At 38.9% G+C, this 286,754-nt stretch overlaps 14 protein-coding genes and 3 long non-coding RNA genes across 35 annotated transcripts in view; 12 read left to right on the top strand and 5 right to left on the bottom strand.

The window, feature by feature from the left end:
- Window positions 1-2,588: 2,588 nt before the first annotated feature.
- Window positions 2,589-3,153, top strand: LOC122823379. The gene is made up of 2 exons (XR_006369325.1): window positions 2,589-2,757; window positions 2,851-3,153. It is a non-coding gene; the product is annotated as an uncharacterized LOC122823379 (long non-coding RNA).
- An 11,393-nt stretch (window positions 3,154-14,546) lies between these two features.
- Window positions 14,547-18,579, top strand: LOC122823389. The gene has a single exon (XM_044102965.1). The coding sequence runs from the start codon at window positions 14,899-14,901 to the stop codon at window positions 17,917-17,919; it is 3,021 nt and encodes a 1,006-aa protein (XP_043958900.1). The 5' UTR covers window positions 14,547-14,898; the 3' UTR covers window positions 17,920-18,579.
- A 7,061-nt stretch (window positions 18,580-25,640) lies between these two features.
- Window positions 25,641-54,216, bottom strand: LOC122823271 (kinesin-like protein KIF20A). Of its 9 annotated transcripts, none has more exons than XM_044102709.1 (32): window positions 54,198-54,216; window positions 53,695-53,824; window positions 53,521-53,592; window positions 53,186-53,305; window positions 52,980-53,118; window positions 52,331-52,515; window positions 52,208-52,250; window positions 51,862-52,007; window positions 48,678-48,750; window positions 48,082-48,193; window positions 47,938-48,009; window positions 47,723-47,869; window positions 47,482-47,644; window positions 46,833-47,111; window positions 46,600-46,694; window positions 46,409-46,529; window positions 42,518-42,629; window positions 42,122-42,183; window positions 36,519-36,626; window positions 36,288-36,417; window positions 35,502-35,639; window positions 34,449-34,573; window positions 34,166-34,339; window positions 33,939-34,096; window positions 33,717-33,853; window positions 33,489-33,563; window positions 31,515-31,642; window positions 30,943-31,035; window positions 30,799-30,861; window positions 30,654-30,720; window positions 28,138-28,250; window positions 25,642-26,602 (listed from the first exon to the last, which is right to left on the bottom strand). In XM_044102709.1, the coding sequence occupies exons 2-32, from the start codon at window positions 53,797-53,799 to the stop codon at window positions 26,522-26,524; spliced, it is 3,636 nt and encodes a 1,211-aa protein (XP_043958644.1). In that variant the 5' UTR covers window positions 53,800-53,824; window positions 54,198-54,216; the 3' UTR covers window positions 25,642-26,521. The 9 variants fall into 9 exon arrangements, with proteins under 9 accessions (XP_043958647.1, XP_043958644.1, XP_043958643.1 ...); XM_044102708.1 differs by lacking the exon at window positions 54,198-54,216 and adding an exon at window positions 53,901-54,187; XM_044102712.1 differs by lacking the exon at window positions 54,198-54,216 and having other exon boundaries at window positions 25,641-26,595; window positions 53,695-54,187.
- A 14,029-nt stretch (window positions 54,217-68,245) lies between these two features.
- Window positions 68,246-87,807, top strand: bbs1 (Bardet-Biedl syndrome 1). 3 transcript variants are annotated; one of them, XM_044102066.1, is made up of 7 exons: window positions 68,246-68,515; window positions 79,162-79,588; window positions 82,314-82,496; window positions 82,958-83,089; window positions 85,934-86,040; window positions 86,159-86,279; window positions 86,437-87,807. In XM_044102066.1, exons 2-7 carry the CDS (start codon window positions 79,211-79,213, stop codon window positions 87,265-87,267), a joined length of 1,752 nt encoding a protein of 583 aa, XP_043958001.1. In that variant the 5' UTR covers window positions 68,246-68,515; window positions 79,162-79,210; the 3' UTR covers window positions 87,268-87,807. The 3 variants fall into 3 exon arrangements, with proteins under 3 accessions (XP_043958001.1, XP_043958003.1, XP_043958002.1); XM_044102068.1 differs by having other exon boundaries at window positions 68,266-68,515; window positions 79,162-79,623; XM_044102067.1 differs by lacking the exon at window positions 68,246-68,515 and adding an exon at window positions 70,225-70,544.
- LOC122822943 lies at window positions 70,552-76,035 on the bottom strand. The gene is made up of 3 exons (XR_006369247.1): window positions 75,977-76,035; window positions 71,774-73,125; window positions 70,552-71,111 (listed from the first exon to the last, which is right to left on the bottom strand). It is a non-coding gene; the product is annotated as an uncharacterized LOC122822943 (long non-coding RNA).
- Window positions 87,808-90,976: 3,169 nt separating the features above from the next.
- galk1 (galactokinase 1) lies at window positions 90,977-101,504 on the top strand. Its single transcript, XM_044101971.1, has 8 exons — window positions 90,977-91,271; window positions 91,484-91,673; window positions 94,642-94,761; window positions 97,376-97,511; window positions 97,635-97,816; window positions 99,925-100,075; window positions 100,140-100,302; window positions 101,225-101,504. Exons 1-8 carry the CDS (start codon window positions 91,107-91,109, stop codon window positions 101,297-101,299), a joined length of 1,182 nt encoding a protein of 393 aa, XP_043957906.1. The 5' UTR covers window positions 90,977-91,106; the 3' UTR covers window positions 101,300-101,504.
- A 2,174-nt stretch (window positions 101,505-103,678) lies between these two features.
- On the top strand, window positions 103,679-141,728 carry llgl2 (LLGL scribble cell polarity complex component 2). 2 transcript variants are annotated; one of them, XM_044101973.1, is made up of 27 exons: window positions 103,679-104,958; window positions 111,968-112,087; window positions 112,789-112,886; window positions 114,305-114,386; window positions 114,461-114,576; window positions 114,744-114,902; window positions 120,326-120,488; window positions 120,558-120,690; window positions 120,794-120,848; window positions 120,989-121,143; window positions 123,088-123,299; window positions 123,506-123,573; window positions 123,663-123,816; window positions 124,278-124,382; window positions 124,877-124,972; window positions 129,108-129,304; window positions 130,900-131,047; window positions 131,133-131,280; window positions 131,525-131,641; window positions 131,713-131,879; window positions 133,075-133,339; window positions 135,549-135,699; window positions 135,789-135,814; window positions 136,013-136,060; window positions 136,326-136,368; window positions 140,329-140,390; window positions 140,468-141,728. In XM_044101973.1, exons 2-26 carry the CDS (start codon window positions 112,013-112,015, stop codon window positions 140,366-140,368), a joined length of 3,021 nt encoding a protein of 1,006 aa, XP_043957908.1. In that variant the 5' UTR covers window positions 103,679-104,958; window positions 111,968-112,012; the 3' UTR covers window positions 140,369-140,390; window positions 140,468-141,728. The 2 variants fall into 2 exon arrangements, with proteins under 2 accessions (XP_043957908.1, XP_043957907.1); XM_044101972.1 differs by having other exon boundaries at window positions 111,989-112,087.
- Window positions 141,729-143,449: 1,721 nt separating this feature from the next.
- Window positions 143,450-164,819, top strand: LOC122823448. The gene is made up of 3 exons (XM_044103092.1): window positions 143,450-143,831; window positions 144,347-145,663; window positions 164,539-164,819. The coding sequence occupies exons 2-3, from the start codon at window positions 144,547-144,549 to the stop codon at window positions 164,817-164,819; spliced, it is 1,398 nt and encodes a 465-aa protein (XP_043959027.1). The 5' UTR covers window positions 143,450-143,831; window positions 144,347-144,546.
- An 11,336-nt stretch (window positions 164,820-176,155) lies between these two features.
- Window positions 176,156-214,158, top strand: myo15b (myosin XVB). The gene is made up of 43 exons (XM_044101974.1): window positions 176,156-176,199; window positions 180,168-180,227; window positions 180,325-180,382; window positions 181,482-181,606; window positions 182,567-182,662; window positions 182,754-182,989; window positions 184,079-184,248; window positions 184,323-184,395; window positions 184,506-184,688; window positions 185,227-185,336; window positions 186,196-186,263; window positions 186,496-186,577; window positions 187,057-187,089; window positions 188,494-188,556; window positions 189,266-189,357; window positions 189,447-189,689; window positions 190,080-190,158; window positions 190,235-190,363; window positions 191,208-191,373; window positions 192,901-192,991; window positions 193,098-193,323; window positions 193,656-193,762; window positions 194,609-194,668; window positions 194,779-194,854; window positions 198,676-198,794; window positions 200,672-200,787; window positions 201,091-201,232; window positions 201,386-201,497; window positions 201,652-201,994; window positions 202,088-202,151; window positions 203,186-203,258; window positions 203,343-203,419; window positions 203,507-203,583; window positions 204,617-204,747; window positions 204,832-204,926; window positions 205,047-205,124; window positions 205,267-205,363; window positions 208,192-208,340; window positions 208,419-208,543; window positions 209,595-209,728; window positions 209,847-209,980; window positions 212,380-212,520; window positions 213,117-214,158. Exons 2-43 carry the CDS (start codon window positions 180,225-180,227, stop codon window positions 213,165-213,167), a joined length of 4,827 nt encoding a protein of 1,608 aa, XP_043957909.1. The 5' UTR covers window positions 176,156-176,199; window positions 180,168-180,224; the 3' UTR covers window positions 213,168-214,158.
- Window positions 214,159-216,618: 2,460 nt separating this feature from the next.
- noc3l (NOC3-like DNA replication regulator) lies at window positions 216,619-226,600 on the top strand. The gene is made up of 21 exons (XM_044101975.1): window positions 216,619-216,811; window positions 218,203-218,407; window positions 218,496-218,622; window positions 218,693-218,847; window positions 218,942-219,010; window positions 219,952-220,082; window positions 221,562-221,723; window positions 221,802-221,895; window positions 221,965-222,140; window positions 222,258-222,386; window positions 222,493-222,624; window positions 223,251-223,331; window positions 223,416-223,516; window positions 223,590-223,662; window positions 223,731-223,794; window positions 224,273-224,344; window positions 224,437-224,618; window positions 224,729-224,857; window positions 225,215-225,312; window positions 225,411-225,495; window positions 225,605-226,600. The coding sequence occupies exons 1-21, from the start codon at window positions 216,803-216,805 to the stop codon at window positions 225,707-225,709; spliced, it is 2,379 nt and encodes a 792-aa protein (XP_043957910.1). The 5' UTR covers window positions 216,619-216,802; the 3' UTR covers window positions 225,710-226,600.
- Window positions 226,601-229,516: 2,916 nt separating this feature from the next.
- Window positions 229,517-236,600, bottom strand: si:ch211-207i20.2 (uncharacterized protein LOC568537 homolog). Of its 2 annotated transcripts, none has more exons than XM_044101978.1 (5): window positions 236,181-236,600; window positions 233,152-233,305; window positions 233,001-233,059; window positions 232,828-232,924; window positions 229,517-230,805 (listed from the first exon to the last, which is right to left on the bottom strand). In XM_044101978.1, the coding sequence occupies exons 1-5, from the start codon at window positions 236,355-236,357 to the stop codon at window positions 229,793-229,795; spliced, it is 1,500 nt and encodes a 499-aa protein (XP_043957913.1). In that variant the 5' UTR covers window positions 236,358-236,600; the 3' UTR covers window positions 229,517-229,792. The 2 variants fall into 2 exon arrangements, with proteins under 2 accessions (XP_043957913.1, XP_043957911.1); XM_044101976.1 differs by having other exon boundaries at window positions 233,001-233,062; window positions 236,181-236,595.
- Window positions 236,601-238,093: 1,493 nt separating this feature from the next.
- On the top strand, window positions 238,094-244,915 carry nudt13 (nudix (nucleoside diphosphate linked moiety X)-type motif 13). Of its 5 annotated transcripts, none has more exons than XM_044101982.1 (10): window positions 238,094-238,267; window positions 239,608-239,631; window positions 240,226-240,363; window positions 240,441-240,583; window positions 241,070-241,177; window positions 241,281-241,387; window positions 241,501-241,626; window positions 243,869-243,980; window positions 244,272-244,426; window positions 244,660-244,915. In XM_044101982.1, exons 3-10 carry the CDS (start codon window positions 240,260-240,262, stop codon window positions 244,849-244,851), a joined length of 1,047 nt encoding a protein of 348 aa, XP_043957917.1. In that variant the 5' UTR covers window positions 238,094-238,267; window positions 239,608-239,631; window positions 240,226-240,259; the 3' UTR covers window positions 244,852-244,915. The 5 variants fall into 5 exon arrangements, with proteins under 5 accessions (XP_043957917.1, XP_043957914.1, XP_043957915.1 ...); XM_044101979.1 differs by having other exon boundaries at window positions 238,095-238,267; window positions 239,567-239,631; XM_044101981.1 differs by lacking the exon at window positions 238,094-238,267 and adding an exon at window positions 238,280-238,579 and having other exon boundaries at window positions 239,567-239,631.
- Window positions 244,916-246,722: 1,807 nt separating this feature from the next.
- rpp30 (ribonuclease P/MRP 30 subunit) lies at window positions 246,723-253,237 on the top strand. Of its 2 annotated transcripts, none has more exons than XM_044101986.1 (11): window positions 246,723-247,027; window positions 247,843-247,901; window positions 247,987-248,085; window positions 248,212-248,283; window positions 249,438-249,527; window positions 249,601-249,717; window positions 249,802-249,831; window positions 250,079-250,116; window positions 250,355-250,434; window positions 250,564-250,638; window positions 253,060-253,237. In XM_044101986.1, the coding sequence occupies exons 1-11, from the start codon at window positions 246,946-246,948 to the stop codon at window positions 253,095-253,097; spliced, it is 780 nt and encodes a 259-aa protein (XP_043957921.1). In that variant the 5' UTR covers window positions 246,723-246,945; the 3' UTR covers window positions 253,098-253,237. The 2 variants fall into 2 exon arrangements, with proteins under 2 accessions (XP_043957921.1, XP_043957920.1); XM_044101985.1 differs by having other exon boundaries at window positions 246,729-247,027; window positions 247,987-248,109.
- On the bottom strand, window positions 246,957-258,755 carry LOC122822907. Its single transcript, XR_006369242.1, has 3 exons — window positions 258,630-258,755; window positions 255,942-256,088; window positions 246,957-247,086 (listed from the first exon to the last, which is right to left on the bottom strand). It is a non-coding gene; the product is annotated as an uncharacterized LOC122822907 (long non-coding RNA).
- Window positions 256,087-262,203, top strand: minpp1b (multiple inositol-polyphosphate phosphatase 1b). The gene is made up of 7 exons (XM_044101984.1): window positions 256,087-256,530; window positions 256,764-256,955; window positions 258,264-258,464; window positions 258,658-258,755; window positions 259,360-259,490; window positions 259,572-259,705; window positions 260,755-262,203. The coding sequence occupies exons 1-7, from the start codon at window positions 256,128-256,130 to the stop codon at window positions 261,006-261,008; spliced, it is 1,413 nt and encodes a 470-aa protein (XP_043957919.1). The 5' UTR covers window positions 256,087-256,127; the 3' UTR covers window positions 261,009-262,203.
- Window positions 262,204-264,658: 2,455 nt separating this feature from the next.
- On the bottom strand, window positions 264,659-269,934 carry atad1b (ATPase family AAA domain containing 1b). 2 transcript variants are annotated; one of them, XM_044101988.1, is made up of 10 exons: window positions 269,778-269,934; window positions 268,298-268,480; window positions 268,128-268,226; window positions 267,940-268,060; window positions 266,225-266,425; window positions 265,992-266,098; window positions 265,835-265,924; window positions 265,710-265,760; window positions 264,900-265,030; window positions 264,659-264,814 (listed from the first exon to the last, which is right to left on the bottom strand). In XM_044101988.1, the coding sequence occupies exons 1-10, from the start codon at window positions 269,892-269,894 to the stop codon at window positions 264,691-264,693; spliced, it is 1,224 nt and encodes a 407-aa protein (XP_043957923.1). In that variant the 5' UTR covers window positions 269,895-269,934; the 3' UTR covers window positions 264,659-264,690. The 2 variants fall into 2 exon arrangements, with proteins under 2 accessions (XP_043957923.1, XP_043957924.1); XM_044101989.1 differs by lacking the exon at window positions 269,778-269,934 and adding an exon at window positions 268,721-268,744.
- Window positions 269,935-273,499: 3,565 nt separating this feature from the next.
- The window catches only part of ptenb (phosphatase and tensin homolog B), a 17,336-nt gene continuing 4,081 nt past the window's right edge, over window positions 273,500-286,754 (top strand). The window contains exons 1-9 of the mRNA XM_044101996.1: window positions 273,500-274,638; window positions 279,300-279,384; window positions 280,398-280,442; window positions 282,117-282,160; window positions 282,242-282,480; window positions 283,558-283,699; window positions 284,017-284,183; window positions 285,699-285,944; window positions 286,181-286,754. The exon at window positions 286,181-286,754 is cut by the window's right edge and continues 4,081 nt beyond it. Coding sequence (XP_043957931.1) covers window positions 274,557-274,638; window positions 279,300-279,384; window positions 280,398-280,442; window positions 282,117-282,160; window positions 282,242-282,480; window positions 283,558-283,699; window positions 284,017-284,183; window positions 285,699-285,944; window positions 286,181-286,369 — 1,239 coding nt within the window. The 5' untranslated portion in view covers window positions 273,500-274,556 and the 3' untranslated portion in view covers window positions 286,370-286,754. The remainder of the gene's footprint in view (window positions 274,639-279,299; window positions 279,385-280,397; window positions 280,443-282,116; window positions 282,161-282,241; window positions 282,481-283,557; window positions 283,700-284,016; window positions 284,184-285,698; window positions 285,945-286,180) is intronic.

The raw sequence follows: 286,754 nt of genomic DNA on the forward strand, positions 1-286,754 counted from the left end.
ACCACAATCAAATTTCAGCATAATTTGCTTAATATAACTTGGAAATGCTGAGAAACAGTAAATCTGGTTGTTTGAAGCTTCCAGCTGGAAGCAGTTCAAAATTTTGAGTTTTAAGCTTTTTTTTAATTTCAGAAATTTCAGCACCACAATCAAATTTCAGCATAATTTGCTTAATATAACTTGGAAATGCTGAGAAACAGTAAATCTGGTTGTTTGAAGCTGGAAGCAGTTCAAAATTTTGAGTTATAAGCTTTTTTACTGCTAGTGACCAAAAACGCTTTATCTCAGCGAGAAGCAAAAATGGACAGTTTGTGAAATTTCAGCACCACAATCAAATTTCAGCATAATTTGCTTAATATAACTTGGAAATGCTGAGAAACAGTAAATCTGGTTGTTTGAAGCTGGAACCAGTTCAAAATTTTGAGTTTTAAGCTTTTTTTTAATTTCAGAAATTTCAGCACCACAATCAATGGACAGTTTGTGAAATTTCAGCACCACAATCAAATTTCAGCATAATTTGCTTAATATAACTTGGAAATGCTGAGAAACAGTAAATCTGGTTGTTTGAAGCTGGAAGCAGTTCAAAATTTTGAGTTTTAAGCTTTTTACTGCTAGTGACCAAAACGCTTTATCTCAGCCAGATAAGCCAAAACTGGACAGTTTGTGAAATTTCAGCACCACAATCAAATTTCAGCATAATTTGCTTAATATAACTTGGAAATGCTGAGAAACAGTAAATCTGGTTGTATGAAGCTGGAACCAGTTCAAAATTTTGAGTTTTAAGCTTTTTACTGTTAGTGACCAAAACGCTTTATCTCAGCAGAGAAGCCAAAAATGGACAGTTTGTGAAATTTCAGCACCACAATCAAATTTCAGCATAATTTGCTTAATATAACTTGGAAATGCTGAGAAACAGTAAATCTGGTTGTTTGAAGCTGGAACCAGTTCAAAATTTTGAGTTTTAAGCTTTTTTACTGTTAGTGACCAAAATCGCTTTATCTCAGCGAGAGAAGCCAAAAATGGACAGTTTGGGAAATTTCAGCACCACAATCAAATTTCAGCATAATTTGCTTAATATAACTTGGAAATGCTGAGAAACAGTAAATCTGGTTGTTTGAAGCTGGAACCAGTTCAAAATTTTGAGTTTTAAGCTTTTTTTTAATTTCAGAAATTTCAGCACCACAATCAATGGACAGTTTGTGAAATTTCAGCACCACAATCAAATTTCAGCATAATTTGCTTAATATAACTTGGAAATGCTGAGAAACAGTAAATCTGGTTGTTTGAAGCTGGAAGCAGTTCAAAATTTTGAGTTTTAAGCTTTTTTCTGCTAGTGACCAAAAACGCTTTATCTCAGCGAGAGAAGCCAAAAATGGACAGTTTGTGAAATTTCAGCACCACAATCAAATTTCAGCATAATTTGCTTAATATAACTTGGAAATGCTGAGAAACAGTAAATCTGGTTGTTTGAAGCTGGAAGCAGTTCAAAATTTTGAGTTATAAGCTTTTTTACTGCTAGTGACCAAAAACGCTTTATCTCAGCGAGAGAAGCCAAAAATGGACAGTTTGTGAAATTTCAGCACCACAATCAAATTTCAGCATAATTTGCTTAATATAACTTGGAAATGCTGAGAAACAGTAAATCTGGTTGTTTGAAGCTGGAAGCAGTTCAAAATTTTGAGTTTTAAGCTTTTTTTTAATTTCAGAAATTTCAGCACCACAATCAATGGACAGTTTGTGAAATTTCAGCACCACAATCAAATTTCAGCATAATTTGCTTAATATAACTTGGAAATGCTGAGAAACAGTAAATCTGGTTGTTTGAAGCTTCCAGCTGGAAGCAGTTCAAAATTTTGAGTTTTAAGCTTTTTTACTGCTAGTGACCAAAAACGCTTTATCTCAGCGAGAGAAGCCAAAAATGGACAGTTTGTGAAATTTCAGCACCACAATCAAATTTCAGCATAATTTGCTTAATATAACTTGGAAATGCTGAGAAACAGTAAATCTGGTTGTTTGAAGCTGGAAGCAGTTCAAAATTTTGAGTTTTAAGCTTTTTTACTGCTAGTGACCAAAAACGCTTTATCTCAGCGAGAGAAGCCAAAAATGGACAGTTTGTGAAATTTCAGCACCACAATCAAATTTCAGCATAATTTGCTTAATATAACTTGGAAATGCTGAGAAACAGTAAATCTGGTTGTTTGAAGCTGGAACCAGTTCAAAATTTTGAGTTTTAAGCTTTTTTTAATTTCAGAAATTTCAGCACCACAATCAAATTTCAGCATAATTTGCTTAATATAACTTGGAAATGCTGAGAAACAGTAAATCTGGTTGTTTGAAGCTGGAAGCAGTTCAAAATTTTGAGTTTTAAGCTTTTTTACTGCTAGTGACCAAAAACGCTTTATCTCAGCGAGAGAAGCAAAAAATGGACAGTTTGTGAAATTTCAGCACCACAATCAAATTTCAGCATAATTTGCTTAATATAACTTGGAAATGCTGAGAAACAGTAAATCTGGTTGTTTGAAGCTGGAAGCAGTTCAAAATTTTGAGTTTTAAGCTTTTTTTTTATTTCAGAAATTTCAGCTGTTGGATGCTGGAGTTTTTTGCACTCGTAGGGAGCTGTTTTTTCCACCAGGGGGAGCCACGAGACGGCATCTACAGGAGGGCGTTTCCACGCACCTGTGCGTTATCAGCCCCATCTGCAACAGCTTAAGAGGAGCGGCTGACCGTTTCTCCGCGCCGGAGTGTTTTACCTGTTTGGTACCCTGAGCCCCTCTGAGTTTTTTGATCTCTGAGAGTTTATCCAAAATATCTCCTAACTTGATTCGTTTTTCTCCTCTGATCATCCCATAGAAATCCCCTCGTGGAGCTTGATCGACGACGGCCCGACTGTCTGCCCGCCCTCCGACGCGCCTCCCTTGGCACCGGCCGAGGCTTTTAGCCATCAGGACCCAGACTCCAGCGTCCAACCTTTTCCCTCCCTGTCTGGCTGACCTCATCTCATTCAGTAAGCCCGTTCCGTTACTCCTCCTCCAATAATCAGATAACCCGCTTACCTGTCATCTCCCCAGTCCTCAGATCGCTGGCGTTCCGGATCCAGTAGGATAAGAGACAACTCATTTTCGATCTGTTCAACAATAAAACTTATTAATCTGATTCCTCACCTCCTGTTTGTGTTCTGCATGTGGGTTAGACGATTAACGTCCAACATGACAGAACACTCCGGCCAGAATACTGACCCAGCAGAAGCACTCAGGAGAACATTAGTGGAACAAAATTCACTCATTCAATCACATGATGCAGCTTTAAGGGTTCTTGGCAGCCAGCAGAATGAAACCAACCAGCGTTTGGACCACCTGGCTAGCCTTTTACAAAGGGCTCTTCAGCAGGGCTGCAGATTCCGCCCCAGCTCCAGATCCAGTTCCTGCTCCTAACCCGGCTCCAGATCCAGCACCTCATGTCCATCCCGGGTTTTCTGAGTTTCGCCCACCGAACCCAGAGAAATACTCAGGTGAGATCAATCGTTGTGGGGGATTCCTTCTACAGTGCTCCCTAACTTTTAATAACTCTCCACGGAGTTTTGCACATGATGGAGTAAAAATTTCCTACATCATATCTCATCTGTCAGGGAGAGCACTGGATTGGGCAGAGGCTAGATTTAAGGATCCAACCAACTTTGGCTGCTCGTTTGACGAGTTCCTGGTGGAGTTTAAACAGACTTTTTGTCAGGAACCTGATAACACATCCAGTTCTAGAAATCTATGGTCAGTTAAACAAGGGCCAAGATCTGTGGCAGACTTTGCTGTAGATTTCAGGATCAGGGCAGCCGCATCTGGATGGAATGAACCGGCTTTGAAAAGCATGTTTTTTCATGCCCTTAATGAACCACTAAAAGACGAGCTAGCAACCACAGATGAACCTAAGACTCTGAATGATTTAATTTCCCTCGCTATCCGTTTAGACAACCGCATGAGGGATCGTAATAAGGAAAGGACCAGGAAGAATCCACCTGTAAGGGTTGCTCTCTCCCCAGTGTCACAATTATCTCAACCTCCGTTTCCCTCACAGACTCAGTCTGAGCCTGAACCCATGCAGCTTGGGCGAGCTAGACTAACTCCTGAGGAACGGCAGAAGAGGATAAGTTCCCATCTGTGTCTGTACTGTGGGTCGCCAGGCCATTACATTGCTGCCTGTCCTAGTCGGGCAAAAGCCCAGGCCCGCCAGTAGATGAGAGGAGGCTGGCGGGCCAGTTAAAACAAGAAAAGAAAATTTCTCCTCGACTACTTCTCCCTGCCACTCTGTTTGGCGAAAATGATTCTATGATTTTTTCCGTACTCATAGATTCTGTGTGCGAACAAAACCTCATAGATTCCACCTTAGTTAAACAGATGGCAATCGAAACCACCCCGCTTCCGGTTCCTCTCCGCGTCACCGCCCTGGATGGTAAGGCTCTGCCCCAGATAACCCACAAAACTAAGCCTCTGCAATTGGTCATTTCGGGTAACCACAGTGAACTAATTTCCTTCTTCGTCTTCCCGTCAGCAACCGCTACTATTGTCCTGGGGTTCGAGTGGCTTCAGAAACATAACCCTTATATAAACTGGGCAGATTCGCATATCGAATCCTGGTCTCTCCGTTGTCACTCGGATTGTCTCCGCTCTGCAGTGCCTCCAAGTTCACCACCGGCAGTTACACAGGAGGTTGACCTCCGATTTGTCCCTAATCCCTGCGGAATATCAAGATTTAGCACCCGTTTTCAGTAAGGCTAAAGCGCTTTCACTTCCCCCCCATCGACCATACGTCAGCGCTATAGAGCTCCTCCCCGGAGCTCCATTACCCTCCAGCCTCCTCTATAATATCTCCCGTCTCGAACGAGAAGCCATGGAGACTTACATTAAGGACTCCTTGGCTGCAGGCATCATTCGCCCCTCATCCTCTCCTTTGGGAGCTGGATTTTTTTTCGTGGGAAAGAAGGATGGATCATTAAGGCCCTGCATTGATTACCGGGGGTTGAACCAGATTACAGTAAAAAACAAATATCCATTACCTCTTCTGTCATCCGCTCTAGAACCTGTTCACGGCGCCACGGTTTTTTCTAAACTCGACCTACGGAATGCTTATCACCTGCTGCGCATCCGCCAGGGGGACGAATGGAAAACCGCTTTCAAGACCCCTTTAGGGCACTTCGAGTATTTAGTTATGCCTTTTGGTTTATCCAACGCCCCAGCGTTTTTTCAGGCTCTAGTTAATGATGTTCTCCGAGATTTTCTTAACATTTTCGTCTTTGTTTATCTCGATGATATTCTCATTTTTTCCAAGAACATTGCAGAACACAAGAAGCATGTCCGTATGGTTCTTCAACGCCTTTTAGAAAATAAACTTTTTGTTAAGGCCGAAAAGTGCGAGTTCAACCAAACATCAGTGACGTTTCTTGGATTCATACTCGAGGGCGGGCAGATAAGGCCAACAACGGAAAAGATCAAAGCGGTGTTGGAATGGCCAGAGCCGCAGACCCGCAAACAGTTACAGAGGTTCTTGGGCTTTGCTAATTTCTATAGACGTTTTATCCGAAACTACAGCCAAACAGCCTTGCCCCTCACAGCTCTCACTTCCACCAAAACGCCGTTCGAATGGACACCCGAGGCTGAAAAGGCTTTTCTCCACCTCAAATCACTTTTCGCTCAGGCTCCGGTTCTCATTCAACCCGATTCTGCTAAACAGTTTATTGTGGAGGTGGACGCCTCTGAAACGGGAGTTGGAGCCGCATTTCTCAATTCTCCAATGTTGACAACAAGACTCACCCGTGCGCATTTTTTTCTCGCAGACTTTCTCCTGCTGAACGAAACTACGATGTGGGTGATCGTGAGTTGCTAGCCATCAAGTTGGCGCTAGAGGAGTGGCGGCATTGGCTGGAGGGAGCAGAACACCCAGTACTAGTCTGGACTGATCATAAAAACTTGGCTTACCTCCAGTCCGCTAAACGACTCAATCCCCGTCAGTCTCGCTGGTCGTTGTTCTTTTCTAGGTTTAACCTGTCAATTTCTTTTCGCCCCGGTTCCAGAAATATTAAACCAGATGCGCTGTCCAGGTTGTACTCTCCTGACGACTCTGGTAAGACTCCCTCCACCATTCTTCCACCCAGCTGCACTGTTGCCTCTGTTACCTGGGAGATGGAAGATATAATTCGTCACGCCCAGCAAACCGAACCTGATCCCGGCACTGGTCCCGCTAATCGCACCTTCGTTCCCACTTCTATCCGTGCCCGCCTCATCCATTGGTTACATACTGCAAAGTTTGCCGCTCACCCCGGGATCAGTCGTACCACAGCTCTCTTAAATCGTCGCTTCTGGTGGCCTTCTTTACACAAGGATGTTAGGGAATACGTCCTCGCCTGTCCCATCTGTGCCAGAAATAAGCCCACTCATCAACCGCCAGCCGGTCTTCTCCAACCTTTACCCACCCCAGGACGCCCTTGGTCGCACATCGCCGTAGATTTTGTCACCGGACTTCCAGTCTCCAGAGGTATGACCACCATTCTCACTGTGATAGATCGTTTTTCTAAATCCTGCCATCTCATCCCTCTCAGAAAACTCCCCACGGCTTTCCAGACGGCACAACTTCTTGTTAAACATGTATTCCGACTCCACGGCATTCCTCGGGAGATCCTATCAGATCGTGGCCCCCAGTTCACGTCACAGGTTTGGAGACACTTCTGCTCAGCACTTAATGCTAAACCCACCTTAACTTCTGGATATCATCCCCAATCTAATGGGCAGACTGAGAGGATGAACCAAGAGCTCGAATCAACCCTGAGGTGCCTAACATCCACCAATCCATCTGACTGGAGCCAGTTCCTGCCCTGGGTTGAATACGCCCACAACACGCACGTATCTACAGCCACGGGCTTCTCGCCCTTTGAGGCCGCTTTAGGTTACCAACCTCCTCTCTTCCAGGCTGATGAGGGGGAGATAGCTGTCACCTCTGTTCAACATCACATCCCGCTGTAAAAGATCTGGCAGATGACCATTTCCGCTTTGAATCGCACCGCAGAACAAAATCGCCGCTTCGCCGACCGGAGGAGAGTTCCCGCCCCTCATTACAGCCCGGGACAAAAGGTTTGGCTCTCCACTCGTGACATTCCTTTGAAGGCAATGTCTAAGAAACTCTCCCCCAGGTACATCGGCCCATATGAGATTGACTCTGTAATCAGTCCCACAGCTGTCCGTCTGCCTTCCTCCATGCGTGTTCACCCCACATTCCACGCTTTCCCAAGTTAAACCAGTTCGACCAGTGCCTTTTGCCCTCCCGACTCCCCCCTCCCGAGATGTGGATGGGCACCCTGCCTACACTGTCCGGCGGTCGTGGACTCCCGGGCGAGGTCGTGGGTGGCAGTACCTCGTCGACTGGGAGGGCTATGGCCCGGAGGACCGTTCTTGGGTGCCGGGTTCGTTCATCCTGGATCCGGCTCTGATCACCGAGTACCGGTCTTCCTTGCCTTCTGGTCGGTTTGGGCCGCCGGGTGGCGGCCGTTAGGGGGGGGGTACTGTTGGATGCTGGAGTTTTTTGCACTCGTAGGGAGCTGTTTTTTCCACCAGGGGGAGCCACGAGACGGCATCTACAGGAGGGCGTTTCCACGCACCTGTGCGTTATCAGCCCCATCTGCAACAGCTTAAGAGGAGCGGCTGACCGTTTCTCCGCGCCGGAGTGTTTTACCTGTTTGGTACCCTGAGCCCCTCTGAGTTTTTTGATCTCTGAGAGTTTATCCAAAATATCTCCTAACTTGATTCGTTTTTCTCCTCTGATCATCCCATAGAAATCCCCTCGTGGAGCTTGATCGACGACGGCCCGACTGTCTGCCCGCCCTCCGACGCGCCTCCCTTGGCACCGGCCGAGGCTTTTAGCCATCAGGACCCAGACTCCAGCGTCCAACCTTTTCCCTCCCTGTCTGGCTGACCTCATCTCATTCAGTAAGCCCGTTCCGTTACTCCTCCTCCAATAATCAGATAACCCGCTTACCTGTCATCTCCCCAGTCCTCAGATCGCTGGCGTTCCGGATCCAGTAGGATAAGAGACAACTCATTTTCGATCTGTTCAACAATAAAACTTATTAATCTGATTCCTCACCTCCTGTTTGTGTTCTGCATGTGGGTTAGACGATTAACGTCCAACATGACAAGCACCACAATCAATGGACAGTTTGTGAAATTTCAGCACCACAATCAAATTTCAGCATAATTTGCTTAATATAACTTGGAAATGCTGAGAAACAGTAAATCTGGTTGTTTGAAGCTGGAAGCAGTTCAAAATTTTGAGTTTTAAGCTTTTTTACTGCTAGTGACCAAAAACGCTTTATCTCAGCGAGAGAAGCAAAAATGGACAGTTTGTGAAATTTCAGCACCACAATCAAATTTCAGCATAATTTGCTTAATATAACTTGGAAATGCTGAGAAACAGTAAATCTGGTTGTTTGAAGCTGGAACCAGTTCAAAATTTTGAGTTTTAAGCTTTTTTTTAATTTCAGAAATTTCAGCACCACAATCAATGGACAGTTTGTGAAATTTCAGCACCACAATCAAATTTCAGCATAATTTGCTTAATATAACTTGGAAATGCTGAGAAACAGTAAATCTGGTTGTTTGAAGCTGGAAGCAGTTCAAAATTTTGAGTTTTAAGCATTTTTACTGCTAGTGACCAAAAACGCTTTATCTCAGCGAGAGAAGCCAAAAATGGACAGTTTGTGAAATTTCAGCACCACAATCAAATTTCAGCATAATTTGCTTAATATAACTTGGAAATGCTGAGAAACAGTAAATCTGGTTGTTTGAAGCTGGAAGCAGTTCAAAATTTTGAGTTATAAGCTTTTTTACTGCTAGTGACCAAAAACGCTTTATCTCAGATATAGAAGCCAAAAATGGACAGTTTGTGAAATTTCAGCACCACAATCAAATTTCAGCATAATTTGCTTAATATAACTTGGAAATGCTGAGAAACAGTAAATCTGTTTGTTTGAAGCTGGAAGCAGTTCAAAATTTTGAGTTATAAGCTTTTTTACTGCTAGTGACCAAAAACGCTTTATCTCAGCGAGAGAAGCCAAAAATGGACAGTTTGTGAAATTTCAGCACCACAATCAAATTTCAGCATAATTTGCTTAATATAACTTGGAAATGCTGAGAAACAGTAAATCTGGTTGTTTGAAGCTGGAAGCAGTTAAAAATTTTGAGTTTTAAGCTTTTTTACTGTTAGTAACCAAAAACGCTTTATCTCAGCGAGAGAAGCCAAAAATGGACAGTTTGTGAAATTTCAGCACCACAATCAAATTTCAGCATAATTTGCTTAATATAACTTGGAAATGCTGAGAAACAGTAAATCTGGTTGTTTGAAGCTGGAAGCAGTTCAAAATTTTGAGTTTTAAGCTTTTTTAATTTCAGAAATTTCAGCACCACAATCAATGGACAGTTTGTGAAATTTCAGCACCACAATCAAATTTCAGCATAATTTGCTTAATATAACTTGGAAATGCTGAGAAACAGTAAATCTGGTTGTTTGAAGCTGGAAGCAGTTCAAAATTTTGAGTTATAAGCTAATTTACTTTTAGGGTCCTATAACGCTTTATCTCAGCGAGAGAAGCCAAAAATGGACAGTTTGTGAAATTTCAGCACCACAATCAAATTTCAGCATAATTTGCTTAATATAACTTGGAAATGCTGAGAAACAGTAAATCTGGTTGTTTGAAGCTGGAAGCAGTTAAAAATTTTGAGTTTTAAGCTTTTTTACTGTTAGTAACCAAAAACGCTTTATCTCAGCGAGAGAAGCCAAAAATGGACAGTTTGTGAAATTTCAGCACCACAATCAAATTTCAGCATAATTTGCTTAATATAACTTGGAAATGCTGAGAAACAGTAAATCTGGTTGTTTGAAGCTGGAAGCAGTTCAAAATTTTGAGTTTTAAGCTTTCTTACCGTTAGGCTCATAACAACGCTTTATCTCAGCGAGAGAAGCCAAAAATGGACAGTTTGTGAAATTTCAGCACCACAATCAAATTTCAGCATAATTTGCTTAATATAACTTGGAAATGCTGAGAAACAGTAAATCTGGTTGTTTGAAGCTGGAACCAGTTCAAAATTTTGAGTTTTAAGCTTTTTTTAATTTCAGAAATTTCAGCACCACAATCAATGGACAGTTTGTGAAATTTCAGCACCACAATCAAATTTCAGCATAATTTGCTTAATATAACTTGGAAATGCTGAGAAACAGTAAATCTGGTTGTTTGAAGCTGGAAGCAGTTAAAAATTTTGAGTTTTAAGCTTTTTTACTGTTAGTAACCAAAAACGCTTTATCTCAGCGAGAGAAGCCACAAATGGACAGTTTGTGAAATTTCAGCACCACAATCAAATTTCAGCATAATTTGCTTAATATAACTTGGAAATGCTGAGAAACAGTAAATCTGGTTGTTTGAAGCTGGAAGCAGTTCAAAATTTTGAGTTTTAAGCTTTTTTACTGTTAGTGACCAAAAACGCTTTATCTCAGCGAGAGAAGCCAAAAATGGACAGTTTGTGAAATTTCAGCACCACAATCAAATTTCAGCATAATTTGCTTAATATAACTTGGAAATGCTGAGAAACAGTAAATCTGGTTGTTTGAAGCTGGAACCAGTTCAAAATTTTGAGTTTTAAGCTTTTTTAATTTCAGAAATTTCAGCACCACAATCAATGGACAGTTTGTGAAATTTCAGCACCACAATCAAATTTCAGCATAATTTGCTTAATATAACTTGGAAATGCTGAGAAACAGTAAATCTGGTTGTTTGAAGCTGGAAGCAGTTCAAAATTTTGAGTTATAAGCTTTTTTACTGCTAGTGACCAAAAACGCTTTATCTCAGCGAGAGAAGCCAAAAATGGACAGTTTGTGAAATTTCAGCACCACAATCAAATTTCAGCATAATTTGCTTAATATAACTTGGAAATGCTGAGAAACAGTAAATCTGTTTGTTTGAAGCTGGAAGCAGTTCAAAATTTTGAGTTATAAGCTTTTTTACTGCTAGTGACCAAAAACGCTTTATCTCAGAGAGAGAGAAGCCAAAAATGGACAGTTTGTGAAATTTCAGCACCACAATCAAATTTCAGCATAATTTGCTTAATATAACTTGGAAATGCTGAGAAACAGTAAATCTGGTTGTTTGAAGCTGGAAGCAGTTAAAATTTTGAGTTTTAAGCTTTTTTACTCTTAGTAACCAAAACGCTTTATCTCAGCGAGAGAAGCCAATAATGGACAGTTTGTGAAATTTCAGCACCACAATCAAATTTCAGCATAATTTGCTTAATATAACTTGGAAATGCTGAGAAACAGTAAATCTGGTTGTTTGAAGCTGGAACCAGTTCAAAATTTTGAGTTTTAAGCTTTTTTACTGTTAGTGACCAAAAACGCTTTATCTCAGCTAGAGAAGCCAAAAATGGACAGTTTGTGAAATTTCAGCACCACAATCAAATTTCAGCATAATTTGCTTAATATAACTTGGAAATGCTGAGAAACAGTAAATCTGGTTGTTTGAAGCTGGAAGCAGTTCAAAATTTTGAGTTTTAAGCTTTTTTACTGTTAGTGACCAAAAACGCTTTATCTCAGCGAGAGAAGCCAAAAATGGACAGTTTGTGAAATTTCAGCACTACAATCAAATTTCAGCATAATTTGCTTAATATAACTTGGAAATGCTGAGAAACAGTAAATCTGGTTGTTTGAAGCTGGAAGCAGTTCAAAATTTTGAGTTTTAAGCTTTTTTACTGTTAGTGGCCAAAAACGCTTTATCTCAGCGAGAGAAGCCAAAAATGGACAGTTTGTGAAATTTCAGCACCACAATCAATGGACAGTTTTTGAAATTTCAGCACCACAATCAAATTTCAGCATAATTTGCTTAATATAACTTGGAAATGCTGAGAAACAGTAAATCTGGTTGTTTGAAGCTGGAAGCAGTTCAAAATTTTTGGTTTTAAGCTTTTTTACTGTTAGTGACCAAAAACGCTTTATCTCAGCGAGAGAAGCCAAAAATGGACAGTTTGTGAAATTTCAGCACCACAATCAAATTTCAGCATAATTTGCTTAATGTGACTTGGAAATGCTGAGAAACAGTAAATCTGGTTGTTTGAAGCTGGAACCAGTTCAAAATTTTGAGTTTTAAGCTTTTTTACTGTTAGTGGCCAAAAACGCTTTATCTCAGCGAGAGAAGCCAAAAATGGACAGTTTGTGAAATTTCAGCACCACAATCAAATTTCAGCATAATTTGCTTAATATAACTTGGAAATGCTGAGAAACAGTAAATCTGGTTGTTTGAAGCTGGAAGCAGTTCAAAATTTTTGGTTTTAAGCTTTTTTACTGTTAGTGACCAAAAACGCTTTATCTCAGCGAGAGAAGCCAAAAATGGACAGTTTGTGAAATTTCAGCACCACAATCAAATTTCAGCATAATTTGCTTTAGTATAACTTGGAAATGCTGAGAAGGAGTAAATCTGGTTGTTTGAAGCTGGAACCAGTTCAAAATTTTGAGTTTTAAGCTTTTTTACTGCTAGTGACCAAAAACGCTTTATCTCAGCGAGAGAAGCCAAAAATGGACAGTTTGTGAAATTTCAGCACCACAATCAATGGACAGTTTGTGAAATTTCAGCACCACAATCAAATTTCAGCATAATTTGCTTAATATAACTTGGAAATGCTGAGAAACAGTAAATCTGGTTGTTTGAAGCTGGAAGCAGTTCAAAATTTTTGGTTTTAAGCTTTTTTTACTGTTAGTGACCAAAAACGCTTTATCTCAGCGAGAGAAGCCAAAAATGGACAGTTTGTGAAATTTCAGCACCACAATCAAATTTCAGCATAATTTGCTTTAGTATAACTTGGAAATGCTGAGAAGCAGTAAATCTGGTTGTTTGAAGCTGGAACCAGTTCAAAATTTTGAGTTTTAAGCTTTTTTACTGTTGGTGACTGTGATGGCCAAATCCATGGCCACCCTCTTTCGGTAACTCTTTTTATGCACAGTTTATTTTTTTTCATACAAACACAACAACACTTTAGTTTCAATAAAAACATTTATTAGTTGATTTGGATACATTTGTTCTATTTGTTAGCGCGCACATTTAGTTAACATATGTATTTATGTCAACTTAAAGGTAATTTTGTTTACTTAAGATTAACTCCGTTTGTTTTCCCATTGGTACTTGCCTGCCTTGGAGTGCCAGACAAAGGATGGGGGCCAGGGCTCAGCAGGCTGAAATGCTGATTGGACTGAACCACTAGTTCCTGCTGGCAGAGGGAATTTGTAGTTTCTTTTGTTTAGATAAGTTTGTATTTAAGTAAATATTAGTATTTAAAGTTTATTAATTTTGATTTTCATTTAGGTCTTTAGTTTAGTCAAACTTAGCTGTACTGTTATTTGTTTTATGTTGTTTGTAATTGTATTTTGTTTAGTTACCCCTATTGTGTCTTAATTGGTCTGATCAGCCAGTATTTAAACCCCTGTGTGTCATTTCTTTGTTAGGTCAGTTATGTTTGTTTGTGCAGCTGGTTTGTTTACATTTTTGCCTGAGTTCAGTTTTGTTTTTTTGACCTCTTTTATGAGCTCAGTGTATCTTGGTGTTTGTAATTTTTTGGGTTAAAATAAAAGAAAACCCTATTTTCTAGTGATGGGCAAATGAAGCCTCATGAAGCAATGAAGCTTCCGGCCCATTGCTTTGCCCAAAAGTTCATTACTCGATGCTTCATTCATTTCTCACTAGTGACATCTGCTGGTGAAGCTGTGGCCTTGTTACTCAGACAGACATATTTAAAAACAATTAGTAAATGCAATATTGTCACAAAGTTTTTGTCAAACTCACGTTTAGTAACAGGAGAGTCAATTAAATCCTATTTAACTAATCTTTTGTTAGTTATTAAAATTATTTGTTCCCAATCCTAATGACTGTTTTCTTCTGTCATTGACTGATTTAACAGTAGACATTTGTTTTGGTGTACTCAGTGTAGTGCTTGTTGGGGCAGACAGTTTTCTTTGAGTTTTGATTTGCCTCCTGAAAAACTTGGTCTCTGATCTGATCCCTTATATTTTTACTCATAAGCTAGAATTTTACTCGTCCAACAGCTTTAAGTCTGTTTCTGCTGTGCAAGACTGATATATTTTTCCAGAACAAAGAAATGGTGAAAATTTCCAGAAGGTGAACATTTTAGAGGTGAAGGGTTTAATTATTGTTATTTAAGAATCTTGTGAATCATAATCTCAGGTTTTCCCTAATGTCAGATTTTTTTCTTCTTGCTGGCTCCATTTCAATCAAGTTTATTTGTGTAGCACATTTCAGAAACAATCCAGTGTCAAAATGTTTTACTTAATAAAAACACATAAATATAAAGTCATAAAATATGCCACAATCAACCATTGAGAAAACTGGTAACAAACATTACATTTTGATGAGTGTCATCATCAAAATCATTAATACACATGAACTATAAAAGGTTCCTTTTATTTCGGCCACTTTTGAAGATAAATGCTCCACTCATGCGATCAAGCAGCGGCTCTTCACGCTTCTATTTTGAAAACCGACACGCAAAATGAAGCAGTCACGTGACCCATGCAATGCGAGGCCTCGTTTGTTGCCAGTCACGTGGTTTTCAGCAAGACGACACAAGCCTCGAATCGGGGCTTCATCGGACACGCCCCCTTATTACTCGGTACAAGCCTCGAAGCCTGGATTCAGATAGACCATCACTACTATTTTCTAATATGTCCTGTGACTCCTCCTATTTTTAACTCAGTCCATCACATGTGGTGTCAGAAGTGAGGATTTTGAATTGAGGAGACAGGATTTTTTTTTTTCTCTTTTTGTTTTTGTGAGTAATATTTTTCTACCCCCTCCAACAAGTTTTTTGAGCCATGCAGAATGGTGTGCGTCCAAGAAAAGGAAACAAAGTTGAGACCAAAGAGGCTTCCCAACAGTCAGAGAGGGAGGAAATTGAAGGAGGAGCTTCAGCAGCAGCTGGAGACACTGAGCATGATGAGACCAGAGAGCCAACTCTACGTGATATTGCTGGAATTCTTCAGACGTTCATGGGACAACAGGAAGTTCGGGAGAAAAAGCAGAGAGAGGTTTCTGCACAACAAGAACAGCGCTTCAAGTATTTGCAACACCAGTTTCGGCTTTTGCAGATGGAAGTGCATGCCAGGACAGCCCCAGCCCCTGAGCCCACATTAACTGATCCACAGCCTGTTGAAAATCAAGCTGATTATCAGATTCAAGCAACATCTCAACCTGAGGATTCAGATTCAGCTTCCAGTTCAATAGGTCAGTCTGTGCACATTCATCATCCTAAATTGGAAAAATTAACTGTTGAAGATGATATTGAACACTTTCTGACCACTTTTGAGAGAATTGCAGCTGCTTATCGTTGGCCAAAGTCAGACTGGATTTTTCAACTCATTCCTCTTCTGACGGGTAAGGCTCGCAGTGCCTATGTTAACATGGATGTGGATGATTCCCTGGAATATGAAAAGGTAAAAGCTGCCATTTTACAAAAATATGATATAAATCCAGAAACTTACCGACAAAGATTTCGCTGCCTTGATAGTCTTGATGAGAGTCCAAAAGAATTGTATTCAAGACTCAAAGAACTTTATGAGAAGTGGATTCAGCCTAAAGACAAAACTGTGAAGCAAGTTGGTGAACTGATTATGCTGGAACAATTTTTGAGAATGTTGTGTCCTGAGCTTCAGGTCTGGATCAAGGAGCACGATCCTAAGTCTGCTACTCTGGCGGATGTGTTTGTAGCTGCCAGAAGTAGGAGTCAGCCATGGAGCAACAGTGCATGGAGAGCTGCCAAAGACTCACGTCGGTTACAACCCTCTCAGCCCCATCAAAAGTTAGCAGTGAGTGTGGGTAAGCCTTTTTTAAAGGAAAATCAGTCTTCTAAGACAGGAAAAAGACCACCAGTGTGTTACCTCTGTGGACAAGAAGGTCACACCAAGCCCATGTGCCCCAAGAATCAAAGTAAGCTAACTCAAATGTGTTTTGTGCCTCATCAGAATATGGATACTAAAACTGAAATAAAGCAGTCAAATAAAACCATTCTAGTGAAGATTGATGGACATGAAATGAATGCTTTAATAGATACTGGCAGCACACAGACTCTAGTGCACAAGAACCATGTACCAACTAATTGTATATGCCCTTCTGAAACAATATCAGTTTGCTGTGTACATGGTGATGAGAAATCATACCCCACTGCTGATATGTTTATTGAGGTGCAGGGGGCTCCCTATTTGTTGAAGGTTGGGGTAGCTGATAACCTACCCTATCCTGTAGTTCTCGGGGAGGATCTGCCTATTATTTATGATTTGTTGAGGGATGTGCAGAGCTGTAATGTGGCTGTAACCAGGGCCCAAGCTAAAAATCAAGATGAGCATTTTGCTACACTCAGTGCTTTACCTTTTTTCAATGCTGAATTGCAGACAGAACCTGGGAAATCTCGGAAGCCACGCAGTCAAAAAAGGCGTGAGAAATTTCAACATGCACTGGGTGAGACTTCAGTTGAAGTGGCTCCAGATATGCCACTGGGTTTTTCAATACCCACAAACATCAGAGAAATGCAGCAGAATGATCCAACTTTGTCTGTCCTGTTGCTGAAGGCTAGGAGGGTGGCCTCTGTAGGATCTGACACAAACAAAGAGCCGTATATACTGCAAGATGGCATTTTATACCATCAACATGGCCAGTTTAAGCAGTTAGTTGTCCCTAAGAAGGCTCGTGAGACAGTGCTGACTTTAGGACACTCTATTCCCTGGGCTGGCCACCTTGGGAAGTATAAGACCACTGCTCGTATTAAGCGGTACTTTTTCTGGCCTGGTTTAAGATCAGATGTTGCTTTATTTTGCAGAAGCTGCCCCGAGTGTCAGAAAACCTCAATTAGAGTCCCCACCAAAGCACCACGTCAACCCCTCCCCATCATTGGCACACCTTTTCTACGTCTTGGGATGGACATAGTTGGCCCGGTGGAAAAAAGTAAATCTGGAAATCGCTTTATGCTGGTCATTACGGACTATGCGACCAGATATCCTGAAGTTTTTCCATTAAAGACTGTTAAAGCAAAACATGTGGCTTCTTCACTGATTCAACTTTTCTCAAGGGTTGGATTTCCACAGGAGATTTTAACTGATCAAGGCACTAATTTTATGTCCACACTGTTGAAACAGGTCTATAAGCTGTTGGGCATCAGGAGCATGAGGACAACACCATACCACCCACAGACGGATGGCCTGACGGAGCGTTTTAACCAAACCCTCAAACAAATGCTTCGTAAGTTTGTTAACGATACAGGCTCTGATTGGGATCAGTGGCTGCCATACCTCCTTTTTGCTTATAGGGAGGTTCCTCAGGCTTCCACAGGTTTCTCCCCATTTGAGCTCCTTTATGGCCATGATGTGAGGGGCCCTCTGACCCTGCTGAGAGATGTATGGGATGGAGATCAAAGTATAGATCCTGTTAATATTATCTCATTTGTTCTCCATATGAGGGATAAACTGCAGCAGATGAGTGAGTTGGCTCAGAGTCACATGGAAACTGCACAGAAACACCAAAAGGTTTGGTTTGATAAAAAAGCTCGCCACAGAAGTTTTGTTCCTGGTCAGAAGGTTTTAGTTATGTTGCCAACTTCTGACAGTAAGTTGCTTGCAAAGTGGCAGGGACCCTTTGAAGTACTGAGGAAAATTGGACCTACTACCTACCAAGTCTCCACACCAGGTTTCCACAGAGGGAGTCGAGTGCTCCATGTTAATCTTCTCAAAGAGTGGGTTCCACGGAAGGAGAATGAAACAGAAGTGTTGCTTATTCACAGAGTGGATGAGGAGGAAGAAGTCAATGATTATTTGCCTTCAGTAACATCCTCTGTTGCTCACTGGTGAGATGGCTTAGGTCCAACACAGTCTGAGGTAACACCTCTTATTACTTCTGACATATTTCAAGAGTGCCCAGGCCGCACCACTCTGGTGGAGCACAGCATTGTTCTAAAATCGGATGCTGTTATAAAGCGTATGAGTTACAGGATACCAGAACGCTTTCGGGTGGAGCTGAAGGAGGAGATGGACCTCATGCTGTCATTAGGAATCATTCAAGCTTCAACAAGTGAGTGGTGCAACCCAGTGGTTTTGGTTCCGAAAAAGGATGGCAAAATAAGATTTTGCATCGACTTCAGGTACCTCAATTCCATATCAAAATTTGACTCTTACCCGATGCCACGTATTGATGACCTCATTGAACACCTGGGGAAAGCAAGATATTTAACAACTATTGATCTGTCTAAAGGCTACTGGCAGGTGCCTCTCACCAAACAATCCCAGGAGCTGACAGCATTCCGCACCCCTTGGGGATTGTTCGAGTTCACAGTCCTGCCATTTGGTCTGCATGGGGCCCCAGCAACATTTCAAAGACTAATGGATCAGGTACTCTGTGGGCTCTCAGCATTTACCTGTGCATACCTTGATGATGTTGTGGTTTTCAGTGGAACTTGGGAAGAGCATGTTGACCATCTAAAGAAGGTCCTGGATCGGCTGCGTTCGGCAGGCCTTACCATCAATCCAGCAAAGTGTGCTCTTGCTAGGACAGAAATACAGTACCTTGGGTTCACCATTGGAGGTGGTACTTTTAAACCTCAGGTTGACAAAGTTAATGCAATAGCATCTTGTCCGCTTCCACAAACTAGGAAACAGCTACGATCTTTTCTAGGCATGGCTGCATTCTACCACAGATTCATACCTAATTTCTCAGCTAGAGCAGCGCCCCTAACAGACAAGACAGGTTCCAGAAGTCCCACCAAAATTCAGTGGGCAGCAGATGCCATTGCAGCTTTTAAGGACATTAGCCAATCCCTGAGTAAAAATCCAGTTTTGCACGCACCAGATTTTACAAAAGACTTTTTGTTGCAGACTGATGCTTCTGAAAGGGGTCTTGGGGCAGTGCTTTTACAGGGACCACCAGAGGACCAACATCCAGTTGCCTACATCAGCCGCAAGTTACTGCCAAGAGAGAGACGATATGCAACTGTGGAGAAGGAAGCCTTGGCTATTAAATGGGCCCTTGACTCATTTAAATATTATTTGCTTGGAAGAGAATTCACTCTTCAGACTGATCATAGAGCCCTCCAGTGGCTAGAAAGAATGAAGGACACTAATGGGAGAATCACCAGATGGTATCTTGCTATGCAGCCATTTCGGTTTAAAGTTCACTACATCCCCGGCAAAGACAACACCACTGCTGATTACCTTTCTCGGTGCCAGAGTGAAGACAAGGAAGTGGGGGAGTGTGTGATGGCCAAATCCATGGCCACCCTCTTTCGGTAACTCTTTTTATGCACAGTTTATTTTTTTTCATACAAACACAACACTTTAGTTTCAATAAAAACATTTATTAGTTGATTTGGATACATTTGTTCTATTTGTTAGCGCGCACATTTAGTTAACATATGTATTTATGTCAACTTAAAGGTAATTTTGTTTACTTAAGATTAACTCCGTTTGTTTTCCCATTGGTACTTGCCTGCCTTGGAGTGCCAGACAAAGGATGGGGGCCAGGGCTCAGCAGGCTGAAATGCTGATTGGACTGAACCACTAGTTCCTGCTGGCAGAGGGAATTTGTAGTTTCTTTTGTTTAGATAAGTTTGTATTTAAGTAAATATTAGTATTTAAAGTTTATTAATTTTGATTTTCATTTAGGTCTTTAGTTTAGTCAAATTTAGCTGTACTGTTATTTGTTTTATGTTGTTTGTAATTGTATTTTGTTTAGTTACCCCTATTGTGTCTTAATTGGTCTGATCAGCCAGTATTTAAACCCCTGTGTGTCATTTCTTTGTTAGGTCAGTTATGTTTGTTTGTGCAGCTGGTTTGTTTACATTTTTGCCTGAGTTCAGTTTTGTTTTTTTGACCTCTTTTATGAGCTCAGTGTATCTTGGTGTTTGTAATTTTTTGGGTTAAAATAAAAGAAAACTCTATTTTCTAATATGTCCTGTGACTCCTCCTATTTTTAACTCGGTCCATCACAGTGACCAAAAACGCTTTATCTCAACGAGAGAGGCCAAAAACGGACAGTTTGTGAAATTTCAGCACCACAATCAAATTTCAGCATAATTTGCTTAATATAACTTGGAAATGCTGAGAAGCAGTAAATCTGGTTGTTTGAAGCTGGAACCAGTTCAAAATTTTGAGTTTTAAGCTTTTTTACTGTTAGTGACCAAAAACGCTTTATCTCAGCGAGAGAAGCCAAAAAGGGACAGTTTGTGAAATTTCAGCACCACAATCAAATTTCAGCATAATTTGCTTTAGTATTACTTGGAAATGCTGAGAAGCAGTAAATCTGGTTGTTTGAAGCTGGAACCAGTTCAAAATTTTGAGTTTTAAGCTTTTTTACTGTTAGTGACCAAAAACGCTTTATCTCAGCGAGAGAAGCCAAAAAGGACAGTTGTGAAATTTCAGCACCACAATCAAATTTCAGCATAATTTGCTTTAGTATAACTTGGAAATGCTGAGAAGCAGTAAATCTGGTTGTTTGAAGCTGGAACCAGTTCAAAATTTTGAGTTTTAAGCTTTTTTACTGCTAGTGACCAAAAACGCTTTATCTCAGCGAGAGAAGCCAAAAATGGACATTTTGTGAAATTTCAGCACCACAATCAAATTTCAGCATAATTTGCTTTGGTATAACTTGGAAATGCTGAGAAGCAGTAAATCTGGTTTTTTGAAAATAGAACCAGTTCAAAATTTTGAGTTTTAAGCTTTGTTACTGTTAGTGACCAAAAACGCTTTATCTCAGCGAGAGAAGCCAAAAACGGACAGTTTGTGAAATTTCAGCACCACAGTCGAATTTCAGCATAATTTGCTTTAGTATAACTTGGAAATGCTGAGAAGCAGTAAATCTGGTTGTTTGAAGCTGGAACCAGTTCAAAATTTTGAGTTTTAAGCTTTTTTACTGTTAGTGACCAAAAACGCTTTATCTCCACCCGCCATCATGCTGCAATGTCCCTGGAAATTAACGTAAATAAGATTGATCAAGGGGTGAAACGATGGAGGATGCAGACACTTCTGCTAAAAGATTCAAAATTTGTCACATTTATAGAAACTTGCATCGACAAATATTTTGAAATGTATTAGATGGGAAGCTTTTAAAGCTTATATTAGAGGAGAAATCATCAGCTATAGCAGTAATAAAAATAAACAATTTAACCAAGAATTAAAATCATTAGAGAGACAAATTAAATCTAGCGAAGCAGAACTTTATCAGAGCAATGATCATACAAAATTACATAAACTGACTGTTTTAAGAACCAGATATGATAAACTAACGACAGAGAAGGTGGCAAAAAACTTAATGTGGACTAAACAAGCATTTTATGATCAAGGAGAAAAGGCCGGTAAATTATTGGCTTGGAGGATAAAACGGATGCAAGCGGAAATTATTTTTAATTTTTAAAATTAAAATCGAACATTTTAACCACAGACCCTTCAGAAAAAATGAAAATTTTAGAGAATTCTATAAAACCTTGTATAAATCTGAATATTCTGGAAACGAAGAAGCACAAACTGCATTTCTTAATCAATTAAAATTCTAAACCCTTTTAGAGGAGGAGAAAACAACTCTTGATAGTCCTTTAACAATGAAAGATCTATCTGAAGCAATAGACAGCATGAATAGCGGTAAAACACCAGGTCCTGATGGACTTCCAATAGAATTTTATAAAGCATTTAAAAATAAATTAATCCCACCACTTCTCAACATGTATGAGGAATCATATAAAGCTGGAATACTCCCAGATTCACTGAGGTTAGCTACAATAACTCTTTTGCTAAAACCAAATAAACCCCTGACTGAATGCTCCTCTTATAGAGGAATCAGTCTTATGGGATGTGATACAAAGATTTTGTGTAAAGCATTCTCTGGGAGATTAAAAATAAATATCTTCCCAATTTAATAATAGATGATCAACAAGGATTTATTAAAACAAGACAAGGCTACCATAATATAAGACGGGTTCTTAATGTATTGCATGAAAACATAATTGTCAGGACACAGCGATGTTATCATTGGACGCACGTCAAGCTTTTGATAGAATAGAGTGGAACTATCTGTTTAAAGTCCTCCCCAAATATGGATTTGGTGAAACATTTCTGAAATGGATAAGACTACTATATACTGATCCCACAGCACAAGTTTTAACCAATAATAACATGTCAAGACCTTTTAATTTACAGCGGTCAACCAGACAGGGTTGCCCCCTGTCACCACTGCTTTTTGTATTGGCAATAGAACCTCTGGCGATCGCTGTTAGAGTAAATAGAGGAATATCAGGAATTAGAATTGGAGGAAGAGACCATCTCATTTCCTTGTTTGCAGATGACATCATATTTTTCATAAGTAATTTGAAGATCAGTATTCCCAATTTATTAAATCTAATACAAGAATTTGGTGAATTTTCAGGATATAAAATTAATAATTCTAAATCAGAGTTAATGTTTCTTAATGAAGATGAAAGGAGAAGTCCTATTGTGGTTACTCCATTCAAAACAACTACAAAAGGTTTTACATACTTAGGCATTAAGGTCACCCCATTTCTCAATGAAATAAATGCAGCAAATTATGATCCCCTTGTGGAAAAAGTCACAGAAATGTTAAATTGATGGTCAAATTTGCCTATGTCCATGATAGGTCGAATAAATTTATTAAAAATGACAATTTTGCCCAAATTTTTGTACTATTTTCAAACACTTCCATTGCCACTGTCAGATTCATTTTAAGACAGTTTGGACAAACTATTTAATCAATTTATTTGGAGTAATAGAAAAGCAAGACTCAGTGTAAAGCTACTCTATTTGCCCTATGAAAGAGGTGGACTTCAAGTCCCTAATCTCAGATGGTGTTATATGGCCGCCCAATTAACATCAGCTACTCATTACTTTTGTCCGATGGCGCCGCCAGCTTGGGTAGACATTGAACAGAAATCTGTTCCAGACTTCTGTATAAAGACACTGAAAAAAACCACAAAGAACCCTTTCTTAAAAAATACAATTATAACTTGGCATGCAGCACATAAACATGTAGGTGACCGACCAGAGTTATCACAATTTACCCCGATTTGGGGTAACGAAAGGTTCACCCCAGGAAAAAATGATGGAGGATTTAATGGAAAACCAAAGGCATTCAGAAAATTAAAGACCTATATGCCAATGGCATGTTGCTTACATTTGATCAGTTATGCAAGAAGTATTTAATACCCCCAAAAAATTTTTTTTAAATATTAAATAACTGAACTGAAAAATTATATGTCATCAAAACTGAAACGAATAGTTGACATTCCACCCTTAACAAAAATAGAAGAGGCGTGTGTTGGGGACTCCAAAGGGAAAGGTTTTCTTTCGGTGTTCTATAATTTGTTGATGCTTTCCTCCAAGGATTCAGCAATTGATAGGTTAGAGGCTTGGAGAAGAGATACTCTTGAAGATATCGATGAGGAAGACTGGAATCAGGCCTGTTTAAAAGCGCAAAAACAAACGATAAACACAATTTAAACTTCTGCAATACTAATGGCTTATGAGAACCTATATAACCCCAGTTAGGCTTCATCACATGTCCAGTGATATTCCAGACACTTGCACTAAATGCTTATTTGAAAAAGGAACTCTTCTCCATTGTTTGTGGGAATGTCTTAAAATCCAGAAGTTTTGGAGGGAGGTTATTAGATGTTTATCTGAATTGTTTAAGGTTAAAGTCCCATTAGAGGTTAGAATCTGTGTTCTAGGAATATACCCAGTGGAATTTAAACAATCACAGACTAAAACTAAATTGATAGATTACGGACTTCTTCAAGCCAGAAGATCTATTGCATTATGCTGGAGGAGCATGGATGCCCCATGCCTGGGATTGTGGAAGAAAGAAATTGCAAATTCCCTCGGACAGGAAAGACTAACATACATCGCCAAGGGCAAACAGCGAGACTTTGAGAACCTCTGGGAGCCATATATGAGGATCATTGGGACTGAAGGCAGAGCTCATTAATGGGTGTCTTAAATAGATGTCTTGACTACAGTTTTTATTTTCATATTGTCTTGTTTTTTTTTATTTTATTTTCTGTCATAATCTAAAGTGTTTTATATATATTATAACAAATGCAGGTTTGAAGGGTGAATGCGTGAGTGAATGCAAGTGTGTATAAGTACATGTTTACAATGTTAAGTTTGTTTGTAAAAGTCCTAAAAGAAAATTCACTAAAATATATTGGAAAAAAAAAAAAAAAAAAGGGAATGATTTTGGTTTTCACATGGCATTCTGACCTCTGGCCCTCCATTGTCTTATTTCTCTGCGCAAATGGCTGAAGTTATTTCTCTCATCGAAGCTTGCAAACTTGCAAAAAACAGTCATGACAATCTATAGTTTCATGTTATGCATTTGGAGTTGTGCATTTTTGCTTTTTGGAATCACTGGGAAATAGAATAGCAGATTCTGCTGCAAAAAATGCAGCCACACCCTCCTGACCCCCTGCTAATTTGTGTCCCTTAGTCTCTTGTTTCCACAGCTGAGAAGTATCTGTGGCAGATTGCAGGCACAGCCCTCTCAGATGGTGTGAAGAGGCCTTGATGTTGAACCAATCTTTACTCAATCTTTTCTTTCCATATTTTACCAAATTGATGTACATTGGCATGAAGAAAATACTGCAAATCATGTATAGTTTGCACCACACACAATGTGATAAGAAACCTTTCAAGAGAACAGGCCATTGTGATGATGCAATGTTATTCTACTTTACTGCTCTTTAAGTCATATAGGCTATGAAAGCTTAACACTGAATTCCTGCAAATCCCGTTGCATTGACTGAACCCCGCTGACTGGACAATGGTGAAGAGGAACTGTAGTGAACACTAGTGAATTGGCAAGGAATTTTGCAAGGGCTGTTCATGACCCAGGCTGCTGAACAAACCAGCTGGATCCACACAAGCCAGTGCAGATAAGTTCCAGATCCAGTAGATGACCTTCAACCAGATGTACAAACTTCTTTCCACTGGTGTGTTTAAGTGCTAGAATCCTCACACAAAAGAAAGCAGAAATCCAGAGAAGATCACTTTCGACCCTTGCAAGATCCCTAAAGGACTTGTCAGCAGGTGCTCATGTGTAAGGCCTGCAAAAGCTTTCATCAGCATCATCTTCCTTCAATGAGAGTTTGTGGTTGCTGCTGCCATTGCTCTTGCCAGAGACATGCTCCACTTTTTATAAAACAAAGAGGCTGTTAGTGGCTTTGTTCCATGGTTTTAAGACGACCTCAAGAAAAATAACCAATTTCTTTCACCCTATGCTGACCCATTATTATGACTGATCTTCAACCTGATTCTGATTCTTCTTTGTGAAGTACACATAAGTGTGTATTGACATTTTCATGTATTATCAAAATTATTTTTTGTGTGATTAATATAAACAATGTTTATTATAATCAAAAGAAGGGAATTAAATGGAAAATTTTATAATGTGCTCCTCACTGCTTTAGGTTTTTAAAGTTATTTTTTCCACGACACCCTCCGGTTTAGCTGAATGTTAAAGACTGGCTTTTAAAATATCTCAAATCAAGAATCTGACCTAATATTTCACACACCAGCCATCATTTCAGGTATTAAAAATTTTATTACAAAAAATATTAACTAAAACATGGCCAACCTGCTGTGTCACCCTTCCTTTACATCAACAAAATAAAACCTAGGATGTCTTCAAGGATTTTACTTTAACAAAAAAAAAAATCCATTCTGCACCCACAAAAGTTCCCACATGTAAAGTCAGAATCAACCTGAAACGGGTGAAACAACCTAAAATCAGTCAGAGTATTTAGCTGACATAAGTGTGTATTAACACACTTAACTCCAAGAGATTTTAAATGGTGTCAGAACCTTAAGCCAAATTTATTTTGACTCATGAAAACTAAAGGAAAACATCGACACTTTTTGGTCTTATTGTTCTTTCTACAGCCCAGCAGGTGTTTGGTTTCTGTCTGCTAAAGTCAACAGAGGTCAGACTCCGAATCAGAGGAAAAATTAAATCTGGTGAGAGGAGCGGAAACCAGAGATGGGTATCAACACTGATAGGCCATCAGTGTTGACAATTGAATCAGATTTCTGTAAAGAACCTCAGTTTGTGGGTCTCATCAACCTCTTTTAGAAACATGATGCAGAGGAAGTATTGGGTCCTCATGGATATTAAGATGTTCTGGTGACTAAACTATCACATCACTGACCTGATTAATGTTTTCACCCTTCTGACTCACCTTGAGTCTGGATTGTCTCCTGGCATTTGATCCAGCTGTTTTCAAAAACTCCCATTGCAGTGTTTTTGATTTAATCACCAATGCCAGAATGAAGAAGCCTTAATGACATCTGTCCTCTCAGATCTTCTTACTATTCCTGGTTCTGAGTATAGTTGCATCACTTATAGCTATCAATATTCATATCAAACAGAAGTCCAAGAATCACAACCCGGCAGGACAGGTCATTTTTTACGGTTGGAGCGCAGATGTCTTCTGATGATCAGGTGATCGCTCTCCTTGTCTTCCTCATTTCCACCTGGAATCTGACAAAATACAAACCGATATTAGATCAGGACTCTCATTTGTAAAGCTGGCATGCACACAAAACAGGGCCTGGAACTTGTTCATGTCACCTTCAACGTAAAGGTTGTGATCTCTAAAACGTGTCAACTTGACAGAGGAAAAGATGCGAGATGGAAAACTGAAGCCACGCTTCTTCATGATTCCTCTCAGACATTTGATTTCACTCAATCTAAAACTACATATTAAATTTATTACAAGCTTTCTAAACATACAAGTGTGCACATTCATCACACTCGATATCAGTGACATTGCTGGAAGACCTGGCAAATGGGAAAATCACAAAGGAAATTCAAACATTTCAGACCTAGTGTGATAATGCACTCTTCCCCTGTAATCTTCAGGGGGCAGTAGCTTTTTTTCCTTTTTATTTCTTTGTGGTTTCTGGTTTAATGTGGGTTTGTGGTGGGCAGAACTTGAGGCAGAACCTTATGCAGCTGTGATTCATAAAGAGAAATTGCTTGTTGGTGTGCATGTGCATAGTCTTATAAATCTGAGTTTATATTGGTCATACATCATACACTTTTATCATTAAATCCCACACAATACTTTATAAATGAGACCCCTAAACACTAAAAGAGAAAACCTCCATAGTAAGTGTTGTGAAAAGAATGCCATTCAACTATAAACTAAGATTAGGACAAACTTCAACCTCTACAGCAGGGGTGGGCAACAGTCTCCTGCAACTTTTAGATGCATCTCTACTTCAACACACCTGAGTCAAATACTGAGGTCATTTGCAGGACTCTGGAGAACCTGACTGCACTTAGGAGGTGATTCAGCTATTGGATTCAAGTGGGCTGGACCAGGGAGACATCTAAGAGTTGCAGGACACTGGCCCTTGAGGACCAGGATTGCCCATCCCTGCTCTACAGAAAAGAGTCACAACAGTGACTGAAGTGTTCACAAGTTCATCTGTCTGTCTGTAGATCCCTGTTGCTGTATACCACTCCTCCAGTGTTAAACTTTATCATAGTCTGCTCCATTTTTAAAGGTAATGAAGGTCCCCAGCCCAAGCTGCACCTGGTTTATGTTCCTGTTGCAGAACCTGTTGTGCACAGGGAGTGGGAGTTTTCAAATAGAACATACATATGCACCAAAGTTGCAGCATTATGAACTTAGCCACTTCCAAGTCTCGCAGTAGTAGAGTTCAGTACAGCTGAAATAGGAAATAGCACCAATTTTGTTCAGCCACAGCAAAATTGTCTTTTCTTTATTTTCTTGACAAAGGAGTACAATATTAAACAAATGGAAATAACCTTGTAAACAACAGACTGCCAATGACAGGCTTATACACTAACTTACCTATACCATCAAGATCTTTTTATTAAAAACTTTTTAATGAAAATATTTGTAAATTAATGTAAACTAGTTCATATTAAGACTGATATCAGCTCAGAATGCTTAGATGCTGAACTATAAACAGGAAATAGTTCAGCTTTAATGGTTTGACCTGAATTACTTCTTGATGTGAGTCAACACTGCCAAAAGGACTCACGCTGTGAGGAGAGTCCAGCAGCGGAGATGAGACATCCAGCTTGAACAGCTTCTTTCGTCCTCGCCGGGGTCTGGTTGGCATAGTGACGGCCTCCAGGAAAGAGGCAGGATCAGCTGCAGGGACAGAAAACTGGTGTTCAAGTCCCAGAATCACTACTTCACCTGAAATCACTTCTGAGCAAATTTTACTCATTAAAGAATGATGCTTTCAGCATCGTACCTATCAATCCCAACAAACATAATCTGGAAACGGTTATTGCAAATGTTCAAAAATACTTTAGACAACTGAGACCATTGATCTGGACCTGAGTAGCAGACTCAGGTCAGGCCAGCATGTGGATCCAGAGTCTGAAGCACCCAAATACAAACATTCAGAACACATGTTTCCACCAAAGAAAAGGTCAACCAAAGCATCAGATGAAACACTCAGACGATGGTAAAGCTGACCTTTAACCAAGAGCCTTTTGCTGTACAAACCAAATACATAAATAAATAAATAAATAAATAAGATCTTCTGAGAGCATCCAGGTTAAAATTAACATAAGGCTACCTGCCACCTGCCAGTGGATTGTCAGTAACTGACCAATCAGCAGTTTGGTCAGCAATTTGTCCCATAGTATATGCCCCTTACCTGGGGGAACTGAATCTCTGACAAAGTTGTCATTATAAATATGCTACAGTCATAGAGGTGAGGTTAAAATAATCAGAAAAAATTATTAAAAGTTGTCAGTGAGGAACATCTACTTAAGAGACGCTTTATCAGAGCATTTAGAGCACAGAATAAAGTTTATTCTATTAACAAAACTCTAACAGTCTGGGAAAATGTCAAAGATAGATAAATGTCTGCAGCCGACCTCATGATCATCTGAATACAACAGTGATCAACGGTACAACGACAATATGTTCGTCTGCATGAAGGTTTTTGTCATCATTACATTGTATGCTTAGTGGTTAAATTAAAGTTTAATGTGTCAAGCAGAGAGCAAAAAAATAAATATGAGCTGTGGTTACAAATCTGTTTTCATTCAAGTTTGTAAACCAGCAACTTTTCAGGTATGTAGTAAAAATATTTATACACAGGCTGACAAAACGTGATCATGTTGTGTTCAGATACATACCATTGAGCAATTGCTCACCTGCTGTTTGTGAGTGCAAAATCGGCAGAAACAATAGGCCGAGAAGAACAATGACAAAAAACATGGCTGGTCAAATACTTGGAAGATGAAAAAAAAATTCTAATAAGAAATAGCCAATGGGATATTGAAGATAAAACATAAAAAACCTTCCACTCTCACCTCAAAGCTCTTTTATTGGTTGGTATGAAACACAATTTTTATTTTTGCAGAACAATTTAGCTCTCTTCAGACCCTCAGGCTTCAATGTCAGTTTCTCTGTGGATTCCCAAAAATAACTTCAGACACCTGATGTATAATTTAAGTCATGACTGTATTATATTTCCTTATTTCTTTGCCCTAATGTTTGCTAATCAGGCAAAAATGTCTCAACAAATATCTGAGGTAACGCAGCGAGTTTCACTAACTTCACTTTATCACCATATTTGTTTGTCATGTGAATTCATCTAGAGCAGTGGTCCCCAACCTTTTTACTACTGCGGACTGGTCAAGACTTGACAATTTTGCTGCGGCCTGGGAACCATCAGATAATGCTTCTGCATGTCGGTGTTCCCGCTAAAGTTTTTTTTTTCTTTTTTGCTCTGATTTTCCCTTTACAACAATCTTACAAAGTCCTGCAGTGTGTGGCGTGTTACATAGTGGATGTGTTGAATATGCCCAATTAAAAATCGGTCATATTCAACATTGCCTTGGCCCGATTATCGCAGCCTGTGGGGTTTTCCCTGAATGTTGAATGTGATAGGTAGCCAATCAGAAAGCGCTGTGACGTAAAAACGGAGGGAATCCTAAACAGTTGACATCCCAATAAGGTCATTATTATATATGTTTATTATAGGTGGTTAGATTTATTCAGTTAAAAATGTTACCTACAAAAAAAAAACTCACCTCCAAATGATAGTGCAGCAAATATAGCAGCTGCTTCCACCGTCTTTAATCAAACGCCTTTTCTTTTTGTTACGTCTTTTATCGCTTAAAATGAGTCCACAAACTATCACTACTGCTTCTACATTGTCATCTGTGTGTGATTATTCTAAATTCAAGAGGGGTAAATCTAATCTCCTGTCACTTCTCTGGGCCTTTTCCCTTTGCAAAGAAACTTTACAAAGACATCTGATTTGTTTCTTACTCATTTTGCTGCTTGTGGGCTCAATGTTGCCGCGCAAGACGTAACCGAGAGAATCCGGTTAAAGGGTTTTGAAAATAAAATATCCTCCAGACTCAATTAATACATAAAACAGAAATATTTAATTATTTCTTGCACGGACCGGTACCGGTCTGTGGCCCGGGGGCTGGGGACCACTGATCTAGAGAACCAGATCTGAAGTGAACAAGGTCAGATAATCCTGAAACTTTAAGATACGGAAACCTTTCTATGGGAACAAACCTTTGCTGTGGAGGACAGATGGAGAGTTCTGGATCAGTTCATCAATCTTCTGCAGCATGCCACCCTCCTGCAGCACAGAAAAAACAGATGAAAAACTGGAGCAGACAAGTGCTCTAAGATCTACCTGTTAGCAGAGGTCCCCTACTAGATTGTTGTTGCAAGTTTTCTCTTTAATTCTGTTCCTCTTGTTCTCACTGAACACCAAACCCTGAAAAACAGACATGGAAGACATGACTACAGCCTCCAACTTCAGTTCTGTTACCACATACTCAAATAGACCACAGCTTACCTCTACCTCACTGCTCTTCCTTTTCCTCTTCACTTTCTTGGAAAGTTTCTTCTGGTCAGCGATGGTAGACCACAAAGGGGAAGCACAAATGTCCTGAAGAAAAAAAGAGATTTCCAAAGTGTCTGGAGCTGCGTCACCAACAGACTGACACAGACATGATCACAGCAGCAGGATTTCTGCAGATTTTGTGTGAAAGATGTAGCAAACATGTCAAAGTGTGGCAGAAGACAAACATTAAGCTTAATGAAATGAGCTCACCACATGAAGGCTTAACTCATTATTTAAACCTTTTAAAAAGCAGCAGAAGCTGAATGCTAAAAAAAGTGTTAAGCTTGTTTTTGATCAAGAGCAGAATAATATCGTCTCTGAGCAGAACTCTGCAGTGAAGGCAGAACAAACTGTTTTGCAGTAAAAATAAATATCCTAAAAGTCAAGGCTTTATGTTCAATCCATTCTCCTGCTGGTTTCAAAAGCACCTATGACTTCTGGAACATGGTTGCTCTATGTTGGTTAGGTTTGATGGTGGTGATCAGCAGACCTGGTTCTTCTCTAGTTAAGGTAGGCTACCTTACCTGAGCATCTCTGTGCAGATTCTCCCTCTGGTCCGTTCTCCTCCTCCCATGTAGCCTCCTCCCATTCCGATTCTCCTTCTCCTCCTCTTCAACCCTCCTATGCAGCTTCTCCTTCAGACACTGCAGCTCTTAGAGTGAAGACAGAAACAGAAACTAGTTCCTGACACTGAATAAAACATGGAGATTAAGATTTCTGTGGGTAGAAAGTTTTTTGTCATTCAATTGTACATTAAAAAAATTACATATTGAAAAATAATTTGTTGCAGGGCTCTAATAATAATAAAAATAAATAAGTAATAATAAAAGTATCAATATAAAAATATACAATAAATGGTTAAATTAATTGCAGTTTAGTAGTCTTATGCCATGAAGCTGTTGTGGAATCTGGTTGTTCTGCATTTGAAGCTGCTGAACCTTTTCCCAGAGGGTAGCAGAGAGAACAAACCACGCTGAGGGTGGACAGTGTCTTAACATTGTCCCCATTGCCTGTCCAAGCCCTGGACAAGCAGCTTCCTTCAAGGATGGAATGAAGCTCAGTTCTGATGATTCTAGTCTTAGCTCTCCTTACCACTTTGTCTACAGCATGCTCCAAACCATACAGAGATGTTGTTGTGGTCAGTATACTCTCTATTGTACTTCTATAAAAAGTGGTGAGGATGGCAGGAAGGAGGTTTGCTCTTCTCAGATGTAAAAAGGGCAGACGGTGTTGAGCTTTCTTCTCCAGACCAGAGGTTTGGAGAGACCAGGTCAAAGTGTCAGTGATCTGTATACAAAGGAATCTAATGTTCCTGATCTGCTGCAGATCAGGAACATTCAGAGGGTAGAGCTCTCTACCTGCCACCTCATCCTCCAGTCTGTCCTCACTCTTTCTGTCTGAGTATCCAGGTATCAGGTATGATTCAGACTGTAACCATCAACACATCCATGTCTTTCCACCTCCCCCTACCTGCCACCTCATCCTCCAGTCTGTGCTGCAGAGTTCTACCCTCTGACTCATGATTGGCATGATTGGTGAGGAGGGGTGTGTGCCTTGGCAGATTTTTCCTGAAATCAACAATTTCTTTTTTTTTTGTTGACATTCAGGATTAGATTGTTTGCATCACACCAGTCCACCAGATGTTTTTTGGTGAAGCTGACACATAAATCTGCATTATTAATGGTTAAGAACTTAATAAAACCATTTGATCTGGAAAGTTAAAACTGTATCCAACAAAAAATAAGCCACCTTTTGATCACCTGCAGAGTAAGGTTTGAATTTTGAATATTAAACTGAAAGTAATGTGGTCAGAAAGCTGAAGCGTTACAGCCACTTATTCACAATTTTACTCAATATACTGTAAATCACCAACTTTGGTGAGTGAGAAGATGGTTGTCATGGGAAACTAGAGTTTGGGTTTATGAGCAGCAAAAGCATCAGCTACCCTGAAAGCAAAACACAAGATTTTTATTTTATTGTTGATTTTTTTTTACTTTGGAAAAACACAATGTCAGTTTTTACTCTTGCTTTACCAAGCATTTTTATAACCAATCAAACCTCTTTAAATTAGTGCCAAGTTCATTCAATCACAAATATTAATGCACTAATAAGCACATCAGTAGGCAACTTGAGGTTTGTGCTTTAGCCAAGGGCACATTGGCATGTATCAAAAGGAAAAAGGAATCCAACCCACAACCTTCTGACTGAACAAAGATTGAGTTTACTGCACCAATGAAAAAGTATCTGATTGGGCTAAATTTATTCACATGTAGAGCAGCACTGACATAGTAGGAAACGCAATTTTACAATCTGAAAGTTGTAGGTTCGACTGCCCCTGAGCAAGGCACTATATGGATCTGGTATTGAATCAGGCATTTCAACATCTTCACATCTGGAGGAAATCTGTTAGCCAGTGACAGAAACAATTGAAGTTGAAGTGTGGATCCTGGAGGCAGAGCTTGATGAGGCTCATGTGACGGTGAAGCTGTGTGCGTTACCTCGTGTCAGAGTCTCTTCCTGCTTTCGGCTGTCCTCCAGTAGTTGCTCCTTCTCCAGCATTACTCGCTGCAACCCTAAAGCAGAAGACAGGTATCGGCCAATCAGAGCGCTCTGATCACTCGGCTCGGTTCTAATTTGTCCTCACTCTTTCTGTCTGAGTATCCAGGTATCAGGTATGATTCAGACTGTAACCATCAACACATCCATGTCTTTCCACCTCCCCCTACCTGCTACCTCATCCTCCAGTCTGTGCTGCAGAGCTCTACCCTCTGACTCCAGCTCTGCCCTTAGATTCTGCAGTTGCTGGCTCAATTCTGTTCTCTGATTTTCCAGCTCCTGCCTGAGCTCCACACAGCTGCTGTTGCTGAAAGAGCAGAGGTCACAGAAGGTCAAACAGAGGTCAGAAGGTTGCCATGCAGCTGGCTGGATGGCACAGCCGTGCTGATCACCTGAGAGCCAGCTGCTCCTCCAGCTGCCTCTTCTCTTGCTGCAGCTCTTCCATCTGTTGGGAGATGTGAGCAGACCTCTGCTCTGCCGATTCACTCTTCTTCTTCAGCTCTCCCTTGGCAACCACATTGATGCTGCTGCTGTTCTGTTCCTCCTCCTGCTGAATCAGTCAGTGGGTCATCAGAAGGTTTTCAACAACATGATCCACTCATAAAATAAGAGGAATAACCTTGACTTCCTGTCTCAGACACGTCACTTCTTCTGTGAGACTCTTAGTTGAGCAAGAACTCTCCTCTAATTGGTTCTCAAGGTACTGAAGGCGCGACTTAGTCAAGTCTAGCTGCTTTGACTGGCTGTTGCATGTGTCAGTCTGCTGTTTGAGCTGCATCTGCAGGGCAGTTACCTGGGGAACCAGCATGATCATCAACAGCTACAACAAAAACCAACCAGAGGAAGAGGAAGACAAAGAGGAAGAGAAAGAGGAGGACAAAGAGGAAAATAAGGAGCAGCACCTCAGTCTGCAGCTGGAAGATGCCGTTCACAAGAGCTTTGTTCTCTTTTTGTAGCCTGGCTGTCTCCTTCTGCTCCATCTCCAGAGACGAAAGCACAGAGCCACAGTTCAGACACTCGTCCAGATCTTTAGGAAGAGGATAGACAGAGACAAGACCATGGAGTAGATAAATTAAGTTTGGTTCAGGCACGGTCACCCTTACCATTTCCCTGCTCCTCTGGGTCCCTATTCTACAAACAGAAATGCTACATCTTATAATTTAAGTCTTTAATATGACTAATTTGGAATGGCACTTCTCACTTCATAGTGGAGGATGAAGAGAGCATCTTTCACTATGCTCTCTGTGAAGGGCATAGTGGCCACATGTGCCAATAAGCTGATAATCCTATTGGATTACTGAAGCTTCATAGCGTCAAACTGACACATTACAAACGTCACAAACAAACATCAGCGATTTGGTAAAATTTCAAACTTCAACAGAGTCCACACCACCAGGAAGCAATGTTTTGTCAATGACTGAGAGTCCAGACCCTCTGGTGCTAAAATCCTTTACCATCCAGCTGTTTTATTTATTTATTTTTTTAAATCAAAGCAAAAGACCACAAACTTCGTCCCAGCCACAACATCTGAAGTTCCCCTCCTCTGGGTTGATACGTCCAGAGGTGAAGATAGTCTTTTACCTTCCAGAGCCTGGGGGCACTGTACTTTCAGTTATTAAAAAAACTCCGTTGCTGCAGGAACATCACTCATCAGTCTCAGGCGCGCCACCAGCTCAGCTAAAAACACTTTGGCTGGCTATGCCCCACCCCCATACCAGTGAACCGTCAAAGGTGCCAAAATAAAAACAAACAATCAGGAGACGGAAGCAAATGTGAGCATGTAGCTTGCAGCACACCTGATTGAAATGCATTACCTCTGCAAAATTCCATACGTGACCTTCAGGCTGTTAACTTGTAGACTGTTTTAGGAAGAGGAACACCTAAGACATGCAGGTCATTGTGTCCAGAGGAGTCAGGTTAAGAAACACTGGCCTAGAAGAACATTTAGCTCTCACCTGTCAGCTCCTGAACCTTCTTTTCCAACTCCAAGTTGTCGTTCTTCAGCTCCTCCAGCCCCCTCCTCAGCTCACTGATTGTCTCATCTTTCTTGTTGTTTTCCTCCTGCAGCCCCCAGATTTCCTCTTCCAGGACTACTGGGAGGAGAAACCACATAAACCACTTCATATGTCTGTCTGTGCACAGAGGAAAGCTATCATCTGATCTTTGGTTTTTATTATTTATTTCATATTTATTTACAAAAAAAGGTAACCAAGAAGCTCAGGGTTTTTTAAGATAAAGCAACTTAAGATAAAGCAGATTCTGTTCATCATTTTTGATGAACAGAATCTGCAGAGATAACTGAACATCAGAGTGGAGAATACTAGTTCATACAGACGATGATGTTAAACGAAGGCTTTCTAAGACAGTGGTTCCCAAAGTGTGGGGTGTGCCCCATTGGGTGGGGGTGGGGGGATAAAAACAAAACAAAAGAACAGTTACACAAAAGTGTTTCACTGTAAAGATGGTTTGTAGTGTGTTTTGTTGCAACATGAAATGTAAAATAAACTTCAGTGGAGTTTAAAAACAAAATATGTGTATAGGTTTATGTCTGGTTGAACAACGTATGTGTGCAGTTGATTTTTTTTTTCTTTTTTGGGGGGGATTTTATTGTAATCCATAAGGGGGCCCAGAAAATCTTTGGGAGGCACTATTCTTAGGTAACATCTGCAGTGACTGACATGGATGAACCTCTAAGGGTTTTTCAGAGGAAACATCATGAGATCAGAGAACAACATTCAAACCTCTCTTCTTGACTGCTCCTCCTCCCTGCCCCTCTGCATCATCACATTGGCACTTACAGCTCTCCTTTCTCTCCTCCCCTGTTCTCTGGTCCTCTCTGGTCCTCCTCCCACAGGTACAGGTGGCCGGTCTCTGAAAGACAGAAGCATTCTCTCAGACGTTAGGAAACAGGAGCATCAGAGGCATGAAGCCTGACAGAAAATAATCAGAGGAGGAAGCAGCAGAGTATTCACGTCTTGTGTGGCATTCCTCAGGTCTTCCTGGAGTTTACTGATGATGTCCTCTTTCTGCGCACAGATTTCTGACAGTTCTGAGAACCTTTGCTGCTGCTGCTCCAGACTCTGATGAAAGCCAACACAGTTCTACCAGTTAAATAAGAACAGAGACCACAGTTATCTTGTTAAAACTAACAGAGGGAGTAGAATCTCCTGCATGGGGTCAAACTGTAAGCAGAGCAACAATGTGCAGTTTAACTCTTCTCTTCACCTGATGTACTCACCTGAAGCTCCTTCTATGTGTGCGAGTGTGTGTCTGAGGGGCAGGGGGATAAAATCAAAGCAGAAAGAGGAAGCTGACAGAATGGTGCCACATAGGCCTGTCACGATAACAAATTTTGCTGAGCGATTAATTGTCTCAAAAACTATTGCAATAAACGATAATATTGTTTGAAGACCTTTTTACACTGATTTAATGGAAATTAATAATGCATGCAATTTTCTGCCAAAGATAGATGTGCTTCATTTTCAAAAGAACACTTAACACTGGAACTGATAAAATAAACAAAACAACCAAAAACAAAAATAAAATGGATTCTCAGTCTCCATTAACAAAAATGTACTTGAATAAAAACACCAAAGTGTAAATAAATACTGCATTCAACAAAGAGTGCAGATTATGAAGTCTGTATACCATATTGCCCTTCAGTAATCATTAGATTTAAATAGAGAAGATGGGCACATCCGACTACCTGATGCAATATTTCACATGTACATTTTCCCCTTACGACAATCTTAGAACATTGATCATTCTTAGATTGTCACTTGTGATTTCATAACCGATCATCCTGTAGAGTGTGGTGTGTTACAGTAGATGTGGCCTCTGATCTAAATCAGAGGTTTTTCCCGACTCGGAGCATTAACGCAGCCTGTTGAATGTGACAGGTAGCCGATCAGATTGTCCTCCGTGCTTTCTGAGGGGAAATTACAGAGGGGAATCCAAACAGCTGACACCACGCAACCTGAAGTCCAGCGGACATTGGAGATGATATGTGGAAACAACATGAATGTTTATTCAACATTTCGTGCAAAGAATATAGAAATGACGAGGGGAGGAGTTGGAGCAAAATTGCTTTTCAGCTGTTCTTTGTTAACGTAACATAAATAGGTTATAATGATTTTCATTCAGTCAGGACTGAAAGTAGAGCGACATGCATTGCAGGTAGATTGTAGTAAAGCATTGATTAATGCCTGGTTTCAAAATTAGTTAACTGGACTTTAGCCATTATTTTGTGCCCATTGTTGGACACCACACGGCACGATCGAACCGTTCTACCTAGGATTTCTGTCGGCTAATGTGTGGTCTCTCAGGTTTTGAAAATGGGCCGACAATTGGTCAACAGCTCTAAGATGGTGTAGTGTGCGCTGGACATTACACTAATAAAATGAGGAAGGGAGGGTCAGTGGAGAGCCGCGGAGTTGAGCCTTTTTACATTCAGTGTCATCGACAGAAAAAGAAAAATATGGAAGAGGATTAGGGCCACCGCAAAATATTAAATAAAATTCTGACTTTAAACTCAGAATTCTGAGATTAAAGTCAGAATTCTTGTTTTATATTTTTTGGTGGCCCTAATCCTATTCCGTAGAAAAAGGCTGGAAGAGACGATAAAGCCGATAATTAAAATGACCTAAATAGTTTTAATTTTTTGTATGATTGATTGATTGATTTATCGACACAGGCCTAGTGTCACACGTGCATAGGTGAATCCTGGATGAATGGAGGGATAGTGAGTCCTGATCAACAGCACAACTGATATGAAAAAATGGAGGTGAAAAATGGGCACTTGTATTCCTAGAGCTGTTTTAACCCTCTGATGCATAAGTGGGTCCTTTTTGACCCAGTAAGGTCATCTTTTTGAAATATCTTTGCAATGAAACCTTTTCTTCACTTCATATTTCAGGTATTTCTCAAAAAATATTTTACTGATATCATGCAATTAAAATTTTTAATTTACCTTTTATACATTTTAAGAAATAGCATGTTTAATATTACTACCCCTTTCTTCCGTGAGTGGGTCAAACAATGACCCACATTCATTTCCTATGGAATTAAATGGGAATCTTTGTTTTGTTTCTTACCAACTGTGACTATCAGGAAAACATTTTTTTGTGAACCATACACACAGAGTCCTAAGTGTCACCCCTGAGTAAAAATATTTTACACAAGAACTCTTACATATAAGTATTATCTTTATTTTTTACCTCACAAATGTGTGTGTGCATGTTAATCATGAGTACTGTGACAGCATTATTGTCACGAATCATCATATTAACTACTAGCTAACATTACCGCCTATACTTTATTGTGCATGTGTATTATGTGTGTGTGTGTGTGTCCGACACCCTAGATAAGAAAAGGGAGAGAATGTGTTGAATGACATGTAAAACCTGTAGATAAATGTGTTAAAGGTCCTTTCTTTTAACATCTCAATAAATAAAATAAAAATTCATAGCTATCTAAATAAATGCAAATGAACCGGAAAAGAATAGAGTGCCTTCTCCAGGGCTGGGAGGATGTTCTGCCACCAGTGGAGGAGTTCTAAGATTCTCAGGATCTTGTTCACAAACGAGGAAAAAATGGAACGGGAAATCAACAGACGGATCGGTCCGGCGTCTGCAGTGAAGCAGATGCTGTAATGGTCTGTCGTGGTGAAGAGAAAGCTGAATCAAAAAGAAAAAGCTCTTGATTTACCGGTCGATCTACGTTCCTATCCTCATCTATGGTCATGACCGAAAGAACGAGGTCACGGATACAAGTGGCTGAAATGGGTTTTCTCCGTAAGGTGTCTGGACTCTCCCTTAAAGATAGGGTGAGAAGCTCAGATATCAGGAGGGACTCAGCAGAGCGGCTTCTCCTTCACATTGAGAGAAGCCAGTTGAGGTCACTCGGGCTTCTCTCAATGTGAAGGAGAGAAGATTCCCCCGGAGGACCAGGAACAAGTGGCTGGGGAAACCGAAGTCTGGGTCTCCTTACTTAGGCATGTTGCAATAAACGATAGGTCAATTAATCACACGACAAATTAAAACTATCGACGTCATTTTAATTATTGGCATTATCGTCTCTCCCCTTTTTCTCTTTCTGCTGATGACACTGAATAAAAAAAGGCTCAACTCTGCGGCTCTCCACTGACCCTCCTTTCCTTAGTGTAATGTCCAGCACACACTATGCGATCTTAGAGCTGTCGGACGATTGTCAGCCCATTTTCAAAACCTGAGAGATCACACATTAGCCGACAGAAATCTTAGGTATAACGGTTCGATCGGGTTCCATCGTGCCATGTGGTGTCCAGCAATGCGCGCAAAGTAATGGCTAGTCCAGTTAACTCATTTTAAAACCAGGCATTAATCAATGCTTTACTACATACTACAATCTACCTGCATTGAATGTGGCTCTAGTGTCAGTCCTGACTGAATGAAAATCATTAGAACCTTTTTATGTCACGTTAACGAAAAACAGCTGAAAAGTTACCGGGTTCATAAACTGCGTATCAATTTCGCTCCAACTCCTCCCTTCCTCATTTCTATATTCTGTGCACCAAATATTTTATAACTATTAATGTTGTTTCCACATATCATCTCCAATGTCCGCTGGACTTTGGGTTGCGCCTTGTCAGCTGTTTGGGATTCTCCTCTGTAACTTCCCCTCAGAAAGCACGGAGGAGAATCCGACCTTTCTGATTGCCTACTTGTCACATTCATCAGGCTGCGTTAACGCTCCCAGTCGAGAAAAACCCATGATTTAGATCGGAGCGGCCACGACAATCTACCATAACACACCACACACTACAGGATGAATGGTTATGAAATCGACAATCTTAGTCGTTCTAAGATTGTCTAAGGCAGTGTTTCTCAAATAGTGGGGCGCGCCCCCCCAGGGGGGCGCAAGGCTCCATCAAGGGGGGCGCGTTTGACCTCGGGAAACATGCTTTTTTATTTTTTTATTTTGATTTTTTTGACTGTCCTAGAATAAAGTGCAATTGCACCTCCACTACATTAGGGGGCAGTGGCACTCTCATTGGCAGAGTGTGCGCAGGGAGCATTTGCTCGGTGGTGTAGGGGTTTGCGCCTTTGCACATAGTATGAGTATGAAGTGTAGACACGAAGTGTAGCAGACCCTCAAGAGACACCATGGAAAAATATTTAACAGGAATTAGAAGACAGGCGAAGAGAGACGGAGATAAAGAGACAAACGAAAGTCTTCCTAAAGCTAAGACGAGGAAATATGACGAAGCGTATGTAGCGTTTGGCTTCACTGTGACTACGGTGGGAGACGAAGAAAGACCGGTGTGCTTACTGTTGGCAGCGGACAGCATGAAGCCGAATAAATTATAAGTCATTAAATACATTACACCCCAATCACGCTGATTGGGGTGTAATGTATTTAATGTGTAATGTAATGTAGCCATTAATCCAGACATCATCTTTGATAAAAAAAAATCAGCACAGATTATTTTATATATTTTTGTTTTGCAGGTTAAAGTTTTTTTTAAATATTGTGCTCCTGAGTTAATGTTGGTGATCAGTTTAAATGCATTGTTATTTATCGATTTTATGTAATTTTATTTTTCAGTATCATATGGTTTGACATGGTCAGTCAAAAAATGTTAATAGTTTAATCAAGGATTTCATTTTATTTTTGAATTTCAGATGCACTTTAAATCTTTTCTGTTACAGTTAAAACTATTATTTGTGGTAAGTCGATCCATATTTCTTTCTTTTTATATTCTCTTATATGTTAATAAGTATGCAGTGTTATGCAGAGGTGTACTTATAACAGTTTTATTGACAGTGATACTATTAATAGTCACAGGGGCTTGGGGGAGGCGCGAGATGTTTTCTTCTTCCTAGGGGGGGCATGACAGAAAATAATTGAGAAGCACTGGTCTAAGGGGACAATGTACGAGTGAACTAACGTGTAGTGTGAACTATTGCATCAGGTAGTCGGATGTGCCCATCTTCTCTAATGATTACTGAAGGGCAATATAGTATACAGACTTCATAATCTGCACTCTTTTGGTTAAATCCAGTACTTATTTACACTTTGGTGTTTTTATTCAAGTACATTTTTGTTAATGGAGACTGAGAATCCATTTTATTTTTGTTTTTGGTTGTTTTGTTTATCAGTTCCAGTGTTGAGTGTTCTTTTGAAAATAAAGTGTATCCATCTTTGGCAGGTAATCGCATGCATTATGTTATTTCCATTAAATCAGTGTACAAAGGTCTTCAAACAATACTGTCGTCTCTCGAAATAGTTATTTGAGACAATTAATCTCTCAGCAAAATTTGCTATCGTGACAGGCCTACTTAGGCTGCTGACCCTGATGATTTTAGACTTCGTTACTGACAGCTCCAGAATGTCCTGACCTAGCGTATTGACAGTTGCAGGAAGTAGAAAAAGTAATGAGCACTTTAGGAGTTATTTTGCAATCAACTGCGGAAGTTCTACAGAGGACACTTATATCTTTTAAAACTCAGAGATGACACTGCTGTCGATGCTCATTTCATTTCCACATAATCTCTACTCCAGAGTTTACAAAGTCAGTCTCTGTCTCAACACTTACCTCCATGGCTTCCTGCAACTGCTCATGACACTGTAGCTTCTCTAACCGCAGCGCCTCCAACTCTGCAGGCATAAAGCAGCACAAAAAATAAAATCATGAGGAATTTATCCAAGAAAGTCTGTCATATAAATATAAGACAGTCCAGTTCTAAATTAATGGTTCAGTTCTCATTTCTTCCTTGGTTCCTTAGAAGAACCAAGAATCTAGATCTTCTTGAATCTATCGCAGTATAGATCAACAGTTTTCCAGTCTAACAGGTATTAACCCTTTCTCAGAAAAATGCAATAAGATTCCCCACAGAGGAGCTGGAATTTCTTTTAGATGTGTTTAAATCTGATGGACACATTTGCATAGATCTGTATTGTGTATCGGATTGTCTGCGGAGTATGTGTGTACCTGCAGTGTGTGTCTGTTCAGACAGACAATGTTGGACGCTCTGAGCATCGGCTCTGATCTTCTGTAGGTCTTCAGTCATGGAGCTGATGATTCCCCCCAAATTCGCTGCCTCCTGACAGCCAATCAGAAGAGAAACTGGTGAACACTGAGGCTCCTGTTCCACTTCAGACTAAACTCTGTTACCCCCTGACACAAACTGCAATGATACATAAGTTTAGGAATTAAAATCCCTAAGGAAGATTAAAGCTGCACTATGTAACGTTATAAGAATGTTTTTTACATATTTGTTAAGACCGTCACCATGTAGATTGTGAGAGAATGTTATGAGACAGATAATCCGTCAAAAAATAATAATAAAAACCTAGCTTCTCCACCTTCTTTTAGCACTCCCATTAATAACTGTAGAAATACACAGTCAATCAGAAACAACCAATCAGATTAGGGCTGTCAATCATGCTTGAGTATGCACTGGGCACAGCCTCCACATCGCTCTCTGCTACCCTACAAAGTCAGCCTTCTATCACCTGAAGAACATTTCCAGAATTAAAAGAATAACATCCCAGCAAAATGTAGAAAAACTCATCCATGTGTTTATCTTTAGTCTGTTGCATTTATTACTGCAACAGTGATCAGAAGTCTGCCTAAAAAATAATAATAATTCAATTGGAAAGCTGCAGCTGATCCAGAACAGTGCTGCTGGCTTCCTCACTAAAACCAGGAAGACTGGACCAGTTCTAAAGTCCTTACACTGAGAGAATAGATTTACTGTTAATTTATAAATCAATGAATGGCTTAAAACCACAATACATTACAGATCTGCTGTTGTTGTATGAACCTTCTAGACCTCTCAAACAGACCAAAAGTTTGGTCTGTTTGACACTGTATACAAATAATTAACCAATTTCTTTCTATTGTATTTACTGAATTTCACTTAATATTTTTATTAAATAAAAATAACAATAGCTTTTGACCTTAAATTAGAGAATCATTCACTAAAATATATGGTTCCCCTCCTTTAACTTTGGCAAATAATGATGAAATATCACCAAATCCACAGGATTTGTTGAGATGAGATGATGAGAGGAATAAACAGAGTTAAACACTTGCAAGTACATTATTTTTTTTGCCATGTTATGGAGGGGGAACAGATTATTTCAGGTGGCTAAAATATATAGTTTCCCTCATAAATTTGGCAAATAAAGAGGAAATGTTTTCAAACTTGCAGAATTTGTTGTTGCTAAAGAGAGGAATAAGGACAGTTGAAGACTTGCTGGCAAGTTAATTTCTTCCCATGTTATAGATGGGGAACGGATTACTTCATCCAGCTAAAATATGTGGTTCCCATCTCATAACTTTGGCAAATACAGAGCACATGTTTTCAAACTTACATGATATATTATTGATGATGAAAGGAATAAACACAGTTAAAAACTTGCAGGTAAATTAATTTGATCCCATTTTATGGAGGGGGAACAGATTATTTCAGGCAGCTGAAATATCCATTCGCTCCTCTCCTCCCCCCCATAACTTTGGGAAATAAACAACTGTTTCCAAATTCTCAAAAATTATGTGTGATATCATGTAGTATACTAGAAATTTCCTTAATCCAGTAAGCTGTCATATTTTACATTAGAACGGCATTTACCAGAAAATCTACACTCTAATTTTTTCAGGAAGTCTTAATTTTTGGCGGCTTGCTATCAGCCAGCTTCCATCCTTTCATATCAGGAATGAAAAATTATAAATACACACTACGTGTTGGAAACCTGTTTGGTGACTGACCTATTTGTCAGGCTTAAGTGACTAAAGTCGGAAAAAGACAGATTCTCTTGGCGTTTAAAATAACAACACAAAACGGTGTACGAAGACCTCGTTTATTTATTTATTTTACAATTTTGTTAGCTGTTGATTAAACTGAAAGTTCCAAGTTGAGTTGGGTTTTTTGGGGGTTTTTTAACCGAGAAATTGATCAGAAGCGCCGTGAAAATGATCAGATCCGCCACAGCCGTCTCTGTGGCTGCAATGCGCGCTCCCGTCACAGGGAGAACAAATTTTTCAACGGGAACAGAATTTCGCACAAGACCTCTTTTAAGCCAGATTTACGTGATTGTTTTCAATACAATCCTTTTACATGTAGGCTAACTATAGCGTGGTACTTTGACCTCACGTCACAGCAAATAAACGGTCGTTTACATGCAGTATCTCGCGGACCAGAAGGGGAATTTCAGCAGCTGTTGACAAACTACGCCACTTGTGAAAATTACATTGAGGTTTGCCAATACTTACTTAATTGCAAGTTATTTCATATTGGTAACAACAACAATGTATCTTCACTTATGAGGCTGAACTGAAGGGGAGATTATTTAATGGATACAACAGTCAATACAATAGAATTGCGCTACATAAATCCTCTGTAATCCAATGGCGATAGCTAATTCAGCAGCGCTTCGCTTCACAGACGGTGGGACTATGTCTAACTTTTTTGTCACTTAGAACAGAAGCTCAAAGAAAGATAAGCTCTGGGGATTTGATGTTAGCAAAGCTAGCTGTACAGAGACACATATGTTGCATTTGTGATGACAAAAGTTGTCACTCACTACTTATTGTGCAGAGGTGATGACTGACGTGTAGCATGTATGGGACACCGCTGTGACCAAAGTCTGCAATATAGTAATGCACTATATTGCAGACTTTGGTCCTATGACTGGAGCATCACTGAGAGCCGTTCTTTGTTCCTGTAATGCTCTGATACACTGCAGTAGCTATTATTACTTAATTTAATTATATACATTGATATTTATTTAATTAGCGAATAAATAAAACACAAGAATGGAAAAGCAAGCAGAGAATGCTCATTGCTCTTATATTACGTTTGTCACCTGTCATGTGGCAAACTTTACAGCACTGTATGCTGCCTGGCTTCACTCAGCGGAAGAGAGGGTGAGCACAGTCACAATGCGTGCTTTGTGCTTGGTTAATTTTTGCTTGTTGCTCCTTGGTCAGTGATCATAGTTGGGCATTGTTTAAAGGGCATCAATTTAAGAAGCAATTCTGATCATATTTCACATTTTATTGAGTCATGTAGCCCAGTCTTTGTCTTGACTCTGTCTCAACTTCCCTCAGTCTTGGTCTCCGACCCTAAAGGTCTTGGTCTTGTCTCTGTCTCGATACACTCTGGTCTTTGTCTCAGGTTAAGTGGTCTTGACTACAATACTACATTTACAATATTTTACATTTCCTGTCAACTTAACATCTTTTAATACAAAACCCAGGCACCCCGCCTCGGTACGCCTGGGAAACCCAGAACTTTAGTTTTGTTTTCTGTTCAGCTGGAGAAAGTTATGATATATTCATACTTAGTAAGATTTCTGGAAGAAACCCTGTCAGATACAAATTAAAAGCTATGATCCATCAGTAGGATGATCACAGAGTTTCTTTATTTCCTTTGAGATTTTTAATTGGAGCTTATCGTTTAACTTGCAACAGGTTTTTCCTTTCATGGTCAGAGTTTCTTACTGAATATAAACAAAGCTTCTACAAAGGACTCTGGTTGTCCTCTAGTCCTCAAGGAGAAAAAACTGAATCTGTAGGCGAGTCCTCAAAGTAAACTGCCAGCCTATCAGTAAAAGCCTGATCAGAGGATCTTGGCTATTAATTCTAAGAGGAATTCATCAGATCACAACATATAAATACCCATGACATATACACGTTAGTGTGATTAACCTCCAGCTGATTGAACCTGCAGAGGCCGAGGGTGTTTCTAATCATAACTTCAAATATGCTCTTCTTCTGCAGTCCTTTGTTCTCTGATAAAATCTTCACCTGCTGAATGTAAACTTCAACCCAATGAAACCCTGCAGAATGCAATGCAGTGCGTGCCAGTTTTCTCACCATGCAGCCATCATTGCTGGATGTGGTCAGGTCGACTGTTTTACTGACAAGGTTTTTTAGGATCTCCACCCTCTTCTCAGCACGCTCCTCCAAGATCTCCCTCTCCTTCTCCAGACGTTCGCTGCCAAAGAGAAGAACTGCATTATAATAGGACGTCATCAACAGCAGCAAGCGATCAGAGGTAGCCTCACATGTAGTCTTTCTCCATCTTGTTGAACAGCTCCATGAACTCAGAGCTGACTTCTTCTCTGATTTGAGCCTCCAGAACCAAACGGAGTGCCGCCTCCTGATCAGACAGAGACACACAAACACAAGTTTGTATTTCTAGCAATATTTAGTCCATTCTTTTGTGCTAAACAATAAAATTCACCCCAAACCTCAATCATTACCCAAAACTGAACAAGCAGCAGCTGAAGAAACTCACCTTCACCACTTCCTCCTCCATAGTCTGGTCCCCATCCTCCTCCCCTCCAGCCTCCAGCACTGTTCCCTCTGTCACACTTTCTTCCTCCCACTCCTCACTGTCTTCAGCCTCCAGGACATCTTCCAGACTTGTCTCCCAGGCAACAAGCGAGCTCCTCCTGCCCTGGTTCAGCATGTTTCTGCGCCGGTCGGCTTCATCGATGATGAGAGACAGCTCCATTGCTGACTTGTGGCAGGCACTGTTGTCCAGGGCAAGGGGCTGGGAGGTAACCATCACCACCTGAACAAGTGAGGGGAAGTCCTGCTCAGACAATGCATGTGTCTTAAACGTGTAGAGATTGTGGGAGTACCACTTAAAAAAAAATCCAGTTATGTCAAAAACACAACAAGATATAGTAAATCTAAAATACAACTACAAAACTAAACCACATGGAAAGATATAAAAATATATAAAGCTAATTATTCTGATGAGGAGTCATTCCTTGAAACATAGTGACACAACATGGTAATTTTATACTATGTCTTGCATTTTTATTATTACTAGCAGTAGTATTATTATAAATAATCCTATTAAGGTCATATGACAAGTTGCAGATGACAGCAACCTGTTGGTATTGTATGAAGGGGGTATGCAGTAGTGGGAGTGGCACCTTCTGAGCCAGGGCGGAGAACTTGAGGACATTGAGTGTCTCGTCAAAACAGGAGGAGTTCTGGTTTATGTTGACCACCATGGACACGCGGCCAGAAACACAGAAGAAGAACTGCAGGAAGTGGGTGAGCTTAGACTCCCTGAAGGGAATGTGATGCTGGAACCTGCATGGAGACATCAGACTGACGCTGTTGTGCTGCAGTGCAGTGACATCAGAAAAGCATCAAATACTGGGATCGTACTTGGCATTCTGGTTGAGCTTCATGGCGTTGATGCACTTCCCCAGCGTCAGCAGGGAGCTATTGATGTTTCCTGCCTCTTTTAGCCGCGCTCCGGTGTTGTGGGTGCGAGAACAGCGTTCCGAGCCAGCCAGGTCGCAAAGAGCCAGCCTGAACACAGAACACAAGTCAAACTGGGAATAATACCTCTGGAACGGAGCGAAAGGAGGACGACTCACTCGCTGATGCCGAGGACTCTGGGAACTCCAACATCATCAATCCGGAGGATCCTGATGGAGAAGATGCTGTGGCTGCAGAAAGAAACGCTCCAGGTTAGCGTTCACATCTATGCATGCTGCAGTAAACACTGGAGTCACGCTGACCTTCTGCTAGACAGATGGTTCAGTCTGGTAGAAGATAGACTCTGGTTCCTCTTCCCGATCTTCATTACTTTGTACGCCTCCTCTGAGCTGTTCACCTGGATCCAACGCAGGTCTGCACAGAAAGCAGCGGTCAGCACTAGGAACACTGACCAAACCACAGCCTCAAAAACAAAAGGATGCTGTGCAGGGTGTGGGAGGTTATCAATAAAAGCTTGTGTGTAATCATTATTCCTGACTGAAAGCAGGAATAAAGAGAAAAACTGGAAGATTTAACCAGAGTTGTGAGGTTTGAAGCTCCCTAGAAAGTCAGCATGTTTGCCTGCAACCAACTTCCAGCTCAGAACTCCTGCAGTCAAACTATTCAGCATGCTGAGGGGATTATAAGGATTCTCCTCCTCTTTCAGAATTTTTATTAAACATTTAAACAGATCATAGCTAAGGTCACAAAGCATGTATTCAATAGTTAAATACGGTAGTCTGTCTTCAGGTAGACGATACAGAGCAATCAGATTAATCTATCTGTGTTGATAAATTATAAATTAAAAACATCAGCAGCTGAATCATCATATTCCAGATTTATCTGGAATCATTAATACCTTTTATGAAGGAGTTCCCTTTAACGTCCTGGGACAGACGTAGCACCGTTCTCTTGTGTTGTCCACTGGGAACCTGAAAGTCACACACAATGACATCATCAATTACGTTCCAATCACAAAAAAAAACGAGTAGAGGAGACAAGTGACCCAAACTGGTTGAGCAGACAGGAATTACATTAGAGTACAATAACAAACATAATTAACAGTAAATGTACATGTTTGTTTAATTTGTAACCATTATTTTTTATCTCTACTAACACTTGGAATATAAAATGCTTTGTTCCCCCCAATTGTATCCAGATCCTAAGCCAAACTTTGGGAAGACATCACAATCTGGAAGTTCAAACTGCCTCAGTCTGGTCTCCACACACATTAAAACAGCATGAAAAAAAGTGAAACATTTAAACCAACTCATGAACCTCAGACAGAAACTTATTTCTTTAAAGACCTAGGATCACACAAAGTCTAGAAGATATATAATTCAAATTATACTGTTGAAAATTGCAATGATGGTATCAATCAGAACACATTTTCCACATGTGGACATTAATAGCCGCTTGAGTCAGTCAATCTGGCCAAATAGTTTGGGGGAAATATATAAATATAAATATATATAAATATATATATAAATATAATCCAAGGGCACTAATTTCAGTCTGAAAACAGTATTTCATATCTTTTGTTCTCAAAACTTGTAATATTTTTCCTTACATTTTCATTTTTGAAAGCAAAATGAAGTAAAAAACTTTATTTTACACGTTGTCTTCTCAAAACTTGTAACGTTTGTACTCAAAACTTCTCCTCGCCCTCACGCTTAGTCTCTATTAAGGCTCTCTGCTTGCTTACGAACAGGGAGCCTTTTTGGCCTAGAAACCTCTCCGCCCATAGAATGGAAGTGTTGTGCTGGTTGCGTTCATTTCCTTCTAGCGGGTGAACCTGTGCAGCTACTATTGATTGGAGCAGAAGCCTTAGCACTGCCGAATATTTTTGTTCATATCGACGGACTATTGACATGAGATCTCAGAGATAACGTTTCACAAGTAAGATGGACATATTACCGTTTATATTTTGTGAATAGAATATTACTATGCTGCAGAGTTAGGGTTGGCAAACATACATCCACTGCCCTCAGCCTTAGTACTGGCTCTCCACAGGGCTGTGTGCTGAGGCCCCTGCTCTACTGACTGTACACATACGACTGCACCTCTCCCACCACAGCAACACCATCATCAAGTTTGCTGATGACACCACAGTGGTGGGGCTCATCTCAGGAGGCAATGAGTCCGCCTACGGGGGTGAGGTGGAGCGGCTGTCAGTGTGATGCAGGGAGAACAATCTGCTCTTCAACAACTCAAAGACAAAAGAACTCATAATAGACTACAGGAGAAAAAAAATGGACATTACACAACTAACCATTGGGGGAAAATGTGTGGAGAGGGTAGCTGATTTCCATTTCCTGGGGGTCCACATTGAGCAGGGCCTCACATGGAACATGAACACCTTTGAGCTGACAAAAAAGGCCCAGCAAAGACTGTACTTCCTGAGGGTTCTCAGGAAGAACAACATCAAGGAGAAACTGCTGGTGTCCTTCTACAAGTGCTCCATAGAGAGCATACTGACTTATTGTATCTACCTATGGTATAACAGCAGCACTGCGGCTCAAAGGAAAGCTCTCCAAAGGGTTGTGAATACAGCCCAAAAAATCATTGGCTGCCCTCTCCCCTCACTGGAGGACTTGCACAGTGACCGCTGTCTAAAGAAAACACAACACATCACAATGAACACTTCTCACCCCAGACATTCTCTGTTCACACTGCTGCCTTCAGGCAGACGATACAGAGCAATTAGAATAAGAATCAACCGTCTCTGAGACAGTTTTTACCCTACAGCAATAACAAAACTAAATGCAATCAAAAACAACCATTAATCACCATGAATGATGTGTGTGAGAATGTGGCTATTCTTATTTATTAGTTTTTTATCAATTTGTTATGTATTTCTTACATTGTGTGTAAATTGTGAGTTATGTTTAAGCATATGCACTGACTGATGGCACTTTTTAAATTTCGTTGTTCTTGTGACAATGACAATAAAGATTTATCTATCTATCTATCTATCTATCTATCTATCATTTATGTCCACTGGCAAAATGCCAGCTAATATTAGCTATAGTAGGTGTAATACTATAGCCTATGAAGCCTAACTGAGATTTTATCATTCTTTCACTCTATGTAAAGTAAGATAGCTCCTGTTTTCGTTTTGAAGGTTTCATAAAGACAATGATGTGAGAAAGAAGTGGGAAATGTCTTAAAGGAGAAACGAACTCATTGCATCGCATGGATGACTCTCAGCTGCTGAATCTCCCTTAAGCTACAACTCCTCAGCTGGAACATACAAATAAAACATTATGTATATGCATGTGCATATAAATGTGTGTAATTTAATACATATTATTCAGTATTATTCATTGTTTAATCATCTTTGTTTCTGTATGATTGTATTATTTTGTGTTTTTATATTTATATAAATATGTATTGCTATTACTAAGTAATATATTTTAAAAATATGACTGGTTGTGTGCTTTGTAAAATGCTCATCATACAGCAATATCAAAACATTCTATTCTGAATCTATTCTGTTTTCTCCACTAAGAATAGTTAAATATGCTGAACCATGTATTAATACAATTCAAAAATACTTAAAAAAATTTATTTTGTTGTAAATGCAGCTGTAATAGCTGTTTGAATAAGGCTTAGAGCAAAGAAATCTTGAAAACCTATTTAGCATCGATTAAATGGGTTGATATGTCATTGTATCTGTCAAATAAAAAACAAAAAAATCCTGCTTTCAGTCAAACGCGTGTGCTCTTGGATTATGGCAGAAAAATGCCCCCATAAAATAGAATACTATAATATGCAAGACACAAATATATCACATTTGAAACATAACACCTACTTAAATATTGTATCCAAGCCATTCCTTGAGATTACATTTCACACAGAGATAATGCAACAGATGCAAAAGCAAAAGTTAGGAAGGAAACTGGAATCTAATCACATTGAAAGCCTGAACATGACTTTAATGAGATGCTGAATTTGTTGTTTTCATTTGGAAGAGTTTAGTCATTTTCTCAACTTCTTTGTGTACTTTACAGTGACCTATGAGCTTAATACCAGTTTGCTACCTGTTCCAGTAGATCGTGGATGTTCTCATTGTAGATTTCACAGAATGAGACCCAAACAGAGAAGCGAACAGTTGATGGAATGTCCAGACAGAAGGAGTCTGCCTCAGCAACGCTGCTCATGCTGCCATCGCTGCTGACGGAGGAGCCTAGACACAAAAACACAAACAGGTTACACTCTGCTGGCTCTGAAATAGATGTGACTTTACTTCCACAAGATGAGGTAATAAATACATTTAAAAAACTGCAGAGTCTCTCTGGTTACTGTAGCTGTTTCATGGCACCGGAAGAAACCTTGAAGTCATTTTGGATCTTGTAGAATAATCCAAAATATGTTTCAAACACTGACCTTCAAGTGAAGCTGATTTCCCAGTCGTCAGACTCTTGTCGCTCTGTAGACAAAAAGACATGAGCACATCTTGAGCAAACATACTGCTTTGTCTGAGTCATGATGACAGAACTCATGTCTAACCTCTTTCAGCAGCCTCAGCAGGTTTTTCTTGGTGCTGATCTCTGCTGCCTGCTGTTCAGGGGTAAGTCTGCTGAAGTCTCTGCACCGCTGAGGCTTCAGATCACTGCGGCTGTACAGATTACCCTTTATGCTGTTAAAGATGACTGATAGAGACCTGGGAAGCAGCCCAGAGTTGTGGTCTGGCCCTAAGAAACAGACACATAGTCAGAAGGTGAGACTAGTGCACTGATTGCAGTTTTCTGGCTGATTGCATGTTACCAATCTTTTAAAAAGATTAATCTGCTGATTCCGATTTTGGCCGATACCAAGTTTTTTTTTGTCTGAAATGTTGCTTAAGATACCAAGAAAGTTGTTGAGTTGGCAGTAGTGGGGTCACTATTGTTAATTGTAAACGTACAGACATAACTTAGAGGGCTGGTCTGTAAGTCAAACCTTTCTCACCGGATAGCAAAAGAGGGCAGAGGTTGATTCTAGATTCTAGATAAGATCAGTGGATAAGATCAGCTTCATATGTAAAAATCAGCTGATCACTGATCAGCTGATCAGCTAAGGAAATCGGCACCAATAAATCGTTTGGCCCATAAATTGGTGCACCCCTATGTGAGACACACACAGATGGAAAGTCTGGCCAGCTTAATCTATTGCTCACCGAGGAAGGTGAAGGTTTTTCCAGCATTGGTGACTCCATAAGTGAACACCAGACAGTTTCCTCCCTGCAGAGCATCCTGGACCAAACCACGAACTGAACCTTCAAACACAGTCCTCTGACTGGCTTTGGGGCCAAACACCTAAACAAGACAACATTAAGAACACAAAACACCTCCTAACCCCACTGCACAGGGACATCACAGGTACCTGTGTGAAGGTGAACCTCTGAGCCGTCGGAGGGAGAGACTTGTCGCCCTGCCGATTTGGCTGACAGAACCTAGGAGCTCTGATAACCACAGAGTTGGAACCCTCAATAGCCACACAGTCCTAGAGCAGAAAACACAGCTGCTGAAGTCAAGCTTGGGCACAGAACTCAGGTCATCACTAGGCAAAGACACCGACTGTTTCATATCAGAGTCGGATGGGACAGTAAAATGCTGCTTCCAGCTCATCAGCAAATGATTTCATTTATTATAAAATTTGTTATGTTGAGAAAATAGTTCAAAATCAATTCATCACTTTTAAATAAGCCTGGTGGTTACCTGGGACTCTCCGCTGTTGCTTTCAGCTGCAGTAAAAGGCCGAACTCTAAGGTACACATGCAGGTTCTCCGTCTATAAATGAACGTTTCCAACCAGGAGAAATGTTATTTTCATCAATCTTCATTATCATCATTAGCGTCCTCTTCATCACCACAGAAAGCCTGGTGGACATACCTGTGGTTCCACAGCCTCCAATTCACCCAGCAGGTTTCTTTTGATGTCCTCCACCTCCACTGGTCCGACTCTCTTCGGTATTCCAGTGAAACATGACTCCATCATCTTTGCGAACAATCACTCCTCGCTCCTAAGAGGAGGGAATTCCGTTCAATAAACACTCAGAAAATAAAATCTGGAAACGAAGCATGCGGTAGGGTGACAACCAATAGTTGAAGATTTAAACTATCTGATGCAGATCCAGAGCTGTATCAGCTGGGAGGTCAATTGTAGACATTTAAAATTGGAAGAAATTACAGCCGAGTTCTGTTCAGGTTTTAAATTATCCATAAACAGAAGGCCAGAGACTACCAGATGCTTCAACCAGCTCATAAAATTAATAATAAGAAATACCAAAAGAAAAATAAAACTGAAAAATCGTTACGATCCTCTTTTTGTTGTTAGCAATAGCCAACCAGTTATTAACAGCTGCGCGGTCAACGTTTAAACTGGAACAAACGGACCAATCCCCGAAAGAGGCTTCACCCAACTCCTGAGCGCCGTAGTTTGACATCTCGCGAGATTTCACGTCAAGGTTTCTTCTTCTTCTTCTTCTTCTTCTTCTTCTTCTTCTTCTTTAGATTTTAACAGCAGCTTAAATCCATTATTGTTGTATTACTGCCATCTATTGGATCCTAGTCTCTATACCTCAAATTCTCATAATGATCCCAGTATTTTTTTAAAAACGAAAGATCTTCTTTTTCCCCTCAGTACCATTTAACTGATCAACCACATTTTCAAATTTCAATTCCCTATTAAAACCTAATTCAGTTTCGGCATATTTTCTACAACTAATAAAAACATGTTCCATTGTTTCTACAGCATCACACCAACTACATAAACCAGTTAGATGTTTCCCCATCTTGAAAAGAGTTCCATTTAAAAAACTGTGACCGGTTCTTATTCTATTTTAATTATCTCCTCCCTCCTATTTATTCCTCTAATCCTTACTACATCAACTGTATTTTGTATTCTATACAAATACCGTCCATTTATTTCATTATCCCACCTAATTTTCATATCTTCTTACTTTCTCTCCAAACTATACTTTTGCCTTTAGATTTAGATAACTTTATTGGCATATCAATATCTTCTTTTTTAATAGCCTGCTTAGCCAACCTATCTGCTCTTTCATTACCCAAAATACCCAAATGAGCAGGAGTCCAAAATATTACATTTTTATTTTGTTCACATAATCTTTGATGAAAAATCATAATCTCATATAATATATTTTTATGATTATTTGTACTTCCCTTTTCAATACTCAACAATGCAGATAATGAATCACGGCAAACTATTATTTTATTTATATTAGTATCCTCCACCCATTCTAAAGCTAATAATATAGCATATAATTCTACTGCATATACACTGAGATAGTTAGAGGTTCTTTTTGAAATATTAATCTTTAATTCAGGAATCACTACTGCTATACTGGTTGTTTCATTTTATTTGGGTCTTTCGAACCATCAGTATAAATTTTCAAATAGTCATTATATTTATTCTGTATTTTATTATAAAATTCTTGACAGATATCAGTTATATTTCTTTTCTTAATATTTGATAATTATCTATCTATATTAACATATTTTCATGTCCATATAGGTCTCAAAGGCCACAAAACTGTTGGACTAAATTCCTTATTATATACATTAAATGTTTTTGCTATATCATCCCCAATCCACCCAAAACTATTCATTTGTTCCTTTCTTCTTTCCCAACAATTTCCTAACATTTTCTTAACTCTGATACATAATGGCATTTCTCCTGATTTTATTTGTAAAGCACATACTGGAGTTGATTTAACTGCCCCTAAACAAATTCTCAATGCTCTAGCTTGAGTAACATCTATTTTTTTAATGTAGTTTTAGCCGCTGAACCATATACCACACTCCCATAATCTATTCTTGATCAAATTAGTGACACATAAACATTTTTAAGTGATTCAAAATTTGCACCCCATGTCAATCCTGCTAAACATCTCATAATGTTAAGAACCTTTTTACTTTTCTCCATAATATGTTCTATATGACTTCCCCAAGTTAATTTCTTATCAAACACTACTCCCAAAAAAAGAAAACAATCAACCCTTTCCAACTCTTTCCCATATAAATACAACTTTTTATCAAGCCCAATTTTTTTATTAGTAAAGAACATTATTTTTGTCTTCTCGATTGAAAATTTTAAACCCCACTCTATCCCCCACTTTATCTATGCCTTCTTAAATTTTTCAAATGAGATGTTCTACATTTCTTCCCCTTTTCCATAGTGCTCCATCAACAGCAAACAGTGACTTGCCAAAGCTAATTGATACTTCTCATAATTGAGAATAATGTTGGGCTTACCACACGTCCTTGAGGAGTTCCATTTTCTATTTTACATGATTGTGAAACATGAGATCCTATTTTGACTTGAATAGTAACCAATTAAACATATTACCTCCTGTACCTATCTGATGTAATTAAATCATTAACCTTTCTCTCCGTAGCATATTGTATGCTTTTTCCACATCAAAAAACACAGCAACAACAATTTCCTTATTAATCTGAGCTTTTCTAATATCATCTTCTAAACATAAAACAGGATCTATAGCTCCTCTCCCTTTACGGAAGCCACTTTGATAAGGAGAAATTATATTTCTTGACTCCAAATATTGTATTAATCTCTCATTCACCATCCTTTCCATCAATTTACAAATATTAGAAGTTAAAGCAATCGGTCTGTAGTTTCCAGGATTACTATGATCTTTCCCAGGTTTCTTTATCAGAATTAACAATTGCTTCTTTCCATTTACAAGGCAGTCTACCCTCTTTCCAAATCTTATCATACAAAATTAGTAATTTATTTAAAACATCATCACTCACATGTCTTAGCATAATATAACACTTCATCTTTACCTGGAGCACTATTCCTAGTACTACCCAAAGCTCTTTTCAGTTCTCCAATAGAGAAAGGATAATTCATTAGATCATCAGAATTACACTCCTTCCTTTTTAAAATTTCATTATTTTTCCTTTTAGTTTCCTCTCTTCCCTGTATCTCATTAAATGATAACTTTTTCCCACTATGTATCTCCACAAACGCACTTACTAATAACTCAACCTTTTCTCTGTCAGTTACTGCTACTATATTGTTTTTATTAAGTATAGGATAACTCCATTCTCTTCTATCCCCCCACCCATTTTTTGATCATTCCCCAAACTTTGTATTACTGCCAATTTTGTCACAGAAATTTCTCCAATATAATCTTTTCGCACTTCTTATTATTCTTCTTGCTTTTGCCTGTGATTTTTTATATTCAATTAAATGTTGGAAATTATGAGACCTTTTAACCAATTTTAATGCTTTATTTCTTTCTCTGACTGCTGTTCTACATTCATCATTCCACCATGGAACTAACGTTCTTCTATTTTTCCCTGATGTCTTTGGAATGGACTCCTCAGTGCAACCGGGTTCTGCTTCACTCCACTGTACCAGGCCGGCCCAAGTAACCCCTCGACTCTGCGTTGTGTAGATTTTTAATGAAGACGAGGAGTTTCTGGGTGAACAGTCAGTTTATTTCCTGAACAAGAACATATCAGGGGTTCGAATCAGTGCAACGGCTCAGCTTCACTCAGCACACTCTCGTGTAGCTTTCACAGACTGGCCGTAATTACAGTAAAACATTTGTATTTTCAATATACAATGGAGAATACAATAATAAATGATGTACCTGAACAAGAACATATCAGGGGTTCGAATCAGTGCAACGGCTCAGCTTCACTCAGCACACTACAATAGAGCATTATGTTAGCTTTTATCTTAGCACAAGAAGTCTTTTACAATTTTAACAAAACTAAAAGTACAAAAATTAGTGCCAGACACACATATAGTAAATAGTTATTATACACTATTAGTCTAAGTTAATAAAAATTATGTTTTATTATGTTGCTAACACTTTTTCTACTGTGTGCTGAAATATCCAACTCACCTCTCGTGTAGCTTTCACAGACTGGCACTGATTACAGTGACCAGCAAAATATAACCAGCCACACCGAGAGAGAGGGCGCTATTTCCCCATTGCACTAATAAATATAAAACAAGTGGAATTATACAACTTAAACCTAAACACTGTTACATTCCCCCCTGCTGAATTCCACTTGCACCCCAAAAGAAATATATATATATATATATATATATATATTACAAACAAAAGCAACAGCCCCATTAAAAAAACAGACTAGATACACCACAACACCCAAAAGAGAACAAAAACAAAATAAATATTCAAGACAATTTTCCAATAGCATATCCTCAGCCATTGAGATGTGAGAAATCTGCTCAGCAAATTCCAGGCAGTACAGTTACAAAGAAAATCCCAGTCAGATGACTATTCTCAAAAGAATCAGTACAAGAAGAAGTTGGCCAGACCCCTTCATCGCACATGTGGGAAGCATAAAAAAAAACAACCCAAAAATATGCCGATTACATATTTTATCATATTATAACCATACGCCATCCTGACACAGATAAATGAAAACAAAAACACCCTGTTCATTCTAAAACACCATTGTCTATTGCAAGTATAATCAAACAAATTCTCCTTACTCTAAAAAAAAAACCAAACTCAAACTGTTTCTGTTTTCTGGTGCATCATCTCAATCAATCTAGAAACAGGCTTAAGTAACCTTCCCACCCTTGATCTTGTGCGAGTCCCCACCACCCTGTCAACAACAGTATGGTCTCCAATGGGCACAACATTTTCAGGTGAGACAGGAACCGTAACTAAAGGCAAACAGGTTGGATCACACTCAGCAGTGACTGCTGCCTCCAAAGCAGAAGAGCATGTAGCTGGATCCAAGGACATTACCAAGTCAGATCGTTGTTCATCACCGGTCAAATTTTCTCGTACCTCAGCATCAAGAGAGGGGACAAAGCCGGAGCCCAGTTGATGCTCCACAACAGTGTCTTCTGGTTCAATATCCTCGGTCACCAGCAACTCACTGGACACCTCAGATGGCAAGTCAGAAACCCAAGCTCTTGTCCTGTACTCAGCAGATGCCACAGACACATCACACACAGCCTCTCCATCGCCATCCGCCATCAGTGAACTAGATTCAGAAGACACATCCACTTCATCCTGCAGCAAAGCATCTTCGACAGGCAGAAAGTTCACTGGCATTAACAGGTTACGATGTACAACCTTCACCTGCCCGGTGGAAGCATTCTGTAGTTTAAAGGTGTGACTTGTGTCATTCTTGTCCACAACTGTATAGACAACATTCTCCCAGCGATCAGCAAGTTTTCTCTTGCCACGTCCCTTTTTGTTGGCCAAAAGAACACGGTCTCCAATCTCCACTGGGGATCCCCGGACTTTTCGGTTGTAAAGATCTGTGTGGCGCTGCAATTGTTTGCTTGCCGTCCTTTGTGCAATGTCCATTGCCTCCTTGAGGTCTTTCCTTAGTGTCTGGACGTATCGGTCATAATCTGTGATGTCATGACAGTCAATGACAGAGCCGAAGATTATATCAATTGGGAGTCTTGGCACCCTGCCAAACATCAACAGAAATGGAGCAAAGCCAGTTGTCTCGTGGACAGTGCAGTTGTATGCAAAGGTGAGGGCTTTCAGCGCATCAGGCCATCTTTGCTTAGCTTTTGGAGGTAAGGCACGAATCATATTGCCCAAGGTGCGGTTCATCCTTTCACAAGAACCATTACCCATTGGGTGATATGGAGTCGTGTGGGACTTCTGAACACCAGCAACACTCAACAGTTCAGAGATGAGTGTGCTCTCAAAATTTGCTCCCTGATCAGAGTGTAAGCGTTTCGGAAAGCCGTAGATACAAAAATAGTTATGCCACAGTTGGTGCGCCACTGCCTTGGCAGACTGGTTGGGGCATAAAAAGGCATGTGCCATTTTTGTAAAATGGTCTGTAACCACAAGCACATCCACTGATTTGTTCGCAGAGTCCTCAGCCGACCAAAAGTCTATGCAGACTAGTTCAAGGGGCTCTGATGTCTTGATGTTCTCTAAAGGTGCTCTAGCCTCTGGTTCTGGTGACTTGCTAACAATGCACCTCTTGCAGCACCTCACATACTCTGCTACATGTTTAGCCATGCCAGACCAATGAAATCTTTGCCTGGCCAGATAAAGGGTTCGTTGTTGGCCTTGGTGGCCTGCTTCATCATGGACTCCCTTCAGAACAGTAGGACGCAGGGCAGATGGGACAACATACAGGTAGGTTTTCGTCTTTGTTACAGGGTTCTTGAAGATTCGATACAATACACCATCTTTCACAGTCAACTTGCTCCATGCCTTCAGAAGTCTAATTGTATCAGGCGCTTCTTTGGCACGTTCTCTCCTTGAAGGTCTTCGCCCCCTTTCCACATAGAAGATTGCCCTACACAGTGTATCATCACACCGCTGCCTCACTAGCTCGTCATGCGAAAAGATGTCAGAATCAATTTGGTTTGGTGTGAGCAAAGTCTGAGAGAACTGAGGGAGAAGGAGAGCATGTGGCCACACCTCGGACTCATGTGCTGTATGAACTTGAAAAACAGCTCCCACCTCAGAAGATGTCAGACCCCCGGCCTGTACAACAGCTGTGCACTGAGAAACAATAGGCTGATCATTGCCTGGGGACTCCTCAGGTGAGTGAACCGTCCATCTGAAAGCCTCCTGCACCCCACCTGTGGCAACCACCTCTGCCTCAGCCAGCAGATCATTGTAAGGCACTCTTATTAGACGATGGGAGGCAGTTGGATGCACAAAGGGTTCCCTGCTCAGTGCATCAGCAACCACATTTTTAGGACCAGGAATGTATTTTATGTCAAACTGAAAAGGTGCCAGCTTTGCAATCCACCTCTGCTCACATGCATCTAATCTTGGCTTAGACAGTATGTAAGTCAGAGGGTTATTATCGGTCCATACTGTGAACTGATGACCCCTAAGCCAGTGATGAAACTTATCGCACACTGCCCATTTCAGGGCAAAGAACTCCAGCCTATGTGCTGGATACTTGGATTGTGCATGACTGAGTGTCTTACTGGCAAAGGCGATTGGCCTTGATGTTGAAGTTCCAGCTGTAACTTGTGACAACACAGCACCAAGGCCACTGCTGGAGGCATCAACCGATAGAAGGAAGGGCTCCTCGAAGTTCGGATGGGCCAGAAGCACTCGATCCAACAAAGCCTGCTTCAACTTGAAGAACGCTATCCTGCAGTCATCAGTCCAATCCTCCTCACACAGCTTTGCACGGGCCTTCTGGCGCCTTCTCCCTGGACCACGTGGACCTTTGTCCCCAGATGTCAGCCGGAACAGAGGTTTTGCAATGGATGAACAGTTCTCAATAAATTGTTGGTAATACATGACCATTCCCAGGAACGAGCGGATCCTCCGCTGTGATGGAACCTTAGAACCATCTTCCATGAGGTCTGTTTCCGTAAGGGATGTAATGGATGCTATTTTGTCAGGATCTGACCTTATTCCATCAGCATTAACAATGTGCCCTAGGAATTTCACAGATTGCCTCAAGAAGTGGCACTTCTTTGGGGCCAATTTAAGATTGTGAGCTTGTAGTCTCTGGAACACCACGCGCAAGCGCTGCAGTGCGGCTTCTTCTGTGGGGGCAAAAACCAGGACATCGTCAAGATAACACAGCACACTGAGGAAGTTCTGATCTCCAAAAATGCCCAACATCATCCTCATAAAGGTCGCGGACTGTTACACAGTCCCTGTGGCATACGATTGTATTCATATAACCCAAATGGTGATGTGAATGCTGTGTACTTGCGGTCCTGTTCATGCACCTCCACATTATAGTAGCCTGAAGTCAAGTCCATTGTAGAGAAAAATCCATTTCCTCCTAAAGCAGCCAGGGCATCTGCTGGATGCGGAAGAGGAAGAGGATGGGCATCTTTGACAGTTCTAGCGTTAAGCCAGCGAAAGTCATTACATATTCTTAAATCACCAGACTTCTTCCAAACTAAGACCAAAGGTGATGCAAATTCACTGCAAGACTTACGAATTATTTCCCGTTCCTCCATTTCATTCAGAGCTTGTCTTAATTTGTCATATTGAGTTGGTGGCACACGTCGGCAAGGCAATCGGAATGGCTTGTCATCTACCACTCGAATCCTATGAAGATAGCCTGTAGCTTTGCCGCAATCTAGTTTGTCTCTCGAGAAAATTGACTCAAACTCAGCTATGAGGTCAATTAGTTTCTCTTTGCTAGCTTGTGAAACTTCACATGAGTTGATATCAATGTCAGACAGCCCCAGATTTTGCAGTACTGCATGCAAAGAGCTGTTGTCACCCATTGCTTTCTCTGAAGATGGATGATCAGGCAAGGTAGAGACATCAGTGACTAGACTCTGTTCATCATTGCACTGTACTGAGTCAGTAGTTGGCAGTTGTATATTCTGTTGTAAGCAGGAGCCAGTGAGAGTGAAGCTCTCCACTGCTGCACAGGTAAACACATCAGCCAACTTCATGTTTCGTTTTAAAAGGATTGGCTTGTCAAAGGGGTTTAACACCTTTACTGGGAGCCACCCATCACCATTAAGATGTGCCACAGTTCTTCCAACCATAACTGACCTTGGCTTTGACCTTGCTGCTGTGGGTTCGATCACTACAGTACTGCCAACGTCCTCATTATCTCCTAGCTGTAGCCGGCCCCAGACCAGGTGCTCTGTCAAAGGTTCCAAGGTTATGGCTTTCTTTAGCTTAACAGTTCCAATCTTATCACCGGCACTCTCTGGAACCACCACTTCTGACATTAAACTTAGCACATTGTGATCAGACACATCTTCTGCACTTAAGGTCTTGCTGCATTTCTCCCCCAAATTTTCTTTTGTCTTCAGGTGATTGACCAAATGCCGCATAAGGTTGCTGCCTATGATAAGGTCCTCACTTTGTCCTGCAACCACCAACATAGGAACAACAACTTTGCAGTCATACATTTCCACTGTAATGTCACACACACCTGATGGGATTGTCTTTGAACCACCACAACCAATCAGTACAACATCAGTGGGTTGCAAGGTGGGGGACTGCAACACTGCATGATCTAAGAGGTGGGGCATCAGATTGGTACTGAGGGTGCAGGCCATGGAGCCACTATCAAGCATTGCTTTAACAGATACTTTGCCACCAAGGGTCACATTTTCATAGAACAGTTTGTCGTGTTGTTTCAGTCTTTGGGTGTTCTGAAGTACTGGTCGATGACCAAGCTGTCGTTCTTCACAGACAGTTTGGTATACAGACTCCAAATCATCCAAATCAGTCTCTTGGGGCACAATTTCAGGCCTAACACTTGCCCCTTCCACATGTAGGCCAACTAGTTTCCCAGCTGATGTGCAGCTGATTCAGGCCCTCTTGTTTTGTTAGGCACGGCCCTGGGGCACCGAGCCCGTGTGTGATCAGCGGCATAGCAGATGAAGCACAGCTGATTGGCTCTACAGTGATAATAGGTAGAGTGTGCTGTGTCACCACAAATTACACAGGGCATGACTTTTGTGTGTTTGGTTTCGATGAGCTCTGACATCTTCTTTAGCAGGTGGCTTTGCTTGTCGAGGCTGACCCTCCAGGACTTTCTCCAACAGAGCTATCACATGATCAAGGCGATCAGCAGGCGCCGGTGCATTAAGTCCAGTAGATGATACTGAGGTAGAGGTCGGCGATGGTGTGGCACTGCTGCTGCATGTCACCTGTTGCATGAGGACTCACCTCCTGTCGCTGAAAACTTAAAGCACTGGGTGCACTCAGCTGAGGCCACATTTCTGATCTTTACTATGCTCCAGCAACTTCTCATGTACATCAGCAGGTGTCCACTGCTGCAACGGCTTGCATTTGAAAATAAGCGACAGTTCTGAGTCTGGGCAGTGACGAATGAACATTGCAGTCAGTTCTTTTGTCAGATATGCAAAGGACTTATTCTGTCTTTTGAGACAGTCCTCTGTGAGTTCCATGGCTCTGTTCAGCCGGAGCCAGTAATCAAAAGGTGTCTCACCTAAGGTAGGTAATGTTGCATAAAAATCAGCCAAAGGCATGCTCGAACAGGCAGTGTCACTAAAGTGCTGTTTTAAGATCTCGAAAATAGGTTTTGGGCCTTCCTTAAGAGATAAGGATGGCTTACTACGTATGCCCACCCTGACTATCTCTCTTGCCCTCCCTGCCAGTTTACTAAGCACTTCATCAGCTTGTTCAGCTGTCTGTACCCCTTTTTTCTTCAAATAGGTCATTAACATTTCCTCCCATTCCTGAACACTGCATGTGTCACAACCATCCCCTCTAAAACACACAGGTTCTTTAACATCAGATTTCACAATCACATTTAAAAGTGAAGGTTCTGAGAGCACATTACTGGCAGACCCAAGACTGTTTCCCAGTCCACAGCCCAAGCGAGACTCAATGCAAGAGGCAATGCTTTCTCCAATAGAAACCCCAATTTGCGTTGCTATCTCTGCATAAAGGCTCTCCTTTGTAGATTTGGTGTCCGATTTAGAATGATGGGACTCATCACAGTCACCATCAACAGGTTTGTCATTTAACTCAGCATGATTCAGATCTGCTTCGTTCTTTTTTTCTTCTAAACAGATGTACAGAATCCCACCTCAGTGTTCCAATAGAAAACAGCAAATGGCGGAATGAGGGAAATCACGGGTTTCCCACAGTCCACGTGGTGACTCCAACCACTGTCCAGGAAATAGACAGCACCAATGCAGATACAGGATCGCAGAAGCTCGGGTCACGGCACCAATGCAACCGGGTTCTGCTTCACTCCACTGTACCAGGCCGGCCCAAGTAACCCCTCGACTCTGCGTTGTGTAGATTTTTAATGAAGACGAGGAGTTTCTGGGTGAACAGTCAGTTTATTTCCTGAACAAGAACATATCAGGGGTTCGAATCAGTGCAACGGCTCAGCTTCACTCAGCACACTCTCGTGTAGCTTTCACAGACTGGCCGTAATTACAGTAAAACATTTGTATTTTCAATATACAATGGAGAATACAATAATAAATGATGTACCTGAACAAGAACATATCAGGGGTTCGAATCAGTGCAACGGCTCAGCTTCACTCAGCACACTACAATAGAGCATTATGTTAGCTTTTATCTTAGCACAAGAAGTCTTTTACAATTTTAACAAAACTAAAAGTACAAAAATTAGTGCCAGACACACATATAGTAAATAGTTATTATACACTATTAGTCTAAGTTAATAAAAATTATGTTTTATTATGTTGCTAACACTTTTTCTACTGTGTGCTGAAATATCCAACTCACCTCTCGTGTAGCTTTCACAGACTGGCACTGATTACAGTGACCAGCAAAATATAACCAGCCACACCGAGAGAGAGGGCGCTATTTCCCCATTGCACTAATAAATATAAAACAAGTGGAATTATACAACTTAAACCTAAACACTGTTACATCAGCAGCTGCTAAAATACTCTGACTGATCTCTTGATTCATACTTTCAGTACTCAAATCATTTTGAACATTTAAAATCTTACATTCACATAAGTTATTAAATTTACTCCAAATTGCTTTCCCAAATATTCACTTTCCTCCTACCACTTCAGGACTCTGTGTCTGACCCATCTTTATATTGCTGGTTATAATGTAATGATCACTGCCAAGAGACTTATTTTTAACTTGCCAATCACACAATGGGACCAAACAACTGGAAACAAATGTTAAATCCAATACAGATTCCTTACCTGAATTAATATCAATTCTTGTCTTCTTACCATCATTCAAACATACAAGATTATTACTATCTAAAAATCTTCTAAAACTTTACCATTATAATTAACTTTTTCACTTCCCCATAATGAGTGATGTGCATTAAAATCTCCACACCAAATAATATTTCCTTTTAAATCCATCTCCTCAAGTTTACTTATTACAAGCTTATTACAGGGATTATAAAAATTTATAATCAATATTATCTTTTCTTCTACCCATATTTCAATTGCTACATACTCCAAATCCCCTTTCCTTTCAATTATTTTATATGGAATACCTTCCTAAATCAAAGAAATACACCCACCCCCATTTCCTTCTTTTCTATTCCATATCTCACTGAAATATATCCAGATACTCTGAAGTCCAAAAAAGACTTCAGACTTCTGTTTCTCTTTTCCAACCATTTTACATGCTTCTACATATGTAACTTTCTGCATAACTTTTGTTTTCTGTATCATTGTTTGCTGTTTCATCACTTCACATCCCCAAAAAGTGACACTATGCTCTCCTCCACAACTACAGCACTGTGGTTTAACTCCAACTCCACATTTTCCATATTCATGGTCTCCAGAGCATCAGGCACATCTCCTTTTTCCTTTACACATTTTTGCAACATTGCCAAATTCCTGACAGTTGAAACATCTCACTGGTTTAGGCACAAATTCCCTGACACTAAATCTTATCAAACCAAAGAAAACCTCCTTTGGCACTTCTTTTGATTCAAACTCCACCAACACAGTTTCTGTCTCAACTTTCTCTGGACCCTTTGTCATCCTTCTTGCGTCTTTTACTTCCCTATTCTTTTAAATTCCCTACTAAATCTTTCATATTTACACTTAGAGACACTCCTGTGATAATTCCTTTACTTTCATTATTTCTTTTTTCACCCACTCTAACAACTGTTCTAACTTTGACTTTACACACCCATCCAAGTTTCTTTACCTTTTCCACCTGATCTTCTGAATTACATCCAATCAGGAGATTTCCATCACTCAGTATTTTAGCATGTTTAATTTCTCCCACCTGCGCTTTAAGTGCTTTGGTTAACTTAAGTGGATCAATCTTCTTAACTCCTTCATCTTCATCAAATCTTACTATAATATTCATAGTTGGATTTTTTAATTCTTCTGTTTTTTCCTCAATGCCTTCACTATAAGTACCTTCTGTACTTTCTTCATTTCGCTTTTTTCTCTTTTTTTCAGCGGCTCGCTGTTTCTTACCACCCTTCCCTACCTTTTCCCACTCTTGCCCTTCATTTTGATCACCCATCTCTTCCTCTTCACTACAATCCATACTTTTCCAGTCACTCCTTTCTAAATCCACCATTGCTATGTTCTTATTTAAATCCAAGCTAACAGCTGCTTTTGCCTGGTTGCCTTGACTCTGCTGCTGTTCTCCTCTGCTCCAGCCAGTCCGCCATCGCTCTCCCACCGTGCTAACTCAACCAGAGCTCTGTCCGTCAAGATTTCTCTTGAAAAACGGATCTTTCGTCGGACAGATTTTTTTTGACATTATATTTCAGAACAGAACATAATAAAATTTATGTGGTCTTCTCAGGGATAGATAAATAAATAAATAAAATAACAAGGTATATAAATATCTGTACATTCAAATGCAATTCAATTAAAAATGCCCTATTTTATTAATCTCAAAGAAAAATTAAATATTATTGTATCTCATTAATTCAATTTCAGAGCGTTATTAAAGGTGGTATATTGGTTGTTGGTAGCAAAGAGCAAAGTTGGTAGCGGCCTGCATTACAGCAAATCTGAAGAAGCCTCTGACTGAAGATACTCACCAACTGCACAGTCATCTAAAGCGAGGGAGTGTCACGGCTCACTTAGTCTGCACTCTCCTTGCATTTAGACAACCAAATTATAAAATCTATTGACCAAATGTTATTCAATTTCTTATGGAAAAATCATATACATTACTTAGGAAAAATCAATGGTAATGAACTCTTATGAAAAGGAGGTATGAATTTTCTTGGTTTCACAGCTTTAAATAATACATTCAAAATAAATTGGTTAAAGTCGTATCTTAAAAAATCCATCCTCCATCTAGCATACTTTCCCAAATTACATTTTCTCCAGGGTAGGGGGTCTATATTTCCTCCTCCTCTGTAATTATAATGTAGAGAAAATACCGGTAAAACTTTCTGCATTTTACAAACAAGCACTTCTTTCATGGGCACTTATATACAAACATATTTTTTCTCCCCGTAAATTCTTCATCTGGAATAATTAATACATCCTTCACAAAAATAAATCTTTATTTTATCCTAAATGGTTCGACAATAAAATCCTTCTGGTGGATCAGCTATTCAACAAAAATGGGTGTTTACTCAGTTACAGTGAGTTCAAACTCATGTATAACCTCACAGTAACTTTTAAAGAGTATGATATTATGTTTGATACTGTAACTAATGGAATATGTGAATTCTTTAGAAATAATGTTATTGATGAATATGAGGCCTTGTTAAATATAACCGACACCACAGTTGGTAAAGCGTATTTTCCTTCTACGTGTAAGAATAACAGAACTATTCATGCCCTGAAAAGTGAAAGAATTCTATCTTTGTGGGACATCCAGTTAGTTTTTATCACTGACTTGCTTCACTGCTCTCCCTATGCATTGCTGGCCCCAATAATAATAAAAGTCTGACCGAAATCCGTCCCCGCTCCTTCCTGTTTGCTGCAGCGAGGTGTACTTGGACGGATATGTTTTATTGATTTCAAGAAAATGTGTGTGGTTTTTGAACCTGCTTTCACAAAACACAATACGTTTTCTGGAAACGAAACACCGGCGGAGAAGACTGACGTCATCACCTAAGGACAACAGCTGAAGGAGGAGATAGCGGGTTTTGGTGGATTAAAGCAACGACCAGCTCAGTGTTAATCCCCAGACTGGATCAACGCAACCATCGAAACCGTCTGTAACGTTGATAATCGAAGCAGGGTCAAGAAATTTCAAGGAAACGAGAAGTACGGGCTGAAAACAGTAGCCGGGCCGAGAGAAGCTGAGAGCTGTCTCCCTGGTGACCGTGAGGGGGTATGTTAATCATCAACAAGAAATCTTGGTTGACTGAAACCGACATATTGACTTCGATTCTGAACGGACCCTGTTTAAAAGCAGCTGACTTGTGGATAATTGGTGGCTAATTAATCAGAACCACAATGATGAGTGCATTATTTTAAAAACACGTACATGTCAAGTGTAGCGTAAAATGAATTAACGAGTGAAGGATTTGTGGCTTTACTGGTGAACAGTGAGGAATGAAGGGGTTGCTAATGACAAGGTAGATTTAACACTGTTGCAACTTGTTCCGTTGCTTTCTGTGGCTGCCGTTCTATAATATATACAGTGAGTGGAAGTTGTTTTGTCAAAATAGAAGCATCAAATCAAATAGAGGTCTTGTGCGAGATTCTGTTCCCCTGTGAAAATTTGTTTCCCCGTGTCGGGAGCGCAGAGCCGACCATTTTCACAGCGCTTCTCGTCGATTTCTCGGTAAAACATCTCATTTAAGGTTGTAATGTTCAGTTTAATCTGCAGCTAACAAAACTGAAAAATAAATAAATAAACGAGGTCTTATGTGGAGGTCTTCTTACACCGTTTTGTGTTGTTTTTCGCCAAGAGAATTGGTGTTTTTCCACCTTTTGTCACTTTAACCTGACAAATAAGTCAGTCACAAAACACGAGTTTCCAATACGTTGGGTATTTATGATTTGTCATTGCTGATATAATAAGGATAAGGATAGAAGCTAGGTGATAGCTACAGGGCACAAAAATTAAGATTTACTGAAAAGATGTCTAGAAACCTGGGTTGTAATGTAAAATATGACAGTTTACTGTATTTAGAAAATTTCTAGTATACTCCATGCTATCATACCTAACAATCTTTGAGAATCTGGAAACTGTTGCTCTTTATTTCCCAAACTTTTGGGGGTGAGGCGGGTGGTGGAAGTGGATGAATATTTCAGTTTCCTGAAATAATCTATACCCCATCCATAACATGGGAACAAATTACTTTACCAGCAAGTCTGTGTTTATTCCTTTCATCATCAACAAAAAAATCCTGTATATTTGGTAAAATTTGCTCTTTATTTGCCAAAGTTATGATGGGGGAACATATATTTTACCTGCCTGAAATAATCAGTTCGTGCTCCATAACAATGGAAATAATTAATTTACCTGCAAGTTTTTAACTGTGCTTAATCTTCTCTTCACAAGCAACAAATCCTTTAAATATGGTAACATTTGCTCATTATTTGAAAAAGTTATGAGACGGGTAACCAAATATTTTAGCCAGCTGAAATAAACTATTCCCCCTCTATAACATGGGAGCTAATTATTTTTTTTTACAAACTCTTAACTGTGTTTATTCCTCATTATGAACAATAAATCCTGTATATATGATAACATTTGCTTGTTATTTGCTAGAGTTAAATGGGGGAACCAATTAATCCATCTGCCTGAAATAATCTGTTCCCCCTCCAAGGAGCTTTGAACAGGGGAAATGTTTATTTCAGACAGTTAATATATAACTTTAGCAAATATTGAGCAAATGTTTTCAAATTTACAGAAGTTATTGTTGATAATGAGATGAATAAACGCAGTTAAAATAGAATAGAATAGAATTCAACTTTTTTGTCATTGCACTGTCACATGTACAAGGAACGAAATGTAGTTTGCATCTTTCCAGAAGTGCTATACAGGATATAAATATTTATTTACAGGTGTACAAGACTAAATATAAATATAAATATGGGAGCTATATGCACAGATTATATAGAATATACAAGAAGGTTAAGAAATGGATTCTATATGTATTAGTAGGTTTATAATACAAGATAAATAATGGCAGATAAGATTTTTGCATATGTGTGTGAGGATAGTCCATGTGTTATTGTTGTATGAGAGGATAGGGGAGTACAGTCCTTATAGTTTATGTTTTATGTCAGGAGGCGTTCAAAGGCGTGACAGCTGTGGGAAAGAAGCTGTTCCGGTGCCCGGTGGTTCTGGTCCGTAGGCTTCTGTAATGCCTCCCAAAGGGCAGGAGGGAAAAGAGTGTTTGTGCTGGGTGAGTGAAGTCCTTTGTGATTTTCCCGGCCCTTTTCAAACACCGCTTCCTGTAGATATCCTTGATGGCAGGGAGCGGTGCCCCAGCGATATACTGGGCAGTTTTCACCACCCTCTGCAGCGCCTTCCGGTTGGAGACAGAGCAATTCTGTTATACAGTTGGTGAGGATGCTCTCAATGGTGCAGCGATAGAAGTTCGTGAGGATCTCTGAGGACAGGTGGTTCTTCCTCAGGGTCCTCATGAAGAAGAGGCGCTGATGCGCCTTCTTGATGAGTTTGGAGCAGCTGGTCGTCCAAGTCAGGTCCTCGGAGATGTGGACTCCCAGGAACTTAAAGGTGTCCACACGCTCCACCACTGTCCCCTTAATGTGGATGTAGCTCAGCGTTCCTCCTGAAGTCCACAATAAGCTCCTTGGTCTTCTTGGGGTTCAGCTGCAGGTTGTTTTAGTCGCACCACTCAGCCAGACGGTCTACCTCCTCCCTGTAAGCGGCCTCATCATCTCTGATGAGGCCGATCACCGTGGTGTCGTCTGCAAACTTGATGATGTCGTTGGAGCCATGGACAGGTCTGCAGTCGTAGGTGAAGAGGGAGTAGAGGAAGGGACTCATCACACAGTTAAAGACTTGCTGGCAAATTAATTTGTTACCATATGTAGGGGGAACTACGGCAAAGAATTGGGGCCACTGGAATAAAAAAAAAAAATTGTGACTTTTTTCTCAAAAAACCTAAGAATTCTTGTTTTCAGTGGCACAGAAAAAAATGCTAGAATTCAGAGGAAAAAATCTGAATTCTGGCTGATGGGCGCCAGCAAGCAACCAGCTTCAGAATCACTAATGCGAGTTGTGGCGGACAGCTATCATTCTGGAGAAAGATGACTGATTTAAGTGACTGATTTAAGTCCCCGACGCTTACACTAATGGAAAGACAAAAGGTGAGTTAATCAATGAGATAATTTCAATGTCTAAAGCCGAACAGTTACAGCTAGTTGTTAGCATGTTTAATAGCTTAAGCAGTCATAGGGATAAGCGTGATTCACAATGTTAAATCACACAGATGATTAGAAGATGTAATAACTGTTGATTACTGAAATTGTGGATTTGGTGTGTTTATTTTATTGTTCTTCTGTTTGAATGTTTCACAAAGAAATTAAGGTTAGCTGTATATGTCAGCCACCTTCTAAATAAAATGTCTGCAGTGTTAAACTGTTGAGAAAGCAAGATATTTGCTACCTGTTGCTTGTTGTTATCTCGTTTCCCCAGGTCCGTTAATGTAGTGTGTAAAAGTGAAAGCACAAAGACAACAGTCACTGTTCAACTTCACAATCAAGCAGAATTTTATTCAAACTAGTGCATAAAAGTGCATAAAATCACATCAACATCATAATCATCAGAAACCAAAGCCACAAAGAAGAAATTAATTACCTTAGAAAAATACAAAAATACGAACACGCGCCTTCGGAGACCACTGTGTGTGGCAGTTAAGGCAGTTCCACCCCAGTGATCTGACCAGCTGTTTTAGCTCAATTACTTTTATATCAAGGTGTGTTTCTATTGTCTGATGTGTTCTAACGTACAGTTTAGAGGTGGTCTCAAACAGCCCGTAATGACGTGTGTCTGTTTTTTACACCAGACACCATGCAGGTGTTGTCAAGGCCAAGAGATGAATTCATCGCTGTCTAAGCTATCCTCCATGCGCACTTTCACAGGCTACAAACAATAGATGTGTTAATTTCATACAGAAACATTTTACTCAAGAAAGCAGGACCAAAGTTTAAAAGCTATCTGTGTTTTTCATCCCTTCAAACTGCCTCAAACTGGTTCCTGAACCACAAAGAGCTTTCCTGACCTCTCCTCTGACCCAGGGCATCAAATAGCAGATTTTGATTATAAAAATTACCACACGTTTCATATAATATCTTTAAACTCTTATAAAACAGACATGAGCAATTTCAATACCAAAACATCTTTTGCACTCAATATTCTCTGATTAGTTTTCAACTTCCTTAGTTATATGAACTAAAACAATTTCCAGATTAATATTTGAGTTCTACACTCTTAATGTGATCTAATATAAAAACTACTGATTAGACTAATTTTAATTAAATCGTGATGATTATATCTAAGAAAAATGTTCTTCTGATTAAGTTATGTATTGATTAAACCATGAGTCTAAAACTAACCTAAACTGAGGCCTGCTCAAAACAATCATGATCCGTCTTTCAACATGCGCTAAAGTTAATCATTAAAACTACCATAATTAAACTACCGTTTTCCACTCTTCCCCTCTCGCATTCTGATTAAGTGGTAAACATTACAGAGGTCTAGTTTGGTGGATATAGTGGCTCCCTGAACGAGTTCAAGAGCTGAGGCAAGTAATGGCAGTGGATATTTATTCTTTACAGTGATCCAGTTTAAGGCCCTGTAGTCAATGCATGGTCTGAGTGTTCCATCCTTCTTACCAACGAAGAAAAACCCAGCTCCCACAGATGAAGTTGATGAACGAATTATGCCAGCTGCCAGGGACTCACTGATGTATCTCTCCATGCTCTCCCTCTCCAGAGAGCTGGTAGATAGTGGTGGTCCTGGAAAAAGGTCAATAGCACAATCATATGGACGGTGAGGAGGAAGAGAGAGAGCTCTTACAAGGTAGAGTTAGACGGGAAATTTTCTTTGAGTTGGCCATCCCTCCTCCTGTCGCTAATGATGGGCTTTGTCTTTTGGCAGGTTTTGACAGTTAGCAATGTAGTGTCCTGTTTGACCACAGTAAAGGCAGGCTCCAAATCTCATATAACGCTGTCGTTCATCGGGAGTGAGTCTGGTTCTTCCTATATGCATAGGCTCCTCTGGGCTCTGATCTGCAGGGATAGTATTGGATTCGACTTTGTTTGGGCAAAAACTCAGTTCTTTCTTAGATCAGGTTCTATCTCTGTTCCTATTGCCGATCCTAATAACTAAACTAATGAGATCTTCCAATGACCCTGGTTCATCTCGGTAAGTCAGTTCATCTTTTATGTTCTCATTCAGAGCTTGTAGAAAAGCTCCTTTCTACTGAAAGGAGCTTTGTGTTCTAACCAGAGGAGGCGGCCGGGGTTCTAAAGTCAATGGGAAAATCTGCTACTGCTTGACGACCTTGCCTTAAATTCCACAGCTTGCGGGTAATATCTGACCATGATTCAGTATACCCAAAGATCTGATTATGAACACACACACACACACATACCTTTACAGTGATGAATTCATGAACATATTAACACAATTCCATAATTCAATGTGCATTTGCTATTTCAAGAAATGAATTAAAAAACGTAACGTAAAGTCAGTTGGTCCACTTTGTACAGTAAAACCGTTGAAACTAGTCCACGCAGCACGTTTTCTCCACTGTCACTGTCAAGATGGCGGTGACGTAATAGGACTCTGCAAATATGTATTCATGCCTATTGTCCAATCATTTCTTAGGTCTCCCACTGGGACATACCTATTCCGTTTTGTTAATGTCTTAGTGCTTTTGTTAATATTGTAGTGCTTTTGTAATTTGTAATTGTACTTCGTTAATATTGTAGTGGTTTGCACCTCAGGTCAACCACAAACAACCCTCCACTAAGTAAATACTTAAAGCAAAAGACATGTAATACCTTTTATTTATTTTCTCTGCTCAATAGGAAGAAACACATTCACAATAAAAATCAGACTGCAGTTTGTTATTTTATTACTTTGGCTGCATCATGTTAAAGACAGAATTCTGACTTTTTCCCCTGAATTCTGAGATTTTTTTTTTCATTACTTTGGCTGAATACTAAAATAAAAAAATCCCTGAATTAGATATTTTTTTCTGTACCACTGAAAAAAATAATTCTGATGTTTTCTGAGAAGAAAAGTCAGATGTTTTCTTTCCAGTGATCCTAATCCTCTTCCGTAGGGAGCATATTGTTTCAAACAGCTAAAATATTTGGTTACCCCCTCATAACTATGGCAAATATTGAGCAAATGTTTTAAATTTACAGGATTTACTGTTGATAAAGAGAGGAATAAGCATGATTAAAGACCTGCTGGTAATTTAATTAACTCCTATGTTGTAGGGGCACAGGGAAGAACAGATTATTTCAGGCAGCTAAAATATTTGGTTCCCCCTCATAACTTTGCCAAATAAAGAGCAAATATTACCAAATATACAGGATTTATTGTTCATGATGAGAGTAATAAACACAGTTAAAGACTTGCTGGTAAATTAATTTGTTACCATGTTATGGAGGGGTGTTACGGCCGGTGGCCTTGTATGTTTCTTTTGTCTCTTTCTTTTCTGTATATCTGCAGCTTTCTAATGAAATTAACTCCACTGGGAACTGGCTATAGCCCTAATCCTCCTGTGCCACTCCCTGAGGTCTACAGCAGAGCTGATTGGCTCACCAATTATCAGCTCCACCAATCCCTGATGAGACCTCCCTTTTTAAACCCAAGACTCCTGGCTGATTCTTTTCTGAGACAGCTTGCCACTTTGCTGGGTGTTTGTTGACTTCTGTATACCGCATTGTCTTTTTATGAGCTTTTGTAAATCTTTGTTACCTGTGAGTACCTGTGGGGGGCTTTGAATGTAAGCTTATAGTAGCCTACTAGAGTTTTGTTGTTTGTTGTTAACCTTAGGTTTTGGTCCTGTTTTGTTTGGTTAAGATCTTTGGTTTCCAACTCTGGTTGTTTTGAGGACATTGTTTTGTTTTTGATTATAACACCTGTTATTGCGCCACATCCCCCCCCCCCCCTTCTCTCTCTACTCACTCACTCTCTACTTCCTCTTCTGAGAGGGGAGATGTGGTACCAGCTCTCCATCTAACGGGTTAATTGAGTTTCCTAAATCTGCTGAGATTTACCCTGTCCAGAACTGAAGTAAACTCTGTTTAAGCTGGCATCGAGAAACGATTGGCCTGGTTTCTGACGACCTCCATCCAGGTGTCCCAACCTTCTTCCCCCTGTGAATTAGCCAGACTGAGCAGCCTGCAGCCAACTAGTTTCACAGAGCACACCTGTTAAGGGTCGCTCGTTCTCTTTTATTACAATTTGCTCTTGTTACTGAACCAGGTAGGTTTTAGTGACTCGGGCGAGTCCCAAGGATGATGTTTTAAATTTGGGCTATCAGGAACCAATAAACATTTTCCACCTCTTCCTCTCCAGAATCAAACATCAGAGCTATTTTACAACCATCAAAGAACTTTAAGGAGACTCATTAATTGAATGTCCACAACATCTTTTAGATTTTCTTTATGCTAAATATTTTACTAGTAAGGCAATTTTGCAAGGGTCAGTACAGCTTAATTCAGTAGCAGAAATAATCAAATAAGAAAAATCAATCATCTAGTCTATCTTTCCCTAATGCTGACACTGAGAACTAAAAAGGGAACCTTTGAGAGAGACGGACAGAGTTTGGCTTTTCGAACCCCAGACCTGGCCTGATGATGAAGGAGGTGTTGCAGCAGTAGGAGGATGTTGGTCGACGAAGGCAGGGATCTCTGTAGGCCTGATGAGCTTTCTTCTCCTCATGGATGGTGAGGTCACACAGGACTTGGGTGCTGGCAGGAAGGAAGGCATCAGTTCTTCTTCTTTGTCTTTGTTCTTTGCCTTTGTCTTTGCCTTTGCCTTTACCTTGGTCTTCATCTTCGTCTTTGGGGTCTGAACCCAGCTGATGAGAGAAGTGCAATTTGAAGCCACATGTTGCGGGGCAGACGGGTTGGTCCCCATGAACAGGACAGTCTTCGGCTCTGTGGCCCCGGCTCTTCTTCAGCTGCAGAGTTCTTTGTCCATCTCCATCTTGACTCGAAGCTGCCTGGAGGATCCAACCAAAGTTTCCTCTTTTGCACCCACCTTTTATAGGGTTCATCCACCCTTTTGGTTCATTTGCATTGGCTAGCACTGTTGCTGTGCTTATTTCATTGGCTGACTGCTTGGACAGATGATCTCATATCCATCACTGTCTTAGAGACATTGTGTCCTGATGTCTGTGCTAATGTCTCAGGTTGCTTAACAACCTGTTTCCAAATAAGGCGTTGACCATCTCTGCTCTCCTGTTAGTTCCCCTTTTTCTCTTAACCTTTCACCTACCATCCACCTCCAACACATCAGTGATGTTTAATTGCAGTTACACCTTCCACACCATTTCAAGTTCAGAGTAAAAATCACATTTATAACTTCTTTTACTTCTCTGATTTATCATTCATTTATAATGTTATGATAACCATAATTTATCAGTTACTCTTATTATAATCTTAATGTGAGTTATTACAAATGTTTTCTGTAAAGAAACCAAGAATAATCCATGATTCTTATTATTTGATATCAAAGTTACAGTTACTTGTTTTACTTGTAAGACTATCCATCAATGCAAGTGTAAGTGTAAGTATTATTACAAGCAAACCAATATTAATATAAGTATTTTACTTTGAATCTTATCCAATTACTCACAATGTTTAGATTTCTTTCTTTAAAACTTTCATGCTTTGAGATAAGTAATAGTCTGAACTGGAAACTTACTTCCTCTTTTTCCAGGAAACCTGCTTTTCCTGTTTCATGACTCTCTCTGTCTTGACTATGATTTCTTATGATTAAATAGAAAAAAGTTAAATTAAAGCAAAGTTTGCAGGAGACAAAACAACACACACAATCAAATTGATTTTATTGACATTTAAGTCTAATGTTGGGTCTAGATTTCACTTGAGTGATTCATTTTAAAGAAAACTTTATTTATTTTTACTGTTAAACTAAAATCTCCAGCATGGGGAAGTGGGATGATCTCGGATTTTCTTGACACACCCTAACTTTTGATTGTAAGTTGTTTGTTTTTTTTACTTTTTTATTTTGTTAAACCCAAAAAATAAATCCCAAACTGACAAGCATTAACATCTAGGTTTCTTTATTGTTACTTCTCCTTCCCCCTGGCTGAGCTGGATCGTAACAAGTGGAAACAGATTATTTCAGTTGGCTAAATATTTGGTTGCCTACTCATAAGTTGGCAAATAGAGAGCAAATATTTTCAAAATCTCAATGATTGTTATGTATGATAGTAAGATTGAGCCACCAAATGTTAAGTCGACATTTACTTTATGCATTAATCTGTCATATTTTATATTAGAACAGTATTTTCCAGAAAGCCTACCTACACTCTATTTTTTTAAGGAAGTCCTAATTTTTTGTGCCCTGCTATCAGCTAGCTTCCATCCTCTTATATCAGCAATAAAAAATTATAAATGCACACAATGTGTTGGAAACCCGTATTTGGTGACTGACTTTTATTTGTCAGGCTTACGTGACAAAAGTTGGAAAAAGACCAATTCTCTTGGAGATTAAAAAACAACTCAAAACGGTGTAAGACGTCCACACAAGACCTAGTTTATCTATTTATCTTACAATTTTTTTTTCAGCTGCTGATTAAACTGAAAGTTTCAACCTTCACATGATTATATGAGTTATTTTACAGAGAAATTGATCAGAAGTCCTGTGAAAATAGTCTGCTCAATCTCTCTGGCTGCAGTGTGCACTCACTGACACAGGATAAACAGATTTTCACAGGGGAACAGAATTTCCCACAAGACCTGAATCAACCACATAATACAAATCAAACAAAGTAAAGGCAATAAGCACCCAAAAGGTGATGCAACAAATAAAGAGTTTAATTTGGGGTTATTTACATCAAGCATCCAGTTACTTCTGCCTTTATGCCACTGATTTTTGACATGAACCACCTCGTGGTCATTGGTTACTTCTGAGATTGCTTTTCAAAAAACGTTTTCTTGAATAGCTGTGTGTGAGTCTTGAATGTTGAAGGGTTATAAACTACTTAATCTGGATATAGTTACACACTGGCTTCCTATTATCTGCTCACAAGAAAAAAATTATAAACTACCCCCGTGTGCCTCGTATCCCACAAACAGTAAGATCAATTCAACTATTAATAGTTGCCCTGTTGAGAGATTTTTCCACCCGAGCTGTGGGTGGGAAAATCCACCCCAGCTCCATCAGGGTTTCTTGGCTTCTTCTCTTGTTAAGGCACAAACCTGTGATTCCTTCAGAAAAGAGCTGGATTTATTATAAAATTGAATGACTTTCTGGTGAATTCTGTTTGATGTTGACATCACTTGTAAAGACAACTGGCTGCACAAGGTTTTATTTAGAGTGTCAGAATTAAGGGGCATATATTTTAATGGATTTTCAGATTTTTGTTTGGAAAAAGCTTTGAACACTAATTATTCATTTTCCTTTCATTTCACTGTTATGTATTTAATTTCTTTGGTCTGCCATGTCAAATCCTAGCAAAATACATCAAGGTTTATGATTAGAGCAGGACAAAATGGGGAAACGTGAAGGAAGGTAGATACTTCTACAAGGCTTGGCATGTCTTGACTTGAACAACAGACATTTAACCAACCAACAGTCTGATCCTGATCCTGGTTTCATCTCTCACCCTGATAAGCTCTCCTCTGATCATTATGGGACACTTTCTGATCCTGATGGATGAAATCCATTTCCATCATGTTGGGATCCTGTGTCCTCTCTGAATTTGACTGGATCTGCTTTGATCCTGATCTGCTGCTTTCTCATTCAGATGTGACTCTGATCTACTTTCTGTATTCCTGCAGGTCTCACCTGCTCAGCTCTGCAAATCCTCCCATCTCCTGTCCTGTGGTTATGTCTTCTGTGGATTCCAGTGGCGATGGGGGGAAGTGGCTGGATGCCCACTACGACCCAGTGGCTGGTCTCTACACCTTCTCATCCTGCATAGACCTGGCAGATCTTAGCGGGGACAGGGAGAGCCGACTCGTGGTCGGGGACCTGGGCACCGGCTCATCAGGCATGAAGCTTAAGGTCTACCGTGGCACGGCACTCATAAGTGAGAATAGCCTGCTGGACCTACCTGCTGGCCTGGTCGCCTTTTTCATGGACCTGCATGAGCCCCGAATCCCCGCCGTGGCCGTGGCCTCTGGACCATGCATCTATGTCTACAAGAACCTGCGGCCATACTTCAAGTTCACACTTCCGAGCCTGGACATCAACCCACTGGAGCAGGTGGTTGTGGCCTCTGTTACATCCACAGGGAGAGAGTCAGTATCACAGAGAAGCTGGGTCACAGCATACTTGGGAACATAAGAATGCAATAGTTTATTTTTCATTTCTATATAATAATACATTTTAATTACCATTTCTGCTGAGTTTGTCTTTCGAGATGGGTATTCAGTGCTTTTGACAGGGGTGCCATATAGGGGGGAAAGGTTAGGACAATTCCAAGGGCCTCTGACCGACAAGGGGCCCTCCACAAATTTTTTTATATTATTCATAGAAATAAAAAAAATTGGGACCCTGTCAATTATAAAATCAATCATATTGTGTTTTCTAAAATTGTTAAAAGACCACTACCAGACCGAAAAACACATATCCATATTTGCACTGAACTCCCTGGCCCATGGATCTGCTTAGCGCACTTGACGATGACGATGTTCAGCAGCAGTCAGTAGAAGACAAGAACGACTGTGGCAGTTACTATGCTGCTAAGGAAAATTATAAAGTTATACAGGTTTTCAGAAAAATAGAGAGAAAAAGACAACAGTGCCAATTTGTAACCCAGTTTTCCTCCAAGAGAGGTGATTAGAACTGTGTGAGATTATCAACCATTTAGCATAGTTAGCTTAGCTACAGACTATTGTTTACCTTTATTTCACTAGCATTCAATGAACGACGGAAATAAATTGCCAACATATTCATATATTTAACTTGCCCCTGTACCCTATACCACCCTTAACGACAGATGAGTCAGATAGCAGCAGCTCTAACCCACCTCCCTCCTGGCCTGTCCTCTCCTAAGTGAAATTAAAGCTGCAGTATGTAACTTTTAAAAAAATAATAATTTTTTACATACTTGTAAAACTGTCAAGTTGTGACAGTATGGCATGAGAGAGAATTTGGAAAAAAAATAATAATTTGCCTTCTCCCAGTGCTTTCTAGAAACAACCAATCAGAGGCAGGAGGTGGGTTTAACAATCTCATGTGGCTGCTCAGCCTCCCTCCCCTTGCCCTGTGCTATAGCTAGTGATAAGTTTCACAACGATAAGTTGTTTCTCCACCATTAGCACATTTAGTAGTGAGTGAATGAGGTTGATTGATAGCACTGTGACCCATCTCCGGGTTTTGATTGGTTGTTTTGGGCCGGAACATTGCATTACTTTAGCCAGTAATAGTAGTTCAGGGAGGAGGTGGAGAAAATTGATTTTTTTTTTTTCACACATTATCTGCCTCATAACAAACTGTCATGACATGGTGCTAGCTTTAACAAATATGGAGAAAACATATTTTTTATGAAAGTTATATACTGCAGCTTGAATAAAATGCAACTATATAGTATTTTATGAGAAGTCTAGATTGCTTCAGGTGTATTTTGCACATTGCCTAAGACTGTTGCACATGGGAAGAAACATTTCAGTAATCTACAATTGCTAGAAAAAATTTAAGCAATATACTTGCCTACTGTATACAGACTGTTTCATGTAAAATTCACTAGCAGTGAATATCGTGCTAGTATCAGTATTGAACCAAAGAAAACAAGGCAGTTGCAAGCCTTTAAAAATTGTGATGCTTTGGATGGGTCAGACAGACTCAAGAAAGTGTAAAGCAGCTGCACGGGGGGGGGGGGGACCCAATAAAATTTTTTGCCATGGGGCCCAAGATTCCTGGTGGCTCAACTGGATAGAGAGAGAAAATACAAGAGTGTCAATTTGTAGCCCAGTTTTTCTCCAAGAGAGGTGGGTAGACTGTGTGAGATTATCAACTGTTTAGCATAGTTAGTTTAGCTGCAAACTACTGTTTGCCTTCGTTTCATCTAATGAATGAAGGAACAAATCTACCAACATATTCACATATTTAACTTGCCCCTTTTATCACACTTAACAATAGATGAGTCAGTCAGCAGCAGCAGCTCTAACCCCTGATACTGTAAATTGCCTCCCTTCCATCACAGTGAAAAAGGTGAGCAATACTGTGTCCAATGACAAGCAAGTTAGAATCATTCCAGGGAATCTATGTGGATTTTTCCTGTCTCTCTGGTCTTTTTACAGTTACACAACAAAAACAATGTATTTATTACTCACAGAAATTCAAACAATCTTTATAAAATCTTCCATTAGCACACATAGCAGTGAGTGAATGAGGTGCTTAGACCCATCGTCAGAACGATGCATTTCTTTAGACGGCAGTAGCAGCTCAGGGATGAGGTTGAGGAGATTGATCTTTTCATCTGTTTCATAGCAAACTGTCATGACGTTTGCTATGTGGAAAAAACTTATTTTTATTAAAGTTATATCCTGCTCCTTGAATAAAATACAACAACATAGGATTTTTGAGAAGTCTGAATTCCTTCATGTATATTTTGCATGTTGCCTGTGACTGTTGCTGGTTGGGAGAGACATTTTAATGAGCTAAAACTAATAATAAAAAACAATTATGTAACCTATTTGCATACAGTATGCAGACTTTTGTATTTAAAGTTCACTAGCAGCAAATATTGTGCTAGTATTAGTATTGGACCAAAGAAAGCAAGGCTGTTGCAAGCTTTTAAAATTGTGACTTTGGATCAGTTAGATTAACTCAAGAAATTGTAACAGCAACTGCGAAGGGAGGGCCCAAGTTTACTAGCGGCGCCCCTGGCTTTTGATGAAGCAATACGTTTAAAATTTTCACAATCATCACCCTGTAAATTGACCTTATTGAGTATGTGACCAGCTGCTGTGCTCTGATTGGTCAGGATGTGTGGCAGCAGGTGAGGGAGGGTCAAATCGATCCTGTGATGCTGAAGGAGATGCTGGAAAGTATCAGGAAGAAGGCAGACATCCCGCTGTCCATCCGATCGCTTAGGTTCCTGTCTCTGGAGTCTGATGAGGTGGACGAATTTGTTCAGCTGTACAAACAGCAGCCAATCAGGCGGCAGGTAATACTACTTTTATCATCATATAGGCCAAATTTGTAAACATTGCTGCTCCCCTCAACCAGTTTGACCAGTATCTGCTTCCTCAAAACTGGATGTGGACTACATCACCAGTAGAACAAGTGCATGAGAACCAGTGTCTGGCACTTATTCTGTAACTCAATTCTTATATTAAATTATTCTTGCTGTATCATCTGTAATTCTCCCACTCAATGTTTCTTAGCCAGTGATGTTTTTATGTTTCAATGAAAAGCAGGAGATTCACACATATCTGTATTTCTGTAATTCACACATGTATTCAGTATGGGATTCCATACAGTCCTGAAAGAACTCCAATTCTAATGCAGTTTAAACCACCTATACAGTTCACGTGTGAGTTTAACTCATATTGGTTCTGTTTAATGTGAACCCAGAACTGTTTGACCTCTGAGGAACCAGCATGTTCATTGATTGTGTTCTTTCAGACAGTCATCACCTGCATCGGAACTCTGAAGAAGAGCACAGCCGACGAGGACGGGATTAGCTGTTTGGTGATTGGTACAGAGAACAGCGACATCTTCGTCCTTGACCCCGAAGCTTTCACCATTCTCTGCAAGGTACACTGTAGTTAGCTGGTTTAAACTGGTCTCTACTGGTTCTAAACTGCCTTGACATAACTCGAAATTAGTCTGACCTAGTTTTTAATTGGTCTGAAAAAATTAAGATGCTCCTGAATTTGGTTGAGCTAATTCTAATTAGAAACGTGCACAAAAAAAAAAATGTTTGGACCTTTGTATGTTTCTCTGCTGGCCCGGGACTGCCTTGGGATTCCCCCGAAGGATCTGGCCCTATGGCTGGGGAGAGGGAAATCTGAGTCTCCCTTCCTAGGCTGCTACCCAGGTGACCGGACCCCGCATAAGCTTTTACCAGTATAAGTATTTATAATAATTATGTAATTTATTTAAAAGGTGTTTTCAGGGCACATATGGTCACCTCACTAAAATTAAAAACAATAAATTTTAAAGAAAAAATTCCAAATAGAAAAAATGAAAATAGAGATCCAAGTGAAAATGCTTGTTTAAACAACGGAACATTCAGCCGGGATTTAAAGAAAGACAGTGTGTCAGTGTCATAAAACGGTGTGAGGTGGTGAAGGCAGCATGCGGGAGACCCAGGATGTGAAGAAATAAATGTTTTCAATGAAGAATGTTTAACAATATTCAGTTCACCAAATCCAAAAGCCGGGCAGCCCGGCCGAGCGGAAGCCTGGGCTCGACGCCGGTAGCAACCGGTACACAAAGGATGGGAAAAGAAACTGGGCACACGGACGACAGGGAACAGGACGCCAAGTGAGACGAGGACCCGACAAAGACAGACACACAGGTGACACTAAATACACAGGAGGTAATCAGGGAACGAGACACCTCAGAACTAATCAAGGGGAGACAGGACAACATGGAGACTCAGACACACAAGAAACTCAGAATAAACACACAGAAAAACACGGAACATGACAGTCAGAGAGTCCTTTGCAGTGAGTGGGGAATGTGGAAGCTTATTCTAAATAGAGGAATCATGTGCATAAGTTGCACATTTAAGGAATGAAGATGTTTTCTGTCCATGAAGGTGCATTAACAAAGCAGGCATGGCTCGACTGAAGGATGACAGACCTATCAGCAGTTCCAGCTGCACCAGTGAAGCACGGCTCCGTCTTTAGGTTTTGTTCATAGCTCCAGGATGATCAGTCTGCGCAATCTAAATGCTAATAAATCATCATCAACACATCCCAGCAGGTCAATATGGTTTCTGAACAAACGCTCATTCCGAATCCTCCTAGAGCGATGTTCTCCATCAGAGCCAAAATGCCCCACAATTATGCGGCACATCTTTGTTCAACTACTTACATATGTGTGATTATCTTACACACCTCAATCGCCTTAAACATAATCAAACTTTACCTGTTTTGAGCTGATCCAACCCTGCTTTCTTATTTAGTGAGAATGAAATTAAGATAAGATAAGATTTATTTGTAATTGTCATCAACAGATTACAACGAGATTGAGACCGTGCTTGACTCGAGTTAAAGTGCAGGTTATATACACATACACAACACACAATATAAATATACATACATAAAAAGATAAAGAAACAAACATCACAAAACGAGAAATAAATATCAGAAACATCAGAAGATGGTTGCAGCGCTGGAGTTGTCACAGAGTATACAGAATTTACATTTTTAACAGAGTGGTGTGTCAAGAGCAGAAGTTCTTATGCCTTTGAATTTAGTGCCATGATTGCCATTGGGGAAAAACTGCTTTTTAAGTGATTTGTCCTGGTTTTTATTGCTCTGTATCTCTTGCCTGATGGCAGCAGCTGGAAGAGACCATGGCCAGGGTGTGAACAGTCATTTAAAATGTCCATAACTTTCTTGCGGAGCCTGGAAGTGTAAATCTGTTCCATGGTGGGGAGGGGGCAGCCTATGGTTCTCTCTGCTGCCCTGACAACCCTCTGGAGCGCCTTCTTGTCCGAGGATGTGCTGCTGCCGTACCAGACACACAGACTGTATGAGAGCACACTCTCTATGGAGCAGTCATAGAAGGCCTGCAGCAGGACTAAGGGGAGACAGTTCTTCTTGAGGATTCTCAGAAAGAACAGTCTCTGCTGTGCCTTCTTCAGTAGCTCCTTGGTGTTGGTGCTCCAGGTTACCTTGTCCTCCTGCTCCATGCCCAGAAACCTGAACACTGGGACCCTCTCCACACAGGTCCCACTGATGGTGAGAGGCTGGATGTCCATTTTGTTCTTCCTGAAGTCGATCACCAGCTCCTTTGTTTTCATGATGATCGGTGTGAGTGCCACTGGACGGTAGTCGTTCAGGGTGTTGATGTTGTTTTTTTTCGGCAGGGGGACAATGGTAGAGGACTTTAGGCAGGGAGGAACAGTGGCTTGAGACAGGGACTGGTTAAAAATCTTTGTGAAGATTCCAGCCAGTTGGTATGCACAGTCCTTAAGCACCCGTCCCAACACACCGTCAGGTCCTGCAGCCTTCCTTGGGTTCACCTTCCTCATCACCTGCCTCACCTCACACTCCTCTACTGTGAGAGCAGAGTTGCTGTGTACAGGCAGCTGTGATGGAGCTGTGGTAGGTGTCGCCTACAGATAACATGCATTTCATGTGCTTTGGGGTACAGACCAATGTCTTACATCTGGCAAAAACTGAGAAAATGTACTATTTACATATAAGGCCCCTGTACTGGACTGACTTGACCTGAATTGATCTGATCATTTTTGACATTATGCTATTCCAATTTCAGTTTGACTTTGAGGTCGCTCAGTCTGAGCTGTGGAGCATAAATCCATATTTGTCCCCTTTAATAAAAGCAATACGCTGATGACACATAAACCTCTTGAGACAGCACTGAAACCTAACCTTTCCTCCAAACATCTCTCTGTGATTGAAGATGTCTCTTCCCGCTGTTCCCACCATGATGGACGTCACAGGTCAGTTTGATGTGGAATTCCGCATCACAGTGGCATGTCGCAATGGCAGCATCTACATCCTGCGCAGGTAAGAAAAAGCTGACCAAACTCACTTGTTTGGTCAGTTCTAGATACATAAAGATCTAGAACTCGTCTAACACATTAGAGCCTAAACTCATACAGCTGTTTTCCCTGCTGCTGGTCAGGGAATCAGAGAAACCAAAGTACTGCATCGAGTTGTCATCTCATCCTGTTGGGCTGGTGAGAGTTGGGAAGAACATGGTTGTAGGATGCACTGATGAGAGTCTACAGGGTTTCACACAGAAGGTAGACTTTTAACCAACTGTTATCTGATCCCAGGAAATATCGTAAATGATTAAATCAGTCAGCGGCTAAGATCCTAATTTGGGTGATCCTCCTGGATTATTTGTTTCTGTTAGTGCAGAAATTCTATCACAGTAACAGTCTGCGGTTGTTTTTTTAGGGTAAGAAGTTGTGGAAGATCATCTTGCCGGCTCCTGTCACTACAATGGCTGCCATGGACCTCCCCACCAGGGGCCTTCAGGCTGTCCTGGTGGGCCTGGCAAACTGTCAAGTCCATCTGTACAGGGATAAGAACCTGCTTAGTACTATTAAGACCCCCGATACAGTCACCAGCATCTGCTTTGGTCGGTACGGTCGTGAGGATGGGACCCTTATAATGACCACAAAGGGAGGCGGCCTTATGGTTAAGATCCTGAAGAGGACGGCAGTGTTTGATGATATGGACAGCACTCCTGGCCCGCCATTGGCTCAGAGTGTCCGCCTCAATGTCCCTAAGAAAACCAAGCTGTATGTGGATCAGACGCTGCGGGAGCGGGAGAATGGCGTGGCAATGCACCGAGCCTTCCACATGGACCTGAGCCGCATGAGGCTGGCTGCTGCCCGAGCCTATGTCAAAGCTCTGGAGTCCAGCCTGACTCCTATGTCCTCCAGCCTCTCAGAGCCCCTGAAGATGAACGCCATGGTCCAGGGCCTGGGCCCATCCTTTAAACTGACCCTGAATGTCCAGAATACAGCATCTTGTCGGCCCATCATGAACCTGGCCATCAACTTCCTTTATGACGACAACCTGTATCGGATCAGGAACCCATACATGAAGATCCCACTGCTGGTGCCGGGACTTATTTACCCTGTTGAGACCTTTGTGGAGTGTACCAGCGACAAGGGCATCTCTGATATCATCAAGGTGTTTGTATTGCACGAAGAGAAGAGCTCCCCTCTGCTGACGGCTCACATCAACATGCCAGTCAGTGAGGGTCTGGTGCTCAGCTAACGCCCAGCCTTCTTGTTGACTGATACATAAGCTGTAATGCAGAATGTGGAGAGGAACCCTTCAGTTCAAGAACTGGTTAACAGTGATAGCTTTGACCAGTAGTCTGTCCAGTCCAGAGTTAGTGAATGTCTCTGCTGGTTAGATCACTGGTTTCCAGCAGTTAGCAATAATATATGAGCTGTAAACCAAACAATATGAATCAAACACCTGGAGACTGGTAGTAACATTAATTTAGAAATATTATGCTAAGAGAAAACTCCAGGTCCCAACCTGATGAAATGTCCTTCAAAACTGTTGGAACAATATCTGCCTGGAGGGATCAGGCCTGAATGGCTTTAACACTAACAGATGAACTAACAGACCTATCAGATTGTACAGGACAGTGGGGTGCTTCGTCCATTTACTGATTCAAACACAGATCAAACCCAAAGTAAATATTGTCTGTTTATAAAATGATTGCTTGTTTTCTCCTTAGATATGCTGAAATAAATTGTAGCTGTGTCAGAATAAAAATAAAAGTAAAGCTGGTGCACAGTAAAATCCTTTCTGTAGCTGGTTTTCAGTTGTTTTCACCCTCTAGCTCCTGCATAACATTCAGGCAAATTCAGTGTGGGGAGTGAAAACTCCCCACACTGAATGAGAGATTCCTCAGTGATAGGTCAAAATTACCTGAACACAGACACAAAGAAGAGACAAGAGTCAAAACTTAGTTTTACCTGCAGGGAGAACACAGTTGAAACCTTACAGATTTCGCCCTATGCTCTGAAGCTTCAACTGAGTCTTACCCTGCTTTTATTAGAATTAGAAATACCCTACTTAAATGACAATGTGCAGCCCTGAAGGGAGGGGCAACAAAAAACAGCTGCACACTCACATGAACACAACTCAATCATACAATTTTCAAAAGCATATTTCATAAGATAAAAGTGCCAGTTTGCAGTTTCTCTAGGCCATCACCGCTGGATTGTCTCGTTCATGGTACCTTCCTCTTCACTTCTCAGCAGGCCGCTTCTCAGTTTCCTGCAGACATCTCTCACAAAACAGACATAAATTCTAATAGTCATCAAATATAATGATTAGTATTTATATAGGTTATTATTTTAATGCTATCACTCAGTGAGTCTCCTCTTATTCTGCAGTAATGATCGTATCTTCTTGACGGACTTGATTTATTCTATTACAGGTATCAGTTATCCTCTGATTCTGCTTCAGCAACCTCTTCATGCAAAATATATGTTGGATATTTTGCAAATCCTATGGTTTGTATTTAAATTTTGATAAAATGTTTAGTTTAGATAATTTATTTTATTCAAAACCATTAGCAAAAATCAGAGTGAGACTTAAAGAGAACATGAATGCTAGTTTGTGTCACATCGACTAGGGTTTGCTTCTTTCAGAAATTAAAATAAGGGACGCTCTCTACAGCGCATGTTGCTCTACTCTCATGGGGTGGGATGGCCATTGCAGTGATAGGCAATATTTTATGGCAGTGTTTTTTGTTTTTAAAATGTGATCCATAGGGAAACGGTTCATACGTAGAGTACTCCAAAATTGGTCTCCCATCAGAGTAGCATACCTTAAAACACATTTAATTTAGCAAGTGTAAAATGCATTTGATAATCTACTCAAGTGCTAAGTAACTGATCATTACACCTGATTTAATAATCAAAATGTATCCTCAGACAGGGCTCGAAAAGTATTAAAGTTATGTGAAAATTCTGGTAGTGTAAAGATCATTACTAAAATATTTATGCAAATAAGGAGTTGGGTTTGGAGGCTGGTCCTGGACCAAATTTACCATGGGGGCCAGTATAGTGTGCTTTTTCATGGGGACACTTAAAAAAGAGTGAAACAAAAAAACAGAGCAATATTTCATCATTTGACATAATACGTGACCCAAAGAGCCACGTGTGTCTCTAGAGATACAGGTTGCAGATCCTGATCGAGCAGATGGAAAGTGTGATCCTATCTCAATACAGATTTTAATTCATTGTTAAAGTAAAATTGTGGAGATTATAAAAAATCCATCTTTGGGATGTGCTGTGGTGGCGCAGGGGTTAAGCACAGCCCACATAGGGAGGCTTTAGTCCTCAACGTGACCGTCGTGGGTTCGATTCCCAGCCTGGGTACCTTTGCCGCATGTCTTCCCCTTTCTCTCATTACCCAATTAATTGTCAAATAATGGCAACTACAGCCAATAAAACCTTTTTTTTAAAAAAATCCATCTTTGAATTTTAACAAAAGACATTTATCTGTACCCTTATTGGCCCTGTCTAGAACCTCCCCTGAGCAGCAGGTCTATGTCTGACATTAATAATACATTAAATGACCACTGAAAACTGAATTAATAAAAGATGTCGACATTTCTTAATGAAACAAATTGAAAGCCCTAACAAACCTTTTTAAAGTAGAAAATATTTATGTATTTACGGTTAATCTCTTAGTATGATTTGTTCTTTAAACAACAAATCATACTGTTGTATGTATACAAATAATATATATAAATATATTATTTGTATATTGGTATGGTGTATACTGTGACAGACTGGCGACCTGTCCAGGGTGAACCCCGCCTCTCGCCCGGAACGTAGCTGGAGATAGGCACCAGCAACCCTCCCGATCCAATTAGGGACAATGGTGAACAGAAAATGGATGCATGGATGGATGGATGGATATGGTGTATACAAATAATACACCATTTGTATTATTTTAGCTGATACGACTATTCATTAAATAAGCAAGTAATTGATTATTTAATAATCAAACCATAACAGTCTACTAAAACAAAAAACAAAAAAAAACAAAAAACTTAAAAGGACCAAATGTATCAGGTGTGAATACACCTTAAGTTGCAAGATAATACAGTAGACATAGTATTTATTGCTCATGGACTACAGTAGAAATATTATAGTTACATGAAGAATTAATACAAATGTAGATGTTATACATAGGAACTTTTAGAACTTCTAAACACTTTAAGTTGGACAGCAGATAGAACACTGACAAGTGCTTCAGTCTGCTTAGATTTTAGTAAATCTGTAATTTTTCATTTGCTTTGAGATACAAGACAGTGTGTTTTGTTGGATATAATTTCAGTCAATTTTCAGAATAAAAAGGGAAGGAACAAGACTACATTTTTGTGGCTGGAAGTCACTTGTCAGACAGCTTTGTAAAAAGGAGCAGCAAGGAGAAATACTGAAGGTATAAAAAAAATCTATTAAGTGTAATTAAGATAAATAGCAGAAAAAAATAAACAGATGAAACAGAAGATTGAAAGGGAGATGCTCTAAAATACAAAGGACAGTTGCAAATCTAAGGAGGAGAAATAGATAAAGATAGGAAGATGTCATATCAAAACTGAGATCTGGACTTACAGGGTTAAATAGCTCCTTGAACACAATGAATAAGCAAGATGCGACCAGCCGAACATGTTTTTCTAGATCTGTTACATATCAGCATTAAGAACACTAGACTTACAAATATTTATTCAGGAGCAGGTCTTTGAGTGGATTGAGGCTGAAGAATTCAGGTGTGCCTTGTTTAAATTTTTTTGAGGAAACGAAGATCATTATAATTTGAGGTTAAAAAGCCGTTCTGATCCAAGATCAAAATGTAATCTTTCATAATACACGAAACTCCATCAATGTAAATTTGGGTTACAAGGTCGTTGAACTGTAAACTGTGCTGTCGCGTCATGTGACGTGTTTCAGCCAATCGCAGCTGCAGAGCAAGGAAGTGTGGCGCAGTTCAAGGATAGTCCTTCCAGTTACTGGTGGCAGAAAGCTGATGAGTTGTCACCATTAATAGTTGCTCAATTTTAGTTACTTCTTTTTATATCAATGGTTTCTAATTTCCCTGACGTGTGGACGCTGTTGTCAGAAGCTCGCCGCCGGTATGATGTGCTGTTCGCGGAAGAACCTCCCCAAGCGGCGGCGTGTGCTCCGGGGAGAGTCAACCTGATCGGGGAGCACACTGACTATAACCAGGGATTCGTTCTTCCAATGGTAAAACACGCAGCCGCGACTTTTGTCCTTGTTTATTGGTTGGACATGTTTATGTCAATGATAAAACTTAAATGACGTAAATGCCTTACGTCACGTTTTAGGACGGAACTAATGCAACAAAAAAGAAATGAGAATTTTGCATAATTTCTATCTTTTACTAAGGGACCTCTTTTTTAAAAATCAGTTAAATCTAACTTTTTGTTTTGAAACAGGCGCTTCCCTTTGTGACCGTGGTGATTGGAGGTCCAACCTCTGGCCAAGAAGTTACTGTGGTAACCACAGCGGAGGACGCTGATGAACCCCGGAGAGTTGACTTCACCTTGACAGGCGATGGATGCTCTCTGTCGCCAGGGTTACCTCGCTGGGCAAACTATGTGAAGGGTGTCATACAGCACTACAGGGGTAAATATACAACCTGGTAAAAATGGACGTGGAATGCTGTTTCACTTTCTGTATTTTATTAAATTACACATAATATTAACAGTCTGTTAAAAAAAGTTATACAAAGGAACTTTTAGCACTTCTTAACACTTTAAGTTAGACACCAGATACAACACTGACAAATGCTTCTGCCAGATGCTCGCTGCCAGTACTTTCTTCTGTTTGCGGAAGAAAAGATTTTGTCTAAACATTTTTCAAAAAACAAAAAAAAAATTATCAATAATTAGGAGCAATACTCCACTTTCTGTATGATCTGTTCACTTTTTTATATTGTGATGGAGGTCAGTTGGTTCATTCTTTACGTTTCTGCTGTCCCCCACAGTCTCTTAGCTCTTACTGATACAGGTAAGGTAAGGTAATTTTATTTATATAGCACATTTTCACTGCGACAACCTGTCAAGGGTGTACCCTGCCTCTCGCCTGGAAAGTTTGCAGGAGATAGGCACCAGCACCCCTCCTGACCTCACTAGGGACAAGGGGGTTAGTAAATGGATGGATGGTTGGATGGATAGCTCATTTTCAGCAACAAGGCAATACAAAGTGCTTACACTATTATATTGTTTAAATACAGCTATTCAAGTTCCTGTTACCCTTGAGCCTCCCACAAGAGACTGACAGATCGGCCCACAAGGTTGTATCTCCTCATTTGCATTTAACAATAGTCACTCCAATGTTGCCAACTCAGCATCTTTCTTACTATATTTAGCGGCATTTCAGACAAAAGAAATAGTATCGGCCAAAATCAGAATCAGGTCGGATTTTTTAAAGATGGGTGATCTGCAATCAGCTAGAAAACTGCAATCGGTGCACCTCTAGTTTCGCTCTTGCAGAGCAAGTACAAGTTTACCACCAACATGCAGACTTACTCACCTTTTTCCAAGCAGTGTTGCTGTCAGCAAAAGAAATATCAGGTGTATGTTGAATTAGATACTTTTAACTTAAGTTATTTACTTTTTGCAGTGGGGTTGACAAAGCAGCTAAATATACAAGCATACATTTCCAGAGGGCATTTCATTAGGTCATCTGTGAAGGCATAGTTATGGTTATATTATTCTATTGAGGGTGTAAAAGTTTACAGTCCCACATGCTTTCATTCTTTTAAGGATTTTATTGGCTCTAGTTTAATTATTAGTTTCCAGTTGTCTGACAGAAAAATGGGTAATAAGAGAGGGAAGACAAAGGTCATCAGGTTCAGACAGAAACCTGTGACAGGCCACCACACCACCCCTATATCCTCTCATTCTTGCATAAAGCTCTTCATTAGACTTTATTACAGTGACTATAAAAAATGTTTTTGCCCCCTTGTATGTTTTATTCTTTTATTGCTTCTACAGATCAATTATGGTTGTTTTCCTCTTGACCAAAAGTCTCTTCCCACTTGCATTTTGGCAAACTGTCTGCCAGACTTGATCTGAGTTTTCTTCAAGAGTTACTTTGCCACTCCTACAAAGTCTTGACTTTTTCACTGGTCTCCTTGTACAGTGACTCAGGTTGAGGTCAGCCTGATGTAGACAGATTTACACACATACCAAATTCCTTCCATTTCTTAATCTTGATAGAAGTGAACTCCAGAGGATGTTCAGGGTCTTAGAGATGCTTCCAATAAGCTTTTCTCTGATTGGTTGAAGTGTTCTTTAGTCTTCACGTAATGGTAGCCAGAAATACTGATAAACCAGTGAATGGACCTTCCAGACACAGCTGTCTTTATACCACCCTCACTGCAGCTGATCTTCATTCCACTCATCATGAGACGACTCTCACCAACTGGCTGGACCTCTGTTGAATTATGTCAGTCACTTTAAACGGAACCACGAATAGTTATAAACATAGACATTATTTGGGAAATAAATATCTTAAATGTAAAACCAATACAGCAGTAATACTGTCCGTTATGTAGTTTTTATAAATTTTAATAAAATATTTTCACAGAAATATTGCCATGTTCATGCTGCAATGCATTCTGGGTAAATGACATGTAATGGTTCAACTACCTGGCTCCTCCTGCCAAAACAGCCATGAGTTACTAAATCTTTTTAATGTGAATTGGAGTGCATTGAAATCGATCGGAATGTAGAAGCTAGAAGAGGTTATGATGATGACGAGGGGGCCCAACAAAGGAAGAGGACAGAGTTGGCTCTAGGTTGTTGCTGCCTTCAGCACGACATTTATCTTTAGTTCATGAAGGTGGCTCAAAGTGTTGTAGAGATTAGGTCCTTTGGATTTGTGTTCCTCTCCTGAACACAAATCCAAATCGCACTGCACGCTCCCTTCTTTCATGTGATAAATTATTCAGATTTGCATCAGTTTTTATTTATTTAATTTTTTTTTTTTGTCGCAGCCGATAGTGACACAGTGTGGCATTATCTAAAATGACACCAGTGATACGCAATATAAACAACTACTCAGGTAAAGTTAGCCTTCCCGTGTTTACTCTGTAGATTCCAGTACAGAATGGACCTAATGACGTCTCTATTAAATTATGGGCAAAATTATGTACTTTTTAAACATACACTTGTTTCTGAATAAAACCGTAGGTCTGATGTTGAAGTTAAAAAATTTGTTTTTATTAATTTTTGTTATTAATAAAACAAAATTTTTATTAATTTTTGTTTAAAAAAATTAAAACAAAATTAATTAAAAAAAAATTAATTAAAAAAATTAATTAAAAAAAAAAGTTAATTTAAAAAAAAAATGTAAGGGTTAAATGCAAGTTAATTTCTTAAAAATCATACAAAGTGATTTCCTGATCAAATATCTTCAAATAGAATCTGCTTTATGTGGGATTTTTTCATGAAAACAGTAATATTAACTCAAGCAGGGACAGATGTATATCAGATCTTTCAGGATGTCGTAACAGTTATCTTGTCTAGCACCACAGCTGACTTGGTCTTGACTCTCATGCACTGCCTTTGGGTTTTATTTGCTGCAGCTCCTGGTCTCCCAAATTTCAGAGCAGTGGTGGCTAGCAGTGTCCCGCTGGGTGGAGGACTGTCTAGCTCTGCCTCTCTGGAGGTGGCCTTCTATACCTTCCTGCAGCAGCTCAAGCCAGGTGAGTCCAAGTGGAGCTCCAGGCAATTTACAGCACAGACTTAGATATTCAGCACAAAACTTTACTAAGACACACTTCCATTGGCTTATTGCATTTGTTCCAAGTGCACACTATTTTGATAATGAAACTGTAATACAAAATGCAAGCTACTGAACATCATTTGTCATTTTATGAGTAATTATGTATGTTAGATTCTGACAGTTCTGGTGAGACTCTGACATACATATTTTTCAGAGCGTTGGAGCATGTGGAATAGACAATCAAGAAACTTAAATCACAATCGTAAATTTAGCCTTAAATATGTTCATACTCTCAATACGAGTAACTGTCTTAGGTGTCAATCACAATATTTTCATACCATCAGCATTTCCCTGACATCCTTCTTTGTCTGGATTGACGTCATTGAATTCTTGATGACTTAAGTTTGTTTGTAGAGTACATTTCAATTAGTTGGTTTTCTGGCACAGACCTGGATTTTTTTTGTAATTAAAATTTTATTGATTTTCTGGATACAATCACACATTTAACCCTACCCCCCAAATTTTCCTCTCTTTCATCCCCAGGGCACAAACATACATTGCATGTTACAGTCTTCTCAGATAGCAAGTGATGTTAATTCAATCTTGAATTATCGTCAAAAAGGTTGATTTTTAGTTAAGGTAAAAATTGTGATTGTTCGATGGTGGATCAGCCATCAAACAATCATCCAGTTCTAGCCAATTAACCACTGTTGAAAAGATATCACTGAATCAATGTTGTTTTATGGTCGAATTCCAATGATTGAAATGACAACATCTGATCTAGTGTTTTTCCACCCTGGTCCTCAAGGCAAACTAACTTGCAGGTTTTAGTTCAGTATTTAATTCAGTAAAACCCTTTTAATCAGTCATCACTTGAAATTATGTGTGCTGAAGCAGGGGAATGCCTAAAACGTGCAGGGCAATGTGCCTTGAGGAACAGTGTTGAAAACACGGAATCAATTTATGCTGTTTGTCACATCCCTTCCCCCCTTTCCACTCCCTTAAATAAAATGTAATATTAATACCATGTAGTCATTTTTTAAGTTTGTGTACACACATTTGTGGAAATATGGTAATGTAAGATAACTGAACAACATAATACCCATCGTCTGCCAACAAAATTGGAAAGAAACTTTTAATGGTATGTTATCATGTAACATACCATTTGATGTCTCCCTGGTCCAACACATTTAAATCCAATAGCTGAATCACCTCCTAAGTGCAGTCAAGTTCTCCAGAATCCTGATAATGACCTCATTATTTGACTCAGGTGTGTTGGAATAGAGACACATCTAAAAGTTGCCCTCAAGGCTTGGAGTTGCCCACCCCTGATGTAGATCCACATTCAGATGATAATTAAATCAACATTGATTCATTGTCAGTAGTGATGGGTAACTGAAGCGTCATGTATCGTTTCAACCCATAGCAAAACTGTATTGATACTATGTCGATACTGTGTCACTGAATACTGATACCAGCTGAACATTAAAAATCCCTACGGGCAACATAGTTGACAGACTGATTTGATGACCTAGTCTATACAATGAGATTTAAGTCATTGTATATTTCATATTGTATTATGTCATATCTTCAGTTAAATTCCAAATATATTTGTTATTCTTTGATACAGTCAGTAAACAATGTGAACATCTACCAAGTGATGAAAATTTAAGTGAACATGTTTGGAATGAGGAACCTTGTGGACTGTTTTGGGGGGTTTTTTCCCCACAAATTGTTTTTCCAACATTTAGAAATTTTGTCTGTTATGCTTTTTTTAAGTGAACAAAGTTTTGACACAACTTCTCCTGCTGTAGAAAAAATGAAGTAAACAATACATTTATATGAAATAATTTGTAAAAAGCAACTGAGTAATTTGTAAAATGGCTGTATACCTGAGTTTATCCTCAGCATTGAGGAGGTGGATTTATTTAAATAAGACAATTCTGTCAAACATATGCAATTCTTAACCTGCAGAACATAATATGAAAGTAAACTAAGAGTCAATTTCAGCTGAATTTGGATTCAGATAGATCAAGTAGAAACTGAAAAGAACCGGATGAAACAACAACAAAGTGATAACCAATTTCTGATGTAAGATCAAAATGGTCCCAAACTACGAAACCTTTCGTTTGCCTTGAGGCTGCACCGCAGTTGACGCTGTACCGTAAAAGATCAAGAATTCTTTTGGCAAATGCATCCCTTTGACAGATTTGCTTTCTTATAAACACAGATTGGCGCGCCAGTGTAATTTCGAAACGGATCCTGTATCCATCACATGACTTGCCGAAAGCATTACGGCACCGACACGGGGTTTGTCTAAGGCTTTGACGCATGCACCGACGCATCGGTGTTTTACCAGACCCATCACTAACTTGTCAGTTATGGTTTAAACCCTAACTGATTCAACATGTAAATTACCAACCACTTTCAATATCATTTCAATATCAATGTCGATTCAATGCTTCTACCTAACGTTGTTTCAACATTAGGCAGAAAGATATTTCTGCCTAAAGAAATATGGCACAAATATGTTTCTGGTATACAGTATTTCTTTTTTTGTATGTGTCACCCTGTTCTTTCCTCCTCTCACACAGATGATGGAGAGAAACTGGAAAAAGTGCTGGCATGTCAGCAGGCTGAACACACTCATGCTGGTGTACCATGTGGTATTATGGACCAATTTGTGTCTGTTTTCGCCAGGGAGGGACAGGCTTTACTCATTGACTGCAGGTAAAGGGAAACATCCAGGTGGAGGATATCAGTCATTCTTCATTAACTGTTCTAGTCCATTATCTCTATGATACAGAAAACAAATCTTTGTCATAAGTCGTATTTCTTTTTGTTCTGAGTCAGGTCTCTAGAATCCACCTCAGTCCCTCTGGCAGATCCAGGCTTGGTCATCCTCATTACCAACTCTAACGTAAAGCACTCACTGACTGGCAGTGAGTATCCAACAAGACGCAGACATTGTGAACAGGCTGCCTCTGCACTGGGAAAAGACAGTCTGAGAGATGTTACAATAAAAGAACTAGAAGGTATGGAGTGGTTTGGTATGTAAGAGCCTGTTAGTTCTTTTTAAAAAAAATCTAAAACCATTTGCAGTTATGCTTCAGATTTTTAATGTCTTACTCAGTTTTTATATGCAAGAAAATATTACTTTGTATATTTTTATGATTTGGATTTTTCCCTGTGAGGTATTTATTTTACAATAAAGGTCAACTGTGGAATTTTAATTGGAAGTTGCTAACAACTTTAGTGGCATGCAAACTCAAAATTTAAGGCTGAGACAGATTCCTTTTGAGGAATATAATTGCAAGGTTTTATTGATTGCTGTCCATTGCCCTAAATTACAGTTGAAATCAAATATTTAGTGTATCAAAAAAAAAAACTTATTTTCCCCTCATTTCCATGTTGTAAATGTCGAACTGAGAGCATCTTTTATGCTTTCTAGTCAAGTTTACATTCTCTAATAATTGTGGACAAACTACTGATATTTTCTTTGCATGGAGGTTGATTGGAGATGCACCTATGAATGTATTTTAAGAGTGAGAAAGCTCAGATGTTTTTTTATGACAACTTTCTATAGGCCCTCGTGTATTGAAGGTCTATTCCAAGGGTGGGCAATCCCTGAATCCAATAGCTGAATTACCTCCTCAGTGCAGTCAAGTTCCTGGAGTCCTGATACTGACCTCATTATTTGAATCAGGTGTGTTGAAGTAGAGATACATCTAAAAGTTGCAGGAGATCGGCCCTCCAGGCCTGGAGTTGCCCACCCCTGGTCTATTCAGTGAGCCAGTATTGCTTTTTGATTACTAATGCACTTCAGCTGGTGCCATAACTTTCCATGTTTGTTTTTCCTGTGCTGAATGCTTTTCCCTTGTGCCATTCCATTTTAGTAAAGTTTTTGATTTGCATTTGTGGACTGGATGATAATATTTGCATGTCGTTAGCAACTTTAGAAACACATTTACTTAGAGAAACTGGTGATTTGTTCGACATCATCCGGGTCACGGCACCAAAGATGTAACCCTGTCCGTGTGAGATGACACCTCACTGTTCCTTAGACTCTGCGGTTTTCTTTAATTGTTGTTGTCGGAAGGAAACTTGAGGCAGGAATCGGACATGCACGGGGGTTGAGATCGTGGTTCAGGCTGTTTATTCGGACCACCCGACAGCGTGCCGGCTTCGCCTTCAGAATTCACAGCAAATACTGCGTGTCAACATAAGTCTCATTAACGCAGTTATTTTTTTGGTTTACAGATACAGCATATATAAAAAAAAAAGAAGAAAAAGACAAAATGATAAAAAGCTAACTACTTGGACATTAAAAGTAACATTTGGCTACATTGAGGAGCTGGTGGTCAGTATTGCTTACCTTCAGAATTCACAGCAAATACCGACCATTGTACTGCCAGCGCACCATAACGGACGCCAAGTACGGCGTTCTTCAACAGACAGACTCTACCAACTTCCACAACTCAAAGAACAAATCTAACATTTTGGTGACATCCGCTAACATATTTAAGCCACTGCCCTACACATATAGTATCCCACCTACTATGTAATTTTGCATAAATGGCATTTTATCAACAAAATGTTAAGTCATATTCCAATAGACCTATATTGTGAGCATTTTCTTTCTTTGTCCTGCGAAATGGTGAAAGTCTTTAATAATGACTGGAGCACAGCAGGTCCTAAAGCTGGTCAGTTAATGAGTCTTCTGGCTTAATCACTTGAAACTTCATACTGAATCAGGAATCAAGAGGTAGGGTGAAATGGAAAGTTAACTGACTTTCTCAATACATGGCAGTCTTAGATCATTCTCTTGATTGATCCTTGACTTACTCAAGTCAAGGATTCACCAGAAACACTGCTGACTCACTCACTGTGAGGTGGATGATGAATCAGATATAGAAACCATGAGTCATCGGGAACAGAAGTGGAAAAAAGAATGTTTGTTTTCTACAAACAGTGGGGAGAGGGGACTAATCTGATTTTTTTAACCTCCAAGCACACAAACATGTTTTCACTACCTAATTTAACCCTTCTCTTTAAAATAGTTATTTATTTTTACTCATGGTCCTCTGAAGACCAATCATTTAGTCAAATTCCTTTCATATTTCCACCATCCCCCACATTTCAGAGGCCAAGGAGAAGCTGGATGATGTAACTTATCGAAGAGCTCGTCATGTTATTGAGGAAATACAGAGGACTGTCCAAGCTGCTGAAGCCCTAAAGAAAGGGTGTTACAAGGAATTTGGCCAGCTCATGGTGGAAAGCCACAATTCTCTGAGGTAAAGGTAAGTATAATTGTGAACAGAAACCACGAGGCGCTCAGTAACATAATCTGCTTGTCAGGGACCTGTACGAGGTGAGCTGCAAAGAACTGGATGAACTGGTTTCTGCCGCCATGGAGGTAGATGGGGTCTTCGGCAGTAGAATGACTGGTGGAGGATTCGGGGGATGCACCGTGACTTTGCTACAGGCATATGCCATTGACATGGCCATACTACACATCCAGGTAAAAACAAGACCCTTTCAGATGAAGTTATTTCAGTATAAGCTGCAGTGAGTTTCACTTCTTGGTCTGTGACTGGTTCTCTTTTTTTATGTTACTGTTCTATTTGCTCTTAGGTACAAACAACAAGTAGATGTTAACTTTGAATGGATGTTAAGCTTTTACAAAGTTAGATTATCTTTTTCTAGTCTTAAAATTTTAAAGCCAAACAAACACAAAATAGTGGATTTCTTTAAGGTCATATCTGTATCAGCCATTATGGAATAAAGAACTTCCAGGATATCTTCTTCACAAGACTGAAATTAAATGTTTTCAAAAGTTTGGCTTTCTTCAGAACTACTGCAATACAGCTTCAAAGGAAGTTGTTGGTGGTGCATCACACAGACAGTTGTTCTACATTCATTCTGTTTGTTGCCCCACTGCCATAGTATCATCACCAAACTTTATAATGGTATTGTTTGGGTAGGTTGGGTGATACTGAATGGGATGATAAAAACAATTCTTTCAGAGTGGGTCTCAAGTTCCTAACAGACTATTTGACAAAGTTATTTGAAGAAAATATTGAACTAAGGAAACCATGTCGGACTTTCAAGCACACAGAACCTTGATTTTCTGGAATTCCAGACTATCCGCTCAAAGATTCCCTGTAGTCGTAGCTCCTAATCACGACGATGTTTATATTTGTTACTGCTGTCTGTGTGTCTGTCTTATGACCTTCTGCTGCCTTTCTTGGCCAGGTCACCCTTGTGAAAAAGGTCTTGACCTCAATGGGTTTTTAAAGGATTAATAATAATTAGAAAGAACAGTGAATAAAGGGCTAAGACAAATAGGTTGTTCCATGATTTTCCCCATTACTGTCACAACTTTTTTCAATTGACTTTTGACTCCTGTTTATGATCTTACTGTGCATTTTTCCTTGCAATAGGAAAAATACAGCGGAACTCCAACTTTCTACGTTACAACTCCGTCAGAAGGATCAAGGGCTCTCAGTCTGATTTGACCTCACTTCTTATTTCTGGTGTTTGAGAATCTACATTTTCCGCACACACTGAAAGGCATCTGGTAACATGAAAACATTTTACCACAATGATGCATTGCTTTTTCATATGCTAGATAGAAATTGCAGTTTTTAGTTTATGACATGTAAAGGTACTAAGTGATTGTACTTTTATACTTCGAAATAAATCATACTTTTGATACAGTGATTTTCTTTGATATTTTTTGAAATAAATATTTATCTAAACTGTTCAAGATGTTATCAAATGTAGGTGTGTTGTTGTGTGCACCCTCATTATCTTCAATACCCCCGAATAAGGTGGGGGATGTGGAAAATGCACTCCAAAATATGGTTATATTTCACAAGAAAGACATTTCACAACCAAGTAACGGTTGCACATGTTGCAACCGTTACCTGGTTGCAACTTGTGTAGCACTTTATGGCTACAGTATGTGGCTTTAATATACAGTGAACCCTCATTTTTTGGGGGTTGCGTCCTGAAAAGAACCAGCGATAGGCAAAATCTGTGAAGTAGTTATTTTTATTTTTTACAATTATTATACAGCATAATTAAATACTCTACATTGAAACCAAAGAACGATACCTGTTTTCAGGCCTAAGCATTTTTTTTAACAAATAGAACGCTTCCTTACAAATAACTACAGTAAAATAATCATTGTAATCATCAATACGAAGTACAGTAGGACAAATTGTGACTCACATTTCACTGTTCTGGGCTGCACAGTAGGTTGGTAGAGCTGTTGCCTTGCAGCAAAAAGGTCCTGGTTTCAATTCCCGGCCCGGCATCTTTCTGCATGGAGTTTCCATGTTTTCCCTGTGCATGGTGGGTTCTCCGGCTTCCTCCCACAGTCCAAAACCATGACTGTCAGGTTAATTGGTCTCTCTAAATTCTCCCTCGGTGAGAGTGTGTGTGTGAATGGTTGTGTGTTCTGCGACAGACTGGCGACCTGTCCAGGGTGAACCCCGCCTCTCGCCTGGAACGCAGCTGGAGATAGACACCAGCAACCCTCCCGACCCCATTAGTGACAAGGGTGAACAGAAAATGAATAGATGGATGGATTGCACTGTTCCTCTTACCGTTACGCTGCAGCCTGACTCCGCTCTCTAGTGTCTTTTCTTCTGAAGCCTGTGGTGCAGGTGTGTTTTTTCGAGAGAGGAACATAGTTATCTGTAATTGTTGCTCTTTTTTCTTCTGGAGAGGAGGACACTGAAGAAGGTTCTGTCTATCATGGACAATAAACAGAACCCTCTCCACCACATAGTGGACAGACAGCGGAGCACCTTCTCACATAGACTGCTCCAGCTCCGCTGTCGTAGGGACAGATGCAGGAAATCCTTCCTGCCACATGAAATCTCACTGTACAATAAAAGTTAAATCATTGTTCTGCACTAATCAGCCCAATTTTGCACAACTGCACTGTGGCACACTTGCTGTACATATATTTACATATACATATCTGCATTTTTTTTTAATCTCTGCAAGGACTGCTCTTAAATTGCATTTTGTATTTTACAGCATTTTACAATTTTACAATTTATAGCACTTTATATTTTATATTTTATTTTATCTACAACTACTACTCAGTGGTAGTTGCTACTGTGTCTTGTCTCTATGCTGCAACTGGAATGAATAAAGTACTTCTATTCTATTCTGTTTGCCAAAATTTGCCAAGCTGTATTACATATATTTAAATACCGTAACATTATTGGCACACAGGTAGAGAAAAGGCACGGAGACTGTTTAGCCAATCAGGATCCAGAACACTAGGCACTGTGGAAAAAAAAAACTACAAAAAATCCGCGAAACAGACCGTGAAAGGTAAACCACATTATAGCGCGAGTTCACTGTATATAAAAACATGTTCTGTACACATTTTTTTAAAACTATCTCTATTTTTGTGACAGTATGAGACAGATAATGATTTCAATTTTAATTAAGACCTGTAACATTGAAGGCATTAACATATTTGAAAAAAAATATAGTAATAAGTCAATTGGCTGATGACACAACTGTCTTTCTAAAGGACAGCAGTTAAATTCCATTAGTATTACAAACAATAGATTTTTTTCTCTAAAGCCTCTAATTAGTGTGAAATAATAACCATTCATTATTTTCTCATCCCTTATTGTTGCAAATATATTGTGTAATTGATATTATTCTTCTCAGACACTGCTTTATATTTACAGATTAATATTCCTAAATACTTCATCTCTTTCTTCACTTTTATAATATCCATAATAATATTGGAAAATGAAAATAAATTTTAAGAAGTTGGATTCCAAGGGATATCATCATCTTTGGAAGAACACTCCTAAATGAAAAGTTTATCCAGATTGAACTACCCAGCATGTTCTAAGGCGGTGCCTCTTGGCATTATTAAAGCCACAAACAAAATAAATTTTAATTTTGTATTGAAAAACAGGTTATTATAATGTAATGTCACAGATATATTAGAAAAGAAGGTCCGATTAAAAACGGTTAGAAGGCCATTCATGAATGCTCCAGGGATGGTGTTCTAAAACTTCATTCACCATTATGTAACTATTCTCAGTCTTTCTGATTTGTCATTTCTAATTTAGTTTTTCAGACTGTAGGTGGAATTGATCTTCTCTTAAGATGCTTTGACAATAATAAGTTACCCATAAAACTGTCAGACGGGACGGTTTTGTAGAAATGTGGTGTCGTAGAAATACTTACTGTAAACTGTAGTGGAGTAAAAGTAGAAAGTATCTAAAATTAAATCTTCTTAAGTACAGATACACGAAAATTGTACTTCAGTACGGTAACGAAGTTACTTCCCACCACTGGTTTTACCTTAGCAAAACAAGTAGTTTTATGTTCATTTATTTTGTTTTATTACTGTGTAATAACAAAAACTCATGCATTTTATTTTTTTTGTAACTTTCTTTGTAAGGCTCTGGCCAGGGACATTGGGTGTAGACACTGGGCGCATTCCTTACAGTATGCCTACGGATGACTCGGGCAGTAATGACACATAATTAGGGTGGGGGGAGGTTTTATTTTGAACGGAGGCCCAGCCGAGGGTCAGAACCGTCAAAAATAAATAAATTTCATTAAGACATTTGCTGTCAACCTCTTAAACGACCACACCGACCTGACATCGATCTGTGTGGTTGATTAATAATTTATCATTAAGGACATGAGAAAATAGCGTACAGCCTGTTATGTAAATTAGTCCACAGCCTTTAATTTATCATGTTCTCCAGATCAACTTGCTTTAGCCATCATTTCTATCAGTGTTCGTATTTTTGGCATTTGTCTTTGATGGATTTTTATCTCTCCTCTGAAAAAGGGTGAAATTGTGTGAAAACCACACCTATAAGCCTCACTAATATCCTCGCCGGCTGAAAAATGGAGCGTACCCTCTGTAATTTACGTATTTCCGTCTACCTGTGGAGCTGTTTCCGGCTGACAGCGAAGCTCCACCACTTAAGTTCTAGCTGTGGAGCTGGATCGTAAGGCGGAAACAGGATATGCCAAGTGAACGTTGGGCTGAGATGTGTTTATGTGAGTTTTAAGGCCGATTTTGAAAAAGTTAAGTTTAGCCTGGCAGGATAGAGCGGTGGAGACAAAGTACTTCAACTACTGTTTTAGTTTGACAACAGTTGGACTTCTCCCGGTGAGTATACTTTTCTTTGGGTTGTGGGGAGTCTTATTGGCAAGATAAGGTCGTGCTGTGGCTGTAAAAGCAGAGATCTCAGGTGTGCCAGGAGGAGGACATGGCTGCTGTTCGTTCAGGTGTTAAGGTTTGTGGAAGTAAAGTTGGGTTCCTGCTAAGGCCGGACTTGGTTCCCTCCTCTGCGGTATCCTGACTAAAGTTCCAGCAGCAACAAGTTTCACCTGCTTAATCTATCTCCGTCACATAGAAAGAAGTAGTAAATCAAAAGTTGATGTTTTCAGATTCATAATTAGCTACAAATCGTGTCTTTGTGGACAGAAGATAAAATCTACTTCTCGTTTGTGGGTTATTAGACCATTTGTTTTGCTGGGTTTTAATCCATTCCAGTTGTCAAAAAGGCCATTTATCGTAGTAAAACTGAGCGCTTTCTGAACAACTCTGTAGAAGTCCAGCGGAGAAATCAACACAATAGTAAAAGTTTGTCCACTTTGACCTGCAGGGGAAAGCGGGAGCTTTAACCGGCTGAATAAGAGTTCCTACCATTGTTGCATAATGACGGTACCGTCTAACGCCTGTAAGGTGTGTCTTGGCTCATCAGCAGGTGTGTTATTACCACGGTCATGTAGTTCCATACAGGTTAGGGAGGAGTCGAGGACTAGACAGCTTTATCGGGTCACCATTCCAGAGAACTCCATGTTAGGCTTCTCATATAGGATTGAGAAGCTAAGTAGCTCTTACAGGTCTTTAACTCTTGTGTGCTTTTTATTTTGGTTTTATTCTGTTTGCTATCTTATGGTTGTTGGTGAAACTGTAAAATACTTTGGTAAATTTTTTTTAATGAGCTATGTAATGTGTCAATAATAAAGCAGTTTAGTATTGAGAATTTGTTGAAATGATAGCAGGATCCACCTGGCTGCCTTAGAGGTTTGTCCTTCCATTTTCACCTGCTGCAGGTGAACAAAGAACCTTTGTCAGTAGACTGAGTGCTGTTTCAGCTTCATTGTAGGGGCCATCTGAAATTACCTTAGAGGTCAAAATAATGACAACTACCAGAATGGTGGGCTTGTTTAAGAAATATGTTATGAATCTAGGCTTTTTATTAAAACTTGAGACAGTGATGTTTATTTTAACACTGAAAAGGCAGGGGAAATGTCTACAGTTGACTATGATGGTCAATGCCTAACACAGCGTTTAATTTTACTATTGATCCATTCCATGAATTGCTGGCCTGTTAATATATAAATGGGCCCCGGGTCACTTTGGACTGGAAAAATCGGGCGCAGAGGTCAACAAAGTAAAGAATCTGTGGTCTAGGGCAGGGGTCTTCAACTCCAATCCTTGTTTTCAACACATCTGGATCATATAAGGCAGTTAGAAGGACACTGGAGAAGTTGAGATTCATTCTCAGAACTGGTGTGGTCTTTAGGTTTTGCAAAATATGTTAAAGATAAAAATGATGATAAACGTGTTTATGAAGAAAACTACATTAAGTTGCAACACACAGGACCTCCATGCAGTTATAACATGAAGTTGATTGATTGTCATAACAATCACAATAAAATTGATCAAATACCTGTTTCTGAAACAAAAGTAAGTTTGGGTATATATGTACTGCACTGTTTATAACTATGAAAAGATTGATGGCATTTTGAACCAAACTTGCCACCGGTTAGCAACAGGTAAGCAGCCTTCATCCCTTTGGCTCCTTTTGTGACCCACATTTTATTTCCATCCAGTTCTTGTACTGTTGTTATTGTGTAACTCGGACTAGCATGTCACAAGCTTGAATTCACCAAATCTACTGACTATTATTACTAACTACAGCTCTCTACTGTTTATGGCAAAATTGTGTGAGTAAAAAATGGCAAATTTGAAGTGCATCTCTTTTTTTTCCCCTGGCTTCAATGATATGCCATTCTTCTTTTTCTGGTGGTTTTCAAAATAACTGAAAGTGCTGGTTACTGCCATACTCTGTTCTTTAGTGTGCACTGGAGCTAATGCCGTTCACTGACAGAATTGAAATCTAAAATGGATTGGGTAAAGACAGCTTCTGTGTTTTAAAAAAACAGATCATATTCGGTGAGATGTAAAACTGAAGATAGATACCTTCTACGTTTAGTGTTAAGGACAAATAATGTTTTTGCTCTGGAACCTCTGTCACTAAACTGTCAGTGTTTAATGTTTTGAAGCATGAGCAGAATATTACTCTGTTAAATAAATTAAGGATTGTTTAATTATTGTTTTCTTTTTTCGCCATTTTAACAAAATGGTAAAGTATTGTTAGGGCACCTAATAAGGCATACTTTGTTAGCATAAAGTATCATGTATACTATATATATCATGTACACTGAAAGTGCTTTACTGAAATATACTTAGACACTATTTACACAATACTTGTAAATATTATTAAAATGGATTTATTTTGAGATTTAGCAAGGCTTACTAAAATATATACAGAACCTATTAAAAAATATTACGGACAGTACAATTTCAATTATGTATTTGGAATAGAGGTGTGCTGATTGATCAGCCAGCGATCACAGTCAGAAAGCTAAACAAATAACCCGAAAAACAATTCAAGTCTTCAAGCTGGCGGTGTAAGACACTCGTTCTGCTCTTGATCTTGGACCACTGCTACGCGCTACTGGTAGTAATATTTCACAGACGTAGCGCTGCTCAACCTCCACCAGACAGTGAACTCTCTCACCAAACGTCTGCTTAAAGCTGCAGCATGTAACTTTAAAAAAAAAAAAAAAAGATTCTAGATATCTATAAAACTATGTTTTTTATGTCTAAATTTGGGGAATTTATTGGCAGATAATTTTTCCATTTTGCCAAATAACAGTATCATTTATACCTAACTGCCCCGTAATATTTTTACATTTCCTGTCTACTTAACATCTTTTAATACAAAAACACGGTGGACTGCCTCAGCACTCTGACCACCGGGCTTAGCAAGTTTTCTGGGGGAAACCCTGAACCGGGTCACTCAAAAGAAAAGCTTCAGATACCTGTGGACAGAAAACAACCCCAGGAATACTATATGATCAGAGAAAGCTTAAGTGATAGCTGCTGAGTGTTGATGTGTTGTTCAGTAGTGACTGGATTCCTTTGAACGGTTAGCAGTAGGAAGCGCTCCTGTTGGTCAGAACTGTTCTTTCTTTTTTATGACCTGTCTTGGTAATGATGCTCTGTTTACACAGCTGTTATTTTTATTTCATTAAAAATGATTAAATACAATAAATTAACTCAATTGATAGAAATTGGTGGATTATTTTTACATTTAATGGTGGAGAAAATGATTTATTGTTTCTGTTAAAGCAACTCAAGTCTATTTTTCTTTAATTGTGCTAAGTCACAAATAACCCTAAATGTTATTAATGCACACAATATTTGGTAGTGAAGAACAGTTTCTTTTTTTTAAATTTCCATTGGTTTGACATCTTGGAAAGTTTAGACACTTTCAGAATCTGTAAATAACTCAAAATGGCCAAGTATTGTATGGGTCTTCATGTTCGTAGCTTTGTTGTCATATTTACCAAACAGCACCACTCTTCTCAGTAGGATGAACAAAGAAAACAACAAAATGTGAGTTAAGAGACTAATTTTAATTTCAGGCTGCATTATATATTAAGATGTGTTATCGCAGTGGCAATTTCAGGTTTGGTCTGTGAGTGTTTGGTGGTCCTCAGCCTGAAAAAGTTTGAGAAACACTGCTCTAAGATGCATTCCTATGTACAAGATTTATAAGTATGGTGTATATGCCTCTAAACAATCATTTAATGCCCATATTAACCATATACTACAGAGCTGCTACATCTCTATGAAGAGACTGTAGTAGCTCTCTAAAAATTTAAACACTGTGTAAAAGAGCAATATTGTCATTTTCTAGAGATTCATTATAACAGAAAGTAGAATATTTCGAGATAATTTTTCAATTTTAATAATTATGGCTTACAGCTAAAGAAAACCCAAAATAAAAAAAACAATGCTGGGTTTTGCAGCAAGCATCAGCATTGTCTGCTGACTGAGGGCTTCCATAACAAGCTGTTTGCATCTTAAGCCTATAAGTAAACTGCGGAATCGGACAAATTAGCCTACCAATATATTTAGGACATTTGTTTTATGTAGTGAGTGAGATTACTATCTGAAGTGTGGTGTTTTTGCTTGTTCTGCTGTCAGCTCGAATGTCCAGAGTAAAATATGACAAATCCAAGTTCAGTAACAACCGTCTTGTTTTTAGCAGTTGCTTCAGTCTGCTATCCAGTTTAAGGCTGAGATCAGTATCGAGTTTGATAATGATGAACCCATCTCTAGGAGGTTTGGAATGTGTTGACAGACTTAAGCAAAGAGAGGGTGGGGCCTCTATTGTGCACATCCTTTTATGCATCGTAACTAATTATACTGGTTCTGGTGCCCATCTCTAGGGGTCATTGGGTGAGACAGAGTGCACTTTATGTAAATTGCCAGTCCATCACAAGGCAACATATAGACAATTCAAACATACAAGGATGCCTGTACAGTTTACCAGGGCCAATTACTCTAGTAGTCATGTTTGTGAACAGTGGGATGAATCCATAGAGAACCCTTGTATCCACAGGGAGAACATGCAGGAAGAACTCAGGCTGGGATTTAAATGGGGGCCTTCTTGTCTCATTTCAGCAGTTCAACCATTTTCTTATGTCTTAGTGATGAAATAGATACTGGTTTCAATGATTAGCTCTCATGGAAAAATGTAGAATTAATATTAGTGAGCATACTTTTAATTACACTGCTATTAATTTTAGTCACTCAATATTTCCAACAATACTTACATTTTATGTTGTAATTAAGTCATCACTATGATGGTTACAAAAGTTTGTACATCATTAGGCAAATCCACCTTTCATTTTACTGCACCCAATGATTGGAAAAATTAGCAATAATAATGTCAAAGGTAACACTAACTTCAACATAAGCCTTTATCAACTCAGTTAAAACTACAGTACTACTTTAAAAAACTTATTTATAAATGTATTGCAGTACATTTAGTCAGTATGGATATGGTTGTTTCCTTATATTTTATATTTGTTTTCTGCAATGTGTTATTCCATTTGATATTTTAATGTTTCTGAATATGTTTTTCGAAAAATTAAATGAATTTGTTCTCAACTTACCTGGTTAAGTAAAAGTTGATGTTTTAAGTTATGTTTTTTGTCATGTATGTAACAGCTCTGTCTTGTAAATGTAGTGGAGTGCTGCTTCTCACAGTTTACTTTCGTTTCACTGCCTTCTGTTCCCTCTGTGGCAAAGAAATTTCACCCAATAAAGAGCCCTAAGTATTAAATGTTGCTTCATTTTAGACTTTACTACTTATGTTATTTTGTCTGTAATTCAAATTTTTTTTAAAGTATTTTTATTTTTTGACATAATGCGACCTGTATCTGATCTTTTCATGATAATCTGAACAACACAGGTCGGATTCTTTTCGAATGCTACCCAGGTCACTTGGGTATCCGATACTTATCCGATTCAAATGTGACCTAAAGTTCAGGTCGCATTCATCTGACTTGAACGTCACTGATACTCGACAAATGTCACTATTGTGCATTCTGATATGCACAAGCGGAAAGAAAAACAACCATGACAAACTATAATGAGGATTAAGTTGTTAATATGCTGCATCCATGTTTATTTCCGCAAACATGGATGCGTAAGTTTCTTCTGCAAACAAAAGTAGACATCTTCTATTTAAGGCAGTTGGGAGAACACTTGAAAACGATGACGTTATTGCGCCCTCTACTGCGGATGCGGGACACTTTCAGGTTGTTTGCCTGTTCACACTGGTCACATACAGATCGCATAAATTTGCTGGAAGTGTGAACAGCCACAACAAAAAAATCCGATTTGACAAAAAATTGGAATTGGGTCACTTCAGGCTGCAGTGTGAACGCAGCCATAAGCTGTGTCCGAGTTCAAAGTCTGCATCCTTCGAAAGATTGGTCTACGTAGGTACTTCCAAGGCTGTGAATAATCTAAGATTGGAAGACAAAAACGGTGAATTCGAACAGTTCTAGCCTTCACCAACTGTCCCCGCCCCATCTCAGCGTAACTCATGTTGCCTAGCAACCATGACAGCATGAAGCAGAGAGCGGTGAAGACAAAAAACAACGAAGCTGAAGTTTGTTTTTTAGTCATGTATTAGTCCTGATTTCTGTATTATTCTTCACCTTTTATAGTAAAGGTTGTTCCATATTAAAAAAAAAGAGAGAGAAATTTGTTAGATTCTAAAATGTTCAAACATGCATTGCACATTTCTGCCAGGAATAAATATAAGCAAATTATTCATTTTCAAATATAACACTCTCCAAATCTTGGATAAGCTATTAGAGTTAAATATAACTAATATGTTTGAAGGCTTAACTTCAATTAATGAAACCGATTGGCTCAGGTATCAATGAAATACTTAAGTAAACCAAACATTTTGCAACTAGATATCATTTATCTGAATAATATCGGTGTTTAACTTCCAATCATTGGGGAAAGCCAGCGGGAGTTTTTAAAAATGTGCTGGGAGTCAGGTGTTCCCCTCTGGTATACCGAACCTGAAGCACCCAACCAGCTGCCAGCTGGCAAGGGGAGCTGGCTGTTAACACAGTGTTACATGTCCAAAAATGTCACAGCAGGTTATGTTTTGGTGAACCGAGCAGATATTTGAGACTTGCACACTTACATTCTCACCTAAAAACGTTGTACAAAATCACGTTGCGTCATTTAAAGTGTAATATAACAAAATTATTTGCTGCTCTTCAGCACTATTGTCGCCCTGCCTGAATGCCTGGTTGGGAATGAATTATGGGATATTGTGGGCCGTGAAGGATACACCATACACATCCTTCAAATCTGGGGAAAAGAAGGATGCATTTGGACGCCACATGTGAAGGAGTCTTTGAATTCATAGCATGGGCCTTGTCACATACATGTACACACGTGTAAACATCTTTAGTTTTTTCCATTTCATTCCTCATAGAGTTCATCTTTGGTGCTGCAGGCTCCAGGCTGCTGCTGAGGCACCATGAAAAGGTTCAGGCGACATGGAACAGAGTCCCAGCGGGATCGCCTCAAACAGGAGCTCTTCCAGTTCAGCAAGGCAAGTTCATTCTGTTCACCACTGACCTCATTATCAATGGTGGAGGTGAAGGTCACATCATCATATTTTTCAGAGAGTTAACTTGCATGTGTTGATGAGTTGAAATGACAAGTAAATGTTCAAAGATCAGATGATTTGATGGCTTTCCAGATGTAGAAAGTCTTAATTCAGTTCCTTAATGCATCAGATCATTACGTTTGCACGTGTGAGAATATTCCAGGCATCACTAATGTCTAATTCCCTATTAACAATAAGTGACTTTACAATGCACTGAAAGTGTAACCTTCACTTTCATTGTTTTATAAGAATATTGTTTATAATCTCATAAAACACCCGTTTTTCTATGAGAAAATGGTCACAAGAATCGATCTACCAAATAATTCCTGATTTTAGTCACATCTTACCTCATAGCACACAATGCTTTAGGAAAGCTAATATAACAAAACTAAAACCCTCCAAATAACATGTGCAACCTTTCAATCCAGTACCAGACATGCTCTACAGGGCCATGGGGCCACTGGGCAGACAAACTAAACTCCCAATAATCTTTTTATTCTATATATTTACATTGATACTTTTTATTATTACTTATTTATTTTATTATTATTGGAGCCTTGCAACAAAATTTCATTCAATATGTACATTTAAATATACATTTGAATAACAATAAAGTCTGTTTGTTTGTTTGCTGTCCTGTGCAGACTGTGGAACATGGATTCCCCCACCAGCCCAGCGCTCTGGGATACAGTTCCTCTCTTCAGCTCATGGCCATTGGAACTCGCTCTGGAGCCATCAAGCTGTATCCCTCTCAGAAACTTTGATGCTCCTTTAATGGGAAGGACATGGTGCTAAGACTGAATCATGTGTTCTGGCGCTCATTTATCAACATGCAGTGCAAACTTGCACACTAAAATGAATAAATGACAAGTTACAGGAGCACAAGCTGGCTTAGTGGTAGAATGAGTTAATCATATAAGAAGCTACAGACCTCAGTGCAGTTGTTCCCGGTGTGATTTCTGGCCCAGCGGCATTTTCTGCTTGTCTTCCCCTTTTTTCTCTGCCTTTCTGCCTGTCCACAGGTACTAGTAAAGGTACTAGTAAAGAAAGGCTACTCGGGCCATAGAACCTTAAAGCAAAAGTTAGAAATGTCTTATTTATCAAACCAAGCATACACTGGCCAGTAACTGCTTACAGACCAACAGTTGCAGTAAATATAAGGTCAGATCTGTATTTACTTATTGCCTCATTGGCTTTGCCCACACATACGGAAGAGGAATAGGGCCAGTGGAAAAAATAAAAAATTCTGACTTTAAAGTCAGATTTCTATATTTTTTTTTCTGTGGCCCTAATCCTCTTCCGTACACACAATTTACAACATGAATGAACAAAAAATGATAAAAATAGAGATTTCTATGAGACATCAAACTGACAGTGCCACATAATTATTGGATGTTAAAATACAAATAAATGGTAAAACCGTAACTTGCAGTGGATCTGCAACTTGTGCTTTTTGTATCTTATTTTATACATGTCATACCAAAAGAATATATATTTTATTAGAAATGCAGGTAGGACCCCATCCAGCATGTGGACAGTTTGAGATCCCTCAGACAGATCAGTGCATCACAGTATTGGACATCAAATTACTCCAACATTGATCCAGAATCAAGTCCAGAGAATAATTTCAGGTGCTTCCTTTGACATTTTTTCAGGTGATCTAAGATCACTCATTTGCCTGAGTAACTCCAGGCAGTAACCTTTGTGCAAAATGTGCACTTCTGGGATATTCTGTCAAAAATATATGCTGACAAAGAAACCAGCATGAAGAGCACTTTCTTTAAGCTTCCTTGTGTATAAAAGGTAGGCTAGTCAGTTTCCTAAAAATATTTCTCATTCTAGATTTTCTTACCTTTTGTAATCGGTCAAAAGTAACTCCAAATTAATGCATTTATAAGTCTATGACTGCTAAGCGTAATACACCTTGGGAGGAAACAAAGTAGAGTTTTCTCCATTGGACCGAGCCTCTGATTGCTCAGACAATTCACCAGGGGGCAGAGTGCAGTCCCTTCACACACAACTAAAGGGATTATTTCACCAAATGTTATTTATCAATAAAAATATTTAGACTTGTATTGTTCCATGAATGAACCAGAACCATGAATGAAACTTATTGAGTGCACTCCCTGTAAATTCAGGTTGTCCTTAACTGGGGTGCAGGTATGGCGCTCCTGGCGTGGAGTTCATTGGTCTCCATGATGAAAATGCTGCTGTCACACAGGTGTTCTTCATGCCTCATCAGGTACAGTAAGGAAAATAACAGGCAGAGCTTACAGCAGTCACACACTACCTCCAACCTTTGTTGTGTTGGTACAGGTGGAGCTGGTGACTCTGCTGGATGACAACAGTCTACACATGTGGACTTTACGAAGCCACAAAGGACTTTCAGAGCTGCTTGAGATAGGCCGTTTCCTGCTGACCGGACCGCCTGGGTACACAGATATACTGTCACAAACTAGCTCTTCACTCTGACTCCATCCCATGCGGAGCTGCTCAGGTGGTTCTCACCTGGCTGGAGCAGCAAAGAACCCTAACCCTTTCAGAGGGATGGAGCTGAAGGCTGACCTTCTTGTAATTTTCTTGCTTGTGTGTATGCCAGGGCCCCCCCCAGTGTGACCAGAGTGACTGCAGTGCTGACTCACTCCTCAGGGGAGCTGCTATTGTTGGGAACAGAAGGTGGACATGTGTTCATTGTTGAAGTCCCAGGATTCAGAGAGTTGGAAGAGATGAACATCAGCCTTGACCAAATCACCAGCTGGTAAAAACCTCTCATTTATGTCTTCTTGAGCAACTAAAGTCCCTTATACTCTGCAGGGAGCCTGACACTGGGCCAGCCATGCTTCAATCCCAGCTTTTGCGTGTTTTACATTAGCACTTCCAACCCGGTCCCACCTGGCTTGCTTGGAACCCTTAGAGCTGTGCTTCCAATCAGGGCTGACGTCAGCTGTTTATTGGTGCATTGGTTGCAGGGGCAAGACTGTAAAGAGTCAACATCCAGATTTTTTAGAGGTCTGTTTAGACTTTCTCAATGTCTGTTATTTTTACAGATGGGATCAATGAATTCCTTTCATGATACATTTTTACCTGTTAGTTTTTAAATAATGTTATGACATATTTAATAGCATTTATTTTAATTTGGTTAAATAATATTAAACAAGCTGAATGAAGAATCCACATTGAGTCATCACACATCAAGCCGATAAATACATGCAACTTTTTCTCAGCAGTGGGGAAAAAAAACATACACTGACTTTTGTCCCAATAACTGCCTATAAATACTGTATTTTCTGGACTATAGAGCGCACCTCACTATAAGCTGCACCCACAAAGTAAAAAAACAAAATAAAAACAAAAAACATATATAAGCCGCACCAGGCTATTGCTGGGTTTCAGCCACGTGACCCGGATGACGCGCAAAATTCAGATGGAAGGCTGGAAGTGGATTTCTCTGGTTCAAAACAAAGAAAAATTGATCACAACCCGTATGCTAATGCCCTAAATAGGATGGTACAGACAAGGCATCTCGAAAAAATACAGTATATTACGGATATGATCCGTATTATCTCGATAAAGCAAACTTCTCTTATAATATTGAGGATTTACCCGCATCGAGGTGATCCACATAACTATGTAGTGCTGCAGACCTCATACGAGCCAGAAGAAAGTTTTCAAAAGCTTGGAGAATATAATCATTTAGTTTCAAGTTGGGTCAAGCATTTAGGATCAAAAGAAGCATTAAATGGCTGCCGACTTGTTTCTGCCGGATGAGTAATGAATTGTGCTAGTTTAAGTAATTAGTCTATGATAACGATGCTATCGCTAACAACAAACCAACCCATGTTATTTCTATGAGCTTGGATCTGCCAGTAAATAATTTATTTAGCTTCTGTAAATCCAAATTCATGCTGGAGTTGTAGGTCAACGATTCGCTCCGATCTACGAAACCCCCATGTCCGTGTCTGGACACAAATATACTTCACGGCCAGACATGCATGTGGGGGAATAGTCACCCTAATGGGGCTGGGAGGGCTGGTGGTGCCTATGTCCAGCTAACGTTCTGGGCGAGAGGATACACCCAGGACAGGTCACCAGTCTGTCGCAACAGCAGGGCATAAAAATAATATATCTGACTTTACATATGAATGCTTGGCTTTCTAAGTAACTGTCAAATAAAATATTTGAAAATACAATTTAAAGGTCAATGGGTTTAAATTGCATTTTAAACCCATTGTTACAACGCCAGAATTTGCAGCGCCAAATTCTGGCGTTGTTGGTTTCTGCACCTTCTGTTTTTAGCTGTAGATTGTTGATTCACTTTTCTCTTCTTTTTTTGGTAAGCTTTTTAAAATTATCTTCCTTGTGACCAACTACCTTCGAAACACAAAAATAACGTTCACCTTTATCTCTATTAGAACAGTTGGAACAACCATGCAGGACACAGACTTTAGACATTTTCATGCCGGATCAACAGAAATGAATGGGCTGTATTTACTTCCGGCCCTCCATCTGCATTGGGTGACGTCGGTGCTACGTCATCTGAAACCCAGCAGTAACTGCTGGTATCTCTGCCACTCTCAGTTTTTCATAAGGAAAACCTTAATAAATCTGCTATTAACACCGAACCATGGATTCGTTCATGCTAAGCTCACGTGTAGGGGCTTACCTGTACTGCCAGATAGATAGCCTACAACTTAAAAGCAGCATCATATGAACTTCTTCATGTTGTTTCCATGATGAGGGGATATGAATTGAAAACATTTCTCCGTCGTGCCTGCTGCTGGCATGTGCTTGTTTTAGGACTGAAATGATTCCTTGAAAGATACGAATGATTCCTTGAGGAATTATTAAAATTTCGCGAGAAAAATTTACCTGCCTCGAAGCTGCGCTGCGTGGAGGTCTGACTTCCACCTCAGAGTTGTTGACAAAAGCAAGTGTTAGCGGCATAACGTCCCATTTTTAAGTTCAGCTTGTGGGGATTTTATTGATTGATGATAATGCCCGGGTTTTTATCGTTTTTGGGGGACCAAAAAGCATCCTTAAAATGACTGGCGCGATGCCACTGGTTACAGTGTAAGTTTAGCTTTATGGAGGAAATGCACAATAAATTTCATATTATCCTGGTCTCAACAAACGGGTGGCGGAAATCATATTGGCGGTACATTTCAGAGTGCGACGAACGAAGGACTGGACATCGGAGGCAGTTTCCCTGGATTGGCAGTGGTGGTCCCCCTGTTCAAAAAGGGGGACCGGAGGGTGTGCTCCAATTACAGGGGGCTCACACTCTTAAGCCTCCCTGTCCAGGTCTATTCGGGGGTTCTGGAGAGGAGGGTCTGTGGGATTGTTGAACCTCAGACTCAGGAAGAACAGTGTGGTTTTCGTCCTGGTCGTGGAACACTGGACCAGCTCTACAACCTCAGCAGAGTCCTGGAGAGTGTGTAGGAGTTTGTCAAACCAGTCTACATGTGTTCTGGAGACTGTATTCAACCGTGTCCCTCGAGGATCTCTGTGGGGTTTCTCCGGGAGTATGGGGTACCAGGCCCTTTGATACGGGCTATCAGGTCCTTCTATGACCGGTGTCACAGTCTGGGCCGCAATGCCGGCAGTAAGTCGGGCTCATTTCCGGTGAGAGTTGGATTCCGCCAGGGCTGCCCTTTGTCACAGATTCTGTTCATTACTTTTATGGACAGAATTTCTAGGCGCAGCCAAGGTGTTGGCCTTAGGATTGCATCTCTGCTTTTTGCGGATGATGTGGTCCTTTTGGCTTCATCAGGTCGTGATCTGCAGCTCTCGCTGGAGCGGTTTGCAGCCGATTGTGAAGCAGCTGGGATGGCGATCAGTGCCTCCAAATCCGAGGCCATGGTCTTGAACCGGAAAAGGGTAGAGTGCCTTCTCCGGGTCGGGGGGGTGTCCTGCCCCAAGTGGAGGAGTTCAAGTATCTCGGGACCTTGTTCACGTATGAGGGAAGAAGGGAGCGGGAGATTGACAGGCGGATTGGCGCAGCGTCTGCCGTCAAGCGGGTGCTATACCGGTCCATTGTGGTGAAGAGAGAGCTGAGCCAAAAGGCAAAGCTCTCGATTTACCAGTCGATCTATGTTCCCACCCTCATCTATGGTCATGAGCTTTTGGTCATGATCGAAAGAACGAGATCGCGGATAAAGCAGCCAAAATAGGTTTTCTCCGTAGGGTGTCTGGGCTCTCCCTTAGAGATAGGGTGAGAAGCTCAGTCATCCGGGAGGGACTCAGAGTAGACTCGCTGCTCCTTCACGTCGAGAGGAGCCAGTTGAGGTGGCTCGGGCATCTGGTCAGGATGCCTCCTGGACGCCTCCCTGGTGAGGTGTTCTGGGCACGTCCCATCGGGAGGAAGCCCCGGGGAAGACCCAGGACACGCTGGAGGGACTATGTCTCTCGGCTGGCCTGGGAACGCCTTGGGATTCCTCCGAAGGAGCTGGAAGAAGTGGCTGGAGAGAAGGAAGTCTGGGCCTCCCTTCTGAATCTGATACACCCGCGACCCGACCCCGGATAAGCGGAAGATGATGGATGGATGGACGAACGAAGGTGCCGTAAATATCCCCCGCTCTTACTTTCGTCCCCTGGCCTACCGTTCGTAACCCTCTCCCCATTTGGTGTATTCGTTCCTCTGTCCCCTGTTCTATTTCCTCCTCTCCATCACCATCTTACATTTGTTCGCCTATCCCCCACCCCAACATCAAACCCCCCAACTTCAGGCGACATTTCCCGTATTCTCAAACCCAAAGCTTAACAGGTATGGGGCAAGATGAGAATTCATCTATTAAACTGACTGAGGATGAATACATAAACTAAAAGCTGGAGCATAGAAATTTTTTATAAGATTATTTGTGAGCCTGCCTCTATATGGAATAGAATTTCAGAACTTTGTATAACTTTTCTTCAGGTTAAAGTGGAAAGTGTGCTATTATTGTTACAGGTTAGTTTTCTAAACTACAAAAAAGTAACTGTTAGACATGCTTAAAAATGAAAAATTGGACTGATATTGATATCCAATAGTAAAACTGGTGATATGCCAAATTTATCAATATTTTATTTTGGAATTTTTTTATCCAATTAATCATAAGAATAATTAATGGATTATTCAATTACTAAAATATACGTTTACAACCGCCCTAGCTTGTTCTAAATGAAAATCACCACTTTCTTCTTTGATTTCCAATTTTGACTTACTATGATTCACTTTCTGCTGAAGAGCCCCGTGGTGGATCCACAGAAAAGCTGCACTGGGCTATAAGCCGCATGGTTCAAAGCATGGGATAAAAGTAGCGGCTAATAGTCCGAAAAATACAGTAATAAAATCAAATGATTCCACGTAGTTTATGAGCTCTTTATCTGTGGTGGCTTGAACATAAATAACCTCACAACTTCCTTGTCTGCATTACTTGTGTGTAGTAAAATGTCTCGGGGTTTTGATGTTGATCTGGAGGATAATTATTTGCTCTGTACTACACTGGACAGTCGTATTACAAGGGCCACTACAGCCAAAAATTTTAATATTTAAGATCAGAAGTTGGCAAGTCTCTGAAGAAGGGGATTCCCAGAAGACACAGCTGTGCCAGACACACTAAACAATGTTTTTATTGATGTAGTTAAAATGTAAAGATGAGTTAATTATTTTCTTCAACTTCCTTGCTAACAAGCAGTTAGAAGGAGCTGGACAGGACAATGAAGAATGAAAGTGTTCTGCACTCCTTGAAAAGACAGCTTCACCAGGAATTTCATTGATATGACGGTCCCTGCCCACCTTCCAGGCGGCTCTCTGCTCAATGCAAAAACAACCAGGGCCATCTGAAGGGGATTGGACCAAGCCCTGCAGTGCAAAATGCCTTTAGAAGTTGGTCTGACTTATAGATCCGATAGCCTCTAAATGGGATGATGAAAAGTATAAGCATTTAGGCTTAAAGAGTTTTTCCCTATGTTGTTTTAAAATTCTTTCATTGAAAGTCTTCTTCCTATACGTTGTGTGGTTGCTCATTTCATATCTGAGTGTGAACACAACTGAAATGGTGAAGCAGTACTTGTGTTTTTCAATCTGAATCCTGTGAGGTTAGAAAACCTACTGGAATACAACTCAAACACAGAATCTCTTTGAACTCCATGAGCCTCTGTCGGCTCTGTTGACTGTTGACTTTTGACTTGTTGTTACTCCAGTGTACCAGATGACTACATTGGTCGCAGGAATCTGGAACATGTTGAGGCCCTGCAGGAGAACCCTGTCAACTCCAATCAGGTTGCTATCGGCTATGGACGGGGTCTGATGGTCATCTGGGATTTGAATCACCGCTGTGCCATCCACCACATCCCGGCTACTCAGGTAAGTGTCAAGAGTGGGAGTGTAATACCAGCCCAGCTACCCTAACCCTCTGAATGTCATCACTTGTAGCAACTGGAGAGCATGTGGTGGACGGAGGATGGAAGCTGCATTCTGAGCTCGCACAGCGATGGAAGCTACTGCAGCTGGACATTGAGGACTGTGGATGAAAGGGAGGAAGAGGAGAAATCCAATGTTCCATATGGTGAGGAGGAAAACCTTTTTTTTTCTTTCCTTTTTTTTCCCCCAATTGAACTTCCTGCCACATTTGTAATGATTGAGACTGATCGTTTGTTTTCTTGTTCCAGGACATTTTCCTTGCAAGGCCATCAATAAAATAGTTCAGCTTCCAACTGTAGGAGGGTGAGTTCATTACACTTAGCAGAGTTACTTAGTTGGACAGTATCCTCAGTGAATTTGTGCAAATGTTGAACCTCCTCCGCTGGACATGTTACACATTAAGCAGTGGGCAAACTGAACTGAACTAGAACTTGTTTGTGTAGGCCTCCGTTCCTGCTGTTCAGTGGTGGCATGCCGCGGGCCAGCTATGGGGACAGACACTGCATCACCGTGATCTACAGTAAAACACAAGTGGCCTTCGACTTTACCTCCAGGATCATCGATTTCTTTGTCATCAGAGATGGCCCCCAGCACACAGGCAGGCTTACAAACCTCAGGACTTCCTCCTCATTGGCCTAATAAACCATCTACCATTGTACTGCTGTTTTAGTACAAGGCAGGAAAAGAACCTTTCTGAATTTAAATAGGTTCATGCAAAAGGAATTCAAAGAAACTATCTTTAGCGACTGCTCTAATTTGAAATGCTAGAGCTCAGTCATTATGCATAAAGATAGGCAGAGTGATAGTTTTAGGTAGTGTACTATCTAGAAATCAGTGAACACAGTCACTTCAAACCCCACAAACTCTCCACGGTGCCGCTCAGATTACTTGCTAAGCCCACATGTGTCCAGTTACTGCATTTCAAAAACTGCCAGCACAGCTTTTGAAATACAGAATAACAGTTATTGTTCAGAAAGGGCTTAAAGTGGACATATTTTAATCCTTCCTTTTCACATGTAAATTATTTGCTTATGATCTATATAATCTAGTACTGCAGTGCTATGGACTGAATTCTTGATTATTGTAGCTCCATAGACTCCTTGTTTTCTTTTTCTGCGGTCTTGAAACATTTCATGGTGCCCTTTAGGTCACAGAGCATTGCTCTTCAACCCGTTCAGCCATTTTTGTAGTTTTTGATACAATTATCTACTGACATTGAGACCTTTTATTCCAAAGTTTATTAAAGATGTCAACAGCAGAAGACTTGTCCATCCAACCTTACGTGTTGGAGCCCATGTCTGACCCAGATCAGGAGAATGAAGACAAGCCTGCAGAACCACACATTCAAATGAAAGCATCACCATGATATTATTACTGTATTTACACCCTCTGCATCCATACCAGATACTTGCTATATAGAGCGTAGATTAACTATAGTGTCCATGCAAATCGGATACCTATCAAAATATTGATGTTACCACAATATGAATGAAGTAAACAAAGCCTGGACATAATTAACAAGTTGGCAAACGAGACCATCAGGAATATCACTGAATGCATTTGGCTAATGTGTTTAATGAGACAAAAATTGAAAAAACAAAACCAAATAATTATATTCAAATCATGCAGTACACTTGTATCAAGAGGCCAGCCAAAAGAAAAAGATGGTACATCACTACTGTCAAACTAATGGCCAGAACACGCAAAATTCATGTCTAAAATAAGCTTTCTTGTCAGCTTACTGCTTTGCTGTGAACCTCATTTACGTATAGAGAAGGATTTTACTCCTCTATCAGACAAAGTCTTTTGGAAAGTCCCTCTTTACTGCCAGAGGTTGTTGAAGCACTCCTCCTCAAGTGCTCCATGTAGTCTTTCCCCACTGATGTGGGAACATTCCCCAGAAAAATTTAAATGAAGCAGACACTTTGAAGAGGCTCTGATGCCGAGGGATGATGTAAGGAATCTTATGTGTTAATAAACTCTAGAACCGAATATTTTGACTTATCTGCTTCTAATTTAGGCATCACTGAACTTGGACTACAAAATCAATGCAAGGAAAAAATGGCAGATTCACAAAACTGATTAGCAGAAAATCATGACCTTGCTTACCAGTTCCACATCAAATGTGGTGGAAATGCATTTGCAGAACAGACAAAATAACAGACTGAAAAATAGAACCCAAAAAGAATACAAAGATATCTATGCAGGACCGGGACAAATTAAATACAAACTTTTGCATTCCTAGGCGCTCAAAGTACACAAAAAATGTTTTCAAGGGCTAAAAAAGTGGATTTTGCATGACATGTCTTCTTTAAAATGAACCTGTACAGTGGAAGACTGGTTTGATCAAAACTGAAGCATAGACATACAGCAGGTAAAAACAGATCAGTCTTCTTTTCTGAACAATGTGAATCACGTGGAGAAACAAAGACCAGTGGCAATGATTTGCATTCAAATGTCTTCAGTTTGACTAAAACATGATTATTTATCTCATGCTCTCTCAGTTTGGTGTGATTCTGAGAATCCCTGCGTGTCTCTGCAGGAGAGCCCAGCGCGCTGGTGGTACTGGTGGAGGAGGAGCTGGTTGTCATCGACCTGCAAACAGAAGGCTGGCCTGTTATTCAGACACCTTACCTGGTTCCGCTCCACAGCTCAGCCATCACCTGCTCCCACCATGTGTCTGCCATTCCCCTTAAACTATGGGAAAGGATTATTGCTGCTGGAGTGGTCCAGAATATTCACTACTCAAAAAAGGTTCCCATGTTGGCAGGAAGTTATTTTTATTCCTTCATGAATTTAAACATGATCTGTTTAATTATTGTGTCAAAGCCTATTTCATCAAAGATTTCTTTTTAATAAACTAGACTTTCCTGTTAAGCAACAGATCTCCATACACTGATGGATGATACGGTCAAATTTTTTCTGCTTTAACATGATGGACTTCCCTGTTTTCCTGTTAGCCCTGGCCAATAACAGGAGGTCAGAACCTGGCCCCAGATCCTCCACAGAGGGACCTGTTGCTCACTGGGTCAGTTCATTTCTTTTTTTCACATGTTCCACAAATCCACTTTAAAATACAGCACATGTTAACAGTACATTCTTTATTTGTTCATGCAGACATGAGGATGGAACTGTGCGCTTTTGGGATGCATCAGGAGTTTGCCTGTATCCTCTGTACAAGCTGTCCACAGCGGCAGTATTCAATGCAGATGCTGACCTTAATGACAACATGAGCCAAAGCGCTGAAGGAGATTGGCCACCCTTCCGAAAGGTTGTGTGTTCTGCAATCTACATTTAGCTTCTTTAGAATGAGAAGGAGCAGATACCCAGTGGAAGGTTTTTTCTACTCTGCTGGCTGGGGTACTAACATGGAAATTTTCCATTGAAAGACTTGTATGTTCTGATCTAACAGTTTTTTTACATTCTATTCACGGTGCAGCAGTTGGTAGCAGCAAGAAGGTCCTGGGTTCAAGTCCCAAACTGGGGTCTTTCTGCATGGAGCTTGCATGTTCTCTCTGTGCATGTGTGGGTTCTTTCTGGGTGCTCTGGCCATCCAAAAAGCATGACTATTTGATTTCTTGGTCTCTATTAATTCTAGTAGTTTTGTGTGTGTGCACGTGTGCGCATGGTTCTGTGTTGCCTTGTGATGGATTGGCGAACGGTCCAGAGCGTACATCTCTCCCTCCCTTTTGGGTAATGGCTAAGCATCCTTTTTGTGTCATTTCTTTACAGGTTGGCTGCTTTGACCCATACAGTGATGACCCAAGGTTTGGAATCCAGAAGATCCATTTATGCAAATATAGTGGCTACCTTACTGTTGCTGGCACTGCAGGACAGGTGATGAGACACATAACATTGTTAGAATTTATTAAACACCTTGGCAGATCCCCAAAGTTACAGATACTGTTGGAACAGCAGTAGTTGAAAATTTTAATGGGATTTCTCTTGATAAAGTAGATAAAAGTGAAAGACGGTTTGTACAAAGTCTCAAAAGAAAACCTTAAGGTGGCATGAATATAGCATTTATTAAGAACATCATAGACTTGATTTCTGAGCCATTTACATATACATGCAATCTGTTTTAATAAAAGACCATATGAATATTGGCACTAGGAGGAATATGAACAGCAGTGATGATGAATTTAGTGCCACACTACTAGATTCAATAGTGTTTGGCTAATGAAATTCTAATGTTTTAATGTTTCATTAGCCAACTAGTTGTTCGTCTAGTTTGAACAACTCAAATTAAGTGGGTTTCTTAGTTTCCACATGTCCTTTTCTATTTTTTTAACCCTTCATGTTTCTGTGTGTCTGACTTTCTGTGGTTGTAGATTCTGATGCTGGAGCTGAATGATGAGGCGGCAGAGCAGACAGTGGAGAGTAAAGTTGTGGATTTGTTGCAGGGACAAGAGGGGTTCCGCTGGAAGGTAGACTCACCAAACAGACTCACCATTTACCTTTAATTTATTCAAATGTTTCACCCAACAGTTTTTTTTTGTATCATCATTTAATGACGCCTGGTTGTAACACTGCAGCTTTTAGTAATGAAGTACTATAATAAGTATGGTAAAGACAGTTGCAAAGTTTTACCACCGAAAGAAGCAATCCTAATTGACCTAAAACGCCAATGTAAAATGTTTATATGGTATATATAAACTACTGGTTTCAGCTGTAAATTTATTAACCTGTCAATATCTATAAGAGCAGTAAACAAATTCATTATATTGGACAATTAATTAGTTCAATGTTTGTCATTTATTGAACTTTCAGAAACTAAAGTGGCTGCAGAGAGCCCCATCAAAGAAGAAATAGCGCAGTGAAAACCCGGTGAACAACTCAAAACCACTTGTATTGCTTTATCTTTCTCTGTTGGCTTTACACCACACACAGACCTGTTACCATGGCAACCTATTAACAACAAATCCACTAGAAGTTGGAGCAGAGATTATGTTGAAGCATACGCCCTGTTCCAAATTATTATGGAAGTTATATTTTATCAGATTTTCTTAAATGGTCAATGCAAATGACGGTCAGTATAATTTTCAAGTCATGAACTATTACAGTGTAATCAAATTTTACTGAACAAAGCTCCCCATGAGAATAGTATTTTTTTCAAAAATAAAAAAATTAATGCACTGTTCCAAATTATTATGCACAGCAGATTTTCTAAACATTAAGTGATCACATGTACTAAAATCAAATGCTATTTCAATCAAAAACATCTTAACAGACCGAGTTCCATGTTAACATAGAACCCCTTCTTTGATATCACAGCACAATTCTTGATCCATTGAACTTGTGAGTTTGTGGATAATTTCTGCTTGAATTTCTTTGTAAGATGTCAGAATACCTTCCCAGAGCTGCTGTTTTGATATGAACTGCATTCCACCCTCAGATCTTTTGCTTGAGGAAACTCCACAGATTCTCAATAGGGTAGAGGTCAGAGGAGGATGGTGACCACACAAGTTTCTCCCATTTTATACCCATAGCAGGCAATGATGCACTGGTAATCCTTGCAGCATGAGATGGTGCATTGTCATGCATGAAGATGATTTTGCAACGGAAGGTACGGCTCTTCTTTTTGAACCATGAAAGAAAGTGATTAGTCAGAAAGTCCATATACTTTGCTGAGGTCATTTTCACACCTTTAGGGACTCTGAAGGGGCCGACCAGCTCTCTCTCTCCCCATGATTTTGCCCCAAAAAATGACTCCACCACCTCCTTGCTGATGTCACAACCATGTTGGGACGTGGTGGTCATCCACCACCAATCCACTACTCTGTCCATCTGGACCATCCAGGGTTGCGCATCAGTAATCCATGAACGAGTCTGTTTGAAAATTAATCTTCATGTACGGCTGGGTCCACTGAGACTGTTTCTGCTTGTGAGCTCTGGTAAGGGATGGCCGAATAGTAGGTTTATGCACCACAAGCCTCTGGAGGATCCTCCACCTTGAAGTTCCAGAGGCACCAGCAGCTTCAAATAACTGTTTGATGCTTAGTAAGGGTATTTTCACAGCTGCTCTCTTAATCCAATGAATTTGCCTAACAGAAACCTTCCTCATTATCCCTTTATCTGTACAAACCCATGTTTGTTCTGAATCAGCCACAAATCTCTTCAAGGTATGATAATGCTTCAGTTTTCATTAAATATCTAATGTTTTCATACCTTGTCATACGGCACTACACTATCTGATGATTTTTGTCAGCAGAGAGTTCCTTTTTCTTTCCCATATTGCTTGAAACCTGTGGCCTGCTTAATAATGTGGAACATCCTTCTTAAGTAGATTTCCTTTAATTCAGCTTACCAGACAAACTAATCAACCAGCTCTCTGAAATTAATTATAGTGATTCAAAGAGCCCTGACACACAATACTATCTATAAATTTTATAGCACACCAGATTTAATCTTTGACACTTGAATCCAATTTGCATTATAATTTGAAACACAGTGTAAAAGGAAAGCATGCATTTTTCCCCACAAAAAAAAATAAAACAGCAAACACAACATTCAGTCTGTTATAGTATTAGGTTTTCAGGCTTGATGTTTGATTATTTTGTGATGTAGTTCTTTATTTGGAGGGATGTGTATAACATAACACTTGTGAACATGAATATTCATGATGTCTTTAAGGCTGCGTCCACAGCCTTTAAAGATTGTGAACGCACAGTTCACAGTTCGTATTCTTTTTGAATGTGACCCAGGCCACTTGCATATCTGATACGTGTCCGATTGAAATGATTGAAACCTAACGTTCAGGTCACAGTCATCCGAGCTGAACGTCTCTGATACTCAACAAATCTCAGCATCCTGCATCCTGATACGTGCAAGCGGGAAGAATAACAACAATCATGACGGACAATAATGAAGATTAAGATGTTATATGCTGCTCCAGCTGGACAACAACTTCAGTTAAAGCCGCAAGCGGTGTCAGGTGGCCCTCGCAGCTCAGCGCTGCTCCGGCCTATTGGTGACCGCAAACATTCCAGCACTGCCACCCGCTCTCCACCGCAGAAGTTCCCGCGCCCGTCCGCCAGGCGATACACATTGATGCATTCGGCAGTGCTCCCCGACGACTCACAAAAAATGTGGTGCAGATAGTCATTTGATTTCTCTGTCTGATGCGAGTTATTTCTCTACTTCTGTATGGCTTTGAGGTGATTCTGGTCCACCATCCGGCATCTCAGGAGGGGTGGTCAAAAAGCTCCTCGGTGGCAGAGCCCCGGGGGTGAATGAGATCCGCCTGGAGTTCCTTAAGACTCTGGATGTTGTAGGGTTGTGTTGGCTGACGCGACTCTGCAATATCACATGGACATCGGGGGCAACATGAGTCTACATGTTGCTAAAGTTGTCAAAGCAAAGAACACAAGCACCATGTCACATCAGCCAAGTTTCTCAATAAAACACACAAAGGACAAATTTGTTTGATATAGTACCTCAAAAGTTGCCAGATTTCAGATTTAGTGCGCTATGTTTACAGTATGACAGCTAAAACTAATGGTAGTCATCATCAGAAAGCTTTTTACTCTATGTATTTTTTTGCCCTCCAGCTGAAAACTTGGGCATAGGTTCTTGCGTGTAAAATATTTGACAATTCAGATTGTCCTCTTCCATTTTTCTCTGGAAGAGGACAATTCATTTTGCTTGAAACAATTTTATTTATTAAAATCCCTTAAAGAAGTTGTTGTAGGACTCACTGGCTGCTTCACAATGCCATAAAACCAAACGCATGTTGATGGAGAGACAATTCTCAAAATGTCTGTGGATTTGTAAATTGTGTATTGCTTTTGATATTTTTATGTGTAAAACATGATTTGTAAGTTGCAAAAAACATTGTGCCTGACTTTGGTAACTTTGACATGTTTTTTTCTAATGCACACACCACTATCAAGAAATTATCAATACAAAATACATTTACACACACAATTGTGTTACAACTATTGAGTACAGAGGTATTTAATTTTCCATGGAAAAATATCTTTGCCAAATATCTTCACTGCATACTTGTGCTGGTCAGAGGATATAGACAAGCAAAACTCTGATGACCCTTCTTTCCACCAACATTTAAATGCACAATTTATAAATGAATTTTTGAGGTTCTTGGAAGTGTGAAATGAGTCTCAAAAATCCTTGTGCACTTGCAAAATAATCTGTGCGTACAAGTTGTTTTTTTCTGTGCGTAGTAGATGATTTATGCACATTAATTTAACCATTTGTATTTGCAAGTTTTTTTGTGTAATTACCACATTTGTGAGGTTGAAGGTAAAAAATATTTTAAATTTTATTGTTTCATTTCTAATTGTGCGTGGGTGCACACGTGTGTAAATTTTGTATTGATTTTCTTAATATGGGTGTGTGCATTTGAAAGCACATTTGAAAGTTGCTAAAGTTGCCCACAAATGTATGTTTGCAGTTTACAATTCGTGTTTTACACACACAAAAACCCACGCCTACACACAAATGTGCTTACACAGCTTATAAATCTAGTATTATATAGGGAGAAAATACTCAGAATAACTGTGTCTATATCTTACAGTGGTTTTATTGCCTCTTTTCTTCTAGGGCCATACCAAACTGGATGTTCGTGAGGAGTCTGTGCTTTTCCCACCAGGGTTCCAGCCTTTCACTGTGGTCCAGTGCCAGCCTCCTGCTGTAGTAACAGCCCTCAATCTACACTCGGAGTGGAAGCTGGTAGCCTTTGGAACCAGCCACGGGTTTGGCGTGTATGATTACCTACAGAAGAACACTGTTCTGGTCAAGTAAGTACAGAAGAAGAAGAAGGGGTGATTTGTATTTGTTTACAACATATCGAGTGTAGCATTTGTGCTCTCCATTAGTTATTTGTTAACACTGATTAATACTTGGCTCTGTACCTACAATCTAACCCTTTTAAATGGATTGAAAATGCAACTTTATGCAGGAATTCAAGATTCAAGTCGAAAAGACTTAACGATGTTACTCATTGCTGTTGTTCTGCATGAAGCTAGCACAATCAGGCCCAGCATATGTCATTTACCCAGAATGCATAAATAATGTCTGTGTGACAATAACTTATTTAAATTCAAAAACCAAACAGCTTACAGTATTTTTACTGTATTTTTTTACCATCCATCCATCTTCTTATGCTTATCTAGGGTCGGGTGGGGGGAGCAGGAGTGCTGCCAAGAATCTTGGGCCCCATGACAAAAGATTTAATTGGAACCCCCCTGTTCAGCTGCTGTTACAATTTCTTGAGTCTATGCGGCCCGACAAATCGTCATAATTTTTAGACTTGAAACGACCTTTAAATACTGATACCTGCACAATTTTCACTGCTAGTGAAGTTTACATGAAACAGTCTGCATACAGTATGGAAGTAGGTTGGTTAAATTTTTTCTATCAGTTTTAGATTACTGAAATGTTTTTTCCCATGTGCAGCAGTCATAGGTAACGTGCAAAATATACATGAAGCAATACAGATTTCTCATAAAATGCTATGTAGGTGCATTTTAATCAGGCTGCAGTATATCACTTTAATAAAAAAAATATCAAGACACATAATCTGAAAAAAGTCAATCTCTTCCACCTCCTCCCTGAACTACTGTTACTGACTAAAGTAATGCAAAAAAAATTTATAATTACATACTGCAGCTTTAATTTCACCTAGGAGAGGACAGGCCAGGAGGTACGTGGGTTAGAGCTGCTGCTATCTCACTCATCTGTTGTAAAGAGTGGTAAAAAGTACAGGTGCAAGTTAAATATATCAATATGTTGGAATTTTTTTCCCTTTGTTTATTGGAGGCAAACGGTAGTCTGTAGCTAAGCTAACTATGCTATATTGTTGATAATCTCACACAGTCTACTCACCTCTCTTGGAGAAAAACCAGGTTACAAATTGCCACTCTTGTCTTTTTCTCTCTCTTTCTCTATTTAATTTTTTTTTTAAAAACCTGTATAATTTTATAATTAGCAGCAAAGTAATTGCCACAAAGCCACCAAAAATGGATCCCCTCAACATCTTGGCTGCACCTAGAAATTCTGTCCATAAACATTATGAATAGAATCAGTAACAAGGGGCAATCTTGGCAGAGTCCAACTCTTACCAGAAATGAGGTTCAAGGTTTGCCCTCTTCTCCAGAACTCCTGAATAAACCAGGGGACTTTGTATTTTGTATGCAGTCACAATAGAACACACTCCTAATTTTCCAACTCTGAAAAATTACTGTCTTCATGTTACAGGCAGTGTTGTAGTTATCAATGCATTCCTTTTGTTTAGTGGCTCTCTTGTTCTAATGTCACCTGTTGCGGTTCTCACGTTAGTTTGTTTTGAAGGAAATTTTACCGTTCACGTTTCTGTCGGTTCTTTAAATTACAGGTGCACATTAAATCCCAGTGACCAGCTCGCAATGGAAGGGCCTCTCTCCAGAGTAAAGAGCATAAAGAAGTCCCTGCGACAGTCATTTAGAAGAATCAGACGCAGCAGAGTTTCCTTGAGAAAAAATCATATCAGCAATACCAACAAGGTAGCATTAACTGGATCAACACTGTTTTACTTTATCCAGCACAGCACTTTGCTGTTATTTATGCCTGAGATTTCTTCCTTAACAGATTCAGGAGGCAAACGCTCGTCTTGAGGCTGAACTGGCCGAGATGGAGCTGGCTCCTGTCCAAAGGAAGATTGAAGCTCGGTCCTCAGATGACTCCTTCACTGGCCTCGTTCGAACTCTATACTTCGCTGATACCTTCTTGTCAGATAGTAAGTATCGATCTCAAACAAGGTGTGTGTATGCACAAATACACTTATTTGGTGTTGGTTGTTTTGGAGAGTGCAGGAAGTACATTTATGACATATGAATGTGGAATTCATGTCTCCAGCCAATTGAAAGCAAGGTCAGACCTTAGAGTTACTGACAAAGAGGAGGAGATTGAGTATTCAATAGCCAGAAATATGACCTTCTTGTTCAGTTTGTTTTAAGACATGGTTTGTCATCATCTTGTAGGTTCACACAACACCCCCTCCTTGTGGGCAGGGACTAACGGTGGAACAGTGTTTGCATACATTCTCTACATCCCTTCTGTGGAGCACAGAGCCGATGAAGCTCTTACTGCGCAGCCAGGTGAGTGTTTTTACAGAACTGCAGTGTGTTCTCTTACCTCTGGCTGTATAACACTTATCTCGTTTATTCAGCTAAGGAGATCCAGCTGATGCACCGTGCCCCAGTGGTTGGGATTGTGGTGTTGGATGGTCATGGGGCTCCACTGCCTGAACCTTTAGAGACAGCCCATGACCTGGCTCGCTCACCTGACCTGCTTGGCTCACACCATGTGTTGGTCATCTCTGAGGAGCAATTCAAGGTCAGAGGGGAACACAGTTTAGCTTAGCGGGCTTTGTAAGGAGAAGGGAAATGGAAAGCTGTGGAGCTGACAATCCAATGAATGATTCTTGGTTTGGCAAGTAATAATGGGACAGTAAAATCATAATTTTTTTGTTTTCATTCTGTGATTTTTACGCGCCTTACATCCATCATTTGCTGCTTATCTGATTTTGGGTTGTGGGTCAGCAGCCTAAGCAGAAAGACCCAGACTTCCCTTCCTTTCTCAAGACATTTGGACCAGCTCCTCCAGGGGAATCCTGGAAACATAGTCCCTCCAGCACATCCTGCCCAAACTGTAGGAGTTGAAGTATCTCAAGATCTTGTTCATGAATGAGGAAAATTGTATCTGCGGCAGATTGGTGCTGTGTCTACAGTGATGCAGGCACAGTACTGATCTTTCCTGGTGCAGAGAGCTGAGCCAAAATATGTGCATTAGCTTTTGTAGTAAATATGCTGTTTCGCTCTCTTTCTGGTGCTATACAAATTAACTTAATTAATAATAAAAATAATAGATTTTATTCACAATGCTCTTTATATATTATGATCTCAAAGGGCAATTGAATTGAAAGAAAGAAATTTTTCTCACCGTGTGAGTGAGTGCTTTGCGTAAATTTTTTTTTCATTGTGACTTAAAATATGTGGGATGGGCATTTTAATTGTTGCAGAACATTTGTCCTTGTGGAGGTGAAGGTTGGTTGCAGAACAAGGGATATGTGATCAGACTACCGTTAATGAGAAACTGTACTTGCCTATCATTTTCCGTGGGCTGTACCACTTTTAGTTGGCAAATAGCAAATAGCTTCTCGATGAGTGCTACGATCCATTTACCAAACTGTTCCAGTCATACCACCAATGCTCACCTGCTTTTTTATCAACAGTTAACCATTCATTAAGAGGGATGTTTATATCCCTTTTCTTTTACAAATTGATCTTCTCAAATAGAAAACTACAAAAGTTTAAAGTACAGTTTAGTTGTTCAGCTTTGTAAACTTGGTCACTCCAACCCTTTTATTTTTGCTGAATCTCAGCTCCAAATAAAAATGTTTTTTGCATGATGGAAAATAATTGTTATTTCTAGTGCAAGTACTTGATTTGCTTACAACTAGAACTGGATGTATAGGATCTTGTTTTCAACATTTTTGGCTGAAAGTTTTGCTGTATTTTTGTGTGTTCAGGTTTTCACTCTGCCAAAGTTAAGCTCTAAGATGAAGCTTAAGCTGACTGCTGTGGATGGGTCCAGGGTGCGGAGAGTGGGTGTGGCCTGGTTTGGAAGCAGCCGAACGGAAGATTATGGCGAGAGTGGATTGGTTTTTCTGACCAATCAGGGTGACATGCATGTGTTGTCACTCCCACATATTAAAATGCAGATTAGGTACCCCTGCATCCGACGGGAGGATGTCAGTGGCATCGCCTCCTGTGTTTTCACTAAGCAAGGCCAGGGTAAATATGTTTCTCTCTACTGATTTCTGACCTGAGATGCCGTTTCCTTCTTAAATTCTAATATATGCCAAATTCAAATTCACTTGGTATTTAGTACGTTGTCCAGTGATGAGATTTCATCAATGGTTATTATCTAGATTTCAGATGGTATTAAATTGGACAACATTCTGTTAAGAAATGATAACTAATCTGCAGTATGTAACTTTTACTAAAAAGATTTTTACATATTTTTTTTAAATTCTCAGCATGTCATCACAATATGCTATGAGACAGATAATCTGTGAAATCGAACAACTTGTTTTAAAGTTTTTTTATTCCTAGCTTGTGGCTAAATGGTGATAGCAGAAAACTTCAACCTCACTTAAAGCGTAAAGGCTGTCATTTATCTTAGAGAATAAAACATTCTGAAATTGATTTACTCACACATCAGAGATGGAAAAGGAAACTTCTTAGGCTAAACTGGACCTTTCTCATTACATATTCTATGCACAGTCTACAGATGACTGCTGAAATTTAACAGCTCAGTAAAAGAAGGATCAAGTCAGCATCCTCCCAGGAAAATCACATCAGCTCATTGATTATGCTGAGGCAGAAAGTGCATAGCCAGAATCTTTACTGCATGTGTTAACAAAAAACTTTCATAGACTACATCTGCTACTCTGTGAGGTCTGCCATTTTAAAAGTGACCAATGTAAAAAAAAATATTCCTATTTTTAAAAAAAATATAGAGGTGCCTCCGCAACACTGGGAGTCCAAGTTCCTACCAGCTCACAAAACCACACTGTAAACTGAGAAAAGCACTGTTTCTCTTCCAGACATCTCAACAACTTGTTAGATTTGAAACCTGAAGTGCAACAGACCAGTCTCCACCCCTCCCTCACATCTGACCTCAATATCTATCTCCCCCCATATCTCAAACCTCTACAACCAGGAGCAAAAACTGTGTTGCTTTCTGTCAGAATGATTTGTCACAGTCACCTCCTTAATAATAGTGTTCTGGTTGATTTGTGAAATGAGAAATCACACGATATCCACCACACTACCCCGTCTGGACAAGAAATGCATATATCAGAACCCTGTACACTGATTTCAGTTTGTGTTTTCCTATTTGGCCTTGGACCCTTGTCTCTTCTTTCTGAACTTCCTCTCTGAGACACCAGTTAGTTCTCTTAGGGTCATGTCCTCATTTTACTGCTGTTAAGACAGGAAGCAGTGTGTGTACACATGAGGAGAATTGGGGCCAATGGATTTTAAGCTTCCGCACCAGCGGTTCTGACCAGGTGAAACGGACCCAAACATTGTCCCCTGCCAGGATTCTCATTTTCTGAAGAGTTGAGGTGGAAAGTGTTACTGCACCTCTCCTTGGTCACTGGATTACCCCTACACTCTGTAAGCTTCCCACCATAGGATTTTAAGCTGAACTGCTGTTTTACTGGGTGTTGCGTTTCACATCCTTTTTATGTGCTGCTGCTGCTGCTGCTGCTGCTGCTGCTGCTGCTGCTGCTGATGATGATGATGATGATGATGATGATGATGATAAGCCATCATCATCAGCTTTATCAAAGACACAAATGGGTCATCATTTGAAGATGCAATTTTTTGCTGTAGACTAGTAGGTACACAACAGAGTAACAGTTTCAGCAGACCTGATCCATCTGAGGATTTCACCCTCCAAATAATCTGGATATCAATGACCAATGGTTGAGTCTGAAAGCTGGTGCCTTTTTGAAAAATGTTGCATTTAAGCAGACAATTCCAAAATAAACACATATCTGAAAAGGAAACTTTATTGTCTCCAAAGGACAGCAAACGAAGAATGCAGATAAATTTACAATAATAACTGTGACATCCATACTGCACACAATACAGTCGTAGACTACTACTGCCTTTATTTGAGTTTATCATCTCACATTTGTTGAGGTTAACACTAATGAGGTCCAGTGAATTCTTTTAGACCTTTGTGTTGCATGTTATCACCTTGCATTTGTGAGCTGATGGCAGTAACTTGTAATGAGGATGGTTGGGGTCAGCAAGGATACATTAAGCCTTCCTCATTCATAGTTGGGAAGCTCTGCAAGACCTAAAATGTATGTTATAGTTCTCAGAGAAAAAATTATATTGGCCAAAAACTGTTGACAGAACAAAGATGTACAAAAGTAAGAAAACTGCTGTTGGGCCTACTAATCACTAGGAACTTGCCTACTTACAGGCTTTTACCTGATGTCTCCATCTGAGTTTGAACGATTCTCTTTGTCAACTCGCTACCTGGTGGAACCTCGCTGTCTGGTTGAAGCTCCTCTTCCTTCAGTCTTTTCCAACCAACACCAACCAAAGCTTGAAGGAGCCTCATCAGCCCTCGGGTACATGCTCTCTCCCTATTTTCTCTTTTGATTCTGGGTCATTGCTTCAGTGAACATCACATACATATTTGTCTTTTTTTTTCACCTAGATGTACACAAGACACTGAGGATCCAGGTAATTTAATTTCACACACCAATTCTGCATTTGCATTTGGCTTCTAATGATTATGTGTCTGCATGTAGTGTAGAATCAATTGTTGCTGTTGACTAATGTGGTTGTTCAAGAGTTCTTTTTATTTAGTGTCATACACTCATCATGCTTGTGATTGTACTGATGTGAAGGATCCTCTATTTGTCTGATTGTTTGTTCTAGAAAGTGCAGCTAGACGTGTGATGGAGCATGCGTTGCTGAATGATGAAAGTGAGTCCTTGATATAGTAAAGAGTGTGATGAAACATGCAACTTAAAATTCCTCAACACAGAATCTGTTTCTCTCTTGCTCACCCTTTTTTATTCTTCTTTTGGTAAATATTGAAGCATTTGCTTTTCATATTTGCAATAAGAGTAAACCTTTTTCCCAAGAAGTTTTTAATTTACTCCCATTATAGTGAGCGGCTTCCCTCTGTGACTAAGCTGTTTTTCCAGGACTAACACAAAGATTTAACTTGTCTAATGTCTTTTTCCAGAAGTTCTACAGGAGATCCAAAAGTCTTTAGAGGGTGACCAGACGTAAGTATCTGCCCTGCATCCATCAATGTTATTTTAGAAGCAATTATTAGTCACTTGTATTTTCTTAAGGGATCATTTGTGGTTTACTTTCCAGATATGAGTAAATCTATCTAGGCTGGCTAAAAAATATGAGAGAGACTAATGGCATTGCATCAACTTTTTGCAGTGATATCTGCGGGTGGCACTGGGCGATTCATTGTGCCAAATAGTTTACAATGGATTCTTCAAATTATCTGAAAAATCCAACATTGACAGTCAAGAGACTGTTTAAAATTTTTAATTCAAGTAAAGACAAACCAAAACTTTAAACAAAACTTGGAATTTTCCAGTATATGGAAAAGCGAATATAACTCTTTGAGCCAAACAGTCTGCTATTTTTTTTAGCCTCCACAGAATTTTAGTGCACTCAACAATATGCTTATTTTCTGGTCTATATTCAATATTTTATACCCATGGGTATAAAAGATATTTCTATATTTAGGTCTTCTTCCCATTTATTTTTAATGTAGTCACGCTTGGGGAGTTGTCTTTAACTTTGATATAGTTATGGTTATTTTCTTTATTTTCTTTTTAGTTTTACTTTAAAATTGCAGTATGGAACTTTTATTTTAAAAAGATTTTCACACATTTATTTCACATAAAGTTGTTCTGCTTTCTCTCAGGGTTCTGAGTGCCATCTAGAAACAAATCAGAGCTTGGAGGATTGCTGTTAACAGTGATGTCAGTAACGCGTTAGTGACATTGGATCACTTTTTTCAGTAACAACTAATCTAAAGCATTATTTCAAATCCAGTAGTCAGACTACAGTTACTTATCAAAATCACTTTGTGTTACTGTGCTTTACCATTTTCTTTTGCAATTTAATTGTATTTCCTCTACGCGTCTTATTGAGTGATCGCCGTTTCTATGCAACAGTATCAGCAGCGACAGAAATGTCAACAATGGAGGGAAGAGTGAGATGCGCATTGTGTTGGTGGAAAAACAGGACCTATTTTGAATTTATGTTGCCAGGTCCCTAACCCTTTGGGCTCATTTGTTTTTTTGTTTTTTTTTTAAAGTTGCTTGCAAATTTAATGCGTCTCAGACTGTGCTTTTGGGCTCGTTTTTGAATGTGAAGTTGCTCCTTTGGGCTTGGAAATAAGCAGAGATTCATAATAAATCCCAGAATGTGTCTGACATCCAGTTAGTTTTAGTCAGGCCTTCCAGGTCAATCTATTCCTGGATGATCCATCCCGCTGTGTCTTTGTTAATGTCAAGTTAATATATTACCTGTGAATTGCGTCGCGCTTCGCGTTGCACTCCAGAAAATTGTAAACATTAAGACTATATATAACAACGCAATAAATGTGAAAACAGCCACAAATGAACAAGTCCGTAAATTTGTGCAAATAAACGGCATTATAATAATTAATATTAAGATAAGTGTCACAAATCTGTGCAGCCATCTGAATTGTGGAGCGGCAGGAGAAGTGCTGTGTGCTGCGCTCTGACACCAAACGCTTGTGACTGTGTGTTCTAGAAAGGGCAGCTAGACGCATTATTAACCCACCCCCAGGCCCCCAGCCTCCTTACAACCTGGAGGCTGGGGGGAGGGATGGGGACTTTAAAATCCTTCTTAGAGTTTTCCAGACAATAGTGGGACACACAAATTACTAACGTTTTTTTTTTTTTTGTTTTTTTTGTACTGTTGTAACCTTTAGAAAATCTCCTCTTCAGTTCAGCCTTATAAGCGGAGATACATTGTTAATATTACCATTATAAAATAGCTTACAATTAAGTATTGACAAAGTTCAATGTAATCTTCACAGGTGGCGGAGTGTTGTTGTTAGCAGCTGCTGAAAGTAACTATAAAAGTTACTTTTAATGTAACATAGTTACTTTCCAAATCAAGTAGTCAGTAATCTAAGTTACATTTTCAAGGAGTAATCAGTAATCCAATTAATGTTACTTTTTCAAAGTAACTATGCCATCACAGGTTGTTAATCACCCTCACATGCATGCTGCTCATCCCTCTCCCCCTTGCTCTCTATTTTACCTGCTATGCTAGCAGGCTTTGCTATCTTCCTGACATACCTGTCAAGTTTTGGGTTTAAAAATAAGGGAAATTTTCCACCACCTGTTATGAGCTGTCCCACCATTCCAATGGAGGTCCAGTATCCCTTGCATTTTAAGACAGGTTTACAAGAAATTTAAAATAACTGCCTGTCAACCACTTACAAAGTACAGTTAGTTGTACTTTTTACATCTAACTAAGTTTTGTAACACCTAACTGTGTTACACACCACAGTGTAACACCTAACTGTGGCCTATCTTTGTTTGGTAGGTGTATTTGGCAGACCATCACTTTTTGGCACAAAACTTGGTTTGTTTCCACTGTCAGCACTAGCCTCATGAGAACTGCCTTCCTGGGTACTGCAGGTGGTAGTTTTTGTGAGGCTAGTGACTTCATTCAGTTTGGAGATGCACATTAATTCTTATTTGAAATGATTATGTTACAATACTGAAAAATTACCAGAAAATACTAATACGGCAGGAAAGATGGGTAAAATACAACAACTTTCCGACCAAAACAGGAGGCTTGCAGAGCCTAAATGCTCAGACTAATTAGCGTGACCCACCGATGACGGCAAATAAATGGTTTTCTCCACCATTAGCACATTAGCTATAAGACTTGGTCAGGATTCTCTTGCAAAGCAGATTTCTAATCTCAATGGGATTTTCTTAATTAAATAAATTTTATAAAACATTGAGCAGCACATACACACGGGTGGCTAACAACACCAAGACACTTCTACTGGCTCTGATTGGTTGTTTCTAGTTAGCACTGGAAACAGAAAAAAAAACAGAGGAGCTCCATTTTTTCAAAAAATTTAATTCCATTCTTTCACGGTATGTCGACAGTTTGGACAAATATGTAAAAAGCATATTCTTTTCTAAAAGGTATACACTGCAACTTTAAAACTCTCACCATTCACCCTGGAAACCACAACTACCTGTGGTTTTATCTAGTTTCAGTGTGTCTCCTTGTGCTTTCTTGTTCACTTCTGACTGATTTTATTGTAGTTCCATATACATTATTTTATTCTATGCAACAAATGTCTCTTAATTTCTTCTTTAATTTCTTGGTTGTTTAGATGCTCACCTTTATTTTCCAGAGTGTTTTGTTCCTTTTAAGTGCATGAATATTGATAAAGACAATAAAATGATCAGGTAAATCAATTGTTCCCATTTTGCAATTATCTACTCTATCTTCCTTATTTATTTTAAAAAAAAGATACCCTTGAATAAACGTGAGTGTGGAGGAGACTAGAATGTATTGTCTCTTAAGCAGATAAAGATCCTGCCATACATCAAACATCTGTAGCTCTATTAATTAGCTTTGAGAGTTGGCTCCTCTTCCATCTGCTCCTTGCTCTTGGTTGTCAAGTTTGTAATTTAGGGTAAAATTAAAATCCCTGGCTGAATAAATTTCTTCTTTATCTGCAGATATAAGCATTTAAGAAATCCTATCGTGAATAGGAGGTGCATATATATTAATCAAAGTAACAGCTGGAATCCCAGTTTCCCTGTTAGCAATAACATATTTATCATCTCCTTTATTCTTGTGATTTTTGTTTTATTTTTTCCAAGAAGACCAAAACTGAGATGAGTAATGATATTTCCTTCTTGGCACACTCCTTGTATGAACTCAAAAATGTTTTTTTATATAAACCCTGCCAGGGGAATGAATAATCTGAGGTGTAATGATTTAAATATAAAGTTTCCAAAATTACCTTAGTTCAGTTTAAATTATATTACAAATTGTGAAAAAAGATAAAGCACAGAATATTTTTTAAACGTACTTAAGATTAAAAAGAAGTGATTTTTTCTTCATTATTTGGTAAATGTTATTGTACTTAAATACAGAATAGTGTAAGCCTTTCAGTTTTAAAGTTGAAATTCTTTGTGGTTTGTCTAAAGGACATTTCCAGAGAATAATGTGAAGAGTGCTGTTGCCTGAGATCAGGTTCTTAGCTGCTCAGGTAAGACTGCTTAATTATTCTCGTATTTTGTGCATTTTGTGTAATTTATTGTTTAAATTTTGTTTGTGTCTTCTTAGAGAATAAACCCATCAAAATGTATGAAGTGCACTACAGTCTCACAGATTCTCTAACCTCCTGCTTGGCACACAAAACCACTACTGATTCCTGATCCTTTTAAGAGCCACTTTAAATGGAGGCCAAAAGGCTCACAGTGCTGCAGCTGTTTGAGTGCCATAAGGACCCAGCAGACTGAAGGATGAGTCCAGGGCCTCTCTGTGCTTTAAACACAGCCTCCTTGGCATGGTGACTCGCTTCCAGCTGGAAACTACATGAAATATTTTCCTTTTCTTGCCCACAATCTGAGTCCATCAAACCACTTGTGATCAGTCCTCATAGATGCAGTGGATACCTGGATTGTGGTAAAAGTAAGTTTGAAAAAAAAAAATTATTTGAAGTTGTTTTTTTTCTTTTAAACTAAGATGTTTGTGGGTTTTTTTTGTTTGTTTGCCAGTATTTGTCTGTAGTGATATATATGAATTAGCTTTATGTCTAAATTTAAAAATATATACTTTAAAAATGAACTATGCTATATTTTTCACCCAAATACTTTATACCTTTAAACATTTTTAACGTGACACTAGGTAATTTTATGTGGACACATTCTCTAATAACGTTCATGCAGTGAACCAATTTTTAATTTACTATTTCTTTGGTTTTACTCGGGTCATAATTTTAATAATGGCCTTTCAAATGCAGGTGTGTTTTGTCTTATGATTTCTCCCTTTCAGAATTTATGATTTTGTGTAATTATAAGATAAATTTAAATAAATTAAACTGTTACTTTTTAGGGGGGGGGGATTCTTGTTTGTTAAAACCAAATTGGGGATTCACACTACATGCTCAGTCCCCACCCTTTCCTGTTAGCTGTAAGGTAATCTGACCACAGGTACTTGTGCACTACAGTTTAGCACACTGTTCTTCTTTTGGGGGGAACTTTGTCTAGGGTTTATTTTTATAAATATTATTATTGTTATTGTTTTGTAAACTGTTTAAGCCAGCAATAATTGATGTGATTTTGGAATGTAATTGTAAGTGATGATAGAAAATTGTTATATGCTGTATTATGTACGTGACAACTGTGCCTATTTTAACTGGGATTGGCTGCTATTTAGATCACACTAGAAAATATTTTGGTACTGTGTGTTTGAATGCTTGGTATTTTAGCATCATTTTGCAATATAGTTTTGTAGCAAACTGATTATGAAACCTGATATTTTTCAGTTGTATGAAATTTTACACTGTAGTTTTCTTATACACAATTATATGTTTTTCTTAAGACCTTTTGTCTGGTGTCATGTCTGTGGTACAAACGTTTGTAGCAAATTACCTTGTTAAACAACTAATATCTTCAAGCTCCATTTCCTCCATCTTAACCTTGTTTTAAGCTTGTTTGCCAGCACAATCATAATCAATAGAGCAACAGTACATTATTCACCATAACAACCACTGATTTAAAAAACAAAAGGTATATTAAGATCAGACATTTTCTTCCAGCTTTTAAATAATTTGAGCAAGGACAATAGCATGCTAGTGAACAGTTGCATTATTGTAAATAAGAGCTTACCTGATTAAATTAAGGTTGAATTTAAAATGGATGAAAGTTGAATTTAGACTTTTTTTTCTACTTTACAAAGTTCCTGAGTGCCTCTGTCCAGAGCTGTTACTGTATGAGAATAAACAAAGTGTAAACTTTGAAATGCTGCAGCTTCAGTTTTCTTTGGCACACTTTTGCACAAAGACTTATGAGTAGCAATACGAAAGAGCTGCATCAGCCAAATAAACCACCTTACATAACCTTATTGTGTGCTATGGATTACCAGACACAAAAATGTATTTCCTGATTTGTCTGTTTATCCATAGCGCACAAAGTTGTCAAGCACTTTGGCACCTTCTTCGCTTTTTGGTTTGGTATTCCAAATGCAAACTTTGTATAATGATCAGTAATAACAGGGATGTCGCTTGTATTAGTTTGGTCTGGCTCAAGTGGCATCTACTCCAGGGACCAGAATTTGAGCTAGCCTCATAAAAAAAACTCTGTAACATCACTAGTGTTGTAAAGACCCGGGAAACTCCATACTACACACGAGGAAACCATGATTTAATCAGACACTTAAAAGGCTTGGGACTGTGCAGCATAAACAGAAAACTAACGAACGAAAATGTGAAACTTTCATTGCACACCTATAACTGCACCAAGAACAAAGTCACTGGATTTTTTCCTCATGTTTAGTTATTCATAACTTTCAGAAGATGTGGTATTTGGCTTGCAAGTGGAGCATCAGTACTCATTCCGATTTTGACGAGAGATTGCAGCCTGGCCTTGAAGAGAGCTTTGAAGTTGCTTCAAGGAATGTGCAAAGTCTGCGCCATGGAAGTTAGAGGGAGGAAATATTCCTTATTTAAAATGCTTGAAAGATTGTGAATAAATGGAAGCAAGACATTTCATGAAATCAGTTGGAGATTTTTCTGCATATAATGTGCATCTAGAAAACAAAGCTGATTGACCGACCCACCCACTCATTGTCATCTCCTTTTTTCCTCATTTCTTCAAGTTTTGACTTGCCAAACAAATCACATTGAAAACCTCAAACGAAAAATTTGAATCCAGCAGAAAAGGACCCAAATGAAGAGCTGCAAGAAAAGAATTTTTGATGGAAGTTTTCCCACCTATGGATTCGCCCCAAGACATTCATGTCCCCTAAACGGTCCCTAAAACCTGTAACATTTTAAGAAATTTCATGCAACACTTCCCAAAAATTTAAAGGAACTTTAATAATTTGCACAGGGTTAGGTATGTTATATGTTATGAAAAGATTAGATGCAATATGGAAAAGAACATAATTTGTTTTATTGTTGAACAGTGGGGAAATTCTGGTGTCAGAGCAACAAGTTAATGTAAGTGGGGACAAGCAGAGTGTAAAAAAAAACAAAAGAATAAAAGACTACGTAAGGACAAAATAATTCTGTACAGTTCTTAGAAAACAGACCCCTGTCTTCACTGTCTTAGTCTTTGTATCTTCTCTCTCATCACATATTGTTGGTTTCTCCAGCAGCACCTCTCACCTTTCCTTAAGCATTCACCAGCTGGTCATATGAACAGCAGAGGACCAGGCTGATGGGATTTAATAATTTAGAAGGCACTTTGTGTGCTTCATCCAAAGCAGCTCACATGTATCCTTATTGTGTGCAAACACAGGCTTTTCTTCACACTGTATTGAATTTGTGATACTTTACCCTCTGGGTGATGCAAGGGAACGGGGTTTTTGTGTGCCTCTGAACATTGAGAGAGTACATATTTGTATTTACGACAGAAACCATCGGGGAAAAGCATGAGTACTCTGCTGCCTCCTAGCTTTACCTGGATTTTACCTGGGAAGTTTGGTAAGAGATATTAAATTAAAGTGAGTTCGTAAACTGCAGCATCTTGTAACAGCATTTAGACTGATATGAAAACAATGTTTTACTGTAATTTTTTTTGCACCATTAAAAGGAGGACAGGATTTTATTGGCACAAGAAGATTTAAGTATTACTTGACATGATTGATAAATTCTATTTCTTTTTGAAAATGTAGATTGTTTGACGTTTGACGTAGGTATAGCAGCTTTCAGATTCAGTTAAACAATGCCAGAAAATCTTGCCAAACGTTGCACCTATGTAGATCTGATCAGAATTGCCAAAAAATAGGAGTCAATAAACAAAACTGTGGAACGGAGTACTGACCTGGTTTCCCTAAGTTTAATACATTTGTTTGACAACCTGTTTTTCACTAACCTTTTCAATGTTATTTTGATTGTGACTTTGTGTTTCTATTAGAAAAACAGCTAAGGATGTCTTTAAATTTATTTTCACATTTTCATCTGTGGTCCGTTTGTATTTTTTATTTTTGTCTTTCTAGATAATTTGATTTTATGACTAAATGAAAGGTTTCCTACAACTGAAGTCACAAGGTTGAAGACAGGATTCAAAGCAGAGCACAAGAAGACAAGAAAAAACAAGAAGTTAATCCAGGAAGACACTACAAATATTGCCTGTCATAAGACTCTTGAATACTGTAGAAAGCCTCATTCTAAGCCTGTAAAAGAACCAACACACAAAATGTTTAAAAAAGTGAAAACGAATAAGGAAGCTGAGAGAGAAAAAAAACAAAAGAGAAAAGCAATTAAACAGACAGTAGAGAAAGAAACCAAACAAAATAAAGAAGAAAAAGGGAACACGAATCTACTGAAAAATAAACCATGTTCTTTAACAGAATCGGTTCAACCTCTGAAAGACCCTTCTATCAGTAGGATAGATGCACCACATAAGGAACTAATGCTAAAGATAACAGGAACAATCAATGAAGGGGTCCCTTCTGTAAAAAATGATTTAGAACAAGAGAAACATGAGCGAAAAATGAACAAAGGTTCTGAAGACCAAAGTAAATTAATATTTATAAAAGCAAAAAATGAAGACACCAAAGCTATTCTGGAGCAGGAGGGTGATGAAACAGTTGTCAAAGGTAGGGCACAGAGCTTACTGTCTGATAAAACCAAAATGGCATCCCTTGGACACAACACGAGAAAGGCGGAAATAAATTCTGATGCAGAATCATTAGAGTGGGATGTGAGCGAAGGATTACATTTGATACCCGCAAGAAAAAGAGTGACACCTTTTTTCAAGATGACTGATTGGATTAAAAAAAAAATGCCACAAAAAATAAACTTGCGGAAGAAGATTTCTGCTCTGAATAAAGCAGTTGGTATCACCAGCTGGCTTCGAACCTTAAAGCAAAAACATAGCAGCAGGAAGTCTGGGGACCAAGTTTTTAGACACAGAGTGGCTATGAGGATTGTCTGTAAAACCAGGATAGCTAGTCAAAAAAACAAAAGTTCTGCAGAGGACAAACTTAAGAAAGAAAAAACCAGGCCCCGGGAAACCAATGGAGAAGCCACAGAAGAAGTAGCAATGGTCAGCAATAAAGAACTAGATGCCAAATACGCAGTGGTACTTCCTAGAGTGAAAAAAATGGCAAAGGCAAAGACAGCTCAGACACATAAGACAGCTCCTTCTATGTCAAATACATCAGGAGGACACTCTATCTGCAACACCAAACCCCCAAAGCCAGGAGCTAAACTGGTATTTCCTTCCAAACCAGATCTCAGTCTCCTGAAGTCCATGAGAAAGTCATTGCCGGAAAATTTGCTATCAGATGAAGATGTGGAAAACAGGGGTAGTAAGTTTCTCAACAACTCAGAAGAATTATCCATAGAAAAGAACATTACCAGTAGAGCTATGTTAGAAAACCAAGATGGAGTCAGTGTGCTACGTGGTGCAAGGGTCAAGCTAAAACCTTCTCAGATGTCAGTGAGAATGTTAGGCAATGGACTAGCGCAATCCAAGTGTGCACATACAGATGTAGAAGTGGCTGACCACACACAAATATCTGTATCTCAATATTCTTCAAATGAAGCGGCAAATTTTGCAAAAACGGGTGTCTGTTCATTGTATGAAGAAGAAGCAGACCGAGAAGTTGCACTGTTGATGGGTGGGAATGGATTAAATGCTATTGCCCAGCCAAAGTTTCACTGGACTGGAAACAACCAGATGAGTGGAGACCCTCAGGTGTGTATTCTATCTTTAATACTATTTTTAAACAAATAACTATTTGTTCAGATGATTTGATATCAAGGCATCATAAAATAAATGGTTTAATAAGTTGAAACTATCTGCAAAAATCTTTTGAGTTGCAGACTTGGCTTCGGGCAGAAAACTTGCTTCCCCATCAGACAGTTGAGAAGCTAACTAAGTGGACGGTCTATGATGATGATGGACGAGCTAGGACTCATGGCAGCAGGGGACACTGGGAATCAGAAGATCCAACCCAAGAGATGCTTGAAACTCAACTAATTAGCACACAGGTATCGTTACCTTTCCTTTAAATATTTTTACCCCTTTGTAAAATTCCGCTATTTTGCTTTTTTATCGCACTTAAAGCTACGGTATGTAACTTTTGTCCAGGAAAAGTGCATTTCTGCAGATGGCATTTGTAGCATTAGGAAGAGGTAGATGAGCATGATTTTTTCCTTTTTTTTTTTTTTTTTACAGACGACCCACCATACTGTCACCATATAGTGACAGATTTAACAAATATGTAAGAACAGTTTTTACATAAATGTTAAATGCTGAAACTTTAATGCTTCAAGTCAACAAAATGAAATCAATTATCAGACAAAATTACACTGAGTAAGGAGAAAAAAAAAACTCTCAAATGATGTCATTAAATAAAGAAAAGAAAACTGTTCATACCAATTTGGGCATATGTCAAAAATTGCCACCTCATCATTTTAAAAGCTCATCTTTGCAACAGCTGCCCTTCTGGATTTGTGATCTCATTTTCAGCTCATCCATCAGTGTGAAAACATCAATGTTAAAATGCTGGGTAAGACTGCTCAATAACGGGAAAAAATAAATAAATGATAAATACATTGGTCAGTATTACAGTGTCAGGTAATTAAAACAACTTAATGTAAATGAGCAGGTATTTATTATATAAAAACAAACAAAAAATGACATCAGCTTCTGTAACATTTCTGGTAGAATTTGGGAGAGTTCATTTGGCTGAGCTTAAGATTATTAATTTGATGGGATGCATTTGTGAAGAGCTTAAACACAAAAATTAAATCTTAAATTTAAATGTTTTAACATTTCTCTTTTAACATACATTACATTCTCATTCTCAATAAACAAACGTTAAAATTCTAGATCTATTGTCAATTCAAATTTACAAATTTATGGGGTATGACTGGACAGCACTCGAAAACTGGTCTCACTTCATGTACATAGCTAAATAACTTCTATTTTACTGTCATTCCTGCACTTTATATTTAATATTTATATTTATATTTTATATTGTATTTTATTTATTCTGGAGTAACCTCATTGGAACCTCAAAACATTGTCCTGAGCCGTATGCAACGAAATTTCGTTATGTACACCCTGTGCATACAAAATGACAATAAAGTCTGTCTAAGTCTAAGTCTAAGTGATTTGTGTTTTTCATGTGCATGCAACTGTGATGGTCTTGGTTGTAAATGTACTGCTGAGGAATACCGAATGGAGATTCAGGGAAAAGGACAGTCCCCTCAGGGAGTGTTGCAATGGTGATAAATGTCCAATCTGGCCACGGGAGTTCTGCTTACTTGATAATTCTGCAAACTGACAGGGGGGCAGGAGTCCCCAGAGGCTGCACACTGCAGTGGAGGCAGGTTGTGAGATTTTTAACTTTCTCCCTCCCCAGTAAGACAGAACCAGGGAAACTACCAGTTACTGGTATTGGGACCCAAACACCAATTTCCTTCTCTGAGAGTCACAGTGGATGCTCAACAGCCGAGGTGGATGTCACTACTATAGATTACGGCTTGGTGATGAGTCCAAAATGTACAGGCTATGTAGGAGAACTGATTGAGTGGGTAGATATGTCAATGATAATTGACTCTGGCTTAAATATTTCATTGATTTCAGAAGACCTTAAGATGTCTATGTTTGTGCAATAAATGGGTAAATGTTGGACACATGGGACAATGTTGATTGTTATACATTTGAACAAAATGGAGATAGAACAGACTGTGCATGTTGTCAGAGAAGGCACACAAAGAGTTCAGTAATGCTTTATTTGAAGGATTGCGCATAACACTGACATGACACTGTCATAAACATAACACCTTTCATGAACATGGAGTCTTCATGAATATTCATGACTGTTGTCATTAAGTGTCATTCAGTAAATAATTATACTTTTAATGCAAAGTTGACATTGTTTAAAATGTCTTTGTTATAACAACTTGACGTAAATCTAGACCAAATGTCTACAATGGTTTGCCTCCTGAAGTGAAATCCTGAAATTTTTGCACAGGAGGGTTATTGACTGCTTCAAAGAATCCAAAGTATTGCTAAGTGCACTCAGAAAGTTATAATATCCTCACAGGATAAAGGAGCAACCTTGTAGTCTATTATAGCCCAGATGCCTTGCCACATGCGTCTGGTGTTTGACGAGTCATGAAAAAATTGCTGAATTTTCTGACCATAGGCATGTTTTGCCCTTTCTGATGGTGCTGTTTAGGTTGGCTCTGGCTGACCATCGGAGGTCCTGTCTGGGTCCAGTATGTAACTTTTACAAGAATATGTTTTATCCATATTTAGTAATGCTGTCACCATGATGTGACAGCATGATGTGAGACAGATAATGTGGAAAAATGTGGAAAATCGAGCTCCTTGATCTCCTCCTTGAGCTATTATTGCTGTCTGCAATATTACACCGCTCCTGACCTAAATCAACCAATCAGTGCCATGAGGAGTCAAGCAACCTCTGCTATGCTGCTCAATTTGCTGATGATGGAAAAATAACTTAGTCACACAGGAAAACCGTTTATCGGCCCTCTTCAGTGGTTATGCTAACTATCCTTAGTGCTGTTGGCAGACTATTTTGTAATGAACCAGCTGTAGCTTAGCAAAGAGCAAGCGGGAGAGGGTGAGCACAAGAGTGACAAAATAATCCTCCTGGCTCTGATTGGTTTCTGCTGACCGAGTTAGTATGAGTCCACTGGGAAAAGGCAGAAGAGTTTAATTTTTTCAGATTGTATCTTTTTAACCAGATTATCTGCCATGGCATAACGCTAATTTTAACAAGCATTGAAAAATAATTTTTTTTTTACTTAAAAGTTATATACTGGTAGTTTTAAAGCAGAGGAGATTTTCAGGTTATCATACTGTCTATAATTATGTCTACTTTAGGTTTTGATGCCTGGCAATAAAATTACAGTTGAATTGGATGAGGTAGAAGATCTTACATACCTTGAGTAAGTTTATACATCAACACATACCTACATTATTTAATTCCAACAATGTGCATTAATTCAACATTTCTGTTGAGTGTTTTAGAGATGTGTCTGAGAGCTCTGTGCTATTGAATCTGAAGAAGAGGTTTGACCGTGACTGCATTTATGTAAGTTTCACTGTTATTCTTAGCCTTTCAAATAAAAAAATGAGTAAGTACAGTATAACAAATACAAATCAAGGAGTACTGGTAACACCTTCTCACTCGTTAACTCCATTCAGCTTCTTCCTCCAAAACTGCTCATAAATTGCTCAAATCTTCTCTGAAATCTTACAACTTCCTCCACTTCTATGTATTCAGCCTTAGTTGTTCATGGTTTGATTTACCCTGATGATGATACAAGATGGCGCTGGCATTTGACCCTTTACTACAGGCAAAAACAGCGACACTCTGCATTTATAGTGTTCTGTGAGAAATATTTATTAAGAGCTTTTGTGTACTCAGAATGAAAGCACAGTAGTTCATCTTTTTAAATCATAAAAGTGGATTTAATGTGTCAGTGACACCTTAAACATAGGCTTCTAACAATTCAGGAACAAAAAATTTCCAATTAACTTAAACAAATCATACTTTACATTTAGTTCTAAAAACTTAGACTGTAATTTGTGTAGAAGCTTGTTGTCACTGTTTTTGGTTACCAGTAGATTCAATTCTTACTAAATTACTCAATCTTTTTGAAGTATGTGTACTTAGCAAATATTATATTTTACTCCAGACCTACATTGGAAACATCCTACTGTCCATCAATCCCTTCAAGTCGCTCACCATTTTCTCAGAGGAAGTGAGGCAGAAATATGAGGGCAAGGAGCAAAATAAAAACCCACCGTGAGCAGACTTTTCTCAAATTACTTTTGCTTGTTTTTCTATATTTTCATGTACATCTTATGTCATCTGGTCATTTTTCTGTTTTTGTTTTTCAACAGTTTAACTTCTTTGAGTTCAATATGCCTATTTCTTAACATCACACAGTATTTTCTGCTATAGTCTACAGCAGTGGTCCCCAACCACCGGTTCGTGGATCAGTACCGGTCCGCGCAAGAAATAATTAAATATGTCCGTTCTATGTATTAAGTCTGGAGTAGCTCTTATTTTGAAAATCCTAAACCGGATGCTGTCGGTTACATCTTGCAACATGCAGCAGAATGAGTAAGAAACGACACCCGCCCGCCCCCCATCGTAAGAAACAACGGCATCGGTCTCAATCCTTATAACGCGCAAAGTTATAAGGATCGAAGTCGTAATTGACGAAGGGTTGACTGGTCCGCTGTACTAAAAAAGGTTGGGGACCACTGGTCTACAGCTTTTTGTGTGAACCTTTATATTTGTTGGTGTCCCCTTTGCGGGACAATAAAGGCTGTTTCTATTCTATTCTATTCTATTCTATTCAAAATGTGTCCTGTCTTAGTGCTGATTTAAGACATGTTTATGTGCCTTAGCCATGTGTATGCCATAGCTGACTCCACCTTCCGGCTGTCCCAGTCCTCAACACAAGACCAATGCATCATTGTGAGGTATGAATGAAAATAGTTTTATAACTTTTTGTTTTTTTATACATTTTTAACATTCAGGACTTGCTGCGTCCAGTCATTTGGTGAGTGTCCTTTAAAATCCTTAATTCTAGATGCAAATCTCTGAGAATCAGTCTAATTAGTGTGGTAACACAATCCAGTCTTGATTCTCAGTGCGTGACTCATCTGGAAATTATGGATTTTCAGAGGTCTTTTTGTTTACGTGTGCAAATGTTTGATGCTAATTTTATCTGATTTCAAAAAAGTGGGGGGCCTGGTTGACCTTTTCACCTTTAATCTTTCATTAATATCTTCAAAGCCAAAGCAGCACAACCCTTACAAAAAAATCCCATGAAAATCACATGTGGTTCACACAAATTTTACATGTGAATGATGTGAATCACATGTGAAAGCACATGAATACTTGTGATTTTGGAACGTTTCGTGGTAAAATCATGTGATTCACATGTGAATCACACATTTCCACATGTGATCACATGTGATTTTCACATGTGAAAATCACACAAAAAAATCATGTTTTTACATGTGATCACAGGTGGAAATGTGTGATTTACATGTGATTTTACCACGAAACATTCAAAAATCACACATATTCATGTGCTTTCACATGTGATTCACATCATTCACATGTCAAATTTGTGTGAACCACATGTGATCACATGTGAAAGTCACGTGATCCACATGTGATCACATGTGATTTTTATGGGATTTTTTTTGTAAGGGAAATGACAATTTTTGCTGCACAAACCAGCACAAACGTAGTCGAGTTAATTGACACCCATTTCATCTGATTCGAGGAAGGTGGGGGCAGGGGCTTGTTGACCTTTGATAACCTCTAGAAACATTTCTTTATATCTCTAAAATAATAGCGGCACAAACAAAAACTTTTGCTGCACAAACATTTGACACCAATTTTGTCTGATTTGAAAAAGGTGTGGGGGGCAACTTCACTCAGGTTTTATTTGATAGTTAATTGGCAGGAAAGTGGGTAATGAGAGAAGGAGAAGACATGCAGCAAAGGTCGACAGGCCGGGAATCAAACCTGCGACGGTCACGTCAAAGTGTAAGGCCTCCATTATAGGGTTGTTCTCAATTCCTGCACCACCACAGCACACCCAGCCCCTTTTTAACTTTGAGTCCCTGCCTCTCCAAAGGTCTCTGCATGGAACTGCTTTTACAAGATGGCATAACTTATTAAGAACTCTGCATTCTGATTCGCAAGCACAACAATCATATTTTATGCATTTTACACAGTCATATTCCAATTTATGCATTGGCAAAACTGAAATACTGCCATTTTACTATGCAGGGTTACAAACCTCAGTTCATACAGTCTGATTTACTAGCACAAAATATTTATGACTGGAATTTGTGCCCAAACATCTACCTTAAAGCTACAGTATGTACTTTATTATTATTATTATTATTATTATTATTATTATTATTATTATTATTATTATTATTATTATTATTATTATTATTATTATTATTATTATTATTATTATTATAGATTTTTATAGATTTAATTCTAATATTTCTAATATTTCTTTGAAGATTTTGAAGAATCTCTTCAGTTTAGGAAGCTATTTCTCCTCAGTTTTTATGATAATTTGTCCAATACATTTCTTGTTATTTAGTGGACAGAGTGGTTCTGGAAAGACTGAAGCTATGAAGCATATAGTCCATTACCTCAGCTCAATGTGTCAGGACAGAAATGACAACCTAAGACAGGTAATTCAAAGTTGAAAAATCAATTATCATTTTTGCTTTCATGTGCACTTGTTTTCATTTTTTGATTAGCCGATGGACGTCTTTCCCATCTTGGAAAGCTTTGGGAATGCCAAGACCATTCTTAACAACAACTCCAGCCGATTTGGCAAGTATCTTCACATTCACATACTCCAGTAAGTCCACCAATTATTACTTAATTCAGGAATATTTGTAGATTGATCTGTTATCATGACTGGTAAAATTGATTGCAGCTATTTTTTTAATTTGGCCTCCTGGTTCACAGTGGAGTTGTTGTAGGAACATCACTATCTAACTATCTCTTGGAGAAGTCCAGGGTTGTCTTTCAGGTAAGTTCACTGAGTGCTCTGTCTAAAAAACATTTTTGACAGAAACTGTAATATGTCATAGGCATTGGTCTTGAAAATACAAGAAAAGATTTAATGCATAGGATATGTATTCTAGATTTTCACTGTTAGTACTTCTTCAAACCTCTTCATTTCTGAGGGGTGTATATATCTATGATAAATTTGGCACATATTGAAAGATCTTAGCTTTATCTTACTGAATTCTAACCACAAGTCAGTTGTTACTTTTAGGTGCATATATATAATGCATTATTGCAGTATGTGTCAGTAATTATAAAAATCAGAAACTATGAAACTGTTTTCTCAGTGAAAAGACTTGACATTTCACATTTCACAAGTATATAGATTCAGTTTGACTTTCCCAATATCCTAAAAAGCTTCAACTCATATGGCAAGACCTAGTCAGACACTTATCAATGTCATATTTACAACTAAACCTAAGAGGATAATAAAAACTTAACATTTTCCTCCAATGGCTATAAACTCATGTTTAATATTTACATGTTTAATATTTACAATACTTACCCTGAATAAAATTCCAAAGAATGCTTGTTTGGAGGCATCTCCTGAAATGTATACAGTATTGTATTTTTTTTTATTTAAAAAATTACCATCACAAGAGCTTTTATCACAGCTCCTGAATCTTACTCCTCTGTTTTGGTCCCATGTGCTGTTGGTTTTACATAGTTTGAATGTGTTGCACGTTCATTATTAGAAGATGCTTTGAATATGTTACATGCTCAGAACTCCCCGTGATTCTGTCACTCTACATTTTTTAAAGAACGACTTTCTAGTAAAGGACAGTGTGTTCTTGCCATTATTAATTGGAATCTGTCTGCTGGTGTGATTCTTGCTCATTTAAGCATGCTCTAGTGCAGCTACTAGGCTTCTACTTCCACATCTTGAGTTCCATTTTTCTAATTCTGATTACTGTTCAGTATTTTTACGTTATAATTTCGCATAGAGGGATTATCAGTCAACATCATGCTGAATCAGCAGCCTGTGCATGTTGCCTCCAGAAAGAATGCAAACATGTATTAAAGCTGCAAGCATCACTGGGGGTCTCAAGGTTCAGCACCACTCTGGCCTCATTGTGACCACCGGAGCACCAGCTACACCACCCACTCACCATTGTCGATGCTTTCTCGCATTTCGGTAAACATGTGAACTTTGATGAAAATCAGACTATACACGTGTGGTTTAGAGACAACAGTAGACAAACTGCGAGGGACTGGAATTCGCCATTCATCTGTGTTTTCTTTCATTAAACACAGGTTTAAATCTGCATGAATCATACAGTAAAAGGAAGAGAACTAGTTGGAAAACAGGTGACTTTCTGTTGAAAGGGGGTCTGGCTAAGGTGATGTCACCGATTGACCATGTGAATGTCAATTGACAATTGACATATAGCTATGTCAGTATAGATCATATATAGATATATGATCTATGATGATATAAGGAAAGTTTGATGAAGCCAGGAGTTTATGCAGGGAAGTTATTCCACTTTGATGTTTCATATTGAGGGTTGGCCATGCCCACATGCTTTGATGTACAAAAAGCATTTCGATAGCTGTTGACCTTTTATGCCTCAAGACTGTGCTGAATAATTGCAAAGTCTGTAAGTTAAAAACTGTGGGAGAAGTTTGTTCAGATACAACATGTGTCTGACATGTTGTATCTGACATTGATCGAAAATGGCTGACTTCCATGGAGTTTAGACCATGGCACCCAGAAACCTTTTCTTAGGTCCTGTCACAATTTATATGTGTATTCATTTTCATGATTGTCAGTCAAAGCATGGCTTGAGGGCTGGTTAATTAAATATTCTAGGGGGTTGCTGGGCAAGGATCGATCCCAGTGAGTTTGGTGCAGCTTGTCTGAAATATGTGAAATTTAGAACCAAACATATAGCAATGGCGTTGCCTGTGACTTCGCCGCACCACTACAGCCACAGCCACACCCATACCCTCCACCAAAAACTCTTGGCACTTTAAAGCAAGTGAGACCAACTAGTTATCTGCCATCTCACGCAAGATTATCATGATTAGGTCAAAAGAGTCAGAGATACAGCTTTCCATGTAAAAGAAATCCAGCTGAAATACCATTGCCATTTTTTTTCTAGTGTTGTGTTATGTTTTTTCTTTAATGAAATCATTAATTAATATGATTTCAAATGCAACAGAGTAACTTTATTCTAACAAACAAAAAAGTAAAAGTTCAGACTTTGTAATGAGTTTAGAGGACAAATTAGACAAATTGCAATTAACAGCAATAAATATAACTTATTACTTTCAACCCCGTATGGCAGCACCAAAATACAGTAAATGTTTCCACATTGTGCTTCTACTTTCTGCGTTATCCATACAGGTAGCCTATAGTACAGTAAAATATTATGATTTTATTTGTTTTGGTTCACACAATGAGCCACCGACGATTTTCATGATAGCACCGGCAAGAATTTAAAACTAGTTTCATCCCTGACCACAACTCCATTAGAGTTGGACATATGTTTTACCAATTATTAAATGCACTTCACCTAACACATAAATTACCCTGGAGAACATTTATGTTTTTTCTAGTTCACAGCTACAGCTCAACAGAAGTCTCAATGTCCATATAATTCAGCATGACTTATTATTGTAGGACTAAAATAAGAGGGGGGAGGGCAGCACATTTCCACGGTATCTCAAAATAAGATTAACGGACAGGAATCTTTTAGAACATTGTTTGATAGCGTGTTATCAAACAGTAATTGATAACACACTATGAACAATATCAAACTAAAGTGCAACCATAAATATTACTACTTATTAAACATTTAAAGATGCAGAATATTTGAGGTATGATAAGGGATCTTTTTTCTATCCTTAATGACTTCTCTTTCTCCACTTTATTTTTACTTTGATAATTATTTATCCAACCTTCAGAAGTAGAGGCACCTATTATTACAGGTGCTGTATCCATTGTTGTTTCTACAGTTGAAGCTAAAATCTCAAAATTTTAAACTGCACCTGCAGCATGGGCTATTCACAGTCCAAATCTTTGTCTAAGATAAATTGAAGTATGCAATTTAAAATAGCTTTAAACTAGAATTAAGTTGACTGTAGTGAACATAGTGAGACAGCATTTTACAAATGATGCAATGAAATCTTTGCTTTCTCTCTTGTGCCTTGTAAGTGATTGTAAATCAGCACATTCAGATAAAATTAAATTATTGCCTAATTTATAATTTAGGCCAGTAAGGAGAGGAACTATCATGTGTTCTATGAACTGCTGGAAGGTATGAACGACTGGGACAAAGAGAAGCTGTACCTGCAGGGGGCTGAGACTTATTACTACCTAAATCAAGTAAATGAGACCAACATATCAATTGCTGTTTTTTCTGTTTTATTTTTTTATTTTCACTTATTATAAATGTTTCAAATTTTCTTATACCATGTAGGGTGGTGCCTGTGCTTTGAAAGGGAAACAGGAAAAACAAGACTTTCAACTTTTGCTTAAATGTTTAGAGACAATTGGCCTACATGCAAATCAAATCTCCAACATTTGGGCCATGCTCTCCTCTATTCTGCATCTTGGTAACATCTGTTTCAGCTCATATGAGGTATGTGTCTTTAAATGAGACAGTCAGAAAGAGATGCAAGGCATTCATATCTTTGTTGGTGCTGTTTCAGAATGAATCATTTGAGGTGGCTCGTATCTTCAGTGAGGCAGAGGCCAGAAGGGTTGGGTCCTTGTTGCAGATTTCTTGTGAGACCCTTCAAACAGTAATCACTCACAAAGTCATAGTAAGTCACAGCTTTTTGTTAAGCAGTTAGACACACCTTGATACGCATGTGCAAACAGTTTCTTTTTGTTTTAGGAAACCAGCTATGATCGCATCTACTCCCCCCTGTCTGTGGAAAGTGCCATAGAATCAAGGTGACTAATGAGTCGGACTCATTTCCTGTCTTGGCAGAGCAGCAGCAGGCCCAGAATCATGTCAGTTAGTGTTCTCTTTTTTGTTTCTGAAACTTATTCTACAGTAGAAATGATAGTTGTGAGCTTGACTAATTAAGGACTTCCGTGCAAGCAATTACACATATAGTAAGGCACAAAATAATTATTACCCCTGCCAGATTTAGACTTTAAATGATCTTAAATATTAAATCTAACCCTTTAGTTTCTTGGACAACTTAGATGACTTCACCACCAAGACATTTCAGTTCAAATGGTTCTCACTGCCTTATTTATCACTAAGAAAACTGTAATCTTCTTTCTTTTGTTGTTGTAATTCTTTTGGTGGACCATACTAGTCTTGAGACAGTATCTGCCCCCACAACAAATGTGACATCAATTGATGGCAAGGAGGATTTCCCCCAAAAAGCAGCCATCAAAATGATGATGCCGCAGATAACAGACTGATAGATATCCAATATCTTGTTGCAGACATTAAAATGTTGAACCTTCCTTTAGAAGTAGAGTCTCCTTAATCCTTTCATATACACAACCTTAGTTTTAGACATTCAGATATTTATAGTGCTCCACTTCCTCCCCCTACTCCCTGTGGCTGTGAAGTATATCTCTCCAGTCTTGCTCACTTTCAGCCTCAGGTGGTTCAGTTCAGTCCAATCCACAAAGTTTTCTCTCAGTTAGTTACAGTGGGAAGAATATTTGCCCTACGCTTCCCATATTATACCCCGTAGGACAGCTGATTCATCTTAGAAATTCTGTAGGCGGCATTACTCTGTGTTGTACTGGAGGTCAGTCGTGTGTAAGGTGGAGAGAAGAAGACAGATAAAAAAGCATAGTGGGGTGAGAAGCCCACTAAGCCCACTATACTGTAGCATGTATAGTGCTACAGTATAGTGTGGTTACACAGTACTGTAGCATGTGTCACCACATGCTACAGTATCAAGAAAAATAAGTTGTGTTCACTTAAATCTATGCAAACCAATTGGCTCAATAGGATAAATTATTGCAACATATAAAAATGACATTATGTTGTGTGAAGTATTGCAAACCTAAAATTTCTTGATGCATTCTAGTTTAATTGTACATAAACTACAGAACTAGTACAGAACTAGCAAGGACATTTTGACATTATAATTTATATGCAATTAAGGTCTTTGGTCAAGGCTTTTCCACGGTAAAAATATATATTTTTTTTGCTGATTTCAGCATTTTTATTTCTGCCTACATCACCAAGAACATCATTATATTTGTTAACCTACATACATTAAAGAAATAATGTCATCAGAGCATATTTTATTTTTCAACACTGAAATAATTGAAAGTTTGGTTGAACGGAAATGACTCATACAAACTTTGGTGCAATTTAGTCTTTCTGGGTGGAAGGTATAGCATTTTGCTTGCTTTGGTGAGTACACCACTTTTGCCACCTGACTCAGAAACATGCTCAAAAAGTACAATTTGGATCCCTTACCAGCATACTGAGAGATGAAGCTTTAAGCTCATAATCACCTGGAGTGTGGTAAAGTTTGAGATGTGTAAATGTCAAAAATAGCCAAAATTTGCCCTTTGACCTGCCTCCCTGCACATTTTAGGACATACCTTCAAAAGATTTCTTGAATTGAAGGGGATCTACCTTCATATCTCTACAATGTTTAAAATCTCTACAATGTACAATCTATCTGACACTGTAGAACAGTTTGGCCATTAAATTAATTCCATTTAGTTTAATAGATTTTTTGATCACATTAAAAAAAAATTACATTTCAGATGGGGGACGACTTTGGGTGAAGTTTGGTGAGTCTTTGAATATGTTTAGGCCCTCATATTTCTGTTTTTGGGCAGAAAAGAGATACAATAGGCCTTTGCAGCAATAGGTCTTCATTGCTTGGGCCTAATAAAAGTAAATTTAGCAGATATGCATGTGGGCATATACAATTTGGGTAAGAAGCCCAACTGTTGCAATTTTGTGTTTACTTCATGACTTCATTTTCTTGAAGTCATGAAGTAAATTGGAAATTCTGGATGGCAGGCAGGCTTATACATGTTTTCCTTTCCTCTCTAGGAATGCAATTGCCAAAGCTTTGTATTCAGTTTTGTTTGACTGGTTGTTGGAGAAAATTAATGACTGGCTAAGCCCAACAGAGATGGACAGCACTGTTGGTGTCGTAGACATTTACGGCTTTGAGGTTGGTAATCAACTTTCTAACCCTGGGACTTTCAGATACATCACTGGATATGTTTTTTGGGGGTGATGTAGGTTACATCTCTTATTTGCCCTTTGTGAAGGATCTTGAAGTGAACAGCTTTGAGCAACTGTGTATCAACTTTGCCAATGAGCAGTTGCAGAATTTTCTCAACAAAACTCTACTTTCTCAGGAACAGGTAAACCAGAAAAATTTAAATCAACTACTTATAGTATTGTCCATCTCACTACTTAAACTGTATAGCGTAATTGTGTGTGTATTGCAGGAGGAGTACAATAAAGAGCAGATTCCTTGGCATGCAGTGCAACTTGAGAACTTTCACTCCTGTCTGGAATTGATCTCCTCCAGACCAAATGGCATCCTCCGCATATTGGATGATCAAACATGCATCCCACAGGTGCGAACATCCACATACAAAGTTATTTTCTTTATTTGTCTAAGCAGCTGCACACAAACGCAGAACTATGGGGCACGACATCTCTCTCCTTCTGAATAGTTAAGATTGCTGGTCTTTGCCACACTGTTTAGAGTTGCATATGATTGTTTGAATAGACAAACATGGCATCTTATAATGTCAGACTTGTGGAGATCCAGAATCCTTTCTTTAAGAAGGTTTTCTTCTTTTGAGTTTTCAATTACAGTACAGACTGAAAGTTTGGACACACAGTTGTGTCCAAACTTTCAGTCTGTACTGTATGTCACACAAAGAATCAGTCTGTTTAAAGTGTTGCCTTGATCCACTGACCAAGATGGCAACCTAACCAGAGAGCTATGCTCTACCAAACAAAGTCTAATATCAAAGCATATATATATATATATATATATATATATATATATATAGAGAGAGAGAGAGAGAGAGAGAGAGAGGGGACACCAACAAACTGATCTGGAGGGCCAGTTACAGTGGTGTCAGAAAGAAGGACCCTGTCCAAGATGCAGGGCGTGTTTTGGACAACAAGCCTAATCCACTTCATGACGTGCTGGCCAGATACAGGAGCACCTTCAGCCAGAGACTCATTTTGCCTAAGTGCGCCACAGAAAGTAATTTCTCCCTGTTGCCAACAGTGAACACATAGAATGTCACAAAAACACATACAATGTGAAACAACATCACAAGTATGTACAACAAAACTAAACAGCAGCGACAAACAAAACAACTGAAATAATGATTGGGACAAACAGATATATAATATGTATATGTGTGTGTACTGTGAATGAACGTAAAAAAAAGTTGATGAAGCTATGACATTGTTATCTGGGCTTTCTGACAAGTGTTTGAAGCACAATGTTTTTTGCTGTATGTAAATGTTTAAAAAACAAATTCATTTTTAAAAGTCCTCTCTCACTGCTCTGGTATTTAACTCATATAAATAATTTTTGTAATCCTAAGAAACCAAAAAACCAAAATATTTTTTCTGAATTAATGCCAGGCACTGAGGAAAAGCATACACACACACACATGCATTAGCATGTGTGTGTGTGTATGTAAAAAAAAAATTTGCTTGAACTTTGGTGAAACTTGATTACTTCTTTGGGGTTTTATAGGCTACTGACCACACCTTCCTTCAGAAATGCCATTACCACCATGCAACCAAACCCTTCTATACCAAACCCAAGAACCCAATACCAGTCTTCACTATTCATCACTATGCAGGACCTGTCACATATCAGGTATTGTATCCAACACTTTTGATGTTTAACAACTAATTTGTAATTGTAGAAGACTGGAACAAAGAACTGCCACCATCTTTTGGCAGGTCCATAATTTCCTCAATAAGAATCAAGACCAGTTCAGGACAGAAATTGTGGAACTTTTTGCAAGAAGCCGTATAAAGGTGAACAAACTAACACATTATTCAAAATACTCACAATATTCCTCATAAAGAAATGGTAATTGTCATATCTGGGGTTGTTTGAGTTTTGTTTTGGGTTCTGCCATTGTGGTGTGAGTGTGTTCTTTAGTTTTTTCAATTAGTTTGGCCTCATTTCCATTTTCACTTCAGCGTAATGAGCCGTGCTGTTTCATGGCATGGTTTGTTGTATTTGATTGCGCATCAGAGGAGTATTTGTCTTCAGCAGTGGCCAAAATAAAAGTGACCTTTTATAGTTCATGTGTATTAATCATTTTGATGATGACACTCATCAAAATGTAATGTTTGTTACCGATTTTCTCAATTGTTGATTATGGCATATTTTGTGACTTTATATTTGTGAGTTTTGATTATGTAAAGCATTTTGAAACTACATTGTTGCTTAAATGTACTACACAAATAAACTTGATTGAAATGGAGCCAGCGAGAAGAAAAAGTCTGACATCTGGGAATACTTTGAGATGATCACTTACAATAAGATTCTTAAATTAAAAATAATTAACCCCTTCACCTCCAAAATTCTCACCACCTTGAAATTTCCACTATTTCCTTGTTCTGCAACGATATATCAGTCTTGGACAGCAGAAACACACTAAAGCTGTTGGAGGACTAAAAATCTTGGCTCTCTGATGAGTAAAAATTTAAGGGATCAGAGAGCCAATAGAAATCCAAGAAAAAGAGAATTTTTGAAGAATTTTAGTTTTTCAGGAGGCAAATCAAAAGTCAAAGAATACTGTCTGCCCCAACAAGCACTTCAATCTAAGTACACTAAAACAAATGTCTATTGTCAAGTCAGTTGATGACAAAAGAAAACAGCCACTGACAGTCAATATATACCAGGATTGGCTACAAATAATTTTAACAACTAAAAAAGATTAGCTAAATAGGATTTAATTGACTCTCCTTTTACTAAACATGAGTTTGACAAAAACTTTGTGACAATATTACATTTACTAATTTTTTAAGTATGTCTATCTGAGTGACAAGGCTGCTACAGTTTCAACAGCAGATGTCACTAGTGAGAAATGAATGAACCACTGAGTAGTGAAAGCAATGGGCTGCTTCATGAGGCTTCATTTGCCACTTTAGTTATTAAAACTATTTGTAGCCAATCCTGATATATACTGATTTGACAATAGACATTTGTTTTGGTTTATTTGGAGTGCAGTGCTTGTTGGGGCAGACAGTATTCTTTGACTTTTGATTTGCCTCCTGAAAAACTAAAATTCTTCAAACATTCTCTTTTTCTTGGATTTCTAGTTGATCCCTGATCCCTGATCCCTTGTATTTTTCTTCAGGTAGCCTACACATTATCATATTTTTTATTTCAAATGTTAGCTCATGATGTCATGCACTCAGTTTCTAGATTCTGGACTATAAATGGTCCCAGAACATCACAGGCCCTCCACCATGTTTAACAGCTGGAATGTGATTAAGTTTATAGCAGGGTGTTTGTTCCCCGAGAAGCTCGGTCTCATCTGACCAAAGCTCAATCCTGCTTAAAGTCTTTGCAGAGTTCAGAAAACTGTACATGTGAGTTAGTGATGGTAGGAAAATTTTACTCCTCCAACAGCTTTTGTCTGTTTCTGCTTTGCAAGACTGATATATCGTTGCAGAATAGTGAAATAGTGAAAATTTCAAGAAGGTGAGAATTTTGGAGATGAAGGGGGTAATTATTTTTATTTAAGAATCTTATTGTAAGTGGTCATCTCAAAGTATTTCCAGATGTCAAGATTTTTTCTTCTCGCTGGCTCCATTTCAATCAAGTTTATTTGTGTAGTACATTTAAGTAACAATGCAGTTTCAAAGTTCTTTACATAATAAAAACTCACAAATATAAAGTCACAAAATATACCATAATCAACAATTGAGAAAACCGGTATCAAGCAATATATTTTGGTGAATGCTGTCATCAAAATTGTTAATACACATGAACTATAAAAAGTTTATTTTATTTTGGCTACTGATGAAGACAAATACTCATCTGATGCACAATCAAATACAACAACCCATGCCATGAAGCAGCATGCCTCATTACGCTTTTATTTTGAAAACCGACACCCATAATGAAGCAGTCATGCGACCCATGCAATATGAAGCATCGTTTGTTGCCAGTTACGTCGTTTTCAGCAAGATCACACAAGCATTGAAGCGGGGCTTCATTTAACATGCCCCCTTTTTACTCGGTACATGCCTGGCTTCAGATAGGCCATCACTGTTGGCAGTCATATTTTTGGAGTGTGTGAAGAAACCGGAGTAGCCCAGCAAAAATCAGGACAAGCTTGTAGAGAACATGCAAACTTGATGCAGAAGCACTCCAGGATGGTATTTGAATGAGGAACCTTACCTTTAAACAAGAGTCTTCACCATTGCACCACCCTGAAAGCGTACAGTATACCATGTTTCTAAAAGATGTGTACCAACGTTAACTTCTTTAATTGGATTATAACCATAGGTATTTTAGGAATTTTTTCAACTTAGAATGACATCAGACTTACATAGTGTTTTCAATCCTCAAATGATTCTCAAAAACACTCCAGAATCAGTAATTCCCATTCATGCACACATTCACACTTTGATGACTTGCAAGATACTGGATGGTAGCTACAGCTGCAGCTACAGTCTGATTGAAGAGCGGCTGCTCTTTTGTGCCATTGTCTCTTCTGACCAACATGTGCGTGAAGTGCCTTGCCCAAGGACACAAAACACAGGTGGATGAAGTGGGTATCAAATCAGCAATCTTCAGATTGCTGGGCAAACCTTTACCATCACACCAACAATATATAAAAATTTATTTTCTAAATAACTGCTTTTTAAGTGCATATAACCAGCTATGGTCATGGGTGATGTTCCAGATAACCACATTGTTTTTTTTTCCATGTTCAAATAGATGATTTCTGAATTGTTCCAGAGGCTTCAAGAAAGGTACATTCAACAGAAGGAACTGGGTTGGAAGACGAAGCATCTTCGTCAGCCACCCCCAACTGCTGCTTCACATTTCCTGCAGTCCCTCACTGAACTCACCACCCGTATGGAAAGGTAGACATCATTTTAAGTCAGTTAATTTATACCACAGGTGCCCAAAGTCGGTCCTTTATGAACTTGGGTCCTTGGGGGATCGGTTTACAATTTATTGGCAAATCACAAACAGTTGTGTCTCAGATTTCTAGCAGTTTCATTTGGGAGAGTCACATTCTATTGACTTTCTAACATCAAAGAGATTGGGCTGATCACCTGTGGGCTGGAAGATAATGGGTATCTGTAGCATTACCATTTGGCTGTGGGGTGTAAAAGCAGAAAAACCTGTAAGAAGTCAACAAAACAACATTTATTGGAGGCATTTCTAACATCAAAAATGTTCATATTATTTTTTATGAATGTACACTCAGCATCCCATTTGGACAGAAAAAACAGAAATGTAGAAATGTTTGAAAATCTATTAAAAGAGAAAAAGTGAAATATATCGTGGTCATAAGTATTCAGACACTTTGCTGTGTCATTCATATTTTTAACTCACATGCTTTCCATTTCTTCTGATCTTCTGACTGTTTGCAATTGAAGCAAATATGAATGAAGCCAAGTACAGAGCTCCTGAAAGAAAACCTATTCCAGATTGCTCAGAACCTCAAATGGACCGAAGGTTCACCTTCCAACAAGACAATGACCCAAAGCACACAGCTAAAATAACAAAGGAGTGGCTTTGGAATAACTATGTGACCATTCCTGACTGGCCCAGCCAGATCCCTGACCTAAATCCAATTGAGCATCTCTGGAAACACCTGATCATGGCTCCACCAACATTCACCATCCAACCTGACAAAACTGGAGAGGATCTGTACTGAAGAATGGCCAAAATCAGGTGTGAAAAACTTGTTGCATCATTCCCAAGAAGACTCATGGCTGCACCAGCTTAAAAGGCTGTTTCTACTCAATACTGAGCAAAGAGTCTGAATACTTGACTGTGTGATATTTCAGTTTTTCTTTTTAAAGAAATTTGCAAAGATTTCTGCATTTCTGTTTTTTCTGTCAAGATGGGCTGCTGAGTGTACATTCATATAAAATAACATACAATTTTTTGTCTTTAGCAAATTGCTACAATGAAACAGGGTCTGAATACTTTCCATACCCGCTGTGAGTAAGCAAATTGTAAATAGTTGCAGGAATTATTTATATTTCCTCAATTTTAATTTAGTAAAAATGTAGCAATTGCTAAGAAAGGATTCAGTTCAGGGTCAGATAATACTGTCTTTATCTTGATTTAAACGTTATCCTTCTACCTGAGAGACTAATCCAAATGTTCTTTTTACACTCTTAGATGCAACACTACCATCATCCGTTGTCTGAAGCCAAATTTTGTGAAGGTAAAAATGACTATAATATTAAACATTTCATTTAGCTTATGCTGTACAGTCGAAATGTACATAGCAACATGCCTTATAACTGAATATGGATGTGCCGAGCCTAATTATGTGAAGTAACTCAAGTTTGTTTTCAGATCGTTTCATTTTTATGGCTTTTTAATTCAACACTGCTAAATGCTAAATCTAAAAAGCATCTGCTACATCTCACATGGGAAACAACATGGAAGCTATTGTGTTATCACTTAGGTTCCTCTTTCTTGTTGTTCATGTAAAATGACTAGCAAACTTCCATTACAGTAGACAGTGGTCCACTCTTGCTTGTTAATGCAATAGATTTTATAAACATATATTTATGTCATATTTAGTAATCTAGAATTATATTTACTATAGTGGAGAAAATGTATCAACATTGATAAAGTATTTATAAATTGAACTGAGCACAGCATAGAAATATAGAATACTAAAGATTTGATGATTAAATGGCTGTAGTTTTGTAAGCAACAGAATTGATGAACTGTTGAAATGTGACTGAGTGATGTATCTAATGTGTCTTTTGTCAGCGTCCTGGGATCTTTGATATAGACTATATGTCTCTTCAGCTGAGACACTCAGGCGTACTGGAGACAATTCACATCCGAAAAGAAGGTTTCCCTATCAGGATTCAGTATTCATGCTTCATTCAGAGGTACTAACACACACATACAGTAAAACCTGACCACAGCATCACCTGTGATAATAGCCAAAGAAATTGAACACTGTCCATTTAGGTTGGTAGAAATTTGTAGCTTGTTTGGTAACTTTAAAAGAAATATCTACACCCTCAACTACAAAACAAAAAAACGTATTTAAACTGGAAACTTTGGCCAGTCAAAATTGTGCAAACTAAAAGTACAGATTAGGTTTACTCACATAAATTATTCTGTTTAATAATTTGAGTTGTCTTAGTAATGTTGGCAAAATAACCTTGTTTTCCCCACGTATTTAAATACCGCATCAGTGACATAGTCAAAGCAGTCATTTGAACTACGTACATGAGCTAAGTCAGGTAGCAAATTGCATAAAACCATACATAATTTTTTTGAATAGTTGCTTTTAAGGCTAAAAAGAGCTTATCCAGCCTGAAATTTGGGAAACTGATGTATGGAGCGCTTGCAGAGGATAAAGTGAAAATTGTGCTGCTCCCAAAAAATACTGTGCAGGATAGAATTGACCAAATAACTTCACCCTAAGGGGGGCACTGCCCTCAACTACAAAAACAAAAATAAAACCCAAATGATAACATGACAACATCAGATAGGATAAGGGGGGGAAAAAACATGTCATATGCTGCAAAACACCTCTGCACAACTTAATAATGGGGGTCCAGTGAGTTCAGGGAGGGTGTGTTTATAGCCATGAAGGGTGTATGTGTGTACAATGTGCATAGGTCCCTATCATTAGCATAAAAATAAAACCAAATTAGTAACTTCTCCAAGGTCAATTCCATCCCAAGCAAGCTCCAGAATCCAAAGCTGACCTGTGAATCTCTGCAAAATTCCATCCAGCTTGTGGTATGTTAGTCTGACCATTCACAAGTCGGCCCAAACGATCACACTGGTCAGGCAATTTGACAAGGACCAAACTGCTTCCAACATCTTCTGAATTTTCCAAAATGCCAAGTAGCTGCCAACTACAAACAGCAGAAATTCCGTTACCAAAAGACCAAATAAATACAAATTCTTAGTGTCTTCAATGAACAAAATAGTCAGCCACATTGGCTTCCATTTACTCCATGTATCCAATAACACATCCACCTGTATATGTCATGTTAGAACAAGCTGGTTCTCCTCTGCCTAGTCTTCCTGTCAAGACAATTTAACCAATTTTAGTAAGAGACCATTTGACAGAGACCCTTAGCACCACAAACAGTGAGTAAGGAAGAATTTAACAGGCAGGCAAGGCAAACAAGCTGATGTATTAAATTGCAGTGCAAGGAAGGTGATCAGTTTTGTGTACAAACTGGAATACTGGGTTGAATAAATGTCGATAAAAGAGTAGCAGTAGTTGCCACTGAAGCAGTCAGATAGCACTATTTGTGCATCTTTACGCACAGGGTTTATTCAGCACATTAACATGCTCTGTGAAGAATTGAAAAGCTGCTTTGTCAACATGAATACGTATTTGTCAAGAGAAACATGAGTGATGAAGTCCTATATTTCCACTTTCAAAGACGTGGAACACTTTGGCTATGAAGAGGAGCTTTGTGATCTCCAAACCGATTCTCTATCAAAAACAACATTCCAAGAAAATGAACATTTGTGTCTTGTCAACAAATACATATTTGCAGACTAACCAAACACACACTGATGTGAGTTCCATTCAGCACTACTTACATGTCTAAGGCAGGATTCAGTGCTTTTTTGTAAAAAATGACAAAACCCTGTAAAAGACTTGATATCTTCCAAGATTTTAGGTTGGATGTGACAAACACTGCAAGTGACATCATAGACCTAGCCAGAGACATGTAAGCTCAAGGCGACCCTTACATCAAGAATGAATAGGAGAAAATCCAGATGAATAAACGAGCTGCTTGTCACCGAACCAGCTAAGTGTACTCCCAGTGGCAGGGTATAATACATAACTGAACCCACCAAGACTGAAGACTGAAGAATATTAGAAATGTGTTGGGAAGAAGGAAGCATTATGTAGCAATGAAGCACAACAGCTAATAGGCCAAAGAGCAGACCACACTAACCTCAATGCATAAACTCTAGTGAGCATCACTGGAGTTTATGTGATGCTCATGTTGGATGTCTTTGTTGCAGACATCCAACAAAGAGTCTCCGCTATGAAGAACTGAACAGCACCAAGCCTGGTGGGTGATCTACACCTACTGGCTCAAATTGATATTTCTTTGTCAGCCTAGTAGAACAAATTAACCAATTGTTGAAAAATGGGACCCACCTTAGATGACGGAGGGCCACACAGTCCTTGCAATGAAAGATCCTCACAAGGGAGCAATCCTATCCAAACACTGGCCAATAACCTGTCTCTTCACATGGAAGCTTGACAGATAAAAAAATCACCAATTAGAAATGTGGCATCTAGATGGAGCTAAACCTTCTCAGCCAAATAAACAACAGAACTAGCTATGGATACTGAAAGTCACGTGGATGACATCAAGCTATACTTTAATAGTGAGTGAGACATTTGCTCACTTATCCTCACCATCTAAAGTAGGGACATCAGTATGTCGTGGCCTGGAGAAATGTGGCTGGATTGTGACAAAGAGAGGAATTTGCACTCCCAAAAGGGAAGAACTGGGCAAACAGCTATGCCTTTGTGGTTATCAGATACCCTGCTGGGGTAATAAGTTGCCCAAAGTAGGAAATTCAGATCATAGATCTTAAAACACAAAATCTACTCACCATGCATGGTGTACTCCACCCCAAGTCCAGTATCCACAGGCTGTGGATGCTATAGCCTGACACAGAAGGAGGCAGCAGTCTGGTGAACAGCAGAGCCGCCATCCAAGACGAAGATGCCCTCAGTGAATGTCTCAGACATTGGAAAGCAGGAAACTGGAAAAACAGGGACTGAAAAAACCATTAAGGGATATGCCACCAACAGATGGCTGAAATGACTGATATGATCAAAACATGTAAATGGCTGGCAAAGGTAGGACAACACAGCATCACTGACTATGGCAGCACAAGAGGAGACTGAGATGTACCATACCTGGCAAGATCCCAAGCAAGATCTTTCATGCCACCTTCTGTTGTAGAACTTCCAGATTCTCAGCTAAGGAGATTGTAACATAGGAATGGGTGGAGGACCTGACCGACCAACAACCACTGTTTATGATGATGATGATGATGATGATGATGATGATTATTATTATTATTATAAAGAGATTATGGTTTAGTGTGCTTTTGGGAGAGGTGGTAAACAACAAGGGTTTGAGGGCACCCAGGTTGACTTGGAAGAAAGGGGCACTTTGAGGAAAATGGGTTGAGCACCACTGATCTAAGTAACTGTTCTTACTACTCTGTTGTAGATATGGATTTCTTCTGACCCAACAGTCCAGCCGCTTGTCAGAGACAGAGCTGTCAGTAAATCTGCTCAACATGGTTGATGCTGAAGAGGGACAGTACCAGCTAGGGCACACCAAGGTAATAAAACTCTTATCCTTGCTGATGAAATTAAAACAAAGTTCATTTATTGACTTTCTACAATTGTAAATTGTCATTTGAATTCTAATTTTTGTCAGATTAAAAATACCTTCTGAATATGACGACCTTAAAGCAGATACAGTTAACACCAGAAATTTACATAAAAAAAACTATATGAAACTATATGCGTTTGTTCACAGTGTCTTATGTGTAAATTAGGATTACCAACATTTTACTATTTGCTATTATACCAGAATAATGACATAATCAGATTTTTTTAAGGCAATTTTTATGACTTTCTTCAAGGTCAAAAGTTTAAATATACTTCATTAGTATCAGGCACCATTGCAACGGGGATACCAACGCAATCCAGTTGCTTCGAACAGGGGAATCCCATTCCCTCTGTCCTTCTGCAACAACGGACATGAATCCTTTACACTGTGGGCTCACTGGTATGGGGTTATTCAGCTAGCTTGTTATAAAAACACTAATCTTGTCCTGGAATTACCTACACTGTTGCCGCCTGTGCTTTTCGTAGTGTGGGACAATTTACCCAAGGGGACACAAAGTTCATTTGAGGCTACCAAAAAGCATCTCCAGGACATATTTGACCAGAAGGATGTCATTGCCTCATTTCAGACTTTTCCCAATGCACTTTATCAGCTGCCAAATGAAGCGATGGAAGTCTATGTTGCAGATATATGTCTTCTAGTGAAAGAGGCATTCCCTGATTTTGAGAAAAATGAGTACATGAAAATGTTACATTTCATTGCTGGTTTGAATCAGGATCTGGATACAGATCAAGTGCGACGAGAGTGGGGTGAATACGTATCAGGAGGCTTTTGAGATTGCAGCAGGAGCAGAGCGGACTTGTCAGGCTGCTCATTTAATATCACCAGTATTGCCAGGTGCTGCAGCAGAAGATGTAAGCACACCCCCTTCTGTAAATACTGTTTCCAGCAAACAATCGCATCTGAAAACTGTCATACAAGACTTCACTAGTACTGTCAAGGACCTCAGTACAGAACTAGGGACACTGAAACTGAAGTTGGATAACAGAGATTCACATTCACCAACAAGACAGTTTCGCCAGCCCTCCCCTGAGCATGGGCACCGATCTGGGCACAGTCAAAATGACAATCTATACAGCAGGGGATAAAGATCTGGTTTCCCTTCTTTCAGGGCCAGCAGTGAAAAGTATTTATGTTTCAGTGGTTTCTACAATGAGGACAGTAGAGGACGTTGCCAATCACCTGGGAGACACTCGTATGAATGGAGGCGGAGGAGCCTAAGCCCTCAATGAAAACATGTCTTGTTTCAGGACCAGAAATTTATGGCACCTCCACCTATGTGTCGTCGCTGACTACTATTCTGATCATAACAATCCAGGCTACTCTACTGATGGATCATACTATCAGGGAAACGAACACTAGCTGTTGAGGAGGGACTCTCATCAGCTTACGCAAATAAAACCCTAAATGACGGTGGAATTGCTGAAGTTGAAAATGTTGTGTCACTGCCACACACTATTACACTATCTTCACAGCTGCTGTCACAATTTCTTGAGTCTATCTATCTATCTATCTATCTATCTATCTATCTATCTATCTATCTATCTATCCATCCATCCATCCATCCATCCATCCATCCATCCATCCATCCATCCATCCATCCATCCATCCATCCATCCATCCATCCAAACCCACCCAACCCAACCCACCCAACCCACCCACCCAACCCAACCCAACCCAACCCACCCAACCCCAACCCAACCCAACCCAACCCACCCACCCCTACCCAACCCACCCAACCCACCCACCCACCCAACCCCCCAACCACCCACCCACCCCTACCCACCCACCCACCCACCCACCCACCCACCCACCCACCCACCCACCTACCCACCCATCCATCCATCTATCCATCTATCCATCTATCTATCCATCTATCTATCTATCTATCTATCTATCTATCTATCTATCTATCTATCTATCTATCTATCTATCTATCTATCTATCTATCTATCTATCTATCTATCTATCTATCTATCTATCTATCTATCTATCTATCTATCTATCTATCTACTAGCACAATATTCACTGCTAGTGAATTTTACATGCAACAGTCCACATACCACATGCAAATAGGTTGCTTACATTTTAAAAAAATTAATTTTAGCTTACAGAAATGTCTCTCCCCACCAGCAAGTCACAGGCAATATGCAAAATATACATGAAGCAATCCAGACTTCTAAAAAAATGCTACATTGTTGTATTTTGTTCAAGCTGCAGAATATAACTTTAATAAAAAAATATGTTTTTTACACATTTGTTAAAGTTGTCACCTTGTTGTGACAGTTTGCTATGAAACAGATGAAAGGATTAATCTCCTCAACCTCCTCCCTGAGCAGCTACTGCTGTCTAAAAAAATGCATTGTTCTGATCAAAAACAACCAATCAGAACCAGGAGGATGGTTTTAGTGCTATGTGCTAATGGAAAATTTTATAAAGATTGTTTGGATTTCTGTGAATAATAAATACATTGTTTTTGTTGTGTAACTATAAAAAGAGCAGAGAGACAGGAAAAATCCACATAGATTCCCTGTAATGATGCTCACCCTTTCACTGGGACAGGGCTGAGGATTTATGCTGGTATCAGGGTTAGAGTTATTGTTGACTAATTCACCTGTGGCCAAGTGTGGTATGAGGAACAGAGACCATATGTTGTTAAATTATTTCCTCCATTCATTAAATGTTAGTGAAATGAAGGGAAACAGTAGTCTGTGGAACTAAAGCTAATTATGCTAAATGGTTGATAATCTCACACAGCCCACCCACCTCTCAGGGGCGCCGCCAGGAATCATGGGCCTCATGACAAAATATTTTTGATTTTTTTTGTCTGATCAAACATTCTAATCTATGAAATTAAGTAATATGTTTATTAGTTGTATCGGGTCACTCATTATAGTTGACAGAAATAAAAGCTTGAAAACAACAGTGTGTATGTGTAACAGATTTAACTTGTTTCGTTTAATAAACTAACTTACTAAAATGATTTTTCTGTATTTTTCTCATTTGCTGAATGGGTCCATAGGTGTTTCTTAAAGAGTTTCTGTACCAGAGGTTGGAGGACAAATGGAACAGCACTCAGACATGGGCAGCTGTCACCATCCAGAGGAACATCAGGGGCTTCCTCTGTAGAAAAAATTTCAAGTTTTTCAAACAAAAAGCAATTATTCTCCAGAGTCACATCCGAGGACATCAGGCTAGGTATGCAAGTAGATTTTTTTTTTTTTTTACTAAATATTTCTTAAGCATACAATATGTAAAATGCTTAATTTTCAGAAAACGTCATCTTCATTTAAACAATATTTCCTGGATTTTAAAATCCATTGAAGTTAGTGTGAAATAAACAACATAAAGCAATTTAAAAAATGCAATAAGTGGTCTTCGCCAACATAATTTTCAAAATCAAAACAATAAACATAATTACAAGATTAATATTAAAACTGCAAGCTCAGCACCGATCCAGCCTTATGGCATCTGCAGGAACGCCACTGCCATCATCAATTCTCTCGCCATTCCGGAAGCCATCCACTAAGCGGTGTATTTGCTGAATATTCAAATAAGTCTTCGTTCCACTTCAGTACAAGTCCAGGGGCAGGTCTTGAGTGTTGTTTTTTTTTTTTTAATCTGACCTATCGGAGTTAATAGCTGTTAAGGCTGTTTACTTAATAACTCATTAAAAATCATGGCAGGGACAGATGCAAAGTTACATGAAATATATTCATCATTCTGCACTGGTGCTCATCTATCAGTCATCAGAGGAGACGTTGGCGTCTTATTCAGGTGTTGGAGCATCAAGCTCCTTATATTTGGGAGTGGCTTTTCTGAGAAATTGAAGTGGATTATTTTACAGAAGAGCTATCCCAGATAGTGAATCAATGTTGAAACAACATTAGGCAGACACACTGAATCCATATTAAAATTTGACATTGAAATTATATTGAAGGTGGTCAGTGACTTACACGTCAAATCAAAGTGGGGGTTTCAACCATAACTGACACTATATCAATGTTGATTCAATCAATATTTAAAGTAAATGCCTGTTTTTCAGAAGAGCTAAAGATACAACTCATGGAGGACCATGTATTTAACACACTAGAGACAGAAAAATAGTGCAAAATGTGATTTGTATTGTACTTGGAAAATATTTTTACAATATATATAAGACAAACTTCCATCAAATAAATTGTTCAATTTTAACAACAAACATTTCCAACTAAGTTAATGACTAAATTCATTCAAAAATGCTCACATAGTGATAAAAATCCCACAAAAGAAGTAATAGTCCAGTTCTGTTTATCCAGTTACCAATTCAATAATCAAAAGATTGAATCAGTATTTAGTAGGTTTAGATCAGTTTTTCAGACCCCCTGCCTTACATGTTTTAGGCGTTTCCCTTCTTCCACACACCTGGATTCAATCTGCGGCGTATTAACAGCCTTTGATGGCTGAAGAAGAGGTCATGCAGTCATTTGAATCAGCTGTTCTGGAAGAGACACATCTAAGCATATCAGTAAACACATAAAATAAATATGTGGAAATAAATATTTAAAATTTAGGGCTGCAGCAGCCATTGTATGGTCAAGCTCCCCCAGACCAAAAATTCAAATCCCACAAAATTTTGCCAATTAGATACAAAACAATGCAGTTATTTTTCAATAAACACAGTTAAGATAGAAGTAAAATTGCCGAATGTACAGCAAAAGTGCTCAGAGTCTAATTCAATTCAGAAGCTGGTTGCAAAACAGCCAACACAAAGGGGGGTGTGTGATTGGGACAAACCACTAATGACAAAAGGGAGGATGGTCTGCTCCACTGCTTGTAGTGATTTGTAGATGTTTTTGTGTCAACATATGCATAGTCAGCAATAATATTTAAAGATGAATAAGAAAATGTACAGAAAACAATCTTAACCCACTGTTCTCCACATGTAGTGCTTAATTTAAAACATAATAAACCCCCACTCAATAAAATATTCTGATACAGAACTCAAGGACGAAGAGGGGAGTGGGCAGGCGAAGAGGACCTGAAGCAAAAATTAATCTTTTTGACCATAATTCAACTTTGAGTTACCATGGGATGGATTCAACACGTTTGAATGACAAAACTTTTTATGAACTGTGCAATGTGAGAGCTGTGGTGGAGCCAGCTGCACATTGTCCATAAACAAACAAAATAACCTATCATCCTCCTACTCCTTCCAAGAAATAGGTCATGTGTGGTTATAAAGAGTTAGTGTATACAGTTTCAGTCATATCATACGAGAGCAGAAGGACTTGCCCGATAATCTTCAGTGTCTTCTCTGAGTGGGTGGGGCTTTGGTGATGTTATTAATGTACCACACCCATGTGTCGAGCACTGATGATGCACATCACTGATGAGGCACAGAAAATCTGGTGCAGATCGAATCATGGGTAAGGATGACATAATTGTTGGAAAAAACAAGCGGGGCAAAAGAGTCAAATTTCAGTATATTCCGATTGTCCTCTTTAGAAGCTAACAAAGGTGAATCACATTCAGTTTAGTTAAATCATTAGATGCATGTGTGATTTAGAACCAACCGTATGCAAATGGCGAGGGATTGAAATTTAGCATTCTGCCGCCACAATGTTGACAGAATAATTCAGCATCATGCTAATGAATGTTATCAGACATGGTTTTAAATTTGTATGAATCAAAGAGTAAAGGAAGACATTCAGCAGCATAACATGTGACTTTCTATTGGAAGGGGTTGGAGCTAAGGTGGTGTCACCAATTGACCATGTGAATGTGATGAGTCTGCTATGTCATACCAAAAGTGTGATCCAGCTGGGAGATTGTATGTGGAAGTTATTCCACCTTGATATTTTATGACAAATGGTCCGACTTTGAGGCTTTGCCACGCCCAGACTTTGGTGCATCAAAAAGATTTCATAACTTTTGATCTTCAATGGCCTAGACCAGTGGTGCCCAAAGTCTGTCTTTGAGGATTGGTTTATCTCCCTGGTGGTAGTAACAACTTCTTCAGCAAGTCAATGTTCTTCTTAGGCCTTCTATGAGATCATCATTTGATTCACGTGCGTTAAATTAAGGAGAGAACTAAAACATGTAGGATCCCGGCCCTCGAGGACCAACTTTGGACACCACTGGCCTAGATTGAGCTGAGTGATTGTGAAGTCTGTATGTCAAAACCTGCAGGAGGAGTTTGCCCAAATACAACATGTGCAAAAGAGACAAAATGGATGCTTTAATCCAAAATGGCCAACTTCCTGTTGGGTTTGGACCATGGCTCTAACAAACATTTTGGACGTCCTGACAAAAAAAAGCAAAGGTTCCTGGGTTTGATTCCTGGCACAGTTTTCTATGAAAGACTGCTCAGACCTACATTAGTTATATTTCTTTTTTATGTTCAAAAACATTATTGAGTACTGATTAAAAACAGTTAAAAAAAAGAATAGATAGAAGCTTTCCCAATCTGCTAGAATTGTTTCTGTTTTTGAATCCATTGCAAAAATAATTGCACCTGCTTTGTGAATTTCCTCTTAAGAGTCTCTGGATATTTCCACTTTTAGGAAGTACTACAAGCGTTTGAGGCAGTCCTTCACCCAGTTTTGGGCTGTGATGCTAATTACTAGAAACACAGTTAAGAGGCACCATTGGAGAAAGGTAAGTGACACAAAAGAAGCACTCTATCCTGGTAAATCAATGCCAAACCTTCCAGGCAACCTCATGTTTTCAAGTTTTATTGCATTATAAATTCTGTTTGCCTGTTATGCAACCCAGTTTTATTGCTCCTCACAGTTAAGGACATAGCATGCCTCTGACAAAGATAAGAACCCTCTGAGACCAAAGTGTAATTATTTTATTCCTTCATTTTTCTTTATTCATTTTTTTTATTTTGTTTTACAATATTGGCTGATTTTTTTGTTTGAATCATTTCCTTGAGTCTTTTTTTTTTCATTAGACCTTAGCTTTCACTTTTATTGTCTGATATTCTTTATTTTTTTTCCATTTACTGTTCTAAACAGAAGAGTATAGTGATGATAATTCCGTCATATATGTATAGCTATACGGTGTATATTGCCCTGGATTTGCACCATAATGTCCAAAACAATAAGGCAAACGTTGTTTGTGACAACGTTTCCCTTGGACGTTGGAGTTAAAAAACTGTTTAACTCCATTATAAAAAGAATTGGTAAAGCTTATCAACATATTGTTCTTTTTTACCTAACAATATAATATCAATTCATATTAATGTACATTTGTAAATAGATATCTTAAAATCTTTCAGAAGTGTTCTTATTTTAAAGAGTGTCTGCTATCATCTCATTTGAGGCTTTCAGCTTTGCAGTTCAGTGTGGTGACTTGGTTATTTGGCTTCTTAATCAAATTATACTGTAACTTCAAAAAGATATCAATTGCATCTGCTGTCGGAAACTTTTTATGGTGTAATTTATAAAACCTGAATAGAAAACTAAGTAGATTTTTCAGAGTTCTATAGATGGAAAATATTCCACAAATATAAGATTTGGACTGGACAGCAACATATTCAAATGAATTTAAGTTTCCAAATGATCTTTTGCTGAGCTGCAGTTCCTCATAAAAAGGCAACTCCACCCCTCTTTTTGTTTATTCTACACTTGTAAAATTAGGGGTAGCTTTAGGTACTTTTAACTGAAACATGGTCCTCTGTTTCAGTTAAAATCATAAGATTTAGTTTCTGTTTGACAATAAAGTCATTTACAAAAAAAACTATTTATCTGTTAAAGATCTTAAATTGGGTAATACAGTGTTTAGTGTGTAGGTTTTAACTGCTTTTTAACAATAATTAGATTGGGAATTCTGTGTTTTATTAATAGGTCTTGTCATTTTGCTCTGTCTGGTTAAGATTTGGGTGAAAATTTGATTCAATTAAATATTTTTGTTATCCTTATTTAAGCCAGTAAAATATGATTAATATCAAGGGGTTTTCCATCAGGGTGTGTTTAACCCATATGTTTAATCTTTAGTAATAATTTTCTTTTAAAAACTAATCTATTTCTTTTAACTACCATTCTTATCTTGCATTAATCATGTTACCTGTGTGTGCATACACACCCTGACTACACACTCGGCTACACTCTCATCTTGGACTTTAACCTACCATGGTGAAATTTGAAGCAGCACTGCCTCTCTCCTTCTGTTCTTTAAAACCTGCCCATATGGCGTCTGACTTCACAGTTTCACCAGGTAGGGTGCTTTATTCTTTGTTTTGTCATTGATATGGGCATGAAATGTTTTCAGCAAGTTTTTTATTTCATTTCAACAATTTTACTCTATACACTCAAGGTTAATAAGGAAGAGACTTGTCTTCATCAGATTTCAAGACACTGGAAAGAATTTCCTTTCTCTCTGTGACTCTTTTTTTCTATTCTCACCAAGGTCTGATACATCCTCTAAATCTGTTTCAATGTGTTTTAAGTAGCTAAATGAGGTTAATATCTTTAACCATATGTCATTTGGCTTCACTTTTACCAGTCAGGATTTGAGGTTTCCCTTATTGTTTTATGAGACTTGAACTCTGAGCTATGAGCCTTAGTCTTAGCTCAGTAACGAAGCTCCGTAACGTGATCTTGGGCAACAGCATTCACTAATGTCATTGGAGGTTGTTACATCTCAAAATGTACTTAGAATAACAGTGCTTTGTGTTTTTAGGAGTGTTATTTATAGTTTTTTTTGGTCTCTGGTAGAAATAAATGGTGTTGCTATATTTTTGGTTCAGTTTTATGCAGGCTTTACAGACTGCAGTCTGTACTAATCCATATATTAATCCATTATAATCCTTATAATTATATGGATTATAATCCATATAATCCATTATATGGATTATAATGCATATTATAATGAATATGCCTTATTCATTCTAATATGAATAATGCATACATAATTTAAAAATGATTAAGAACATGTGTCTCCAAGTTGTAGGACAAATAATGACAATTTTCTTGATTTGGATAATTTGTTTGAAGAAAACTGTATTTTTTTTCCCCTACTCAGTCTTATGCCATGCAAGTCTCCATTTCTTCAGATTGCAGTGAGACAGAAGTAGCTATTTTGACTCATTGTTCTCCACCACATAATAGTGAGATGCCTTCTTGACATGTTTCAGGGGGTGAATGTTGCCATTTGACAACTCATAATGCAGTTATTTTACATATGTTTTAATGGAGTTTACCAATGTATAGCAAAATGAAAGATCAGTTTTTATATGGTAATTCTAGAATTAATCTTGAAAACATTTGGTAGATCTGACGTGAAGCCAAAAAGCAGATTTAATTACAATATGCAATATCTTTTATTGCCTCTCCATGGGCTGCCACCTTAGCATGGTGGAGGGGTTTGAATGTCCCAGTGATCCTAGGAGCTATGCTGTCAGGGGCTTCGTGCCCCTGGTAGAGTCACTCTAGGCAGACAGATGAGGGATCAGACAATGTGCAGCCCAAAGACCCCTTATGATGAATACAGCCATTCCCTCACCCAGAGGCGGGTAACTGGGGCCACACTCTGAGGCCAGGGTGTGTCTGAAAGAGTGTGTAAGCAATTATGGTGAATATTGTCAGCATGTGAAGAAATTAAAATAACAAGTAATAATAGTGATGACAATAATATTAAACCTATAAATTGTCAGTAAGAGGCAGCTAAATATAAACAAGGAATCGATTAATAGAGATAAAAAGTTCTTGATTGAGTAATTGTTTGCAAGAATTACACAATTTATTCAAAAAGTTATGAATATTTCCTTTTGTATAGTAGATTTTACATGATCTTTATTGTACTATAATTGACGTAATTATTTTATAATTGCTTTTATCCTTCCTTTTTTCTTTCTTACAGTTCTCTCTTCTTCTTTCTGAATTATTCTTCCTTTCTCATGCCATGTAATTCCAATATTATAATATTAGAATCTGACAATCAGTTTGTCTGCTCATGTTGATAAAACATGGTTTTGGTTTGATAATGTGTTGTTTTTCTGAAAGCAACCTCAGAAATAACAAAGCAGTCTTATGCAATCTTTGTGTTTGTTTAGTGGAAACATTGTTTCTTCATCAATAGGAGCATACATTCATGTTTTAATCTTTTCTGAATTTTATGTTAGACTATGCAAATACTGAATTATGCATCAATATTAACAGCAGTAAAAACACTGCTGTTGTACTTTGTACACAGTAAAGCTTATAGTTTTTTGAATATATTCAAAAAAGTACCAACACTGTAAACTCTGGATAAAACCAATATTGATATTTGCTGGAGCTACCCTCACACATTGTACAGTGTTCTTTCTGTCACTTGTAAATGTTCTGATAAAATGACAGCATTGCTGGACTTTTGGAACTGTGTGACTTACTGCATGAGGAGGGACTAAAGCATTATGGGTGTAACACAAGTATATAACAGCACCTGTACCTAAGAATAGGTATGACAGAAAACACTCCTCAGACAGTGATTGGGGACAAAGATCACTAAAGTACGCAAATAATACAATCTCGCACATAAGGAGTCCTGCAGCGGGTTAGCAGCAAGTCTGAGATGAAGAACATTAAACGAGGATTAGGATTTAGGATTACAAATTGAGGATTCATGTTTGTTGATTTCAGGAATTACACAAGAACAAAGGTAAAACAACTAAAAAGACAACGCTCATCTCGTCAGGGATGGTAAGAGGATAATAGGAGCAAATTATTTCTCTGCTTTATTTATTTCTTCAAGTTTTTTATTTTTAACTTTGATAAAAAAAGACTGTATTTTGTTTAGGATGTAGGGATGTTAGAGATACCTGCTGAGCTGTCTGCCAGACTCCGCAGTGCAGCAGGTAAGTTTTGAAAAAAGCTATTCGAAAACTGATTTTAAACAACATTGTGCACCAGTTGTGTAGGGTTCATATAATATCACAGGAAATCACACCAACCAAGGGTTCTGGCTTGGTGATCCTATTAATCAGATGAAGATTCTTACCATTACATACTGTATTTAGATTGTTTCTTGTCTCTTTATTAATTTTCTACATTTGCTCAGTTTGTTCTCTTATTCCTGATGTTAGCAAAATCTGAACAAATAGTATGGCTGGAATTATTACTTTTTACTACTTTGCTAAACATTTGAGTACATAGTAAAATACAGTCAGAGCCCTATAATTGTTTACTGTAATAATGGCCATTTCTGATATCAAACTCTATTATCAAAAGAGTTTGAAGAGATTTTAAAAATCCTCACTTCATATTTGGACAGAAATAGAAAAGAAGTACTCCAGTTTAGAGTGGAGAGAGCCTTAGTATCCCTCAGCTCTTAATTTCAGAGGCTGCTAAAGAGTATATGTGGCCAAAAAAGCATCTCATTTCAGTGACTGGTAGCATGGTATTTGTAAAGTGCGTATTTGCATAATGAGTAAGAAATTACTGCATTAGTTAATTTCATTTTCCAGTGTTGTCCTTTTTAGTATTTTTTTTATCTGTGGTACATCTGTTTTCTACATCTTACTTAGGATTCTCTCAGTAACATAGTGATTGTTTACAGCTAGAGGCTCTTTTGACAATTGTAAATCTGCCCCTGCATGATAGGCTGGTTTGGGTCATATTGCATACATTAACACCATCTTTGGCTGGGCCTCTGTGTGCAACAGTGTGGCTTGCCTTCACTGGTTTAAACCCTCTTTGGGCTGGAAAAACACAGTATGGGTGTAAGAAATTACTGCATTAGTAACACAAGTAATTTGTGTTACTAATGCAGTAATTAGTAACACAAATTACTGCAAATTCTGGATGTACAGAATTTTACCTGTACATCCAGATTTTTATCTCTGGGTCAGACCTAATGCATTCTGCATTTCTTCTATAATTAGTTCTAACCATTTGAAGAGTTCCTTTTTATGTAACAAATAGGCTTGTAATTCCAATGCTGTGTTTTTCCACTAGGGGGCCACCATGGATCACAGATTACAGAAGTTGCACCTCCACAGGTGAAGGCAAAACATAAACTGAGCCTTCCTCAGGACATTGACAGATACCCATTCTCTCGCTTTGCCAAGTCCACATTAAAGGTTTGTTCCCACTGATTACACTGACAACGTTTTTAATTCCTCCTCTTCTTCTTGCCATAAAAACATAAACATAAAAATGAACCTAGATTTTACAATGCTTCTCAAGATCATATGGATCAGAAAAACCAATAGGTAAAAAATCTTTTACTGAGGACATAAGTTAGAGTATTGCACTGCTCTTCTTCCCAATTCTGCTTTTAAATAAAAGAAAATCTCTCTTGCTTAAGGATATTTGTACAAATATGGTCTGCGCTGGTACCCTGACTTTTGCATTCAGGTTTAATGTCTCTTGCTGTTCGTGCTGAAAAGTCTGGGATCTACTAGAGGTTTTCATTTCTGGTGCTGTTTTTTATTATTTTGCTCTTTACCATAACATGTATTCATCAAAGAAGGCAGGATGTCATAGTCCAATTCTTACATTCTGTTGACTGAAATAGTTTTTACCCTTTACAATCAGGAAGTTTCATTTGCAAGTAGATTCTACTGCTAGAAGAAGATGTGTGCAAAAGGAAATAAACTCAGATTTATACAATTTGCTTGTGTGTCAGTACAGATCAGAACTGTTTACAACAAGAAAGATTTTATTAATAATGATGGCACAGCTATTTGAGAGAGTTGCACAGCACTTCATAGGAAAGACGGAATCTTAAGCTTTAATAAAAATCTATACTTTTTTAGATTTTAAATAAAATATGTAAAAAAATGTATCAAATGTTTTTCAAAGGAAGTGAAAGTCATATCAATCTCCATTTATTTATCTTAAAAAAAAAAACCCATTGTGAACAGTCTCCTGACTGTTTATACTGTTGATTCTGATAGTGGTAAAAACAAAAAGTCAACAGGTTTTAAGGGGTGAAAGTTGAGAACAAATACATAAAAATACATGCAGATATGTTCCCAGGATGAAAAATATACATTTAACGTATTCGACTTGATTTTCTTACTGTATTTTGCCCTCAGAATACATGGAGCCAGCCTCAGGGATACCCACTCCAGAGACCTCTCATGCCTTTGGAACCTGAATATTCCAGAATAGCCTTGGAAATCAACAAACTGGTATGAGGATGTTTGGATGTTCTTTCTTTTTGTATGCTGTCAACTGTCATCCCATCAATCCATCTTTGCCATTTTGCATCCCTCTCCACAGATCTTACGATTTTTAGCTGAATCAGATATTAGCCTCTGGCAGGAGCTGGTGTTGGGTAATTATATAGTGGAGAGAGGCCAAAAACAGCCAGCCTTGAGGGATGAGATCCTTGTTCAGTTAGTGTACTACACGTTGGACAAAAAGGAGGAACAGGACAGTCTGAGGGGATGGCTCCTGCTGGCCTGCTGCCTGAGTGCTTTCACACCCTCACCAACACTGGACAAAGTGTTGCTCAAGTAGGTGCTACACTTCAGATTATCATTTAGACAGATAGGTCAAAAAATTCCTGTCATAATCTACCTTTAAGTGTCATTTATTAAAATGATAATGCTTCTCTTCCATTCAAAACTGAACATCCATCCACATCCAGTGTCACTTTTTCTTCACACCAACAAACACTACAGGCTGCAGCCCCAATAGCTACGAATAAGCAATGAATGAAACAATCAAACCACTTCAGCCAAAGTTTCGAAATCAGAAAACAATAAGGGAGCAATTCTTAAATTAAAGTGATCAGAAGTCAGCAAGACTCTGAATGAATGATGGGCAGTGAGATTACATTCCTCAGAATGTGCTCCCTCTGCACCAGACACACTCCAAAAGTGTCTCACCATCAACACACTCACAGGAGAACGCACAAAACAAATATCAAAATCAAATGAGATTGCGGGGCATTTGATAAAGGTTTGATTTTTGATGTAAGAAAAAAGTCAAAATACAAAGACATTGATGTATTGTGTATTTGGAATCTCACATGAAATAAGTAATTTTTAATATTTCTATTTCTGATTAACAATTAAAACCAACAGAACAAAAGATACATGACTGTGTTGTCATGCAGACTAACCAGAATTGTTTGTTTTTTTTGTTTTTTTGTTGTTGTTGCAAAATAATAATGGAGTCTTATTTATTTATAGTTACTTTAATTAAAATGCTAATTTTAATTTATGGCTTGTGCATAGCATTTTAATCATAATAATTGTTTGCCACAACAAGGGAAGAGGGATCTGCAGCAAAAATCCCAGCATCTTCAAAACAAATTACCCTAGATTGAAAAGGTCTAAGATACAGGCAAAATTCAAAATAAGAAAAAGTTGATAAAGAGATAGAGAGCATGCAATTCTAAGGAGACAACCTGCTTATATAGTCTATTTTAACATAAGCTAACATATCTTTGCAATAGACACACCTGTACTTAAATTACCTCTTATTTGTCTTGTTTGATTTCCCATATCTTATGAAAATGCTTCTTAATGTGCGATATGTCAGATACTAGATTACTTTTTTATACTGCTTTCTTTAAATGTGTGCCTATTTCCTTGTAGGTATGTATCTGACCATGGTCCAGCAGAGTATCGTTCACTATGCCAACACAAGCTGCTGACCTCTCTGCAGCTCCCAAGCCCCACTGCCCGCATCTATCCACCCACACAACTGGAGTGGACATCCAATCAGAGGAAAGGAACGATGCTTCTGGAAGTAAACACTTTCAATGGTAAGATAAAAGAAAATCTAAGCAGAACCTAAACAGGAAAGATCAATTTAAAACAAAGTCTCCTCTGATATTAGATGAGATATTGACAACTGAAGTGGAGTCATGGACCACAGGAGAGCAGCTGGCCTCTTGGCTTCTTTATTACAGGTAGCCATGTTGTTCTTAAAACATATTTATAAAAACTGCCTTATTTTGCATTGTTCTGTATTTTATTCTTTCTTGATTTTTCCTCTCTCTGTATGGTGTTGTAACTTAAGAGGGGTGACCGAGGCTGTGCAAGGTTGGTCAGTTTCTCTTGCTACAGATGAAGGGTGGTCAGACCTTGCAGGCTCAGACTTTGTCATGGACCTGGTGGCTGGAGCTGAAGCTGAAGTTCCCATAGCACCAGGGACTCCCTCCTCCATGCAGTCTGACTACTTATTTAGCAACCAAGGAGAGAGGTAAAAACACTGTCATTTTCAGAACTTTTATTTATTTCCTTTGCCCCTTAGGACAAACAAGTTCATTTCATATCTAGCAGTACCTTTTGAAGATGACAACCTTTAAGCAAGTATTAAACATGTTTATTTAGTTCACATTTCTGTATTAAAAAGTTTTTTGTTTTTTCTGATTTAATATTATCTAAAATTGTTAATTAGCTGTAAGCAGAACATTATCACAATTAACTGAAATAAAGGCTTTAACATAATCATATTTGCGTCATTCAGTGAACTGAGTTACTTAGAAAAATTAACACTTAACATTCTAACTTATTGAATGGCTTTGTAAACTAGTCAGGTTAATTTGGTCATAAAATATCAGAGAAAAAAGAAAAACAAGGGAAGCCAAATTACATTGAATTTTTATAGTAATGCTATATAGTAATCCCCCCATCCAGCAAAATCAGACTTCGTATACTTAACAATTTTCCTTTATCAACTACAGGGTTCAGCGTACAGTGTTCTTTAAATGTTATTTTCTGTGTCTGTCTCGTTTCAGAATTCCGTTTGCTGATTTTGATGATTTCATCCCACCAGCACCTTCCACTCAAGCTCCCAGACTGCCGCCCTTTGACGGAAACCTTTGGGGAAGAGACTATCCACAAGATCGTAAGTGTTAATTGACAACATATGTAGACATCCTAATTTCATAATATAAATGCTATTCCGTAAGTGTAAACTATTTACACAGATTTACATTCTGTTCATTAATTAAAAAAATAAGTGTACATAGTTTCCCATTCTATTTCACTAATCCATTTATAAATTGTATTTGCAATCTGTTTCCATTCATCCGTTCGTCTGTCCATCTTGCACTGAATTAAATATATATTTTCTTATTTGTTCTTTGACATATAGGTAGATAGTAAACTGTTTTTAGTGACTGTACTTTTATTCTTATCTCTTTAAAGTCACACAGATATATTTATTTTCAGTACGCTCCAGTGCATTTCATTTACATATCACCAAATTACAACAAATGTCATCTCAAAGTACTTTACAAAAGATTCTATGGTCAATTTGGTCCAATCATTTAGACAGATCCAAAGTCATTTGCAAACATTCCAGTTTAATACATTAAAACAATGGTGTAAAGTTCAGTTTATTATTTAAATTGGTAAATGGTTTTCTAAATGAAACCCAGCTAGCTTTACACCAGTCACTATCACTGAATGTACATTTGCAACATTTGAACAATCAGTTTCATTTGCTCATATGTAGTCCTCCATACCAATATGCATGTAGTGACAGTAAAAAGGAAAACTACCCTATAGCAGGAGGAAACCTGTTACGTACCGTATGTACATCTGACTTAACCAGAACACATGTTAACAGTAGGTCTCAACAGGGCGGTGTGGTCCAAACATCTAAACAAATCTAATTAAGCAATATACTGCAAAAATTAAATCCAAGTAATGTTTCTGATTCTGTTTGGAGCTTTCTAATGTATACTCCTATCTGTCTGTAGGGCAGAGCAGACAGATGGAGACCTATGTTGATGACTTATTTGATTCTGTGCTAGACCAAGGACCTGCGGTTAGTGACGTCTTCACTCTTTCTTCCTAATTAGCTGAAGCCAAGCTTATAATGTGTTTATTGTGGCACACGCAAGCTCACTCAGTCCTGCTACATGTTAACTCTTTGTATTATTTAGGTTTCCCTGCCACTCTGCTCCTCCTCATTTGTGATATATATTTTTTTTTTTTAGAGTTTCTGCCCTGTTACAACTTTAACATTAAAACATTAAGCTGAATGTGTTCTTGTGTAGGAAATGGATAGAGTAGCCATGTTAAACCGCAGGATGAGAGGAAAAGGGGGGATTGGACCAATGCAACCTGGGATGTTTGGAGGTGGTAAAGTATTTTTTTTGTAATTACACATCGCACAGACTATCTGCATCATAATAAATGTATACAATTCATTAGATACTATGAAATGTCCATTTTTCAATTTGTAGTCAATATTTAAGGCATGTCTTAATGTATGTGCTTACTCAAATGAGTGAGTTTGCATGAAAGATTATTTTACATCATAATTATGTTGTATTATTTGGGATTAAATTTTGAATTAAAATTGATAAAACTTTCTTGGCCAAAAATATAAGATTGATTTGTTGACAGAGCAGCTTTTAAACTATATAGTCAAGATAGGCCAACTAAAAGAATGAAGACTAGAAAATCAATGAGGAGACAGATTGAGGATTGATCAATTGACTAATAGAATTCATCATTGAAAATGGAAATAACTTTTTATTAAGAGAATTGTAGTTATTTTACATTGAGTTTGAGATAAATGTTGCTAAATGAGAAATGGATACTTTGTTTTTCAGGGATGCCTATGACAATGCCAACCTATCCCATGGGTAAGTGAATAGGATGATATTGCTCTCTGATATATATTTTTTACCCATTATGTCGATACTGTATCATGAATAATTTGACTCAAAGTTTTTCTGAGGTATAGAGCCACAACACTCAGCTCCTTCATGGATTATGCATAAAATTGGAACCTGTTACGGCTACTCTGGCATGCTAACAAGCCCCCAAAAATCAAAAGGTGCCAGAGTAGTTTCCAGGAGGAGGTTTCTGACTCTTCCATAACCAAAAGCACTCACGGAGAGTTTTCTGGTTGAAAAATATGAGCTTTCTTTAAGAACAGAAATATTCTCCGAGTTGACTTTCAAAAGATGTAAATATAAACTTTATTTGGCGGTAGAGAAACTGTTTCACTCTTCACTCCTTAACCAAACAATCAGAACAACCTCAGCTGCTGCTTCTGCTTGTTAATCAGAGCAGGAGGCTGACTGACAAGGAGGAGGGTCTAAGCACAAAAAGTAAATAAATAAATAACAATAGATCTACCATTCACATAAATTTAGATCTGTAACATTAATACATTAGCAAAAATAAATTAATCTAATTCTATATAGGCTCCAACAGAACCATAAACTGATCTTTAATAGGACCAAACTGGCAGCAAACCATTGATTCAATTTCATCCATCTTTCATAGACTGTTTTCCTTGTTCTGCAGTCTCATAAATAAATTCCTGCATTACCATTTTTTTGGTAAAACACAGTTATTAATGGAACAATATTTCTTATCATAGTAAACAACCACTTCTTAAAATGCTGACTGTCTTTTTGCACTGGTACTTTGCTGATGAGCTCAAATTCTTTGCCAAACACCAAAACATAGACACATCTATTCAGAAAGGAAAAAGTTTACCAATAGCGAAGATATAAAATAGAATACAAACTAGAATATTATTATGTTATTCCTCTCAGAAAGTAAAGTAACAAAATAAGGAAGTAAAATATTAACAACATTGGCAAGGTTTAGCAAGCAAAGCAATATTTTTAGTTGAAATTGTGAAAGAAATATTAGAAGGACATGCATATTGCTGATTGGACAATTTAATATCCAAAATTTTCAGACTTTCAGATTGATATATTTAAACCATTTCTTTTCCACGGTTTAATGAACATTAAACTGTTATTTTTTTTATAGCTTAAAAAAACTTTTAAATTTTGCCCTGATTGTGTGTCAAGTGACATAGTATAAATCACTTGTTTTGCTACATTTAATTGTCATCTACCTTCTGTATCACAGGAAAACTTAAAAGCAGCATGTTATTTTTAATATGAATATTAGTTTTTTCCTGCAGACCATCCTTTTCTCATTGTATGAACTTTATTAAAATAAAATGTCTGAAAAGATCTTTGTTTTCTCCCTCACTTTCTATATTAATGCACACTGTCTTTTAGTTGCACCAGTAAACCCTGCAGTTCCCAGTTATGGTCCAGCTGCCATGATGCCAAATATGCCAGGTAAACTGTTCTATACTTGAACTGAATTGGATTAAATATACTTTATTAATCCCAGAGGGAATGTGAATTTCCTTCTGGAAATTTACATTCCAGTACAACCCATCCAAAGAAAAAAATACAAACAAATATTACAGACATAATAAGACTGGGGCTGCAGCCATAGAGGTGCTATCCTTTTAATTAGATCAGAAACATAAAAAAATGAAGTTTTTTGAGGAAAAAACTTGCACTCTGTCTCAGGAGTAAGGGTGTGTGAGGTTGCAAAAAAAATAAATAAATAAAATCCTGTGTAAAAAAAAAAAAAAAAGAAGAAGCAGTATGTAGATGCAAGAGTGGAGCCAGCGAAGGCAGTGAGTTTGAGGGGTGTGTGTTTCTAACCATGAAGAATGGTTGCAGAAGCTGGCTCTTGGGACGTGGAATGTCACATCAGAAATCCTGTTATCGAAAATCCAAATAAGCACAAATCTTTCACATCCTCAATGGACAAAATGGGCAGACACAGTATCTTCCACTTCCCCAAAAAAATCCACAATGTATCTGCCCTCTTTCCCATCAGGGAAAGAGGGCTCTCCTTTGCCCAATCTTTTAGTCAAGAAAATTTGATCAATTTGAAGTTTGTGTTGGTTGATCCTGAATTAATATTTTAAGCCTTTTTGAATAATCAGTTGTAATATGTATCCCCTTGTTAATGAAAATTATTCTTTCACAGCTTTAATGATGCCTCAGGCTCCCACTATGAGTGACCCCATGCAGATGGCAGCAACTCAGCAAGCTCTTATCAACCAACAGGCCTTACTCATGGTGACTTCCATTGGAGTTTTTTAATCAAGATAAACTACAATTTATTTGTTCTATGTTCTTACTTTGGATTGTCAATCTTCTCATTTCAGGCCCAGCAGATGACCTTGCAGGCAATGACTTTGTCTCAGCAGCAGGCTGAAGAACGGCAGAAGAAGGAACAGCAAGTTAAAAAGGAGAAACAAAGAGATGAGAAAAATAAACAGTTCAGACACGAGTCATCACTCCGCTCCAGAGATCGCCAGCACTCACCTTCCTCTCGAAGTCCCTCACCCCGACGGTCAAAGCTCAAAGCATCTGCTCGAAAACAAGCCTCCAAGCAATCGGAATCTGAGGTATTTCTAACTGATCCTGTTTGTATTTTTCTACATCCATCTTGACAAGTTAATTAAAAGATCCACAGTAAAATTGTGGACTGTCCATTTATAGACATTCTTGTCAAATAGGTTATACTAGAGATTTTGTAGTTTACTTTAAAGGTGCTTATAACAACAAAATATGGAAAGTCAGAGAATCTGTCAATGCAACAATATACATTTTAATAAAACTAAGGAGTTTTGGAAGTCAACTAGACATGCCAACAGAGTGAAAAGATAAAATCTTTCTTATACATTTTATTTTTAATATGCCCTGATCTTTTTTCCTTGTGACTAAGAATAATGACCCATGAAACTATAATTTCTTCAGTTGTAAAGTGACACCATCCTGTCCATTTGCTTTCATAGCCAGAAGAAAATGTAGAGCTGGCAGAGCCAGATGACCTACAATCTTTCAGAGAAAAGAGGGATTTCTTCCAAAATATTGGTGAATAGACTTAAATCACCTTTTTTCAGGCTACGTCAAGGTTCAGTGAAGAAGTTTTTTCTTTTGCCCTCTCTAGATGGTAAATCAAAACGGGGAAAAAGAAACTCAAAGCGACAATCAGCTCCTCCTGATCCACCCAGACAAAGTCAGCAAACACGTCCTCCACCAAGCCCCTCACCCCCACCTCCACCACCAAAGCCTAATGGTAAGGAAATTATAAAGATGTTTAAATATTAACTGTGGGACATTTTAAGTTATTTTGAGTTGTCACTGAAAGTGGTGTACACATTTGAAGAGGATAGCTCCTGGTACACTGTACACTCTAATTAGTTCACCTTACTTAAAAAAATTATGCAAACTCATTGCCTCAAAAAGTTAAGCAAAGTAAGTGTCATAATGTGGTGTGGCAGACCCAAAAGCAGCAAAAGATGCGGTTTTGAAAATTTAATGTATAAAATCAGAGTGGCAGTGGCAGAGTCTTGTAACATAATGTTCAATCTCCTTGCATTTTTGGCCAAAAGAACCTCTCTCTGGTCAATGAGATCATTCTGTCTGCTCCTAAATGACCCATTTCTTCATGGAGTTGCTGATAAATCTGTGCCTTCAGCTTAGCAGGAATTTTTTTTTTCCATTCTTTTCTCCGAAGAGTTTTTTGCGGCGCTAGTGGCTCGTATTTTTGCGACAGTAGGCAGGCAGGAAGGAGGGCGAGGAGAGGGGGGAAGACAATTTAATGAATTGTCTATTAGACTAAAGTTTGAGCTTTGGCTGGGCCACTCTGAAGCATTTATATTACTGCAAGGTGAAGGACATGAGTTGCTCAAATGAAAAGAAATATGCATAGATGATTTGAAGAGTTTGAAAGCCTTGGTAGAAGACTTTTTTGATATGATTTTTACCTCTATTTGACGTTCACATTACTGAAAGGTCGAAACACCATCAAAAGTAAAATATGGACTTCAAAGTATGTCTGGTTTCCAGCAGCTTCCAGCCTCTGCTATGTTTTAACAAAGTTTTTAGAAGTGTTTGTGTCATTTTCTTATTTCCCACAGTAAAGCGTCCTCCCAGATCTCCAAAGGAGGAACCAGAACCCCCTAAAGAACCTGCTCCCGGACCGGCCACAAAGCTCCAGCCTGAACCAACCTCCAACATCAGGGAAATCATTAAACAGTTCAACAGTCGACCACAACCAGAACCCAAGCCATTTGAGCCTGTCAGGTCAGTGTCAGTAGTATTTTGTGTTCTCCCAAATTTGAAATGGCATTCAGATCATACCATACCAAATTTAGACCTCTTTAAAAGCACTTTAAAAAGAATACCTATTATTTTTCATTGTTGAAAATTCAGAGAGGGAATGTGTGCTTTCATGTATGATTTAAAAAACTGAAGGAGTTTGTCTTATGAGCAGACACAGCTTGTTCTAGTTTGGGCCCGGAATTGAAAATACTTGAGCATTTCTGAATTTCCTCTGTGATTTAGGAACCACAGACCTCTGGTCAGCTAACCTGAAGGAATGAGATGGAATATAGGGGTTCAGCAGGCTGGAAAAATATCCTTGTGCATAACTATTATGAAGCCCAGAAGCAAATAAGAGAACTTTAAAATAATGTCTGTGCAAGGCTGTTGGTTGATTTAATACTATTATTATTACTCTCGAGTGCAAAATAAATGTTTTAAAAAGCAAAACAACAACAACAAACAAGGTTGTATGTAGACTACTTATTGCAATGGAGAATTGTCCTTCCACTGAAGCAGCAGTTTATAGTTGACACCTCTAAGTTCCATTTGAAACAAAATTTTATCTTTTACAATGTTTGGAATATAAAAATTTGGAAAACTGAAATGTTTGGTTTGAGACATATTTCTACATTTCAAGTTTACAAAGTTAAGCATAGCGATTAATCATGATTAATACGACAAGAAATTCTGGTATCACTGGTTTTCCATTCAACCTTTCTATAAGCATTGGCAAAGATCATGACATTGTCTTCAGACTTGCAGTTAAAAATATATCAGTTCTTCAAAACCTGTTTTTGTACAATGTGTGGTGATGTTGTGAACAGCACGTTGATTTTAGAAAGCTTGCACACGCTTTTCTGACTTTGGTTGGTCTCTATGTTCCAGATGAAAGACATAGCAAAAGCATATAAACATGTGGTACAGTTGCACAACACAGCCAGGGTTGAGTGAGGCACACAATACTCTGGATCAGGCTCTTCACCACCTCCAATACAATACATGTGTGTTTAGTGAGAAATTTAAAATTGAAGTTGTAATGCATTGTTTTTGAAAAAAATTATATTCAGACATGTTTGTTACATTGAATATTCATACTGTGAAATGTCTACAAGTAGTAGTTTAGAAAGTTTTGCTAAAGAGCTAGTTATTGGAACTGCAAGAATTGTTACGACCCATGTTTATGTCAACATTCAGAGGGAATGAGCTAATGTTAAATTATCACTTGAGCAAACCTTTTGGAATTTTTTTGAAAATGTAACATATTAAACCGTCAGTGCAAGTCAAAGTTGGCATTAAATAGATTTCCTGTGAAACTTTTTGACTATTAAATTTCCACAAAAAAAATTATAGAAATGCAAATATTTTTAAACCAGGGACCATCCCAAATTACCCCCAAATTAGTGATCTGGGTTCTCTGCTTAAGAAGGATTTTTCAAATATTTCTTGATGTGTACTACATATTATCTGTATGGATTTTTTTTGTTGTTGTTGTTATGTATCTTTCAGACCTCCTGGCAGAACATTTATTAAGAAGAGTGACCCAAAAGAGGAAGCTCTAGCTAAACTCAGAAACAAAGCACCAGTGCCACAACCAAAGGTAAGAAGGGGCAGGGCATGGTAGCTGTAACTCCAAAAAACAACTGCTTGTTAGATTTATTTATGTTTTGTTGTTGTAATGCTTTTTTTTTTCAATTTTTACACAGAAACAATGGTCTTCTCCACCCCCACCTCCTCCCCCATCCACCAGTGGTCAGAGGGTGATATCTAACAACATGAGGCAGAAGCAGCGTCCATTGGAGGAGCTTTTTGGCTCCCAGCGCTCACAGCATCACCCCCCTCTTCCTCCTGACTCCCCGCCTCCTCCTGCAGAGCAAGCGCCTGTCCTTGTGAACATCCCAGACCCTCCACCCATGACTGCTCCATCTCTCTGTGGGTGATTCAGATTGGAATATGGTTCAGGTTTACAACCATAATATGTGAAATTGCTGCTACTTGTTTCACTTTATTCAATCTATTTTGGTAAATTACCAACATTAAATATAGAAAACAAAAACAATACTTCTTTACGAACCCATACTTTACCAAAACAGTAAGACGCTTGTCAAACTTGTGCTTGACAAACTGTTAAACTTTGTCAAGCACAAAGTTTAACAGTGCTTGACAAAGCACTGTTACAAGGCCTTTACATGGTCTAAAGGCCTTGTAATACTTTATATTACAAGGCCTTTAGACCACTTTGTACTTATTTGTTGTCTGTCCAGATATGATGTCAGATGATGAGGGAAATCAATCCCAGCTTCACCATTTTTCTGCTGGGGTTTACTTCTCCCACTTCAACATGCCAGGAAAACTTTTCCTGCGAAAAGAAGTAAGACACACACATGAACACCCCTCACCTCAACACCCCTACACACACATCCTTGTACTTCTATACAAACTGAGGACTTTATATTGACTTCCATTCATTTTAGCAGCTGGTAAAATGAAAATAGCTAACCCAGCTCACACCATACCTCTGAATTGAACTAGTAGAGCTCAGTAGAACTTCAAAAAAGTGAGAACCGGTGAAGCTCCTCACTTTCCACAAATGACCTCACTTTGTTGTGCATGTGCAACAGCGCAAACTTAGATGTCACACTGAATCTTGAACGTATACTACACATTTGTTATATTTGTCATTTTCAACCATAAATTCTGATAAATTAATCTTGACAGTTGTATTACTTATCACTGCTCAGTGATTGAAGGTCCTTTGCTTTGATCAGTTTTGTATATATAAAAATATTTAGAGAATACAATAAAAAGCAACTGCTACAACAGCTTTCAAGGATAATATTATTAGTTTATTTAAATTTTTGAAGAGTAAAAAAAGATGGCCTACTACTTTGGTTCCTTCTTGTTTTGGAGCTCTATTGATGATTCTCAATTTGTAAGCCATTATCTCCAAATCAATTAAACCAGCAGTCCTGAATTCAAGAAGTTTTGCATTCTTTGCTCCTCAATTTCATTCACCAAATAGATTTTTCCTTTTATGATTGTCTCTGTTACTCTCTTGCAGATATTGTGCTTATTATGTAAATGGTAAACTATTTGTTTAAATTAAAATTATGTAAATTCTACAAAACAATGGCAAGTCTGCCTGTTTAATAACACCCAATTTATGAGAAAATCTGAAAAATGATCCCCATTAAATAACCTCTCATTTCATCTGCAGGTGTTTTATCCAAGAGAACTCTTCAACAAGCCTTATGTCCTTAACCTATTGTGTGAACAGGTAGTTGTTTGATCAGCCCTTTTTATACATCTAACTTTCCATTCAATGTCAAATTAGAAAATCTAGATCAGATTTTATAACTTTTGCTGGGTGTTTTTTTTGTTTTTCAGATCATGAGAGACACCTACTCTGACAGCTGTGTGAGAATTGATAGTGAAGAAAGAAGGAAAATGAAAGACCTTCTTGGTGAGAATTCTTTGGACTATGTCAAGAAGCAACATAGAGCCTTACCTTCTAAAAGTTTGCGCATATAAAAACAGGCAAAACTTGATACCATGTGCAAAAATGATCTACAAACAACACAAAAACAGAATATACAAAAATTTGATGGTCATGAGAAAGTGCAAAATAATGGGAGGAGGATATGCAGATGTAATGACTCACCACCCAAAACCAATTTATTATACAAGAACCAGACTGCAGGTGGTGTTCTTGCATCTATATTTACAAATAAGTAATATGCCTTATTTCCAGATTATCACATAAGGATTGGAGGTAAGATTGGGCTGGCGAGTCGAGCGCCAGTCGGTGGCTTTTATCGAACCCCCATTCTCTGAACTTGTCAAACCCAAAACTCAAACAGACAACTCTTAGCGGTGGATCACTCGGCTCGTGCGTCGATGAAGAACGCAGCTAGCTGCGAGAACTAATGTGATTTGCATAGTTGGAGAGCATGCTCTGCTGGAGAGTCAGGGGAGTTAAAAACAACTGTTTATAGCTTTATTTTGATTGATCTTTAAATATTTTTACTGTTTACCATGTTGTATGCTAATTTAAATTAAATGCATTTATTATTATTATTTCTTCTCCTGCATAATGACTTTTTACTTCATTTTTCTCTTTTGGCCACTCTGCTCTCCAACACTCTCCATAATGACAGCCAGTGGCATTGCACTTGCATGGTCAATCTTTGTAGAACACCTGCAACACCTCCACTTACTACGCATTATTTCTTTTTCTCATGAAATTGACTTCATTATTTTGAATATTTGTAGATCAGGCCCATAGTATTTTTTGTTCCCATTATCTACCAATTTTCAAGAACTGTGTTCTAGAATTAGCATAGGTTTAAATGCAAGAGTTCCTTGAAAATTTTGCGTTGAGTCTTTAGATAACAATATTTTATTGAAATATATTATTAGCAATATTATTAGCTATTTTTTTTCTTTTTCCTGAGACAAAGAACTTGTTTTCAGGGGACATGACACCCTTTGGTGAGAGTGTGAGTTTCATCATTTATCATGCTAGAAAACACTTCCATTATTGAGTTTCTGAGTGAGGTTTTGATATGTTTCTGCAAGATTTCCACATGATGCCTTTGTATATACTCAGTCACGTAGATCATTTCTTTGACAATAGGATTGACAAAGAGTGTCAGGCAGACAGATTGACAGATTTTATTTAAACCATCACGGTTACATTCATGTGTCACAGTTGCAAAGAATAAAATGACATATGTCAATAGACACAATGAAAAACAATCAAATCCCAAAGAAAAACAGTCTAAAATGTAGAATAACGTAAAGCTATATATCATGCATATTTTTTTTCTTAAAGAAGCTGTGATATTGCACTAAAATATGTATAAAAATAACTGAAGAAACAATGGCATTACACAATGACAATACATCGTGTTCCAAATTATTATGCAAATTGGATTTAAGTATCGTAAAGATAAAATTTTTTGTAATTAATTTCAGAGAGCTGGGTTGATTAGTTTGTCTGGTAAGCTCAATTAAAGGAAATCTACTTAAGAAGGATGTTCCACATTATTAAGCAAGCCACAGGTTTCAAGCAATATGGGAAAGACAAAGGAACTCTCCCCTGACGAGAATAGTCAGATAGTGTAGTGCCGTATGACAAGATATGAAAACATTAGATATTTAACAAAAACTGAAGCGATATGGTACTGTGAAGAGATTTGTGGCTGATTCAGAATAAAGATGGGTTTGTACAGATAAAGGGATAATGAGGAAAGTTTCTGTTAGACAAATTCATTGGATTAGGAGAGCACCTGTTAAAATGCCCTTACAAAGCAGCAAACAATTATTTGAAGCTGCTGGTGCATCTGGAACCTCAAGGTGGAGGATCCTCCAGAGCAGGTGTCTCAAACTCCAGTCCTCGAGGGCCACTGTCCTGCAGTTTTTAGATGTGCTACAGGTACAAAATGCTGGAATGAAATGGCTTAATTACCTCCTCCTTGTGTCGATCAGTTCTCCAGAGCCTTGCTAATGACCTAATTATTCTATTCATGTGTGGGGTAGCAGAGGCACATCTAAAAATTGCAGGACAGCCGCCCTTGAGGAATGGTGTTTGACACCCCTGCTCCAGAGGCTTGTGGTGCATGAACCTACTATTGGGCCCCTAACCAGAGCTCACAAGCAGAAATAATGGCAGTGGGCCCAGCCGTACATGAAGATTAATTTTCAAACAGACTTGTTCACTGATGACTGCTGTGCAACCCTGGATGGTCCAGATGGACAGAGTAGTGGATTGGTGGTGGATGGCCACCACGTCCCAACACAGCTGTGACATCATCAAGGAGGTGGTGGAGTCATGCTTTGGGCCAAATCATGGGGAGAGAGAGAGCTGGTCGGCCCCTTCAGAGTCCCTGAAGGTGTGAAAATGACCTCAGCAAAGTATATGGACTTTCTGACTAATCACTTTCTTTCATGGTTCAAAAACAGGTAACCTTCCTTAGCAAAAATCATCTTCATACATGACAATGAATGCTGTAAGGAATACCACTGTGTCATTGGCTGCTATGGGCATAAAAGGGGAGAAACCCATGGTGTGGTCACCATCCTCCTCTGACCTCAACCCTATTGAGAACCTTTGAAGTTTCCTCGAGCAGAGGATCTGAGGGTGGAATGCAGTTCATATCAAAACAGCTCTGGGAAGGTATTCTGACATCCTACAAAGAAATTCAAGCAGAAACTTTCCACAAACTCACAAGTTCAATGGATCAAGAATTGTTCAGGTGATATCAAAGAAGGGGTTCTATGTTAACATGGAACTTGGTCTGTTAAGATGTTTTTGATTGAAATAGCTTTTGATTTTATTACATATGACCACTTAATCCTGTACACTCAAAGAATGACTGTTTGCAATTCTTTATAATCCAGAAAATGTTTAGAAAATCTGCTGTGCATAATAATTTGGAACAGTGCATTTTGAGTTTTTTAATTTTGAAAAAAATATTATTCTCATGGGGAGCTTTGTTCAGTAAAATTTGATTTATAATGTAATAGTTCGTGACTTGAAAATTATACTGACCATCATTTGCATTGACCATTTAAGAAAATCTCAGAAAATATCACTTGCATAATAATTTGGAACACGGTGTAAGTACATGGACGAGAGATAATAGAGGGAGTAGTACAGATGTTTCAACAATTTATTAGTTGTAGGTGCTATGCAATCTGACTGCACTTAGTGTGAATGACCTACAGTGTCTTTCCTACCAACACTGTAGGAAGCTCAGTCTGCTGCTGAAGGAGCTGCCTAGGACCCTCACAGTCTTTTAAATAGGGAGTGAGAGGAATTAATCATAATTGCTTTCAGCTTAGTTGATGTCCTCTTCTCACCCACCTTCTCAATGGAGTCCAGAGCAGTTCCAAACTGAGACAACCCTTCTGATTACCTTAAGTCTCTTGCTGTCCCTCTCTCAGCTCCCACCAGCCCAGTAGACCACAGCATTGAGGATCACTGAAGCCACCACACTATCATAGAACCTTCTTAATAGTGTCCTCTGACACCAAATGACCTCAGGTTTCTCATAAAGTCTTTATGGAAAACTAGGCAAATGTCTGGTTCACTTTTATTTAAGACTGTTGTAATTTACATGATTTCTTAAAATGTTATTATTATTGTATCATATATAATGCTTCCACCCTCTTCTCCACAGTTGGCAGAGAGTTTTGAGGTTTTTCCAAGCTTAATACTTTTTTACCCTCTAATATAACAACGCTTCACTTAACTTTTCCAATATCTTTGTGCCTTTATAGCAAATTTCAATGTGGGAACAAACATAAGCACCATTCAGGATGACAGCATGAAGAAGAGAATCATTATTGCCGCTCGAGATAACTGGAAGAACTATTTTAGTCGACTCTACCCTGTAACGGTAAGCTTAGAGAAAAAGGAATGTGTTACATTTGTTTTGTCCATTTTTGTTATTCAGTTTTGTTTTGTTTTATATTGCTCTACTTGACAAATTTAATCTCAATGCAAATTAAAAGAAAAACAGATTAAATTAATTTTCCAATAATAGAAATATACAGCAAATTTAACTCATACTAATATGATCATACATGCAGATTAGTTTCCATGACACACAGTCCAGTCAGATATTTTATGTTCCCTAAGACAATTTGATGTACATTATAATGTCAAATGATCAAACATTATCTATGTAAGGAAGCTACATAGACAATGTAGCTTTTTATATTAGGAAGCTACATTCAGCTACTGCTGAGTTCCCTCAGCAGGAGGGAACTTTCTTGCTCCCTTCTGCTGAGCAAGAAAACAGTGAGAGTGGATAAATTGCATGGTACCATACCACTCCAACTGAGTTTAGTAATATCATAGTTATAACGCCATTTGCATCTCTTTTCAAAGCTTTTCAGCTTAGAAAATATTTTGACAATAATTACAAAATTTCAGTTGACTGTCTTTTTTTTAAAAAAATATTGGCTTTCAGAAATGCAGACAGGAGCTGGGAGCATGGAGAATTTTCTTTGATGATAAAATTGAAAACTTACAAAAATCACAGGGAACGCAGGGACCCAGAGCAGATCAAAAACAGGAACCAGGAAGAAAGAGCAGGCAAGGGTTTGCAAAAGTTGTAACAGAAATGTCTCAGCAGCTCTCCATGGTAACTTTCAAAAGACCCTCCACATTGACCTTACTTTATTGTACGGCAATAAAATTTGGTACACTTCTACAACTCCCCAAGACCTACAGAAAATGCCCCTGCACCCAAACTTTACACCAAACAGGAAGTCAGCCATCTTGGATTCCAATTTTCACATTATTTTGGTGATTTATAGCCTCCACATTTGATCCAACTCCTCCAGCAGATTTTGATTGATCAGTTTGAAAGCCTGGACAGTTTGCTCACAAAGCACGGGGCATTAAAAGTTATCAAAATGGTGAGTTTTTGAGTATGTTGAAGAGGCATGGCCAGACCCAGACATTTTGCTATGAAACACAAAAGGTCGCTGAGACAACAAACCTCCACATCCAGTCTTCTATAATACTCAATAGTCAAATCATGACATTGCCTAACCAACCCTCCATGACAGCCAGAAATGTAATGTTTTACTTTGAAAGGTCCATATCTGACCTAAACAACATCTACTGTCTTACCTGTCTTCTTGCTTCAGAAAACAGATAACAAATTGGTCTCATTCTAAAGCACAAAAACTTTTCGCTGGAGGGCGAATTCCGACATCATGTTTACATTATATTTGGCTATAAATTCCACAGATTTCAACCAGTCTGCACTCCATTCGATACCTCTCTTCCCCCCAACAGGAATGCTGTCCAATATTTGATGACTGTGGTCTAATCCTTCCACCACACTCCTTAGAATTCTAAAAAAAAATCTAAAAAATTACCCCCAAACCATGCTTTGGCCAACAATCATCAAACTCTTTACAGATGTGTAACTTGTCAGGACCTGCAGAAATGTCTATCGGAGCCTTGGTCTAAACTTAACAGGTAGTTAGCTATTTTGGATCAAAGCAACACAGATACACACACGTCGTATCTGTGCAAACTCCTCTGACAACTTCTGATATTCAGACTTTACAGCTACTCAATACAGTCTTGAGGCAGGTCAATTGCTCCCCAAAAATAATACTTTATTTTATTAATAACTTTACTTTATTAATAACTTGAGTAGTTATTAATAAAATAAGATCTCATTATCCATTAGACATGACATACTGTATAGCAACCACTAAAAAATATGATTTCTTTTTTTTTTTTTACATGCAGCCACAAAATGGAGATGCTCAGGTTTTGGGTGTTTCTCACCGAGGGATCCGTCTATTGAAGGTGGTGAAAGCATCAGGCATCAATCCTAAGCATCTCAAACTGCTCAAAAGTTACAGGTATGTATATTAGCCAAAAATAGTCTTTATCTGACAATCTTCTTTTAAATATAGAAATAACTTCTGAAAATCCTATGCTTTTCCAACTTAAACTAAAACAGGGTTGATTTGGAAGCCATCACTTCCAGATTAGAGTTCTGACATTGACATAGTAATTAAGTAGCTTAAAAATGTGACAAATAGTCATCTTGTCTGCTATTGCCTTTATTTGTTTGAATTTTAACTCTAATTAAAACTTAACATACAATGCCACTCACTGTCATAACTGTTTCTGGCCCAGAATAATATTTTATATGAATATAGTTTTGCAGAGGTGCTGTCTGTTAACTTTGAGGAAGCAGACAAAGTAAAACTGGAGCTTAAAACGGAAAACTTAGTGCTGCAGTCAACCAGAGCTCCTCAGATCACTGCCATGATTGACGTTTTCCTCAAGGAACTCATCAAGGTGATTCATTTTTTTTGGTAATTTTTAAAAAATCTTATACTTCCTTTAAAATTGTTAGTTTATCTCGGCTAAATCTCCCTTTCATCTTATCCCATTTTAGATTTTAACTATCTTCATACATCTCTCTTTAACATCTTTTTCATTTTTCTTAAGGACTCGGGCCATATGGTTGCTCTAAAGAGTTTTGTGACGGATGACAAGACGCTTCTGAGCTTCAGTAAGGGGGATATTATCAAACTGCTGAAAATGGAAGGCCTTCAGGCTGGTGAGATCATTAGTTCAATGGTAGTCATAATTGCATATTTACTGTATATTTAATATTAAATATGCTAAGTATTAATTTTTTCTACCAGCATATCCCACCCATGCAGTTAATATTCTATTATTTTAATGTTAACCTACTCTGAATGTTGCACTAGGTTGGGAGTTTGGGAGTACCGGTGGGCGTTCTGGTCTTTTTCCAAAGGACATCACCCAGCCATGTGCAGCCCCAGATTACCACTGGCTCCATCTAGATCGAAGAGATGACAGGAGGAAAAGCATGAGAAATGTTAAGCCAGCCAGTTCATTCAATGGCCCTTCACCAGTCCCCATCCGCAGACACATACCCGACAATCGTTCTGTGCAATCTAGTCGGGAGGTCATGAATCCATCTTTAGTACAGGGTTTAAAACACTCTTTTGCTCAAAGCTCACAAAAAGGTTCCAATCATGAACTAGAGATCTTTTCTCCTATGACTGACTTTGCTACCAAGTATTTTAGGTAAGTAAAAATTCCACATTAATCTTGTACATGTTAGTATGTTTGTTTAACAGAGCAAGGCTAATGTTGTGTTGCATTAAATGATGCTGAAAGAACTGAGACAACAGGAGTGCCAGTCAACGGAAGAAATTTTTCAGAAGCAGTTCAGCACACAGTGGTAAGTCCCTATGAACATTAATGTCCCATGTCTTCTGTTGTGTTTAAAACTTTACATTCACTTATAAGGAACATAATTTTTAGCCATTCTTTTTCCGGAGTATCTTTTTAAATGACATTAACTTCAGCATTACAGCTCATTTCAGCCAACTAGTTCCAGAGACTCTTCACCAAATATATCACATTTATTGTAAATATGCACTTTTTTATACAAGCTATATTCTGTATCATACTCTTCTTCCTATTCACTATTTTTATGCCATTATAGATGAAAAATATCCAGTTAGTGCACTCTCTCTCGGGAGCGTATTTCCAAAGCCCGTTGGACTCTCATTGGACAGGCAGGGTAAAACCCAAATGTGGCATCATACTAGCCTGGTGGCAAACGTAGCAGAAGCTGTGACGTTTTCTGTCCTTCAAACAACAGACCATATTGAATGGTGCTGTATGGTCAGGGATATAGATTGTATAGGCTGACCATATACAATGATTTCAGAATCACTGCAATTGTTCTGATCCTGTAGATTTCAGAATCTACAATAATTCTGAAATAAGTGCTTTGACTGTTGAGTGTTATGGAAACTGACAAAATAGCGTTCAAACTGCTATTTTGACCCATACAAACATTTATTCTGAGAAATATGAATAACCATATTGAAAAGTACCAGAAATCATTTAAACTTGTAAAAAACAATTTTTCCAACTTTGTGTCAGGTAATTTGTAAAAATAAATTTTCTTTTAGTACTCTACCATTGCAGATCAAGATAAATGTAATCTTATGCCCCTAATCAGTAAGCATTCTGTATGTCTTTGAAGAAATAATTTCCTGTGTGCAGCATGAATTATTTGGTTGAACCAGGTGCTATCAAGTCACAGAATTGATAGAACTTGTTGACTATCAACAAGTCAACAGATTTCATTAGAAAAGATTCTAAAAAGTATTTTTAAATGTTTCTTTCATAGTTGAGTGGAAAGTAATGAGTTATGTTTAAAGTTTTAAAATTAAGATCTAACTTTATTTTATTTTTATTAAGGTCCCCATCCAGGAGTCACTCATTCTGTTCAATGATTCTGAAATCAATGATTTGGCTGTTGAGTGCTTTATAAGTGAGTTTACAAATCCTTTTTTATTGAAACATATGTTACCGTTTTGGATCCTAAAGAAAGTTACATGGTTATCTTTATTTACAGCCCTGATGCAGTTTATGGGGGAGACTACAACACAGAAGAACACTACTCAAGCAGATTGCCTCACTCATATCCTGCTGGTTAGGGAATATTTTTAAAGTTTGACATTGATGTTGACAAATGTTACTTTTGTATTACTTTAAAATCAATTTCCCTTGTTTGTTTAGTTAGGGAAAGAAAAGGAAATTCTTAGAGATGAAATCTACTGCCAGGTCATCAAGCAAACAACCAACAACCCCACCAGGTGAGTATTTCACACTCATTCGAGATTGAATTTTATTGTGAACCCTCCCACAGTCCAAGCTCAAAGCTCAACAAGAGCACAGCAAATGTCATGGTCAGACAACAGGGAAATGATGGGGGTGTTCCATCAGACCCTTAGTTCCCAAAACCACAAAAAGAAAAAAAAAACTCAAACACAAATGCAGGGTCAGGGCAACCCCACCGGGACAGCACTCAGGTTTTTACTTCCACAAGCTTTTTACCCTATCTTATGAAAAAATATATTTTAATTCAATTCAAATTCAAAAATACTTTATTAATTCCTGAGGAAAATTAAATGTTGTAAATCATTAATTTAGATTCATGCATCCATCCATCCATTTTCTGTTCACCTTTGTCCCTAATGGGGTCAGGAGGGTTGCGGGTTCCTCTCCAGCTACGTTCCGGGTGAGAGGCGGGGTCACCCTGGACAGGTCACCAGTCTGTCACAGGGCAACACAGAGACATACAGGACACACAACCATTCACACACACACACTCACACCTAGGGAGAATTTAGAGAGACCAATTAACCTGACAGTCATGTTTTTGGACTGTGGGAGGAAGCCAGAGAACCCGGAGAGAACCCACCATGCACAGGGAGAACATGCAAACTCCATGCAGAAAGACCCCGGGCTAGGAATCGAACCCAGGCCCTTTTGCTGCAAGGCAACAGCTCTACCAACTGCACCACTGTGCAGCCCTAATTTAGATTCTTCAAAGAGTTATTGAAGAATCTTTATATACTGACACCCAGCTCTGCAGCCATTCAGGTACTTGTGTGGTTCGCTCAGAGCCTACAAGGCATACTGCTGCATCTACCCACAGCAAAGTTTGGAAAATAAATGCATAATACAAAAAGTTATTCTTTTTTACAACAAACAAGAAATCTGACGAAGGGTGAAAGGAAAATTCAAGCACATTATAGAAATCCACTGCTCTCATTGTTAAACAAATATACTATTATATGTTATCACCCTCTTTGCACACACTAATTCATGGTGCCACCTCTACAGATCAAGCTGTACCTTTGGCTGGCGGCTGCTTAGCTTCATTATTGGCTTCTTCCCTTGCTCTGCAATTCTCCATCCCTTTGTCATGCAGCACCTGCAAGAGATCTGTCAGGATAACGAGCACCCATACCAAGGTAGAGAAGACAAAAGTTAACTTTTTAAGTGTATCTTGAATTTTTTGTGTGCTTTTTCATGTTTTTTACTTGTACTTACATCAGAGATGGCATTTGTGTGTCTGGATAACCTCCAGCGTTCGATCAATTTTGGTGGTCGACGAAACGTTCCCTCACATGTTGAGATGGAGGCCATTCTAGTAAGTTACACATTTAGACAAGTAGATTTTCTGTCTACAAAAAAAAATGCTTCTTTTTGTTGGTTTCTCAGTTTTACCATTTGAAGCTACTATTAAGATTGTATTTATCTTGTCTCTTAGACTGGCAAAACGTCTCAACGCATTCCTATCCAGTTGCCAGGAGGAGTAGAGTTTCCTGTCAAGATTCGCAGCTTCAGTGTATGATTGGTCTTTAAAAGCAAAATGTATATCTATATCTATATATATATATATATATATATATATATACACATATATATATAGATATAGATATATCTATATAGATATATCTATACTTATGCCATTTTATATCTTTATCTAGGTGACAGTAGATGTTGTGACAGAGTTGTGTGAAAACATGGAAATCGTAGAGTTTACAGAGGTCAAGGAGTTTTCCCTCATCGCCACAAGATTTCAAGGTAACTGTTGACTGTACTTGACTGTACAAACAGTAGATACAAGCACAGTGACATCCTTTACTAGTGGTAAACTATGGACTAAAGACACTGAGTATTCAACTGGTTTGACAAGGTCCATACTGTAACTGTTACTGATCTATTTGTCAGCTGTTAAACTTCTTAGTATAGTGTAGTGTTTTCCTCATGCAGTACTATTGTTTCTTGGTCTAACTGTTTTCCCTGTTTGACCTTCTAAAAGAGTAATGTTCTGTAAATGATTTCAAAATGGTACTCATTACTTTTCATTCACTTACTCAAATGAATATGAGGACAGTGTTTGATACCTTTGCCACTACAGTGGGCAAGGTGTAAATGTATACATTTCTTGCTGTGTTGCCCTCCACAAGTACAGATCAGAACATTTTAATATTGTTAAAAGTTAAATATTTTTTGACACTCATTTCAGAAAATAAAACTCATAAGTAGATTCATTACATCCATCCATCCAGCCATTTTCTTTACACCCTTCTTCCCTAATGGGGTCGGGAGGGTTGCTGGTGCCTATCTCCAGCTGCGTCCCGGGCAAGAGGCGGGGTTCACCCTGGACAGGTAGATTCATTACACATAGAGTAAAATATTTGGAGCCTTGCAGATAATGAAATACAAATATCTTAATTCTTTCTTCTGCACAGAAGGCTGAACATCAAGTGGGTACGATCAGTGACAGTTTCTGATATGGGTAACATTGGAAATTTTGTGGCATTTTGTGGGGGTCAGCACAAACCCCCCTTACACCTGTCCCCCCCTCCTGCACCTAATTTTTCCCCTCTTCCACTTTGTCAAAGTTGGTTAAGTTAGTGGTCAACCAAATACTCAAAGATGTCCCCCAAAATTTAGTTAAGCTGTGTGAATGTTAGAGAAAGAGTCATAATGTAATTTATAAATTTTTTAACGTTAAAAAGTTTTTTTCATGCTGCTCTTGGTATTTCACGCTTGTGAGTTAATTTGCCCTTCTCAGTGTCTGACCGGTGGGTGGTAGAGGTTGGTCAAGTTTGCCCTGTGTATTAGCTTGAAGGGATGCCTCCAGGTTAAACTGTGGAACAGATTAGTTTTCCCCACACTTACAGAAGTTTGTGATTCAATGCAAACTAACTGGGGAAAAAAACTGCTCAGTTTAATTTTTTAGGTTAAGGTTTGCACATTATTTTGTTTATGCAAACCAAGATTTAAGTGCTGACATCTTTAAAGATTGTAATTTAGGAAATTGTTAATATTGAGTACAGTATGTCAGCATAGTAGTATTCTTATATATTCAATGTTTGATATTAAAGCTCTTTTGGAAAGAATGTGGTACAAGATACTACGGATTTGGATGTTATGAATAAGTTCATTTAAAGACACTAGAATGTATGCACATCTTAAAGCACTCATGTTTCAGCCATTAGAGACTGAAGTTTAGGAACTGGAGCTCAGGAAAATGTGTGTGTAAAATAACAAGCATTTGATGAGGATGTTAATTAGAGGTGATCTGGTCAGCCTGTTTGGACCAGTGATGGCATAGTTACTTTAAAAGAGTAACTTAGTTAGATTAAGTCAATCATTTGAATTTTTCTCTTAAACCGCAACCCACTTCCGCCATTATTATTATTATTATTATTATTATTATTATTATTATTATTATTATTATTATTATTATTATTATTATTATTATTATTATTATTATTATTATTATTATTATTATTATTATTATTATTATTATTATTATTATTATTATTATTATTATAGTCACAGTTCTGATTACATTAAAAGTAACTTTTTTAGTTACAGTCAGCATCTGCTAACAACAACGCTCCACCACCTGTGAAAATAACATTGATTTTTGCCAATACTTAATTGCAAGTTATTTTATAGTAGTAGCATCAACAGTGTATCTCCACTTATACTTGAACTGAAGGGGAGATTGTTTAATGGTTACAACAGTGCAAAAGCATGTTAGTAATTTGTGCGTGTTTGTGTGTGTTCAAGTATTGTCTGGAAAATTATAAATAGGATTTTAGACCTCCCCGCCCCCCCACCCCATCGTCCAGGTTCTGCGTTACAGCCCTGCGTTTGGTGTCTGTGCGCAGCACACAGCGCTCCTCCTGCCGCTCTACAACTCGGAAAGCCATAGCTCATTCTACTGGGATTTTACAGTGACTGACTATGTTATGCTGTGCATCACCTCAGGAAGGCACATCCTGTGTACAGTCAGTTATGTTCTCCATATCGATAGGCGTACATGAGAGGCCATCAGTATGCCTATTAGCTTTCCCACGGTGATACTTGATCCCATGCTGGAGCTGTCCCCCTTCACTTGGTTTCTTTCAGATTGTTCAGCATATCTTGATATGGATTTATTTTGAAAGGTAAATCCATATCTCTCAATACTTGTAAGACAGCTTCAGACCATCTTTTTTTGCACACAGACTGGAGAATGACAACTCCAGTTGTCATACTTCACCCCTAAAGTGACTGAATAATTTGGAATCCAGCCCCTATTTAACAAGTCCTCCAAATATTCCTCTGTTTCTTTGTGGAGTGGCCTACAAAATGAGATGTATGTCTTTATGACATGAGTTACATCATGTAGTCATATTTCCAGTTGAAGAGACAGTATGGTCCTGATATCATAATCGTCACTAGCAAATGCATGTTTTTCCTCTAAGAGCTGTTTAACTTTCTCTTGTTGCATTGGAATGAGGTGGGGGATCCCAACTGTCCTCCAAGTCACTTCCTTTTATCCTTTTGTCAATGTTTTCTCTCTTTGTTTTTCTGTCCCTCCATTAAACTTCTTTGGTCCTTTGCTTCAGATGGGATGGTGCGCCCTCTACATCCTGAGGACTACTTGTTTGATTTCTTACTGGATGATGGCTCCATCTCCTTGTCATTCAGGAGAGTCCTTTGGGAAAAACCCCTTTCCTTCAGGAATGAGCTCTCTGTGGACTTCCACTATCAGCAGGTAAGAGGACAATGTTTTGAAAATGACAAATGTTTTAGAATGATCAATTCTCAAGTTGCAAAGATTTTGTGTTTTTAGCTTCTAGAGGAATATCTTCATGGCAAGATAAACATTCCTGCTGGTGGAACCTCATCAGTTCAACAGATTGCCGAACTGGCAGCCCTGCAGCATTTAGCTCAGGGTGTGAAGAGCCAGTTGTCATTGTAAGTAAAATAAATTATAACTCGTAATAAATATGAGTGTAAATTTTGGGGAACAATTGTCTTTAGGCACTATTAATAACTGTATCTTGCTACTTAGTTTAGTGTATTGAGTAAAGCTTTACATCAAACCAAAATGTGCTTCTAATTTGATGTAAAAGAAAAATAAAACTTGATTAAAAACAGTGAATTTATTTTTCAACTTGATATGGGTTTTCTTGGCTTACTCGCAAAGGAACTACGGTCCAACAACTGTTCATGTGGTGAACTCATAAGGCTATTCAGTTTTTAGCTATTTCAGGTGAATAACACAATACAAATTGTGAACCTTGTGATGCTTTCACAAGCCACAAATCATATGGTACTGTTGTGCTGGTTTCATTTAATGACACGGCTGAATAACAAAATATTTTGTGTAATTATAACAAAATAGAAATACAACTAGGTTACACTAACTTTAGCTTATAACAACAAAAGAACCTGGCTGCTAACAGCATTTAGATGAACTGCAATTTAAGGAAAATTTTAGAAAAGTTAGCATTCACTCTGGATACTATAGTACACACAGATACTATAGTTGTGAGATACTCTGAAGAGAAAATCTGTGAATTCATTTAAATATTTTGGTAACCCTTTATTTGAAGGGTTTTACATAAGATTCACATGACACTGTCATGAACATGAAGGAGTCTTCATAAATGTTTATTACTTTTGTCATAAAACGTCATTTGGTAAATAATGACATTTTAATGCAAAACTGCATTAAAATGCATTAAAAGTGTCAACTTAGCAGTAAAAGCCCTTGGTTTTACCTTGAATAGTCGATTACAAGCTGTAAGCATTACAAAATAAAAGCACATGATTTCACAACAGGGATCTGTGCTTTGACTAAATAAAAAGATCAGTTCTTGAGGAGGCTAAGAATTTTGACCGTATTGTGTGCGTGTGCGTGTGTGTGTGTGTGTGTGTGTGTGTGCGTATTTTGTATCTGCGTTTGTGGGCGTCTGCCTGTGTGTGTGTAATATATGCATTTGTTGATTTCTTTCTTTCTAAGGCCGGAGCTAAAGGGGTACTTGCCCTTACAAGACGGACTTGCCAGTAAAGCTGAAGAAATCCAGTTGCTCTGCCATGATCATTTAGCTGCCATGCAGTCCCTCAGTCCTCAAAATGCCAAAATTCAGTTTATTGGTGGGTTGAAACCTTTTTCTTTCTTTCTCTTTTTCCTTTCTTTTCTCTGCAAGTGTGATCATGATGTTAATTTTATTAGTACTATAATGATGCCAATTACATAAATCTTCTATCTCAGAGTCTCTGAGGACCCTCCCTTTGTTTGGCTGTAATACCTTCTTGGTAAAGAAGGTTAGCCAGCAGGGCTGTCCTTCCCCCTGCTTAATCAGTGTGAACAAGGACGGAGTTCGTTTCCTTCATCCTAAAACTCAGGTATTTGTTCTTTTTTAAAAATGTATGACTTAAGCTCTCACTGCAGTTGGTGCTAATTGTTATCTGTTTTAGTTTTTTTTCTATGCAAATTTTTCTGCTCTCTCCGTAAGCAGCACAAATAGCACAATTTAGCAGTAAGCCTAACTCCAATAGAATGAATGCAGCTTCTTTACTTCTGCTTGGTCACCCAAGTACTCGTGTAACATGGAATTAACTGTAACCCATAAATAATGTAGCTAAGTTTATTATCACTAGAAAAAAGTTATAACAAAGAACACATTCTTAACAAATAAGATATTAAATAAAATTTACTCTTGAATATTAAATGAGAACTTACAGACGGTGATGTCGATGGTGTAAACAAAAGGCTGACTGTGACCTGTGATGTCAGTAACTCGTTACTAAGTAACTGACTTCAGACCACTTTTTTCAGTAACCAGTAATCTAACACGTTGCTGTTTTAAATCCAGTAGTCACACTACAGTTACTTATCTAAATCACTTTGCATTACTATTTTCTTTTCTCTACACATCATGTCATTGTTTCTATGCGACAGTATCAGCAGTAACAGAAATGTAAACAATAGAGGGAAGTCAGAGATGAGCATTTTGTTGTTGGAAAAACAGAAACTATTTAGAGTTTAGTTCAGCATAAAAACAAATCTGTAAAATTTACAGTGCAATTATTGTGTAACTAAAGCTTGTCAAAAAGTAATAATTCCACATTCTAAACTGAAAATTGGATGGAAGCAAAAATTTTATCTTTTCACTCTTATTGAAAGTCTGTAGAGAAATCAATTTTATTGTGCTTCATTGCACATCATTATTTCATTACTTAATTTCAGCTAAAAAAAACAATAGAATATTGTTCAAAACAAAAAACAAAACAAAAAGAAAAACAATTGGATATTGCAGAAAATTCAGTTCTGCAATATTTCTTACCAGACATCTCAGAAAATGAAACAGTCATTTTCTAAAGATTCATTACACAAAGTGCAAAATATTTCAAGCTTTTATGTTTTGAAATGTTAATAATTATAACTTATGAATATAAAAAAGAAGACCAAATTCAACGTCTCCGAAAATTAGACCATCACATGAGACCAGGGTGGGCAACTCCAGGCCTCCAGGCCCGATGTCCTGCAACTTTACCTGATACTTTTAGATGAGTATGTAGTTCAACACACCTGTGTCAAACAACGAGGCCATTAGCAAGACTCTGGAAAACCTGACTACACAATGAGGAAGTGATTCACACAATCCAACACAATCAAATTGATCCTAGTTCTTAAAGAGTACACTATGCACAATTAATTATTCAAAGTAAATTAAAATGTTTATGTCTAACAAAACCCTGCAGATTGAATTGAGTCATTGAGTTCAGTCAGTTAATGTAAATATACAGGTCAGCCTGTGTCCAGCTTGAGAGAAAGGAGGCGCGCGCGATCCGCTCTGAGGTAGCTTAAGACCTCCAGCTGGTGCAGCGCGCCAGTGGTGTGATTCGTCCGGCTTTAAATGAATAAACAATAAATCCATTGTCTATAAAGATATCTTTAGGAATAAATCTGCTCTGTCAGTGAAACACTCAAAGCAACAGAGACGCTTTCAATCCGGCTTTAAAAAAAAATAAAAACTTTTAAAACACCTTTTTTTTTTTTTTTTTTTTTTTAAACATAAACAAGAACGGCTTAGCCTGGCGGTGGGGCTAGTAAAGCATGGCGGAACGCCAGGCCTAGAATACATTGGGGGAAACCCTGCAGTGGCTGAGAGAGCATTTTTCTCTGTAATATCAGGCTCTTTGTCATTGCGGAAGGAAACCACTCTCATTTTCTTGGCATTGCAAAACTGACAAATTACTGCCTCATCTCCAACAATAAGCACTTTTGGCATTTCTTTTGTTGTTGATATTTTGATCTTGCCTCATACCGCTTGTTGATGTATTTTTTGTTTGTCTTCTAAAGGGTTTTATTGGCTCATGCAGGCTTTGTTTGATAGTGGTTGGACAGTAGAGGGGTAAGACATGCAGCAAAGGTCATTAAGCCAGTAACCTGAGGACTAGTGTGGAGATCCTCAATAACATCCTCACTGAGGACTAAGTGGGTTGTGCTTTCACCCTGTGCCACCACAGCACCCCTTGTTGTTAATAATAACTGTATGGGCAGTCTCATTATATAGACTCATTATATATTTATGTAATGAGTTTCCCTTTCTCAGACTGACTGACAGGAAATATTGCACTTTTACACAATATTAAAAGTTTTAGAAATATATTATTGCAATTCATGTCACATCTTGGTGCTCTTGTTTCTCACATCAATGTTATCATTTCAATTCTTTTTAGATTAACCTCTGACTCAATTCTGCTGTTCTCTCTGATCATCTTTGGTTGATCTGTTGCAGGTCCTGGTGTTTCAGATTGCCCTTGCACAAGTCCAGGCCATGCGCACAATCCGCCCAAAGAAAGCAGGCAAAGTTCCAGGAGTGGAGATTCAGTATGGCAATGCTGCTAAACCCCACAAAATCCTGATTCATCTCCAGCAGGTAAAAACTATTTTAAATCTTCTTCTGAATATGGCTTTTTTAAAGATATAAAGATATTTATAATTTTGTACTTTACTTGTATTACATTAAACTTTTGTGACTTTAGTCTTTTGGTGAGTTTGATCTGCTAACCAGTGAGGTTATGATTAAATTCACACAGCAGTTTTGTTAAATGCTTTCTTCATTTGCAATATATATTATAAATATATGTTACTACACTTCTTACATTATTATTCACATGTAGTTTGAATTATATAATAATAATAATAATAATAATAATAATAATAATAATAATAATAATAATAATAATAATAATAATAATAATAATAATAATAATAATAATAATAATTTTCTTTGTGTGATATGCTGGGTAAAAGCAACATTTTAGGAAGAAAGTTATAACTATTGAGCATAAATTTACTATGCTAGTTTTAAAAACTGTCTAACTGACTGATAAAACACTAAATCATGTTGATTTTTTTAGTTGAGAAACTAATTGTTAATGATGAATTGTAAAGAATAATACAGAGTAGGATTGGACAATAGTCAAAATATTTGTTCATTTATGACTAACCTATTTTTGATGTTTGTTTCAGGCTAAAGAATTGTGCCACGTCCTTGCTTTGACAATGGAAATGCTGAGTTAATCATTAGCCACCAATTCAGAAGCAAATTACCAGTAGATACCATGTTCTGAATGCTGACTTGCATTAACTGTTTTTTTTGTTTGTTTGTTTTTTCCTTTTTTAGTAAATTATTTTTGCATAATTCATTGTACAATGTTTTCAAGAAACATGCAGCATTACAGAAGATGAATTAAAAGCTAACGAATAAATCACACCAATAACAGATAACATCATGGATGATAATCCACGATGTTATCTGTTATTGGTGTGTCTCTTTAGATATAAATTGGTGTGTCTCTTTATATCTAAAGAGCTATGTCTCTTTAGATATAAAGAGACATAGCTCCAAATTATTGCTTGAAATAATCAAAGCCTAATATAAGTTATAAATTCCTATTCTTTAACAAATTGCTGCAATATAATAACCAGCTGGTTATTATTGATTTTAAGTTGTGTGCAGCTGTCATTTAGTGCTAGGAAATTATTTTCAAATGTTAAAGAATATCATCATTCTCTAATTGTTTTGGCATTGAACTTCTTTGTTCCATTTGGAAGGTGTTAGTATACTACTGTGTCTTGATTGTGACTACATGAATACATTTTAGATTCAGAATGACAATTTAAATTTAATAAAATTGCTTACCTAGAGTTGTTTTAGCATATCTTGTTATGTAAATACAATGAAATCCACTTATGTTCAGCATAAAGCATAATTTTAAATAATAATTTGAACATAAAGCAGTTATATAACACAAGCTTCATCAGAATTTCATTTCATAGAGTACGGTGTGAAATTTTTAATAAAAATGCTTGATTTTGTAATCTATTTAAATTGAGTCAATGCAAAAAGTTAAGAATTTGAAAGTAGTGTGGATTTTGGACTGTAAAGGGTTAACATTTAATGTTCAGGCATTAGTCTAGTTCTACTCAAGCAAACCTGCAAACTGAAGGGAAAGGTTTGAACATTTGTACAACTGATTTCTGTGTTGAAAAATAAAATATGTTCTGATGACATCATGTTTTTTATGTATGTGGATTAACAAAATAATGCTGTTCTTGGTGTTGTAGGCAGAAAAAATGCACCTGATAAGAGTAATACTTCAGTTTATGAATATTGTTTACCATAGAAAAGTCTACAACAAATACTTTATTTCCATGTAACTTATAATAGACCCCGGACCCCAGAAAGACCCCGGGCTAGGAATCGAACCCAGGACCTTCTTGCTGCAAGGCAACAACTCTACCAACTGCGCCACTGTGCAGTCAAACTTATAATATTAAAATGCATCTTTGCTGTTTAGTTTATGAACATCTAAGCAAAATTTGTCAATTTGTTTTAGAGTTTGCAATACTTAAATAGCACCACATAACTTCATTAACTTTTATATGATGCAATACCTGATTGTGTGAAGCAATTGGTTTGTAGCTTCATCTAGTCTCTGATGAAAACTTACAACTTTTTTCACATTTTCCATAGTCGTCTCAGAAATCATTAAATTAAAGAAATGGTTTGATAATAATAAATTATCACTAAATTTGGACAAGATTAAAATGGTTTTTGGAAACTGTTACAAGAATGAACCCTACCGACTCCATTAGGGACAAGGTGAACAGAAAAGGGATGGATGGATGGTTACAAGAATGCTGAAATTCAAGTTCAGATAGAGGGTGTGACTTTCAAAAAGGTATACGTTGATAAGTTTCTTAGTGTAATAATAGATGACAAAATCAGTTGGAAACCTCATATTTACAGAATAAATCAAGTAGAAGCAAGTCAGTCCTGGCTAAAGCTAGACATATTCTGAATAATAAATCACTTCATATTCCATAAAAACTCTCTGATTTTACCATATTAACATATTTTTCAGAGGCGTGGGGAATTAATTACAAAAGGCATCAAATAAACTGCTACCTGAGCACATACAGAACATGTTTTTTGAAAGCGAAAGGGGGATATAACTTAAATTATGGAACAAGTTAGATGAGTTAGAACAAAGTTGAAATTTAATACAATTTAAGAGGAAATATAAGAAGGTAATTTTCACAAGATGGAATACGGGTGAGATACAGCACTAATGTGTATATTTAAATTGAGGCTAACGCATTTGAGTGTGAGGGTATGGATTTATGGACGAATATATTTAGACATATGTAAACCCATATAAAATGGAAAATTTATTAACTTGTATTTATTTGGGAGTTTTTATTTAATAATGAGGGTCCATCTGAAAATATTGTGAGTTTATGTGGTAGGAGTTCATAAGTTTCTTATTTCTTCCTATTCCTTTACGAGCATGTTAAGATTATTGTGGTAGAAAAAGATGTGTCTTTTGCAGTCCTTGTTCATGTGATTTTATACTGTCATATTCGACATAAATAAATTCAAATGTCTTTAGCAGTTTTGGATTTTTGCAAGTTTGTTCCCCGTAGATGCATTACATCCAAAAGGTCTCAAATTGGTTTAAATTAGCTTTGGACCTACTTCTCATTCAGTTTGTTTGTGATTGTCCCTTTTTAAAAAAATATTTTTTAGTACAATAAAATCCATCATTAAGTTTTGATAAGGAAAGCCAGATGGTGGATGTGCAACTTGTGTTTGTTTGACAGTTTGGTGGATTGTGTGTAGCACAAAAGTGACACTGTTTGCAAACATTTTCAGCTGCAACAGAGAACCCCTCAGTGAAGCCATGTTGTTTTATAGAGAAACCCACACTGTTTAAACCTTTCTCTGATATGAAGGAGGTAACCAGAACTATGTCAGGATTAATTAGTGGGATGTCTGTCAGGTCTGGTTACGGCTTTAACACTTTGGGAACCAGTGGTTCCCAAAGTGTGGGGCGCGCCTCTAGAGGGGGCTCAAAGCAGTATGGATGAATGAAAAGAAGAAGAAAAAAAAGTTACCATACACAAAAGTGTTTCATTGATGGTTTGTAGTGTGTTTTGCTGCAGCCTGAAGAGTGAAATAAACTTCAGAGGAGTTTGAAAGCAAAATATGTGTATAGGTTTATGTCTGGTTGAATGATGTGTGTCCAGTTGATTTTCTTTTCTTTGTAGGGTGTGGGGAGGGTTATTGTAATCCATAGGGGGGTCCAGAAAATCTTTGGGAACCACTGGTTTAAAACAATAGTACTGTCATGTGGTTCATCATCTTCAGCAGTAGGTATAACATTTGAACAGTTTTTCAGGTTTAGGAAGTGCAATAGTCGGCATCTGAGAAAAAAGCTGTTAAAGGGATGTCCTGCTCTGCCTCCAGAGTCCAAGTGATTTCATCATAAGTTAAGTCCTTTCCATGGATCAAAGCGAAAAGGGAAGCGTCCAAAATATCAAATTTCTCTCTTTCTAAATAAAAATGACCATCCTGAAGTAAACTAAAATCTCAAGTCCTCTAATTCAATATTCAAAATCAGTGAAAGTGAAATTGCTTTTTCATGTCTGAATGCTTTATCTCCGTGGTCCTCCCATTCTCCTGGTGGCGCAGTTGTCTTCCTGCAGTACTTATTTTAGTGTTTCCGGGTCAGGCAGCGTCCCGGCTGTGTTGATGGTTGTACGCACATGTTGTTTCTGCCTACATCTCTACTTTTGACCCAAACAGACGGAGTCAGTTCATCAGAACCAGCCAGGGAATATAGGACAAATCTCGGATAATTCCTGCAGCCATGGGCCCGGTAAGAAGACCTGTTAAAACTTGGAGACGATGCTGGTTCCGGTGTTATGCCGAGAATTGTCCTGTCGTGGGTGCGCGCATCGCTCTAAACTCTCGAATATTGATGAGAAAACGGACTGAAATATGACCTAAGAGGAAACTTTTAAAGATATTCGTAACATTATCACATTTCTTAACGATGGGTTTTATTTCGCGATTCCTGCAAGAGAAAGAAATCTGCATCTTCATAAAGTTTTTCAGCAGGAGAAAGCACAAAGTGCTTTAAAGTAACGGCTGTAATGACTGCAAAATTCAGAAAACCCAGTAGACCAGAACCAGTGGATGACATGACGTCTGGGGTCCAGCGGAATTTAGCATGGGGGCATTGGCTTATTTTGGGGGGCCCTGGTAAACAAACTTATGTAACCTATCAAATAAACTAACCATTTTTACAAAATAAATAATAAGGACGTAAACGGTGACATGTCTAAAATGTTGAGTAATTATGCTCAAATTTGAATAAACATTAACTCATGCGTTGCAGAAAAAAAGTACAGTGCAGTAAATCTACTCTTATAAATACCCCATAGTTACTCAAGTAAATGTAACCAGTACTACCCACAGTTGAGCATCAATAACAAAATTCCTAGCCTACGCTTATTAACAAAGCCTAAAGTAATGTATTGGCATTAGCTAGCTATCATTATCTGCATCCAACAACATTACTCAACTCACTTAGTTTGGTGGAAACTGTGCAAAGGGTTTTGACTTTTGCTGGTTTGCTGCCGTGATTTTAACACAGACCTGCGCCGGCAGCTCCGCAATTTGAGCCCTAAGATGTTGACGCTGGTGTAAAACCAGCGTCAACATCTTAGGGCTCAAGTTGCATTTAAAGGCGACTCGAAAAGCAATGGATTGAACAATTGTAACAGCTGAAAAAAGTGTGCTGGACAACAGGCACAGATACGGGAAGTATCAAAAACTGTATCAAATTGAGAAAGTTGGTAACTCTGAAGTAAAAATGAAAAACAATTTCCAGTCTAGAGGGGACACCTGACTCTGTGACGGGCCTGGTCCCACATGATATTAATTATCCACAAAACGGTAAAAAATAAACTTTTATGGTTTAACCTGAACGCAAATATATTTTATTAGGGTCTTAAACAAACACCTTTGAGGATAAAGTCTGTAGTGTGAAGTAGTAAATATAACCAAATTCTAACAAACTGCACATTCAGTAGCCAGGATAGATTCATTCATATTTGAGAAGTAAATACATTATAAATGTATAAATACATTGTTTTTGAATCATCTGTAGATCGTGGAAAGGCTTACAGTAAACTGGTTAAACATTATTGGTAGCTTGTCAGCAGAAATTGAAATGTTGTGTTCTATGCACCCCCCACACCACAGCTCCGCTCAAAAAAGCGCCGGCCAACATTCCGTCGGCTGTTGAAGACTAGTGGTATGAAACTGGAGAACAAACTGAAGAGCCGCCAGCTGAAGCAGCAGAATGTGGCCAAGAAACAACGCAAGGAGCAGAAGAGGCTGAGGCAGGCCATGAAAGGCGCTGCGCTCCAGGTGCCCCGGCCACTAGAGACATACAGGAAGAGACCAGGTGAGACATGCTGAGACATGCAGTATACACACACAGCTGTCAGCAGTTGATGGGTCCATCAGTAAACTCATTCTCAACTGTTTGACAGAGGAGGAGGATGACGAGGAGGAGTTCCTGGAGAGCCTGCCCTCAGACATGATGGATGAAGAAGACTTAGAAGAAATGACTGCCATGGCCCGAAAAGCATCCTTCTTAACCAGAGACCTGTCGTCCTGGTAACATGCGCGCTGTCATCATATGTCTTAGTGAACTGGCAGTAACTAAAGTGTGTAATTTTTCTCCCAGCGGGCCGGTGCATAGCAACAAGACGAAGAACGCCGACGTGGTGCGCAGCTACGAGAAGATTCCAAGAAAGATGGCAAAGATGGAAGAGAAAGAGGTGATCCAACTGCTTCCAATCAAAGACAAAGACAGAGTGATTCCGAGGAGCATCGAAAGAGGTGACTTCCACATTACTTACTATTTATTATTTACTGCAACTTACTTTGAGTGCTGCGGTCACCTGTGAAACTGACTTGCTTTGGTTTTTGTAAGCGGTTAAACAACAGCAGGAGGAGGAAGAGGAGGAGGAGCTTGCAGCGATGTCTGAGCAGGAGGAAGATGGTAGGAAAGACTGCTGGTCTCTCAAAACTATCAAGTTTACGCCGTGTTCCAAATGTTTTCTCAGATTTTCTTAAATGGTCAATGCAAATGATGGTCAGTATAATTTTCAAGTCATGAACTATTACATTATAAATCAAATTTTACTGAACAAAGCTCCCCATGAGAACAGAAATGTTTTTCAAAAATGAAAAACTCAAAATTCACTGTTCCAAATTATTATGCACAGCAGATTTTCTAAACATTTTATGGATTATAAAGAACTGCAAACAGTCATTCTTTGAATGTGCAGCATTAAGTGGTCACATGTACTAAAATCAAAAGCTATTTCAATCAAAAACATCTTAACAGACTGAATTCCTTGTTAACATAGGATCCCTTCTTTGATATCACCTGAACAATTCTTGATCCATTGAACTTGTGAGTTTGTTAATAATTTCTGCTTGAATTTCTTTGCAGGATGTCAGAATACCTTCCTAGAGCTGTTTTGATATGAGATCATTTCTCTTTCCCATATTGCTTGAAAACATGCTTGAAGGATGTTAATAATGTGGAACATCCTTCTTAAGTAGATTTCCTTTGAGCTCACCAGACAAACTAATCAATCCAGCTCTCTGAAATTAATTATAGTGATTGTAATATCCCTGACACACAATACCATCTATAAATTTAATAGCACAGCAAATGTCATCTTTATGGCACTTAAATCCAATTTGCATAATAATTTGGAACACGGTGTATTATCTTGGATATGATGGTCTGTGTAATAACAACAATTGCCATTACACCAACATCAGCGTTTTCATAAGTTTTCTCAAAATTTATTTGGAGTGAAAGAGAAGTTATGGTCTACTAGAAAAAATAAGGGATGAGCTCCACGTGGAGCTGCAGACCAACTGGCTTGACAGAAGTTTGATGTGCCTGTCATACCATCTCCTGTGCAGATGAAGCGCCACCGAGCCACATGGAGCTGACACCAGAGGAAAGAGAACAATTTAGAATTCAGACACTAAACATAAAGAAACAGCGCATCGCCAGCATGGCTTCAGCCATCATCTCAGATCCGTTAAACAATGTAAGTGGAACAGCTGGTCTAATTTCATCATGATGAAGGTAGGATGTAGAATTGTTTTTGATTTTTATGAAAGTAAATAAGGAGAAGGAGAATAATTAATTGATGGGGGATGAGCTCCATTATCTCAGCCAATCTCCTCCTCCAGGAAGGAACCACAGCCAAACAGAATGAAACACCAGGTCTAGCTTCTATGGAGAGATACATAACTAAGGAAACAAAAAGTTGCCATTTGGAATTACCTCAAATGACACAAATTAGAGAGGAGTAGAAAAAAAAGTGAGAAAAAGTGGTCAGCTTGTCCTCTAGCAGCTGTAGCATTATTTCAGAAATAATTCAGGATAACCTAAGCCAGTCTATCTCAAGCTTTATCAAAAAGCAAAGTTTTAAGTCTTCTCTTAAAATTAGACAGAGTGTCCCTGTCACTTTAAAACCTAACCTTCAATATGTTCAAAAAACAAACTCGGCAGGGATTCAACCAGATCACTCATGCTAAGTTTGGTGCCAACTGACCTTTTAATGTGAAAGTTATAGTGTTTTGTTTGTTTTGGCGAGTACGCCAAGTTTGCCTCTTTGCCACATTATTTTTTTTATTCTTTGCCGTTTTGGCAAAAATAGTAAAAGATTATTAAGGCACCTAAAAAGGCATGCTTTATTAGCCTAAAGTATACATTGAGATGTAATTTAAAATATGCTGAAATTTCAGTATGTTTGTTTTACTTTTAAAGTAAGCGTTAAATGAATTTTAAAAAATTCTATTTTGAGCATATATTTTAAAATAAACACAAAATATCTTTAAAGCATATTGTTTCATTAGTACACTTGAGCAAATACATATTTTGTTCACTTAAAGCATACTTTTATTTAGTATATTTCTTAAAAGTGTATTTTGGTGCAGTTATATTTAAGTGTGTTTAAAGTTATATTGTCAAAATTGGTACAGGTATGCTTTTAGCATATTTCCTATATATTTATAGGTAGTACATATGTGTAAGTACATTTTAAGTATACTAAGTATTCAGTGTAAGTATGTTTGAAATATACTAAATTATATATATTTTTTATAAATTTACTCCCTGAGATTCAGGGGAACTTAACCATGGAACAGATTCTTTAAAGGTTTTAAAAGCATCGTCTGATAAATATCTTCTATAATGAAGGCTTCTCTCAGGTTTGGATTAAAATAAACTCAAAGGTTATTAAAAAATTATCAGGCAGCAGAGGTTAATTCTTCACAGGCCTTGAGCTTGTCAGTCAGTTCAAGGCCTAGATTATGACCATAAGAGTGTAGGACAGTGAATTCTTTCAGTGAAGCCAGTTGAGTCTCGCCACATTTAGGCTGTCAGTCTCAGTGTTAGTTAGTGGAGCAGACGGTATCATTAATTAGAATTGATCAAGTCAGCGATATAGCAAAATTGTTATGACAAATTGATAAGCGACATGATACACGCCCTCCATTTGTGTTGGTGGTACTTTGTGCAGATGAAACGTGTGAAGGAGCTGCGGGGGATGATGATGGAGGCTGACCCCAGCGTGGCGGTCTCAGTGAGGAAAATGGTGATGGTTTCTCTCATGGAGGTCTTCAAAGACATCGCCCCCACCTACAGGATACGACCCCTGACCTCTGCAGAGAAGAACACCAAGGTCACCAGGGCTCATTCTGTGTGTTTAGTGACTGGTAGAGCAGGTTTTAACAGCTGCTGTATCTCTGTTGTCCTGCAGGTGAAGAAAGAGACGCAGCAGCTTAGAGAGTTTGAGGAAAGTCTTGTCAGTCAGTACAAGTTCTATCTGGAGGATTTAGAACAGACCATTAAAGGTACATCATTGCAACACACGCGCACACACACACACACACACACTTCTCACCATCTGTCTTCATCCCCAGACTGGAAGCAGAAGAAGAGGAAACGCAGTCAGGTAGTAAGCTTCCAGTCATACTGCGGCCTGGCTGAGGTCTCAGTACGTTGCCTGTGTGAGCTGCTGCTCTCTATGCCACACTTCAACTTCCACAACAACATCATTGTCGTCTTGGTTCCTCTGATGAATGACCCTCTGAAGAAGGTTAGACATCTCCTTCGGGTAGATCAGCTCCAGCTGAGCATCTTGTAATGTCTTTTGATGTAGGTCAGATCAGACAAGTCAGCAGATAATGAGTTCATGGATTCATCCTTGTTGCAGGTGTCAGACATGTGCTGTAATGCATTCAGGAAGCTCTTTCAGGAGGACAAAGTGGGCGGGGCATCACTGGCCACAGTGCGGGTCATCTCTGGCCTCACCAAAAGCCTCAACTACAATGTCAGACCTGAGGTAACAAATAAAATGTTCCTTAACCTCATGTGGCTCTATATGTTTAGAACTTTTTACACTTCTTGACACCTTCTTTCACCTTGGTTCTTCTCCTGCTTATCAACAGATGCTTCGAACTCTGCTGAGTCTGAGGATCAAGGAGGTGGAGATGAAGAAGGACCTGGAGGCCACGGCCCCAAAGGCCAAGTTTATGACAAACAAAGAGAAGAAGAAAAACTTGTCCAGGATGCAGAGGAAGGTAAACAAAATACTTGGCTGAAGTTCAAGTAGAGCTAGAAAGATTCTTTTTTCTTATTTTGTTTTACTTTTATGTAAACAAAGACATACAGTCTGACAAACAGATCCAATGAGTTCCATGTTTGTGACAAAGCTGCTTCCCCCTCACAAAGCTCTCTCCCATCACAAGTGTGTCAGTCTTTCAGATCTGTGAGAAGTTCAACCATAAGAAATTTGCTTGAACTGTTTTGCAGTTTAAATCAGAATCAAACGGGAAAATAAAAGGTTCCTTTGGTTCTCCCTGATTGTTTTTATAGAAAAGGAATATAAGCAAATGTAAAGGCTAGTTAGTTTTATATTGCTGAATATGGATTGGGCCAGTAAGAAAGAAAAACAAGTGTATGTATGTGTGCATTTATTTTTTATATCTCATGGGAACCATTTTCCTGACACAGTGGGTTATGGGGACCAGTGGGTCCTCCTTATGGGGACATGCTGTGTTAGGACTAAGGTGTGAATTTAGTTTTGGTCAGGGTTGGGGTTGGGATAAGGGTAAGGTATAGGCTGTAGAAATGAATGGAAGTCACTGGAAAGTCCCCACAACAATAGCCACGCAAACATGTGTGTGTGTGTGTGTGTGTCACACAGTGGAAGAAAGCAGAAGAGAAGCTGGAAAAGGAGCTTCTAGAGGCTGAAGCTTCAGACAGCAAAGAGAAGAAGACTAAACTGGTAAGATTTGGTTCAGAAATTAAAATGAGAGGACAGAGTACAGAAAGAAGCTAACATTCTTATCTTCCTCCTCTTTGTCTGCAGCACACAGAGACTCTGAACATCATCTTCCTCATCTACTTCAGGATTTTGAAGAAAGCTCAGCGATCAGTTCTCCTCCCTGCTGTCCTGGAAGGACTGGCTAAGTAAGCTACACTCTGGATGATGACACTGTTACAGGACCTTGCTAGTAATGACCATGATGCCACTTCCCTCCAGTTTTGCTCACCTGATCAACCTGGAGTTCTTTGATGACCTGCTGAACGTGCTGCAGAACCTTATCCAATCAGGAGTGAGTATGTCACCCCTAAACAGTAGTCTGCATCTCAATATTTTAATTGATACCATTGATCTGTGCAGAATCTGACCAATCGGGAGAGTCTCCACTGCATCCAGACAGTCTTTACCATCCTGTCTGGACAAGGTAAGATTGTTCTTCTGAGTCTTTGATGACCACCGAAGGTTTCAAATGTTGTCCACAGCGTTCTGCAAGGCCTGTCTGCATTCAGTAGAACTTGAAGAAAGAAGTGTTCTAGTTTAATTACTCTGCTCTGTGGTTTACAAGAACAGCCTCTTGGCCTAAGCAGGAGAGTTGGTGACTCAACATGGACAGTTTGTCTCATAGCTCACACTGTCTCCACAGTAAGGGAGACAGTGGTCTGAGGTTGCAAGAAAAGTTTGCATAACAAAAACAACATGTAGACAAGATTGAAGCCAATGAAGGCGGTGAGTTTGAGGGGTGTGTGTTTCTACTCATGAAGAATGAAAGTCAGTGTGAGAGCGCTGAACACTGCCCCAGAGAGCAGGAAGAGAAAAATTTGTAACTGCTTTTTTGTTCAGATCAGTTCTAAACTTAGATTCAGATTGGTATGGAGGTAAATGTCTCTGTTTTTGTGGACCAGGTGACGCCCTGAACATCGATCCTCTGAACTTCTACTCTCAGCTTTACAAAATTCTGCTGCGGCTTCATGCGGGTGTGTTCACAACTTTCTAATTTTTTCTAAACTACCAATCACACAGACCTCACAAGTCAAAAGGTTTAAGTTTCACACTTCGGCTATCTCAGGGGCACCCAATGATGACATCATTATTGTGCTGCGGTGTCTGGATGCCATGCTGACTCGTCGCAGGAAGCAGGTAACCCTGCAGAGAGCCATGGCCTTCTTCAAACGACTGAGCGTGCTCAGTCTACACGTCCTGCCCAATGCCAGCGTTGGAATTCTTGCAGCAAACCGAGCTACCATGCATGTGAGTCTGTCAAGCCTTCTAATTGAACCTGGCTCTTTTTAGTTAATGGAAAAGATTGCCAAACTTCCACCTGTTTGTCAAAGCGCGTTTTGTTCTGCTTCATTTGACAGTCATTCCCCAAATGTGACTTCCTTTTGGATAACGAAATTCAGGGCAGTGGCTTCTACCTGATGGAACTAGATGAACCTGAACATTGCAATGCTCAGAACACTGCACTCTGGGAGCTTCACACACTGCAGGTATACACACACATCAGGCTCAGCATGGGCTATTAGCCAGTTTGGGTGTTAGCAAATTGACTTGCAAAGAAACTTTCACAGTTTAAACTAAACTCAAATGTGATTCATCAAAAGCCTAGGTATAGAAAAATACAGAATTCTCTAGACCAATTCTCCATTAAGCACTGTATTTAGAAAAGATTCCTAAAATTATAGTCAAAATACTTACTTGTGTGTATGTGTGCGTCTGTGTATCACATACATTGCACCAACGTTCCAGGTTGAGAGCCAACCTGGGAGTCAGAGTTCTCCTCTTGCATGCTCACGCTCCCACCACACACGCTTGACTTCAACATGTTTGTGTTGCTGTATTTTCAGAGACATTTCCACCCTGTTGTACGGCGATTTGCGGGTCATTTGAGTCATGGAGCTCCGAGTGACGGCTCGGCAGCACTCAGTATGGAGTTCAGCCGCAGGTGAAACACTCTCAAGCAGAACTGGAAGTCATGTAAAATTACATTCAGCAACAACATGGCCTGGTCAGCTGCGTTAAAAGATGTCTTCACTTTTTCAGGTCTCCACTGGAGCTCTTTGAAGACTACAGTGTCAAAGATATGACCTTTAACCCACCTCTGGCTTCGCCCACATCCAAGAAGAAGGTGAGAAAGTCCTGGTCACCTGCATCCATGTTTTCATTTTGATTCTCATTTCTTCATGTTTTGTGTGTGTTTGTGTTTACCTGCATGGGCTCAAATTCTTACTATTCAGGATCAGTTTGTGGTCGGAACGGCGCTGCTGGACGACAGGCTGCAGAAACAAGCGGATAGCATCCTGAGTGATACACACATGGACTCCACTGCAACACGCCACTGAGACACGCCACTGCAACACGCCTCGATCGAGGACCTGCTTGGAGGATAAACAGCTTCCTTTTTATTCAAAACAGGTTGAGGTGGTGTAGACACATGACCTGGAGTTGCTTTGTGATTGAGACTGTTGAGACTTATAGCACATAACAGTGGTGAAGTAAAATATTCCCAGCACATCTCTTTTATCAAAAGGAAACTGAAAAGTTTTTAAAGCTGGTCAGCTGCAAATTAAGCCGAAATATCTGATTGTGGACCATTTAAGCAGCAGTTCTGCATGAGACCTCATGTCCTTTCTTTTGTTTTGAAGTCATTTTGATATTTGAAACTGTACCACAATCAAGAACCACATCAATCAGTTGCTTTGTGTTTCCTGAAGAAAAGACACTGCTCAGAGGAGACACTTTATGGTCCTGAAAATATCCAGCTTTAGTTGTAGAGTTCCTTCCAGCTACTTTACCTGGTCAGTGTCTCCATCCTCTGACTGAAAAAATTTCTCCTTTTCTTCATACACTCACTTTTAACTTTACTGGCATGGAAAGTTGGAGCATCATTTTCATTTTCTATCCAACCATAGAACATGTTTAGATTATGACTGACAGTCTGACTTCCACTCCTTCAGCTGCTTGTACAGACACTGACTCCTGTTTATCTTTCATTTTTGTTGATAAGTTTCTTTTTTATCTAGCAAACTGTTCTGCATTTTCTGTTCTTTCACAGCCACACTGTGTTTATTTGCCATCATATGTTCCAGCTGGCAGTCCTCTGTTTGGGGTTATGTTTTATTTCTTTTAACATCTCAGTTTAATGTCTCACAACTCAGTGTTACATCAAGAATTTAATTCTCTTAAAGTGATTCTGCTTTTGTTTTTCAGCTAATTAGAATACTTTTTCACAATTTTGTGTGTTGAGTCTTTTATGGTCACTATTTTCAATGGCTTCCTATGATTATTTCTATCTACAGTTGAAACCAGAAATGTATATAAACTTTATAAAGACATGCATTTTTTTCACACTGACATAAAATTAGAACAAGCATTTCCTGTCTTAGATGAATTAGGATTACCACTTTCCTATTTGCTAAATGGCAGAATAAGATATATTTTAAGGCAATGTTTATTACTTTCTTCAAAGTCAAATGTTTGAATAACCTTCATTTAATTTTTTGAGTTGGATCAAACGTTTTAGGTATTCTTCCACAAGCTTGGCAGGAATCTTGGCCCATTCCTGCTGACTGAACTGGTGAGTCATTTTGGAGGCCGCTTTGTACCTTGGCGCACAAGTACTTTATTGCCAAAAGTATTTGCTCACCCATCCAAATGATCACAGTCAGGTGTTCCAATCACTTCCATGGCCAAAGGTGTATAAACTGAAGCACCTTGGCATGCAGACTGTTCTTACAAATGTGTGAAAGAATGGCTCGCTCTGTGAATTCCAGTGTGGAACTGACCTGTGCAACAAATCCAGTGATGAAATTTCCTCGCGCCACAGTCAATTGTGAGACTCGTATTCTAAGAAAATGGAAGTGTTTGGGAATGACAGCACTTACATTTTGTTCATAACATAAACTGATGAAGCAGGATCATGTGACGTTCAGATTAGCTCAGAAACTGGGCAGAGAGCTTCATGGAATGGGTTTCCATGGTGGTGCAGCTGCATCCACCACGTGCAATACAAAGCGTTGTATGCAGTGGTGTAAAACACCTCCAATGGACTCCAGAGCAGTGGAGGTGCGTTCTCTGGAGTGACAAATCATTGTTTCTCCATCTGGCAATCTGATGGACAAGTCTGGGTTTGGTGGTTGCCAGGACAACGGTACTTGGCTGACAACATTGTGCCAAGAGTAAAGTTTGGTGGAGGAGGGCTTATGGTGAGCTTGGCCCCTTGGTTCCAGTGAAACTAACTCAAGACATTTTGGACGAATCCAATTCTGGGGCCTCATGTATAAAAGAGTGCATGCAAATTTAGAAATGTGTAGTGTACAAAAAAATTCAGATGTGCGCACCTTTCCATTATAAATCACAATTTGCAGGAAATTGAGCGCAGCTGCTGGTGCGCCCTGTCACCACATACATATATAAATTAGTATAAATACCTGGAAGGTTGCTACATGAAGCAATAGCCAAGGGGAACTCATTTTTATTCCATTTTAGGACTTCATATAATTCAGCAAATTTTTTATCAAATTTTAGTATTTTTCTTCAATAGCTTCCAAGTCATGTGACCTATTAACTCAATATTAGTGTGAAATCCCCCTGATGAGAGGGATGAGTTTACTATTTGAATGAAATCAGATCTTTCTTAAGAGTAGTTTAGTTCATTTATAATTTCTTCTAATCTTTTTTAGGTGAAATTGAGTCATTTTCCTGCATTTTTTTATAGTCAGGCATAGCATTGATATTGGATGTGCAGAAGACTGGAGTTTCCAGTTTCATCATTATCCAGAACGTTACATTAAACAAGGTTAGACTTACAGATAAGAAATGATGGAATCAATAAAAAAGCAAATTAAGATGAAGTTGGAAAAGCATTGTCCATTTGGCTACTGTGGCTCTAACATTAAAACTATGCAATTTGCTTTAGCAGAAGCAAATTACATCCCACATATAATCAGCACACAGTGTAGTTAGGGCGCTTTGTCCCAGCTCCCTGCATCATAAATGTTTTCATTTCTTTATTGCAAAAATTACCTCCTGACCTAATTGCTATTCATCTGCTTAACCTTATAAACCTCAGCATGAGCAATCATAGCAATAATAATGGTATGTAAGCCAGATTGAAATGAGGAATTATCACTGATCTCAGTACTAAATATGCTGCTTTGGGAGTAATTTAAATAAAACTAAAATAATACTTACTGGTCTTTTACGTCCTTATCTATGCTGTGGGTTGATGTCAGTTATATATGTTTCATCAATGGACATTTGCATCGTGTGATTTGAATCTGATTGATCAAACTGAAGTAGTAGTCAGTGGAAATGTGTTTGTGCCTTCTGTTGAAGGGGCAGTACTATGTGTTTTCCAGCCACATAATTCCACTTCAAAGTAAATGGTAATTATAATAAGCAAGTAATAAAAATGCTCTATATTCAGTGGCAACTTCTGACATGGGCAACAGCCCAGGGTGGCATCTTGTGGGAAGCAGCATGAGTGCCCACCTCCACTCCGCTCCCCCACCTCTCACAACCAGAGAATCTCATATCAAGAGCGCCTAATGCAATGATGCTCTTCTTTAGATTCGATTCCTGCTGCAGCTGTCTCTGTTGCCTCAGGTACCTTGGCTGCTGCTGGTGATGATCAAAAGAGCCTCACTTCTGTAGCTGTGGCTACAATCCAGCAAGGTTGCCATCATGTGTGCATGAACATAAATAACTCATTTTATTTTAAAGTGTGTCCTACTAAGACACTATTTTTGTAGCAGATCAAGTAATAGTAGTATGTCATTTAATTAAAATTTATATATTTTAAAGCAGTAGATCTAGAGATATTAACAGATTAAGTTCAACGCTGCTGTAATTTTGACCATTTAAACAAAAAAAAAGCTGCATCTGTCATTTTGACGTCCCTGACTCAGGGGTTAAATACCAGCTAATTTCCTCTGGTGCCAGGAAACTAGCCAGGTCTGCAATTTGGCTAAAACGTTTTTTAAAACACCCAGCTGATTGCATCAAGTCATTTACTTTCATTTTTTAATGTCTATTTTGGTTTTTGATGTCATTGGTCTTGTCCATGATGTGTGCTGGCTGCTTTTCTTGCTCAGGGCATTGTGAAAGACATTTCTCCTACTGGACTAACATAAAGTGACAGTGAGCTATAGAGTGAATGTTTTACTTTATTTTTAAACAGCATCATCAGACAGATGGGCTAATGTAGATTTTACTCATCTTTCATATTGAAAAATATATTGTAGAAAATTATAAAACTTGTTCACAGAAAGTCTTAACATGAATAAAACTGAGGGCTTCTCTGTACAGAAGGATGTTACAGCTGAGGACATAGCAGTTTCCTTGGCAACTGATGTGCTTTGAAGCACATTGGTTGTGAAGAAGTAGTGTACTGTCGTCTTCTGAGACAGGTGACTCCAGGCAGTTCATGCATAGCAACACTTATGCAACTTCAAGTAGCGCTGGTCGGCGTACCTCTTCCCACACTTGTCACAGATGAACTGCTTGCCACCAGCATGTACATGCCTCTTATGTGTCCTCAGGTGGCTTCCCTGGCTGAAGTTTTTGCCGCATATTTCGCAGGCATAAGGCTTCTCTCCAGTGTGAACGCGCAGGTGAAGCTTGAGGCTGTTGGCATTGTTGAATTTTTTATCACAGGTCGGGCACTGGAAGGGTCTGTCTGTGGAGTGAGTGCGGCTGTGGGAGATCAAGCTGCTCTGCTGGCTGAACGTTTTTCCACACTGCTGGCAACTGAAGGGCCGCTCGCCAGTGTGGATGCGGCCGTGGATCTTAAGATTCACCGCCTGTCGAAATGTCTTCCCACAGAGGTCACACCTGTAGGGCCTCAGGTCGCTGTGGATCCTCTGGTGGTTCTTGAGGTTGACAGCATGCCTGAACAATTTGGGGCACTGCTCACACTTGAAGGGCTTCTGGCCGCTGTGGATGAGCTGATGTGTTTTGAGTGTAACAGCGCGGGTGAAGCCTTTACCACAGTCACTGCAGATAAAGACCTTCTCCCTACTGTGGGTGACACTGTGGCGGTGTAGATTCTGTGGAAGGTTAAAGCGACGGCCACACACATCACAGCCATAAGGCTTTTCTCCAGTGTGTATGACAGTGTGCGTCTTGAGCTGTGCCTGCTTTGAAAACCGTTTTCCACACACAGGACACTGGAACGGCCGCTCGCCAGTGTGTGTTCGCATGTGGCTCTGCATGCTTTGGCGCTGGCGGAAGGCCCGGCTGCAGACGCTGCAAGCAAAAGGTTTCTCCCCTGTGTGGATGAGTTGGTGAGACTTCAGGTTGCTTTGAGATGAGAAGAACTTCCCGCAGACAGAGCATGAGAACAACTTTTGAGAGACATTCTGCTGGGAAGTCTCAGAGAGAACAGAAAGCTCTGAAGGTAGAGCCTGTGGAGATGGAGCAGCTTCAACCCAAGCTCCTGAGAGAAAACACAAAAACCAATATTCAACAGAGGCATCATCTGAACTGACCAACAGTTCTGGAGAATGACTCATTTCAGAGTAAATCTGGACCTGAACTACTGTCACTGCTTTTATTGTGTGTGTAAAATAAGTACTGAGCACATCAACTATTTTGCACACACTGTAAAAAAAGACACATTATATTTCTCACTCATTGTCGAAGAAGAAATCTAACTATACAGTTCCTGAATTAAAACATTGCCAGACAAAAGCTTTTGTAAAAAATAAAATTAATTTCAATCTAATCATACATATTCAGGGTCAATTATATACACTGACTTTAATAATAAATTCAAATTCTGTCTAAGAAATTGCTAATCTCACTGTTTTTGTAGCGTCATTCACATTCTTTCATTTGACTCACTGCATTTGCTCCTCCATGTGTTTTGTACAGTCTCAAAGAAAATCATCATAAAAAATATTTTTAAATGCTTGCATTTAGCAAAATAAAGTCATTTTAGTTATCCTAACAGGTCTAATGGGAAAGGTTTAGTGTGATTTAGTTAACCAGTATGAAATAATACTTTGTGTCTTTTTATACAGTATGATGTGTAATTCATTTCATCAATTCATCGGTACTTTAAAACAAACCAGTGTAATCACTCCAGATGTCAGTAACAGCTTTCACACATGCAAAGAAATTAACACAAAACATTACAAATTCATTTTGTGTACAAACAGGAGTTTTTCCAGTTCAAACATGCCATCATATCAGGCACATAAGCTGAGTAAATGTTCAGTTTTAAAAATTTGGATTTTATCAATTTAGGGGAAAATGCTAAAAAAAAAAAAATAAATAAATAAAAATAAAACAACAGAAAAAAACCAACAAACTACTTGGCTCTGTAGTAAAAAGTACTGCTCCCTTTAGAGCCTGTCATGCACCATAAAACATTCCTTGCAAATTCATTATATTTAAAACCTTCACTCAGCCACAGTTTCAGGGAAAGATAATTAAACATGATTCAATGATTTTTTTTTTGCAACTTATCTACTTTTTTGTTTTGCTGGATTTTTTACTGTGTGCTGTAGTTGTTAAGCACTGGAAATTAAAAAGTGAAAGTCTTTTTTTGTCACCTTTAAGAGTTCTTCATGGTGTTAAAAGCTTGTTGCTGTTCTCAACAAAATTATCAGAGGTTTTTATCAGTTGCTTTGATCAAGAAAGTAAACAAAATCCCAGAAATCTATTTTACCAGATATCTAAAGCAATTCAGCCTAATTCCAAGAGAAAGTTGTATAACATTAAGGGGCGTGGCTGGGCTACTCAGGCTGACCGGGCCATCAGCTGAGCGGAGTTTGATGTCCAGAAGCTCGTCAGTTAGAGGTTGACATTTCTCCTCGACATCAGCTTAAACAGAACCCTGTTGACCTGATGGGACAGGCTCCTCTCGCTTACAGCACTGACGTTTCTTGTCATTCCTTTGGTGTTTTGGAAGTGGAATCCCTTCATATGTCGCATCACCCCAGCAGACTCTAAAGCAACAGTGTTTTGTTGTTTCCATAACCCTGTTGAGGATGTGACTCAAACGAAAACTTTGCTGCTCTTGTTTGCCTGAAACTAGTAATATGACCGTGGCGCATGTGCAGTGAACTGTTCGAAATTTAGCATTTTGACATCATTTAATGTGATAGGGCCAGGGCGAAGGAGGCTGGGTTGGATGGGACCAGACGAGGCCCTGCATTGCAAAAGGCTCCTGTATTTACTCATTAATTAAAACATTTAAGTGTGTTAAATAAGCAAAAATCCCATCATTAGATGTTTCCAGAGTGATACCTTGGAAAAGAAATCTTTTAATAGGCCACCAATTAGAACTAAATCCAAGTTATAGTTTGGTCTGTGTTATTCCTTTGGGTGGGGTTGTTACTGACATCATGTGACAGTGTATATATGTATATACACCTAGAAGAATGATATATTTAGAGAAAAATGCTGACATGTTCCATTTTCATTTTCTAGCAGATATAAATCAGGTTCTCACTCTCTCTAATGGCTTCCAGGTCAATGTTCCCATGTCCATCTTTAACGCTGACCGCTGGAACAAACTGTGTCTCCACAGCATCACCACCTGCTTTCAGCTGCAGTGACCCAACATCCAGATGTCAGTAAGGTCAATGAGGGCAACATAGACATGAACAGGTGAGACAGACTTACCTGAGCTTCTCCTTCTGCCTTACAGTTTTGTTTTCTGACTCCATATGAGTGCTCAAGCTCTGCTGGGAAAAAATAACAGCAATATTGACATCATAACTCTCCATCTCCTTTGATTGGTGTGTGACATTGTTGGGGGCTTGTGTGTTCATACCCACGGATGTGTGGCTGAGGACGTTGAGGACACTGGTCTGTGGCTTCTTACAGACATGCCCCACCTGAGCCACAAGCCTGGCTTCATCCATGATGTTTAGGATCCTCCCCAGAGCCTCGTTTCCCAGAGTTTCCATGATGGAAGTAAACCGCACCTATCATGTTACACGATCCAGGTGAAGCATGCAAAACACTAAATAAATAATGCAACAGTATGATATTCACTTAATGAATATGTTTTCTTTCAGCCTTTCCTTATTCCTTATTCTGCAGAAGACAACATCCTTTTTCAGTCTCAGCAACAATCCTCTGACTCCTGTTTCTGCAGGAACAGGGAGGCAGTTTCCACCTGCTTGTCCAGGAACACAAGAACTAACCCTCAATATATCTTGTCACGTTATGGGGATCTGAACACATTTCTGACACATTTTAAAACAAATATTGAAAATATTTTCTGGGGGTTTTGTGGTGGCACAAGGGTAAAGCACATCTTATTATGAGATGCTGTAATCTGAAAAAATACACCCTGGCGGCCTGCCGTGCTTTATTAGCCCGATGAGGAGTTTTCGCGCTCACCTCATAATCATGCTGGTTTTATATTATTTTATTATTATTTCTAGTATTATTTTTCCAGTTACATGATGCATCAAGCCATACCAAATGATTCATCAAGAGGCAAGGTGCGCGGCCATGCAGAGATCGGAAAAACTCGTCCCTTAAAGCTCGGGCAACCTCCCGTTTGTTGCACGCCTCTGTGCAGTGCAGCACAAGGTGTCACTGAGAGTATCCCATTGGAGTCCAAGTGCAGACTCAACTGTTATTTGTTCTTTCAGCTTTTCTTTACCCAGTTCTAGTTCCTTAAGTACTCTATGATGTTCAGGGATGCTTGCCAGCACTTCATGGCTGTTGCTGACCCATTTTGTCAATGTGAATCCTCCTTCACTGCATATTTTGGTGAGGTCTGTGACAAGCTTCATTGCCACTGATCGAAGGCAATCATCCACATGAAAGTTACTTTTAACAGTTTTGAAAACCTCATCAGAATAATGCTTCTGGTTGTCAGGAGCATTTTGACTCAGAGCAAAATTAACAGTGCTCGAGATACAGAGCCAAAGAGGTTAACATTCATCCTGTAAACCTCAAAAGGTTTGTTAATGTTCCCTTCTGGCCAGGAAGTTTCTGTCCTTTTCATCCACATAGACTTCATCAAACATTGCCTCAATGTCTGCCATAACAGCAATCTGTTCTTGGCGAAACCTTACCAGTACCCTATTAAGGGTGTTTGTTAAATCAGGACCTTGGAGGAGCTCCTTGTTCAGAGAGGTTTTTTGAAATGAGGATGTTCAGTCAAACACCACCCTCAGTTTGTGCTTTCACCATGATGCAGAATGTACCAGACATGTCCATCCTCCCTGCAAAGCTGCTCAAATGGAACCTTTTCCGCATAGCCCTTTCTAATGAGTTATCATCAAACAGAAATATTTCTGAGGTAACAAAGAGGTTTTGCTGGCTGACAATGAGTTCTGCTATGTCATTTTGTCCTTGAATAACAACATTCAAATTTTCATTATCAGCAGTAACAGCCACACCTTGGTAATATTGTGCAGTTTGAAATGCAGTATGATCATAAGTTGCAGCTTCAGTTTCACTTTCAGTGGGATTTTTATTTTGAGTTTTATTCTCTGCTGTGCTGAAACTCCTGGGAGAAGAATTACATCTCTCAAAAATAGTCTGTTGAAGTGGAGTTCTTGCACCTAGCTGCAATAAATTCCACATTCCCCTCTATCGAATCTGGTTCTTGATGAGAGCTATAGTATTCATTCATGCCATCACCTAAAGATGGATCCTAGTCCACCTCATCAATTTGTAAGGTTTTTATTTTAGCAGTTGATGCTGCAAGATCAGCTTCTAGCTGAATTTCCCCCATCTTTAACTTCAATTTTACTTCCTCCATTTGCAAAGCATGTTTTTCTTCCAAGGCAGCAACTCGTGCCGGTGCACCAACCTGTTCTGCTTTGGCCTTTTTAAACTCTGAAGAGACTGAAAGACTGATCTGGATGTTGATGATCTAGTGGAAGAAGATGACTTTGATTTCTGTGATACATTAGGTATGCTGTCAGATGGTCTGATTGTTGATTGTACAATGTCTTTTTTTTCCATGTTTCAACATCTTTCAGAAAATAATTTAGGTTAGTTATCTGAGGCTCAAACCAGTCATTGTAATCATTTTCCTTTTCTTCTTCTGATAAGAGTACCGGTAGATTTTTAGGAGGAGGTTTTTGACTCACTCAAAATAAAAAGCAGTCGCAGTCGTGAGTAAGAAATGCGTTTCTTATAAAATTTTGTTTTATAAGAAAACAAAATGTGTGTTTTCTTATAAAAATAATAGAAATTTCCTTGACTTCATACAAAAACTTTAAATCTAAATGTTAATTTGTAGTAGAAAAACTGTTTCACTCCTCACTCCTTCACCAAACAATCAGATCCATCACAGCAGCTGCTTCTGTTTGTTGATCACAGCAGGTGGCTGACTGACGAGAAGGAGAGTCTAAGCAAAACATCCATCCATTTTCTAACACTCTTGTCCCTCGTGCTGGTGCCTTTCTCCAGCTAACGAAGCGAGAGGCGGGGTCACCCTGGACAGGTCGCCAGTCTGTCGCAGGGTCTAAGCAAAACAAATAAATAAATAACAATAGATCTACCATTCGCATAATCTTGGATCTGTAACATTAATAGTTAAGCAAAAAATAAATTAATCTGACTCTTAATAGGCTCCAACGACACATTTGTTGTGAATTAACAAAAAACTTGATTTCAATTCAATATATTATATCTTTCGGGACAAAGCCCCCAGTCTTCCAGGATCCTAACACATTTATTTGTTTGTTACTCAAATATTAAACATATCGTGTTTTACAGTTCTGTGTATGGTCTGACATAGAACAATAACTTGAGTCTAAAGTTTTACGGGCCACTCAGAAGCATTCAACATCAAAAAACACGCTAATTAAGCAGCTTATAGCTCCTTACCAACTTCTCTCGGGTCTCCGTCTGCACTCTTCCCGTCTCATGCTGCTCCTCTGTGGTCCCTCGGGCCTTGGAAAGCTCCCTCTCCTCCTCCAGCCTTTCCAGTTCCGCGACCGCAGCATGGACCAGAGCTTCCATGACGGCGGCAAGCTGAGTGTTTATAGACACGGCGGAGCTCATGGCGGCCGCCTTTCTGTAGCGTCAGAGGAGCAGGTTTAACTGGTGGCACAGATGAGAATTCACTGACCTGAGAGGAAATCAGTGAATTTAAACAGCAGTTCTAACTCTATAACAAAACAAAACTCTTCTCCGGATAGGACAACAGCTTTTTTTTCCTGTGTGCATAATTGTTGTTCTTCTTCTATGACGTTTTATTGGCGGTTTACATTTTTTGTGTAATACTGCCATCAACTGGACTGAGGTGTAATCCACAAACTGAACTCGCATATATCTTCAACACCCTTAACTAACTAACTAACTAACTAACTAACTAACTAACTAACTAACTAACTAACTAACTAACTAACTAACTAACTAACTAACTAACTAACTAAATAAATAATTACAATTATTCCATATAACTTTGTGTCTTTTAAATACTTTGTAGGTGCTTGAATTATACATTGTGATTGAGTCTTCACTAACATATTAAACATTTGTTATTGAAATTCCCATTGTCTTTTACATTTCCTATTTTTCTCTTGAATATTTTCTACATTTTATCAAAATATGTTCCATCCCGCTTGTATCAGGGGATACAAGTGGCCAAAATGGGTTTTCTCCGTAGGGTGTCTGGGTTCTCCCTTAGAGATAGGGTGAGAAGCTCAGTCATCCGGGAGGGACTTAGAGTAGAGCCGCTGCTCCTTCACATCAAGAGGAGCCAGTTGAGGTGGCTCGGGCACCTGGTCAGGATGCCTCCTGGACGCCTCCCTGGTGAGGTGTTTCGGGCACATCCAACCGGGAGAAGGCCCTGGGGAAGACCCAGGACACGCTGGAGGGACTATGTCTCTCGGCTGGCCTGGGAACGCCTTGGGATTCCTCTGGAGGAGCTGGTGGAAGTGGCTGGGGAGAGGGAAGTCTGGGCCTCCCTTCTGAAGCTGATACCCCCGCGACCGACCCCGGATAAGCGGAAGAAGATGGATGGATGGATGGATGGCATATTTTCTGTATCATAGTGAATGAATATCATTGAAACTTGATTGGACCCAATAATGTTTGGTGGATTGATCAGGTCTCGGTGGAATGAATGTGGTTTGGGTGTCTTTTCGGGCTAAAATCTGTTGACTGGGCCAGAACGGTGTGTTGTGAAAATAAAAAAAGAATTCACAAGGTTGACCTTATGAAACCAGGTCTCAGCAAACTTGGTGTTCCAGGGAAGACCCAGGACATGCTGGAGGGACTTTGTCTCTCAGGTGGCCTGGGAACGCGTTGGGATTCCTCTGGAGGAGCTGGAACAAGTGGCTGGGCCTCCCTTCTGAAGCTGCTATCCATTTGTCAATTTTGAGTTGTATGTTATTATTCTTAATTTAACGAATGACAACAAAATCATTAATACAAATGAAATATGTTGGTCAATGTTCCTTCTATTTCTACGGAAGAGGATTAGGGCCACCGAAAAAAAAAGAAAAGAATTCTGACTTTAAAGTCAGAATTCCGAGATTAAAGTCAGAATTCTGAGATTAAAGTCAGAAAGTCAGAATTTTTTTTTTTTCGGTGGCCTTAATCCTCTTCCGTATATTTCAGCCAATTATATATGTATTTGATCACGCATCTCCTCTGATGCGCGATCAAATACAACCCATGACAACCAATTACACGCTCTTATTTTGAAAACCGACACGGAAAAATTAAGCAGTCACGTGACCAATGCAATGCGAGGCATCGTTTGTTATCAGTCACGTGGTTTTCAGCAAGACTACGCAAGAAGCGGGGCTTCATCTAACACGCCCCCTTTTTACTCGGTACACCCCTCGAAGTTTGGCTTCAGACGTCCCATCATCACTATTGCAGGGAACATGATTAACCAGCAGGTGGAACCAAGAATCAATCACCAGCAGAAGAAGAAGAGATGAGTGGTACAGAACATTCAGGTACCGGACACACGGGCTGATGCTTAAACACAAACTGCAGGCCTTTAATTTGGTAACCACAACATATGACTGTACACATCTGGCCCATTGGATGCTGCTCCCTGTCACAACCGAGCCTTTCGGTGGGATTACTGACAGCAGGTCGACACAGAACTCTGGCATAACAGGGTAGTTGCTTTGGGTTTCTGCTCAGAACCATCAGTCAGGAGGTTGACAGGAAAACAGCAACGGAGAGTTGTTTTACAGAACCAAGAAAGCTGATTAAGCCGGTGAATTTCCTGGCTTAAGTCTCGATTCGGTTTCACAAAAGAGGTAACACATAAGTTACCATGACGATTTCTTTTGTGCAGCTAACCTGCCCCAGACCAGGCTAACAGTCAGGTTTAGTTAACCTGACTTTGCTCAAACAGTTAAACAAGAAAGTGTCCCTTCAAAACAAAAACCTCAGAACTCAAAAAGGAGGTTAACCATCGGTAAAGCTAATTAAATTCGTTATAGGTCTTATACCTTCTAAGTTATTTGCACAATGTACTCCACATTTCATCCACATACTTCCCAGATACTGCAAAAGTATTCTTATATTTGATCTTGACCTGTTGTGTTTGTTCTGTATAAATATTTCTAAGATGTGGGACAGAAAAAAGTAACATGAATGAATCTGCTGTCAGATTAACATGTTACAATATTGACTTTCACTGTTCATTTATTTGGCTAAAGTTGTTTATTTGAGGATATGACAGGTATGATAATGATGTTTTTTTTTATTCAAGAATGGTTTTGGATTGTATATTTTACGCTATTTATGCATTCAATCGATCTGCTATTGTTTGAGTTTTTTTCCTTATCATGATGTGCTTCAATTCCTCATAATCCTCAATCAAAAGATGATCTTTTGGTCTCTTAAAAAAATCTGTAGACACATATTCATCTGAATTACTTAAGCCTGGGCCGACTCAGCTGCACCTCCTGAGCCTGGTTTGGTCTTTCTGAAACAGGCGGTCTACAATATCGACTCAGTTCCTCCAGTAGTAATGGCCCAGAACTCCAGCAAACTATAGTGAGAAACTTGTGCAAGAAATCCCAAATGATTTTACCCATGTCCTACAGTTTAAAAGACAGTTTCGCCAGATACTGACCAAATGTATGTACATTTTTGAAATGTAGAAAATGTTCTTAATATGTTTTCTAACATTTAGCAAATACAATTAATTTCAAGTATTCTGACTGATCTAAGACAAGATAAGCTTGGTCTGATTTAACTTCAGACAATGAGAAAAATAAATCTGTGTGTCTTTTTAGTTGCTGTATTTAAACTTCTGGTTTCAACTGTATGTTGACAGGCAGGTATCATAGAACCTCACCAGGTAAGGACTTGACATTTTTAAAATAAATGATTAAATTAGCTGGAAACTAGCACAAAGAACCCAAGACCAACAAGATAAATCACTTAATTATTAATTAATTATTCTTATGAATATAAGGAGCATGTTTTGTGTAGAGCTCCACACATCTCTGAGGATCACCAGAGAAACTGTTCAGTCTAGGAGACATTTTCTTAAAAGACTGAGAAAGAAAAAATTGACAGATTTTGAGAACTATTGCAACATGTTTTATATTGACTCAAGCAATGACTTTTGAGAACTTATGAGGACTATTACTTTAGAGGGAATGACCATTTAGTGTAGCATAGTTCATTTTCATAGTTCAGTACTGGACTATGAACAGAACTTGTTTTTAAAATCCAAATTAGTCATGTCTTAAGACATGATATAGATTGTTTTCTGACCAGACAAAAGTTTGTTTTTCTGTAAAATAAGACCAGAACGGAGCTGTGTGAGTGTGCTTCACAGGACTGGGTTCTTGTGTGTTGTGTCTCACCGTTTGCACTTAAGATGAACAGTTTTTCTTGTACCATCACTACTATGTGTACCTAACTTTACCGTACTGTCCTTCTGCAGGCAGTAGAACCACAGCAGCTCTCCGGTTCAGAGCATGATCCAGTCCAGCATGTTGGCATTAAGGCCCCTGAGGACCTTTCTCTTTGGAGAACATTACAGCCTTACTCGGTTCTGCTCAGGCTTTGTGTCCAGAATGAGGTTTGGGAGCTCACATGCAACTGATTGATTATTTGATTGATTGATTTATTGATTGACTGATTGATTGATCTCTTCAGGTACATAAACAGGCTGAAGGAGAATGATGCAGCATGTCTTTCAGCGCTGCAAAGTGGGCACATTTTCCTGTTTCATCGTCTCATCCCGCTGCTGCAGTGCAGTGATCCAGAAACCTATAGACCTATTGCTCTCACCTACTCAGGTACACAACCTTAGAAATTAAAACAGACCTTCAGATAGACATCCTCAAAAACTGAAGTACAAGATCAGTCACCGAGACAAACTTCACACCAAGAATGATGCACACAAAACTTGACATAGTACCTCAGACCTAACTCTAATGTAGAACCTGAACATCCATTATCTAACATAGTTATCTTATAATAATAGATGTTATTTATAATGCCCTTTACAACTTTAGATCACAAATGACAGCTTAAAAGGAATATCCTAAGGCCTTTTTTTTTTAAAACAGTCAGTAGATTGTGGTGCCCTCAGAGTGTTAGGTAGGGCATTTCCTAGATGTGGAGCGAGAAGGCATGGTTCCTAGTTTGGTTTTGGGTATGTGGAGAAGGTTTGAGTTGGTGGAGCAGAGTGAGAGTCACCAGGGAAGCTGGTGCCTATCTCCAGCAGTCAATGGGTGAGTGGCAGTGTAACCTGATCATTGATCTTTGGCTTTATCTTCTAGAAGTCCAGTCAGTCCTTCATAAATGTGGTTCTGATGGATCCTTGCTAAAAGAATCCATTCTGATTGGCTGTTCTGAGCAGAACCATGCCCAGTTCTGTCTGGATGTGGGTAAGAGCATGTTGGACTCTTTCTATCTGTCACTTCAAACTTTGAGAAAGATTTTGCCTGATTGAGTTCTGGGGGTTCTGTTTGGATTCTGGTATGTTTTCAGGAGAACTGGATCCAGCAGCAATCGCAGAGAATTGTAAGGGAACGTTCATGGATCTCAGGAAGGCTTTCTTTCTCCTAGAAGGAGCTGATGCACCTCTGGTCGCCAAAGTGAGTAACTGCTGCTGGACTTTTTTGTTCTGTTTTTGTGATAGTCCAGAACTCCAGATTTTCTTCATGGAATCTAATTTGTGTTCTGGTCCTGATATCGGTGTGTTTCGCAGGCTCAGGCTTTGCTGCGATGGCACCAGATTAACAGGTTCTGTGGCGCTACAGGCCAGCTGACCCAACGGAACCAGGCTGGAAGCCAGAGAACCTCCAGCAGCAGCTCTATTGTCTACTACCCAAAGGTGTTAAAATAGAACCAAATAGGGTCAGAGTCTGGCTTAGTTAAAAATCTGGGTAACACTTTATTTGACGGGTTGTGAATAAAACGGTCATGACACCGTCATAAACATAACACCTGTCATGAACATGAGTAAGTCTTCATGAATATTTATGACGGTTGTCATAAAGTGTCATTTGGTAAATCATGACACTTTTAATACAAAGTTGACATTATTCAAAATGTCATTGTTATGACAACTTGTCATTAACCTAGAAATCATGATCTGACATAGATTTGTTATAAAAGTATAAAAGTACTTCCTGCAAATTGAAATTTATAAAGGAAAGGTACACGGGTATGTGTGTGTGCACAGATTTATACATTCACATTTTTTTGTGTGTATTTGTCCATACCCCAGTTTTAAAAAGTGTGAAAGTTGCGCACTAATGGGCCCCAGATCTGAATTAGTGACTTTTCTTGCCCTCTGAACTTTGCTACATTCTCTTTCTCCAACCACAAACTTTGATGTATTCTTGAGATTTTATGTGACAGTCCAGAACCAATTAATACATAATTGTGAAGTATGCATGTATAGGCTTTGATCTAAACCTGGGGTGTCAAACTCGTTTTAATTTCTGGCAACATCAAGATTATGAAATTAACTCTATCATAATCTTGCTGGATTATGATAGTTCAACGGATAGAGTAATTGTCCTGTAATTGGAAGGCTGTAGATTCAGTTCTAGCTTCCTCTTGCTATTGAGCAAAGCATTTAACATATTTGTGTATAAATGTGTGAGTGTTTGTGAGTGCAATTAAAAAAATGTGGCTGTAGGGCAAATTGCTTTGAATAGTCAAAATGACTGGAAATTGCTATAAAAGTTCAATCCATTTATTCTTGAGATTCACACAGCTGAAGTTAATTTTCTAATTAGGTGACTTCTAAAGGCGGTTGGGTGCACTGGACTCTAGCTAAGGTTTTCAGAGCAAATGGAAATAAATACAAATGCTTGTCTTTCTAAAAACGTTAAACGCCATGTATCATTTTCCACTTGTACTGAACCAGGTTCTCGTTCTGCTGGAGGTTTCTTCCTTTTAAATGGGAGTTTTCCTCTCCAGTGTTGCTACATACATGCTCTGAATGAAAGATTGCTGTAAAGTAAATGACACAATGCAAGTGATAGTCTATTGGTAATAAAATAAGATAATTTATTTGTCTCCCATGGGAGAAATTTGTCTTAGAAGAGGAGACAAACCTGCAGCACAGCAAAAACTGAACATTACTGTCTCTACATGCTGGTCCAGAAGGAGTGAATCCTGTAAGTCAATGACTCAATGCAATCTGACAGGTTTCCTTCGAAACATTTTAGCTACTTCTTAGTATAATAAAGTGAGCTTAATATATTATTTCACAACTAGGATCAATTGAAATGTATGTATGATTTCTTTTGTAAAGTGTCTCAAGGCGACATTTGTTGTGAATAGCTGCTATATAAACTGAATTGAACTGATTTGAAAGCCACTGCATGACTGAAATGAGTTTGAATTGATCCAGATTGTGACGGGGTTCTCTTATGATTTAGTCAAGCATAATGACTAGTCCAAGTCGGAGATTGTTTTTAGAGGATTTTATTCGGCTTTGGGTCAACAGTTTCACCTCCAGCGTGAGTCTAAGCACAGACTGCCTGCCTGTGGCACAGAGCCCTGCTTTTAAAGCCACAGGCTCCGCCCACAGACATTCCAAACAATCAAGAACTAAACAATTACTTCCAACTCAAATAAACTCTTAAAGTATACAAAATAATAAGAATAATAACAACAACAACAACAGAAATAAATAAATAAACTTGTAAACAAAAATACAATACACAATTTGATACAAAACACCTGGTACTAATCAGATGACATCATGCAGTCATCATGTGACTGCCTCCTAGCAAGCCACCATCTAGAAAAAAAAAACCTACTTGAAAATAAAACCAGGAAACTGTTTGATTCTGAAAATAATGGATTTTGGATGAATGTTTAACTGAAATAGGAACACCGTGTGTGCACCCACAATGAACCTTCTCAGCTCAACCTGCAACAAAAAAGTAAGTTAGTGATTGTATATGTGCCTGCATAACTGACATGGACTCTAAATGTCCTAATTCATGACGGCTCCTCCGTCACACAGATCAAAGTTAAAACAGAAGCAGAGTTAAACCAGCACATATCAGTTGATATTTTACTGTCAGTCTGATGAGTTAATGGTTTTCCTTCAGATGTCTCCAGTGGTGATTGTCCTGGTGTCTGATGGGAAGCGTTGTTTGTTGGGCCGTCAGTCGTCCTTCCCTCGTGGGTTGTATAGTGCTCTGGCTGGCTTCTGTGACATGGGTGAGTCTCCCCAGTTGTTGATACATCTACTCATGTCCTAAAACAGAGGTTCTCAAATCCAGGCGTCAAGATCTGGTGTCCTGCAATTTATAGATCTACCCCAAGTTTAACACACTTTAACCACATAGCTGAATTACCTCCTTAGTGCAGTCAGGTTCTCCAGAGTCCTGCTAGTGACCTGATTGTTTGACTCAGGTGTTGTGAAACAGAGACGTATCTAAAACCTGCAGGACAGGACACCTGTCCTAAAGTAAACCTAGTATGTAATATGTGAGTGTGTGTTGCTTCTAGGGGAGACTCTGGAAGAGGCTCTGCGCAGGGAGGTAGCAGAAGAGGTGGGTCTGGAGGTACAGAACATCATCTATAGTTCATCGCAGCACTGGCCATTCCCTCACAGCTCCTTCATGTTGGCCTGCCATGCCACTGTTAGCCCCGCCCACTCTCAGGTGACTAGGCCTTTTAAAAGTTAACATTTGCCAACAGAGTTTCTGTTAAACTTTAGATAAACTCAAATTAGTCGGGATAAAATAATTAGAATCAGTTTGTACTGGAGCTCTGCTTTAAATGAACAGATAGAAAGTTAAAAGAAAATAAAAGTACTGGCTGCTGGGAACCAGCTGCAGGTGAAATGTTTAGTTAAATGTAAGTTACATATTATGTGACCTGCTGTTTGTTCCAGCTGAATGTGGACCACTTGGAGCTGGAGGATGCTCGCTGGTTTACTGAGGAAGAAATCACCTGCGCTCTGCAGGTAAAAGCTCCACCAAGGAGAGATCATCAACCTGCCTTCTGGCTGCCTCCCAAACATGCTGTTGCTCACCGCCTTATCATGGAGTGGAGGGAGCAGCAACACAGCAAGGACACAGAATGATGTCTCAATGTGTTGAAGAACAATAAAAGAACTCATGAAATAAAGTCCTACTGTATTATCCCTAGCTATGTTATCTAGACTTATTCTGAGAATGAATCATCCTGGTTTACTCATGAAATGGCCCAGAGCTGTCCAAAAACTAGCTGGCATGTTGGTAAAGTTCTAATAATATGATTATATTGCTTATCCATTGTCTTATACCCTTCTCCCTAGTGGAGTCATGAGGGGTGCTGATGTATACCTGCAGTAGTCAATGGGCAAAAGGTGGGGTCACCCTGGACAGGTCACCAGTCCATCACTAGGCAACACAGAGACAGACAGGACAAACAATCATGTACACACACCAAAGAAGAAACTTAGAGAGACCAAACAACTTGACAGTCATTTTTTTTGGACTGTGGGAGGAAGCCAGTGTACCCAGAGAGAACCCACGCATACACAGGGAGATACAGTAGCCTTAAGATGAGCCACTGCTGCACTGTGATGATGTTTCATATGCAGGCAAAAGAAGTCCAACGACCAAAAAACTTCAGGATCGCCTTTTTACAGTTTATTTCTAGCCAGTATGGCAAACAAGAAACAAAGATGAAACATTTGATTGTTTCCAAAAACATAGACCCAACCCAGTACATGCTGGTCCTATACCAGTCTCTATATTTATTGAAAATGGACCTACAGTTCTTCCTGTCTAACTTAGAAAAGTAAACAACAAAAATAATGAAACAAAAAATAAATAAAAAAGCCCACAAATGAACTATTTAAATAACCCACCAAAATATAAAGTGAACTAAGAAAACATTTAACAAAATTCAAAGTAATAAAAATAAAGAATAAATACCACCATCAAGCTTGACAGTCAAAGTAGGAAGAGAAGTTTAAAGCTCATATGAGAGAAACAGAATGGATCATCCCTATTTTGCCATCCCTATGGTAAAACAGGGACTTAATGTAAAACTTAAAAGAGACGTGGCTGAATGTACCACATGCACCTACACATAATGTTGCAGGCAATATTGAGAAACCGCTTCAAGGAATATCAGAGAGTTGTTACAGAGGCAAAATCTCAGCACTCCAATTTTGCCACTAACAGCAAGTCTTTTGGTGTATTTTTTAATATAATTAACTGCCCTAAATCTATACAATTCAGTGATGATGGAACCATGGCTGAAATGTTTAGTATAACAATGCTAGATAAAATATATAGGTGAACATATTTGGCTCACATAAGATTTTGTCTCCTTCTCATCCTTAATATGTAGTAATGTGTAATAAAATGTTAAGAAATATTCTATTACCAAATGTTTTTTTTCACCAACTTGTATATTTTATTGGTCCAACATTTTTTAAAATATAAATTCGAAGTGGACTTGGTTGCTCCTAAAAAATACTTAATAAATAATAATGTAAGAAAAATGTATTATAAAATTATTCATAATGTTTATCCTGTTAAAGCATTTTTGATAAAAAAAAAATAAATAAAAAAAAAATAAAAAAGATAAAGGGGATTTGGACCCTATGTGTACTTTCTGTAAAAATAATAAAGAAAAGCTTGTTCAACTTTTTTGGGATTGTAATTGTATCAAAATATTCTGGAGAGATATGTCAATTTTCTTTCATCAAAAAACTCTCAATATTCATTTAACAGATAAGGATGTTTTGTTTGGGTTGGAGAAATGTGGACTTGTCAAAACAAAATTTTCTAACTTTAAAGTCAGAATTCTGAGAATAAAGTCAGAAAGTCAGAATTCTGACTTTAAAGTCAGAATTTATTTATTTATTGGTGGCCCTAATCCTCTTCCGTATAATAGTGTATATGTGCAATTTTAGTATTTTTTGCATGTGTGTATGAGTCTTTAGTGTGAGACAAAAAATAGTTTTTGTCCTAAACGGCCCCTCATAATAGAACATATACAAACTCTCAATCTTCCACTCACCCTCTTCTCACACTAAGAAGAAATTTGCGTGTATCATCACCAGTTGGTGGCAGTAATGCACCTCATGCTTGTTTGCCAAACCGACAAGAACGTCAAAGAAGATTCCCGCTCCTAACAGTCAGTTCGTTTCCATGTGTAGTAGCCACCTCGCTGCAGCAGGATGTCAGTATTCATGGATCTGAATGTGCTGTTTTCTACAGACAGGAGCCGCCTGCAGAGCCTCGTAGAGACAGCCGCTCACTGTGAGTCCACTTTCAGTTACTCTGGCTCAGGTCTGGTCTGTGAATCCATCCCATTCGGTCTGTAATAATTCAGAATAACAACAGGGGTATCACAAGTTCATTTGACGGCTACACCTGGATACGCGGTCAAGCCAGTCGACGTGGGTTCACTGCGGGTGGTCTAGCTCCCACAGTGCAAACCCATGAGAACCTGGACCTGCATGATGAGGATAGCCTGGTTCGTTAACCACTGACCAACCGGGAACATAACATAAACTGTGTCAACTTTTTTCAATCAGAAACATCAGTATGATTGCATGTTTTCAGTCAGTAGAGCTTTTTTTTTTTTAGAGTTTGCTTTCTGACAATAACTGTGCAGCTCTTCTAACTTGCTGAACTGTGCAGTGAGAGCACCTTCTCTCAATTTCACATCCACCCACTTAGTCCAATGGAGTGATGATGCCTTCCGCATTTTGAAAAATCTTTTACCAACTTACTCGACATCCAGCATACATCCAGCCTCGAGCCTCTGCAGGGTTAATTCACCACTGAGCTGCAATCCCAACAAGACAGAAACTGTTGTTGGGACAGATGCTACCAGATAAGACACCACTACCCCGATTTGCTGAACAAATATGGCGCTTTGTTTTTATTCCCAACAAAAACGTATACTGGATTGAAATTATGAGATTTTTTATTGGGTGTGTCTCCAGAAATCTACAGCTACATGATTAAATATTAATCAACATTGATAAAATTAATGAGCTATTTTAACCATTAATTAAGCCACTTTAGGCTTACTGTTTTTAATTATAGTGTATTTGTTCCTTCTGCAGTGGGATTCTCCACTGTGGCCATCAACTATGTATATGAACTCACAACCAAGAAGAGACAGGTGCAGTTAGCTGCTGTGCTGTTACTGACGCATCCTGTACTCCTGTCAGTCACTGCTCAGTAAAGTCTGTTTGTTTCCTCTGTAGGAAGTTCCATCGCCAGTGCCAATCAGTGAGCTGATTGGTCAGCTGCCTGTTGTACAAGGTCGCTCTCGTCCCATCAAAGTGCTGAATAGACTAACAGTGGTAATGTCAGAGGCCAGTCCCTTTGTGAGTTTTCCTTTGGAGAATGTTGATCAGAGTACCAGATGAAAGCTTTGGGTTTTTTTTTTATAAAGTTGTGATGTGTGTTTGTATGTTTTGCTCTCCTAGAGGCCAAATGATGCAGAGTATCGCGCCTTTGACCTCCTGGCCATCCAGCCGACAACCGAGAAGCTCTTCCATGTGAGATTTACTGACCCTTTGTTTAATCTGAGCTGAAGCAGGATGATGCTTCACCGTTTTTTGTTTATTTATTTGTTTTTAACTCACCTAGTGTTAAAGAAACAAAGTTTTCACTGTTGGCCAAAAGACAGCATACAGTTCACCATGTGGCATGTTCACCATGCTGCTCCATTTGATAAAAACTAGTAATAGTAAAGCCTGATATATCAGCATTCACCGCTAGTTTTCTCTGCTGACCTCCATTTCACAGGAATGGGAAGCTGAGAAGAAATGTCAGGATGAGGGTTAGGTGGAGACCGAGATTTAGCCTTGATCTTGGCGCCCAGCTATTAGTTCAGTTACACCAAGCAGGAAGTCTGCAGAAGGAGAGGCAGGATAGGGTCTCGTTTACAGTATTGATCTCCTATGCAGGTTCACATTAATGATTACACTGTTCAGAAACTTTAGTTGCTGATGTGGCGTCAAAAGGCTCAGAATTCTTTTGATCTTAGGTTATGTTCACACTGCAGGCCTTATTCCTCAATTAAATTTTTTTTTATGTGGTTGTTCATATTTCCAAATAGATGCAACTTATGTGCGGATGCATAGTAAAGGGCACAGTAATGTCAAGCATATAATACATGCTTAGTGTTGGTAGAAGTAAACATGGAGGGAAATGATGGAGCATATGTTGTGGTTTAAAAGTAGTTGTCCAACCGGAGCCAGCACATTAACAACTTAATCCTCGTTATTGTCCGCCATGGTGGTTGTTTTCTTCCTGCTTGTGTGTATCAGTGATGTTTGTCAAGTATCACTGACTTATAGTCTGGGTGAAAGCGATCAGTTCACATTTGAAAAGTTGAGATACATATAGGATTTAAAACCACATATATAGGTGGGCTGGGTTGCATTGGTAAAAATTTGATCTGTGTTGATCAGACTTTCATGAAAAAGAATTCAGATATATGTTACATAAGAGAAAAAAAAAATCTGATTTTTGTCACTTCAGGCTGCAGTGTCAGGCTGCCTTAGAGTCTTTAGGAAGTGTCTCTGCTTCCTCCCTCAGGGCCACCATCTGTCTGAAAGTGTCAACGCTGAAAAACGTCCCTCTGAGCTAAGAGCACTCTGATAGTTTTAATGGAGTAATGCATAGTATCACTGTGTGTTTCTGACAGACCTCCTGCATGCTGTGTGAAGTTGACATCATTTGTATCTCGGTGACAGAGAAACTTCCCTTCTTCTTCAAGAGAGCGCCCATAAACGGGGTGACTACCTCATTCCAAGTTTCCTGGCTTGCTTCCTTGTTTGTGAGTGTTTACTGCATTTCTCATTGTGTAGGCCATTGACAGAGGAGTGGTGTTTGAGGTATCATATGCCTCAGCACTCAGGGACTCCACCATGAGGCGCTACACTATTGCCAACGCTGTTTGTTTGATGGAAAGCTGCAAAGGAAAGGTTGGTGTTCTTACATATGATTCTGCGAGCTGCAACATGATGAGACTTTCAGGTCTGAAATTTTGAAAGCTGTTTCTCTTTCAGAATGTCATCGTCTCAAGTGCAGCTGAGAAGGTCAGTGATCAATAATGTGTGGATAGAACCCAGTCAGTCGGTATTAACCAAAAGTCCTTGATGCTGGTTATCATTTGCCAACACTAGTAGCACTAAGTACTATTTGTTAATATTTTTTAATGATGCAAAACATCAAATTACATTTGTTACCTATTGTTAATAATATCGTTAATACCCCACACCAGAGACAGTTTGGTCCTCTGGGGCCAGTATGGCTCTCTAACTTTGTGTTTGTGTGTTTTTTAAGGCTTTGGACCTTAGAGGACCTTATGACATCATTAATCTGTATCCTCCAGCTGCTGATAATTGTCTGATAGGCCCCTCCCACTCTGACGGAACATGGAAATCAAAGCTTTGCATCAGTCTCCGGTGTGGAGACTGATGCAAGGAACAGTAAGAGAGGCAACAGTTCAGCGGTGTGATGGCACGTTATGATCTTCTTGTAAAACAGTGCAGTGTGGAACTGGATTCAGTGTATTGCAGTGAAATACTTGGTGTGTTGTGTTCCTGACGAGTCTCTCAGAGGGGCGCTGTTTGGTCTGTCAGATGCTGACTCTAAAGAAGCCGTGTCTTCCACCTGCAGAGCCGTTTTACTGCATGCAGGTAAATTATGATGAAGCCTTGCAGCTGCAGAAGCTTCCTGTTGGTTTATCTCAGTCTGCCTGTTCATCTGAAGTTCATCTGTCTGTTCATGTGTTGTATCACATTTTTGACTTTGTTCTTTGTCCTCAGAAACCAGGAAGACTGCTAGTGGCATTGTGTCCACCAGGAAGAGTCAGCAGGAAGGCCTTCAGGACTGTGTCGGCAGTAGGTTTTTTCACATTCATGAATCAGATACAAAGCAACATTAACTCTGACCTGCAGTACTTGAATTAATAAAACCTCAGTAAAACCTCAGGCGATCCAAGGGATCCATGATTAGTTGTATTAATATACAGTACAGACCAAAAGTTAAATAAAAATACTGTAAGCTGTTTGGTTTTTATTAATATGAATAAGATATTGTCACATGGAGGTCCCTATGTTGGTTACGCTGCAATACATTCTGGGTAAATGTCATGCTAGGCCTGATTGCGCTAGTTTCATCCAGGACAACAGCAATGAGTAACATCTTTAAGGCTTTTGGATTTGAATGTTGAAGTTAATGGGAATGAAAAAAACACAAGAGGTGAAGAAGATGAGGAGGACCAAACGGAGGAAGAGGAAAGAGTTGGCCACAGAAGGTGGCGTTTGTGTGGCTTATTTATTTTATTTAGAAACTTCAATTTTCTAAATAAAATGTGCCTCTGGTCAGAACTTGTGGTCCGGAAACTAGTTGATGTGCTCTGTTTAGGATCTGGTCTTTGGTCCGGTGTCTGGTCTATGGTTTCACATTTGATACTGGTAGTAGTAGCAATAATTTTATCAATTAAAGCAGCTCTCAGCACTGCCTGTCTTTGATGTTTCTCCCAGCGTGATTCGTTCATTAGCCAGTGGTGGGGTTTAGTTCCTTTGGGGATAAAAACTGTAAGCATGGCATTTGGGTGTAGCTGGCAAGGGTAAAGCCCATCTGTTAGATTTTTAATTTTGCTCTTACAAATGACTTAAAGTTTTCTGGAGAGAAATGTGAAGAGCACAAATGTGAGTCCTTGGGAAGTTGTGTTCGGCTCTTCCCCACTACACTTTTTTATTTTTTTTTTTTTTTTCATGTCGGAAGTGATGCAGACTCATCTATTTTTTTTTTTTTTTTTGAAAGTTAGCCTTTCTGTGCTTACTCAAAACATTTCAATCCAGAAAGATTCTAATTGCATCATTAACCCAGCATGCACTGTGCACGTGAAAAAACTGGCGACATCCATGGGTGAAAAATATAACGAAAGATATAAAATTTTTCAAGTAATTGTAAGTTTCCATCCAGCCATCCATCCATCCATCTTCTACCGCTTATTTAGTGTCGGGTTGCAGGGGTAGCAGCCTAATTAGGGAGGCCCAGACTTTCCTCTCCCCAGCCACTTGGGCCAGCTCTTCCGGGGGAATCCCAAGGCGTTCCCAGGCCAGCAGAGAAACATAATCCCTCCAGCGTATCCTGGGTCTTCCCCAGGGCCTCCTCCCATTAGGACCAGGCTATTTGTTTACATCTTTTAACTACATTACCTAAATTCAAAGCATGACACATAAAAAAAAAAATTAAGTGCCAGAATGTAATTATATTTATATAGATATAAGTCTTTATCATTATGTTTGGGCTGGTTTTAAATTTCTGTAAGACAACATGGATTATCTGGGTTTATTTGAGTTCATTAGAACCACAACCTTGAGGTTCTCCATTGCTGAGTGTTGTTGCGAAAATCAGAGGAGAGTTGACCACAGCTGCTGCAATCTTAACGTAGAGAAGTTCCCCACTGGGCTAGAACTGAACTGCACATCAACCAGTTAGAGAAAGACTTTCCAGTGGAAAAGCGCTTTAAGATTACCGAAAAAAAATTAAACATATTGCTCATTGTTGGTAAAGCAATGAAAGGGAAAAAGGGACATGAAAGACATAAAAAAATCAAATTGGAAATGTCCATGACAGATGAAAGAAATGAAAATGAGTTTCATTTCATTAGGAAGTGTGTACAAGCATTTACTGTTTGAAGGGTTTTTTATTTGACATTTTTTAAAATGAAAATTTTATTTTATATTGGAACAAGATTTGTAGTATTGCATGTTAGCATTTAAAAGAAAAACATTAGGGGGAAATCTTTATAACATTTTGCTAAACTAATGTTCTGTTGAGCCAGAACAGTTAGTTTAATTTGTGTATGTATCCATTTGGTAGCTGATTTCATACATATTTATTGTTAGCAAAATTAGTTTATATTTCTGTTTATCAATTTGTATTTTCTTTGACGCATTAAAAATATGGAGTTTCATGAAAGTGTCATTTCTGTGCTTGTCTTGTCACATTGTATCAAACTGAATCACTCTGTTTTATTTTAAATTAGTTACTCAAACTGTAGTGATGGAGGGGCAAAATCATAAAATGTTATTGTTTTTCTAATATGGTTCAGATGGTTGGTAGACTACAGAGAAATGCATGATCTACTGTCACAGACTAGAGATGCACTGCCCAGCCCCTCCTGTTTTTCTGTTCTCCTGGTTCTCTTTGGCTAGGTTTACCTGTTTGCCAGTGTTTCCTGCAGTTTAGCCATATTTACCTGTTGGATGACATTTTCTCTTATTCTCTTTCCTATCTTGCCTTAACAGGTGAAGCTCCTGCTGCCAAACGACCCAAACCAACCTGACGGGGATTGAGGAGGCAGAGCCTATTCTCATTTGTTTTACTGTTTTTGTTTGTCCCTTTTTGAAGATGTTTTGCCTCCTAAAACCGATTTATAATTTTGGATCAATAAAGTTTGAAAAATAAATTCTTTATTCATTTTTAGCTAATTGAGAAATAACTTAAATGTATATACACACCTACTTATATACGTAATGTATATATACTTATATCTGGCTCTATGTGTATACAAGTGTATAAGTATTATATATACTTGTATATACAAGTATACTTATATATACTTATGTGTGTACATATTCACACATGTGTATATACATGTGTGTGTGTGTTTCTAAACCTTTTCTTTTTGTCAACATCTAGAGCAGGGGTGCCCAAAGTCAGTCCTTGAGGGTCGGCATCTTGCATGTTTTAGTTCTCTCCCTAGTGGGAGCAACAGCCTTTTCAGAATGTCAGTGTTCCTCTTAGGCCGCTAACAAGCCATCATTTGATCCAGGTGCGTTAAACCAGGGAAAGAACTGAAACACGCAGGATGCCGGCCCTCAAGAACCAACTTTGGGGACCCCTGATGTAGAGCAAAGATGTCAATTTTATTTTCATTTTGACGCCTTCCCAGATCAAAATTTTATTAATAAACTGTTTATGGCAGAATGTATTGATAAAGCCCATTATAAAGTTGTTAAAATATGATTAAACGTCTCCTTATGGATGCGATGAGCACCTTCTGAAAACAAATTATATGTATTTGTTCATCTTAATCCAATCTGGCAAAATACATTCAAAACTGCTGATTGGCAAAATGTCAGTTAAACGCACCATCGCTGTGTCAGAAACTGTATTTCTACAGTCCAGAAGGCAACACGAAACCTCTGGTGGGCTGGATTTGGCCCGTGGGCCTTGAGTTTCACACCTGTAATGTCTTTTCCTCTGTGTTTGTGGTACTAATCAGAGTTCTGAACAGAGACAGGCTCTGGCTCTATGTGTGCAAAGATAAAACAAGTTTTATATTTGTTTTGGTGAGGCTGTGGGAGTCTAGGTTGTTACTGTTCTGGTTGCAGTGAGAATTTAACTTCTCGCACATTAATGAAAAAGTGTGTCGTCCTTTTTCTGTTTTTAAGGTTCTCTTTCAATTGAGCTGAAAGTTCAACTGAAAGAATTCTACATTGTTTCTGTAGGATTCAAGAGAGCAGCAGCCCTCTCTTGCTATCTCTGCTTTTTCTCTTTCATCCCTAGTTGGTTCTATTTTTGCAATCTAGTCTAGCTTCTTGTATATGTATTTACAGGTCCGTAATGCAAAATGCGTGCACAGAGTTGTAAAGACTTCCTATTTTCTTATTTTTGTTGGTGTGGGGACTCGTGGTGAGGCTCTATATGGCTTGATGCCTTGCGGCAGAACCTCCTTTTTATGTGCATGTGAGGAGGGATAGCCTCTGTTTCTACATTTAAAAACCTCAAGGCCTGCTTTTTCAAGGTTCAGACCCTTGATCAAAACAGTTTTGGAAAAACATGTTCATGTAGTTTAGACTCTCCTTTTTGGGTTTCAGACTTGGATCATTTCTCTGCACTTGCTGTTTAGTTGCTTGTGATTCAATCAATCAATTTTTCAACATTTTTAAACAATATGTTCATCTCTGTAGAGGCAGACAGCCTCCACAAAGTCGGCACCAGCTTTTCAAAGTGTTCAGTTTCTGTCTCCTCATTTTAGCTGGATTTAAGTTGATGAGGAGAGTAATTATTATCAGATTCATTCGTGCTGAGACCTGGTTTCATAAGGTCAACCTTATGAATTCTTTTTTATTTTCACAACACACCGTTCTGGCCCAGTCAACAGATTTTAGCCCGAAAAGACACCCAAACCACATTAATTCCACCAAGACCTGATCAATCCACCAAACATCATTGGGTCCAATCAAGTTTCAATGATATTCATTCACTATGATACAGAAAATATGCAAAGAAGCAAAATAATATGAAGAGAAGAAAAAATAAGAAGGAAGAAGACAAAATAAAATAACAGTAAGAAATAAATATAATAAAAATAACCTGTGCACAGTATTTTTGATTATTTTACTTTAGTCCCAAACACTACTCTAAATTTCTTCAGGGAACGATCCGCTCCTCAAATTGAGAAACAGGAAGGGGCTATTTTTTGCAAAAGGTGGTATCGACCCTATGCAGTGTTCCAAAGCAGTAATAAAGACTATTCAGGGAAAAGGAAATAATAGGAAAGATTTAATATTAGAAATTTGGCACAGTTTATTTAGATTACACAAAGGTGATGTTTGGTCCTGTTGGGTACCATCACACAAAGGTATGAAAGACAATGAAAAAGCAGACAAATTAGCCAAAAGGGCTTACAATTTCTATTGGGAAAGGGGAAGGGAAATCAGTTAAGAGTAAACAAATAGAAATATGGCAAAAAAGATGGAATGAAAACAATAGGAGTTTATATAAAATACAAAAGTCAGTATTAATTAAAAAAAATACTGAGTAACAGAAGGGAAGAAATAATAATGAGATTAAGAGTAGGTCATAACTATCTATGACATTATATGTCTAACAGGGAGGGGAAAAAAATCATAAATGTGAACGGTGAAGCTAGCAAGAAAATCTAGAACATGCATTGAGGAATTGTTAAACATATGAGGCTGAAAGGGAGAAAATGAGAAGAATGGTTGGAAGGACAGGACAGGAATGGAGAATACTGGGAAAAGAAGGAAACAGTGGATATTTACAGATTAAGGAAAGCATTATTTATTTAGCTTCAGAATACAAAACAAGAAAAAATGGAATTTAATAGATGTAAAGTAGCGTTGCTACACACTCATGTACAGTAGGTGGAGGTACATACCTCAAAGTTGCTTGCTATCCTCTATAATAGAAAAGATGAAGAAGGAGGAGGAGAATAATATCCAGTCGCTGATTTCCTGGTTCGATTCGGTTGATCCGTCTAAAGAAAGGGTCCTTAAAAGGCATCTAGAAGGTCCTGTTGTCAGATCTGGGAACATAAACACAGCAAACAAAGCTATCAGCTGTTATGTTCCATCTCGGAACACATGGATTCCTGTGGCTGGCGGCTCTCAGCCTGATTCCGACCCGTGTATTGTGCTCTTTCGCGGAAATACCGGATGTCCCTAGTATTGCCACTTACTTCGGTACTAAGACCCGTTATGAGGAGGTGAAACCGAACCTACTCCGAGACCCTTTAACCGTGAACACCTCGGTCCTCAGACCCCCGCCAGGTGAGTTTTGCACACCATTACACGTGACCGCCGTCATTAGACATGGCAGACGGTTTCCTACCATCAAGAACATCCGCAGAATACACAGACTAAGCAAACTACTCCAGAATGAAGCTTCCAGAACCTCAGAGAGCCCCACTGGCTGGCTGGATGAGCTCCGGAACCGTTGGGAACCCTGGTACACCGAGGACATGGACGGTAAGTATTCTAGACTGGAATTTTTGCTGGCAACTTTTGCAGGAAATTTCTCTTCAGAAAATCTTTTTCAAGTAAAATTCTGAAGCTGAATTTAAGGTAATAAAAAGGGGGATGGGGGAGTATTTACATTACACAGGATTAAAAAAATCAGGCCTATTTCAATAAAAAAATCATTGGCATCTAGTATTTTAAAATATTCCAGAAAAATGTATCCTCTTATGCCTCTTAATCAGGTCGGCTGGTGAGGAAGGGTAGGGAAGACCTCCTGTTCCTGGCCCAGCGGCTGGCCACTTTGTTACCATCTCTGCTGTCGGATGAAAACGTGAAGAAGAGGAGAATCCACTTTGTGACCAGCTCTAAGCATCGCTGTGTGAACAGCGTGGAGGCATTCCAGGAGGGTCTGCAGCAGCACTGGGGTAGCCATGGTGAGAGTCACCACTGCCGTTGCTGCCACCACTGAAAGATATTCTGATGTTCTGACTATCTGTGCTACCTTGTCAGATCAGCGCTACGATAGAAAACCTTTAGCATTTCTAATTGTAAGTGTTTTTAAGGATGAAACCGTATCAGACAGGGGAAACTAAGTTTTTAACAAGCAGACATCTACAAATACAAATCCTTGCAAACTTTTTTTGCGCATTAATACATTGTATGACCGTCTTTATCAAATGAAGCCCAGCCAAAATGTGTCCACCGAACTGTACAGGTCACTCTGCACCTGAAATGATAGCCTATGCTTAATATAAACTAATATTACACCATAGATATAAACAGCCTCAATATCACATAATATCGTTACCAACATGCTCTACTTAGTACGGTTTGATAAAACAAAAAAAACAATTAAAGCCTCTATATTTTAAATAGGGACAAAATGTCCCACAAAACCAATGTATTTTGTCCTGATTCACATGGTTGACGACAAGCAATACTTTCTTGCTTACATTATTGTAAGGACATTGCGGACGGCAAATAAAGCCATTTACAAATATGGTTACAAGCTGCCTGTCATGTAAACTTAAAACATGAAGTAATACAGCAGTTAAATGAAAGCCAAGTATAAAATTAATTATTAAACGAAACTTCTACAGGTTGGACGTATTGATAAGAAACCTGATGAGTAAGCAGTATGTGATTAAATATTCACATACTTAGTAGTGCATGCACATTACTACAAGGTAGGTGTATTTGCTACTTGTTCTTTTCTATAAAGCCACTATGTTGATCCATTAGCTTCAGCTTTCTTTGTTAGTATCGGTTAGCTTAGCTCTTTTTAGTCGACGCGTTTCTGTTCAGTGATATGTCTTGTGCATTAAATAATTAACAATACTTACGGTTCCACAAAAAGTATGAACTTTACTTTCTTTGGCATAACATGAAAATTATTTTGTCTTGCACAGCATTCTTAAAATTAACGATCAAAAACTGTGTAGAGGTTAAGCGACCACACTACATCCAACTTTCTTTCTTTTCTCTCATAAGTGACACCGCACTTTCTCTATATATATACAATTGTGTCCTTTAGGTGGCGCTTTTTTACAAAAAACATAGTAAAATAAAACCTTACTGTAAAGACAATATCTAAATATGCAAAAGGCATACAGAAAATAAACAATGTTAAAACTAACATTTTTGGCTCTTACAGTAGGACTGATTGATGAGTAGCACAGATGGTCAGAACACCTGACAAGCCTTTTACCTAAAATGTTGACCTCTGACCTCTGCTCCTACAGACAGTGCTCAAGGATACAACCATGAGGTGGATGATGGACTAATGCGCTTCTTTGAGCGTTGCCGTGGTTATGTGGAAGGCGTGGAGAACAACCACACTGCGCTGCTGGAAGTTGAGAAGTTCAAACATGGCGAGGAAATGCAGGCAGTGAGGAGGAGGTTGGCTGAGAAACTCGGCCTTTCTCTTCACCTACTCACCCCAGGTATGAGCCTGGAGGCATTCCCTCAGGTTAGAGAGGGAATATAGTACTTGGAAGTTGAAGAATATTACAGCATTTTTTTTATCAACTTTGCAGATCTTTTTCTTATTCTGTATGTTTAGTCACTCTATCAGATTGTAATGTTAGAAAGAAAATGTGCCCTTTGACCTTTTCTTCCCCTTTCGGACTCTTCTAGACTTGGTGGAAGCAGCGTTCTTCATTTGTTCCTACGAACTGTCCATCAAATCCATCCACTCGCCCTGGTGCTTCCTGTTCGATGAGAGTGATGCAAAGGTATGAGATCAATATTTTCTGAAAGATATTTGCAAAATTTATATAAAACCAAAGAAAATGCAAATAATGTATTATTTCTCAATAAAATGACAGAGAACCTCAATTTACTTTGGTTTAAAATGCTGAATTGTCAAAAATAAAGTTTGAATCAATACAGGTGTGGGTGAAGAAGGTGCCTAGGTAGCAAAAACCAACCTCAGCAACATGTTATGAACGTTTTCATCTTTAAAAGAAACACACTGAATCAATCATTTTGACAGAGGATGCACATCTGGCCTTATAAGATGTCACATGATTTTCGCCCCTTCAACTTTCAACTTTTAACTCAAGTTAAAAGTTTTCCCTACTATAAAAATAAAATGGTTGATCAGAGATGGAATGTTGAAAAGTTTGGTCCAGGCATTTAGAATCTTTGAATTGGAACACTGTTTAGTCCAAAGGGTTATCCTCTGGAGGCAGAAACAGAGATGTGTTCATTTTACATTTTGAATCAGGAAAAATGTTGATTCTGAGGTTTATCATCTGGGATCTTGAACAAAGACCAAAATATATTTAATTGATTAATGATTTTTGATGCCGTTTTCTCCTTGTCATTTTTCTGCAGGTGTTAGAGTACAGTTTTGATCTGAAGCAATTCTGGAAGCGCTCTCATGGTCACTCAATCAGCAGTCTGTCTAGCTGTCCACTCTTCCATCACATCTTCAGGACCCTAGATAAAGCTGGTCGTCCTCGCAGGTGGGGTGTTCCCTGACTAAGCTTTAGGAACCCCCTTACTGATTCCCTATTGTTTATTGACTGAATCCTGGTTGATTCCAGATCCACCGAGGCAGCTCCAGAACCAGCCTCTGTCTTGGTGGGACATGCTGAGACGCTCATACCCCTCATCTCCCTACTTGGACTGTACAAAGACCAGACTCTGCCCACTGCTAGCAACTATCACACACAGCATGGTATGAAGTCTGACATTTATCAAATTTAAAATATGTATGCATTTCTTTCTATATGCCAGGAAAGATTCCCAGTTTTGAAAAAAAGGTCTCACTTTTTCCAAAAAGGAAAGATAAATTTTTACAAGGAAATGTTCTTTAAATGATTAAAGACCATAGTGCTGGAAGCATTTTTTAACTATATGTTATGTAAAAATAAGTAAAAAAAAAAAAAAAAAAAAAAGTTTAATAAAATTTGAAGTGTTGGGGAAACTTTGTGTTAAAAAGTTATTTAAAAAAACAAAAAAAAATGTAGGAAAACCTGACTCCTTTCTGGACATATTCAAAATTTCACCCAGATTACTAAATAAAAATGCATTTATTTATTTTAAAAAATATATATTTTATAAGAAAAAGAGTTTACACTGCAAAACTGGAATGGTTGGTGGAATTATTAAAAGGCTGGTACGTATTTTCCAGGCACACAGTGCTATTTTATAGCACAGTCAATCAACTATTGTGATTGATTGTTATGCTGTATATTAAACATAATTTAAAAGAAATTGGACTTCATAATTTGAAGCATCATCACAACAATGCTTCTCATTATGACTGTAGCAACCATTGTTTGGAGCGTAGAACTGGGAATTAGGACGTATGTTAAGCACACCAGCAGCAGGTACTTGCTAACTGTAGAGCTTTTGTGAGGGAGGTGAGGACAGAGGTGTATTGTGAGGTGGAAGCTCAGCTGAAGACTACAGCTCCAAGAGGAGCTTTCTGGAAATACTCAGCGCCTTGTGGGAGCAAACACATCAACACCTCTGAATGACTGCCACAGGAAATTTAAGGAGTTCTCAAATATACATAAAAGAGTCAAGGAGACACTCTTGCTATGTTTTTGATGAAGGAATAATAACATGATATAAAGCTCATAAAAAAATCTCTGTTCAGCTCTCTTTACTCTTGATATCACTTTTTAAAATCTACTGTAGCCAACTGCCTTCAGAAGTCACATATGTTTTCAAATGAACATGTCCTGTTGTTCAGAACAGTAACTGCATAGCTCTCTGTAGGAAGAAGTTTCCGGACCAGTCGCATCATTCCGTACGCTGCCAACCTGCTCTTCGTTCTCTATGACTGTCAGCGTGGCCCCCGACTACAGCTGCTCATCAATGAGACTCCACTACACTTTCCAAACTTTCAGACTGAGGATGCACCACTCTACAGGGATGTTCGTGCAGCATACCGCTACCTGCTAGATGGCTGTGACTTCAACAGAGAGTGTGAGAGGAAACCCAAAAGCCGGGGACCCAACATTGAGCTTTGACAGCTTGAACCCTTACACACTTTTATTCTGTCTTAATCCACCTGGTGACAAAGCCTCAAACTCACTCAGGCATCATCCAATCAGATACAGTAGCTGCAAAACTGCTCTTCAAGGTCTGAACTTTAAGTGTTGCAAAAACTGACTGGAGTGACTATTCCCTATTTTCTGTTCATAACCTGCTGTCTATTATTAAAGGGCATCCAGATATCTACCAGCTATTTTCAATAGCAAATAGTTTCTGTACCATTTCCAGCCTCTGGATACAAAAATATTAATGTAATCAACTGGAAAAATCTCTGTGTTCCACTCAACTAGCTCAAATTTACTGGAATTGTTTTTAGATGAATACAAAGAATATTGCAGCAAGGCCTTACTCTAATTTTTTAACTGACTCTTTAATCTGGGATTCTGTCTGAAGCTTTAAGTTAATTTCTTGCTGACTCAGGTTTTATTTAAGGCAGCAGCATGTAACTTTTATTTAAAATGTTTTCTGCATATTTGTTAAAACTGTTGCTATGCCTCGACAACATAATATGAGCATAATATGTAAAGATGGATTTTTTTTCATAGATTGCAGCTACTATTGCAGTCTGCTGTCAGTTGGGAGCCAAGGGGAAAGTCTTAGCGCTGTCAATCATGCCCTTGTATGTGCTGCTAAATGTGCTAATGGCAGAGAAATAATTTGCTGTTACAGAAAACCGTTGGCTATTCCAATTAACTTGAATTTTCCTGGCAGGCTATGTTGTGATAAGCCAGTTGTAGCTTATTACATAAACTGGAGCTAATCCAGACGAAGTCGTAATGGAGTATGAACAGCATTTACATGAGTGTGATGGATAGCGCTAAGACCGTCCTCCTGGCTCTGATTGGCCATTTCTAGTTAGTACTGGGAGAAGGCAGAGGAGCACAATTTTTTTTTACAGCTTTTCTCCCTCTTACTATACTGTTGCAACATAGTGACAGTTCCAACTAATATTTTAAAAATATTTTTTATAAAATTTACAAACTATAGCTTTAACAGTTTTGAAATTGTGACTGCACAAATTTCTGTTGTGGGTTTAGAAAATATCTTGTGGGTGAAAGAATTGGTGTATGTGCCAAATAAGTTTTCAGGGTGCTTTTAGTTCCAAATGTTTCTGAATTAAAGCTTTAATAAAGCAAGATTTTCAGATTAAATATTTGTGTTATTTACTGAAGCAGAATCATGTGGGACTATTTCCCCTTTTCCCAGGCTCTACTTTGGCAGCCCGGCTTTACTTCAAAGAAATCACCTTTCCACAGACCTGGAGCAGGGAGACACCTCAGTGGAGGGGACGGGGATATTGAGCCCCACCTCCAGGTGTTAGAAAGAAAGACATTTACAAATATGGCTAGGTTCAGGTAGGGCTCTGTCTACTCAAAAACCGCCACACAATCTAACTATACTTATTGGTCCCCCAAAACTTCATGAAATGGCGGGAAATTCTACATCATGCTGCTGGCACTTACCAACAACTCATAGGCTGAAGTGACAGCGCAGCCCACCACAAATAATAACCCGGCGGAACACGGTGTGCTGAATAATAAAACATAATTTAACAAAGCTTCGAGGCAGATAAATTTTCCTCGAGGAATTTTAATTATCGAGGTAGTCGAATCTTTTGAGGAATCGTTACAGCCCTACTGTCATGAAAACTTAACATAAAGTAGGATAATACAGCAGCTTCATGAAAGACAGGTATAAAATACATTAATTAAAACTTACCTTAATCTTGGACGAAATGAAACTTCCACACAGATAGGATGTATTGATAAGAAATCTGCTTAGTAAGCAGTATGTGACATGGCATTGATGTGCCCACGCGGATTACCATATGGTAGGGCGGATTGATGGTAATCAACAGCGGGAAGAGCTGAGTGCCGAAAGAAAGTTCCGACTTGAAGAGATTGTTCAGAAGAAGATAAGCATGTTTCAGTTCTCTACCTGGTTTAACGCACCTGAATCAAATGATGGCTCGTTAGAAGGCCTAAGAAGAACATTGACATGCTGAAAAGGTAGTTTGTGCCACCAGGGAGAGAACTAAAACATTCAGGATCCCGGCTCTCGAAGACCGACTTTGGGCAACCCTGCTATAAAGCATAATCCATCTCGCGTCCAGATAACGTAGGCGATCCAATGCGGTCAAGGTGAAGGACCTTAACAGAGAACCATATTCCGAAAACAGCGTTGCAGCAGCTCCGCTCCGCTTGTTGTCAAGGAAACTTGTCGCCGGAACTCTAATCCATCCGCCGTCTGCGTCTGGCTCAGACTGGTTTGTTCCCACGAAGTATAGTGGACATCCACTACACTGCCACATCAAGAAAAGAACACTGTCCCCACTGTGTAACACAGAGGAGGCTCCGTTATGTTCTGGGGCTGCTTTGCTGCATCTCAACACTAACATGGGATTCTTGAGAGAAATGTGCTGCCCAGTGTCAGAAAGGTTGGTCTCAGTCGCAGGTCATGGGTTTTACAGGATATTGACCCTAAGCACACAGCTAAAAACACTGGGCTAATGGTGTTTTTTGGACTATTCTGAAGTGGCCTTCTATGAACCCTGACCTAAATCCTAATGAGCATCTTTGGAAGAAGCTGAAAGGTGCTGTCTGGAAAAGGCTTCAAACCTGAGACAACTGGAGTAGTTTGCTCATGAGGAGAGGGCTAAAATACCTGCAGAGGGCCAGAAGTCTCATGGACAGTTATACGAATCGTTTGATTGAAGCGATTGCCTCAAAAAGTTGTGCAACAAAATATTAAGTTAAGGGCACCATCATTTTATGTCTGAGTTTTTTTTTTTTAAATAATAATAATTATTATGAAGCATGTTTAAAAGGATATGTCTGACATTAATTTTCAATCCATTACCTTTGTCAGATTCAAGTTATTTCTGTGACAATTGTGGGTTTTCCTATGATTAACCGAGGGGTACCAACAATTTTGTCCACATGTCTAAGTACTTTCAACCATGAGCTGTCAGAGCAGGTATGAAACATCCCAAGGTAGACAGCTCTGACATAGGAAACAACCAAAATGTTCAATAACCAAATAGTGAAGCTCCATCCATAGAGATGCGTTAAAATAAATATTAATTTGCTTTTTATTTTTCTACTGCATAAAAAACACTTCAGATTGTTTACAATCAGAGCTGAACAGAACACAATACCCCACCATGGTTAGATATAAATAATAAATACACAACAATCCCTCAAATTATAAAAGTCACAAAAACATATAGAATAAAGGAACAATAAAGGTATTAATCAATTATAAATGACTTTATGATGATAATTGCTTGCTGTGTGTCATCACAGAGTGCTGCTCCTGACCAATTTGTCAGCAGTTTCATTGTTTTATTAAATTTATGGGTTTTGTCTAAGGATTAAAATTTATTAGCTTTGAGACAGTGAGGATTATTTTCAAATTCAGAACATCTCAGCGTTTTCAGGTCAGGGATGACAACAGTGGGAAGATTATAAGAACTTTGGTGAGGTGGCACATCCCTAGGTAGCTTCACAGAGAACTGCGGTGTAACTATGAACTCCATGTTTGGGTACCCAAACATGGAGGAGACAGGAAACAAAGATGTCAGAAAGCAGTAAGTGGCACATGCTCAATGAGTTTCCACACCAGCTGAGGCATTGGAAGTTTATATAACCCAAGTATTTAGTCCAGAGTGGCGTGAACCAGAACACCTGGAATATTTGCTGTCTTAGAGCGCTTCATCTTGTTGATGGAGGTCTGCAGGTCAGCCTGACCGATAGCACGTATAGGGCCATTTTCCTCCGAGCTGAGAAACAGGAAAAGTAAAAACACATCTGAGAAAACACCAGGCTGGTACACGCGAAATGTGAATAGGCAATTCTGCAGCTTACCTGCTGCTCTCGTTGTGGACAAAGTCTCGGACGCAGAGCAGTGCCGCATCACGACACATTTCTCTGAGGTCACTTCCTGAAAAACCATCGGCCTCCTTGGCAACAAGTTTAAGGTCGACAGATTCGTCCACCTGCCAGTGATTATAAATTATCAGATGATCTATCAGTTCAGTCTGTTCTGAATTGATCTTTATTCTTATTTGTAAGAAATGCTGCAGCAATGTAGAACGTTAACTCTGTCACTTCATACCTCAGGTGTGAGCCACCAACAGGTGGCAGAGACGACTTTCTGTTTAATTAACAAACCAGAGTGTGTTGGAAAACAAACAAAACATGCTCATAATTTAATAGATGGAGGCGTCAGTTCCGTCCGCCTCCTCCTCACCATGGGCTCAGTGTCTTAACAACATGGAGGCAGAGGCACAGAGAATGCTCAGCCATTATTAGACCAAGGGAAGCCAGACTAATTTATTTTGCTCAATTGTTATATTTAGCTAAATACTATTGTTGAGGAGCACAAGCAGGTCTCCTGATGCACAGATAAAAAAAAAAAAAAAAAAAACTCAAAAAAGGGTACTTGAAGGTTAAAGGATGAAAGTAGTTCAAGCCCCCCTTGCAGTCCCCCCTGTACGTGCCTGAAGTGTCAATCAAGTTTAAAATCATTAGCTCTTATTTACAAATTAGTAAGTCCCACCTTTAGGTGACCCTGCCTTTCGCACAGAGCAGACTTGATGTTTAGAGGTGGTATTTTCAAAATTGATCGTTTTAATGAAAACAAATGGCAAGTTTGTTTTTCCGAGCTGAACTTACGTTTTCGTTCATCAGAATCAGTCGAAGGATGTCCTCTCGCTGCCTATCGCCCTGCAGAAACAAACAGTGTTAGCATAGTCTACAACAGGATCTCTGGAACTTGTAAATACTTTGACTGTACATACAGGTAGGTTGATGTAAAACCTGGTTGGCATCCGCCGCAAAATGGCAGAGTCCAAGTCCTGAGGACGATTGGTCGCGCCCATTATGATCACCTGACACGGAGAAAACTATAAGACCACATCCACCTGCTTGTGTGTGCATCTTTGGTTGCAAACGCACCTGGTAATGATGGTCTGTGTCTAGTCCATCCCACAGACTCATAAACTGGGCTTTCATCATGGCTGTAGCCTCGTGATCTGAGTTTGAGCGACTCCTCAGGAATGAGTCTAAATTCAAAAGCAATGATATGTATTGGAGCCAGGCAGATACTACAACATACAGGTCCTTAATTCATACAGGTCGCAAACAGACTACAACTACCTGTACTCAGTCACTGTGTGCACATTTCTCACCAATCTCGTCAATGAAGATTATAGAAGGCTGCAGCTTAACAGCCAATGAGAATACAGCAGCTGCCAGTTTCTGCGATTCCCCGTACCACTTGTCTGTCAGTGTGCTTGGCTGCAGGTTGACAAAACGAAACCCTGCCTCCTTCGCTGTTGCCTTGGCGATCAGTGTTTTTCCACAGCCGGGGGGGCCATAAAGCAGTACGCCTGTTAAAATGAGGACAGGATAAGGCACACACTGACTTTTACTTTTCTAGTTTCAGAATAAAACTTGTTTGGATCATAAATAACTCCCTATTTCCAAACTCATGATGAGTTCCTCTATGGGATCTACCTGAAGATACTTCAGGTAGATCTTCAGTTGAACTCAGTTCAACTGATTTGAACTCATTCAGCCGATGTCATAAGTACCATCTAAGCATCCCACTGAGGGTTTTAAAATGTCCCAGCAGTCCACAGACAAACAATGGGAACTATTGGGTTAGAACATCTAAATTTAGACAATGTTTAGTTAGATTAAATTAAACTCTTGATGACATGATTTGAATCTCAGAGGGGTTTTATCTTCTAATTTTTTAAAGAGCACTGTCTGTATGCAATATTTGATCCTCTTATTATAGTCAGCCAACAAGCAACAACATTCAAAGAGGTTGACATAAAAAATTCAGTTACTTTAAACTGCCTTCTACACAGCTGCCCAAAGGAAATAACTACCTTAAGTCTAGAGATAACCAGCAGCAATATTAAAAAAAAGATATCTATTATTTTTTTTAAATATATTTGTTAAAACTTTGTCAATTTCCTGACAGTACAGTATGAGTAGGTCTGTCACAGTAATTAATTTTGACGAACAATAAATTGTTCCAGTAATTACTGTGATGAATGATAATATTGTTGTTTTGAGACCATTTTCAAATAATGATCTTTGAAAATAAAAAATTCTCAATGATCAATAAACTTTAAATTCTACTCATCATTTAACATTGGAACTGGAAGATATGTTAAATATCCAAATAATAAAAAAAAAGAATTATGATTATAAACAAAACTGTCCTTCAAAAAGGGGCTGGTTGAGTTCAATGCTGCCTCCTCCTGGCTCTGATTGGTTGTTTCTGACTAGTAGTAGTGCATTTCTTCAGACAGGAACAGCAGCGCAGGGAGGAAGTGGAGGAGGTTGATCTTTTCAAAGATTATCTGTCTCATATTATACTTTCATGATATAAAAATAGAATAAAATAACCAACAAAGAACATATGGGAAAAACCAATAAATCAGATGGAGAAAAAAATACTAACAGAAACAACTGAACAGCCACAAGGAACTGACAGACCAGCTGCCAAAAACTAAAAGAGAACATACAGCAAGAACCAACAAAACTAAATTTTTTTTACAGTGCATATGAAAACAAGAACAGACAGAGCCAAAGTTCACAATCACCACCTCAGGCCCAGAATCCATTAACCCATGATTCCATCTCCAGAAAATGTCACAATACAATTTGGAGACAAATTTAGATGGAACCTCCATTATCACTAAAATCTAAGGGTATTAACCCATTTAATCATTTTATTGATGCTGAAACTAAACCTATATATATCTATCTTTAGAAATTCTGGTCTCCGAACTCACTTTATTTTTCACTATCTCTGGTTCAACGTGATCTTAAACCTACCTCACAGCTGCAGTCACATGACACAGTAGGTAAGTGAATGAGCTCTGACCTTTGGGAGGCTGCAGAAGTTTGGAGTTCAGGAACAGGTGTCTTTTCTCAACAGGCAGGATCACAGTCTCCTTCAGCTCAGTGATGACCTCATCCAGACCAGCGATATCTCTCCAGGTGATCTGTCAGAGGTCAGAGATCAGACACAGTCTTGACTCTCAATCATCAACTCTCATGAGGAGAAACTACCTGCATGCTCAATGGGTCCACCAGATGAGCAGCGATACTCATCTCGTAGTCCGACAACTTGACGTTCTCCACTCCGATCCGACGCATCAACTTCTCAGCCTGTTGACGAATATTCAGAAAATTCATGAACAGACAAAAAGCTGTGAATAACAAGGCTGCTACAGCCTTACCTGCTTCTGAGCCTCCACCTTCTGCTTTCGAGTTGGGTCAATAACGTCCACCATCCACTTGATGGTGAAGTAGGTTACAGCTCCAAATATGGTGAGTCGGAAAAGCAGACCAATTACCTCGTTCCTCCCCAAAGGACGGGTAATGTTATCAATTGGAACATCTTTGAGAACCATGGCCACTCTCTGAAACACACACACACACACACACACAGCTTCACTAGAAGATTTCTGAAGAATTTTAAACGGGGCCTGCCAAAGTGTGCCTGTCGGTTGGGGGTTTTGGGGTCAGACATCCACTTCGTTTCTCACTCTAGCGGAGCGGCAGTTATTTTCAGTTACACTCTAATTTTACAAAAAATTTAAAACTTTGGTGCGCTAGTGACAAGTTGTGGAAAAACCGCAAGTCCTTTTTACGGTTTTTACCTCTCAACAGAACACGGACACATCTTCAAACTGAGAGTTGTATGTTGTTGTACATTTCTACGTGAAAACATGACCACACAAAAAATTCTCAAAATTAGTGTTTGTTTTTCAAATTTATTTTTTGTTTGTTTTTAATCTCACTCCATTGACTTCTACGGGATTTTGGGGCATAGTTTTCGCGAATTATGTCGCCATGGTAACTCCGACTTCCCTTAAAACTAATAGCTCCCTTCTCGAGCTCGAGCCGCACGTTTTATCAATTGTGTGGGGGTACACGTAGCGGCGGTACGAGACGCATTAAAGGTGACGGAATAAAAAGGAATAAAGAAAGAGACGTTCTATTGACGGTAGAACAATAAGGTGCCTTCCATGCATTGCATATGAGGCAGTGGCTGCTCTCCCTGTGCATTGTTAAGGCAAGCCCCAATTAGACAGATTCGTGGCCCCTGCTACAGGAGAATCTGTGGGAATGTTTTGTGAAATAAAGCAGATGTCCCTGATTAACAGATGAAGCCTTTAATCTGGGATTTTTTAAAACTAATCTCTGAACTCCGGCCTCAGATGAAAGCTCTCAAAGTCAAAATTAAAAAGTGTTTAGTCTGAAAGTTCATGTTCATGATCTGGAGCGGAGAAGGTCGTTTTTTGTTTTTTTTTTTTTTTGTTTTTTTTTTAATTAAAAACAAATCGCTAACGGACGTTCTGATCTGGTGGCGGTCTCGGCTGGAAGATCAGGTCTCTGTGGTTATACACATTACAACCTTAAATTGACACAAGCTTAAAGGGAATCTGGCAAGATGACAAGTGCGTGATCACAAAGGAAGTTTTACCAGCTCAAATGCAGTTAGCCACTATGCCGTAATGGCCTCCAAGTATAACGAAACTGGAAGTGACCTGAAGCTAACTCGTTTTAGCAAGGGTTGACCTTCATTAATGGATCACTCCGGCAACAATATGTAGGGAATCATGGACCAATCCTCACAACGGACCAACAGTAGTTCCACATGACCCAGGGGAACACAAAATCTGACAAAGCTGATATCAGCAGTAAAGAACTCACCTTATCCCAGCAGGACCGGCTTCCGTATGTCTGAGCACTTCTTCTTCTTCTTCTTCTTCTGCTTCCTCTTCTTCTTCTTGGATTTACAGGCGGTTGGCAACAAACTTTTAGTAGCATTACCGCCACCTACTGGTATGGAGTGTGGTTCCACCCCCACACACACACACACACATATATATATATATATATATATATATATATATATATATATATATATATATATATATATATATATATATATATATATACATATATATATATATATATACACACAAACACACAAATATACATACTTATACATAACTTTGTATTATATCCATCTATAATATTATACACATATTCACAAACACACAAACTATAATCTAATTCTATAAAATAATTTAGTTTTCTTTAAAAATCAAATAACTATTTGTATATATTTACTCCCCAAACTCTTTCTCAAAATATCTAATAAATTAACATTCAAACTCTCTCCTCATATATCTTCTCTTTCTTTCATATCTATGACATTCTAAAATTATTATTATATTCTAATATTTATGATATTTTAATAGGCTATGTTATATTGTTTCATATTTTCCACAATAATCACATTTGCCAGTAGTATGCTTTTGAATTTTAAAATGTGTATTACTAAGTCCTGTATGCCCAAATCTTAACCTTGTTATCACTTTTTCCTCCTTTCTATTTTTTTCCATTTCTTCTTTTTCCTGCTTTCTTCTGAATTTTAGAAAACTATGTTCCTGTTTTTTCTTCATCCCACCTTTCCTGCCTTTTTCCATCAGTCTTTCTTTAACAATACTCTTTCCCTCAGATGTATTTGTATTAATTGTAAAACTAATAGGATTCTGAATTGCCCTCTTTGCCATTTTATCTGCCCTCTCATTTCCTTCTACTCCAGTGTGAGCTGGAACCCACACAAATATAACTATCAAACCCATATTTTGTATTCTGAAATATTTATAATAAAATGACCTTCCTACTATCTGATTGATTATATTTTAAATTTAATAATGCAGTGCTTGAATTGGAACAAATTACTGTTTTTAATGGTTTTATGTCTTTTACCCATTGTAAAGCTAATAATATTGCCAACTGATAATCCATCTGTAATTCATTTTTCTATTTTATATTGAATTCTGGTACTACAAAAGCTATTCCTGTTTTTCCAGTTATTTTTAATGCATCTGTATAAATTTGAATAGACTGCTAATTACTGTTTAAATATAATTGTACTGAATAACTATCTTCAATCTAAGATTTATCTTGTTTCTTTTCCATTATTGACATATCTACTGTTGCTTCTGGTGAAATCCATGGTGGAATAATTGATATTGGTGTTGAGTAATTTCTAAATCAGTCATTTTAAATTATTTTCTTTTCTTTTCAGTTGTCCAACCAGAACTCTTCATTTCTTTCTTTCCTTTTTCCCAACATGGATTTAAAATTTCCCAAGTAGGATGATCGGAGTTATTGCCTTGTAAATTTAACCAATAATTTATTTCTAGTTTTGTTCTTCTTAAATCTAACCGCATTTCCCCCATTTCTACTTTTATTACTGCTGTTGATGTGGTTTTAAATGCTCCGGTACATAATCTTAATGCCTGATGTTGGATAATGTCTAATTTAACCAGATGTGTTTTAGCTGCTGAACCGTAAACTATAAAACCAAAGTCTATGGTTTTATAGACTTTTTCTTATCATACCTGTGTAAATCTCCTTTAGTGATTGCCTATCTGCTCCCCAGTCACTGCCAGCCAAGCATCTCAAAATTTTCTTACATTTATCAACAACTTTTTGAATATGCATTTGTATGGCTTATAGTATTCTCATTAAATCCTCAGTTAAATATCTTGGAATTTTAATAACTAAAGATGCTAAATTCAGTAAAACTGTTAACATAGAGAATACAATACAGAATTGCAAATTTCAGTTAAATAGATGGCTCCAAAGAGATCTGATCCTGTTTGGGAGAACCTATTTAACCAAAATGAAGTTGCTGTCTCGGTGCATATGCCCAGCTTCTTCTATGGCCATATACCTAACAAATATTTTAAAGCTATAAATCAGCTGAACTTTAATTTTATCTGGAAAAATCAAGTCCACTACTTAAGGAAAGCAAATATGGTTAAGGACTTCAAAGATGGAGGTTAACAAGCTATTGACTTTGATTCTTTAAATGCGGTCTTAAAGGTAAAAGTGTTTAAATAATTTTTAATGAATGGAAATAGTATCTGGTATTGTCTCCTCAAATGTTTGTTTAAAAAAGTGGATGCATAGATTTTGTTCTTAAATATGACTTTAGTGTCAACAGACTTCCTGTTAAGTTATCTGCCTTTCACAAGCAGGTTTTGGTGTGTTGGAAACAAATGTGACAAATCTGACAAATTTTATTTATTTATATTTTTATTTTACTTTTTTTTATTGTTGTCTTATAATTATATGTGTGCCTTAAGCCTGTAAGACTTGATTTCTTCATGTATGTACATGCTACGTGATCTTGTACAATTGTTCAAAGTGTTTAATAAAAAAAAAATAAAAATAACTGTTAGCTGCACTGAAGTAAATAAATAAAGAGAAGTTTAAATACATGCTGAGAGAGAAACTCCTTCCAAAAGATGAAGATATATTTCAGATTTCAAAAGAAAATAAAAATGGGAGAAACGTCTAATGTAGCAAATAGCGCCTCCTCCACTTCTGGAGTGCAATGGTCCCATTTCCAAATAAGGTATGAGACTGCAAGTGGTCCGCCCCGCCCCTTTCTGTTTGCGGCAGCAAGGTCCTTCTCTGTATAGCTTGAGGGTGGTAGTACAGCAGGAGTTCATAAACTGTAATGACTGTGCACCACCAATGTGCACGTGTATGTGGTTTCCACAAAATGAGCTAGCAGATGTTACTCTCCCAGGGTCTTAATGTGACACTCAAGAGGAGTGCAGCAGATGTCACGGTTGGACAACTGCCACTTTTGGAGAAGTGAAACCACACACACAAAAAAATCATCTTAAAAACACAGGCCCAGACAGCACACAAAGTAAAAGGCTTGCAGAGTTCATTTGATTTCATCTCTTAAAACAAAAAGCTAAAAATGGGAGAAGTTACCCTGCTTACTCAAATAGAGCAGAAAAACCATCATTAAAACAATAGTCATTACATTAATTAGAGGTCCGAGGCTGGGTTTAATTTCATTTATTTATTTATTTATTTATTTAACTGACAGACCACAATTCGTCAGGATGAATAACATCATGTCTTAAACTGTGGTCAGCAACACTGGAACCCTGCAAGGGACGGTGCTGACACCCATCCTCTTCACCCAGTACCCCTCAAACATTTGGTGCAACTCTGAAATGTGTCACATCCAGAAGTATGCTGATGACACTGCCATCATGGGGTGCATAAAAGACAACAAAAAGGAGTACAGGAACCTGGTGAGGGACTTTGTTGTCTGGTGCCATAGAAACAGCCTCCAGTTTCCAAGACGAAGGAAGTGGTTATTGACTTTAGGAGGGACAGAGGCAGTCCATGACCGGTTCTGATAGGAGGGGAGAAGGTACAGGTTGATGTCTCCCTGGTCCAACACACCTGAATCCAATAGCTGAATCACCTCCCAAGTGCAGTCAGGTTCTCCAGAGTCTTGCTATTGACCTCATTATTTGACTCACGGGTGTTGAAGTAGAGATACATCTAAAAGTTGCAGGACATCGGTCCTCAAGGAGCAGGAATGCCCACCCCTTCTCAAGGACCTACTTTGGGCACCACTGCTTCAACATTTGTGGAAGCTGCTGAGGTGGTTTTACCAGTCTGTTGTCACCAGCGTCTCTTTATATGCTGGGGTGGCAGTATCTCTAAGGCAAACTTTTCCAAGTTGGAGAAACAAATCAGACGTGCTGGTTCAGTGGTCAGTGGCTCAGTGGTCGGTACAAGACTGGACTTTATGGCGACATTGGCAGAGAGGACATTACATCACACAAAATAACAGAACCAGTGATTTTTCTATTATTTTGAACAAGGCGGCAACAGGATGTTCGTCTTGTAGAAAATAAGAGCGTGTCGCATGACGTAACCGAAGTTTATAAAGAACATAGGAAATTGTCTAAATCTGTTGGTTTTAATTCTTCAAATGTACTTAAGAAAAAACAAGGAGACAAAAGGGTAATTTTATTAATGATTTACGCTGGTGGAAAATTTACGCAGTTTAGAAATTACATTGCAAGAGTAAAATTCTTGTGATCGATCCTTTATTTTGAAAGCCACTGAATGTCCTCCATACTGCCGCGGACTTGACGCTCTGTGGTCGTTGCTCCGAGATTGTTTTATTCTCCGCGTTTCTGCATTTAATCGCTGCGACTTTGCAGTTCTCCGAGGCCGGGAACAGTTCCCTTGGATCTGTCCAGAGGTTATGGTTCGCACTGGAGAGCAGCGCGGTGGTTCTGTGTCTGGACGGGGGGACCTGAACATCCGGGCCCACAGCGGGAGCAGCCCCTGAGCTGACCCAGAAAGCAGCGCCGACGGCCGGGGGCTGGCTGTCCACACGCATGACGGTTAGCATCCGGTTGCTGCTGCGGAACCCGGAGAGATACTCGGGCCCTTGACTGCTGTGAGAATATTTTTAGGAGGATTTTTAGTGTTATTCTATCATTTCTGTGGAGCTTGGAGGGCTAGCGAGGAGCTAGCTCCTAGCTAGCTGTCGCCGTTAGCTCATCTGTCCTAAGCCGACAGAGAGGGGGATCGAGGGTTCCCAGCCGTGCCTTGGTGCTTGGTAACGGACCTCTGGGAACTATGGCTGCTAATCTAATCAAGGAGATCGTTAGCAGGAACAAGCGGCGGTATCAGGAAGATGGGTTTGACCTGGACCTCACTTGTATCTTTCACCTGTTAGAGTGAGATTATCCGCATAATTGCATTAAAAACGCAACTTTTACATTACAACCGCAGAATCACAGATATAGCTGCGAGCATATCCTGTATTTATAGACTATTTATTCATAGCTGCAGGGTTATTGTGAGAAGTCACAGATTGGTTATTGCAGCAGGAAAACGTATCTTTTCAAATTCAGCAAAGCCTCTTTGGGTTCCAGCTGGGAGGGATGTCCTTCCCGGTTTTGTTGAAATATAATGAAAACATCTTGAAGTTTTAGAGATGAGTGTGGGGCTTCAGCTGGTTGTCCTCTGGTTCCATTGGGTTAAGGTGGCAGGTTTATTAGGCAGGAGGAGAACAGGTTTTGGTAGACATAAATTGATTATTTTCTCCCTGCATGTTTTGCAGGTTAAGGTTTATGGAAAGCTTCATACTTTAGTTACAGCAGGAAACAGCAAATGCAATTTCCCTTTAGTACAGGTCATATTCTCAGGTAGTCTTAATGACACTCCACCTTCAAGCAGGATTTTTTTTTATTACTTTATTTCATTAAAGGTTTGAACTCACCTGTTGAGTAACACCGTTTATATGGTTTTATTTAAAAAAAGGCATGAGAAGAACCAAGCAGACAGATTTCTGAGTTCTGTTTCAGAGTCTAATCTTCATTGCAACATTGCTCTTTGGGTCAGGTGATCACTCAGACAGATCTTATGATGCAGCAGCATCCTCCCATTCCTTAATTTACATCATGGGGCAGTAAATCCACCATAGAATCAGTGGAGATGTCAGCTCCTGGTGGAGTTTGAGGTGAGATCTTCAGACAGAAATAACAAGGTTCCACAGTCTGGTCTTGATTATGAGTTGGGGAAATACTGTGAGAACTCAGGATAAGAATGTGTAATGAGTCAGATGGGGCTCTTGTGCTTTAGAACATGATCTACAGACAGCATTACATTCTCACAGTTCTGTTTTACATTGGTCACACTGATGCTCACCATCAGTAGGGAAATATCCTGTAATGTCGGGATATTCCCAGGCACAGTACACTGTTATACATGGATTGTTTGTGGATCTGATTCTGTACCAGCGAGGTTTATAAGGGAGTTCTGCCATAAGTTGAGAGCACACATTTTCAGTCTGAAAGCAGGATTTTATGTCTTTTGTTCTGCACAGTGGCACAGTTGGTAGCCCTGTTGCCTTGCAGCACGAAGGTCCTGAGTTCAATTCTTGGCCCTGGGTCTTTCTGCATGGAGTTAGCATGTTCTGCCTGTGCATATGTGCGAGTTCTCTCTGGGTACTCCGGCTTCCTTCCACAGTCCAAAAACTTAACTGTCAGGTTAATTGGTCTCTATCTTAGTCAACATGGTCACAACATGCTATCTACCTAAGGTGAAACACAGTTGGTTCTATGGATCCATTTTCTGGCTCCAGTAGGCTGTTAGCGATCAGCAACACACCACTGGCGGATTTTTAGTGAGGAAGACAACACAGACTTGCTGTCTGTCATGTAAGTCAATGCTAAGCTATTGATCGCAGACTGTATGCCCAAATTTCTTCTCTAAATTGTAACACGGAGCAGAAAGCTGATGTTGTTTCTCCCTACAGCCAGTGGGCAACACAGGTTGCTGCAATCAATAACCACACAGGCACACCCACTAGAAATAAACAAACACACCCAGGTCAACACTGTCATTCTATTGGCTGAGAGGTTGCCAGGCAACTGTAGTTTTTTGTTTTAAGAACAAGTTGAAAAGAATTCGCAAGCAAGCAGAGAAGTTTACAAGCGGAGTTTTGATCTGAGCAGGGGAAAGGTTTGAGAAAGCACAGTGAATAATTGAAAGAGAGCAGAAGTTTTGAGCACAAGCATTATAAGTTTGAGAAGAAAGACATGAAGTTCTGCTTTTAAACTGAAAATGTAAGCACAAGTATTAAATGTTTTGAGAACAAAATACATGAGATCCTGCTTTTTGACTGGAAATGTGTGCTCTCAAATTATGGCAGAAAAATTCCTCCATGCAGATCCTGATGAGGTTTGGTCTGCAAATTCAGAAATTACATTTGATGATTCAGCCTGAATCACATTCAGGAAATTAAAAAAGAAATAAGAGAGCAGTTTACAACTCAGTTTGCACTTGTGTATTTCTCTTGTTTGTCTGATCTGTTTTAATAAGTGGACTGCAGTGCCAGTCGGTGAAGCAGTTTGGTCTGCACAGAGGCTGACCAGCCGCAGCTTTCTGAGCACTAGAGTCATGTTGCATCTCAGGCTGGCTCTGGCTCAGGTAAATTGGGTTTTACAAAATATTATAAAAATAGTTTACAATATTTTTGTTTAAAATATTTTTTATTGCAAGGCTTCCGTTGAGCAGAGATCAAGATGGAATTACTGCTTTTGACATTTCTGTCCTTCAATAAACAATATAAGAAGGCAAAGAAAAACAAACAAAAAACATAGACAAGGGCATTAAAGAATAACATCACCCACTTCTCCTTACATAACTCCCCTAGTGAGTGCTACCTAGGCACAGTAAGACTACAGCTTGTGCAGTACATTTTTAATTGTCTTTCTCTTCCATCAGTAATTGCAGGACCTCTTTGCAGCCAGATTTTTCACAGGTTTCCAGATTTTTTTCAAAATCCCCCAGTTTGTCATTGAGAATGTACCGTGTCAGTCAATATTGCAATCCAGGCTTTAAAAGTTGGACCCTCCTTTTCCAGGACAGCAGGATGAGTTTCTTGCCAGAGGATTCAATAGAACAGAAGGTGTTCCTAGTTTGGTTTTAAAATGTTTCCTCACAGCAGAGACTCTATCTTCAGAGAGGCTGAAGCAAATAGTGATCTGGTACGGAGCAGAGTATAAACCTGATCTGGAACCAAACATACAATCAGAATTTAGATGTTTATTTGGTTTTAAAATGACTTTGTGTGTCTGTGTGTCCACCGTCTGACTGAGCAGCGTCAGAGAGGCAGTTTCTGACAATTGACTGAAGGTGGTGCTGATGTGCAGCAAAATGAAGACGATCTGAAGTTGGATTAATAGCCCAAAACTTTTCCTTTGTTAGGATTCAAGCAAATTGAAATATGACTCCACAGATGATGTGTTTGCTGCTGGTAAACTCCAGCAAAACTGTAATTATTCCAGACAGAATAAGAAGAAATGGATGTACTGATGTTCTGCTTCTTCAGAGGTTGCACCAGGTACTATGTCTGGTTTGGTCTGACCTCAGGCTGATTCCATAAAATCTTTGTGAGAGCTGATCATGAATTCTGATCAGTTCTCTGAAATGTCTGGGAAGGGAATATAGGGAAATTGATGGAAGCAGTATAGTTTAAGGAATTTAACCTGTTCTTTTGGTGTTGAGTTGCTCTGCTCAAAGTACAGGGGGAATTAACCTCATGTAACTGTCAGACTCCAGTCCTGGTGATGGATAAGAAGCTCATTGGTTTACAGCTGCTGCTTACAGAATAATGTGAAGGGTGCTTTTAAAAACATCAGCGTTCCCTGCAGCCCTAAGTAAGATTCCATTTTAGGGGTTTTTTGCCTCAGATTTCTTTGATTTTGAGTAAAGGCTGATATCAGGTCCCGATCCGATACTTCAAAATTACATTTAAAAAAATGAATGGTGAAGAAACAGATCCAGGTTGTCCCTTATTTTTGCATTTTATCCACCTTATTTATCACTTAACAGAACACAGGCAGTGTAAAGTCAAATACAGGTATCTTTGGATGCAACAGTTTCAGTTCAAAAAGACATTGGACAACACAAAAAAAAAACTATATTTGCATTATATTTCGTCCAGAGCAGGGTCTGTGTGTGTAATTCCATTGGAATATGGAAACGGGATGGAGTTTCCTCCACTCTACTGCATGATGAGCCAGCAAGGGCTTCGGAGGAGGGAGGGGCTCATGGCAGCTCTCACTGCAGTACTAAAGTTGCTTTCCCGTTTTGTCAGCAAAGTCCCCAATTAACCAAAGAGAGCTAGATTTGTCACTTGTTGCTTTTTTGGAGAACCCCCCCCCCCAAAATTAAGCAGGGATCTGAAAAGTTCCCCGTTGCATCGTGGTTAAGTTGGCAGCAGTGCTTCTAAGCTGATGCTGTGTTCTGCTTCGCTTTGCAGCCGACACTGCTGCAATAAGCTGTGCATGTGTTGTTTCGAGATATTTAGATTCTGTACCACCACATAACCTAGATAATCTTATTTATTCCCATTTGTGTTTAGAATCAATATGCATATATATCCGATCCCTGATCGGGATGTAACGCCTGATTTTTATCAGTTTGAAAGCATGTGATTGGCCCGATTTCCAATCACATAATTGGATTTGGACATCTTTTTCTGATATGGGCGACATGGGCAACCGGCATCTTGTGGGGAGTGGAGTGAGCACACCCACCCACCTCCGCTCTTACAACCAGAGAATCTGAATGTCAATAGTGCCTAATGCCACACAGACTCTGCCACGCCCTGGATATTGATTACAGTTTTTGTTGTGCTTCAATCAGCGGAGCTGAGAGCTCGTCATGGCTTATGTAATACGAATGTGAGACAAACATTGTGAATGATTTGAGTTGTTAAGAGAATGAGTTGTAAACTATTTATGTTGCAGCTTTAGAAACTTTTCTCTGAGCTGTTCGGCAGGTTCTTTTCCTGAACTTACCAATCAGATATCTATCCCAACATCATTGCCATGGGTTTTCCCGCTGAGAGACTTGAGGGCGTCTACAGGAACAATATCGATGATGTCGTTCGGTGAGTCACAGACAGAACAAGAACACAACTGGGCCACAGACAAAGCAGCTTTATGAAAAAAATCTAACTGAGGTGTTGTGGGTTTGCTTTAGAGCCAAGATGCAGACATCTGCCTCGTTAATAACTTTCTCAAACAAGAAAAATGTCCTAAATAAGAACTTTGGATGGTTGTATGTTTCATGTTTTTCCATAGTAACCGTTAAACTGGGAGGGTTTAACTGTGTCACATGTTAGTTGGGTCATGTGATAATCATACTGTGTGCAGTTAGATAAGTTCTGCACTGTGACAATGTAACTTCTAACTATTACCTCTCTTTGTAACCAAATCCTTTCTGTGTTGTTCTTGGTTATTAGTGGCCGTGATATAATGTATACAGTCGTACCTTCACCTAAATATTCACATTATGGGATGGATTTATATATTATAATGGCAATGAGAACAAAAATGCATTTAATAAATCTAAAAATAACCTAGATGTATTTAGATAAAAAAGCAACCAACACCAACAAGACAACATCACAAAAGGAGTGGATCTAAGGGGCACAATTTAACAAACAATACCACAGAAGAAGAAATAAATAGGAGAGACTACCAATCTTAAAATCAAATGCTTATAACAATCATAGTGGTTTCTAAAGTGCAATAACATGCATCGTGTCAGGTATAGACACGCTGCATGTTATTGCTAGGGAGGTAGAGAGAAGTGAATCGGTTATGCTAGCTTGACTTTGACAACCTTATCATGTAGATGTGCTGCGGAATTTGGTGTGTTTTGGTTCAGTAAAAAAAAAAAAAAAAGAGTTTGAGACCACTGCCCTAAGCGTGTAGGACCTTCACTTCTAGTGATCTGGACTGTGCAGAGACACATGGGACAGCATCTGCCTTTATAGAGACTGAACATCACCACTGCAACAGATCATATTCACTTTGAGAGAAAAACTCTGTAGAAGAAACCACTTTGAGGAAACTCAAACTGATCTATAATACCTAATTGACTGATTTTCATTTTTAGGTTCTTGGATTCCAAGCACAAGAATCACTATAAGATCTATAACTTGTAAGTACTACTTTCCTCTTGTTAACCTGGTTCAACTTTTGAACCCTTCACATTTAGGAGCATTCCTGGTAAAGATGTTTAGAGGTCAAAGATTTCTCGCTCCAGATTTTCCCTCCTCAGGGAATTATGGAGGTGTTAATTAAGAAGTCTAAACAAACTCCAGCTCATACAAAACTCAGGTGCTCCAACTGCATACTAAGGTTGGGTGATTGGACAAATTTATCGACCATCAATGAAAGCCTGGGCGCTTTGCCGGTTGTTTCTTCTTATGGGCGTTTTTTTTTTTTTTTTTGCCTGAGTGACTTTTTTATTACTCTAATAACAATTATTGATTGAAGCCAAAGGACGCAGCACACCATCAACTACTGCCATTCCAGTTTTTTCCCCCCAAAGTGCCTCCAACTGCAGCAGCGATTTATTTACCAAACCCTGGAACAAAAAGACACTACCCTATTTTCAGAAAATACATTTATTGAAATATAGTGAGGGGTGACTGACCTTTCCCTAATTTAATTGTGCTTATGAATTTGGATGACCTCACAAATGCAAAATTAAACACAAACTAAAATTAAAAGGAGAAAAACAAATCTCTGCCACAGTTTTTGAGTGATTTGATGCATTCAAAAATACATGTAAACGCCCCAAAACTGCAGAATTCAAACAAGGAGAAAAAGGAAAACTTTGTAATTTCTTCTAGATGAATTTTAGAAATGCTTTTATAAAGGAAACAAGCATGTCATGAAATCCTACTTTGAATTTAGCAGTGTGTGCTGCCTGCGCGAGTGATTAACAATTTTACCGGTGGATCTGAAGACGAGTCCAGAAGGTGCACTCATGACTTTGTGGTCTCGCGAACCACAAATATGTGGTTAGGCAAGCCAGCTGATGTTGGCTCTTCTCAACGAGTTGCTTCCCACAGACCAGTATGTTTGCCTGCTATTTGTGACATCAATTGGAAACGTCTTTTATGCATTTTCCTTTGAGAGATATTTACAACTAAGGTGCCCTGTGTCCATATGGGGTGGTAATTTTCTTATTCAAGAAAATACCCACCTTCAACTGTGCTTTGTATTTTTGCTAGTTATAAACTTTTTCAGAGCTTGCGAGAGCTGTAGCACCTCAAAACTGCTCAAGTTGCATTCCATAGCCTGTGGTTTACCTCTTCATCCTGTTTAAAGCCAAAGCAATCCCAAATAGGTGACTGTATTTTTTGGCAACTAATTCCTCCATCTTTTTTTTTTTTTTTACTTTTGTATTCTAAGCTGGCGAATTGTTGTTACACACAAAAAAGTCCAAAAGTCACCTGCGTGAATATATCGCACATTGTCATTTGATAGACTGACAAATATTGGCTTGGAAAATCCTGGATATCGCCCAACCTTAACTCAGACCCTCTCCTATGACCACATGACCACAGTTCTTCAAAATATATACTGGCTCCCTAACTCTAAGCTCACTGAATTCAAAATACCACCATCTGTCACTGTTCTGACCTTCTCACTTTGACCGCAAGTCCAATTTAAAGTGGCATTTCATACAGATTCTATACTCAAGACCCATCTTTTTAAAAGTTCTCTTACTGTGTAACATTTCCATGATTTCTTATTACTTTTATTTTTAATCTTATTATTGTAGTGTCTTTGAGTTTCTTGAAAAGCGTCCCTATTTCCTTAGGTGTGCAGAGCGACACTACGACGCTTCGAAGTTCAGCTGTAGAGGTGAGACAGTCCCTCACACTCTGACCTGCTGGAAGACCAGTTTTTGTATTTGTTCTTACTAACTACTCAGTTCTGTTTCAGTGGCTCAGTATCCATTCGAAGACCACAACCCGCCCCAGCTGGAGCTAATCAAGCCATTCTGTGAGGACTTGGATCAGTGGCTTAGTGAAGATGAGCATCATGTGGCTGCCATCCACTGCAAGGCAGGAAAGGGCCGCACTGGAGTCATGATCTGTGCCTACTTGCTGCACCGAGGGAAGTTCCAGGAAGCTCAGGAGGCCCTAGATTTCTATGGAGAGGTCCGGACAAGAGACAAGAAGGTCAGTAAGTCAGGAACAGCAAAGACCAGGTAAAGATGAAAACACGTGTGTTTGCCATGGTTACACGCAGGAATGTCCTTTTGGTTATTAAGTTTACACCGACATCCTTGATCCTTCTCCTGATCTCTCTTCCTTATCATGAATCAGGTCGGAATGCGAATAAAGTTGGAGCTGCCAAGTATGTTAGGTTTGAGGTTTAACACTAAGGAGAAAGAAACAATGAGCAGCTGGATCTTTATGATCCTTGTGTTCTTGTTGCAGCTGGTTGAACTGAGCTGTCATCTTTGGCCTGCTTTAAATGGGCTAGAGTTCGTTTCCTCTTTGGTTTGAACCTTTTGTGCAGGTGTAAATATGCTCAAGCGGACCCTGGTGCTCCCCAAACAGAGAGAGACCCACTTTTTGAGTTAGTGGTCCGAGTCCACTTTCAAACTAACACTGGTACGGTTTGCTTTTGGAGTGAATACAGACCTGTCTCGTTTTGAACCAACTACAGGAAACATACGTCTTTTTGGACTTCTCGAGACACCGTTGCTGGGCATCATGGTAAAAATGAGCCCTTCAGTGTTGCTAACACGACTACTGCATGTACTAATTGTAATGAAATCATACCTGATCTGTCGTCTTCTGCTTAGCAATGCTGCTGCCAGCATGTTGTGTCATGGCTTATTAAGTTAGCAGCACGCATTTGCTGACGTGGTTCCAAAATTGGAAATATCACATCGCGAAACCTGAGTTGAGTCTTGACATTCAAAATTGTATTGCAATTGTAATAACAGCACATGTTAATGCGTACAACATAAATTTAGCATGCAGGACTTGCATGTTTGTTTTCTTTCTTTCTGGGTCTGTGCTCTGTTTCGCCCCTCATCATTTCTATCAGATGTTAGCAGCAATCATCAATGACATGGCTTTGTTTACAAAATATAGTTCACTTTCAAAAAGTACAATGTGAAAGTAAACTGCACCAAACAAAAACAATGAAGTCCGGTTTTGGTCTGAATGAAACAAGTGGACCAAAGGACTTTTCTGGTGTGAATACAGCCAATCTTGACACTGTTATTCTTTGTGTGTGTCCAGGGTGTGACCATTCCCAGCCAGCGCCGCTACGTCATCTACTACAACTTCCTGCTCAGGAACCGGCTGCACTACAGACCTGTGGCCCTGCTCTTTCATAAAATGTTGTTCGAAACCATCCCCATGTTTACAGCTGGTACATGCAGTAAGTTCTAGAAACCAGATCCAGACCCTGGTTAATCTTTTGTAGTCCGGAGCCCTAGTTTCAGTCTCTGATTTAGTTCATACTGAGATCATGTTAGAAATGTAATATTGGTTCCAGACACTTTTCAGTTCTAGAATCAGACCCAAACCAAGGTTAGTCCTGTATGCTGACACAGTCTCAATTCTACGTCCCTACCCAGACCAAGACAATAACCCAAACTGCTCTCGGTTCAGTTGCAGGCCATATTCGAGTTCCATTTCAGTTCATTATATGATCTAGGAGAAGAGAGTGACGCTCAGGTGTTTTTGTGTCTTTAGACCCTCACTTCGTGGTCTACCAGCTTAAAGTGAAGATCCACACCAACAACCCTGCTTATACTCGCAGGGAGGACAAACTGATGTTGTTTGAGTTCCCTCAGCCACTACCTGTCTGCGGAGACATCAAGGTGGAGTTCTTTCACAAGCAGAACAAGATGATGAAGAAGGTGAGCAGGAGTTCATGGTGAAGGAGGTTAAGAGGAGATGGTAAGGATGTTATGGTGAAGATTTCGCGCTCTCTACTTTGTTGGTTTTAAAATTAAGATAATTTGATCTTTTTGAATTAGAAAAGGAGACCTAGAGAGGAGGGTTTGCCGGTTATTCAAATCTCGGATTCCAGACTACTCCTTTCAGTGCAACACTGAAAGGTGTTTTTGTCCTGGTCGTGTAACACTGAACCAGCTCTATACCCTTAGTGCGTTCTGGAGGACACATGGGAGTTTGCCCAACCATATCTCTTTTGTGGACTTGGAGAAGGCATTTGACTGGGTCCCCCTGGAATTCTGTAGGGGGTGCTCCGGAGTATGGGTACCACGCCTTTTGTTAAGTTAGCTCCCTATACAACTTTATACCACGTTGCTGGCATTAAGTTTGGCTTGTGTCCAGTGAGAGTTGGACTTCGCCAAGGTTGCCCTTGGTCACCAGTTCTGTTCACAAACTTTATGTACAGAATTTCTAGGTGGAGCCAAGGTGATATGTTTTGGTGGCATTAGGATTGTGTCTCTGTTTTTCACAGATGATGTGGTTCTATTGGCTTCATCAGATTGTGATCTCCAGTTTTCAGTGGTACAATTTGGAGCTGAATGCCAAGCAGCCAGAATGAGGATCAGTGCACCTCTTGTATGTACTTCAAGAGGTGCACCTCACTTCAAAACCTCAAGAGATGAGCTCTTGATCAACCAGTTGATCCATGTTCCTGCCCTCATCTATGGGCACAAGCTTTAAGGAATGACTGAAAGAATGAGTGGCTGAAATGAAGTTTTTTCACAGTGTGAAAAAAGCTTCTCACCCTTAGGCATAGGGTGAGAAGCTTGGTCATCCAGCAGGGCCTCAGAGTAGAGCCGCTGCTTCTTCACATCAAAAGGAGCCAGTTCAATTGGCTCAGGCATCTGGTTAGGACGCCTTCAAAACGCCTCCAGGCGAGGTGTTCCGGGCACTTCCAACCCACGATCCTAGCAACACAACTGAGTCTAGAATAGATCCTGCTATGTTCTAGACTACTCCAGAACACTGAGGGTTGTGCTTTTAGAGTGCCTTGGGATTCCCCCGGAAGAATTGGGGAAGTGTTTGGTTTTGCAGCTAGAACATGATGCAGATCAGAACAGATGCAAAACATCTGCAACTTAATAGGTGAGGGTTAGGAATGTTTGAAAATAAGTTGTTTTTTCTGGCTGGGTTTTGTTTAATTTCAGAGGTTCTGGGTAAACATATATTTCTACTGCCAAAAGTAGGACAGGAACCTCTTTTTATTTTTTCCGGTTTCAGATATTCTTACATTCTACAGGATGTTCCGCCACTCCTCTCTTTCCAGTTTAATCTGAGTTTGAGTTTCCACATGGATCTTCAGGCATTCCTAGTGATGAAGCTCAGGTTAAATCTTCACCACTGTGAACACCTGAACTTACAACACAAACCCTCTCAGCTGACTGATCCCTGGTACTCTTCTTCATTTGTCCTTCTAGGAAAAGATGTTTCATTTCTGGATCAACACATTCTTCATCCCAGGGCCAGAGGAGTCTTCGGACAGACTGGAGAACGGTAGCTTTGCAACACTTCGAGATCTTTCTGACAGAATGTTTCAGAATCCAGAATTGATGATGGGGAGTGAGACCAACGACAGAGACTTCTTGGTTCTGACACTTGACAAGAATGAGTTGGATAAAGCCAATAAGGATAAAGCCAACAAGAACTTCTCCCCAAACTTTAAGGTAGAGCCAGATTGATGATTGACTCATTGTTCATTCAGACTGAAACAACATCCACTTTTTACTGATGTTCTCTGAATCACTTTGAATCACTTTTGGATAATCATTCTTTAACTTTTTTAGGAATTTTTTTTAATGGAAAACAAAAATAAAAAGAATAAATCATATTGCTCATTTGGGTGCAGGAACATTTGATTTTTCTGCTGATTGAGAACATTCTTGCTATTTCTGTTTCTCAGGTCAAACTGTTTTTCACAAAGACTGTGGAGGAAGGAGCCAACTGTGACACGTGCAGTATGTCGACCTCAGTGACACCAGATGTCAGCGACAACGAGCCGGATCACTATCGCTACTCGGACACTACAGACTCAGATCCTGAGAATGAACCATTTGAAGATGATCTCCACAGCCAGATCACAAAAGTCTGACACACACAAAGACACGCACATATTGAGTATTAAACGTGTACATAAATACACAAGGCCAGGAACACTGGATGGAGACCAGTATTCGACCAGACATCTGGGCCAGAATTGATCTGTGGACTCGGGGTTTAAAGAGCTTGGATCAGATAATGTCACCAAACTTATTTTATCTACTTGGTGCACAACCAAACAATCATGACAGGGTGAGCAGTTGGAAGTGGCACAGAATGGGACATTTTGACAGAAACTGAGATTCAAGTAAAACTTGAATCTCAAAAAGTCAGAGGTTTTCTACATTGAGATGAACCTAACTTTTCCTAGAATCTTTTATTTCATCTTTCTTTCTTTCCTCCAGAAGAATGTTTTTGTTTTGGAAACAAAAATATTC

The sequence above is a fragment of the Gambusia affinis genome, linkage group LG20, assembly GCF_019740435.1.
Source record: "Gambusia affinis linkage group LG20, SWU_Gaff_1.0, whole genome shotgun sequence".
NCBI classification, from domain to species: Eukaryota; Metazoa; Chordata; class Actinopteri; order Cyprinodontiformes; family Poeciliidae; genus Gambusia; species Gambusia affinis.

Bases quoted from the DNA above. Each gene is read 5' to 3' on its own strand.
- LOC122823389 (XM_044102965.1), top strand. From the start codon at position 14,899: ATGCAGAATGGTGTGCGTCCAAGAAAAGGAAACAAAGTTGAGACCAAA.
- LOC122823271 (XM_044102709.1), bottom strand. From the start codon at position 53,799: ATGATGGAGTCATGTTTCACTGGAATACCGAAGAGAGTCGGACCAGTG. The intron at 53,119-53,185 runs GTACCTGTGATG...TGTCTTGTTTAG, and splicing joins AGAGGTTCACCTTCACACAG to GTGTTTGGCCCCAAAGCCAG. The intron at 31,036-31,514 runs GTAAGGTAGCCT...TTTTTTCTTCAG, and splicing joins ATCTGCACAGAGATGCTCAG to GACATTTGTGCTTCCCCTTT.
- bbs1 (XM_044102066.1), top strand. From the start codon at position 79,211: ATGTCTTCTGTGGATTCCAGTGGCGATGGGGGGAAGTGGCTGGATGCC. The intron at 82,497-82,957 runs GTAATACTACTT...GTGTTCTTTCAG, and splicing joins AGCAGCCAATCAGGCGGCAG to ACAGTCATCACCTGCATCGG. The intron at 86,041-86,158 runs GTAAGAAAAAGC...GCTGCTGGTCAG, and splicing joins AGCATCTACATCCTGCGCAG to GGAATCAGAGAAACCAAAGT.
- galk1 (XM_044101971.1), top strand. From the start codon at position 91,107: ATGGTTTCTAATTTCCCTGACGTGTGGACGCTGTTGTCAGAAGCTCGC. The intron at 91,674-94,641 runs GTAAATATACAA...TATTTGCTGCAG, and splicing joins TGTCATACAGCACTACAGGG to CTCCTGGTCTCCCAAATTTC. The intron at 100,303-101,224 runs GTAAAAACAAGA...TCCTTGCAATAG, and splicing joins TGGCCATACTACACATCCAG to GAAAAATACAGCGGAACTCC.
- llgl2 (XM_044101973.1), top strand. From the start codon at position 112,013: ATGAAAAGGTTCAGGCGACATGGAACAGAGTCCCAGCGGGATCGCCTC. The intron at 129,305-130,899 runs GTAAGTACAGAA...TTTAAATTACAG, and splicing joins AAGAACACTGTTCTGGTCAA to GTGCACATTAAATCCCAGTG. The intron at 131,880-133,074 runs GTCAGAGGGGAA...TTGTGTGTTCAG, and splicing joins TCTCTGAGGAGCAATTCAAG to GTTTTCACTCTGCCAAAGTT.
- LOC122823448 (XM_044103092.1), top strand. From the start codon at position 144,547: ATGTTTAAAAAAGTGAAAACGAATAAGGAAGCTGAGAGAGAAAAAAAA. The intron at 145,664-164,538 runs GTAAGTTTCTCA...TTGCAATTGAAG, and splicing joins AGATGTGGAAAACAGGGGTA to CAAATATGAATGAAGCCAAG.
- myo15b (XM_044101974.1), top strand. The intron at 181,607-182,566 runs GTTTGTTCCCAC...TTTTGCCCTCAG, and splicing joins TTGCCAAGTCCACATTAAAG to AATACATGGAGCCAGCCTCA. The intron at 203,584-204,616 runs GTGAGTATTTCA...CCACCTCTACAG, and splicing joins ACAACCAACAACCCCACCAG to ATCAAGCTGTACCTTTGGCT.
- noc3l (XM_044101975.1), top strand. The intron at 221,896-221,964 runs GTACATCATTGC...CTTCATCCCCAG, and splicing joins TTTAGAACAGACCATTAAAG to ACTGGAAGCAGAAGAAGAGG. The intron at 222,387-222,492 runs GTAACAAATAAA...GCTTATCAACAG, and splicing joins ACTACAATGTCAGACCTGAG to ATGCTTCGAACTCTGCTGAG.
- si:ch211-207i20.2 (XM_044101976.1), bottom strand. From the start codon at position 236,357: ATGAGCTCCGCCGTGTCTATAAACACTCAGCTTGCCGCCGTCATGGAA. The intron at 233,306-236,180 runs GTAAGGAGCTAT...GTAACATGATAG, and splicing joins CGGAGACCCGAGAGAAGTTG to GTGCGGTTTACTTCCATCAT. The intron at 233,063-233,151 runs GTATGAACACAC...ATTTTTTCCCAG, and splicing joins CCTCAGCCACACATCCGTGG to CAGAGCTTGAGCACTCATAT.
- nudt13 (XM_044101982.1), top strand. From the start codon at position 240,260: ATGATCCAGTCCAGCATGTTGGCATTAAGGCCCCTGAGGACCTTTCTC. The intron at 241,627-243,868 runs GTGTTAAAATAG...GTTTTCCTTCAG, and splicing joins CTATTGTCTACTACCCAAAG to ATGTCTCCAGTGGTGATTGT. The intron at 244,427-244,659 runs GTGACTAGGCCT...TGTTTGTTCCAG, and splicing joins TTAGCCCCGCCCACTCTCAG to CTGAATGTGGACCACTTGGA.
- rpp30 (XM_044101985.1), top strand. From the start codon at position 246,946: ATGTCAGTATTCATGGATCTGAATGTGCTGTTTTCTACAGACAGGAGC. The intron at 247,902-247,986 runs GTGCAGTTAGCT...TTTCCTCTGTAG, and splicing joins TCACAACCAAGAAGAGACAG to GAAGTTCCATCGCCAGTGCC. The intron at 248,284-249,437 runs GTGAGATTTACT...TGTTTCTGACAG, and splicing joins CAACCGAGAAGCTCTTCCAT to ACCTCCTGCATGCTGTGTGA.
- minpp1b (XM_044101984.1), top strand. From the start codon at position 256,128: ATGTTCCATCTCGGAACACATGGATTCCTGTGGCTGGCGGCTCTCAGC. The intron at 256,531-256,763 runs GTAAGTATTCTA...CCTCTTAATCAG, and splicing joins GTACACCGAGGACATGGACG to GTCGGCTGGTGAGGAAGGGT. The intron at 259,706-260,754 runs GTATGAAGTCTG...AGCTCTCTGTAG, and splicing joins CAACTATCACACACAGCATG to GAAGAAGTTTCCGGACCAGT.
- atad1b (XM_044101988.1), bottom strand. From the start codon at position 269,894: ATGCTACTAAAAGTTTGTTGCCAACCGCCTGTAAATCCAAGAAGAAGA. The intron at 265,761-265,834 runs GTATGTACAGTC...TTGTTTCTGCAG, and splicing joins GGTTTTACATCAACCTACCT to GGCGATAGGCAGCGAGAGGA. The intron at 264,815-264,899 runs GTAAGCTGCAGA...CCTGTTTCTCAG, and splicing joins GTCCACAACGAGAGCAGCAG to CTCGGAGGAAAATGGCCCTA.